The 286,753-nt window shown below is 37.5% G+C and overlaps 16 protein-coding genes and 2 long non-coding RNA genes across 25 annotated transcripts; 12 read left to right on the top strand and 6 right to left on the bottom strand.

Annotated features, from left to right (window-relative positions):
- Positions 1-26,130: 26,130 nt before the first annotated feature.
- On the bottom strand, positions 26,131-49,109 carry hic2 (hypermethylated in cancer 2). Its single transcript, XM_028033889.1, has 2 exons — positions 48,871-49,109; positions 26,131-34,474 (listed from the first exon to the last, which is right to left on the bottom strand). Exon 2 carries the CDS (start codon positions 34,424-34,426, stop codon positions 32,666-32,668), a length of 1,761 nt encoding a protein of 586 aa, XP_027889690.1. The 5' UTR covers positions 34,427-34,474; positions 48,871-49,109; the 3' UTR covers positions 26,131-32,665.
- Positions 49,110-54,240: 5,131 nt separating this feature from the next.
- LOC114154442 (G-protein coupled receptor 15-like) lies at positions 54,241-55,107 on the top strand. Its single transcript, XM_028033540.1, has one exon. The coding sequence runs from the start codon at positions 54,241-54,243 to the stop codon at positions 55,105-55,107; it is 867 nt and encodes a 288-aa protein (XP_027889341.1).
- Positions 55,108-59,189: 4,082 nt separating this feature from the next.
- On the top strand, positions 59,190-60,496 carry LOC114154895 (uncharacterized). The gene is made up of 2 exons (XR_003597643.1): positions 59,190-59,874; positions 60,278-60,496. It is a non-coding gene; the product is annotated as an uncharacterized LOC114154895 (long non-coding RNA).
- Positions 60,497-62,868: 2,372 nt separating this feature from the next.
- LOC114154441 (trace amine-associated receptor 3-like) lies at positions 62,869-63,759 on the top strand. The gene has a single exon (XM_028033539.1). The coding sequence runs from the start codon at positions 62,869-62,871 to the stop codon at positions 63,757-63,759; it is 891 nt and encodes a 296-aa protein (XP_027889340.1).
- A 4,998-nt stretch (positions 63,760-68,757) lies between these two features.
- il12b2 (interleukin 12B 2) lies at positions 68,758-75,654 on the bottom strand. The gene is made up of 8 exons (XM_028032825.1): positions 75,524-75,654; positions 75,140-75,230; positions 74,782-75,024; positions 74,529-74,631; positions 73,256-73,446; positions 72,884-73,032; positions 72,670-72,780; positions 68,758-69,609 (listed from the first exon to the last, which is right to left on the bottom strand). Exons 1-8 carry the CDS (start codon positions 75,524-75,526, stop codon positions 69,481-69,483), a joined length of 1,020 nt encoding a protein of 339 aa, XP_027888626.1. The 5' UTR covers positions 75,527-75,654; the 3' UTR covers positions 68,758-69,480.
- Positions 75,655-81,251: 5,597 nt separating this feature from the next.
- LOC114155055 (transcription factor BTF3-like) lies at positions 81,252-85,464 on the bottom strand. Its single transcript, XM_028034719.1, has 6 exons — positions 85,316-85,464; positions 83,772-83,840; positions 83,583-83,696; positions 82,103-82,304; positions 81,956-82,012; positions 81,252-81,577 (listed from the first exon to the last, which is right to left on the bottom strand). The coding sequence occupies exons 2-6, from the start codon at positions 83,838-83,840 to the stop codon at positions 81,531-81,533; spliced, it is 489 nt and encodes a 162-aa protein (XP_027890520.1). The 5' UTR covers positions 85,316-85,464; the 3' UTR covers positions 81,252-81,530.
- An 81-nt stretch (positions 85,465-85,545) lies between these two features.
- Positions 85,546-93,562, top strand: utp15 (UTP15 small subunit processome component). The gene is made up of 12 exons (XM_028033605.1): positions 85,546-85,718; positions 86,972-87,084; positions 87,213-87,305; positions 87,660-87,844; positions 88,727-88,905; positions 89,135-89,260; positions 90,856-90,991; positions 91,210-91,294; positions 91,441-91,596; positions 91,700-91,801; positions 91,987-92,120; positions 92,254-93,562. Exons 2-12 carry the CDS (start codon positions 86,995-86,997, stop codon positions 92,552-92,554), a joined length of 1,587 nt encoding a protein of 528 aa, XP_027889406.1. The 5' UTR covers positions 85,546-85,718; positions 86,972-86,994; the 3' UTR covers positions 92,555-93,562.
- Positions 93,563-94,973: 1,411 nt separating this feature from the next.
- LOC114154487 (rho guanine nucleotide exchange factor 28-like) lies at positions 94,974-145,297 on the top strand. 4 transcript variants are annotated; one of them, XM_028033604.1, is made up of 40 exons: positions 94,974-95,098; positions 95,821-95,864; positions 100,249-100,390; positions 100,939-101,048; positions 101,910-102,096; positions 103,951-104,134; positions 104,940-105,141; positions 106,079-106,154; positions 108,088-108,131; positions 109,258-109,351; positions 121,302-121,423; positions 121,532-121,902; positions 123,752-123,926; positions 124,329-124,446; positions 124,664-124,744; positions 125,741-125,783; positions 127,956-128,045; positions 128,640-128,763; positions 129,572-129,716; positions 129,954-130,009; positions 132,211-132,268; positions 134,177-134,321; positions 134,456-134,586; positions 134,664-134,804; positions 136,076-136,326; positions 136,407-136,532; positions 136,611-136,728; positions 137,904-138,158; positions 138,247-138,323; positions 138,417-138,595; positions 138,709-138,806; positions 138,908-139,105; positions 140,226-140,357; positions 140,456-140,589; positions 140,679-140,726; positions 141,290-141,394; positions 141,507-141,665; positions 142,106-142,357; positions 143,392-143,740; positions 143,832-145,297. In XM_028033604.1, exons 2-40 carry the CDS (start codon positions 95,832-95,834, stop codon positions 144,020-144,022), a joined length of 5,544 nt encoding a protein of 1,847 aa, XP_027889405.1. In that variant the 5' UTR covers positions 94,974-95,098; positions 95,821-95,831; the 3' UTR covers positions 144,023-145,297. The 4 variants fall into 4 exon arrangements, with proteins under 4 accessions (XP_027889405.1, XP_027889403.1, XP_027889402.1 ...); XM_028033602.1 differs by lacking the exons at positions 94,974-95,098; positions 95,821-95,864; positions 100,249-100,390; ... (3 more) ...; positions 104,940-105,141; positions 127,956-128,045 and having other exon boundaries at positions 106,022-106,154; XM_028033601.1 differs by lacking the exons at positions 94,974-95,098; positions 95,821-95,864; positions 100,249-100,390; ... (3 more) ...; positions 104,940-105,141; positions 124,664-124,744 and having other exon boundaries at positions 106,023-106,154.
- Positions 145,298-146,186: 889 nt separating this feature from the next.
- osmr (oncostatin M receptor) lies at positions 146,187-154,924 on the top strand. 2 transcript variants are annotated; one of them, XM_028033806.1, is made up of 17 exons: positions 146,187-146,372; positions 146,463-146,608; positions 147,886-148,039; positions 148,381-148,563; positions 148,842-148,971; positions 149,374-149,522; positions 149,824-149,957; positions 150,039-150,180; positions 150,425-150,504; positions 150,606-150,819; positions 151,080-151,259; positions 151,340-151,441; positions 152,334-152,501; positions 152,622-152,774; positions 152,881-152,962; positions 153,048-153,132; positions 154,121-154,924. In XM_028033806.1, exons 1-17 carry the CDS (start codon positions 146,279-146,281, stop codon positions 154,484-154,486), a joined length of 2,562 nt encoding a protein of 853 aa, XP_027889607.1. In that variant the 5' UTR covers positions 146,187-146,278; the 3' UTR covers positions 154,487-154,924. The 2 variants fall into 2 exon arrangements, with proteins under 2 accessions (XP_027889607.1, XP_027889606.1); XM_028033805.1 differs by having other exon boundaries at positions 148,291-148,563.
- Positions 154,925-160,673: 5,749 nt separating this feature from the next.
- On the bottom strand, positions 160,674-165,692 carry ykt6 (YKT6 v-SNARE homolog (S. cerevisiae)). Its single transcript, XM_028033807.1, has 8 exons — positions 165,463-165,692; positions 165,044-165,186; positions 164,291-164,373; positions 163,719-163,819; positions 163,538-163,642; positions 163,246-163,311; positions 162,345-162,446; positions 160,674-162,259 (listed from the first exon to the last, which is right to left on the bottom strand). Exons 2-8 carry the CDS (start codon positions 165,145-165,147, stop codon positions 162,224-162,226), a joined length of 597 nt encoding a protein of 198 aa, XP_027889608.1. The 5' UTR covers positions 165,148-165,186; positions 165,463-165,692; the 3' UTR covers positions 160,674-162,223.
- Positions 165,693-172,837: 7,145 nt separating this feature from the next.
- Positions 172,838-176,894, top strand: gck (glucokinase (hexokinase 4)). Its single transcript, XM_028032788.1, has 10 exons — positions 172,838-173,030; positions 173,240-173,402; positions 173,522-173,676; positions 173,838-173,957; positions 174,051-174,146; positions 174,239-174,338; positions 174,670-174,853; positions 175,412-175,567; positions 176,072-176,305; positions 176,411-176,894. The coding sequence occupies exons 1-10, from the start codon at positions 172,950-172,952 to the stop codon at positions 176,547-176,549; spliced, it is 1,428 nt and encodes a 475-aa protein (XP_027888589.1). The 5' UTR covers positions 172,838-172,949; the 3' UTR covers positions 176,550-176,894.
- A 778-nt stretch (positions 176,895-177,672) lies between these two features.
- Positions 177,673-180,266, top strand: myl7 (myosin, light chain 7, regulatory). Its single transcript, XM_028032930.1, has 7 exons — positions 177,673-177,766; positions 177,884-177,985; positions 178,856-178,931; positions 179,074-179,178; positions 179,271-179,349; positions 179,748-179,796; positions 179,886-180,266. The coding sequence occupies exons 1-7, from the start codon at positions 177,764-177,766 to the stop codon at positions 179,988-179,990; spliced, it is 519 nt and encodes a 172-aa protein (XP_027888731.1). The 5' UTR covers positions 177,673-177,763; the 3' UTR covers positions 179,991-180,266.
- Positions 180,267-184,415: 4,149 nt separating this feature from the next.
- On the bottom strand, positions 184,416-192,385 carry agpat9l (1-acylglycerol-3-phosphate O-acyltransferase 9, like). Of its 4 annotated transcripts, none has more exons than XM_028033461.1 (14): positions 192,232-192,385; positions 191,649-191,848; positions 191,496-191,562; positions 190,265-190,413; positions 190,004-190,149; positions 187,786-187,860; positions 187,601-187,690; positions 187,208-187,301; positions 186,996-187,111; positions 186,351-186,406; positions 186,043-186,128; positions 185,423-185,551; positions 185,244-185,323; positions 184,416-185,067 (listed from the first exon to the last, which is right to left on the bottom strand). In XM_028033461.1, exons 2-14 carry the CDS (start codon positions 191,790-191,792, stop codon positions 184,959-184,961), a joined length of 1,341 nt encoding a protein of 446 aa, XP_027889262.1. In that variant the 5' UTR covers positions 191,793-191,848; positions 192,232-192,385; the 3' UTR covers positions 184,416-184,958. The 4 variants fall into 4 exon arrangements, with proteins under 4 accessions (XP_027889262.1, XP_027889264.1, XP_027889263.1 ...); XM_028033463.1 differs by having other exon boundaries at positions 192,228-192,258; XM_028033462.1 differs by lacking the exon at positions 192,232-192,385 and adding an exon at positions 192,109-192,227.
- A 3,130-nt stretch (positions 192,386-195,515) lies between these two features.
- On the top strand, positions 195,516-219,809 carry LOC114154401 (A disintegrin and metalloproteinase with thrombospondin motifs 12-like). The gene is made up of 24 exons (XM_028033460.1): positions 195,516-195,922; positions 196,003-196,367; positions 202,964-203,141; positions 203,292-203,500; positions 203,602-203,685; positions 204,196-204,320; positions 204,428-204,577; positions 205,411-205,554; positions 206,027-206,171; positions 206,256-206,348; positions 206,471-206,616; positions 206,698-206,867; positions 207,712-207,845; positions 207,996-208,116; positions 209,902-210,146; positions 211,503-211,644; positions 211,721-211,847; positions 212,492-212,702; positions 212,833-213,951; positions 214,714-214,866; positions 215,051-215,227; positions 215,754-215,900; positions 215,973-216,126; positions 216,734-219,809. Exons 1-24 carry the CDS (start codon positions 195,811-195,813, stop codon positions 216,859-216,861), a joined length of 4,779 nt encoding a protein of 1,592 aa, XP_027889261.1. The 5' UTR covers positions 195,516-195,810; the 3' UTR covers positions 216,862-219,809.
- Positions 219,810-227,808: 7,999 nt separating this feature from the next.
- On the top strand, positions 227,809-238,025 carry fgf10b (fibroblast growth factor 10b). Its single transcript, XM_028032986.1, has 3 exons — positions 227,809-228,869; positions 236,122-236,225; positions 237,234-238,025. The coding sequence occupies exons 1-3, from the start codon at positions 228,410-228,412 to the stop codon at positions 237,423-237,425; spliced, it is 756 nt and encodes a 251-aa protein (XP_027888787.1). The 5' UTR covers positions 227,809-228,409; the 3' UTR covers positions 237,426-238,025.
- A 5,264-nt stretch (positions 238,026-243,289) lies between these two features.
- Positions 243,290-250,600, top strand: paip1 (poly(A) binding protein interacting protein 1). Its single transcript, XM_028034580.1, has 11 exons — positions 243,290-243,687; positions 244,754-244,905; positions 245,146-245,355; positions 245,487-245,599; positions 245,819-245,930; positions 246,027-246,152; positions 246,261-246,367; positions 246,662-246,779; positions 247,530-247,584; positions 248,817-248,895; positions 249,539-250,600. Exons 1-11 carry the CDS (start codon positions 243,489-243,491, stop codon positions 249,624-249,626), a joined length of 1,359 nt encoding a protein of 452 aa, XP_027890381.1. The 5' UTR covers positions 243,290-243,488; the 3' UTR covers positions 249,627-250,600.
- Positions 250,601-258,709: 8,109 nt separating this feature from the next.
- On the top strand, positions 258,710-279,780 carry itga2.2 (integrin, alpha 2 (CD49B, alpha 2 subunit of VLA-2 receptor), tandem duplicate 2). The gene is made up of 30 exons (XM_028034108.1): positions 258,710-258,838; positions 260,751-260,874; positions 263,516-263,616; positions 263,802-263,893; positions 265,136-265,250; positions 266,389-266,516; positions 266,590-266,738; positions 267,406-267,556; positions 268,399-268,564; positions 268,715-268,791; positions 269,081-269,219; positions 270,313-270,458; positions 270,573-270,716; positions 270,822-271,025; positions 272,154-272,284; positions 272,360-272,523; positions 273,563-273,714; positions 273,814-273,924; positions 274,030-274,115; positions 275,065-275,203; positions 275,408-275,491; positions 275,582-275,658; positions 275,761-275,844; positions 275,928-276,030; positions 276,112-276,222; positions 276,344-276,451; positions 276,895-277,008; positions 277,102-277,191; positions 277,402-277,518; positions 278,789-279,780. The coding sequence occupies exons 1-30, from the start codon at positions 258,784-258,786 to the stop codon at positions 278,876-278,878; spliced, it is 3,552 nt and encodes a 1,183-aa protein (XP_027889909.1). The 5' UTR covers positions 258,710-258,783; the 3' UTR covers positions 278,879-279,780.
- LOC114154748 (uncharacterized) lies at positions 265,732-284,041 on the bottom strand. Its single transcript, XR_003597613.1, has 3 exons — positions 280,349-284,041; positions 271,912-271,915; positions 265,732-265,743 (listed from the first exon to the last, which is right to left on the bottom strand). It is a non-coding gene; the product is annotated as an uncharacterized LOC114154748 (long non-coding RNA).
- Positions 284,042-286,753: the final 2,712 nt, after the last annotated feature.

Raw genomic sequence — 286,753 nt, 5'->3', positions numbered from 1 at the left:
TAGTTGAGGTCATTTCTTTCTTTCTTTTTTAAAAATGTGCCTTGAGACAAAATTCGTTGGTAATTAGCACTTCATTTTGTGAACTTGGTGAGAGTAAACAATTGCACTGGTTGAACCTTAAAGTGACAAATGCATGAACTATTTTTCATTCCTGGGTAGAATACTTCTACATGCAATAACAACAACTCAAAACTGAAATGACAACTCTGGTAGCTCTCTTTTTGTCTCCAAATGGGGCAAACAAAAATTCAAAATGTGGTGTTATCCAGAATACTTTATCTGCGTCATTCATACCTTTTTTGGATTCAACCAAGCCACGATGTCTTCATCTAAGCTTTACTAAACTACTTTAAAGGCATAGTAACTTTACTCTATGTCAACTTCAGAAGTAAGAAAAATACAATGAAACAATTCTAGCTCTAATTATTTGAGTGTGTAGAAAATAGAAATAATTTTGGTCATCCTAACTTGTCTAAACAGGAAAAGTTTAGAATGATTTAATGTCAAACTGTGATAAAAAATGTTAGTAATTGTACATAAACAGAACATACAGTTAATCAATTAATCAGATTTGTTGTTTTTTGAGTATTAAGACAGTGACAGATGTGCACAGTCATGTAGTCATGTATTGTGTAAGGGAGAAATTTAACACGTGAACGGTGTTGTAAACAGCAGAAAGTGTGAATGTTAATTTTGAAGGCAAACGCGGCTTATTGCAGAATATATTCACATGTCAATCAAAGCTGCTTTCATGCGGTTGATATTTATGGCTGCAGGTGAACTGACATCTGAAATGGAGATGGTATATTATGAAATAACAGTTTCTCTGCACCTTTACAGGAATTGCCGCATTCATGAGATTCTTGAGGTGGTTGAATATCTGCTTAACATTCAAGTTTATGTAGGTCTACAACCTCGGCTGTATGTTATGAGATACTATGACTCACTCAAAACCACAAAACTGGAGGAACATGAATGCATGACTCGTTTAATTTATTTTAACACATTCTCCCATTATGGTTTGTGCATTCATAAAAAAGCCCTTCACTGCTTCTGTGTTTTTCCAGTAGAGAAAAATGTTGCACACACCTGACAGCAAGACAACCTGTACCACAGGTTTGAATGTACATCTTCACTCATTTCACCTTGACAGATTTGCCTGGCACGAAGGAATGCAGCTGGTTTTCCCTTTTCTCTGTTGTCTCTTTAATTTGGTATTCTGTTTTTCTCCCCATCTAATAGCTACCCTCTGTGTTCCTCCCCCAGTGCCCGGGGACCATTCCTTTTATATTTGCATGTCAGGAGAGGGTGTGTGGGCAGCCCAGCTCTCTGTGTTTGAATCTCAAACAGCCCTCAGATACACTTGTCATCGATGGATGGCGGCTCTTTCTTTTCAATGAAAAACAGAAAAGATAAAAAACCTTCAGCTGTAGCACAGACTGCTACAAGAGCCGCACAAACACAATTACCATTAGTCAGTGTGAGAAAGTTAATATTCACGGTCGTGCTGACGGACTTTCTGTGTGTTGTCATTAAGTGTTGCAGGACTGGAGGTTCATCCTGTCACTGTGCTTGTGAAATAGTGTTTCCAGGTAAATGTGAGTCTGACAGCAAGTGTGTGAGGAAATGTGTGCATATAAACACACACAGAAAGAGTGAGGACCAGAAAAAGCTTCGCTGTCTGACTTTTCATCGCTTCAACTCCTCATTTTTACTTCCACTGTAATCTCTGCCATCAAACACAATCTAGAGCTTAAAAACAAACATACAATCCAAATTTCAATGAAGTTAAGACATTGTGCAAAACATTAATAAAAACAGAATCCTATGACTAGCAAATCTTCTTCAGCCAATATTCAGTTGGATTCACTGTAAACACAAGACATGTAATTTTCGAATGGATAAACTTAATGTTTTTTTGTTGTTGCAAATATTCACTTATTTCCTTTTCTTGTTCAACATCATTTAGATCATTTCTAACAAGATAAAAAGACATGTTGCTTTCAGGTTAAGATCCCAATATGCTCTCTTTTGAATAATTCAAAGATTATCTCCTTAGTGTTTATTTATGACATAAACGTGACATAAACACAACTATGACGGCTAGGTGGAGATATAAAGACACAATACAGATAGTCTATAAAGACACCATTAAGAATGAGTTTATTAAATGTAGATTTCAAAACACACACCCTTTTCTTTCTTGTCTGTTTTTCTAGAAACCGCAGCACTGACCTCGGAGCTGCTTTAGTAATTCTCCAAGCAGATTAGGATGCCTTCTGCATGCTTTCGGGGGATTGGGCACACAAGCTCTACACTATACAACAATACAGCAAGACAGATTACCTCTCCTCACTGGCACATAGCTGACCACAGACTTACTGATGAATCCTTTTTGGCACCACTCTTCTGTATACACAAGCATGCAGGCGGTGAGAAGGCAGGGAAACAGGAAAATAATGCTCACACACAGGCACATGTGTATGTCTGCATACACATGTGCCTGAACCACTTTCAAGAGACAATGTATCTTCCACAAGAATGACTGGAATGGCTCTTACATGAAAGGAGTATTTGTTTTGTTCATCTGCAAGTTTATAGTTTTAATACATACTGCTATGGAAGAAAAATAAGAATAAATGATTTTACTTTTTACAGGCTTTTGTTTGAGTAAAATGAACATTGTTCTTTTATTCTATGAACTTCTGACATGTTTCTGAAATTCCAAGCAAAAATGTAGTATTTATTTGCAGAAAATGAGAAATGGTCAAAATAACGAAAAAGACGCAGTGCTTTCAGACCTTAAATAATGCAAAGAAAACAAGTTCATATTCAATTAGAAACAACAATACTAATGTTTTAACTCAGCAAGAGTTCAGAAATCAATGATGGAATAACCAGGAGGTTTTCAATGAGGTTCAGTGTAGTGGGGTCTATTTCTTCCAGAGCAGTGTGTATATTTATATAAATGCTTTGCATGAAATGTGACACTTGAAAAAGTTACATTTTGCATTTCGCAATTTACTCAAACCTATTACAGTTCATTTATTTTTGTAAATAAAAATAAAATGGAATTCCCACTTCCGGTAAAATCTCAGAAAATAAAGATAATAATTAGGGTGGGTGGCTTCATTTAGTCGTTAAAAGGTAAACTCTTTCAGATCATTACTCTATTGTGCTCTGCTTTGCTGGAGGAAAAGAAACACTAAGGATGCTTGTCTATCCCCACTCTTTTATTCCCAAGTCTGTTGTTTTCTGCTGCAGCTGCAGTGAAGTCGTTTAGAAAAAAAAAATCTAACAGGGACAAAATGGTAAATTACAACAATTTATGTCACACAACTACCCATTGGAAGCAAAGTGTTCACATACGCCACACAGAAAGACTGCTGGAGCCATTTTGGTCGAATCTGCATCCACACAGAGCAGGTATGACCCACTCTAAGGTCTCAGAGTCCCCGAGGGCCACAGAGAAGGTCTTGGGGGCCTCAGTGCTTCAGAATAGCTAGGTGATCTATATTCATTGGCCAGCTTTGGAGACGCCTGCTGTCATGACCTCCCCCACACCTCCTAACAGTAGCCTGTGCCAGAAACCTGTGTGTATATGTGTGTATGTGCCCCTCATGGCACTAATGCAGTGTGACAGAGATGAATGGACCTGGACCAGCAACGAGGGGTCCAGAGAGTGGAGGGAGTTATCTGCATAAGGAATGGAGAGCGTGTAGGTGAGGACAGAGAAAAGGCGGAGAAAGTAGAAACTCCTGCGGAGAGAGGGGAGAAGTAGAAACCAGGAGGAAAACGAGGAAGGAGTGAGAGGAGGGAAGGCAGGTGTTGGACAGGACGCAGAGCAAGGAGAGGAGGGGGGAAGCAAGGAATCCTCACTGGTGCTGCTTCTTTACGGGAGGTGATGATGAGAAAAGGTGGAGGGTGGTAAGCAAAACGCAGGACAACTGGAAGATGGTTTTAAATAAAGCTTAAATGACAGCATTTCTCATGTTTCAAATAAATAAGTGAATAGAAAACTGGTTTAGTGGCTAGTTACACACCCACAGCTTTGATTCCAATGCTCAAGAGATGTTTGTTTCATAATTCAGGAGATACTGCGTACACTACACAAGCTGATGGACTGATGGAGCAGCATGTTTTTAAAGGTGAAGGCAGAGTCAGAGGTGTTGAGGAGAGTCCGTCACCATGGCTTATGTTCCTGGATGATATTTGCACCAAGAGAAGTTTTTAGATGTTGTTTGGCTGTCATGGTTGACACACCGTTTCAATATCACAAGGAGGACCTGGATAATTCCTGTAGTGGTGTTCTCGGTTTAGTATTATATTTGGGAATACCTTTACACAGCACTGAAATGACCAGAAGATTTTAAGATCTACCTCATCATTATACTTTAGTGTACAGTTTTGTTGCATAGATGGCAAGATAATCTACAGTAAGAAACAAGTTTATATACTTCAAATCACCACTGGTCCAGTGCTGCTTGGAAACTCTGTTGGCTTATGGGTAGTATTTGGTATTTTGAAATATTGAATTAAACAGAGTAAAGACAACAATGTTGTTTTTTGTTGTGTGGATCCAATTTATTTCCAGAAAAAAAATTACAATATATATTTTTGACTTCAATACTTCACATATTTGTGTAAAGATACCAACTTGAATTTTTATTGTTGACTTAACAAATTCAGTTATATTAAATTTACTTTATGGCAGGTTCATTTTTCTCAGTGCAGTTTTGTTTTAGTGGAAGTGGTTGTGTCTGCATCCACTGGCTACTCTGGGCAAACCCCTCCTTCTGCTGTCCTCCAACCAATAAAAATGCAGGAAAGAAATGCAATTTTGCAGTAGCTTTTTTGTAACACCTATTTTCAGCAGCAATTAAGGGATCCCAAGATAATTTTGACCTTAGGTGGATTACAGAAAATTCACAATAAATTTAAAGTTGTGTGCCAAATTCTTGCTTTTGAAATAATAGAAGTTTCATGTTGTCATTTTTCTCCTAAACAAAGAACGGTTCAAACAAATAAAATCAAAAGTATTAAACAAAATACATTCATACCAAAGAGTTGCCACAGAAATGTTTGACCCGATCTCCGTGTACATAATACACAAGCTGCATGGACGTCCTTGGGAGGTGGAAACCACTGCTGAGGTGTTGCGGGTTAAAATTGTAAATGTGCAGCTTGAAAATTCAAGGAAGGAATCATTATGTAGTTTAACATCATGATCGCAGTGTTGCCTCTGATATGATTACCCCGTTGAACGCAGAAAACATTACCACTGCAGCGATACACACTTTCTGTAAAAATCAGGTTCTGCATCAGTGAGTAATCTGTATAACGGCCACATTAATGAATATTTTACAGCTGACCCACACACAAGTGGCTCCTTGCTCCCTCTCTGTGCAGGGCATCTGCAGAGTTGGAAGCACTGATGTGTTTGTGTACTATATGCACCATGCTGTTTCCCATTATGAACCTGGGGCTCCCTCTGCTCCCTCTTCCACTCGCCACGACGAACAGCTCTCTACTGTAACACTAATGAACATGCCAAAGAGAGAGCATGAAGAGGAAAATAGGAGAAAAACACAGATGGGTGAATAGGAACATGGAGAATATTAATATAAAAATAACAGAAAAAGAAGATATGCATTCTTTAACAGCAGTACAAACAATTGTTTTCTTTGTTTTTTTAAATATATATATATAAAATTCAGGAGCTCATTTAATGTAAATAAGCCCTTTCTGTCCTGACAATTAATAACTACATCATATTAGTTGCAACAATTTTTCTGGATTAAAAAAAAAAACATTTGACGTTTTAAACCATTACATCTTTATCAACAAATTATGAGACCTTAATATTTTCAAGCTAAATTCAGTGGATTAAGTAATACCTTGTAAATCTCTGCTCACAATACATTATCATAAAGTCACATAAAATAAAAATATTATGCATCTGTGCCCCCAAGTTTCTAGGCCACTTCTTTTTTAGTTTATATTAAATTAAGTTGGAAAATTAATATATCTATCTTGTTTTCTGTTAAGCTGGTTCGTACTTTGCATCGGTTTCAGCACAACTGTGTTGGCATTTGGAGTTTGTTGAGCTATGCCTTCAAAATTAAGGTCTTATGTTAAGTGTAAAAAAAGGAAGAAATTAAGTCAGTTTGCGTTTCCACAAATGAGACATGAAATCTAGGTCTCATTAAAAGTTTGATAAGTATGTTACAATTTTATTACAAGTTGCAAAAGCAAATTTGCATACTTTTAAACTAGTTAGAGACGGTTTTCTATTTAATGCTGCAAACATGTTTATGCATTCAGAGCTTTTTTCCATTTAAATTAATGTTTTCTGGTCACAGCTGCAGGCTGATGTGTGACATAGACATAGCATATTTTCAGAATATCTATGCTATTTATTAAGATGGTGATAAAAGTTGTGAAAAAATTATTTCAAAATTCACTGCTGTTTATTTTATCATTGCAAAACATCAGAGCACTACAATTACTGCTCCACAAATAAAAATCACATATCATTGCTTTATGGGTGTTAACTAATATCATCAGTCAGAGTTTATCTCTTATAACATAAATCCTGATTTCTCTTGTTAAATTGGTTTTCCTCAAAATAATAAACAATATATTCATAAAACGGTATAATTGGGTGAAAAGGACAACATCCCTGCCATGTTCTGTAAAAGGAGAAGTTTGCAATAAGAGTTTTAGGTTTTATTGGAATCAAAAGTTAATTGCGAGAAAGACTTTATGAATTTAGAGGCTTAATTTGTTGTAGGGTATCACATTTGTTTGTGTTTAACACAAATTAGTTATTAAAGTAAAGCAATCTTCTGCACAAACTGCTTACCATGAATCATAATAATCTCCTCATCACTGCCGGTTTACTTTTTATTAGCATTATAAAGCTACAGAAGTTGTTTTCCACATTTCTAACCTTTTGCTACGCAGACATCACAGAGCAGCAGGCAGCCTTGACTGAAACCGTGATGGCAGGAATATTAAATCTGATAATAGTGCAGATGTTGCACTCCCTTTTATCTCGTACTAAATGGAACTGATGCAAGGTAAGATTATAATGATGGCTCCAGTGAATGCTTATGATGATTTACACAGGAAAATGAAAGCATGCCCAATGTCACCATGGAGCACTTTGAGAATTAGTGTGAACAATGATCAAGAATAATTCCATCAGCTCGTTAATAAATCATTTACTGCAACTTCCCCTGTATCTGGGCTGGATTACCAGGAGAATTTCATAAAATGAGGAAGGGGGTTGATGGAGGTTGCTGTGGCAACACTAATGACACCCACCCCCACTGTCTTTGTGTGCCGTTCCTTTCCTCGAGATACTATGTAATTGCTTGTGCAGAGGTTGGTAGTGCAAACCCTTACGGATCATCAAATAAATAAATAAATAAATAAAATAAATCAAGCTGGCAAGTGTGAGAAGCTGGCAAGCTAGAAGAGAAGAGTGAGATACAAGCAGAAACTTGCAGAATGAATAGAGAAATGTGAGAAATAGAGATACACCCATACAGTGCATGCAAGCAAGTAAGCAAATCACCTGAAGTTATGCTGTTGGGTTGGCGTAACATTTGGAGAAGTCCCAGCACTAGATGTGCATCAAAAATGGTAAGAGAAATGGTGCAGCTGCAGGCGTTTGAACACCAGCATTGCAGCGACATCTGTGAGGGATCATTATTTAAAGTAGGAAGCTGTAATCAGAACTCCACTATTTCAGCAGATCATGTTTGTAGATCAGATGGAAAATGTGAAGACAAAGATAAAGGCAACTTGTCTTTCTGTGACTGAGTTGGTATTTTATATTAAAGCAGAGATGTGATGCGTAAACCTCTCATTATAGCAATAAAGGCACCTTTGAGGGTTCAAAGGTGAAAAAAACATCACAGAATTTGGCTATTGAAAGATGTGAAAGCATTATTCATCCTACATGATGTTTTCATCATGTGGGCGAGAGTATTTGTATTTGTCATACAACAGAACATTACAGAGCTTGATGCAGGGCCTCTACAGAAAAGGAAAAGAGAGCTGCTGGCTAAGAATGCTGAGATTTTGGTCCTTTTGCCCTTCTATAAATAAAACTCGCAGCAGAATAACCAGAGATATAAATGATTCACTACGCCAACATTGACGACTCAGATGTTGTGGCCTTGTCTGACACAAATCTTGGATAAAGTTAAAGATGTGGGGACTTACAGTGCCTTAGAGTACAACACTGAACATAATAAACACCTAGCAACACACCATGCAAGTTAGGGATAAAGTTATAGAGAAGTTTAAAGTACAGTTAGGCTGTAAAACATTGTTCTGAGTTTAAATCTAACTATTGGCTTCTCCTTGCAGGATCACAAGGATGCTGTCGCTTATCTCCATTGTTTATTGGGGGAGACAGGAATTTTGAATTACCAACCTAAGTTATGCTTTTGGACTGTGAGATTAAGCCATAGTACCTGGTGAGAGCCCACTCATGTAAAGGGGGAATGTGGAAATACCAGGCAGAAAAACTGCAGCTTAGGATTTAAACCTGGGACTGGGACAAGGCAAGAGTGCCAGCAACTGCACAACCAAAACCTTGCTGAAAGTTACTCTTTAAGATCTGGAGCATTGCTTAGAAGCATTAAAATGATCCTGGTGCCATTTCACAGTCAAACACTAGAAGTATAGTCACTCACATCACTTTTAAATGATAACTTTAATCTGTTTGTATCAGAAGATATTAAAGAGTAAAATCTCAAAAGATAAAGAGGAATGTCTGTAAGTAAAACACAATTATACAAAAAGTACAAGAGTAATTTAGATCTAAAATATTATACTTTAGGAAATACCTTAGGTTTCTAAAGCGGTTGGAGATGTCATGTGGAAAGCAGAAAACAGATTTGAACCTGTATTTAAAATTTTGGAAAACTAATTTCTAATGTTGAAAACAAATGTGCTTTATTCCTTCTAGTTCATTAGAACCAATGAAAGAACATTTATAAAGCAATAATACGTGTTTGGGTGTGTTAGTAAAGGGCACCCTTTAGGTGATGCCTACAGCTCTTATCCCTCTGACTTGGAAGAGATGACAGGAGAGGCCAGGCTGCCGACATGGGGAGAGGCTTAGGCCCATAGGCTGATTACTGATTACTCCAGCACTGCTGAGTATGCTAAAGCATGTTGGCTCAAGGTGGGCTGGGTCACTATGATTAAGAAAAGCGAAGGTGGGTGTGGTGGGTTGGTGAGTAAAAGAGGGGACAGAGCCATTAAGAGCCCAACTAGAGAACATAGGTGCTTATGGAGCAAGTGGTGGCATTACAGAAATCTTTCATCTTTTCTCTTTCCTTAACCTAAATGGGGAGAGGCTATGACATCATCTGTATGATACACAGCTGTAATGTTTGGAGAAAAGTGGAGATACACATTGAAAGTGGTAAAAAATCATTCATCACAGGCTTCTTTAAAACACCTGAATAACAGGGGCCAGATAGGAGGCCTGGAGCAAATCCTGTCAGTGAGAGTAGAGTCGTGGAGTCTAGTCTTCGGGTGAACAGGTTCAACACACTCAAAAAGACGCACAAACACACAGAAAGAGGGCTTGAGCATGAGAAACAGCCCGAAAGAATGTGGATCTTACCTTTAATCTGATATGCATGTTTGCAACCAGAACAAACCCAACATAAGGAATCATAACTCCCCCTTTGGGCAAGAGCAAATTTATATTCATTGTGTTGGCGTGTGGCTCATTTGTCTGCTTGAGGTAGCCCAGGATTTTATTACCTGTCAAGCCACTGTCATACTATAGCAGTCCACTTGTGAAACAATAATGAAGCTGTTATTGCCTCAACATTCAGAGACAAGAGGCCATTTAACCAGCTCTGGAAAAAATGCAACTTTGTTTTTTCAGTGTTTGCACAGATGATTTAAATTAAAGGCTTGCAATATAATACTGTATTACAGCAACATTAAGCAGTAAAGCCTCAAATAATAAATTTTACTGTAGCACTGAAAGTAATTGTTTTAAAATATGTGGAATAGCAAAAAAGGCAAAATGTGAAAAAACTAAGAAATTGAGTGAGGCTGCATACAGACTAAAGAAATCATAACTGAGGAGCCAGTGGTGGGAAAACAAGAAGAAAAAGAAAAAAAGACATGCCTGCAACACAAGAGCCACTAGTTTTACTGGTTATGGGCATGCAGAGACCCGCAGTCCAAATCATAGAACTAAAAAGTCACCTGTAAATTGCTTTGTACTGCAGTAATGAGATTATTACTTTGAACTGTAGGAAAAGTGTTTAAGAAAATTTTTAAAAGATTTGGATTTGTCTTTTTACCCCTCCAGGGGGTCTTTTTGTGGGCTCTAGTGTCCCTTATATGAAAGTAGGCTGACAGGAAAGGGGGAAAGAAAGGGGGGACGACATGCGGCAAATATCATCGAGAACCAGCGTCGATGACTCAAAGCCTCCAAACATGGGTCGGGCTATCCCCTACGCCACCACGGCATGCCCGGATTTGTCTTTTTTAGCTGCAAAATTATATACAAAAAACAAAAGTTAGCACAACATCAAAATGTCTCTAGAAACAGCTGCATGGTTTGAAGTAACACAGGATGATTTGACACACTTGTTTTTGTTTTATTGTTAAAATAAAACAAATGGAAACTTAATATTTACACACAATGTCTGACACTAAATTAGATTAATTTTTTCTTTTTGTTCTGTCAGTTTGAATTAGAAAAATTATTTGCATTTGCTAAATGCCTGAATGATAATAGAGAGCAATTTTTGAACATTTTAGTTACTTTCTTCAAAGTCAACTGTTTTGTGACACTAAGATTACTATGCATTTAATCAGGTTTTGAAAAAACAACATGATGATGAATTTCATAGTTGAAAGAGAGCAAAATTTACTCTGATGTATGTTTGCATAGAATAAAGACTGGAATGTTGCAGACAAAAAAATAGGCAACGAAAAAAAAGTAATTGATAGTGAAAAAAATGAAATGTTGAGGTGACCACCAAACTCTCTCCCTTTCTGGATCAGTAATATCAGGACTGAATCAGCAGGATGCATTGGTGAATAATAGAAAACCTTTGATAGAAATGGAAGGGCGGAAGGTACGCAGCAAAAGATAAAACGTTGGAAATCAAACCCCAGATGGCCGATCCACCACCACAAAATGCTTCACTTAAAGGCAAAGATATCTTCATCAGAAAATGCTTAAGGTCTTTATCCTACTAAAAACACTTTGAGTTACCTTAAACTTGAAACTTTGATTGCAACCATGTCAATATTCTCATCATAAAGTTAATAATAATTAAATGCATTTCAAAAACACAAGTGTGACCAAGTATTTTTGTCTGGTTTATAATGTTTGGAATTAGACAAAATTAACTTACAAGTAACTTTTCAGCAAGACATGGGAGTTTGTCTTAACTGTATAATTCTTCTATATAAATAAAAATGTACTGGCTTCACTGACAGATTTCTGATTTACAGTTTTCCTGTCTTATAAGTTAAAAAAAAATCTGCCAGTGGTATGCAAGTATATTTTTTTATTAATATTAAGAGATTATTGACTTAAAACAAACTCCCATATCTTTCTGGAAAGATAATTGTAAGTTAGTTTTGCCTTATTTCAAGTGCACTAAGATATTTGCACTAGAAACTAAACAAAATATATTTGGAACGATTTTGCAAATTGCTACTCAGTCATCATTACTAAATAAAGCTACAACAAACCAAAATCGATTCATGAGTGACCTGAAAAGAAGATCCATCCATCTATGCATGGTCACAGGGAGGCTGGTGCCTGTTTGTTTCCAGCAGTCATTGGGCAAGATGACCCTCAACCTGGACAGGATGAGGATAACATAACTGCGCACATACAATTTTTCTTCCCCTTACAAATTCTGATTTTTTCATTGATTATTGTGGTATGTGCATGTGACAAAATGTGAAAAATTTCATGAGGGATGAATACTTTTGCAAATCACTGCGTGTAGAGCAATTGTCATGATTATTTAAAGTAAAAAAACAAACTGGGGTCATGAAATGCCTTTAAAAACACTGGATGAGCAGCAGAAGGTCTTATGACAAACAGCTTCACTGTCACAGTTAATCAGCAATCATTAACACTGTAGCAATGGGAAGTTGCATTCCTTTACAGAGTCACATGAGGGAGAAGAAGAAATGCTTTAATCAATTGCACAGACTTCCTCTCATGATTGTCTGTATTGTCCACAGATTGTTTGTGCTTATGAGTAGAAAACTGACGTCACTGCTAGAGAAGATATTACGACCACAGAGAAGCCCCAAACATCATCTTCATGTCTGTGTAAAACCTCAAATCCTCTTGCAGGCTGCAAGCCAGAGCATATTTACCCTCTTACCTGTCTGCCTCACACATAAACACTCCAGCACACTAACATCGCTGCCAGGCAGGGTGGAATTACCAGAGATCTGCTTCGACTTGCCCCACGACATTCCCCAGAAACCATGGTGAGAGAGTTGTAGGTGTGTGGTGTGTTTACTCGTCTGTGTGGGTCTGCAGTGCCCATCAGCCTCACTCACCATCTGACTGGGAGTGCTGGCCCACGCTGCAGCCACTCTACATCTTTCAGGAACTGAATGGGGTCAAGCCTGCATGGCAACAATCTCTCCTTCCTTTGTGGCTCCCCTGGAACCTTAAAAGAAACCAGGAGGGCATAAAACTCATTCACCGACTCACCCGCACACATTCCTCCCGCCTCCTTCCTCCTCGTGCGCACATGGACGTGCAGGGCTGCAGAGTGTGGTGCTCTCCTGGGAATGAAAGGATAAGTGCAATGCAACCTCAAACTGACCCTCGACTGAAGGTGTGTGCACACTCACACGATGCAGAAACCCACACTGAAGGTCTCTCAAGCACCATGTTTCATCGTCCACCACCAACCGTCTTTAACCCTTTCCGGTGACTGGCTGGTGTAGTTTGATACCCAGGTTGTGGAACAGTTGAAGGTGGATTCCTGAGCAGGATTGGCCCTACACAGGCAGGGACAGCTAGGGGTCAGCTTACATGCTTCTTTTTCTCCTCAATTATTCATACTCCATAACATCCTTTCCTGCTCTGAAGCCAATCACCTCCAGCAGAGGATGGGAAGAGAGTGCTTGGGGGAGGGCTTGAAGAAACTTAGGAGTAAAGACAGAGTTGATGAATCCCTGAGCCTTGAAAGAACCTGCCACTCACTCATCCACTCCATTATCTCCTGGATGGCCTCAGACGTGAAAGTATCTGATTCCATAAATGCAGATTGAACACACATGCTCTCATTAGACACAGTAGTCTCCGTTCGTCCTCTCTCACACACTAATGCACTCATATCAGGCACGCTCGGAGAATCCGTGACTGAACAATACAGACGCAATTGCTGTGTAAGCATTAGCATAGTAATGGTGTCGTGAATACAGGGTCAGGCTCAGCTCTTAGGTTATTAGACCCTTTCCAGGTGCCCTCTTACTAAAACAGCCTTATTCAGCTGAGACTGTGGGCTCACTTAAAGTGTCAGTGCAACATTTTGGAACGTCTCCAGAGTTGATGAAGAGGGATGAAGCTGAGTAAGTACAGGGCATGTGTTAGAGTGCAACTGTTTTTAAGCATCATGGGATTTGTATTCTTCTCTAAACAAAGATGGTAAAAGAACAGAATACTTTTTTGGGTCAAAATACCAGATAGTTGTGATCCAAAACAGGAAGAGTATCAAATAACTCAATACTAGGAAAATGTTTGGGTTGCTTTTTGTCTTGTTTAGTATTTCCAATATTTTTTTTATTTAAATTACAAAAAATTGTAATAAAGAATTTGTAAGAGATTTGATTGAATTCGTTAGAAAATATTTTAACAGATCACCTGTTCTAAGTCAAACAATCTAATCTCACAGAAACACAGACCAGCAAATCAAGTTTGTAATTTCAAACAACACTGCAAGAGATTGCAAAGCATAAGAAAAACAGATCAACTTGAATTTTCTTTCTTTTTTTTTTTAGAAAAAGAGTTTGATGTGCCCCTGTTTTAGTTATGGTGTAAAATGTGTGTTTTTTATGATCAGTGTTTTGTGGTGCTTTGGGTTTCATTTGTATTTCTGTTTTGATCCTTTCTTTGTTATCCGTTTAATTAGATCTTAGTGTTTTTGGTTATTAGGTTATTTTTATTATTTGGGCATTTGAATTTAGGTTCTTCAGATTACAATTTTCCTTTCTTTTTCCTTTATTTTTTTTTCTGTTTATTGTTTATGTTAGCTTCAGGAATCCTATTTTGCACCATTAAGTCTTCATTAAGAGACCTCTGACACCTGTAACACACTTTCATCCACCAAAGTGCTGCACACTGGATGTGTTCTTAAACCTGAGAAATGGTTTCGTGTGAAGATCCATCTGGATCAGCAGAGTCTGAAATACTCACACTAGCCTTTCTGCCACCAACATCCAGATCGAATTCAAACTCACTTAAATCTAAATTTTTCCCATTTTTTTCCCACTACATAGAGATAATGTCAAAATGCTTTGAATTGCTGCCAAGTGACAAACGGATCTGCAATTTATGTTAATAAGGAGTTGAACAGGTGTAGGCAACACTTAAAGGCTCCTGCAACTCTAAACTCCTTATTTGCACATCTCATCTCTGGCATTTTTAAAAAATTAGTCGCGCACAACCTGCAGCACAGTAAAACCTCTTGTGATTGTGTAACAGTGCTTGGAATGAAATTCAATATTATCCGCTTTTATTGCTATTTTAGTTAGCATGTTCACAGAGTAGATCAGTTTGAAGCTAATGCTGCAGAACCATGTTACGAATAAAAGAGTCTGAGTGAATGATGATCAGAAATCTGGAGTAACAGATTAACTGAACAACAATTGTTTTAATATGCTTCCCACAACTTGCCTCTGTTTCTTTTCTTCTCTGCACACAATGATTCCTCCGTCTCCCTTCAGCATCAGACCACACCGGCAAGGACTGGGCAATTTCTATGCTGCAGACGTGTTTGGCCTTCACACACACAACTGCAGCAGAAATAAAAAAAACTTCAGCCTTAAAACAGAAAAGGACGCATCATTTCTTAGACAAATGCCAGTTTTCCACATTGTTAATTCAAATAAAAGGACAAAAATCATTCCAATGGAAGGTTAAATAGAAATTTCTCACACAGCAAGTTTTTAAAATGTTAAACATGTCACTAGGTACACTTGTGAGATGGTAGTTTGTGTAATGTTAGATTTTATTCTTTGCGAAACAAACAAATAAAAAAGCATTCCTTTATTCTTTTCTTCCCCCGAGTAAGGCTGCCACAAACTCCTTTCCCACAATGCAATGTGGTTGCTTCAGGGTTAAGACATCATCCTGTGCCACCAGGGAGTTTTCTGCAGAGACACAACCTTTACCTTCACATTAGTCTATTTGTTATCACTGTCTCTGCTCTTTATCTGTCCTTCACCCAAGAAGGAGCAGAAAAGAAAGATTTACATGAGGCAAGTAAAGACAGCATGAAAAAGGGATAATAGACAATAAAATATGAAAAAGGACAAAAATGAGAAAGAGAAAAACAAAGAAACAAAAGAAATAGAAATCTGCTGTAATCTACATAAAGTGGAAAGGTGTAAAAATAAATGTTAATATAAACCAGAATGGAGAAAAGAGGGTTAAGGACTCAGACACAGCTAATAAGCAAATGGAAGACAGATTCTAAAAGATGACAGCATGAAGGGAACTGTAAAGAAATGAAAAAATAACTTTGCTATTTCAAACAGTTGTTTATAAAATATTCAAATTGTGCATGGTTTTTGCACTGCCATCAAAAAAGCTGTGTCACCTGTTTATTCAGCCTGGAGTTTTGAATGACCATCAACTATTTTGATGACCTTGAAAAACACAAACACACCGCTGACTTCACTGCTGCTCTGCTTCAGCTAAGCTCTCCACAAACACCCTGCTGTGCTGCGTCACAGTCACATGACCAAACAAATATCACATGACCAGCCCCCTGCTCTGAAACAAACACAAGATGGAAATAAATACCAGCTGTTAATATCAGCACAGTTTTATTTACTAGGACCAATGACAAATAAAAATGACTAATGTTGGCCAATACGGATGTTAATGCTGATATATTGTGCATCCAGATGAAAACGCTTCAAAACAGAAGAGTTAGCTCAAAATTTCTGTACTGTGATGTACGTATGTTTTTAATGTGGGTTGATTTTTTTTCTTTCAGAATGACCATTTAAATCAAGGTGTGACTGTAGCTGCTTATGAACTAAAACTAAATATTAACAGGTTAATATTTGAGATTAGTCCATTAAAATAAAAACATTTTTTTCAAATCCGGTTCAAATCATCATACAAACTTTATCTACAGTGTAATTTTATTATGTTAGCTACTCTTGTTTTAATTACGACTGATTGACTATTTCTTCTTTATTGGTTAAGATTCCAAGTGGAGAATAGTTTATTTTATATGTAAAATATAAAGAAACAGTCAATTAGATCACCTCGATGTCTGTAATAGGTTTCTGCAATTCGACTCAGGTAGTGACTTCTAAAATATACAAAACTTAACTTAAGGAAACAAAGAGGTATCATCAAATGAACAAAGTTTTTGATTTCCTATTTTAATTTAACAGTATGTTTGATATTATCTTGAGCCCAAGTCCCAGCTTTCAATGAAAGCACCCTGCAGGCTAATGAGGAGCAGAAACAAAGAGGAGGAATTTCTTTGAAACTGAGACACTTTCAGATACTGCTTGATCTTCCAGCAGAGCAAGATCTTCTAAGGCTCCATTGTTATTTCTTTTAAAATAATGAACCCTGACACAGAAGGGGTTTTTCTTTTACATCCTTTACTTTCTCATATTTTATCTGGTCAAAACAGGAGCATTTTAACCAAAATGAAAGGAACTACTGCGCCTCTGCGCACATCTGTGTTCCTTTCTTTTATGAAACAGAAACATGCTGAAGAAATGACTTCTTGTTAAACTGATGTTTTGTGTTTGACTTTACATAGGCAGCAGCTACTAAAATAAAAGCTGGACTTTTGACACAAGAGATATGTGGTATTATGAGTGTGTTTAGACAGTAGGATTAAAACTCTGTATTAAATTAAATTATGCAGCACACAGACACAAAAGGCTGAGAAATATGACAAAAAGGGAGATTAGAAAGCGAAAGAGTTATGACACTGATTACTTTTTAAGACGAATAACTTCCTTCTCTATAACCTTCAAATGTTCCAAATGTGCTTATCGCATGGTGCAAATGATGAGGAAGAGGCTATCAATCGATCAATCAATCAAATTTTATTTGTATAGCACATTTCAGCAGCAAGGCATTTCAAAGTGCTTTACATCATATCAAACACAGAAACAAAATGCAACATAGAATCAACAATCAAAACACGACATTAAGTCAAGTTCCATCAATAAATTTGTAATTGATTATGTTTCAAATACAATTCCAAACAGGTGGGTTTTTAGTCGAGTTTGCACCCATAAAAGGTTTACCTGTTACACTCCTACTGTGTTATATGGAACAAAATACTTATTGCTATTTTTATTCCCACTCACGCTCACAATCACACAGTTTAAAACGATGTAGACAGCATTTTAATGGGCTTCTGGCTACATATTATATCACGGTTCAATATCCATACACCTATTTTGTTTTATTTTATTTCACTTTACATGGTTGTTTTTAAGTTTCAAAATTATGTTCCAAAACAGAAAGAGGATAGAAAAGAATTGAAACCTGATTTCTGCCATGATGAGCTTAACAAATGACAAGTAATTTATTCTGACAAATAAATTTGAAGACCCAAAACAAATAAGATATTTATATGTGTATCTGTGCTTGTATTTTAGCTTATTGAATTTAAATTTCACATTTAGAAAAGAAGGCTATTCATGTGTCAGCTAGACAGAGAGAAAGTAGGAAGCCTTTGTATTGTGTAACCCGCCTCTTTAAATGACTCAAACAGACAAATAACTGTTTCATTATCACTTTATTTAGGTACAACTTCCTAATACTGGATTAGAATCACTTTAGCCTTCTTCAGCACTTTAATTTATTGCATTTATGAAGGTTTAAAAATGTGCTGGAAAAAGGCTGCAGCAGTTTCTCTGAACTCTGTGTGTCTTTCTTTTAATTTTTAAGAGGATATTTAACAGATTCACCAGCTGCAGTTTCTGGCACCAAGGTCACAACTTCAATGCAGCTTAAAAAACCCCGACAGTTACAATCTTGCTAAAGTGCATGCAGACAAATCCGCTGATCAAATGTCAGAGGTTACTGTAGGTCACTTTCCAAAGTTATTTTACTTACACAACATACATTTCACTATTGGTGTCAAATAAAAGTAAAGCTTTGGCCCAATGGTTTGCCAAAATAATGTGAATGATTAGGGAATTCCCTCCAGGTGAAGTCATGCCAGGTAAAGAAGTTGCCCTCAAACAGAGAGGTTAGTGATCCTCAGAATGAAAACAGGACAAAAACATAAGCCTTACTGTCAAACAAAGTGTGAAAGTGATGCCTTCCAGCACCCTTACATCCATGTTGCCATGCTAACATCACATAGTTACATAGTGACATACTTACTGCAGAGTTGTCAGCTCAATATGATAAAATTCTCCAAGGTGCTTTGTTAGACTGAGACCTTATGACTGTGATCATAAAGATAGAGACATGATCAGCACAAATACTCTGATTGCAGCATGTATAAAGCTCAGTAGGAACTAAAGGTGTTGCTCTGTGAATTTATTTCTTCTCTTGGATCCTTGCTATAGTGCATATAGCATCATGAAGTCTTCCAAACGAAACAAAGATCTGTTTGACTCTACCAAAAAATAGAAACGACTGAATGTTGGGTCATTTAGCACGTTAATGCTCAACAAAGACATGGTTCCCCTTTCTTCCATGGCAATATTAATTACTTTTACTTTGTCATTGTTTTTTTATTATTATTATTTATTTTGTAAGGAGATGGATGGCTGCACTCAGTGATTTGAAAACGACAAGTGAGAAAGAGCAGCAGATATATTTTCAGTCCATCTCTGCTTTACCTCTCAATTTTTCACTGTTTCAGAAATAAATAATAAGGCAGATCATTAAAAAGACGGTCAAGTCTGGAAAACGCTCCTCCAGAGCAATATTACAAAAAAATCATACTCGATTCAACTAATATAGCATTGATGGATGTACCAAATAAAGGCTTTGAATACAGAAAAAGATATTTAAATGTTCAAAAAAAGATCTAAACTTTGCAGCTGCCATTCGAGGCAACATAATGCACCAACAGCAACAACACCATTAAGATGAGACACCTTCTAATTCTTATTTAGGCCTGAAAATGGGATAATGATGATAATGAGAGTGATTACCCAAATGGACGCCTTGAAGCACAATAATCTAAACTGTTCTACACAAAAAAAACAAAAAAAAAGCGAAAGGCGTCTTGTGCATTTTTAGTGTGTGCCTCTCTGTCACAGCTTACAGTAGTGCTCTGCAAATGAACTGGCATTAGCATGGTCTGAAAAGGAGCAGAGCCCGGGCTGAAGGGAGCAGGTGAAAATCTCACTTTGAATCATTTCCCCTCCCTGTCCCGGCCATTGTTCCTGCACTCACACATGGCAGGGGCAGAAAGAAAGGATCCTATTATTCCGGGCCAAGCCTGTTCTCCCCGTTTATCGTTTTAAAGAGGGGGAAGAGCAGGGCCAATATTCTGATGGAAAGCAGGGCCTCAGTGGCAGCCTCGCGGTTTGTGTGCCAGCTGAAAGGACTCGGCGGGCTGCGGCTGCAACGGTGCCCACCACCTGCCGAGCTCTTTCTCCTTCATCCTTCCCTCGCTCCCCGTCTCTGCCTTTCACGTCAAAGCGCTTGGTGACTCAGCAGTACAGGTTCAATAAAAAAGGAGAGGGACAAAAAGATCTAGAAGATTAATTTCATGAGAGGGTAAAAAGAAAAGAACAGAGCAAAACAAAGTAAATAGCATCCAATCTAGAGAGTAGGTTGAGACATAAAGCAGATGTGAATATTGTAAAGTAATATAAAAAACTAGAACACCACACTAAATACTTTGTTTATAATTAATGTGTCTACATATTTCTATTCTTCATCTTTCGAATATAAAATGATTTAATTTCAGTTAAACAACTAATATTAAACTAGTTTTACTCATTTACCAAAAAAATTTAATCAACAATGTTCTTCTACATGAGAAAAAAGTTAGCAAACTCTTCACCCAAGGTGCTATTTTTCTTATTTTATCATATATTTTTTTCTTGGGCATCCTCTGATACATGGTAGGTCCCTGACTCATTCCTGACGTACTGCACTTGATTTATGCCAAACAAGTCCAATGTTCTGGGTCACAAACAATTCAGTTTTATGCTGTCCAAACAGCGTTTTTCCTGAAGTCATGGTCTTTACTTAAAATCTCTATTGCCTGACCTACATTACTTTTCCCTAAGTGAGCAAAGGTTTCCTCCTCATGCAATCCCAATGCAATTTAAACTTGTGTACTCCCTGGAAGTACAGTGTGTGTGAAAGCCTTTATTTCTGTTAATTCTAATGATTTTCTGATTACAGCTAATGAAAACATACCATTTAAAATCAGAGCAATATAAAATTTAACACAGAAATGCAACCTTAATGAAAAGTAGATTTTAAACCTGCTTAAAGGTTGTCAATTTTTAAAATGTGCTATTAATCTGACAGATGAGCCTCATCAGAATGCATATTCTGATTTAGTGAATGGAAGTCTTTCTTTGGAAGTTTTCTTTCTTTCTCTCTGGTGAGGGGTGTATTTATGTATCTTGTCTTCCTGTATCAGCTGCTCTTGATACAGAATGTTGTATCAATTGAACACGGTTTATCTGTGTCTTTTTTGCAACTCTATAGTTCTATTTAACCTTACCTCATACTGTTTATTGAACCATGCAATGTTTTTGCCTTCTGTTTTTGCAAGCCAGCCTTGGACATCCTCCCCGCGCTCCACAAGCAGCCCTACAGAATTGAAGATCAGGTATTGATGGTCAGAGTGAGCTTAGTCCTCATCAATACTGATGGGTTATTGATGAAGGACTGAGTGAATCCTTGTCCTGCACCACCATGAGACCAGCGCTGTCAGAGAAACATCTGTGTATGCGTGTGCGTGACGATATAATGAGATAGAGCCAGAACATGGTGTTGTCATATACACGTGTGGATTCTCACGTGCTAAAAGAAATCAATAAAATCCCACACAAATGGAGAAATATACATTGCCTGCAGCGCTGCACTTTTGTGCCAAGACACTTGTCTTCCCAGTGGGACAGGGTTTGATGCCCTCATCCCTGAGGAGAAAGGAGAGAGGGAGGAGGGCAGCACTGGTTGAATGGAAAGAAGGAACGGCCCCACAGGCAGAGGGAGGAACATGAAAAAACTTTGAAAAGGAGAAGCAGCGTTGGAAGCTGGGAGATGAATAAGACTGTGCTGTGTTTCGAAGGGGTAGACAGGCACTGAATCAACATTTCCCCAGATCTCCTTCCCTGCTCAGCCTGTAACGGGTGCACACACAACCCGAGGCTCCATGGCATCAGTTCGACACATTGTTAATAATTGATGCCCATCAAAACATTGAAGATAAATGCACACATGAGCAGAATGCATAAATCCCTCTCCTGGACATTTCCTTATATCCTGGAGCAGATTTCTGTCTTTCTAGTTTGTCTGTATATACAGTCACTCAACACAGCAACTTTAGGCCCATAGAACTCAGTTCTGCTTTAAAACCAACCAATAATTATTTTTCTTGGTGCAAGAGGCTTTGGCTAAAGGGAGATCCTCCATTAATACTGATGGTGATGGTGGTAAATTTAGATATTACCACCTAGTCTTTGAGATTAAGTTATGTCTATTATATCTCAGAAACCAGTGGTTACAAACACACTCATCATGGATATGGATCCTATGTTACTTTATTGGTTTTTAATGATTTATTTAAAATATTTTTCTAGGGTGAATTATTTATAGAACATATTTACAAAAACCTTTTTTTTTGCATTACAAATGGACAATAATTTTTCTCTAATCCACAGTCAAATATACACATGGTACTGATCCAATGTCATTTAACCAGTTGCAACCTGGTCTCATGTTTTTTAGTCATCAATAAAATTCTGGCATAATTCTGGCCATATACTGTATATCTGAGAAAAATGGTAAATTTCCCAACAAACACTATTTAACAAAATCTATAAATGATCAGTGGAGTGATTCAGTGTCATCTTGTAAGTATGACAGTAGATTTGTTTTATCCATTCTTAAATCAGTTTTTAATTTGATGGTGGGGTTTTCCATGAATATGACTATACTGCTAGTTTTAAAAACTCATTGTTGTATTTTCAGATCCCAACCAGCCTGCAAGTTAGCTCCCCTTGTTAAGAGAGACCATTTTTTATGTTCTTTTCTAAATATATAATTGTTTTATGTTTTGTCTTTGATTAGATGAACTTTATATGACCATCCTGAAACACTCAGTTGTTTCCACATTTCTGTAGAAGAATTTGGATGTACCAGTTTGTTGAGCACAAAACTTTCCCACAGCATAATACTACCTCCAACATTATTGTACTTAATAATCATAAAAGCCTCACTGTGGCTTCTGCAAACATCTGGTCATTGTGACCACAAATCATTCATAACTTTCTTTTGTCTCATCTGACCATAAAAATATCCCAAAATATATTTGCCTTGTTTATGTGTGTAAAAGTAAACCTTTAAAATGATTAATTTGTTCCTTTGTTGATCAGTAAGTGGAGCCTGTGTGCATAACTTTTGCTCTGTAGGAATAAAAGAAAATGCACCACAAATTCAATCTTTTCAAATTACCTTTATTCAGAAAAATCAGTGAAACAACAGCTCCAATAAATCAGTAAAAGCTCAAACTATTAAAATTAAGGTAAATGTGTAAACTTAGCACATTATTTTGCAACTTCATAAGAGATAAAAAGAAAAACGGGAAGCACAGTTCACATGAGAAAGCTAAAAATGATCATCTGTGCTAGTTTGTAGCTTTTCAGCAGCTTGGATTTTATCTAATTTAAAAATGAAGACACTTTTTACTGAGAAAGCTAACTAAGCATTTGTCAACACAATGCTTAGTCCACTAAAATCCTCCCAATAAAGTAACCAAAGCAGAAAAACAACTGGTATGTCTTTTTTCTTTGTTTCTAGATAATGCTCTTCTCCACACCTCTGATAATATAACTGACAAAACGGTATGAATTAATTAAATGCCCATGCATTGAAAAGCTTTGTGCAGCTGATCCACAATGTCACATCAATAGAAGTGTGTCCAAGCAGCAGATGCTGTTACGAATTTGGCCTTGGGCTGAAAACATAATAGAAGAAACATCTGACCATGTTCTGCACAAATAAACAGAACATACTAGCTATATTTATAAACTCAGATATATATTTATTTGACAAATGACAACTGTTTGGCAGTTGTCGAATACTTAAGACGGAAAATCTAGATAAGCTACACCATATGATTATCAGTGTCAAACTCTTCTTCATACTGAGGGTAAGGCAAAGGTAGTGACCAAGACAAGACTTGAGCACATCTGCTTAATATCAGCTCAGGGACAAGAAGGTCATCTGGCACTGCAGATAAAAGTGGGTGTGGGCTCCATGTGGTTGGACACCCCCTTGTAACAGGCTCTGTCCATCTCCCTCGCCCACGATGGGCAGGCCAGGCATCTCTCATCCACATTCCTCAGATTATGGAGGGCCATCTCAGACGAGAACAGGCAAGCCTGAACCCACCTGGGCAGACCCTGGTAAATTCCACTCATGTTCTCAGACCCACAAACCCACCCAGGAAAAAGTTGGGAAAGGCTAGGGAATTTTTGTGCAGTTCTGATTTTCTTTCTTTTTTTTTTTTGTCATTGAAACCAGAAAAACACAGAGTGTGATGAGTCAGAACAGGCTGCAAACCAGCACCTCCAGATCTTTGTGTGGGTAACGTCCACTCAGTTCACACAGCCCACCCCCGTCCTCCCTCCCATGCTCACCCCATTGTGTATGGTTGGCGCTGATATTAGCAGAGAGAGGTCCTCGGGTTGGGGGGAGGGAAGGGTATAGGGCTATCGACACCAGGGCCATTGTTTCTGAGCAACTTCTATTCAGGGTCATTTAGCATCTGACACCTATAGGGGCACAGTTTGTCCCAAATGGCACAGAGGAGAAATAAATGTGCCAGTTCCCTACACTTTGACCTGTGCCAGAATGACGAGAAGCAGAAGAGTAAGAACTGAGCGTACTGAATTAAAAGTGGGAACTAATCAGCCGAAAGTGTTTCACTCAGATGCAAGGCTGACAGCACGGTTGAACGAGCTCATCTGCATAGCTCAGAAGGGAGTTAGCAAACGACTCCACATGTTATCTCTCTGTGTGTGTGGGCGTGTGTGTGTTTAATGTAAGTGATTGGCAGGTAAAAAAGCCGACAGCTATGGGCATTCCTGCCAGAGCATCAAAGTAAAACGAGAGACACTGGGGGAAGGGACCCTTAAAGAGGCTTGGAATAGACCCAGTTTTTACCACGGCTCAGTTTGAATCTAACACAGAAGATGAATTAGATTCAACAGTCTAAGAGTGGTAGACTAATGACTTAAGTTCTATAAATCTCATTATTACCTAAAATAGTGTGAAATAGTTTTCACACAACTGAAACAGTGCCACATTTTATTATGTTTAAACTACAAACTTAATTTTTAGATACTCTACCCTACTCTTATACTTTTCTGTTTTTTTTTTCTGTACATATCTGTAATTGTCTAATCATAATGATGTGCAACCTTTTGGTTGTCCATATCATAAAATCCAAATAAAAATCCAAGAACTTTGCCAAGAAAATCAAAGAGTATGAATACTTTTGCAACATAATATATGTTACCTGAATGCTGTTGAAATTAATATCAGTGATTCTTACTTTTCCATGACCTCTCTTTGACAAATAGCCAACTTGCCAAACCTCATTTGAAGGCAGTTCCTACTCTTCATGCTTCAGTGCTCTCTATGCATGCTTCCCTATTGCTATCTTGTGTGAAATGCTGCCAACAAGTTTTCATTTACCAGGAATGAATTACACAAACTGTAATTAAACACGCACCTGTCTGTAAAAAGCATTACCCAACTTTGGTGCAATCAGGTAGAACTTCCTGAAAACAGCCAGCTGTGACTGAAACAGTTAAATCAACTCAACAGAAGAACATAGATAATGTATCAAACTGTCATTTCTACAAAACAAGGACACTTTCTAGTTGAGCTTTCATAGTTACATCTAAGCCTATGTATTTTTATGGGATTAAATGTTACAGACCAACCCAAAAGAATGTGAGATTATAAAGTTGATGGAAAATGAAAAAGGCTTCGATACTTTTCTCAGATAATCTGAGTCAATCCTTTACATAATCACCTTTTGTAGGATTTAAAGCCGTAATCTTCTGGTGTTGCCTTTACCTGCACATTTAGAAACTGATTGCCCACTCTTCTTTACAAAGTAAATCAATTTCAAACTACCGTAACTGACTGGAGAGCATCTAAAAAAAAACACCAGTTTTTAAATTTTGCCAGTTACTGGCTTTTAAGTGGATTTACTAGTATTTTAGCTCCATCCAGTTTTCCTGTTTCTCAAGAAATAGCATGATGCTGCCACCACGTTTAATAGCGAGGACAGAGGATTCAGTGGGATGTACAGTGTTCATGTTGCATGCATGACAGATGCATTTCGGTGTCAACTGACCACACCATCTTGTTTCACCTGTTTTCTGTTTTAAGATTTAAGCCCAGATTAAACTTTATTCTTGTCCATTCTGTTGTGTTGCTTGGCCTTCACGATTCTGTTTAGTGTCGTCTAAAAAAACTGACGAACAGTTGTACCTTTACCTAGACTAAACGCCCAGTTTCGCTTTGTTTAGTACATAGGGTCAGCTCTAAATATAATTGTTAACCTTAACTTTATTTAGACATTCATCCTCACAAATACATTCTACTTTGTGTAGATCCATTAGGTAAACTCTCTATAAAGAACACAAAGACAAGCCATATTTTTGGTTTTCAATCAAGCTTTTAATGAAAAGATCATAAAATAACAGTTTATTCTTCCTCACTGCTGTACATTAAGACTGCAAGGTTGTGAGTGCTGAGGTCAGCTGTATTACACTTTTATGACACTTTGAGTTTGCGAGCCCGATCGCTACACACAGCGGTGGCTCTGACCTGAATACGAGCTCTCTGAGGAGTGGAGATAAAGAGAGGGAAAAAGAAAGAGAGATTGAGAGAGCCCAGCCTGGGTGCTGCCAAAAGCCACAACAAGGGTCAGGAAACCTCCCTTTAAATACTGGTGGTGTGTGCGCATGGTTTTAGAGGCCACGTTTGCAGACAAGTGGCATCTGTGTTTGCGTTGAAGGTGGTCTGCACTAACACATGGCAAAAAAGAAAAAGAAAAAAAAAGCGCACCTGGGCATGTGCACCTTTTGCATGAGATGCGTGTTTGCCAAAGGGGAAGGGATTCTTGCCCTTTTAATTATTCAACAGCAAAGACCCTACAGGTCCATTCCAGAGCCTCTCAGCCCCTTAGATCCTGATACATTATTGAGAGGCTGTTCTTGAAGAAAACCAGCAAGGAAGCTCGATATACCCAGCTCCAGCAGTTCAACTCCTCAAGTACTAACTTTACATTTAGCAGCTAATCATGTCCGTCTGTGAATGTAGTGCACAGCAAGGTGACAGTGTGCTGTAATAAACTCGTAGAAATATGTAAAGAAAATGTTTTGTATGAAAATACGGTTCTATAAACTCTTTTTGGTTACAGATGGACGGCAAGAAAAACAAAACAGTATCAATGTAATGGCAAGACAGCATTTGTCTGTAAACACTGGAAGTTTTTGAGGTATTTTGGTGTCACTGGAGGTACAGTAAACACTGAAAAATGCAGCAGAGCAGAGTATAGAGGCCTCTGTGCAGTAAAGATTACAGAGAACCAAAAGGGCTCGAAGCAGGCGTCAGGTGTGTCCGAGATAAAGCAAGGGGCAATAAAGCTTAAAACAGGGTCTAATAGCACTGAAGGCCGTTTAATAAACTAGCTTTGGTTCAGCCTGCCAAGGTAAGGATCACTTACAAAATAACTAGACAGAACAGCCCCTTCGTGATATCACCAATAAAAGAAAAAGGTGGATCGCAAAAGTAGCTGAAGAGCAACAAAAGGAACACTGAGAACTGCACACTCTCTCAGAGGGGTTTCCTGCTTCATGTGTCATTTTAAAGCTTTTCTAACACTGCATAATGATATGGGTTTTAGTTAGTATTAGCAAACAATAACAATGATGAGGTAAGAAGAGAAAGAAGAAACCGTCAGGTAAATTGGAGCTGCTATGAGAACCTCTGAGTCCTCTCAGAAGCTTTAGAAAACATACAAAGTGCACTTAGTAAAGCTATCTCATCCAACATTTCTAAAACAAAACATATATGCTGAAGTGGAGAAGAGACACTGAAAACAAAAAAAGATGGAAGTTTAAGACAAGAGACTTAATGTTCAAGAGGAAAAATGTGAATTATGTGCATGTTTCTGCTTTATATAGTTTTATTTTCTTCAGCATCAGCAGCATGGCAACACCCAGGGAGAGCACGTTTTAAAACATACAGTAGCCTCCGCTCTGCACAGGTAGCAACAGCATCCTGCTCAGGTCCACAGACAAACACACAGGAGGAGGTCATAGTTCACATCCCCTCTGTGTCCAGTTAGTGAGAACTCAAGACAATGTGGGCAAAAATCCCACTCAATTAAACAAACAAAAAAAAAAAACTCTACAGACTGTCAGGTGTAAATGCCATAGACCATTTTCTTTAAAGTTGGAAAAAACATACATCAGCTCTCCCACACACAAAAAAAATCTTCACAGATTGTGGTTAATGGCTATGTTTGAGTCTCGTTTAAGATTCAGCTTGAAAGTCATCAAAACAAAAACAATAAAAAAAAGAAAGGGGGTCCTGCCTCCACCTCAGTCTCACACACAGAGAAAATTCTTTAGAGAGATGAGGGCAGGCCCTGGAAATAAATACATTCATCAACAACAATAGACATTTGATTAAAAAAAAAAACAGAAGAAAAAAAACAGAGAGAACACTGTCAATAAGTGTTTGCGCCAATGTTGTCCGAGGCTCGGCCAGCCAGAGGTTTGTGCTGCTTTTGTCCACAGAATACAGGAAAATTTAAAAGTGTGAAACAAAAACAATTAAGATTCACAGTTAAGACTACCGGATGAGCCCGTTTACATGCAAAGAACAAAAAGAAAGAAGTTTCAAAAAAAATTTTTTTATTCTGCTACATTCTCCGAATGGGTTGTAAAAACAGCGGCCGGTAAGAGGTGTACCATGTTAGATGACCATTTAGAAAGGCTTAAGCAGAGGAGTAACGCCTCGAGCGTGTTTGGGTAAACACAGAGACAACATTAAGCTAACAGACCCTGACCAACAATGCCTTTTTGATTAATATGTCAAGGATGCACTGCCCACTCCCCCCACCACTCCCTGAAGTCCCATCTGAAGACGGGCCAGAGGGCAGGAGAATGGGGTGCAGGGTCACCCCAGAGCCAGCTGGCAGGGAGGAGACACCACACACCCTCCCCCTAATTGAATATGCAGCAGTTCACCCCATGTTTAATGCTAAGCTTCTGTTTTGGCAGCAACATCTGTGGAAAAGTGTCTTAATTTCACACGCACACACAAGAAAAAGTAAAATAAAAATCTTTGACTGGCCGAGCCTCGAGTGAGGTCTGTAAAACTGTAAAAGTTCATGTAAACAATGAGATAAATACATATGTTTATTTTTTTTCCTTTTTCTTTTTTTAGAGCCACACATGGTTCCATAATCATTCAAATGTGCTTTGGTTTAAAAAATAGTTTGTGAATTTGGGTATGAGCTATTTTTTATTATTATTTCTTTCTTCTAAGTTTTTTTGTACAACTTTGCACCCATTTCTGCACGTACTGTGTAACTAACTAAAAATGTAGACTGTTTTGAGCTGCCTCGCCTTTTGTCAAGGCTTTTTGTGTTAGTTGAAAAAGATTCCCCCCTATTCATCTTAATATGAAACTAGTGTTTTTTTGTTGCTTCTCCAAAGTCTAAAATACAGAGAAACTGATACGCTTTATCTAACAAATGTAGCTGAGAGCCTGTGTTCACACACGCAGAACAATCCCTGAAGTACTTGAAGAGTAGTAGTACTAGTAGTAATAGTAGTAGTATGGTCACAGTTTGGAGTTTTTTTTTTTCTTCGTTTTGAAAAACAAGCAAGCATTCAAATGCAGCTGCAAAAAAAAATAAAATCTTTGCAGAGATGGCTAAAGATAATGTACAAACACCTTTTGCATTACAGACATCGTGCTGCAGTGCACCTAGTGCTGACAAGTACAATAACGTTTGAAGGCAATGCATTGAGGACTCCCTCTTTAGCCAAGAGAGGTCACAGGTGATAAATAACATGTTTGTTGTTTGAAAGGGAGAGGGGAGTGTGAAAAATTCCCATGTACCATGCAGAACAACAAGAAAGTCAATGTTAAATTAGGCAACAACTCTGGGAGTCCAGGATGCAGGTACCTACAAACGGAGCTTCAGCTGCAACGCCGTAAAAACATTTCACAGACCTTAACAAGAGGATGAAGGAAGTATTACCAAAAAATATAAACTCAAGAGGGTAGTTAAAATTCAACATTACAGAGGAATGCCTATACCAAAAACTTGTAGTGAAGGTTAATGATCCACAGTGAGAGTTTTCAGAGTAGATACACTGGGCAGAGAAACGGACAAACAAGAAACAAGCCATTCCCTACGAGTACTAAATAATTCGCCCCTTCGCCATTTTGTACATTTGAAGTTTTGATCTTTATTGATTTGTTGGTTGTGACCCAAATAGGGACAAGAAACGTAGGCATTACATTGAAATGTCAGTAGATTTATAACCATTTGTCCATGAAAAATACACAACTTGAAGTAAAAATTAAAAAAAATATTGAAGTTCAAAACTTGATTCCCAATGTGCAATTAATTTCCCTTCTGAAACAATCTACAACTTTGTAGGCACATAATCAAAGCTGCCCCACAACAAATATTTTAGGTACAATCAGAAGTTTCCTGGGAAAATCGTGACGTTTGATTGCAGCAAGAACTAACTTGCTACTGTCCTCCTTTCTGCAGTCATCAGCGCTTACACAGCTGTCTCATTTTCTGCATACTCCTCTCCTTTTCAGAGCTTGTAAGAGTTAACGCCTGTAGCTTGTTGTCCAGGCATTGTTGGATTGATACTAGTGTTTTTGTTACCCTGCTCTAGCAATTAATTGCACACAGTCTTTTTACAGTATGATAAGGATTACCATCAGGATGATGTATCAAGTTTACACAGCCTCACATGTTCTAGTCCAGTTGGGTTTTTGAAATCACAGTGTGAACTATGAGCTTCAGGTACACAGGAAGAGATGAAATTGAGGTACAAATTAGCGAAGGGGCGAAGTGACCCAGAGCCAGTCTCTGGTTGCTGTTGTTGAGGTACATCTAAAAATATAACGAAAGATGTACATCACCAACAGTTCAAAATAATTTAAGTCATCTTTAGTGATATAACTATAAAGCTGTCCAGTGCATCTCTGCTTCTCCTTTTTTTTTTTAAATGACAAGTTTTCACAAATTCGGCTCAGAAAAATCGAAAAGACTTGAGTAACTTAAACTTCACATTAAAATTCTGATTATAGATCCTATAATTTTTTTCTTCTTTTTCTTTTTTTTTTTGGTCTGAACAGAACACAAACTGTCATCAAGTCCTGTTTTTAAAAGTCAGAGAATATAAAGTGATAAGGACTCTGGATACAAACAAAATAACAGAAATGGGATAAACATGCTCAGTGAACTTGTCTTAGACTTTACCAGTCCCTCCAGAACCCCATCAGGTGGTAAAGTGTTTACATCCCCACCAGCCCACCAATCAGCACAAGCTTTTCCTTGCAAAACCACAAGAACCATCACCAGCCTCAGAGTTATTGGCCAAAACAATCACAAGAAGAATGGATTTCTTTGTCTGGACTTTAGAAGATAATTATTTTGTTTTATACAGCAATAAAAGAAATCAAAAGAGAAATAATTTAGTATGCTATATATCTTAAGTACATCTTTTTTTTAAACTTTGGTTATGAACTTGTCTAGCAATGTTTGTTAGTTAGTTCAGTTCTCCTCGACATTCATAAGATCTTTGGAACACTATACATCTAAAACTAACCAACGAACCACTATTTGCTCCAGGCTGGACGCTACAGTACACTTTGAATTGGGGGCCACGGTGACCTGGGTCCCAAAAACATGAAAATAATAATAATAAAAAAGAAAAGTTATATCTTGACAAGTACAAATATCAGCTAGAGACAATCAGAATGTGTAAAATCTATGAGCGTCAAAAACCTGTGTTGAGAGATGGGCAGGTTAAAGCATTGGGTGAGAAGTTACATAATCTACACACTTTATACAATTAATTACATAAGCAACTTTTAACTAAATCGACAGAGTTCAAAAGAGTAATCAGAGGTAGCGAGGTCACAAGCCTATATATAAATAGACTTCTTTTTTTTCCAAGGGGAGGAAAGCTATACAGAAAAATATAACGTACCCACTGAACATAGCATTAGGTTTAAAACACCCCTTTAAACCTCCCTCCCTGCCCAACAACCCCGACCCCCCACCCGCACTTGACCAGAAAAATCCCAAGACCTTCCAGTTTAAAACATTCACTGAAACATGACAAGCTCTTAAAGTATGAGTACTACCACAAGGGGTTTTCTCTTTCCAGCTTCTTTCCTTGGAGCTCTAGCAGGCAAATCTAAAAAACCAAAATTGAATAAAAACTCTCGTCTACATCAATGCAAACAGCCACAGAGAGGACACAGAGTATTTGTTATCTTCTACAAACAAACATGTCCTCCTGAGGAAAGCTTTTCTTTCTCTCTTTCTAGACTTTCAGGTAAAGCACAGAGATGGTCCCATACCCAGTTACCCCTCCTCTTTCATACATATAGCATCACCAACATCATAAAGGATATAAAGCTGTCAGGGTAAAAATTTTCTTTTTGCTGAATTATTGCCAGTTTTGTTTGCACCGACTTCTTTTTGGTCAAAAGTTGTTTTAGGAACAGTGGGGAAAAACTCTTAAGATTTAATGCTTAAACCACGAAGAGAGGAAGGCGGCTGAGGGTACGAGGTGCCCACATTCACATTTAACCAACTGTGCCTCTCCACCATGGCTTTGTGACTTTGGAGAGAGACACAAGAAAATAGTCCCTCGAAAAACTCCTGAGAGGCGAGCACTTGTCATTCACTATAACCGATGACCCTATCCTTGCATCAATGGGATCCCACCGTCACCAAGAGAGCGCACTGTGGCGAGCAGCTACACCGTTCACTCAGCCAGGGTGTCGTAAACTGGAATCAGATTCAAGAACTGTGTGTATGTTGTGTGTGCATTTCTTTGCTTCCGAGATGGAAAAAAGGTGGAGAAATGTTCCTTTTTCTCTCTTCCTGTAGTTCTTTGGCTTGATGCGTTTCTAAGAGGGTGAGGTGTGCATTCTCAGGTGACTGATGAGGTTGCGCTGCTGGGTAAACTTCCCACCGCATAGCTGGCATTCGTACGGCTTCTCCCCGGAGTGAACTCGCATGTGCTCCGTTAGGCGGTACTGCCGTGTGAACCGCATGCCGCACTCTTCACATGCAAATGGCTTCAGGCCCAGGTGGCTGCGCATGTGGCGCGTCATGGTTCCCCTCTGGGTGAACATTTTGCCACAGATGTTGCAGGGGAAGGGCCGGGTCAGCCAGTGGCTCTTTTCGTGCTGCCTCAGAGTTGCGGGGTCTTTGTAGCTCTTGCTGCACACGGTACACTTGAAGGGACGCGTTTCAGAGCCAAAACTGGAGGGACCTACAGGGGCAGAGAGATCCTCCGCCTCCTCCTCATCCTCTTCTTTCACAAAGGTCCCTCCCTCTTCCTTGATGTAGAGCTCATCTTCAGTGTGGGTCTCCACATGAGCGTTGAGCTGCTCAGAACTGGGGAAGCCCTTACCACAGGGAATGCACACATAGAGGTTATCCCCAAACGCTGGCTCAAAACCTTCCTGCCGGTACACATAGTTGGCGCTATGGTGACCGCCTCCTGCTCCTCCTCCACCTCCTGCACTCTCTCCATCACTCTGACCACTTTCTTCACTGTGGTCCTGGCCATTTTCTCCCCCTTCTTCCTCATCTTTACAGTGGAAGGACTGGTCAGATGCAAAGCTGTTACCACTGCCTCCACCAGCACCAGAGGAGCGGCCATCTTTAGGACCTACAATCACTCCGTTGACCAAAGGCCTGTCATGATCTTCAGACTTCAACCCTAATGCCTCTTTTTTGGGCCATTCGTTCTTACGAGCAGCATGTCGAGTCTTTTTCTGGGGTGGTGGGCCCTCGGGCTGGCTTTGGGAGTCCTCTGGCGTCTTAGAAGAATTTAGCTCCATGTTCTCTGAGATGCATGTGTCTACACCTGGCAGGGTGGTTGAGGAGTCATCCAGCGAGGCACTGTTGGTTGTGGATACTGAGGCAGATTGGGGGGATTCTTGGGAGTTGCTGTGTGGGCTGAGGGCGTCCGTTGCTGTACCAGCAGAGTGAGGACTCTTCTTGGACAGATCTAACCCAAGATCTGGCTCTCCAGCACTTGCCCCACTGCTGAGATTACCGTTACTGCTGCCATTTCCCCCATTCCCAGTTTTCCCAGCGCTCCCAACAAACATTTCATCATCTGACAGTTTGTCCCGAAGGCCTTCATCTGGCTGTGGTTGGTCGGCATCCGAAGGGGTCGGAGGATAGTGGTTGTTGGGACCAGCAGGGGTAGAAGAGGAGAGACGCTGGTTGTTGAGGCGCAAGCGGCTGAGTGGACCTGGGGTGGAGGGTTTTCCTGGTAGGGACTTCCCACTACTGCGCTTGAGCTTCTTTCTACACAGAGCAGCGAGGTCATGTAGCTGGAGGTAGCTGGCTGCGGTCAAGAGGGCACTGAAGTTCTGCTCGCTGCTCTGGTCTGACGACGACAGGAGCTTTCCAGTATAGATAAAGTCCAGGACTTGTCTGAACACAGAGGGGTTCACCATCTCCGTGTCGAGGTTAATAAGGTTATCGTGGAGGACCAGAGATTTGAAGTAAATGCTGCTGGCTGCCAGGATGTTCTTGTGGGCGCGAAAGAGAGCGTTCTCCACCACAATGATGACATCACAGAGGAAGCCCTTGGCTCTCTGCTGGTTGAGTTGCAGCAGCAGTTGTTTGGCATGATTTGGCAGTTCCATTTCCTCCTTCCTTCTCTCTCTGTCTTCCTACACGTGCACCACCTAAAGCTGAAACAGAGAGAAAAGATGGTTAGCTCTGGCACATTTAAAGACATGCAGCAGTAAATGACAGTTAAGTCGTCCGTCTTCTATTCCCACTTCAGTATTGCAGTAACAGGAACAACAGTTCATTTGAGTGAACTCAATCTCTGGGATCAGTACATTAAAATGATCCATTCACTGGATCAAACAGTTCATTTGTACTAAACAGCGCCTCCTTTGAGTTGGAACGTGATCTGTTCATGCTGCACCAAAACTGCACGGTGGGTCACTTGCTGCTTCTCCAAGCTAACGGCTAATGTTGCATCAATCCACATGAAAATAAAACATGGCCCTGTCCTCATGATCTTAATGGACATAAAAATTATAAAATTTACAGTATTTCTAATTTTTTGTTTCCCATGTATTAAGTATTTTCCAATTTTTTTTATTTCATGTTTTCATTTCAGTGCAAAAATATTTAACAACCAGACATTAAGTCAGATGTACTTTACTTGTTTATTTCACAAGCTGGAAATGCATGTGGGTAAAGTCTTAACCCAAAATAAGCACATTGCATAAAGAAAATCATGTTATTGTTCTACATCAGGTTTACATAACGTGTTAAAGTTCGTACAGTGCACGACTCACTCATGTACTGGATAGTGCCGCAATGTGAACAATTACCAGCACAGTAATTGTGCTGCAGTGGTGCATCCGTCACTTGGTAAATCTTCATTATATATTTTATGAGCCACAGAAAACAGAAGTTCCACCCAACCGGCACGCAGGCATCGAGCTCACCTGAACTGAGAAATGAATGAATCAGTTAAAGCTTCAGTTTGTTCCCTCAAATGATTCATTAATTTGAACAGATCATGAACAACAACACTGACTTGTAGCAGAGCTCAGAAAGATGGGTACAACCTGGAGTGGTCAGCAGTCAGTCACAAGGCCAAGACAAAGAACAACTCATACCCAAGAGCAATTCATAGTTGGCAGTTGTTGTAAAATAGACAGAAACCCATCTGGGATTCATACTGTAAAGCAATTGTGCCAACCGCTGCACCACAGCTAAATAATAAAACTGCTGCCTAGAAAGCATTCTACACTCAAGTTTGCATCTTAAAGGCGAGCTCTATTATCGATATGACTTGCATTGTAATCAAGGTACATTTCTTCATGACCTTGCATCTGTAAAACAATAATTTTAGCTAGCAATTCTAGCTAAATTCTCAATACAAGTAATTGCTAACAGAAGTGATGCACTGCGAAATCAATTTTTAGCTTGATGGACACTGCTTGGTTACTGGCATGTGGAAATCTTAAAAAAATAATTTAATAAAATAAATTGAAAAAAATCAGATGACTGAATGCACCAGGCTAAAACACAGCAAGGATGCACTGACGACATTTGGTGGAGATGCTCCAAGTTGTTCATTTCTCACTTAATTTATTTAAAACTAAATAATAGGAAGCCAGTTAAAAAGGAAGCTGATTTCTTTATTGACATGTCTGTTTTATTAAGGCCAAGGAAAGTGAGAGACAATCACTCAACAGATAACAAGAAGGTTAAACATAGTGAAACAAAGCTCCTGTTTTACCTTTAGATTTCAACTTCTCTCATACAACATGCTACACTTGGAAATATTGGTAGCCTTTAAGAAATTTCAGAGTGAAGTAGCTAAATTTTCTGAAACAGACAGGCAGACAGGCTTTTAATAATTCAAGTTTTGCTAAAGTAAAGTTGCTGAAGCAATACAAAAGTGTGAATTCTGTAATTGGTATGTTTAAAAAAAAACCAAAAAACAATAGTAACAAGTTTTACAGTTACAGCTTCTGTTGTAAATAAATAATGACCATACTATAGGAAACGTAGAAAATAAAAAGTTTTCCAAGCCGTCTTATGTATATTATCTTCCAGAAATAGGAAGCAGCAGATCAAAGCTTTACAAAAGCTGCAGATTGGAAATCGACTACGGCCTTCTGATCGGCACATTTGCAGTAGCACCAGATGCCAGAAAACATGGCAGTAGAGAAATTGGAAACAAGTAGTCCACCTCCTCTTCTATTTTAAACAAATTGCTACCCTACAAGGATCAAGTTCTGATTGTGCACACTGCTGCTGTTTTCGCACAAAGGCCAAAAGGGGTGGGGGGAGAAGAAAAGGGTAAGGTAATCGTTTCCCAAAGGTTCCTCCTCTCACCTTGTTTTCCCAATTTTACCAGAGAAACTCTAGTTTCTGTGGGGTGTCCTCCATGGAAACATGCATCACTCTAGTCTCCATTAGGTCATGGTAATGTCAGCCCTGCCCCATTGTCTGAGGGTGGGGGTCGGTAGCACAGCAGGGCCAGGGGGAAGGATTAGGTGACACCTGAGCAGGTAAAACTACACAGGAGCATGGGCAAAAGGGGAGGGGGAGGGTGTGGCTCAAAGACAAGGACACCACTACTTGATCCTCCAAAGAGGCCCTCATTTATGGAATTAGGACAAGTGAATCTCATTCACCGATTACCTACAATGTATAACAGTGAACTTTTTCTGACAAAACCATGATTTTCACCAATTTTATGAAGTAGATGCAAAACAATTTCTATATTAGTGGCAGTGGATCTAGCCCCTGGTAGCAAGTCGGCACACGATTAACAGGTTCTGTAGGATTTGGGCATTCTGGTAAAATGAGCTCCCACTATTCAGAACATGGAGAATTAAAAGAGATTAAACAAAAATGCAGATAAATGCTTTACTCAAGCCATAAATGCGTGTGAAAATGAACCATTTTAACCTTGTGCCAACCAAGAAATTTTTTCTCATAATGCACAACAGGGAAGGAGAGGATTCTTCTTAAAATAGGCAAGCCTAAAAGTAAAAAGCATACATTTATATTACCAGGACACATCAAAAAGTAAACGGTAGAAAAAACAAACAGCCTATAGACAGCAGTTTTGTCTCAGATCTTTTTAAAATTTATTTGGTTAAGGTAAACATGGTTCACCATTAGTCCCGTGACATCGGAATATCAGTTACAGTGATGCAGAGCGAAAGACCATTCCTAAAATGTATAAACAAGAAACGTTTTTGAACTATTAACAGCAGGGATAAGGGCTAAAGGTTGGGTTAAACCTCAGGCTTACACAATTGGTTTTAGCATGTAGCTTTAAGAATATTTGATTGTTAAACTAGTTAGAACCATTAAGATGGTTCTAAAGCTCATCTTTGGCATTTCTAGGCAACAGGAGCTTTAAGTTGCATAACTTCTGGAACACATACCAGCTTTTCTGTTATTAGCATGAAAACAAATGATAGAGTATTTTTTTAAGGAACACTACAGAGAATCTGAATAATCTGATTCTCTGTAGCTCATTGTTGTTGCTCATTAGGCAAAGTATAAACTACCTGGACAAATACAGATCTGCAGCACTGGCATAAATTTTTTTCTTCAAATTCTGGAAAAAGCTTAACAGATCAAATTAATTACAGTGATGCTAAGACTTATCGGGCTTATTTTCAATCATTTTGTGCCTTTGTAGTTCATGTCATTTTATATCTGATTTCTTCATTTCCCGTAGAACCTTTCACACCCAACATGCATTAATTTGAACGCTGCAGGAAGCCACCTCATTAAAAGCAGATGATTTTAAGTTAACAGTTTATAGCTTACTACTAGCTTACATTAAATAAATGTCGTTATGTGACTCTGATTAGTGACCTCCTGCTGCTACACTAAAGAGTTTTTTTTTGCTTTCATTATTTTTCATTCAGAAGGAAGTCTGCAAAGATGCAATTAGTCTTGCTTGAAATGTTCTGTAAAATGGCTTTAAAATTGTTTATGATCTCTGTGAATCAACCTTAAGCAGATTTAAGAGTTACTGACGGGAACTACTGGTTTTGGTAGGAAAAAGGTGTGATTGGGATTTAGGTTGGTGTACTTGTCAAAGCAATGCCAATTTGAACTCATGATGTAGATTTAACCAGCAGAACAATGTTTTTTTTTTGGTTTTGTTTTAACAAAGACAATATTCCTCAGTCTGTCAGTGGTCATAATAGTATGGCTAAACTGTGCATATCATGTCTTTTGTCATTAAAATGGCAAGAGGAGAAAAACATTGATTTCTGCAGTTCCCAGGGGGATTCCTTGTGCAGTATTACTTCAGGAAGCACATATATCATCCCCCCACAAAAAACACCACTTCAATTCAGACATATTTTCAATCAGAAATAAAAAAATTTCAGACTCGAATATAACATTCTGACCATGACGCAAAAGTAAAATATACCAGATGGCAAAAAAACAGAAAAAAACCCAAAAACAATTGTTGACAACGTAGGAAGAATGCAACCCTTTCAGGCAGTATTGAACAAGGTTTAAGTGCAACAAGGTTAGAATTGTAAACTGTGGTCCGTCACAGTCTGACTGGCTGATACAATCAGCTGAAGTAATCATTACTCTCAGGTCCACGCCTGGGCTTGCCTCATCTGCTGTGACACTGCTCCTCATGGTCTTCCTCCCTTCCCCCGTCTGCTCTCAGCAACACATCTTTTCCTCTTTTATCTTCCCACCCTCACCACCATGTCTCTGGGAATGAAACCACATCTCAGGAACAGTTTGCTGTCCCTAATGTCAGACATGTTGGAATACACAATCCAAATCTGTTAATCACAGAACCTGCTTCAGGGGGTCTATGGCTCTCAACCCTGCAGGCAGCAATGGAGGAAAGTGCTGCAGGAGAAAAGAGGGCCTCTGCTACGATACCAGCCAGGAAGCCATATATCATTCAAGTCTCTTTTAACAAACACACACCTCTGCATGCTTTACGGGGGGATCCGAGAGGCTTTTCCTGCAGGCCGACATTAAAAGGGGGCTGGGACCAGAGCAGAGAAACCAGCACAGGAGCAGAAAAAAAGAAGCCCTCCCCCACCTCCATCTTCTTCTCATCCCTTGCTCTCCCTCCTTCCCCCATCTCCCACTCAGCTACACTCTCCCCCTGGCCCCTTCAGTGCTGCGCCATGCCGGCTGGATTCCAGGGGGCTGCTAATGGATTACTGCTGATCTATATGCAGTTAGGGTGGGATACATGTAGTTTCATCTCCATGTTCTAATGATGCTGGCCAGGAAAACAGACATATTACAGCAGACCTGCACCATCATACCACCTCCATCTGTGGAAGATTGAATTTTCTTGCAAGAGCCACAATCTAAGCAGCTGGAATGACTCTTCAGCTTTGTAGTCCCACCAAATAATGGTGGATTATTCTTGCATTCAAAAGTGGAAATAAGTGAGTTTCATTTGGGAGAATATAAATACAACAGCCGCTTATATCAAAATTCAGATTTGATAAGTTGTCAGTCCAAAGACAGAACTGAAATGTTATTCCGTATATCTGCTGCACATACAACACATACTGAAAGTTACAACACAGTTTTCTTTCCACTTCTAATAAACTGTGTCATATAAAACCATTTTAAACTTGCTTTAGCACCTTATTCCGGCTGTTAGCATTATTATTCCAGGTAAAATGGCTAAAACTTTGAGTGTACTGCGTAGAAAATCTTTATCCTTCACGTAACCCGTAGATTTCTAAAATGGCTGCCATTTTTCAGATCCAGTGTAATCCATGACAAGCAGAGGCTGAGCTCTCAAAGGAAACACAGGGCAACATTGATGTATTCCCTTCAGCCTTTCTGTTATCGGTTTAATGTTTTGCTTCCTCTCACTCTCCCACAACCTGACTGAATCTTTTACATGTCATAGAAGTTACAGCTTGCTCTTTTAATTGATTCTTACATCTCTCCGCTTCATCTGGCTTCTTTCTTAAACACATTAGTGACACTGAACACGTTTAAGTTTGAGTCTTCCTCCCTGGCTAACACCTTGTACACCGAAGAGCACTGTCAGTGAGATTTAATAGCAGGATGATGCATTCTATAATCAGAAAGACTCATCTGGCAGGTAATCAGGCAGGCTGGATCAAGGTGAAAATCATTTGATTTCAGTTACCAGCCAATCTCTGGTGACCAAAATCACCAGAGATATCTTTCTTTCTTGCAATAGAAAGAAAAATCGTTGTCACCTTAAGTGTTTACCCGAAATGCAACAATGAACAAATGCCACTAGTTTCATGACTTGAAATTAAAGCACAATCACCTGGGATGAAACGACAGCTGATTGTGCTCTAATGTCAATGAAAAAACGCTAATATAGATGAATTATTAGAAAGATAATCCTGCAAGACGTAGCCTGCAAAAGCACTTCCTGTGTTTTTAATCCTTCTGCAATGGCTGGCATGTCAGCTGACAGATGGCATGATCACTGATCAGGAGAAGAAATAAGACCTGCTCTGGCACCACATAAGATCCAAAGTAAGCCTTGGACTTGGACTGCAACTTGCCAGGGGGCATTTTGCTCTTGTAGAGGTACATGATCAGCTTACCTTCCCTGCAGAGTTAACCTTTTAAAACACTAAGACCTAATGATAGAGGAGGCGACGTCATGTTGAAAGATTCAACCTTGACCTCTATCAGAAGTCTGCTGACGAGGAGATGAGCTGACACGGATGTTTACCACAAAATAGACAGAGGTGATCTGGTTAGCATACCCATGTGTTGATTCATGACTTAACCAGAGAGCCTTAAAGTGCCCCAAGCAGTGTATAAATATCAGCCACCTCTGAATTAAACTGGTTACTCCAGAGATGTGGATGATCAGGTTTGACCTCATTTACAGCTTGTCTTTATGCTCCCTTTTCTCCTACAAGGACTTTCTGGATTAAAAATCAAGTAAGCAAACCTAACAGAGTGAGTGTTCATGTAACAAAGGTGAATGAGGGAGCAGTGGGCTGCAGCAGTAATCTCCTGAACAGGGGGGGTAGAGAGCAAAGAGTTAAGGCAGAGGTGAGGCAAAGTCCTCTGGCGCAATAACAAAACACACCCTAGTATTGTGAAAGGTCATCAACTCGCAACAGACAGAGAGCAAGATTGAGGATTTTAAAAACACTCAACCTGGATGACGATCGTTCACTCTGATTACATGAAACAGCAGCCCAATAACGAGCTGCCATTGACGCTCAGAATCTACACAAAAAAGGATTAGTGGCAGAGACATGTAGACTGGTGAGCCAATCATGTACAGAAGCAAAAAGATGTCGGTCTATGTGTGTGTGCCCTGAAACACGGAGCACTTAAACACACGCACGCTGACAACGCACAGAAAGAGGAGTATGCTGGTGGGCAGAGAGAGTGGGGGAGGGGGGAGGGGGGATGGTGCAAAGCCAGTTTGAAATACAAACACCAGGCAACCACCTCAGAGCCATTTCAACATGGCTGACCTTGCTGCATGGGCACAGGCCAAACCGTTGAGGACTCATGGAAGCTGCAAAAGCCAGACTTTCACTTCTTTCACAGGTGAAACAATGGGGAGATTAAATGCAACAGATGGGCTTTTTAGTGTAAATGTGAACCATTTGCACGTATGCAGTATGTGCTGCAAATGGCTAAAGGCAGGAGCAGCCGTAGAGGTCCATCTTTGGACCTTTACATCGTAGCTTACACTAATAAATAAGTAAATAAGGTGGTATCAGGAACGGGGAAATACATGCATGGTAAAAACCTGCGGTTACACAGGGAAAAAGCCTGTTTCTGCTCCTTGAATTATTAAACTCTGGGATAAATGAAAAGCAGTAGATGTGAACGTATCGAACAAGCCGAGCAGAGAGAGAGCCAACAGGTTCTGAATGCATGTTTTACAAATTGGTTACTGTTGTTACAAAGATGTAAAGGAATACTGCAGTTTTTTGTTTTTTTTCCTTTATGCTGCTTTCACACACACAATAGTTCACCTGTCTGAGCTGCGTCACATGTATGGCATCATTCAGAATTTCTGTGATGCAAATAAAAAGCAATAAAATAAAAAAAACTTCTTTGTATACCATTTAGGGATTCAGGTTACTGTATTGTAAAAGTTGTTGTTATGGAAGATGACAAAACACATAGTAATAAAAAGCAACTTAAACCTCTGAGAAATTATTGGGTGATTTTAAGCAGCCCCGTTTCAAAACTCCAATCGGTCAGTGAACCACCAAATGCCACCAGATCAGTCCATCAACAAGACTGTTCAAGTTGGACCTGGCTACCAACTAAAGAATCAGTCAGCCGTTAGATGAAGCTCAGAGACATAAGAAGCCATTTCAAAGACAACAGCATGTCAGCATCCCCGTTTTATTCAGACTGTAGAACAGAGAGAGCAAAACTTTTAACAAATAACAGGAAGTCTAAGCAGAATACAGTAAAATAGTTTTCTTGGATTCTTTTGAGCATTGGACCTCCATCTGCAGAAGATTCTGGATGTGAAAATCTCGGCAGTGTTTTGGAAATTTCAAATATAAAGTAAACGTCTACATTCTCCAGGAAATATGTCAAGATCTGTATTAGAACCAAATCATGTATGAAATAGGACAGGACAATAAATCACTAACAATATCTATCATATATTGATCAACATCAATAGAAAATACATCTGATAGAATAATTCTTGAAAATATTATTGGACCTTTTGGCCAATAATATTTTCAAAATAAAGAATATTCACTGAACTCTGATCCAGAACCGCACAGCATTCTGGGGGATGTAGGCAGAGGAAAAGCTTTAGCTGCTCAACCTCACATGGCCAGCTAAGTAAGGTTGGTGGCATCAACTCATTGACTCTTTGGTTACCGAGCAACAACCTGTTGAGTAACTTGTGCAGCAGCAGTCTCAAGTTTTGCCACTAAGCCTCATAACGGCTTGGGGTGAAAACAGGCTGAAAACAGGAAACCAGTTTGCCACCAGTCTGGCACTATTTCAAATATTTAAAAACAAATCAATTAGAGAATTATTGATATCAACTGATGAAACATTTATACCATGGTAAGTTTTTCAGCCATGTCATCCAGCCGTATACCATCTAAAATTTGTATCGACAGGTCAAAGTTGTAGAAAACCACAGATCAGAAACCAGCGACAAACTCAATTTTGATGCCAGTTTATCTAATTTTTTAAATCCTGTCATATTAGAAGAAATTATCCAAAGCCAATTTAAAAAAATATTGTCATACGTTTTAACTCCTGGTGTTTTAGATCACTGTAAATTAAAACTTTGCCCTCATGTCAAATTATGCAATGCCTTTGATACTGCTTGTTTACTGGAACTCCTCACATCAATCCAATTCCATGAACAGGATGCAGCTGTTAAACATTCTACAACAGCAAAACATTGCAGAGTTGCAAGATCACCAATAGAGCCAAACATTTACATGACAACACTGCTGCAAGGCTAGAGAGGGGGGAAGTACATAAGCTAAATTTGCTATTGCTCAGTTTGTAAAAACAACGTCAGAACTCTTGCAGTCAGGCAGATCGGCTTCACTGCAGACAAACAGGTCCTGCTCAGGGTGCAGTGCAGTGGAGAAGGAGGGGCAGAGGTTTCTGTGAACCCCAAATGTACAAGTGCTGTGAGGTTTCTAATATAGAAGTCGAACAAAACAAATTTTTCTTTCAGGAATTACCTTGCAGCAGGAGATCAAGGTCTCAGAGCACTGCAGAAGTGCTGCTCTGTGTACGGTACCAACCTGTATAACACCAGCTTCTAAAGCTAGACTAAAACAAAACAAACATGCTAAATTAAATTTACAGAGTGTAACGGATGCACAAGAGTTATTATGAACCATTTCACTCGTGCCACTATGTAGTAAAACATGAAGAACTAATTTCTCAGCTATAAAACTAGCATGTTTAGCAAGTTTGTAATTTCTTAAAGCAACAGTTTCCAAATAATACATAATTGACAGATCTATTAATTTAAGCATTGCACTAGGGAACATTAAAAAAAGAATCCTAATTGCAGATAAAGAAGAAATAAATGGACTACAATATTCAATTAATGAAAATACTCTATAATTTCATATAGTTTTAATGTTCATTAGAATTTGATGCTGTACCAATATTAATTTATGGCAACAAATCCTGCAGTTATTCAAGCAAAAGACGTGCAACCGAAAATAAATGGAACCAACATATTTCAGAGTTATTAATGTATGGAATCCAAGCCTCAACAAGTTAATGCAGAAATTATGTTCAAAAACAAGGTGCATCAAAGAAAATTTGTATGATGAAAAGAAGATAAAACAAGAAAGATAAAACAGATCATGGCTCCTCACTTCCTACAGTGTTGAAGGAGGCATTTCAAGTCTGAGAAAGACATAATAATAGATATCAAGTAAATGATTTTTCATATGCTTTCCTATACGAAGTAGAGATAAGCACATAAATGGTCTGTTGACAGAACTTGAAAATCCAATCATTTTAAAATCAGTGATAGCAGCGCATCTAAAGACAACCCTACTCTTTGGCATAGATGCAGTGACTGAGTAAAGAGCACCATCACTGAGGTGGTTGAAAATGGAGTCAGCAGCATATCAGAAGCTATTCAAAAGACAAACTTTTTTTTTTTTAAACGTCTGCATTTTATTCATACCATAGGAGCGATAGAGAGAGTTAGAAAGCAAGACCTTCAGCAGATAAGCAGGATGAATAAAGAAAATTATTCTGTTTTTCATCTGAGCTTCCTCCCACTAAAAGAACATCCTGGATTTTGAAAATATTGAAAAGGAGTCTTTTTTAGAAATCTCGGCGATAAAGTAACGATCTAACTTCTCTAAGGAATACAAGCAGAGGTTTAGTCATGTTAGCTCTGCTAACTGCTACTAGAAGGTGATAAAGACAATAATATATTTCAGCTATAATTTTGTTTTGTTTTTAGAATAACAGTAAAACCTTGTTTTATGGTGACTGCTCTCACACAGTGGTGTGACGTTGCCTCTGCTCCCATTATAAATAATGGATGATTATTCGAAATGCATTTTGAATGATGTTCCCATCTCCTCCTATGTTATAAAGAAATCCATACATGATTTTATTCTTGGAAAACAGTGAGAGAAGTTAAAAGTTGGTCTGAGAGAGTGCTTAGATCTCCAAGGCGCTAGCTTGATTTAAAACAAACACTGAATTAATTTTTTTTTTTTCAACAATCCCTTTGAGAAAAACAACCTCCAGTTTGTGATTTGGTTTATGCACGACTCTCTGTTCTGCGTCATCAGTGGTGCTTTTGTATTTTGTGGCTCACCCAAAGTGACCCTGGAGAAATTAAATAAAGACTGAAACGATACTACTTACACCTTCATTGAACTGTGTGGCCGCCTGCTGTAACACACATAATACATAACTGTGTGCTCTCACACAGCAGTGAGGTGATCAACTACCTCACTGAGAACTGAAGATATGATTAATGTGATGAAGGGCTCTCTGTCTTGACACAATAAACTTGATGAGATAAGACCTCCCCACTTCACCCTGGCTTGTAAAAAGAAGCAACAACCCCACACGACCCGATGCCTTCTGGTTGGACTAAGCAGCAGCAGGCGGGTGGAGAGAACGTTTCACAAAATACCGCCCTCCCCCTTCTCCCACCAACTTTTAAACGGCACATAACCTTCTGGCTATCAGCAATACATTCCACATTCTTCTTCTTCAAGAAGAACAACAACCCTGCCCCAAGGTGTTTTATCCACTGAACAAACCAAACTGTCTATGAACAGGCTGCACAGAGCAGAGCAGCTACAATCTATAAGTCCTCGTCCAACATGTCAGCAGAACATATAGCCTAAGTAGCCTTCTTACTGCCCACACATGCCACAGTAAGCCATGATTGCATTGCACACAGGATGCTGAGTGCATGTTGAGGAGGGGAAGGGACAAGAAGGGTGAGGCAACCCTTCTGATCATGAGAATCATGAGGCACACAAACACAGGCCTCACATTACCCTGCAGGCCAGAATTTGTTGCCCATACAGTAATCAATGAAACTTGTTATACTGATCAGTTGACTTGGTCATTTTAATGGTCTGAATTAATTGATTTGACCCTCATTGTAAGGGCTCACAATTATCTGACTGCAACTGCAAAGGGTGGTAAAACAGCTGCGCAATGAAATTACAGTGAAGATAACTGCTCAGTGCTTATTGCCTTTACAATATGTGCATCATTTTATCCATGTATGCCCCAAAGAGTCTTCTGGAGGCATCTTTCACCGATGTCAAAATGTGTTAATAACCTTTGATGTTTAAAAACATAAACAAGACTGACAGGAAAAACAACTGAACATTTGAACTTCAGCTCTGGCTGGGTGTGACCGGCCAAAATAACATCTAGGGATCTTCATATTATAGGTTCAAGCACCAGGGGAAAACAAGAGGGATAAAAGGTTGTTGAAAATAGGCCTGGGCTGGTTTCTGGTGTCAAGGAATACAAAGATTACCAAAGGTTATGGTTTCAAAACTGATACATTTTTAAACACACCAATCTTAAAGGTTTGACATTCTTTTAATGAACTGTATAAAAGACAGTCGGAATGACTAGAACGGTTCCAAAGCTGGTCCAAATTTTCATTAAAACATCAATACCATCTTTTTATTGATAGGCCACAGAAAGTGCTGGAGTGATTTGAGTTTTTTCCCCCAGATGTTTGGAGCTGCCCCTCCCCCACATGTTGCTGCACACTGCCCATCAGCTGACCGAAAAGGTCAGCATTATTTCCTGCATTATCAATAAAAACACATTTCTAAGAATATTACCAGTCGCAGAAAACGGTGAGCAATCATATTGTGGGAAACGAGCAAAGCACAGCCACCAATCTCTCTTAATGAAGTAAAGGAAACAAAACAACATCTGGCAAGCCTTGAGTATCATGTCTCTTAAGAGATTCAACTGAAGCAGACATATGAATAATTAACTGGCTAAAATCAAATAGTTACACTCCCAGTGCTTCACTGTAAACAAAACAACAAAAAAACATCACGTAAAATCTACTAATAAACATTGACTGTGTTTATTCCATAATTTGATTTAAGTCTATGTGAAAAAAATCTAATTACATACATGGTAATGATATTAGAACTGCAATGCTCAAAACTATTACCTGACTCTTATCTTTACGTTACTCAAAAAACTAAAACTTTACACACGCAAGAGGGCTAAACAGATAACAATGAGTAACAGTAATGCAAACAAGACTATGTAATATTATTTCAACTGTCATTTTACAGACAAACCTGTCTTCAGACATGTGAAAACTTCTACACTCTACCTTATATTTACACTACAGCTTACCACATTAAATCATATGCAAGCGTGCCACTCAACAGCAGAAAGTGAAGCAAGATGGAAAATTTTAAAACACCAAGACAGAAAAACAGCAGCCACTCGAGGCAAACACGCATTACTGACATTCCTGTGCCTTATTATCGCCATGCCCCTTGGTACTTAAACAACACTGATCACCTTGGGAGCAAAGCTGCCTTCACTTCACACCTGAGCACATGCATTGTTGGAATGCGCATGGCCCAGTCTGCAAGTTAAAAATAAGAGCGCATCCAATGTACCACATAATGATCAGATTTGGGCCAAATAAATTTGTTTACACGCGGAAACCCAAGTCATGCGCCACTGTTTCCATAAAACACTGCAGTTTGTGGGTCAGTGTAACGCTACACCCACAGCATGCCCCGTGAAAAAAAACCAAGCTATACAATGCAATCTAGAAATCACATCGCTCTAACGAGAAGGCTACTGAAAATATCATTTCACGTGCTACAGATTATATATTGTGTTGATCGTATACGCACGTCCTGCATCCTGTTAAATCATTTTAATTGGCCCTACCTAAGATGAAAGGGGCTTAACCTACATATAAACAATGCAGTTTACACCAACATATATGATTAATCCGTGATTGTGCCAAAAGCAGTGCGTAAAATTCAAAGGGAGGGACTTTTAAATTCCATTTGGGAAATGGTCCTGTGGGCTTTTAAATGACTGGAATCGACCAAAACAAGTAATTTCATTGATCACATTTTCATTCAGAAAAATTCTCAGAGTGTTTTAGACCATTAACCTGAGAGAGGAAAAAGACCCTTGGAGAAAACATCTCAGTGTTTCTAGGGGAGATAATTTCTTTCGTCGCTGATGCGCTCTGCCAACCAGCCCCGGTAATTATCTGGTATACACAGCCGTCCTGTGGGGCATCTCTCGTGGGAGTCTTGCGACGAGAAAATAAACGCCACGATATTTGCAAACAATGCGCTCTGCGATTAAGCACCAAAACTCAAGAAAAGCGTTTTGCAAACCCGTTTTGTGTGTTTACAGCTTTGCTAAGCAGCCTGGTAGAGCATGTAACAGCCACCAGCAGCAGAGCCCCCTTTTTTTGTTGGCACGCCGTAGAGAAGAGGGGAAAAATACCCTTACGATTCCTGCAGCCGAACCAAACATAAAGACACCAAAGCAGCTCCGTTTGTCCACTCCCAAGTCACCGTAAAGAGAAATAACGTGTTGAAAATACCTTTTTACATCGGTAGGACCGTTCTCAGGCGTTCTTTACCATCCTCCTGCTCATCTCACAGCCTTCGGGACGCCATGTTGCAAGCTTATGACGTTAGGCTTCCTCACCCCTGACCCATATTTGAATAGAAACCAGCCCAGAGCGCAGCAGAAAACACACACACCCCACTGTGGGAGGGTTTGACCACTTTCTCAGACCCAGACCCCTGGCAACTTTACCTGCAACATGGCAGGACAAGAGGAAGAAAAAAAAGAGAGAGAAAGGGTTTTTTTTCTGGGCGGGCTTTTTATTCCAAGGACACAACTTATATTCTGTTGCAGAATAACACAAACATATATCCCAGACATGATAATTTGGTGTTGAAATGTAGTGGTTCCGTAACAGAGGCACAGGAAAATAACATAGAAGATTGTCTGTTAGAGCAATTAGACAGTTTCGATCCCAGTTTAACAACAAATGTTGCAAAATCATTTGTGGTTTTGCAAAACCACAAACTCCAGAAAAATGTCGTGTTGTTAGAGTTTAATTACACAAATCTCATTAGTGGACGTTTGAATATCATAAAGTCCCCCTTTCAACACACACACTGAAGCAGCTAGCCTAATTACAGCTGTTTTATTAGTGGTGACCTGTTATTGCATCAATCTACCGAGCTCTGTTACAGAACAAATGTTTATCTGTCCTTTACCCCCTTTTAAATAATTATAAAAGAAATGAAATACGAATATTGGGATTCAAAGACTGGGCACCAGATGTGCGGAAGTGTGACGATGTTCAGGCTCCTCCTCCCACAACAGCGACCCTCCTCCAGCCAATAGAAACCTGGATGAAGCCTTAATGAGTTTCAGTCCAAACCAGTCTTTTAAGGTCTGTATTAGTGATTCAAATTTCGTAAACAAACCGCACTTCATTACTTTCTCAATTGTTCAAAAGAAGAAATGGTGACTTTATTTTATAAAATATATGCAATATATTAAATCTGCTTTTGTCATTGTTTTGAATATTATGGCTGCGTGCCAAAGCTCTCTCCTGACCCCGTGTGGTCAGGCTTCAAATTACGTCTCTCCATAATGCATCTTTCTGCAGTGTCAATACACTGTTGAAAAAGCAGAACAATTTACAAAATTGCACCACATTGTTTCATTTGTACACATGATATTTCAAGATAAAATATGTTATCTTCTCTAAGAATATATTCTTATTTAAAAGCCTTAATTACTTAATTGCGTTTGGAAATATTATGCAATATAATTTTTAATCCACTGGCCAAGAAGCACAGATCTTACTTACAAATAACTAATGCAGAACCAGACCATAAAAACAACAACTGCACAGTTACACAAGATTTCATTAATGGGACCTAAATGACATGGAAACCTTTTACAGATGCTACAGATTGGATTTCCTCAGGTTAGAAACAAAGGAGAAAAACTTTGCATGATATTATTAAATAATGAAAGAGAAACTAAATTGCTGTTTGGTGATAGCAATCTTTTTGATGCAACACTTAAAAGAATTTGCAGGAAAAATAGCATGAAGGATTATAAATTAGGGAACCATATAAAAAAAAGTCTGGATGAAGATTTTTAATGTGTTTTATGTATATATATATATAGAGAGAGAGAAAAAGTAAAGTTACTTTTACTGAATACAACTCTATACTTTAAGTGACTTTTAAAACAAAAAAGTAAAACAATGTTTTTAAAAAAGTAAATTACACAAATCTGCATTTAAATTCAACATAATCTCTGTTGTGATAAGAAGAGTAATAAAATGTAAAAATATATTAAGTGTCTTTACATTTCATTGAAGACACAATGTGACATGAACAAATTCACCACAAACACCAACAGAGAAAGAGAAAGTCTTACAGATTATGTCCAAAGAATGCTTTCTTAAATCAAGATCAAAATAAAATAAAGAATAAATGCAAAAGTAGTTTTATGTTGTGACTGGATAGATGGACTTTAAATATAGCTACAGTTTAATTTATTTAGCAATTTAGGTCCCACGGCTGCTTAAGTATACATTATTTTATTTGGACAACCAGGCCATTTTCAAATCAGATGCTTTAAAAGCTTTAAAAGGCACAGCCAACATCATTGTCTTAAGAAGAAAATCACATATTCTTGAAATTATTAGACTTCTGTATAAACTACACAACTTCATATAAAGTGCAATGTGATCACTGCTCAGTAATAATCTCTATTGGACATTGAGTAAACCAACCCATCAAGACCAATTGAAATATTGAACAACTTCCAACAAAAAGCACAAAAGAAAAATTAAAACATGATAGTTAACAAAGAATGCTGACCTAAAAATCCATCCAACCTCTCAACTAAGTCGGGTCTGGATGCTTAGAGGGGCCAAGATGTCGGTGAAGTAGCCTTTACAGAGAGAGCAAAAGAGTTTGGGTCAGCAGGCCAAGACACAGCTGTCATAGTAAGAGCACAGAATGAGAGAAAGAAAAGACCTGAACTGTGACATTAAGAAGGTTTTCAGTACGACTCTGATTGGAGGAGGTTATTTTCCACTTTTTACTCACCTATTCTCAATCGTACAAATTGTTCTTCTGTGGTATTGTATTCATTTATAATTTAGATGTATATCCTGGAAGTATTTCAGATGTACACAAAACAGTAAATTTGATAGGTGCAGTTTAAACGTGTGATAAAATTTTTCTCTAAAGAGCCTAAAATGTATAGAAACACAATCAGCACCTCACCTGTTTTTACAACAGGGTCTCCACACTGTGGAGAAGAGCGCCACTCTCAGCGCTTTGCACCCTCTCAAGTACAGAACAGGGGTCAGAGCAGCGTTCACCCTGGGCAAAATGCGAAGAGGATCGGTGCCCTCATTCCTAAAGGTGTAGCAGGTGGTGCCAATGAAATTACAGGCGATAATATGACAGAACAAGGGGATCCAGGCCGCCAGGAAAAACACAGCCACCACAAGAATGAGATACACCGAGGAGCGCTTGTTGTCTCTCTCCTCAGAGGGCGGCTCCTTGCCCAGCTGGAAGGTGGCGATGATAAACAGCCGGATGTTCAGACCTATCATTATAACCACAACAAAAATGTTCCCGATAAATGTACCGATGCTGGTGATCTTAGTAGCTGTCCCTATTGGGACCAAGTTCTGCACAGCCACGATGAAGAACGCATAGAACCAGTACGCGAAGATAACTAACAGGGTTCTGTTTCTGGTCATGCGCTGGGAATATTTAAAAGGAGATATAACGGCATGGTACCGGTCCGCCTGCGCGGCCAGGATGGCCATGAAGGAGAGGCCAAGAAACGTGGGCACGATGTAAAACGTGCGCGTTGGGGACAGGAAATGATCCTTCACATCGAGCACGCCGGCGTAATAATAAGAGACACCGGTGCAGATGTCGCTGAGGCAGGTGCTCAGCATGTACATGAAGCGGTTCTCGCTGCGCAGCGACCTGCTCAGAAGAATGGAGAGGAACACAGACACGTTCAGGTAGATGATCGCCGCAGCAAGGGCAATGCTGAAAAGAAACAACAGCACGTTGCCAAAGCTCGTCAGAGGCAACACAGGAGACAAAACATGGCTGAAGTTAGCCATAGATGCAGAGAAACCACCTCAGAGCCTCAAGGCGAAAGAAAGTGTTATAGGGAGCTGTAAGGAAACAGCAGAGGGGCTGCCCTCTAATCTGATTTATGTAGAAGAAGGAAGGTATTACCCTGAGCGAGCTTAATTCCCTTGAAGAATAGACAGGGAGCAGCGACTAATTAGTGGAAGAGGTTTATATTCTTTTATTCAAACAAATATATGAATCTTTTATGATCATTCTTGTACCCAAGATACAGTGCTTTGAACTTCAGCAAATACAGTTTCTCAGCACAATGCAGATGTTCTGTAAATGAACAAACAGCATCATGAAGTCCAATGAAGACAGCAGACAAGTCAAGAAGAAAGTTGTGAAGAAATGTAAAGCAGGGTAGGATTATAAACCCATATATCTGAAGCTTTGGACGTCTTACAGAGATCAGCCCAGTCCATCACTGGGAAATGGAAAATACTACTATTTTTCTAAATCATGTCTGCACACCTAAACTGACATGAGTGAGTGGATAACCGGCTCATGGTGATTCTGGAGGAGATGCAGAGATCCGCTGCTCAGATCCGCTGAGATTATTGTCAAGAAGACAAAAAAATTAAACACTCCATAAATTTGGACTTTATAGAAGAAAGCAATTTTTACAAATAAACTATAAAAGTATTGAGTTTGCCACAAGACCATAAAAAGGACACAGTAAAGCTGATCTGCAGATGTAACCAAAATGAACATTTTTTACCTTCCTGTGGCACCCAGGTTTCCTGACACCAAGGTTATAATGAAATGCTACAGGTCAACATGTGTCCATGTGTGAGGATGGCTCATTCAAAGTTCAGATCTAACTCTAATTGAGAACAGACAGGAGGACAATAATTGCTTTGTTTTCTTTGATTTTTGTTTTAAATATGCCAGAATGTTGTTGTGAGTTGATTGTTAATGTTCTTGCAAAAACTGACATTACTCTTGGACAATGTTTCCAGTCCCATTCACTTCATCACTACAGAGCTGGAGAGCTCCTGCAGTGATCAGCTGCTGCGTCCTAAACACACAAAACACACAACATTACTGTTGATTATTCCTTCTATCAACTACATTATCAGACTGTGCAACCATCACTGCTTACAGTCTGCTGCACTGAAATATAACCTTGAATATAAATGCATTGGTTTTTTCTACTTGGATACTGTTCATGATTTATATCTAACTTTTATAACTACTTTGCACAATCCACTCCATTACATAATTGAAATGCTTGTGAAAATCCTTCTGGTGAAATTTTGTAGTGTTAAACCCACTGAAAGAAAGAAACATGTCTTGTGCGCCCTCTTGAGGCCTCAAAGCAAATTTATCTCAGTACTCAACTGAGTGGTTTTGTGTCCTTCACAATGATGAACCAATAGGTATTGAATTCCTGTTCAATCTTAAGATATTTGCACAACACATGCTAAAATGTGTGTTTGTTAGGTCATTAAACATGATGGTTTGAAAAATGCATATAATTTGCAATAGAAAGCAAAACGCAGTGTCAGTCTATCTATCTATCTATCTATCTATCTATCTATCTATCTATCTATCTATCTATCTATCTATCTATCTATCTATCTATCTATCTATCTATCTATCTATCTATCTATCTATCTATCTATCTATCTATCTATCTATCTATCTATCTATCTATCTATCTATCATGAACCCCCTCCTCTCTGGAGGTTTGTCTCATTCCTAACCAACACTGTCCAGCCTATAAAAAGCGGTGAAAGCTGCTTCTTTCCTGGAGCTTCAGGATGCTCCTCAACAGCACGCTCCCTCTGTCGGTGGACTTTGTCCGCCCACAGGACTTCCTCATTTTCATCTTCCACATCCTGTTCGCCACCGCCGCCGTGCTGGTGGCCGGCTCGGTAGTCATCGCAATCTTATCCAACCGGTTCCTGCGAGGCCAGAACCGATTCATCTTCATGCTGAACACCAGCATCAGTGACACTCTGACCGGCTTCTCGGTCTACTACCTCGGCCTCTTCGACGTCCAAGAGGGCTACCCCTCCAGGAACGGAACCTTCTACATTTTGCCGTCATTCCTCGGTGTTAATGTCCTTACCTTCCTTTTCGCTCAGTTTGACCGCTACTTTGCTGTGTGCCACCCTTTCTTTTACAACCGCTACATAACAAGGCCTGCTGTCATTTCAGTTTGTGGGTTCTGCTGGATCTACACCTACTCGATCCTGACGGCGCAGAACTTAGTTCCCATCTCAAAGGCGGCCCAGATGAACGCGTTCGGTGTGATGACCCTGCAGGTCATAGTTCTCATTAAGGTGGTCATGACGGTCAAGCTGTACATCATAGCCAGGAGCCAGCTGGTGAGAGAGGCGCCCAGCGCGGACAGGAACAGCAAGAAGGAGTCTCTGCGCATCATTGTGTTTGTGGTCATATGTTTCCTGGCTCTGTGGAGCCCGTCCTTTGTTAACATCATTGTCCGGCAGCTGACTGGGAAGGGGCTCAGGTTCAGGAATGAAGCCACCAACCTGTTTGCCACCATGGCGCGGATGAACGCGCTGGTCACTCCGGCCGTGTATCTGTGGGGGAGCCCGGCGCTGCGGGGCGTCGTGTGGAGAACCGTGTGGCAGAAGGTCTGCCCCTGGAGGAAGGGGAGGTAATGATCGCTTACATCAAAATTCGTTTTTAACTTGTATGCGAGAAGTAAATCTAACACAGTGGATGCTGTCCTACAGAGTGGCCTTTAATATGACCGGAGTGACCTCTAATGAAGCACCTTCATCATCAAAGTTATAATAAAGAAGATATACTAGCCTGCAAGTATTTAATCACCTACAAACTAACACGACTTCCCTAAAAATGCAATTTTTTTATGCCTCTCGATGGACCGTATGAAACGAAAAGCACAAGGCAACGCTCAACATGTTTGCTAGTAAATAATCCGGATTTTAAAATGCGATTGTGTTGTTTCAAAGTGCAAAATCAGCCAAAAATCGGTCTGCAGATCTGCTTTGACATGTTTACTCATTTATCAATTTAATATCCAGTTGGATGTAAGTTGAGTATATTTAGCAAAAATTTCAAGAAACGCTTTTGAAATATTTAATTTTGACAAGTAATTCCGTAATAGCTGACCCATTCGTTTTGTTGAACTAATTTATTTTTTTATTAAATTGGTTACGTTAAGAACTAACTAATTTCACATTGTCAATTTCCAATGTGAACGAGCATGTTTAAATCTGGCAAAAACTTCAAACTATACCCATGCATTTTGATTATTGTAAGTAGATTTAACGGACATGGCGACAGACAGTTAAAAGCAGACATCTATCGAAATAAGAAATTACAATTTGTACAAAGTGAAACATTGGTTCAAATTTACGCGCGTTGTCGTAAAACGCGCAGGTTCGATCAAAAATGTTCAGTTTTGATCCAGCTGAACTATGAAAATGTGCAGAAAATGACTGAAAAAACATAAAACCTTACGCACCAGATAATTTGTCAGTTGTGTATGGTTCGTATTAAACGATCATAAGAAAAGAACAAAATGAAGACATATTGGTATCTGATATCTCAATGAAATACTTCACATGCTGCACTGAGAAAATAAAACAACTAACAGAAAGACACGCGGAGAAAATGCGCTTATAAGAGGACATGAACTGCATTCGAAAACTCCGTTTTGTCTTCGAAGTTTGTTTAATAAGCTTTTACTAATCCAAAATGGTTGGGTGTCGGATAGTGAGCTGTACAAAAAATAGCTGATTCAGTCCCGTCTGAAGGTTCAGCACCTCGGATAGCTCCTTGACTCGTTCCACCTGCTTGAAGACCTTGAATAACTTTAAGTTAGCTTAGCATGCGCTGAAAAAAAATACATTTATCTTTTGAGTTTGGTTGTTAAAGCCAGAACATCGGCACCCTTTCGGTATTAGATTCTTGTTGTTGTCACGTATCAACTGCTAAAATACTTTACATTAGTTTAAATCAGCATAACACAGGTTAGTTGTTTTTTGTTTTTCCCACTCTTCTTGGGGATGATGTGTCAGGGTGATGTGCAGCATTAGTTTTTTTTTTTTTTTTAAACATTTTACATGTTCACCAACAAGTTTAGTGTTGTACTCCTCCCCCCATGTGTTTTCTGTGTCGCCAACAAAGCTTATGGAGAACAGCAGACAAAGCGTCTTGTGGCTTTCTTTGGATTTCTTCTTTCCAGGTGTGTGTTCCTAACGTGTTTTGTTTTGTGAATGGTCAAACATTTACATGCCTTAGCTCTGATTCATGTCTCACAAAAAACCCCTCATTTTCAATATTTACTCTTTGTTTTTTTATTATTTATTTTCTTCAGTAAAACTCGTAACCTGGATGATTTCTACCTTCAAATGAATCACCAACAGCTTTCTGTTTCTGAGACTGACCCAACTACTGCAAGTCCTTCCCACTCCCGCTCTATTTTTCCCATTTTGTTTCATATTGTGTTTGTAGCTGGATGTTGTCAAGCTCAACATGTTCATTATGTGGCGGTGAAGCATACATTTTTTAAGTTTAATTTGGAAAAATGTTCCACTTGTGGTGGTCCACCACGTTGATCTGTCCATGACACAACATTTCTCCAGCCTTCTTATATAAGATGTGGTTAGTGTTCATGATTCAACAATGGCTACTCTTCCTGGACCTCAGGAAGAGTGGCTATTGCCATGGCAATGATGAATGGCAATTCAAATAAATATACAAACTAACAAACAATAAGAATGAGATTGGTAAAAATGCTCTTAATTCAAATGTTCCAGTATTTTGTCATTTAATAGAAAAAGAAAGGAAAATTTTACATTTGCCAAAATGTTTTTGATGATCTTAAGCCTGTTTGTTAAATATTCTGTGGATTGATGGAATAAAAGTGGAACTTCTTGTTAAGTCTAAATTCATTTGCAAACAGGATTTCACAAAGGTAAGGATTTCCACTGGTAATAAAATATAATTACCAGTGGTGGTGGTGTGCAATCTGTTTTAATTGTTGGAACCATAATTTTGGAGTGATGATATACCAACAAAGTCCAGCTTTAAATGGCTCAACAGAGTGATATCAAGGTGTTGAAGCGCCATAGTCAAAGGCTGGCCTTAAATATAACTGAGATGCTGTGACTTGATAGCAAATTGGTCGTTCTTGTTTGATCAATTATGTCAAATTAAAGCAGTTTTGCAATGAAAACTGGGCCAAAATTTGTCCCCTAAGACTGATCTAAAAACGGTATCTTGTATGTACTTACGTTGTTGTATGAAAACCATTACATGTGATTAAAACAAGAAAAAACAGCAGAGTTTCTTCACGTTACTCTGAACGTCATACATTGAAAACTACTGTATATCTACTATTTTCAATCTTTACCTGCATTGGTTGTGTTTTATTTAGGCAGCATAGTCTAGTCCTACAACAACCATTCAATCCACCATAAGAATAAGGCTTTAAAACAGCTGAGACTCTCAGTTTGTGCAGCTGATTGACTTTGAGCTGCTCCCTCCCACGATGAACCGGGACATCAACTCGACTTCTCTCTCTCTCTCTGTATATATATATATATATATATATATAATGTTTCTGATTAATTGTGTGATTACTTTCTGTAACGTTGGCAACAAGCAAAGCATGAAAATGAATAAATAGCCTATGAATTACAACCAGATTGTGGAAAAAGATTTGAAGTGTCCATTCTCAAAGCGGATATGAAATGTCCTACAGGTGGAAATGGCAGAAAACAAAGAAATGTCCACATTGCATCAAAAACTTTCCAAACCCATTTATATCTCATTAAGGAACTCCAAATGGTGGATCACAACTCATAAAACTCAAACAACACGTGAGTATGCTTAAGATTATCGTCTGTGGTCTTGACTTATTATACTCTTTTATACTGTGTTTATTGTTATAACCAATAGACGTTCAAATAAGGATTTTCTTCCATGTAGTTAAATAATCTAAATATTCAATATTCTTGATCAACAAAGACTAATGCTGAGCTTTGTGTATGTGTTTTTAAGACAGTGTTTGGTGGCTGACTGACAAACAGTGAAGCTAAAGAAAACATGACAAAAGTTTAAAAAGGACTGATTCTCTTTGCAATAAAAAAAGAACCACAGCACTGCCCACAGCACAGAACAAAAGTACTGCAAGGTAAAACTACTAAACAACAAAAACGTTTATTTTTTATTTTCCAAAAAGTTCTTCAAGTAGATGTAACTCAGTAAATGTAACTAGTTACTACCCACCTCTGACTTTGGGTCACTTCCCTTTATGAAGTCAAACATTTTTTCTGTTTTCAGGGATTAACAACAAACAAGGAAGTGAAAACAGCAAGTCTTACTCAATCAAATTCACTGTCTTGTTAGAATATGACTTGTTTATAGAAATTTATAGGATTAGTTCTAGTTCTGTACACTTCACATTGTTACTTTTACCTCTTGGCACTTTATTTTTTCTCCTCATATTAATTCCACTTTGTCATGGGAAACCACCAAATCCACAGCTTCAGCACCTCGGACAGCAGCCTCACCATGAATTTAGCATTATTCTTTTCACCCAAATGTAAGAAAGCTGAATTAGAATTACATCATCAATCTAATGCATGAGTTACGGGATCCAGGTTATGGGAGGAGCAAAGACTATCATTAGCAACGTATCCAATCCATTAACAACACCATACACAGCATCCAGTCCATCAGAAAGGGGCAAGTCATTAAAACTCCCAAAGCTTCGTAGTTTTAATAAATGTTATGTTTTGGTGGCAGATCGTACTGGGTTGCTTCCACTACATTTCCATCCATAATGATCCTGCCCGGCAATTTAACTTTGGTTCCTCTGTGTGTTGACTTCACCTCTCCAGGAGATTATTTTCTCTTCATTTTCCACATCATATCGGGGATCAGCACTGTGCTCGTAGCGGGCTCTGTGTTCTGCGGCATCATTTCCACCCGGGCTCTTTTAGTGCAGCACCGCTTTATATTTATGTTGAACACCAGCATTTCTGACACACTGACTGGCTGTGGCATTTTCTATCAGTTTCTTTTCGATGTAACTGAGGATTATCCTTCCAAAAACGGGACTTTTTATATTTTGCCCTCTCTATTAGGGGTTAATATTATGACATTTTTATTCGCACAGTTTGATCGATATTTTGCTGTTTGCCATCCGTTCTTTTATGCTCGTTTTATCTCCACAAAAGTTGTTGTCTGTGTGGCTATTTATAGTTGGGTGCATGTTTACGGCCTTTTGGTCATCCAGCGCATGGTCCCATTGTCGAAAGCTTTGGACATTGCAGTTTATAGCAGAATGAGTATCTTTGTAATTATCATCACCAAAGTGTCTATGACTATTAAGCTTCTTTTCGTGGTCAGATTCCAGCTTCTCCGAGAGCCTCCAGGCCCGGAGAGAGAAAGTAAGAAAGAGTCTCTGTTGATCATAATAGTGGTGGTTGTGTTTTTCCTGCTCTTCTGGGGGCCAAGCATGTCCTATACGATTCTGTCATCACTGACAGGAAAATATGTTACTTTTTAAAACGATGCAAACAATCCAATGAAAATCCTGTCCAGGAGCAACGCGCTTTGCACTCCGTGTCTGTACCTGTGGGCCAGCCCCGCGCTCCGAGCGGCCGCGTGGAAAAGTGTGTGGAGTAAAATCTGCAAAACACGTAAATGGTTGGTTGGTCATTAGGTTTTAAAAGTTAACACTTTGGACTTGCATCCAGGAAACAGAGAAGACACAACACATCAAAACCTTTATCGGTGTAAATCGGAAGAAAAACATTTGATTCCAGTTATGTTTACACTTTTCTTTTTTAGGTCTATTAAGGTTTCGAAAGTTAAGGTTTGAGCTTTCGGACTTCCACGCTGGTTTGTAGTTTCATATTTTAAATTTCTGTCTGTTAAAATATATATTTGTATAGTTACTATTTTATTTCAATACATGTTCGGGTTTGTTTTACTTTAAAAACGTGTTTAGTACAAATAGCCTGTAAACAAAAGTGATGATACATGTTAATAAAATGATGGCAAAAATGATAATTGTCTAAAAATAATACTTGCTCTAGTGCAAAGATGAACCACAAACAGGTAAAAGGAAAGGAAAGACAGACATCAATACTTGAACTGTAGTAAATCTATACTTTCAGATTTACCCGAAAAAACAAAGTTAAATAAAAGCTCTAGAATGAATTTGCTGTGAAAGAAAGGGAAAGTTTTTTGCAGTATTTTTTATTGTTCCCTTCGTTTTCTTACCTTTAATTAAATTGTGCAACATTTGAAGGAAACTGGTTGAAGAAAGTTGCTTATTCCAAACCTGTGGTCTCTGCCGTTTCCAAGCATTTTAATGTGATGAACTCTTGTTTAGTGTTGTATGTCTTGAACTGATTGAATCTGAAGAAACAAGATATATGAAATTAACATGTTTTTAATTAATTTGACAAGAACTTTGTTAATCTGTGGGAGATCCATACACAACCACAACTACCCGTTTCCTCTTCTTCACCAGTTTGGTCACAAGTCGCTATATTCTCCTCTAAATCTGCAGCCATCATTTGTTCCAAATCAGGTCAGTCATTCACAAGCAGCACACACAAGCTGATTCCTCAAGTTTTCAGGTTTGAGGTTAAGACCACCGAGAGGCCGTTCCATCTCTTTTCAAATTCTGGACGTAGTTTCTTATAGATCTTGATCTGCAGTGGCATCTTGAATAGAGTTTGGCCATATGGGGTTACCACTCATCAGAATCTCTTCTCAGTATCTCTGAATAGAAACTGCCTCTAATGATGACAAGCCCTGTTTCTTCCAGAATAATATATGTTGTCCCCGGCGTCTCCCTTACTCCAGCAAAAGTTATTTAGCACTGAGGTCTTTGCAAGTTTTCAATGAAACTACCCTTGTACTCTGTGGCTCTACTCATAAGTGCAATGTTTTTTTCCCTACAAATGTTGCCTTTTTCAACATTAGTACATGTTTTATTTGCTACGACATTAAAAAATATTAATCCCTCTCCTTCAGGGACGACATTACATGTAAATCAGGCTGCTTTATGTTAGATGAGTTCAATGTAGGCATTTAAAAATAAAATAATTAACTAATCTAAAAACATTGTTTTTTTTATCTTAAATTTGAGTAAAGTCATGTTTTAGTATAATTCTCTCCAGGAACATCCTAAACAGTAAATATTTCTGTATTTTCTACTATTCTAACACTCACACATTTCCATTGTTTGAAACACTAATAATTCTTGGCTTTAATAGACAAAGTCCCCTTTGTATTTCTATTAAAATACAGTATATATATAAATAATTATTCAGTTAAGAAAAAAAAAGATTGTCTCCCAAACCAGTAGTGGGAAAAAACCCAAATCATATTGTCTTTGGTAATCTTACCGCCCTCTGGTGGAAGCTTTTTACTTCCACCTGCGTATTTCTCACTTCATCAACAAAACCTTTAAGATGCATTCTAAGCACAAATAAAGACCTAAAATACACAACAATTCCACAAAATAATAATAGTAATGATAATGTGTTGTTCCTTCTCTATTTTAAATGTCCCTATTTTATCCCACTCTACAGAACTTTCCTGTATGTCAAAATATTTTTATTTTGGGGGTTTCAGCTGTTGGTTAATGATTAAATCGTCAAGCCATTAGGAAAAACGGGTGTGTTTTTGTTATCAAATATAATTTAAGGCATTTCTATTGTTTTTTTATTTGTTTGTTTTTGTCTAAATAAAATTATCAGCCAAATTTCAACTAGGTTCAGACGAGCTATTTCTTGTGTTGCATTACCAGTGTTTAATTTAAATTCAAACACTTGAATTCAAGTGACATAAGCAAAATGACCAATGACATTAATCATTTTGCTTAAGGTAAAGATTCACAAAGAACCAACACTCAAACACTATGGTGGCCCATAGGGGTTAACAAAATGTAAAAGCCACAACAAAAGTCACAACACAACCAAAGTTACAACAGAGACTCAAAAGTCACAACAAAAGAACAAAAGCCACAACACAAAACCAAATGCACCACAGAACAACAAGGGTTACAACACTACAAAAGTCAAAACACAGCATCAATAAAAACAACACCACACCAAAATCCACGACAAAACTAAAGGCACACAAAACAGTAAAAGTCACAACACAACAACAAAATCCACGTTTCTACTTTTAACTTGTAAAAGTTGTTTCATTTTTCATCATGTGTAACTTTGTGTTGATCTGTTACACAACATTTCAGCAAAATGAAACAAAAATTGTGGATGTGACAAAAAACAACCACAGGGTATGAATACTTTATCAAGGCACTGTACATCAAGAAAGAATTGACTTAAACTCCGAGGAGTTCATCTCCAGTGACTTCACAGAACATAAATACCGACGTCTGTGGCTGAGCTTCATTAACGATGCTCCTGTCCAACATGACAGACTCTGCAGCAGCAGGAGTTCCTCTCTCTGTGGACTTCAGCAGTCCTGAGGACTACTTCATCTTCATCTTCCAGATTTTGTTCGCCACCACCACCGTCCTGATTGCAGGGACGGTGGTGATTGGGATCTCGGCCACCAGAGCACTCCGCCTTCAGAACCGCTTCATTTTCATGCTGAACACCAGCATCTGTGACACTCTGGTGGGCTTCTCTGTGTATTATCTGGGCCTGTTTGATGTTCAGGAGGGCTATCCATTCAGAAACGGGACATATAATGTGTTGCCATCACTTTTAGGGGTCAACATTCTGACCTTTCTGTTTGCTCAGTTTGACAGGTATTTTGCTGTATGCTATCCATTTGTCTACAGCCGCTTCATAACAAGGCAGGTTGTGATAGGAATAAATGTCTACTGCTGGATTTACAACGCCACTCACCTGCTGGCCAGGAACCTGCTGCCAGTCTCCAAAGCTATACAGCTGTATGTGTTCAGTATAGTCTTCTTTCAGCTGATAGTGCTCACCAAAGTGGCCATGACAATCAAACTTTATGTTGTAGCAAAGTATCAGCTGGAGAGGGAACCCCCAGGTCCAGAGAGAGAGAGCAAGAGGGAGTCGCTGAAGATTATTATTTTTGTTGTGATAAGCTTCCTGGTATTGTGGTGCCCCTCTTTTGTGAATATTGCCATAAAGTTCTTTACAGGAGGGGGGCTGACGTTCAGAAACGAAGCCACGAACCTTTTTGCGATCCTGGCTCGTTTTAATGCTGTGTGCACTCCGTCCGTTTACATGTGGGGGAGCCCGGCTCTGCGGGAGGCCACAGTGAGGACGGTGTGGGGACGGCTGTGTCCCAGGTGCAGCAGGAGAAAGTAAGTGCATCTTGGGAAAAAAAGTGCAGTCACTATTCAGTTCAATTGAATGTTATTCATTTTTGTAAGGCATCAGGAAAGATAAAAGTCTCCCTATAAGTTGCTTTCTAAACAGGTGTGATTCATATGGACAATTGATGAGAAATTATCCAATGACTATCAAGTAAAGGCAGTTTAAACTCAAAAGCTCTTTTTTATGTCCAGATGTGGCTCTTGTCTGAAGGCAGATCCCAATAAGGCGCCAAGATGAACAGAAATACATTCCTCCATTTTTGTTATTTTGTGGAGATACTTTAAACAGTACTGCGTTAATGTATATAAGATGCATTTGTTTTCTATTTTTCGGTTTAATTCATAATCTTTGTCAATTCAGTACAGTAATACTGATTCAATTGAACAAAACTGGTCTTAAAAAGTATAGTATCACTGCCTGCATATTCTCCCTTGTGGTGCTTTAATTAGAAAAAGAGTATATTTTTAAAAGTAATTGAAACTATTGAATCTCTTTCAAAAGGCTCTGATTTGACTGCTTTTGTAAAATTGTAAATCTCTCTCAAATTTCCAAATGTAGTTTTTTGGTTCAAATTTCTGGGGTGCTAAATTTTCTTATTTTCTAGCCCTATAATCTTCAAGAAACCTGTTCCTCTGCTGCATGCCAAGTTTTAGGTAATATGGCTTTAATAATGATGTTGCTAGAAAAAAAAAATCTTGTATGTAATTCTAAATTAGCACTTTATTTATGGATGCACCTCGATGAGTCACAATAATCCTGAAACAGTGATGACTTACCCTGTCACATTCTAAGCCTCGACCCCTTCTGTGTGATAAAGGTTGATCCCAAATTCAGAGAAACATGTTTACATCTCCCCAAAGTTCCTGTTAAGATGTATTCTCTTATGTCTTCTTGGAAGTATGATGCTCCTCTGCCTCCATGTTCCTCATTTTTCAATTAAAAAAATGATAAATCATCAAATTCCAAGTTATTTTTCTCAGTCTTAGTTAAATATTAGTTTCCTAAATTAGACCCCAATATTATTTTTTACCACGTTGAGAATTTGTCTGAACTTTGAACAACGTTCTAAAATTCACACATTCCTTGCTTTCATTTTTTTTTATCTATTTTGTTTTCTTGTACTTCTTAATTATCTGGGTTTTTGTTTGTTTGTTTGTTTTACTCACGCAATCTAATAAAATACAGTTTCATCTTTTCAGAGACTAAAATGTTTCCAATGAGACGTGCAGGATTAAATCCCTCCAACTGGATTTCATGACGGAAGAAACTCAGTTCAGCTCTTATTGCAGCAACAGGAAAAAATGTTTCCTTTCCTTCCTCATCAGTTTCAGCCACATCCCCGTGCCTCAGTGTAAAACTAAAGAAAACCTACTAATAACCACGGGACACTGAGCAATGACAATCATCACTAACTGGTGCGTGCGCATAGCTGCGCTTCCTTGGTGCATATAGTGCGCAAATAACCCCGTAATTTAAGGGAGGTTTTCATGCTGTCAAATTTTTCCGAAACCTGACAACCTACAGAAACAAACAGTTTTATGTTTTGTTTTCTAAAGTAAAAATATGCAACTCAAATTATATCTCAGTGGTTTAGGCTAGTAATAAATTTGCTTTCCAAATGCGTGCAATCAAGATCCAGTGTTGTTAAAAAAAACAAAAAACATCCATGTGAGTGCAGCTAACGAAATAAAGAACAAATCCTAACTGTCTGTGGCGTGTTGCTCGAATGAATAATTTTTTTTGCAAAGACGAAGTAGCTGGTTTCACTTCCGGTTTTGGGTTTTAACAAATACTTAAAAGTATGACAAAGGGATTATTTTTTAATTGTTATGTCTGTAGGAGAGGGGAAAAAACAAGGGAAAACATTTCAAATGTGTGAATAAGTCTCTCTACTCGTGCTGTTTCAATTCTGCTACAGAATAGAAATAACACAGAATGAAAAAAACAGGAAGAGAAATATACAATAGAATCTCATCTGTATCACACAAACGCTGCACATAGTATAGACAGCACACAGGACACACTACAGGTGAATAAGATGAACAGCATATAACTTCAGATCAGTGATGTCATATAATAAGAAATAAAAGTAAACAAAAACAAAACTGAATACTTTCATTAAAAAGACAAAGAACAAAAAATATGGTTTCAACCCATGAACAAATGACATTCAATAAAATAGTTGAATTATATGTTTGTCTTCATCATTTCTTATGAAATGAAATTGAATATTGTGATCTTATTGTAAAGATCAAACAATGTGTTGAAGAATTGTGGAGTAGAACAAAAATTATACACAGTTTAAATTTTTATTTATCAAATAAAAGACTGAAAAGGCTGGTGTGCATATTGTAAAGCTACTATCCTCATCACCAGCTCTGCACATCTAGAAATTGGGATCCGTAGTCAAAATCACTCAGTCTCAGAGAGATTTGATAAAGATCACATTAGTTACATTCATGTTTCTGTCCACTTTGATCAGCAATCCCTTCTCCTGCTAAAGTTTCAAGGTAAAGGGGTTTAGAGCAGCGTTTCCCAATTCCAGTCCTCAGGCCCCCCTGCTCTGCATGTTTTAGATGTGCCTCTATTCCAGAGCAGCTGATTCAAATGATTGCATGACCATCAAGTGCTGCAGAAACCTGTTAATCACCCATATATTCAATCCAGGTGTGTAGCAGAAGGGAAACACCTAAAACATGCAGGGCAGGGGGGCCTGAGGACCGGAATTGGGAAACGCTGGTTTAGAGTAAATGTGGCTATTGCCACACTTTGAAAAATAAATGAATAAATAAATGAAGTAATTATTTTTCTTTTCCACTTCAATATTATATGCCACTAAGTGTAAGTGGCATATAATTTCATAATTATAATTTCAATCACATAAAAAGGCAATAAAATACCTTTATTGTTTGGTTACATGACTAAAAGTTAGAAAGTTTTGAAAGTTTTGCAAAAGTGTGAGGAGAGAATTGACTTAAACTCCGAGGAGTTAATCTCCAGTGACTTCAAAGAACATAAATACCGACGTCTGTGGCTGAGCTTCATTAACGATGCTCCTGTCCAACATGACAGACTCTGCAGCAGCAGGAGTTCCTCTCTCTGTGGACTTCAGCAGTCCTGAGGACTACTTCATCTTCATCTTTCAGATTTTGTTCGCCACCACCACCGTCCTGATTGCAGGGACGGTGGTGATTGGGATCTCGGCCACCAGAGCGCTCCGCCTTCAGAACCGCTTCATTTTCATGCTGAACACCAGCATCTGTGACACTCTGGTGGGCTTCTCTGTGTATTATCTGGGCCTGTTTGATGTTCATGACGGGTATCCATTCAGAAATGGGACATACAGTGTGTTACGAGATCTGCTAGGGGTCAACATTCTGACCTTTCTGTTTGCTCAGTTTGACAGGTATTTTGCTGTATGCTATCCATTTGTCTACAGCCGCTTCATAACAAGGCAGGTTGTGATAGGAATAAATGTCTACTGCTGGATTTACAACGCCACTCACCTGCTGGCCAGGAACCTGCTGCCAGTCTCCAAAGCTATACAGCTGTATGTGTTCAGTATAGTCTTCTTTCAGCTGATAGTGCTCACCAAAGTGGCCATGACAATCAAACTTTATGTTGTAGCAAAGTATCAGCTGGAGAGGGAGCCCCCAGGTCCAGAGAGAGAGAGCAAGAGGGAGTCGCTGAAGATCATTATTTTTGTTGTGATAAGCTTCCTGGTATTGTGGTGCCCCTCTTTTGTGAATATTGCCATAAAGTTCTTTACAGGAGGGGGGCTGACGTTCAGAAACGAAGCCACGAACCTTTTTGCGATCCTGGCTCGTTTAAATGCTGTTTCCACTCCATCCGTTTACATGTGGGGGAGCCCGGCTCTGCGGGAGGCCACGGTGAGGACGGTGTGGGGACGGCTGTGTCCCAGGTGCAGCAGGAGGTAAGTGCGTCACAGAAGAAGAAGGGAAAAAAAAGATAAATTACAGAAAATGTGACTTAGAGATCTTTTACAATCATGTCAAGTATAAAATCGATGTGATTTAAATTAAATCTAAAATTGATCCCTTTTTCCAGAGTTGGCTCATGTCCGAAAACAGATCCCAGAAAGGGGCTGAGATAATCAGATCAAACTCTGCAGCAAAATTTTAGATGAGCAATTTAGCATCACTACCTAAAAGTATATGACTAAATGCGATTATTCCTGTTTTGTTATTTTTATATTCCAGCGAATCATATTGTAGAATTACTTCACGCAGATTATGTTTTCAGGCCTTTACTTCTATTAATTATGATGGATTTTTTTTATCTTAAGTTGATAAAAATCATGACATATGAGACATATTACATCAGACAAATAAAAAACACTACTAACACTGAAATGCTGACTTAATTAAATGTATGTTTATCTCCTGCTTGACTGTTATTGTCAATACTCTGACAAACGAGCCTCATGACTTACTGAAAATATATAATAAAGAAAAAGTAGGGTTATATGATTACTAATATTTTTACATGTATTTAGGATTTTTTTCAACTGATTTCTGTCAAAGGATATTTTAAAGAAAATGTTATTCCATTTGTTATGGAGTATGATAAGTAACTTCTTTTAACAAGAAAAAACACATGGGTAATTGAATTCATATTTATTGCCATCAAACTATCAAAACCATTCAAATAAATTGACTGTGGCAATTGTATGAACATTATGTACAAAGTTGACTGAAAAAAAAAAGATTTATTTTTCATAAATCATTAAAATAATGGAGGAAAGGAAATCTGAAAGGGGAGAATTTCAATAAAAATGAATAAATATTACACAGGGAATCGTTTAAAATAAAAGAAAACCTTTGAAAAGCTGCAAGAAATAAGAAAGCATGTGTCCTGGAAAATCTCTCTTTACAGTGTTTAGACGTATTAAAGTTATAGAAGGTCATTCTCTCAAGCTGTTTGTCTGTTTCATACAATATTTTCATATGCAGTTTAAGTACATACAGCTTGATGTTTTGAAGCTTTTATTTCTGCTGATTATGAACAATTTAAATTTACAGCTATAATGAAACACAACAGTTAACATCAGAATATCCAAACATTAACAGCAGAATATCAAACATGTTTAAAAGGAAAACCTAATGTAGGTTTTATACATGTTTCAAAGTTGTAATTTTCTGGCCAATAATCCACGTTGGAGCAAATATTTTCTAATTTATTGGATGACTCAACAGACACATTCAATACATTAGAGGATTTAATGCAATGATTTTATAGCGATGTTGTCATGTGCCACAGCTGCAGGGAGAGACAAGGTGAGGAAAAACCCACAACTGCAATCCTGTGGGTGGAATTTGTTTGTTTGTACAATACTAGAGTTTCCCAGCTTCAGGCAAACCACAAACTGTCAAAAAAATCCCCATTGTGTGCATACTGGCCACTGACCTGGCAGTGACTTCACACATACTGCTAATGTTTTATTCCTTTCCTTGTTTTTCTGCTTCAACCTCCTAAATGTCTGGCAGCCACTCTCCATGCATTTTTGTATTCTGAAACCAGATAACTCCAACACAGCTCAATGACTTAATTAGTTCTTCACTCATGTAAATGCATCAAATGAAAAACTGTTTTTGTTTTTTTTTTTAATTAAAAACTTAAATTGATCTTTGTTGTGTGCCAACACTTTCCCTCTCATTTCAAATGTGTACATTTCTGTCAAAAACACCTTAATTATAGAAGATGTTGACTTTGCTTAGCATGTTTAGTTCTTCTTTTCTCCATTTTCCTCTTGCAGCGTTCCAAACACTGGGGTGACAGCTCAGATGTCTGTTTCTTTTTACATTGGCATGAATTCCTCCCCTGCAATAAAGGAAAGACATATTAGATATTGACATGATAGTGTGAAAACTGGAAATGCGTTGGTCCAAATTCATAGAAACTCTAAACTGGAAGACCATGTGATGACAAAGATTGTGAATGACTCATAAAACAAATGTTAAGCATCATTGGACAACATTTGGAGCCAAGCTGGATCATTTTCACAAGGTGGGGGATTTCTTATTGCACATTCTTTGTGCTTATTTTCTTAGAATTTTAGCATGATCTATTAACCAAAAATAATCAGATGAATTTCTTTTGTGATGAGTGTAATGCTGAAAAAAAAGATCACCACAATATCATGTGAGAGTAAAAAAATCCTAGATGTTTACTGCCTATCTCTCTGTGGCAGTTTTAATTACACTGAAAAGGTCACAAGAATAAATTTAACTGATTAAAATAAGGCAAAAATATTAGACATTTACCAATAGTTTGCCTTATTTTTTAAAAGGAAAAGGACATGTTTTTTTATCTCTTCCCAAAGTCACTTTATGACTTCATTCCACTAAAATTATAAAGTGACTTTAATGGAATAAAGTGGCATTGTCATACATGTAAATACCTCTTTATATTTTAGCATTTCCACAGGTCTTTTAAAAGTATTCTTTCCTCTTTAATGTTTTTGGATTTGTTACATTGCAAGAATAAATGTAGTTTATATGTCAGACCAACACAAAAGAGTGAACAATTGTGAAGCGAAGGAAAGGCAATATGTGGATTACAAAACATTTCTCTTTATAAATAAAGCTGATGGGCGAAGGCATTGGAGATTTGTTACAGAACATTAGTGGAAAACAACATTATGAAGATTACGGAACATAAAGGAGAGGATAAATCGAAGAAACACTTAAGAAACTGAAACTCCAGAGGAGCAGCAGAGGTCAATGGCTGAGAAAGGAAAATGTAACTGGGGAAGTCTCTAAGTCAGATTTTCATGGAGGAATTGTATTGTTACAGAAAACTCCAAGAAGTCTTATTTCTATTAACTGGTGTGGAAAAAGATACTCTGATCTGGGTGGACAGAAATTAATCTCTCTGGCCTGTTAGAAAAATGTTGTTTGCTACAAAAACACATTAAACTGAACTCAACATCCCTGCCATGAAAGCACTGCAGTGGGATCATTATGATATGTAGATGCATTTTATTGATGGAATCATGGAAAAATGAATCTATTTCTTTGGTTCACTGTAAATGTTGATACTTGTAAAGGGTGCTACTATCTTGCCAGGTTCCCCTTGAAAAATTATTGTAGATCTCAACTTTTATCAGGTTAAATAACAGTCTTTGTTATTATTATTATTATTATTATTATTATTATTATTATTAGTATTAGTATTGCCATTATTACTACCAGTAGTATTAGTAAGTTCCAGGGCAGTGTTGAAAATCTGTGAGTCTGTAAAAGATTTGAGACTGCGTTGGAGGTTTACCTTCCAGTCCTAAAGAATGACTGGAGCTTTAATGGAATAGTTTTAATAAAATCATTATAATATGCTAGAATGGCCTAATCAAATTCCATACCTAAATAAAACTTAAAAAGTGTGTTAAGATATGAAATGTGAAGTTTGCAGAAATTCTCCATTCATTCTGGCTCAGCTTGAACTTATTTGTAGCAAAGAATAAGCAAAAAATTTCAGTCTCTAGATTGACAAAGCTAGAAGAGACATACATGAAGACTCAAAGCAGTAACTGTAACAAAAATATTGACTCGGGAGAGCTGAATACAGATGCATGCCACACTTTTCAGATTTTGATTTGTAAAAGATTTTGTGTTGGTTTATCTCATAACATCAAGGTTGTCATGTGACAATATATGGAGACGTTAAAGAGGTATGAAAAGGTTCACAAGGAACTGTACTAATGATTAGTGACTAAATTGGTAGTGTCTATTTTTTGTGGGTTTTATAAAGTGTGCTTCCTTTTTATATATTGGCAAAAAGTATTAGATTAATTAGCACTTTCAAACTAGTTTCTCGTCCGTACAGCAAAGGCGTGATGATTCTAAACCCTTATAAAGACATTTGAATTGACAGCGTTCACCCAGGATCACTTTAAAAGGGAATTTATCTGTGTTGTTGAGCTCCTACATGCATTACACAGGCAACACATAAATGAAGAAGGAACATGTAAAGGAAGGAAGCCGAAAGCTCCTTTAATACTCGCTTGTTCTGATCTACATAAAACCACAGAAGTCCACAGAAACACCAACATACGAACAAAAATAAACATACATTGTGATGTCAGACATTGAAGCATACTCCTTAGCTTAGAGTTCCCCCTTCGATCACAGTTAACCCCCGCAATGACGTATCAGACTTGACATTAGAAATAAGTGTTCTGTAAACTTTTAAATGAATAAATACTCATAAATAAATATTTTTATAACACAAATAAATATAAAAAATAAGATTAAATATATAAAAAATATATAAACATTTTGTCTATAGCATATAAAAAACTGCATGTTTTGAGCAGAAGTGTGGACCAGGATTGTAACAGAGTTTGATTTTGGGCCCCTCTTTGGGTCAAGGAAAAAATACACAACTAATACATTTAATTTGGTGAAATAAAGTGGAGGGGGCCAAGCTTAACTGGCTGAAACCAAAAGCAATCACAGATAATAGGTTATTATTGGCTAAGATGTATTTGTGAACAAACCAAAATCAAACATAAGGATAGCATTTAACTCATAGTGTCAAGGTTGTAACAACAATAAATATTGTTTTTTGTATTTTTACTAAATAAATCTGCAAGTCCCTTAAGATATTAAATTCCAATTTTAAATTATTTTGTCTGTTATTTTATGCTGAAACTGTCAAATCAAACTTAATAGCACTCTCTTTTTCAGTATAAACGTTTTACGGTCTGTGTTAAAATTCAATCATCGATGGGCCCACGATGGTTTGTGGGTAGGCAGAAGGTTACATCATCAAAGCCCCTCCTAATAAGTACGAGAAGACACTGCAGACATGCGGAACATGTGAGAGCATACAAAGAGTTGAAGCTGAAAGAAGTGTGATCAAAAAACTTCAGTGGGTTACATTTTTCCACGGAGTCCACTGACTCCAAGGTGAGGACACCAGCGGATCTCTGGAGCGGGCCCTGAACATGCTGATCTTCTTCGGTATCAGAGAAGACAAAGAGCTTATGGTCTGAAGTCAAACAGAAACCGCAGTCAGTCAACAAAATACGACAGAAAGAACATGAAACAACCCTGAAACCCAAGGCTGTGGTTCAGCGTCTGGTCATTTTTACCTTTCCATTGTCTCTGAGCACGTATTCAATCTCGTGCTCCAGACTGAAGAAGCTGTGAGGAGTCGACCAGCTGGACGGCGGCTCGATGCTGACATTCAGCTTCGACTGCAGCACCTCAAAGCTGACAATCCGGGGACTGTCAGGTACAACTGCAGAGGTGCAAAACAAAAGCATAAAAATGGGGAAAAACATTTGCAATATTTCTGAGTGAAATATAGGATAAGTTTTAATCCAGTATTTAATACTTGATTTCTTGTCCTTTGTCAAATGAAATTAACTTTTTTTCTAATAGTTTTTTTAAAGATTGTTGTGAAATTGCTGGTAATCTTCCACGGAGTTGTTTCAGTTTTTCCTTATTTTCATCCAACTTACCAATGTCTCTAAGATAAAACAGTTTGGTTCTCCTGAGGAGGACGAAGTCGTTGATGGCCTCAGCGGTGACCTCCAGCATGGTGCTTTCCTCACCAAATGGTGAGAGGGTGTGGGTCAGCTCAAACTGGAATCCCTCGCTGTTGGGCTGGCCACTGCTGCTCACCCAGTGACATGTTGGCAGACCTTTAGTGCTGTAGAGGCAAACAACCCCACAGACGTCACATGTCAATACCACATTATTAAATCAATAAATGATGTTCTACAGCTAAAGCGCCCTTCAAAGTTGCAGGACAAAGATGTGCATAAAAGTCTGAAAATAAATTATGGAGGCTTGGCATCCACAAAATGCTTCTGTTCTCTGACAGTCAGTTTTAAAGATTTTTCATGTCCCTTCTTCAGTGTCAATGGTCAAAGGAAAGACATGGTTATTTGTCCAAACTAGTTAGTCACAGTTTAAACCATTCTTAATGTTTTAATTCTAATCTTAGTGGAGATATGGGCAAGGTCAGGTCTGTCACTATTGTCCTCAAGATATTTATAAAGCTCTATCTACATTTGTCTGTCTTAAGTGGCATGTTTCTCTTGTGTTTCCCATTTCAAAATTGGCTAAGCAAAAAATCCTTTGTACCATGTTTTATTTATGTCATGGATTACTAATTAAATGCTCTTCGACATTCCAATCAACCTCAAAAGTAAAATATAAATTATACATTTTGGTTATTTTAAGCTTTTTAATAACTGTAGATGGTACCGATGTAAAAGTTTAGGGTAAGTAGTTATTTTTTCATATCTCAATCTCCATTAATTCATCCCCTTTTTCTGACTTATGAAGATCAATATGCATATGCTTTACTTAAATGGTATGTCCTCTTGTTTTTAATATTAAGAGCAGCTAAAAGAAATGAGCCTGTGTGCCATTCGATGTTTTTTATGACCAGGGCATCATGAAGTCATAGATTACTTCAGTGGTTTAACTCAGGCTCCTACACATCCTGACAGCTCAGAAAAGCCATTTTATTCATTTTTACCTGTTTTATAGAATTTTCTATTGTGTCAGTAATTGTGGCACCTCCCACACTATGTGGTAAGATTGAGGGTTATATATATATATATATTTTTTTTTAGTGTAAGATTATGTCATAACAACAAAAAGAAAAAAAATTAATCAATTTATGTCTTTTTACACATCTTTACCAGAAATGACAGAATTGACAGTAACAGCTGCCTCTTTTCAGGCACTAGACGAGGTCTCCTTAATTGAATTAATCTTTACCAGTCAGGGCCGACTCCAAGGCGCACAGCTTCATGTCTGTCTTCAGTCCATCTGCAGCTGAAGTTACAATCATAGGACTTTGCACGGCATGTGAACAAAGAATCTGCAATAATAAATAGAGTGAATAGAGCAAGAGTGAATGGAAGTGCAACTAAAAATAGAACACCAGATTGTCACATGCATCAGCTTTCTGTGACTAACTCAGCCAGTTTCAGTTGAACGGACTGCAGATGGATAAAGAGATGAGACTCACCTATATCCTCTCCTTCCTCAGTCTTCTGCAGCAGATAGGTCGACGATAATTTTGTTTCACCTCTCCAGCAGCTGTATTCCCCCAGCAGGGGTCCTTCCACATCCCTCACAATTAGAATATGGCCATGCTTGCTCATGTAGTCTTCAAAACCGGATTCGTCGTTGTTCAACTTCCATGTCACAGGTCCAGTGGTGGTTGTAAGGCAGGTAAGGCTGACAGAATCACCTGGTTTTGCCACCACAACTACACAGATTCAGAGAGACGAACAAAGAGATGCGCTAAATTTAGACAAACTGAATCACTTTCGCGTGAGGCACAAATGAAAATTGAAAAATGTGTGTGTGCTGAAAGAACCTACAGTTTTCTGGAAAGTGGTCGAGTTTAGCCTCTTGATAAGCTGCTGTTGTGCTGATGAGCAGAAAGGCAGTGATCCACGACAATAAGGTCATCTAGATTGTTTGACAGTGAGAGAGTCAGAGGGGAAGTTTGAAAGAAAAATGTTATTTCATCTTCCTCTTAGCTAGTTATAGATTTTATAACTGCGGTCATAAATTAAACATTTCCAATCTTTGTGTCTTTGTTAAACAAAGATTTAGGTAGGTCATTGACTTGTAATTACAAATGTTTTTTTTAATAATGATGCCAACAAAAGTTAAATAGTTATTTTGATAGTTGAAGCATTCTAAAGTTAAAATTAGCTCAGAAAAGTAATTATTTTTCTTTTATTCTAGTTATTTCTTACCATTAGATGAATTTACTTTGAAGTCAGGCGGAAAGGACAAGTGAACCTGGTGATGTATGCTCTAACTACTCACAGTGTATGATTTTTATAGTGTGGCATCATCAGCTCACTCCACACCTCTTTTTAACACTTTTTTTTTGAGGTGCCACAGAAACTGACCCGCAGTGAGCTAATAAAAGCCTACAGACAGTTCATTTCCTCCGTTCTGTTTTGCATTTCAGATGTGCAGAAAGATATTATCTGAGTTTCGACTAAGGCACAAAAAAAAGAAAAAAAACACATGCAGATAAGCAACGTGGGTGTCTAAATGAGGCGGGGGTTTTGCCACTGACTATTAAGGTAAAAAACTGAACTTTTCAGATGGACTCTAATTTGAATATTAAGCCCACACTCAGAAAAATACCTAATTCTACATCAAGAAGAAAACGTTAATTTCTTTATTATGGCAACTTATGTAATTTCCTCTTTGTTAGTCATAGATTTTGTAGCTAAGGTCATAAATTAAACATTTCTAATCTTTGTGTCTTTGTTAAAGTAAATAATCCCTTTCATAGCATCTTCAAAGAACACATATTTAGCATTACAGTGTAGTAAGAAAGAATACACTTCCTCACAATTTAGTTTATTTTCACAGATAAAGCCACTGTTTTGTTTTTTGCCTTGTAAAATGAATGAATCACTGAAATAAAATATGTCTGACAGAATGAAGCAGGATAAAAGATCTCAGACAACACATCGTGCCCAAAGCAGATTCAAGAACATGAGAAACAAAGTCAATGAGATACTATGTCATTGTTGAAAGACTTACAAAGCTATTTTAAGACTTTGAGGCTCCAGCAAAGAGCAGTGAGAGCCATTAACCACAAACTGTTGAAAAATGGAAACGTGGGGAAACGTCCATAGGAATGGCTAAACAAATTACTCCAACCGGAATCTTTTGGAAGGTGTGGATCCTATTACACTTGGCATAGCGCTAGCTATTTACATTTTTTAAATTATTTTTTAAAGAACATCTGTTGACAGTCAATCACGACATCTGCTTCAGAGTTGGGACAACTTGCTGTAAATGAAATAATCATAAATTCTACTAAATAAATCCTATGGGAGAATGTTCAGTCATGGGCAGTTCTAGACGGGGGCCAGCTGGGGCCAGTGCCCTTGTAAAACTGGTCCTGGTTCCTGTTATGGCCCCCTGTACTGAAGAGACAGTAGGAAATAATTATTTTAGATTCACTTGTATTGAGGTAGGATCACAGCTTCCTGGAACCTGCAGCCCTGAAGCAACATCTTTGGCTCTCTTAATAAATTAAACAATGAAATATTGCCCTATTTTTTTGTTTCATACTTTTGAACAAAAACCTCTCCTGCTCCCTACCTCTCCCCCACTTAACCTGCATGGCTAACAAATAGGGTTATCTTTTCAAAGTACAGATTTAAATCAAGCTCAAAATGCTGTGGTATGACCATTCGTGGTTGAAAACTCACCAACATGGTTGAATTAAAACAATCCAACAAGGAAGAACGGGCCAAAATTCTTCAGCAAATATATACAGTATTTGTTGTCAGATATTTCAATTGCTTAATGTTTCCACTGAGACAGGAACAGTCAATTTGGGTTTAGGAGATAATTATGATTTTACATGGGGTAAGGACGGTCTGGACATTATTTTCCAAAATAAATACTTATTTAGAAACTTCATTTTACATTTACATGGGTTATCTTTGACCAATGTCAAAATTAGTTTCATCTAAATCATGTAAGTATAAGAAAAAGGGCAAAAAGAGAATACATTTGTAAGATGGCATTTTTTTAAATGATAGAGCAATAAAGTTCTTTATTATAAAGAAAAACTTTATGAGATAAATTAGCCAAAAAATATACAATACCTATATCTAAATCAATCTTATTTTCAGCTACCTTTTGAAAAAAATAACAGAAATCATCTCCTCCAACGGCGTTCCCCCAACATTCAATGTAAACACCATCCAAAAAACTTTGGGCTGGAAAAAAAAGGGACTGGCAACAGGACTTCCCCATCACAGACGGGGCAACCCTCCTCTGCATGGCAAAAATATCAGCGCTAACAAAGTGGAAACAGAAACAGAGCCCTGTGTGTTTATCCTCACTCATTTCATACTGTTTCTGTCATGTGTGTGACGTAGTTCCAGGAGTATTTGCTCCAACTACATTAAGTGTTAGAATCGTTTTCGTTCCCCTCCTTCCTCTTTTTTGAGTAAATTTGCTGTCTTCACCAAAACATGCATGATGCACATATGTTGCTTAACCAGAGTGTTTGAAGTCTCTTCAGTAAGTAACTCAAAAATAGCAGAGGGTAATGTTTCACTTCCCTAAAAGCCTGAAAGGCTTTTGGCACCCTGTGCCGGGGAAATGCAAACATAAGAGTGCAAAAAAAGAGTAATTCATTTTGAATATTAGTGAACAAAATAAGGTAGAAAACAAAATTTAAAAAGTGTGCTCTAGAAATGATGTAATATATAACCTTTACCAAAACATTCATATTACTTACTGAAGAAATGGACATTCCCTGCTTATATACATACATGTAAAAACAGTTTCAACAGTTCTAATTACTTCACTGGAAATGATTTTAGGCATGACTTTCATTTGCTTTCAGTTTTGATAAGTTCTGGGTTTTACTCACCCTAATCAGCCAATGGAATCACAGAACACAAGAGTGCTACTGAATATAAGCACCGGAACCAAATATTAGAGTAAAAAAAAAACCAAAACGACTGAAACATACGTATAGTTTGTTCTAGCTATTACCATCACATTTGGTAGAGACACAGCTAACACAAGTAACAGAGATGACTGTGTCTGTGATATCACTACCACAGAAAGTCTAAATACAACTTTCCTTACCACCATTTTACCAGCAAACGTACCTCCCAGTGTTGTTCAGAAAAGTCATATGTTGTTACCAGCGTCTGATCTTGTTACAATAAAGTAAAAGCCCAAACTTTGTATTCTAAAGCAGACTGTCCACACTTATAAACTGCATGGACAGAACAATAAAGCTGTAAGGATTCTGAGAAACCACTTTATGAATCGCTGTGTGTATGAATGGCTGAGTGAGGAGTCATCGCTAACAGATTCTCAAAAACTCAACTTTTCTCTTGTACCTATAAAAGTATTTACACTAATCAAACGTTTTTGACATTTTGTCTACTATTGTATTGTTCTGGCATTTTATGTGATAGACCAGCGGAATATCATATAACTTGAAATTGACAATTATACAACATTTTGCCAGCTTTGCAAACTTTAAGTCTTGCCTTTTCCTGGGATATAACTGAGCCATAAATATTATTTAATCTAAAGTAGTAATTTGTAACTGAGCTGTATGTTTAAGTTTGTCTATCTGGAATATGCTCTGTAGGCTCAAATGCAGTTTATTCCAGGACTGCCTTTGATTTAGCTCAATCCATTGGTCTTGTACTTCCCTAATATTAAATCCATTTCCAATGAGCCTGGTCTACCACTAAGTTTCAAATTTCTGGAAATATACAGTACATTTCAGAAAATCTGAGATGGAGTGTAAACACCAAACACCTCATCAGAAAGGCCCAAATGCAATAAACAAAAAGATTTTAAAAAATACCCTTCTATTGTGCTACAGAGATCATACTGAGTAATTAGTGGAGAATTATGAAGCCTGCACAATAAATTGTTATTCAGAAATGCCAACGAAGTATCTGTCCGTCCATTCATCTCAAATCTTTGCATATTGCATGTGGCTCTCTGTAAATTGGCAAATAAAAACCAAAGAGCAGATTTAGTAACTTGAGGATTTCTACACTGGAGCTAAACACAATATGCTACTTGTGTTTTTTGCTGAATGTTTGAATGACTGATGCCATTTTATATCCACAAAGAATTTGCTCAACTTTCAGTTTCCTTATCATGACTGACGGTCGATTAATGTTTCAGATTTTGTTTGACAAAGCTTTTCTTCAAAAGAACAGGTGCAACATTCATCAAGAACTTTGAGGCGAAGGGTTCAGCTGCTGTCAAGAAGGTTCAACACTGTCCAAGAGTGTTCAAAACGCCCAGGACTGATCCTCCAGTTCAGTTCTGGTCTGAAAATAAAATAAAACTTTGGCTTAATTAGTAAGAAGACTGAAGATGATCATGAGTTTCTGGGAGGTTGTTTACCTCTGTACTTGGTTTGAACCGTCCAAGGCCATGCAGATGCTGAGCTGTGAGAAAAGCTGATGGGAAATCCAGAGCTTACATAACTGGTGAATATTAAAGCGATGTACTTATCTTTTTCCTTCAATTCCCTGGACTAGCCCGGGGAGTCATTGCTCCTTTTCTTTGCTTAATTTCTTAATAAAATGATCTAAATGCACTTTGATTTGTTGTTGACTCAGTATTTCACTTTAAAATAGGTTTTATTAATCTCCATAACAAACAAACCATGAGTCCCTGTAACCTTTTGGAATAATTATCAATCACTGTTGTTACGTTGAGAAGACATATGCAACCAAAACCCACTGTTGTTTCAAAAAGAAAATTAAAGCCTAAGAGAATGTTTTCATTTAAGAGAATGAACGCAATACATTTGTTTTCACAAAATGGAAAGTGGGATTTTAAATTATTCCCCGTCCAATCTGTCCTTTTCTGACACATCCTTAGCTCCAAGTGTCTCCAAGAAATTGTTGAGCATTTGAGACCATGTGGGGAACAGAGGAGCCTGGTATATGCCAGAAACAGGAAATACCATGCCTGTCTCAACAAATCTGAGTTTTGTCTGACCAGAAACAATAAAGAATATTTCTTTTTCTTTTTTTTTTTTTTTTACAAAAGGAAATAACCTTGTGTTTTGTTAAATCTCATGATTTACAGTTTAGGGGCATCCCAGTCAATCTCTTCCCTTATTATCCAAAATGAGACCTTCTGTTTTAAATGTATGTAACATATATTTACAGGTATATATTTTTCTAGTTTTGTTGCTGTTCTTTGTAGCCATTTTTGTAGTTTCAAGTGACAGAATCAGTATGTATAACACTAATGATCCAGGCACTTGAAATGATTGATTTTTAATTACATTTCTGTAATTTCCCTCCTCTGTAGCTACATTCTAAAATCTCACATCTATGCAGACATACAGTATATAGAAAGTGTTTGATCTGAATTTGGCAACTAATAATAAAAACATGAATACTTTATTAGCCGTTTAATGGACATCATTACTTGGAAAAAGTTCATGGTTAACATATTGATGGACAAGTTCCAATATTAAATTCACAGTCTGATTAAAGACTGTTTCAATGTATTCTATATACCAGCTTTCCATCTTTAGAAAGTTGTTTTCATAGTTCAAAGGTCACATACATGATTTATCAAAGCTGCTTTTCAAATTTGTGTAAGAATTTCTAAGCTATACTGCACTTGGTTTAATTATCAATTATTAATCAAAAAAAACTTTTGAAAACATCAGTGTCAATGTTTTTAGTTAGGATTTGTAGTAAAATATGTATGACAATTTGGTTTTTCTTCTATATTTTATGTGGTGTTACAACAGTGGTGTTTGTTTTTCATTGTGTTTGGGAACATAATTGCCTTGCAATTCATCTTTGTGCTCCTTGATAGAAGAGAGATTTCTTAATACTTCTGCTACTGTTTTAAGAACTTAACATTTGAGTATGATGAACAGCTGCAATGATTTTAATTTGTGAAAAAACAAAACAAAGCTGCATAAATAAAAAGTTAAAATGTTATCTTTATTACACAATTAATTCCACCAATACATTTTTGATGCATGGGTACTGCAATGTGAAGAAGGCAGCATGAGAAAGAGAAGCTTGTGCAGGTTCTAATAAATTTTGTTTGCTTTAACTGTATAATAACATTTTCTGCAAAAAGTCAATTTTCTTGTTCCAACCCAATTGTTAAATTTAAAAGCTGGTTATGTTTGTAACCAGAAATACATGACTTAAATACAGTGCTGACTCGAGAAACACTCAGATGTCGTCATGTTGGTTAATTTGCTTCGTTCTTTGAAGCTTCATCAAAGTTTTCCACAAGATCTGAAAATGCAAAAAGAAAAAGGAAGTAAGAATAAACAGCAAATGAAAACAAAGTGTTACTGGGTATTATATTTAAAACTATACAAACAGACTAGAAAGAAATAAGAATGAATTAGTACAATTACAGTATAGGAATAAGTGAATTCAGAATTCTTTCATAGTTTATGTTAGAGATAAAGGTTTGTCTTGGCCTTCTGCAAACATCAATTCAGGCAAACAATGGTAAAAGTATTTAAAGCATAGATTTGAACTAGTCCTCAGTAGGCTCACTCATTTTATTGTTAAAAATCTAGCTATTTTTAAGGGCTTTTAATGTGCAACAATTCAGCAAGATACACCATATTCATAAATAAATGAGATGCAAATTTTCTTGCTTACCAGGAACTTCGTCATCTTCCTCTTCGGCAGCAACTATGGGAGCTTTGTTGTCTCCAGCTATGATGAAAATTAGGGAGTTTCATTATTAGACGCCATACAACACTAGTGACAGAGAAAACCAGGGCAGGGATATTTTGTGGTGTGTACCTGGTTTGGGCAGAGTTTCTGCTAATCTCCTGAGGCTGGTAAGACTATCAGCTCCCATCTGATTGAGGATTCCCGGAAGCATCTCTGTTAGCTGTTTATTCTCAGCATGCCCTGTGATAGTAAACGTGTTGGCAGCCAAGGAGGCCTGAACCTTTGGGTTATTGAAGTGGATCACCGTCCCCTGGTTTGTGAACATATTCACCTAGAGTGAAAACAAAAAGGATTAAAGATATATGAACAGAAATATGGCAGCTTTGCTGTTAAAAGAACAACAGCTTTCCATCCCGAGTCTTTTCAAACACCTCAAACTGTAATTACCCTTCTTAATGGTTTATTTCTACTCATTTGAAAAGTCAACAGTTTGGTCTAAAAAAGTAAACTGGTAAGTAACCAGTATATTACTGGACCCAAAGGGGTCATCAGAACAGAGCACAATTTTCATTAGATAACTTTAATCTGCCATAATTTTCCAATGTATTGCAAAACTATTTATGCCCTTTGAACATTTACATTTTCTCATGTTACCAAAACAAATTTCAATGTCTTTTATTTCCGATAGATCAATATAAAGTAATGAATGATTGCAAAGTGGAAGGAACTGATCAAAGTTAAAAAAATAAATAAACACAAATGAGTATCTGAAAAGTCTGGAAAACATGTATTAATCTCCCTGTCTCAGCATTTTGTAGATGCATCTTTTGGTGAAATTATTGCTGCAAGGCTGACATTTTTGCCCATTCGTCTTTGCCAAATAGCCCAAGTTAGGGTTGATTAAATAGAGATTGTCTGCCAACATGAATAGATTTACATTTGGCCTTTGACAGAGCCATTCTAACGCGTTAATATGCTGTGTTCTAAATCTAAAACATTACCTTGTTAATGTTTTAGCAGGGGTAGCTTATGAACCTTTGATAAAATACATTGAGAAGGGAATATGGACGATTCTGACTTGATTAAACAGCAAAACTAGATGAAAAAATGCAGAGCCGAGAAGCGCATAAGTGCGGCACACATTAACGTCACATGCAAAGCATCCTGTCCCCTCAACACAAAATGGAAAATGACTTGCACAAGGGCCACATCATATACAGCCTGTATAAAAACAAGTAAAATATTCTGAAACATGACAATGAAACATATTTAGTTTCCAACTGTTGGCAGAAGTTGAAACAGTCGATCATACGCTCCATGTCAGTAATACATTCACTGAGAGATGTGAAAACACCTCAATAACTAAATGGCTAATCACAAAGTTCATTGCAACTTTTACAGTAAAGGATATATGACCACTGAACGTCGTCAAAAATCAGGGTTTTCACACTCTGGAAAACTCTTTGGGTAAAGCGTCCCATCTCCAGGGATTTCAGTTCAGTTTTAGTTGCAATTTAAATGGAAGATATCAAGTCAATTTTTACTTGTAAATAAAGTCAGTTGTGTGTTACGTTTCCAATGTGGAAAGGCCCATAAACATTTACCGTACCTCTTCAATACCAGAGATGTTGTTAACTCCTAGTTTCTTCAGTGAAAACTGCAGCTTCTTATCATCTGCTGTAGCTGTCCGATGCACCACCTTCTTCTTTCTTCGGGCTGACCCCTACAAAACAGTGAAATTAGCTTTGGCAAATGATTCAGAGTCTAACTATTACTTGGCAGCATGTAGGCAACTTACCTTACCACCTATGCGGACCTGCTCCTGCAGTTTGGCAAGCTTCTCTTGGTTCATTATCGACTCCTTCATCTTAAATATAAGAGAACAGGCACAGATTTCAACAACAATTCTACTGGTTATTAGCAGAACTCTAATGAAATGCCAAATAAAAAGCTGGAGTAATAGAAGTTACTTACAGCTTCCTAACACCAGTTATACGAGACAGAAAGTAACACAACTCTACTACACTTTTCCTTTGCTGTAGTAGAGACACGGTGGCTGTTTGGAAATATTTCCTAATATTCACAAAACATGAACAGCAATTACATGGAAGCTGATAAACTTAAATGACTTGTATTTTTATTTCATTTTATTTATTTTATATTTAGGTCACATCTAACAATGTAATTTCACATCTGTGTTGTAAATTTTATACCACAAATTATTATATTTATATTTGCTTATATTTAATGGAGAATAATAATTTTTTCCTTGGGGAACAATAAAGTTTATTCTGATTCTGAAATGACATGGCTACTAAGCAGTCCATTGCAAGTTTTACCTGAGCTTTGGATAATTACTTAGACAATACCAGCTTGTTATACATGGACTACTCTAAAAAAGTGTAGATAATGGGAAAAATTTCAAATATTTTGCATAATAAGCAGGAGAAAATGTTCACAAAACTTTCTAGGTTTTTATTTTATTCATGCTTACGTCTGTGCATCAAGAGCTAAGCAAATTATTAATTAATCTGTAAATACTATGACACAGTTGTACCATAGGAATCTCATTCCAATCCAAGCTTAGCTGAAATTAAAACATTTTTTCTGCACAATTTGAATATTAGCTAATTTCTAGGAATTACTTCTGATTCTATTCTGAAAGTATAATTTTAAATGACATATTGTATGGAGGGGAAAATGGTATAACACTTCCAACTTTCAATATCAACAGAAATTGCCCCTAACGTGGTACTACATGCGTGACCTAGCAGTTCGCAGGAAGTGGTAGACATGTAATCAAACTGGAAGTATTAGAAATAAATCCCCCTCAAATCTCCCTTCAGTTTTTGCCCTTTCACACAGAAAACCAACAAGAATGCACAGCTGTCATAAGGCCCCGAAAATAGCGTCACACTTCAGAGCCTGTCTGCAAGTAACGCATGAAGCAGAGTGAGGAGGTTGGCAACTATCGCTTTAGCAAGGGAGACGCTAACCACAAACCTATTGGGTTACAACGTTTTTCAAATAAGGCCAATGAAACAATGTTTGACACGGGGTGATGCCGTATTACCCGTCCTTCTAATTTCAGTTTATTTTATTAACATACCTAGTCATAAATTTTGTGTACAGTCTAAATTACATCAACGGAACAGGTTAGTTAGCAAAGCCCTAGCTTGAGCTAGCTAGGGCCTCCTCAAACAGACATTAATACAGAAGAAAGGAGTGTGTTTTTCCCGCATTAGGTTTCTCAAGCTGAGGCAGAATTATTTTTAGATGCTACACTTACATTAAAATTATATGTCATAATTTAAAAAAACTGAAAAACAGCGATGAACATACCTGGAAGTGTGTAAACACGCGGCTCACGCAATAAGCGATGGAGGCAGAAAGGAGGGAGTCCAGGAAGTGACGTAAATTAAAGCGTAAAACAAATATGAAAAAATATTAAGTAGAGAGAAAAACTAATCTTATATTTAACCGAAAAAATATTCAAGCATCTTGTAGACAATTTAATTAAAAAAACAGTAGAAACAAAAACTTACTTGCACTAGTCTATCGGTTTCATTGCGGAAGTAGTTACATTCAAACATGGCGTCCTCCTGTTCGCCGAGAGGCAACGTGATCCTTCGATAAAATGAGAAAGTTTTCCTTCACTTTAGATAACAAAAGACTGTATACTTTTAAATCAACCCTGTTGTAGGTGAAACGTATCTACACGCTAGGACCATTTTTCTAATCAAAGGTGAGAAAATTCTGGAGCCATTTCTGTGTAAAATATTGGTCGTATAAACAACAGACAGTGTGCCGGGTTTGAGACATGCATAATCACGTGCATTATTACAGTTTAAAGAACACAAAGTACTGTTTTTTATTTGTTTATGAACGATATAAATATTTAACTGACTGTTGCCCGAGCCTCATCGCTGATATCATGTTGTAGTTTGTTAGATGAGACAATATAGATAACACAACATGGGTGATACTTCAATGTCTAAGCTAAAAACTATTAGACGGCGAATCTTTTAGATTTAAGGGTGTAGTATATTTGTTGAACAACAAAAACTTAAGCGCTGTATGTTTTGTCCAAATCCAATGACTAACGAATCTTTCACTTATACAAGGAAATCCATGAAAAATACTACAATGCGTTGTCTCTCAAATCAAGTAATTAACTGCAAATTTAAAGTCGATGTAGGCAATGCCACTTGTGTAATGTCCATAAATATAAATGTCGTATCATATTTTAAGGTAGAAGTTAGTAAACTAACGGAAAAGACACCTAATTTATTTTTATGACAGCTATTAAAGAAGTCAAATGCTGTTTTTATTATTTCTCTCAGATAGCATGTTTTTGTTTAATTTAATTTCTGTTCTTAATTATAGCCCAAACTGCCATATACTTACACTCATTAGCCAATTTGTACATCTTTTTAAAAACCAGATTGGATCCCATTTGTCTTCAGAACTGCTTCAAATTGTTCCATGGCACAGGTTAAACAAAGCACCAAAATGTGGTTCATATTAACATTAACGTTTGGATATGTCGCCTGCACATCCATGATGCAAACCTCTTGTTTTATTGTGCTCACCTTTAACTTCAGCAAGTCATGTCGAAGTGCCCAAATGCATTGGGTTTCAATGGCTGATTTACTGTTTGTCTTAATAGACAATTGAAAATGTGTAAACTACTCAGTAAGTGTGTAGTTTACTTCTAGTATTATTTGTTTTCTCTTGCAATATGTACATATAATTTCAAAATTATAATCGCATTAATAGAATTTTTTGCTTAATTTCTCCCTATAATATGTGGAGTAGTAGGAACAACCCTGGACCTTTTACTCAGCTGTTGAAACGTGGTGCAATATGTAATTTTTGTGCAATCTGTAATTTTTGTTTTCATTTCAGAAGTAAAAGAAAAAGTATAATTTCTTAACTGTAAACTCTTTAAATGCTAAGATTCCTCTTGAACTGCTGTTTCCTACTGTGTGTATGCAGACGCTTCAACAAGCGCCATATAGATGGCTTCATTTAAACCCACAAAAATCCCAGTGTATCCAAAGCTCGGAGAAAAAGTCACACAGGACACTCTTTACTGGAAAAACTACAAGGTGAGTCACACCTGCTATGGGCTCCATTTCATGTTTTTGTGGGTGAAAAAAATTTATTGAACAATTTGTGATCTCAAGCTTTGAAGGAATCCTTTGCCTGATATGTTTCCCCTTCCTCCCACTTGTAGGCTCCTGTCCAGATAAAAGAATTTGGAGCAGTCTCAAACATCGACTTCTCTCCTGTGGCTCCTCATAATTTTGCTGTGACTGCCTTCACAAGAGTAAGTAGGCTCTGTTTGCATAAATTCTAGGTACTGGTAGTTCACCTTATGACATTGTTGATTTTCATATTGTATTTTGTTTTTTACCCAGAGAATATGGATCTTATTTACACAGACAATAACAAAAGGGAAGGAAACACAAAGTTCCCATTCCGTATTCTTTACTTTGTACAGTTACTATATTATAATTAAAGTGTCTACTGGTACAGGCTCTCAAATTTATGAAACTAAACAGCAACCCTAAAGCAAGCTGATAAACAGTTCTGTTTTGAAATAATTTATTTGTCTATGAGGAAAGGATGCACCTCTGTTTTCCCAGTTTCTTCATGTTCTAACTCTCACTTTTTTTCTCAGGTCCACCTCTATGGGCCCTTCTCTCAAGAGCCTGTCAAAACATTTACCCGATTCAAGGACACTGCGTATTGTGGAAGATTCAGGTCAGATGGCCAGCTGCTTGTGGCGGGATGCGAAGACTCGGTTGTCAGACTTTTTGATGTCAGCGGCAAGGTGGCACTAAGGATGTTCAAAGGGCACACAAAGTGAGTGTCATATTTTTAAGTTTCTGTGATTAGGTTATAGACATTTTAGTAAATTCTTGCAAAGGAAGTTTGCAAGAAAATCTTTCATTAAGGTGAAATTGTGTGGTGTCTCTTTAAGACTCTTTCTTTATTGTTCAGTTGCTCCAATCTATCTAAAATAAACTAGACTTAGGCTGGTTACTTCTAAACCTGTTGTTATGCATTGGCAGTCCGCCAGCCCAAAGAAAGCTTGAATACTTTTTCCTTTTTCATAGGAAACAGAAGGTTTTTGAAAATATTTCCTGCTGTGAAAAAGACATTTATAGGCAACACAAGGGGAGAATTAATCATCTTTTTTAAGATACTTTAGCACAGTTTTGAAACTGCAAGCTATGTTAATATATCAAAAATAACTGTAAATAATATTATAATGATTGTTGTAATTAATTTGTTATTCTTTTGCTGCAGGATTATGTTTGTTTTTTGTGATGTTAAAGAAACAGCTATATCATGCTGAACATTCTTGTTATAAATCTTTGATTTAAAAAAACATAATGGAGACAAATTGTGATATTTCTTAGCCAAGGCTACTATACTGTGAGAATTTCACATCTTTATCCCTAATAGGAACTTTGTATTATCTATTTATCAACATCAACTGACCTTTGTCAGCGATCCATGTTTTCAAATGGGAGAGTGTTGGGTGAATGAAAATGTGGTGGAAGTCATTGGCTGATGACAACAAAGTTGAATGATGATTTCTTGAGTGATCCATCGACTGAAATTCATGCTGATCCCAAGAATTCTGACAACGATTGAGCTGCTTTTTCATATTTCTTAAAATCTTGCATACTGAAAACAATTTGAATTTAAATTAATTAGATTTTTTTTTTTTTTACTCAGAGCCGTACATGTCACTGACTTCACCTCAGACCGTTATCAGATCCTCACGGGATCTGACGACTACACCTGCCGACTGTGGGACATCCCAAACGCAGCCGAGCTCAGCACCTACCAGGAACACACAGACTACATTCGCTGTGGTGTTACCAGCAAACTCAACAGAGATCTCTTCATTACTGGTGAGTTAAAAGGTCATTCTGCAGAGGAGTGGGAAAATGTCAAAGGGTCAAGAGGAAGTTAACCTTTTGTCTGATAAACAGCAATTTGCGATGCCTTCTAGGTAGTTTCTAACTTGACTTAAAAAACATAAATAAAATAATAAAAATAGAGTCCATATGTCTCCTGTTACAGCTGACTGGCACCATCATAAATCAGATTTGTTTCTTTTTTTTGTTTTTGTTGTTCCAGGATCATATGACCACACTCTGAAAGTGTTTGATGCCAGAGCGGAGAAGAGTGCGATTACCATGGATCATGGACAGCCGGTGGAGAGTCTCCTCCTCTACCCCTCTGAGGGACTCCTCGTCTCAGCAGGTTGTCAGCCGAATCATTTAGCATATTTATACAAAACACATTGAAGGTTCAGATTAATTTCAGAACCGAGCAGACAGCAAAGGTCCAATGAAGAAACTCAGTTCTACACTGCTCTGATTCATAGGGTCTAACTAAAATTTTGGTTTAGTTTTTTCCCTGGTCTTTCACTGTGCCTGATTTTGGTGGTGTTTGTGATAGCACAAGACAAGGCAGCTTTGCAGATAAAAGATAGTCACTATGTTAATTTCTTTTCCATTAGAGATCTACCGTGGCCCTGAGGTGCAAACCACTTCAGCAAATTGAAAGCACAATGACAAATTACAAAAGCACTACAACATTAACAAAACGGAAGAGGTAGACCCAAGAAATTGCTGATTGGACTACAGCTCGTTTTAATTTTGAACCGGAAGTTACTGTGGTGTGCTTCGTTTTAATGAGAAGCAAGGCAAGCGGGAATACGGTCACGTCGCCATGTATTGCCCAAACTGTGGAAAAGAGCTGGTTGAGCCGCCACCAAACTTTTGTAGCAGTTGTGGCAAGAGGCTTTGGATCACAGAGAACATTCATGTTTTTAAAAAACACGTTAAAGCCAGAATAACTTCCGGTTCAAAAGTAAAACAAAACAAACAGAGGTAACAGAAAGTAAATAAAATAGAAATTAGACAGAAAACAACTAAAACGGGGCACCTACAGGGCTTAATGTATCCTGTGCTACTAACATTGTTATAAGACTTAGATAAAGGGTGTATACCATTACAACTCGGAAGTAAGGGGAGCCCCACTCATGGGGAGGGGGTCCAGAAATGGTGACCAGATTCTTGAAAATGTGATTTCAGAGCCTTTGAGAGTATGTCTAATTTTTTTCAGTTTCATGAACGAAATCTTTTATCCAATGAGAATGTGTGGGTGGGAGAGGATTCTTCCAATGCATCAGTATAATACGTCGAGCAAGTAGCGTGAGGAAGGCCACAAGGTCAGCATGATGGGGTGATAGTAACTGGTTTTTGGTGAGGACCCCAAATAAAGCAGTAAGTGGAGAAGGCTGTACTGTGGTCGAGGTGATTACAGAAAGTGAGTCAAAAATAGATTTCCAAAATTGAAATAGGGAGAAACAGGTCCAAAACATATAGGAGTGGCTGGGCCCAACCCACACTTCACACAGCTTGAATCCACGTCCGGAAAGATTCGAGCCAGTTTGCTTTTGGACCAGTGTACTCTCTGGACGACTCTACACTGAACAATTCTGTGTCGGGAACAAATTGATGAGGTGTGAATGCGTTCTAGAATAGTTTGCCACATTTCATTACCAATCTCTGTGTTAAGATCATCAGAGTTATATAGTTTTGATGAAAAGCTTTATGAGGTTTGTATGTCACACAAACATGTTAAATTTGTTGAGATTTATGTGAACCATCCCAGTTAATTTTTACCAGTAAGCAAAATAAGAATATTTTAGTTCAGTTTTATTTTGGCTTGCTTTGATCTCAAAGGAAGCTCTATATTTATGTAGTATACGTGCGTGGGTTATTTTGAAGTTTATTTGGAAATATTTGAAATACATGCTTAAGTCACAAATTTTGGTTGTCTTTCCTTAGGTGGGCGCTACGTCAAAGTGTGGGATCTCCTAAAAGGAGGTCAACCTCTGGTGTCGCTGAAAAACCATCATAAAACCGTCACCTGTTTGGCTCTCGGCAACAACGGAGAGAGACTGCTGTCGGCATCTCTGGACAGGTATAAGAACGTCAGATATAGTGAATTCCTGACATGAAATAAATGTTTAAAAATTTAAATCTGACACTTTTCTGTTTGTCAAAGGTTGCAAATATGTACTGTAGTCACTGTTTTGAGAATTGTGCATTCAAGTGGAAGTGCTCTTGTTGTTGCCACCTCCTGTAAATAAAAGGTGAATGATTGAAAATGTTTTAAGGCGTGCACTATTTGTCTTTCAGGCATGTGAAAGTCTACAACACAACCACGTACAAAGTGGTCCACAACTTTGACTATGCTGCTGCAATCCTCAGTTTGGCTTTGGCTGTAAGAATAAAAGTTCCAGCAATATTCTGTGAAAACATTTCTTTAGATAATTGACACGTTGACAGCACAGATAAGACGGGAATTAAACAAGGGCATTGTTTTGCACTCATCTTGAGCCAAAGTTGAAAACTTTTCTTTCTTCTCAGCCGGATGACGAGTCCATTGTTGTGGGAATGACCAACAGTATTTTAAGCATCAAACACAGAAAACACACTGAAGAGTCAAAGGAAATAATGAGCCAACAGAGACGCCGCCCTTCATATCGTGTCTTTGTGAAAGGAAAAAATTATGTCCCAAAACCAGTAGGTTTCTATGTTGCAGTCATCTTCAGCCCATCTTTTTCTGTAAGAATTATAACTGAGCTTTTGTTAATATTTCTAATTTCCTTGCTTTATACATTTACAGGACGACTATCTTGTCAGTAAGCCAGTCAAAGAACATTTGGCCAAATATGACAGGGAGCTCAAGAAATTTAATGTATCCAAAGCTTTGGATGCAGCCTTGGAGGTAAGAGTATTCTAAATATTCACAAGCATTTAAGTAATAAAGGTTTGTTTTTATTTTATCATGTTTACTTTCCCCCAATTACTCATTTATTTTCCACATTTGATAATTGAGGGCCCAAATTAACAAATAATGACTCAGTAAGCTGTTTTAAGCGAAGTTGTTTCTTCACTCTTCTTTTCTGATAGGTGTGGTTAAGAAGGAAAAAGCCAGAGATAACTGTGGGTGTAATCAAGGAGCTGGACCGAAGAGGAACTCTAAAGAATGCGCTAGCAGGAAGAGATGAAAAGCAACTCTCTCAGTTACTCCACTTTGTCATTGGGTATGAAGCAGAACACATATTATTTTTGGGGTTCAAATCAATAAAGTTGTGAAATAAAATCAGGGTGTTATAATGTACAGATTTATCAATTTAAAGTTTAAACCTTGATCATTTGTTTCTGTTTCTTCTTCAGAAACATTGTCGACACCAGGTTTGCCCCCGTCCTTTTGACGGCAGCTGAAATGATCCTTGATATCTATAAATCGGTGATTGGCCAGTCGGCACTGATCGACCAGCAGCTGCTGCGCCTACAGAACATCCTGGAGTCAGAGATCAACTTGGAGCGGGAGCTACTGGAGGTCCTGGGAATGTTGGACACCATGTTTGCCACCTCCATCACTCGTAAGGAGGTGCCGTACTCCGACGTGGGAAGATCTAATGGGCTGGCTCAGGGAGAGGCGAGCAGTTCGAGACCCGAGCTTCAGGTCACCTGAGATCAAATGAGAGGAAGAATTGATTTTAGACTGGATTAGGATGATTTTTATAAAATCTCGATTGAAGGCATCAGAATCGTTTTCTGCGTTTAAACAACACCAAACAAATATTTTTTAATTTTATCTGTGTTAAGTCCTACATTTTGTCTACTGGTGGAAGTGAGGTCTGCTGTGGGAATTCATTAGCTATAATTTGTTATATTGCAGTATTTTATCATTAAACAAAGATTTAACATTTGAATTAACATTTCTCTCAAACCTCGAATGAAATTGGAATATTAAGGTCTGTATGCTGGATATAGCACAAAGTTCACAGAGATTTCCCTACTTTTTATGCTCGACACCAAGGTAGGCTACAGAAAACGTTACTTAATCTAGCTGTATAATTTCAACTAAAAGTAGTAGTTGTTATCCAGCTTTTGGACAAAAGCCTAATATGCACAAAATAACCTAAAAATTGAATATCTAGAGCAGTTGTTGCAGGGTGATCAGTCGGTTTGATTGGTTCTAATTCTTAATCAGTTACTTATTCTCTTGTAAAAACAGTTTTTGACCTTTAAAGATGTCACACAGCAACAGGGTCCGTTTTTAATAAAACACTTTTTCCAGACTAACTGGATTTTGTTTTATAGATTTCATATGTTGAAATCTACTAGTGATATCTTCCAGAATAAGGCGTAGGATCAAAAAACAGGATATTTTTCTTCGAAGAAATTAGTTTTTTGCCCTTTGTTTAGACGCTACTGGTATATCAACCAATCGCAGCAGAGCAGGCCTCCCTCCCTCCATCTTATCCAGTTTCACTCTAACCCATGTTTGTACATGGGAACCAAATGAAAACATTTTCTATGTGGAGACCTTCTGAATGTGTGGATCTAAAAAAGTCATATTTGATGTAATTTGAATAATTGCAATAAGCATCAATTGTAAACGTCAGTATGTGTTTGAAGTACTTTCATAATGTCCGACACTCTTATAAGCAGAGAAAAATAAATGTTTTTTTCTTAAGTGTTACTGGCTTTATTTGAGTTGAAAAGAAAATTTGAGACTAGTCTGCTTTTTATGGTACAGTTCAAAAATATTCAGACTCCTTGAACTTTCTACACTTTGTGAAGGTGCCTAAGATAAGGTAGACTAATTGTGAAATGGGAGGAAAATTAGTGTCATATATACCAGATATATAATGCGTATAAAACCAGAAGTCATTGCCACTATTCCGCTCGATTAAAATCTCAATTCACACAAAATCTGGGCTTTCTCTTGTTCTTTCTGATTCCTACGGTTTAATTTCTACCGGTCCAATCAGCGAACAGAAGGAAAAAATGTGAATGATGACTTCTGCGATGTTTTTGAATTGTGGTCTGCCTGTAGTTTTACCAATGGCAGCGGTGGAAGTGAACAAAAAATCCGTTCAGTCCGTGTTGGACACTCTTCCAAAAAATTTAATTAGCATTAACAACCTCCTCCTTCGGCTTGGGACTTCTCTCTTTGCAGTGGTGGATAGTTGTTTACAGCGCAGGCAATTTCTGGTAAGCTTCATAGTGTTGAACTGGCATTACATATAGCAACTGGGTAAAATTTAAAACCTCAACAACAGAGACCATGGCTCCAGGAAGCAATGGTTTCTCCGTAGCAGCGAGTTTTTACCTCTGTAGGAAGCAAAGCATAGTACAAAGGGACAGTGTCATGCTAGTTATTATGGTGAGAACGTAGTTCACCACTAGCATGGTGAAACTAGCATGACTTGTGGCGCTAGACGTCATGCAGGGAAAGCGTCAAACATGTGGAAGAAGGTGCTCTGATCAGATGAGATTAAATTTGTGTGCAAAACACTGTGTGGCAGACAAGTAACGCTAGATCACATTGAAAACCGTCCACCAGGTGGCGGCAGCATCATGCTCGGTAGATGGGGCGCTTTGTTATTGGCAGAGAAGTTGATGAAAGTTGACTGGAAGATGAAGATAATTACAGGTCAAATTTGGAAGAAAACATAAAAGAGGCTACAAAACGACTTAAGAAGATGGTTTAAATATTGACTCATGGTCTCTAAACAGAAATGTATAAAAATTGATTTATGTTTTATTCCATTCTACAGTTGTGATTTTTAGGTTTCTGTCTCATAAAATCTCAGCGAAATACAATAAAGTCTGATTGACAAAATAAAATCAAGTACCCTATACTTATACCCACTTGAACTTTTCAAGTGGGTATAAGATGCAAGGAACACCTTATAGTAGAAGGTGCAAAGTACTGTAACTTCCACTGAGAACAGATAAATATGAATTTGTCAGTCATATTATCTTCCACTTGAGGTCGCTATAGCTTTAAGGCAGTGGGGTAACTTTATCATGTTAGGAGGGATTTTGGCTGAAGACAGAGAAGCATCAGTGCTGTACCAGAGAGGAGGCTGAAACAGTGCAGACAGCAGCTGCCCCGATCTTATCGCTTTGTTAAACAAAGAAATGATAAATCTGAATTGAGAGCTTGTCCTAAAGGAATTATAACTTACTCCCAGGACATATTTGCTGGAGTGTAAAGTCCAAGGTAAGTGTTTTTGTGGTAGTCTTTTAAAAAAAAATTATTATTACAGAAGTGTGGTTGGTATCTACATCAATAAGCTAAATGAACATAAAATTATTCATGCAAGTCTTTAAGAGAAAAATCACATCCATTTAATTTAATGTTTTAATGTTAAAGTATATAAAATCTTTTTTTTTTTCAATTATGGAGGACTTTTGGTGTCATCAACAGCTATTTTCACACTTTTCCTCCTCAGAGATCTTGCAGCCTGTTTCTAAGTGTGTGATTGCAGAAGACTAAAAGCGGACAGGAAGCTGTGTCATTATGAACAATGACTGTGGCAGTTTGTTAAGATCTCGCTGCTGGATCTCATTTAGGAAGTGGCCGCTGACACAGAGCAGATCTGAACCCTGCAGCATTGAAATGTAATCGATTTCCTGCTCGTGCACAAAGCCTGGCACGCGCATTATTGAACTGACGTGTGTATCAGATTCATGGACATTCTGGTCTTCTCTCTTTACACACACTATGGCAGGAAGGTCGATCATTAAAATCATTATTCACCTTCTTGTGATCAAAAGCCGATGCTGTCTCTTCAGATGACCTCTCTGACTGCTTAAAGGTTTGATAATCCTCAAGATCAGATGAGAAACCAAAATAAGCAAGGAAATAATTAGGAGTCACATGCTACTCTGTGCGTTTCCCCCATTTTTTCATTTTGTGTGAATATTTTTTTCACCTTGCAGCTGCTGTATACATGGAGCTGAGCAGGAGGAAGGTGCCTCTCTATGTGAGTATATGTGCTGTCGAGTTCAATATAAGCTTCTTCAGTTGATCTCAAGATTAAGTTGGTCTCCCTGTGCAAAAACTCTGCAGAATGAGTTCTACAGAACTCATTCTGCAGATGGTACTGAGATGGTACTGAGAAATGAGTGCCCTCATTAATTTGAAAATCTAAGCTACTTTTTTTCTGTCTTGCAAATGTATTCATATTTTGCAAGAAAAACAAAAGAAATGTGCGGTGTCTATCTCTGTTTACCTCCATCTTATCAAAGAACCATTCCAAAGTCTTCAAGTCTTTTGGGATAGTCTCTTCCTTGTTTCTATAATTTAAATGTTTTATCTAAGCCAGATTAGTTGGAGGGCAGATGTGTACATCAATTTTCAAGGTTTGCCTTAGATTCTCATTTGAATTTGGGACTGGACTTTGATTGTTCAGCTGCATATTTGCACATTATAAGCACCTGCCTCAAGTCTTTTGCAGCTTCTGTCAAGTTATTTCCCAGATTTTCCTGTATTTTGTTCCATCCACCTTCTTATCAGCCAGTGACATCTCCATGTCAGTGTGATCAGATTGATTTGTAATTTTAGTTTTCCACCACATGTTTTGCATGAAGGATAAAATGTTTATTAGATGTCTCATCTGACCAGATGATCTTTTTCTAAATGTTACCTGTGGCCCCTAGATGGCTTGTAACTAATTCAAACTGGGATTCTAGTGTTTGTGGTTTTCATTTTCCCACTCTTTCATGGACACCAGATGTGTGGGGTGCACAGATATTAGTTTTCCTGTTGACAGATTTGCTCACCTAAGATATAAATATCCAAAGATCCTCCAGAATTTCCTTGGGCTTCTTCTCTGAATAATGCTCTTCTTGCCTCAGTTTAGGTGGACAGTCGAGTCTTGATAGGTTTGCAGCTGTGCAATAATCATTCCATGAGAATGGATTTAGCAGTCTTCCATAAGGCATTCAAGGGATGGAATATTGGTTTTGATCCCTGTTCATAATGATGGTGTTTATTCACTCAATGTTCCCTTTAAACCTCAGAGGCCTTAACAAAGCAGTTGTATTTGTACTGAGATTGAATTATGCACAGATGGGACATGTTTAGTAATGTCTAATAAGTGAAGGCCATTGTTTGTACTGGACTTTATTTATGTTTATCAATGTAAATGGAGCTGAATACCAATACAGGACACTCTTTTCAGCCTTTCATATGTTTTACAATTATCCCCTACTTTGTGTAAGTTTATCAAAAACACACAAAAAACATTTATTTTATAGTTTTAACCCGTTGTTAAAGCTCGATGGGTTTGAATACTTTTACAAGGGAATGTATATCAAATCAAGTTGTAACATTTCTTTGTGCTCTCTCTCCATTAGTAACAATATGCAATTACATTGCTCCATGTAGTTACACAATGTTTTTTTTTAAAAATCCCAGTAAGACCTCAGTGACGCTGGCATGAGAGTGACTGATGCATACTCATTGATGTTCTTAAATCGCTCTTTGATTTAAGAACATCTGTGGTCGGCCATTGGATTATTTCAACACTAAATCAAAACTTCAAAACACAAAATGTAAAACAGTCTAATCCATCAGTTTAATGTTTGCATACTGACAAATGTTTATATTGCTGGTAAATCAGTAACCCTATAATTAGGGTAAAAATAAAAGAATAATGCTTGTGTTTGCTCTACAATTAGTTTGTGGAGTTTCAAGTGGTGAACATGTAAATGGTTCTGTCATGTGTGATATAAGTCAAACAGTGTAGTCAAATACATTTCAGTGCTTTCAGGTTGGGGATCTTGACAATGTAAGCAAACACTAAGCGCTGAAGGTTCCTTGAACATCAAACAGGAAATCCATTCTTCACACTGTTTTCAGTTTAAATAAAGCTGACTTGTTTTCAACATAATGTTTTTGTTTAGTTTGATTAAATGTTACCTAGAGAATATTAAACATTAATGGAGGGGAAGATTGACCATTTTGGGAAGTCAGAGACCTCTGATCTGTAGACATTTATTTCAACACTTTGTTCTCAGTGAACAAAAACTGTGAATTTGAACAGCTTTTTTGGATTTATCTTGCAGAAGGCAGGAACTTTTCACCAACTTTAGAAATGTTGAATGTTCATTCAAAAAGTGCTTTGAGAGCAACATTTTGCAAAAATGTTTGCTCCTTCATTTTCACATCAGCTGTAGAGAATTAGCTGTTTTTTTGCATTCTCGCTTGCCTAAAACAGGTAGCTTTATATTAGTTTAATTGTTCTTTTTACAATGCTTCCAATCCATACATGCATAACATTTGACCTTTTAAACTCTTAGCACCATCTGGAAAAAAGAGGCAGTTCAAATCCAGGTCTAAAGGACTCAGCTTTCAGTGTCATTACACTTTTGCCAGTCGTGTCATTTGCATAAGGCTGCACTGACATCATTGCACGTAGACTGTAGTTTTTAGTACAGTCTGACTTATCTGATTTGTCAGATCAGATAAGTTTTTCTTTTACTTATGTCTTTTCTCCGCGTGAGACGCTGGTCAAGTTGTCTTTTTTGTTTGGAAAAGATCCCTATTATGTGAAATCTGAAAACATTTAAGTGGTTGATTTTAATTTATTACATAATGGCAAATTTTATTATTATTTTATTTATTATTCATTTTATTTTTATTTTAAACGTATAAAAGTGATATCCTTTTACACTGGATATCACTTAGTCCCACGGCTTTCCTTCTTCGAACTTCAAATTGTATGAAATGTTTTGCACATTTTATTTGTTCTCCATAACATGACTGCATATACTTACACAGTGCGGTTGCAGTTTCTAATATATTAAGGATGTTTATGTAGAATATATTGTAAACAATTTAAATATTTGCAAACCACCAAACACAGTTGCTTGTAGATGGGATTAGATTTTTATTGAGCTTGGCTTTGTTTTTCAAATTTTATTGTGATTTCTTCAACCGTCCTTCCACAATCTTTTGCAATCAGGACAAGGAGGTAGAGAGAAACAGAGATATAATTACCTAGTCTCTGAGATTGAAAAGCATCTCAGTTAATTCCATTACAAAATTAGGTCATCTGTTGAGCAAGGCTAATAGAATCTCAATGAGAAAATGAGCATAAAAATCACCTCATATCAATGATCATTTATATTCAACGTATTGGCCGAGTCCTTTTCCTTCAGCTTGTTTCTTTGGCTCCAGCCTGAGTCAGTTGTTTGATACGTTTCCAAGAATAACCCACACAGCTCGTCTTGTGGCCTCAATACTCTGCTCTATTTAGGACACTTGAGGTGGACAAATTGATTTCTGTTTCTTTATGACTTTTAGAATGTGGCAAATCTGTGAAATGGCTAATGGCCCAGAAATCCTTTGAATGACTAAAGCTAAAAGCAAAAGTACACTCATTTAATTATGATCATCTGTTTAATTGCTTGTTGAAACAAATTCAGAGTCAACCAGTGACATGACAGCAACTTAATGTATTTGGACAGTCGTGAAGACAACTTGCAGAAGCTCAAATTGAGCATCAGGATGGGAAAGAAAGATTAAAATGACTGAACACGGTATGGTTGTTGGTCTGGGATTTTCAGAACCATCTCCTAGGTTAATGAACAGAAAATGAGAAAAATATCCAATGCTTGGCAGTTGTGTGAAGAAAATACCTTATTGATGACAGATGAGAATGGGAAAATATTTTTCCTTAGGATGTACGTATGTCAAGTTCATCTTTAGCATTCACATGGTATGGCCAGGCCTTATTAAAAGGCCACCTGAAGTTGCTGACGATGTTCATTCATTTGTGACCATAGTGTATACATCTTCTGATAACTAATTCATCATATGACAAGCCTAGAATAATCACAAACTATTTTCATGAACATGAAAATTAATTTATTATATTTCAGTGGCCACTTCATTCCCAAGAAAGTGTCTGGGGACAGATTATTTGCATTTAACGTGCAATAAACAGGACTCTCTTCATTGTGATTGATGCATCATACATGGACTTCGACATTTATAGCAGGCAGAAACTTTATTAGGTGCCTGAAATTACATTGCGATGTACTACTATGAAAAAATGAAAAGTTGTGTACTTTTTTGTGCTGCTTCACATGAGAAGTCAGAATTATTCTTGCCTGTTGGGATCAGGGCAGGTCTTTACATCAGACACATGATGCATTCCTTTTTTTATTGAGGGGGGATTCTTTATTGTACCCTCAAGGAGCGCTATTGGGGGATTTGGTGTACTTTATAAATCTGTAGAATCCTACAGAAGTCAAAGCTTAAAATGAGCCTGCATACTCTGCGAGAAGATCAGTTTTTGTCTGTTTATCATCTTTCTTCTTTATTTTTCTCTCAACTATTCTCACCTTTCTTTATCTCAGGGTGAAGCTAAGGTATTTGCATTGCTGGAGGGGTTAGAAACGGTGCCAGAGCATGCTGAAGTCTATGTTGTTCTGGAGGGATCCACGCTGGTCCATGTAACCCGGGCTCAAAACGATGTCATGCTCTACTTTATTGTGCCAGGTATGCATTCTGTTTTTGCATGTCTTTTTTAACATAAAGGTTTATTTCCATTTGTTTTCTTGAAACAAAAGTAGTGGGAACAGTTGATTTATCTTATATGCCCTGTGGAAAACATCGGTACATTTCTAGAGCACCTCTGCAAAAGTAACTCTTTTAACTCTTTTTTGAAAAAAAAAAAAATCACTTATAACAAAATACAGAATTTTTTACAGGTTTACAGACATTTGACATGAATTTATAACAATTCATGTCAATTTTGGTCAATTAATTTGACCATAATGCCATTCAGTTGTTTCTCTTTTTTCTTACCTAATAATCTCCTGACCATCTTTGGCTGAAAATTCATCAATCCTGACAGTGTCTACTTAGCATAGCATGAGATTAAGAAGTGTTTTTTATCAGATTTATTTATACCAACTATTGATTTAATGGAATTTGTTTGTATTTTAATTGAAGCCAGTGCCTCATGTCACATAGGAAAATAAAATACATTTATTTTGATCAGACTTAAATAAGTCAGTCTAAAGTTAGTCTTATTGCTTCTTTAGGACACAATCTGCCAGAGGAGGTGTCTGTGCAAGCCTATCTATGCTCTGAATCCACGCAGCTCACCTGGTTGGGCGGGGCTTCATTAGAGTACGTACAGGATGATGCTCAGGTAAGTGGATTTTATTTATGTCACCTGAAGTGCTGCATTATTCTTTTAAAATGTTCTTTTAAAAGAATAATGCATGTTCTTATGAGCCTCACATTCTTTTTCCACAGATAAGGTTTAGCTTTGCAAAAATATTGTTTCTTAAAAGTTGCAGTATGTAGCTTTTATATAAAAAAACGTTTTTTACGTATTTGTTAAAACTGTCACTACATTGTGACAGTATGGTATGAGACAGATCATCTGTGAAAAAAATCTATCTTCTTTGCCTTCTCCCAATGCTCCCAGTGCTATGTACAAGAAACAACCAATCAAAGCCAGGAGGAGGCTGTTAATCATACTTATGTATGCTCTGCTTACCCTCTCCCCCTTGGTTTCTGCCATGGTACAGCTTCTTCCCGACAGTAGAGCTTATCATGACGGCAAATCAACAGTTTTCCTGACCAAATTTATGAACTTTAAACAGCAAAAGACCTTTAAAATCCTGTAACAATATTCAATCATGTGTACCTGATCTGATACACCTCTGTGTAATTGTATACATTTTATGTCAGAATAAATGATGGAATGTCCTTATTTATTCCTCATTAGACATTTTCCATAAAATTTTACTTTAATGTTAAAGGTCTTTACTTCAGTTATTGTATTTGAAATATTGTCTTAGAAAAGCACAAAGGCTTTTTAAGGCTTTCTACTTTTTCTCACATGGCTGAGATCAGGATTATCCAAAAACATTTGAGTGCAGATTGGCAAGTATCACGCTAGTAGTTTTTTTTAAAAGCATCGAAACAAGATAAAAAAGGATTGCTTGAGTTTTCTCCTTTCATGTACTGATTTTATCCTCCTTGACGATTGATTTATTCTCAGGACTTGGCAGAGCATATCATAATTCACGGACATTGTCTGAATGTCACGGATCACAAGGAGCTGAGCAGCCTCTTCAGCCTCCGCCAGGAGAGCTCTCGGTGGGCTATGGATCGCAAAGTGGCCCTCGCCATGGCCAACCTGGACATTCCTCCAAATTGGAATGTACTGGGCAGCCACCATGGAAATGGTAAAAGCAGGACTGCACACCATATTATAGTGTGTATGCAAATCTTGGCATTGTTGAAATAATGGAAGGCTGTCTTTTTTTATGGATTATCTAAAGCAGAATTAATCAGAAATATTAAAATTCAAGTGAATAACTTTTTTGGAACGTTAAATTTGATTTGAATTCATCATGATTTGCTTAAAATGTTCTGCAGAGAGAAATCAAATCCAGCACCTTGCAGTAAGAGTGAACTCTTCAACCCTTCTGTCCTCCAATTTACTCCCTGCTGCTATTATTTCTATTTTCTGAGCTCAAAAGGGTTGAAATCGGAAGTGAACATAGTCACATGTGTGCTTTGGTCATCAAAGCCAATTAAGCAGTGTGTTATGGTGTTAATAGAACCTTTCCATTGGGAAGTAACCACATGCACAGCTCAGTAATCTGAAGGTCAGTGAGTGTGTGCATGCAAGGTTCCTGTACGTTGGTGCCAACTGTTGCTTACCAGCTGCCACCGACTGTTTGTGTGATCCGAGAGCTTGTCTAAGGCCACCTACATAATTTTACTGGTTAATGTTGTTATGGCAGCCTGTTTCATTGCATTGTCTCCCTCTGAATGTCCGCAGTGAGGTGGACAGCAGTACTCATGATGTCACTGTATTGTCTACATTTTATAAATTACTGGGATTAACTCTTTTTTTTCCAAGTTTATTTTTACATCGCTTTTCAGCAACGAGGCAGTTGACAGTGCTTTACACAATAAAACATAATACAGTAAACAATTCTGATGTAATTAGTTGTTTTAGTTGGTCTGTTTGTTTAATTAGTAGCATAAAAAAGTTAGTCAGTTATTTTCATGACCTGATGTTGCTTTTGAAAGATTTCAGAAGCAGATTGTAGTGTTGAATTAGGTCAAATTGAGATAGTTTTAGTTTGTGTGAAAAAATTTGTCTTTTATGTGGGTCAGTTTTCTCATTCTTATCTAAATTAAATAGCTGTTTTGTTTATTTGGTATAACATTTAGAACAAAGACATCCACACAAATTTTTATGTTGATGTTTATTAGGTAGAATGTATGTATTAGTTATAAATGAATCAGGATTTATGAATAAATTATTATTAATTTATATATTTTTAAAATATTTATTATTATATTGTTATTAAATTATATATTTGTTTTCAAATATCCAGTTTAAGATTCAAAATTCACAACTTGCTTTTGATGCAGGTTCTGCATGCATTGACTACATGTCTTTACCTGGGACTGTCCTTGGGTGGGAAGACTTGGGACTTACTAGTGACTTGCAAAACAATGATTTGGTCCCATCTCTTGTATCGTCTGACCTTTTTATAAATGTAATCATTTAACTGCATACCCATCACTAGTCAGCATGTGTAACAAATCAAAGCATTCCCTGTGAGACTTAACTTTTTAAAAAGTTCCTCTTCTGATTTCTTGCTCCCATAATGACAATATCCGTCTATGACCGGTGTCTGAATAGTTGGGCTTTTAAGCAATGCTACAAATGGAAAGAATTTTCAGGAATTAAATATTTTGGGATAATTTAGAGCACCAAAGAACCTAAATGAAACTGCACATGCTCAGTATTAGCAGTTTGTTTTCAGCTAATTAGATTTCGGAAATGACGCTCATCTGCTAAGAGATAATCTGTCCTCACTTAGTGTTCAGTTTTTATAGCCCTAAATTGGATTATACTGATTATAACCTAGAATGGATGCATTCACATTCTGTAATAGCCAATCATTTTTCTCTTCTCATTCTTTTCTTATTTCTTTTCTTTCTTGCTTGTGCCTTTTTTCTGCATATCGTAATGGCAGACATTTTTTTAATGTTGTATCCGTTTCTCTTTTCTCCAGAACGCATTCCCAGAGAGTGTCCCCTCCACCTGGCTGTGCGGTGGGGTCTTTATTGGCTTGCAGAGCTGCTGCTTTGCCAGCCGGGGGGTTTGATGGCTGTCAGTCTCCCTAACGAAGAGGGAGTCACACCGCTGCAGCTGGCACAGACCACAGGCAACACTGAGCTCCTGGAGCTGCTCACAAAGTAAGACATTCGATTCTACAAGGAGTTCTTCGAAACGATATGACAAAAAACAAATTGTTTTGCTAAAGAGAATATGTTCAACATAGAGCTTTCAGTTGGAATGCAGAGCTTCAGTTGGTCATTTGTAACATCCCACCTTTCTATAAGATTTAGTTTATGGGGATTTTTTGACCATCCGTCTACCTTCCACAAGACAGGGATCTTTTATTTGGATTTTTTCTGACAATCTCAGAATCTTTAGATGAACAAAATAATGTGTGCAGCCCTATTTATAGTATTACAGGATATGTAATACTGGTATGTTTATGAATAAAAGCTGAATTGTTTCTTCCAGCTTTGCAGATTTCTGGGATTGGATCTGAAAAATCACCGAAGATTCTTACCGAAAATCCCATGTATTTTACCTGTAAAAATGACGTTAAAACCATGTATTTTGTGAAAAATAAACATGTAGCTCACATGACATTTGACATGTGACTGAAGCGAGTAACATAAATAAGCACATGAATAAGTGTGGATTTGGGACATCTCGTTTTTTAATAAGGCCATTTGATTCACATGTTTTATGTTTTTATTCATCAAACTCTGTAAGGCAACAACAGGGATCAGTAGTTTGACAGGCTCATTTCCAAAAAACCTAATTGGGAAACTGAGCTGATACCTAAGGTTGAATTGGATCATCCCCTAATTTATGTGTTTAACTATTATCTATATTTTTTTTCTATATTATGTCAATAAATTTTTAACAGTTTAATTTCTCTTGATTTACTTTTTTGAAAAATTGTATCATCTTGACCCGTTGCAGCCCACCCAACCCCCTCGCCACTCCTCCAGCAGGTCTGACGCAAGTGTGGGCAGATCGGTCCCGATTGCTGCGGTTTTGCCATGACACCGGGAACCTGACTCTGTCCGTTCGACAAAACCTGAGATGGAGTTCAGTGGAGAGTCGGTACGCTGATATCCTCCTGCTCAGAAACAGGCTCAGAGATGAGAACTTCCTCAGGGAGGTAAGGAATAGTAAGGTCCAAAAAGCCCTGCACTTTTGCCCCTGAGAGGATGCTTATTCACATTTTTTTGAATTATAGATAAATTAAAATGTATTTAAAAAGCTTAATAAGCAAATTCTTGTTAATCATACCAGGAAAATACTAAATTATATTTTAACTTGTTTATTTGTGTTACCAAACAGCTAAGTAAGTCTAGATCTGAAAATAACAAAAAAAACAAAAAAACGTTAGTGCTTGTAGACATTTACAAGCTGTTGCAGGTCTGATACTTGCAAGAGTTTGCTTCATTAACAAAAAGATTTAAGAACATTTTGGGTGGATTTCAATGAACAAAGATGAAGGTGGTTGATGCACACTTTCTTTTTTTTCAATATTTCTTTGAACTTTTCTTGTCAGTATTTTTTTGTGCTTGATGGTAAAAAAACCCCAACAAACTCTTACATGCAAGAGTAATATTTTATTTCTTTATATTTGTCCAATCCAAAATATTCATATCAAAAATTCAATATTGTAATATTATTTAATTAAATTTTAAATAAAGATGGCACCAGGAACTATTAATTGCTGCAACACAAAAAATGATCTGTGTGCAACATTTGAACTGCAGTTAGATAATTTTAATGTGCAATACCAATTACCGTTTATTTATTTATACACAGAAGCTTAATGTTTTTTAAATGCATCTTATCTGTTTTTAATGTGTCCATTTTATCTTTTATTTATTTATTTATTTATTTATTATCTTTTCATAAACCTCTACTATTCTTGAGTTGGAGAAACGCACAAGACTATCAGTGCACCTAACTAAAATGTATCAGTTCAAATAGTGATCTAATCCATTCGATTCGATTCTATTCTAATGAAAAACACAAGCACATATTTTATTTGTTTAGTTTACTGCATATTTTTTCCTCCATCATTACTTTCCATTCTGCAGATCAAAGCGCTCAGAAGGGAGCGGGTAGAAACCATAACAGAGAAGGAAGAACTTGTGGATGATCCTGCAGACACTGGTATAAACTCTAATTGTTTCTATGAAAAAATACTGAAAGGGTCTTATATCATTACTGGCTTCCAAACTCTGACATTCTTGCAATATTTAAAGTGGTTTTAACCAGTATTATTTTTGGGCTTTCTCAAACACTGAGCTTTGTTGACTCTTCCTCTCATTTTTAGTCAAATACCAAAACTTTTTATACACATTGGTGAATTTGATCTTTAGGTACTTTGTTACCAGCAACCAACATTTTCCCCCTACTTTCTTAGTTGTGAAAAGAGTACCATAAAAACTGGGTGTCTGAAATGAAAATATCAAGAAATTAGTGATGCATATGTCATTGGAGAATGGCGAGAGGAGTTAGGGCTCAATGTTTTCACCTGATTGTTAACAGGAACAGACTACCATCTAGTGGGGAGATGAAGTACTGCAAAAGTCTCTCAAAAGGGAAAAATGTGACTTGATTTTGGTAGTTTATATAAAATTAAAAATTTCTCTATAAATAGATAATTTATTTATTCAAATATTTTTTTTAATCTTTGTTTCACATCATCATTTGAAAAAGCTACGGCCACATTTTTATATTTTGAAAAATATTTTAAAACTATTTTTTTCTGCCTCTGATAGCCTTTCTCCCTCTAACCTTTTTACTGGTTAGCTAAAACCAGTAAAAAAGTTTTACTGGTTTTAGCTAACCAGTAAAACCAGTAAAACCTTTTTACTGGTTTTATTTTTAAGGTTGAAAAACAGAACTGTGACCAATAATCAAAGCAAATGGTCCAACCGTGTATAACAAAACTAAATCCAGAAAAAAAACATTTGATGTTTTTTTCCAAAAACATCAAATGTTTTTGATGTTACAATATAACATCAAAATATAAACATCAGTCTTGTCACTGTTTAGTTATTTTATACCTTTTATGTATTACTCTGTCTCAAGTTAGGGGCAAGTTTAGATATTTATGTAGCTCAACAACTGTCTCTATTACTTAAATTACATGTCCTCTTGTCTTTCCCATTTTCAAGAGTGGCTAAGAGTCATTGGTGTCAGTATGATATCATAAGTAATATCAAGGAAAGCAAGAACAGGTCATCATGGATTACTGTTTTTAAAGTTTCTCAACACTCTTATTGGCATAGCATAGTATTGCTTTCGGAAATGATACATTATTTGCTTTAAATTAATTGTGAATTTGTGCCAGTGAGTTTGGCGTGTCAATGTTTTAATATGGATGTAAACATACTGCACTGAATGAGATCCAATCTGGCCTGCAGGAGGCGCTGGAGGAAAAGTCTCATAATTCGTTTCAGTACATATTTTTATGGGAGAAGTTTCATACAGTGACTAACAAACAGACCAAAAGCCACAGTAATGACAGGATGACTAATAGAAGAGAAATGCAGACATTATTTCTGGTGTATTCCCTTAGTCTCTTTCATCCTTTTATTGTGCATTTGTTCTTGTGTTATCTAAACAATAGATATCACTGATGTATATCACTACTGTGCCATAGGGCCTCTACTTCCTTATGTCACAAATTGGAAGAGGAAAAACATTCAGGTTTTTGAAAAGCTTTTAGAATTTTTTACATTCTTAAGCTGTTACTTTCTCCCTTTCCCAGGCGTCTTCAAGCTATTTTGTTTTCTCTCTTGACCTTTCTCTACTTTACATTTTTACTTTGGCTCCACGTCATAAATCAAACCAGCCAAATGCTGTCTGTTGATGCTTTGTGTCTGGTAAGCGATTATATACTGCTGTCTTTGGTCTGAGATGCACATGGTAGTAAAAAGGGGAAAAGAAGAAGGTTGCACAGTAGAAATTCCCTGAGGTGACGCAAAGAAAACAAATGTCAGATTTTACATGCTATCATTAAAAAACTGACTAACATGTGTGCTTGCTGGAATTTCTTTTTGAAGTTTAACGGCCTTTGTATGGCTTCATCTTTCAGCTCTGTATGCTGACATGAACGAAGAAAATTCTGCTGATGAAAATGTGAGTATATGATGCAGACCAGATGGCATTAAGAAAAGACTCACGGTGACAGAGCCATGAGAAAGTCTTTGCCCCCATTGCTGAATTTGTCTGTCAAGCTTAAATGTTTCAGATTATCAAACAAAATACTAAAATAATCTGAGTTTGTAAAGAAAACCGTGGACTCAGCTACATTTGACATGCCACAACATCCCAATCTCGAGAACCTGAAGGTCACAGTTTGACTAGGCCATTCCAAAACTTTGAGCTGGATTTGTTTGAGCCATTTAGAGGGGAACCTGCTGGTGTTGCTCTGATTCGTTGTTCATACTATAATCCAGATGCAAATGAGATGCAGAGCAGAATTTATTGTTCCATTCATTATGACAAATTGTTCAGATCCCACAGCAGCACAGCAAACCCAGACCATCACACTGTCACCATTATGTCTAATGGTAGGATGTTCTTTTTCTTTTTAGTTTTGTGTCAGATCTCATGTAAAGACCTTCTAAATAGTTTTATCTTTGTCTCAGGAGTCCACAAAATATTTTCAGAACACTTCATAAATTCGATTTAGGCAAGTGTGAGACCATTCCTTTCTTTTTTACATATGCCTAAGTTCCTTTGGATAGTTATGAGGTTACCTTGGTCTGATAATAAAAATTGTTTAATAAACTAAAACATCTAAGTGTGACAAAGAAAGAAAAAAAAATCAAATAAATTTGTGAGAAGATGAATATTTTTTCCTAGCATTGTGTATCTTTCTCATTCTTTTAAATCCTCCTCTGAATGGAGGTTTGATAAACATCTGTACCAGCTTTGCGGCAAAGTGGCTGTGCCGCTATGCTCTTTATTGGGTCTCTTATTGTTGAGGTGTTGGAGTTGGCACCTTGCACACAGTAAAGAAAAGCTGGCTTTGTTAAGCAGGTTGGATGTGTGTTTAAGGTTTTGACAGGTGTGACACATGACTCTGGTCATCCAATGGAACCTGTTTTATGTGATACAGATGGTTAACTAATTGATTTCTCTCACACGGCAAGGCGATGACCAAACACTTGTGTTTTTGTGCTTAGTTCTGCTTGTGCTTTCTGGTATGCTTGAGGCAAAAGGTTTCCCTGAGTAAACGTGCTTGTTGTTCCACCAAAAGGTTCTCAACTTCTTCGCTGAGGACTGCGAGGAGCCGTTGATTTTTGCCCTGAATGAGGAGGACGAAGAGGACGATCCTTCACACTCTGACTCTGGTAAATACCTTAAGGTTTCCTTTAGCACAAGTGTTGTCTTTTCTTTATGATTTGGCTTTAATTCTTGAGCTACTTGTGCTTCTGCAAGAGATCAGGCTTTGTGCTGATTTAAACAAATCATTGCTGGTTTATTCGTAGGATGTTATTAACATGTCTTTTAATCATTAAAGGAGGAAACATTTACTTCTTTTTTTTTTTTTAACCAAAACTTGGAGCTTAGCATTAATCGTCAACCATGACTAACTACATTCCCAGCTGACATTGGGATCACATTTCAGGCCAGCTAATAGGTTTTTCCTTCTGACCTTTAGAGATTTTGGAATCTTGCTACTCTATGTTTATAGTTATGGTGCTACCAAGAAGAAGTCGTTAAATTTGATGCGATGGGCAAAGAAGATGTTGAGCCACCTGATTTCTGATAAGCAGGAAAAAACTAGACACAGCATTTTAAAACTGTGGTGCAAATAACTTAATGGTTGTCTGAGGAAGTTTTGATATCAAGTATTGACAAACTAAATTGGACAAATTAATTGTGTAATAGACGTAAAGCAGCAACATTACCAAATATTTGCATTCAGACTCTAAATCAATGTTCCAACTTTAGAGATTGGTGCCATATTGAAGACTTTCATTTGAAGAACAAGTTTTATTTATTTTTTATCCTTCAAAACAAGTTTAAAATAGCATAAAGTCCTCTAAGAAATATTAAGAGATTTAAAATGCTAATGAGCTAATACCGTGCATGGCAGGGTATGAATTAAACAGTCTGCATGTTTTTACTGTCAGCAGAAAAAGTTGTGGTTTTGTTCTGTTTTTCTCATTAAACAGCTCTACCCTTTCACCATTTAATGTTATGGTTAATAGGGATTAAACTAAATATAAAAAGCTGGAAATCTGATGTAATTTATGTCAGTTGAATAATGTTTTCTACTGAATAATGTTTTTTACTGCTTCCTGTTTATATTTGTTTTGGTTCTAATTCTTGTTTGAGCCAGTTGTCCCATAAAATATTACAGATTATGGGATCCTGATCCAATTGGAGTAAATTTAGGAAATGTCCTGCTGGTATGCGTTATTTATTGGATTGATGTAATCATTTTCTCACAGTAGTAAATGAGAAGAATATAAAAAAAACTACTTAAAATTGTTGCTTATCAGAGGAAGGTATCAAACGTCCCATTGAATAGTGCTTCAATGGGAAACAACCAAATCTACGAAGGCACGAAATGGCAAACTGATAAGGTCCAAGTCCTGTTATACCACTGTTTAATAAGTCCATCAGTGTGGTGGTAATTTCAATAAATTAATTTTTTACTGTGTTGGTACTAAAAAGTTTGAGTATCTCTGGACTAGAATAGCATGCTAGAAGCTTGAGTGTGGTTTTTCTCTAAGCAGCTTTTGGATAATAAAACTAAGGTCTTTAAACTGGGAACATCCTGTGGGTTAATAATTGTCTTGATTGCTGCAGAGAAGACTGATGCCTTAGTGTAAGAATGTTGTGGTTACAAGTTAATAATACTTGGAACTGGACTACAACACTCTCTAGGTGGTGCAGTTTTTCCTGTTCCTGGTCCTGCGAGTTCATGTGTTTTTATTGGTTAAATTAGCATATTTTTTGTAAATATAAGTATTTTTGTGAATACTGACCTCATTCAGCTCCCTAAAAATGTAACTGGAATAAAATGCGGTGTCTCCTTTAATATCATCCACTTCTTTGAGCTTTGAAGACATTAAGTTTTTCATTAGACATTCTGGAGCTGCCGGGCATCATGAGTGGCTGACCTTACATATTTAGCAAACTATTGAGCCTTACATTGCGAGTGCATCTGCTTGTTGACACATGCAGTATGGTGTTTGACTGGCACGTATGCGTCATCAGGTAGACAGATAGAATCTGTGCAGCCGGGGTCTCAGCATGGGATGTGGTATTTGGAAGGTACTTGTCATGTTCCCCATGTCTTCCTGATGTCATCCTTCTTCTCACCCACTCAGCTTACTGTAACTTCATTAACAAGGCCATACTGTTTACAAGTGTTCAAGTATATATTAAAAATACATATGAATTCATTAAAGTTTATAGACGGAAGACACAATGGGTTTTTGACCATTCCAATCAATTTAAAAAACAAATTAGCAAATGAACTTGTGTATATTTATGATTAAAATATTTTAGAAGTTAGCAACCCCCTGAGTAATAAAAAAAATTAGGAGCTTTGTCATTGATCACAATTGATCATATCTTTAGCACTGTATCGCATGTATGTACAGCAGTATTTAATAGTAGCAGGTTTTTCTCTTTCTAACACTATTGGTGTGATATCTTATCCAGTAAATAGACATATACTGTAGGTAGTGTTAATAAGCCACCTCAGATTTTAGATGGTTTTGCTCTGAACCTGAACCAAGGCTGTTGTGTCTAACGTTAGCTGTAGTGTTTTCGCTTTTAGCTGAATGTTTTTGGATTGAGGTTAATGCATAATATATTTACGTAAAACATGATGCTGGTGCTTCAAAAATATTGGGGCGACTATATCTCAGTCGGAAGAGTAGTAATATTGCAGTGGTAGGTTTGATTGCAGCTTCCTGCTGCCCCATGTAAATGTACGCTTGGGCAAGGCATTTAACTGCAAGTTGCCTGCATTGGGGAAAATAAGTATTTGACACATGATCAATTTTTCACATATTCCCACTTACAAAGAATGGAGAGGTCATAATTTTCCTTGTAGGTACAGTACATCTTAATTTGAGACACAATCTAAAAAACAAATTCAGAACATTTGTTTTTTGATTTCTTGCTGCCACAGACCTGTTAGTCTATATTTTAGTTAAGAAGCCCTCCCTTCATCCATTCATGTTTATAATATTTTCCTCTTGCAACCCCCTGAGTACTTATGTTGCCCATATCAAAAACATCCACTGTATACGTCTGAGTTTAATGTGAGTTTAAAGAGAGGCTCTTCACAGCTAAATGAAGAGAGAAGCTTTGAATATGGAAATGATTTTGTGTGAGAAAAAACAAAAAACACAGAAGGGAAGAATGATTTTAAAAGGGGGCAAAGGAGAGTTTTTTTGGTGTTTTTTTTTTTTTAACAGAGGTGTTTGTGGCTGAATGGGGGTTGCCAAGGATTTTTCTGAATGCAGTTTTCCAGCCTCTCATTGAAATCCCCATAGGCGAGGAGAGTGAAGGAGTTTTAAAGCTGCAGGGAAAAGACACAGAGCAACAGTAAAGGGATTTCTGATAGGGATAGTTTGGTGAAGTGACAAGAAACGATAAGTGCAATGCTGGGAGCCCCAACAAGATCAGCCCCCATCCTCCATCTCCTCGACCCCAGCCGAGGGATCTAATTGGAGACTGGAAAAAAGGATTAAACCTCACACAGACCCCACAAAGGCCAGCATTAATGTGCACCAGTACAGTGCCAACATCCTCCAGCAGCCTTCTCCATACACACGCACACACACAACTTTTTTCTGCAGCCACAGTGTGGCTCTTTCTCTCTTCTCAGCAGATACTCTCCCTACTCAACCCTTCCTGTCCTTTTTTTATCACATTCTTAAATTTATGTGCATTCATAAACATGCGTTTGGCCTCTTTCTGCAGAACCATTGTCCAATTTCTCTCTTAAACCCTTTTTAACCAGCACATTTGGAGGATTTTTACTTGCCTCTGGGTTGCTGCGCTGTTCGTGCCCCTGTAGGTCGTCAGCAAGAGGAAAAAGTAGGAGAGCAGCAACGTGGAAGAAGAAAACAGCTCACTGCTCTCACTGCTGTCTCCATGGTGAGGCTGCTGACCTGGCAGTCCCCCTCCCCACCCCCATCTCAACTTTGACATGCTAAAATATAAAGAACGAGAAGGTTTACTGCTAGAGGGGAACTCTCTTCGGATGTGGCATGTTTGGACTCAGCTGCAGAGCGGCTTGTCTTTGAGACGATCACGAACTCAGTGGGTTGATGATTTCTCCCATGTCTGGAGCTGCCTGTCGCATTTTTTTCTGCAGATTGAAGTCACTCCTATGTTCAACTTTCTCTCTCTCATTTTCTCTCTCTGCTTCACTCCTTCCTTCAGTCACTCTTCAGTAAGTCAAGACCCTCCTCCCCCTTCTGCTGTCAGTATGTGCTGATATCTTCCCCACTCACTCAGTCACTCACTCACTACTGAGCACAATCCATGAGTGACTGGGTTAAAGAACATGGATGCAGAGTTGAGACAAACTGAAAGGCAGCAGCAAGTTATTAGAGAATAAAAACGAGGCTACAGATGAAAAAGTTGTGTCCTAGCTTTGTTGGACGGGTTGAGGCAGGGGGGAGGCGAGGATTTTAGGGGGAGGGGTGGTTAGAGGAGACAGAGGGGAACATGCTGGCTCACTCTTGAAGTGTCAGACTCTACAGCGGGGCTCTGGAAAAACAAGAGTGAGAGCCGCAGCTTGTCTGGAGCCTGTTCAGCCATGTGGGGAATGGATGTAAAATGAGGCACCACTCGTTTATGTTTGGGACTCTCTGAGCTGTTTGGATGAAGGTTTTTTCTTTCACATCAAAAGTCATGGATTCTGACTCAGACTCTCCTTTCAACTACTCCTGGCCTTCATTTCCCAAGATGAGGATATGCCGGAAAAAAGGTAACAGGATGTCAGTTTATTTAAAAACTATTACATTTAAACGTACAGATAAAAACGTCTTGAATATTTTTTATGACATTTTCAAATACCTACAGTGGAATAGGCATAGGACATTCTCACAGCATGACACACTCGACCAAAAATACAACAGCTTCACAATATTTAGAAACTGACAAATATGGAAAACAAAAATATACGGCATGATGTAACTGGTTTAATTATAACAGAAAAGTGACAACAATATCTACTACTGCAGAAAGAATATGCTAATCATTATTGGTATAATAATCATACCTATACTATTTATTTATCGTTCATTTGATATAAACCAAAGAAAAAATCCAGGAAGAACCCTTGCTATCCTCAGTGAAAGACAAATACAAACCTTAACAAGTTATTATTGGCTGGTTATGCACTCTTATCTGTTGATGAACTGAAAAGGAGCTCATACCTTTACAGCCTTAAACCTTTGTTACTTTAATAAATGCGATGATTAATGCTCCTTCAGTTTACAAGCCATGACTGCTCATGTTTTGTTTAGTCCAAGAGATATGATTTAAAGTATTTGAAGAGTGTGTTAGTAACACAAACATATCTGTCAATGAGGACATTATGTGAAGTGGCATGAAAGGATAAACTTAGACCAAGGGGAACTGAAAGAAGTCCAGAATCAGTTGCGATGAAGTAAAGTGATGCTGTTTTAGTACTATGAAGTGAACAATCACTTATCACAATCACAATCACAGATAGACTAGTAAAAGTAGTTAATCTGGGCTGGAATCTTGACGTAATCTTTTTAAATTAATATTTTACCCTTTTCTGTTTGGCTCTTTGTAGAGTAAAAAGTTGACATTAGTCTGTCAATCAGTCAAAGCATTTGCCTGAGTAGGCAGCTTGCAGCTGGTTGTTCAACAGAGATGCTGACCAGGGCTTGCAAAGTGTAGTTTTAAAACAACAATACAGAGTATATTTAGTTTTTACACCATGAAAATGATTTTAAAACTCCAAATTTTGCTTTCTTTTAATAGAGGGAACAGTGTGGAGACTTCTATCCATTTTATTGGCAGTTTGCAGCAGAAACAGTAAGGAAGAGAATCAGCCAGAAGAAACTTGAGTCTTATTAAAATGACTTTAAATCGTAGGAACAATATTTCTGCAAATCATAGTGGTATTGAAAAAATAATGTTTAGGAAACTCTATACCTTGATAGAGATTACTAGCCTATTTCTACACCAAAGTTTTCTATTTGTTGTCAGCTGGACAACAAATAGAGGTGGCCTGGTTTAAAAAGCGTTTTAGTCTTAGGTTATTTTCTTCCTGTACGCTAAAGATGACAGCTGTGTGCCCTCTTGGTAGATATATGTTTCACCATTCACTGTGGAACAATAAAGTTAAAATTAGAACTGTTCCCATTACGCATTGTCGCACTCAGGCATTCTACACTGCAGTGGCGGCTCAGTCAGACTTAGATTGCCGCATCTTTTCCAGTGATGTAACCTGATCTCTGACAGCACGTTGGGGAATGTCAGATGTCCGCTCGAAGGCTGATGAAGCGCTCTGTGGCGTTCATCATCCTCAGGCTGCACTGTTTTGTGGAAGAAGCCTAAAAGTGGTGCTTTTATAGCACAGTGCCAAAGAAAAGCTTGATCCTGTGTGTCATCCTGCATTTTACTTTTATGGCAATCCAGTTTCCTTCAAGCGTCTATTGAAAGTAACAGTTTACATTCAGTCATTTGCTACCAAAATTCACGTGTGTGCTTTAACTTAACATTTCCTTCAGGGAGAATCATGGGAAACCTAACATAGGATCTTAAAATAGTCCAAATATACACTATTGTGGTTTTAAAGCTTATGACTTGTATACAAGTGCCTGTGTTTGTTGGAAGGAAAGAGAGACGCATGGGAAGATCCTGTTACTGCCACGGCTGTGTCATGGCTTACCTCCAGTGCTCTTTTCTTCAACTTTCTCCATAAACCCTCTGGAAGATTATCTGTGCCACGGTGATGCTTACTGACATTTGCAAATATTTCACTCTCTCTCTGCACAAACATTTAAATCTCACAAGAGGATGCAACATTTACAGACATTTTTATTTTTCAACACATGAAAAGTGAATTGTGATTTCAGGTGTGCACAGCTGCACGGCTGTTTCTTTACTGTGAGTAGTGATCGCTGCTCAGTCTGGCTCTCTGACTTGATCTCTTCATGCATTCAAATATAAACACGATGAGTATGTGATGCTTGGACCAGGAAGTTCAACCACAGGTGTCATAACTCAGAGCCATTTTTGTGGATATTGGTGAGCAACATTTTAATGGTTTAAATGTCCTTAAAAACAAAGATGAAAAATGATACTTCAACATTTGTTATGAATCCTTTCGACTTTGATTATTATTTTATTCTCAGCTGTCTTCAGAGTGACTGCTGGTTTAGATAGGTGTTTAAAAAGAAACTTACATCATAAGTAATGTTTCAACATGAGCAAATTATTCTTTAGTTCTCAAAAAGAATTGCTCCAAATGTTTATACTGATAATTTTATTTATCTGGAATTTTTGGTTTCAGCATAAACACTTTAGCTGGACAGAAACCTTAAGAAAGTGTTTTGTATCAAAGCACACTCCATCTCTTTCTCCCTGGGGTGTGCAGGAGTTGAAGGGTCACTCTCTGCATGTTTAACTGCCCTGGTCTGGAAACCTGGCTGTGACTGCTGTCTTTGTCTGTGCAGACCTACATGCTCTCTTTTTCATGGCGCTGCTACTGTATAGAGTTAGTTCTCACATAGCAATTTATTCTGACTATTGCATCCCTCCAGCTACATTAAACACGCTGCATTTATTAGGATGTTTGGTAAACATTGAATAATCACCTACCAATTTACAGGTTTTGTAAAGCTTTGACATGCTGATATAGATTTTTTTGAGGAACTACAATTATTACTGTGCAATATATTTATTTGTATAATTTCTGTTGTTAGTAGTTTGAATTATTTATTATTGAAGTAGAATACTGTATGTTTGTGAGAGAACAGTTACTGTAAAAAAGGGTTTTACTTTTTCAAAACAAAAGCTATGCATTTATTTGTATAACTGGTTTTATTATTGGTTATTTCAAGGTAGATATGAACAAATTAGCTGTGATTAAGTAAAGCACAGTCAGCTAGGAACAACCATGCGCACATACACATTATGTAAGGACAATTTAGAGAAACCAAATAACCTAACAGTCTTGTTTTTGAGTTGTGGGAGGAAACTGGAGTACCCAGAGAGAACCTCCTCTATGGAGAATATGCCAACTTGTTGCACCCAGAACCATCTTGCTGCGAGCAACTACTTCACCAGGCAGCAGCCATTTTAACCATGAACACACAAAACATATTCACGAATAGATAATTCACTCAATTTTTAACACCGTTTTTGTGAGAAACAGTCCACGAGAAATTAGCAATAGTTTGGTAACTTAATTTTTCCTATATTGTGAATGCAGGAGGCCATATTGGAAAGTGAACTCAGAGCTGCGTGGCAAGCTCCTAGTTTCTCAGTCCTTTGGAAAACTGACTTCATGAGGGCTATCAGATAGTTTTTTGACTTTTAAATGAAATTTTTAAATCCTGTGACAACCCCACCCTTCAGCCAGCATCATGATTCTGCAGTGTCAATTGATAAGAATGCTTTCCCCTATTTTTTGTGTTATTTTTGTGGCATAAAAACAAGCTAAAAAAGACCAAGTCCTGTTGTAAATTTGTTGATGCATCTGTTTTTTTTAAACAATAGGTTTTATAAGGCTACACTATTGATAAAACAAATCACCTGTGCATCAGTTATTGGCACCCCTAAAAAGTGTTTATAAAGGAGTATTAAGTAAAATTTAATTTTTTGAGGTTTATATCATATGTTGCTCCCTCATCAAAAACAAGATTGGAATGTTGCTTTGATTCTTTCATGCATCATTGAATCTCTAGTGACAGGAAAATATATAATACTGCTCTTTTAAGACAACCAAACTGTAAGACTGCTTTGTCTCAAAGTTTTTAGAATTAAACTGAATTAAACTGAAGTATATTTAATAATAGTTATGCACATTTAACATTGGTGCCAATCGTCGTGGAGAGTTGTACCTTCTATGAGAACAACAACAAAACAAATATAGAGGGATATTGTGCACTACTTTTAAAACTCTTTTGTAGTTTTAGAACTGTTAAACCTGTGAGCAGGTTTATCTTACCTATAAAGTTAGATAGTCCTCTGTCTTGTTAAGAATAGAAAGCCTTTGCTTCATGTGTTATTTCACCGGTTAACTGATGCTAAACACAGATCTCGCTTCCTGACAGTAATGTTCACTGAGTCACTGTTTATAGGTCAGAGGTGTGTGAGTAATTGAGTCCATGGCAGCCAGCTGTGGCTTTGGATCGGGCCCAGAACCTGAAATATTTAGCCCGTCTGTCAAGTTCATGAAATGGGCTTATATGAAACGGTATCTACTTTCAGACAGCAGTCTGACCCCCATCCAGGCTATAACCACCCCCTGTGAATTAGATGGCTGGACTCGTTCTAATCCGATGATATGCAGTAGTGTGCCTGATGTGATTTTGTGAAGATATTTCAGATGTGGTTTCACATTTCAAACAGAGTAGAAGCTTGTTGGACCCTGAGGATTTAAGAAAGTAGCTGCAATGGTTTGTTGTCTGTTTGAAGGGTATGTCAGGAGTTTGGAGAATGAGGAACAATGTCGGGTTATCTCTGTATACACTGGGTTGGTTCAACTAGAGTTAATTCATTTAGATTTAATGTGTATGTGACGGGAATCATCTGGCGTCCTCATCAGTGTCCGTTTGACTCCCTGTTGCCTCTCAGATTTATGGGACTTGCCGCCCACAGGAAGCACAGCCAATTGTGGGTCTGATTTATTCTCTGTTTCAGATGCTGAACCTCTCTTCTTCTGCTCACTTTAATAGTTACGATGGATTTGTTTTAAAGAACACTGCAGAGTTTTGGTTTTAAACAATGCTGGAAGAGAAGTGGTAGGAGCAGCTCTGCCAAAAATATGTTTTCACCCCCCACCCCTGGTATAATTGGAGGCGAGTTTTAAAGGTCGTAAAATGAGTGTTATAAAAATAATTAACATTTACCTAAGCTCGTGAGCTTCCCTTCTCTGTCTATTGTGGAAACTTTCAAACAAGCTGCTAATTTGATCTTTTTTTTTTTTACATACTTACAGTATATTTAATATAATACAAAATACCTTGTAGTCTCTACTATTAAAAATATACCATCAAACCAAAACAAATAAAAAAATGCAGCAGATTTTCACTTTGTCTTCCTTGTTATGTTTTTCGAATTGTTTTGGGAATCAAACAAACAGTTATGGTTCCTCACAGAGTTGTACAATAATGACAATAATGAATAATGACAATAATAATAATGTCTGGAACTTCAGTCTTACTAACAATCTTTATATCCAGGTATACAGACACCAACTGGAGCTTTTATCTTCACATTTCTTCTGGTGAAAAGGGGATCACCCAGAGACTTTCTCAGACTGTGTGGGCTATTAATGTCTTTTAAATTTGTTGTAGTTTCTTTATAATGACTTTAGACATGTTTCTCACACTGGACTCTGTTGCAAATTACTTAAATCGATCACACCCTCGACATCTTGATATGTTGCTGTTGAACTGCTGTCACTACACTTGTGGTTTTTCAAAGAAATGCACTTCATTCAGAAAATAAATACTCTGACTCACTACATTGCACTTGATTCTCTATTTATTATTTTAAAACAAACTTTGAAACATGTTTACAGTTCTGACTTGACAACAAGATTTTAAATGCTTGTTTAATTTAGCAAATCCTCTGAGTCACAGTAAAGACAAAAAAAACCTCCAAATGCACCATTTCAAAAATAATGGGACAAATTGAAGATGGGTTCTGGAAATAAAGGCTCTTTTTTATATCTGCTAAAAATATTAGCTGATGTTAACCCATTTCTCAGTACTTTTCTAGTCTAGTCAATAAAATCCCATTAAAATCCACTGAAGTGTGACGTTGTTATGTGAGAAAATGTTTGAAATGGCAAGGGATATGAAAAAGTTTGAAAAGCACTGCAATTTATTAAATTGACACAACTGTACCATATGGTGAGATTAGGTTTGGAGCTTGAGATCCATAGGTTAAAAAATATAAAGCCTGAAAACAGCAAAAATAATCTAATCTTTCTGGAAAGGTAAGAGAGAATCAGTTGTGCAACATGTATTACAGAGGGGAATCTGTACATTGCAAATAGAGCTTAAAAATAGTCTGTAATTCTGCATATAACTGTACACAGTTGAGCTGTTTACATATGGTTATTAAGAGCTGAAATCAGGAGAAAGTGACATGTAGAAAAGTAAGTTCAGCATGATTCGAAAATAGAACAAATATAGAAGTTGGAGATGAGATAAATCATTGGTTGCCCAAGGAGTGCAGTGATGATATTTAACAAAATTAGACTGTAAACAATGTTTGTTGTAAGAAACAGTGGAAATTTCCTGAACTTGACTGAAGTTTAAATCAAATTAAAATCAATCATTACAAACATGCTGTAGCTTTGAGTTTCAAAACACTTTTTTCCTCTCTTCTTCTTCTTTTTTTAACTTTAACCCTGAAAACTAAGAAGTCTTTGAAGGCTTTTGATCATTCACATGATATTCATCAGCAGCTTGTGTCTGACTGGTTGTGTTTTAAAATGGACATTCTCAGATTTCTGAGTTTACTTAGCATTTACAGACCTTTAGTTGTGATTGTTCATATAACTTTGAACAATAGTTAACTATTAATATTTCCTGAGAGGCTCATGGGGCTGCAGCCTCTTTACTCAAATGCATATGCTACATTGTAGCCTGATATTTTTTTTTTTTAAAAAGCTGTGTTGCGGAGAAGGTGTGCTTTGTGTAGAGCAACATGCCCAAGGGAGAGGTGTGTGTGTTTTTCCCCTGCTGATCAGCACAGCCAGGCTGCAGCTCACAGTGCCTCCTCTGTGTTGGAATGGTTCCTCTCAATGCCACTGTGTACTCGCCAGGAGCTATTTCCACTCAGCCGCTGTATCAAAAAGCAGGGCGGGGAACAAACATATCTACAGATTTCCATCCACAGCAACTTCATGTATGTGCAAAAATACACTGACACACTCACCCCCACTCAAGGAGAGAGAGAGAGAGAGAGAGAGAGAGAGTCTTGATACTGAACAATGACATGCATCTGCTCAGGATGTCTATGTCACTTCCCGTGTTTGTGAGCAGTCATTTGGTGTTGCTCTGGAAACCAAATGTAATATTGAAAAATCCCCTCTCCGTGCAGAGAAAAGCCAGTCTATAAGGGAGAGCCAGGCCTCGTGCCCGACTCGGGCAGCGGCTGCCAGACTTTCAGCAATGATACACGGCAAAGACCAAGTGTACGCCAACGCCATGCTGGTGGACCAGGTGAGCCACAGTCACTTTGTAATCTGTGAGTGAAAGTTCTTTTAATGTAAAACAGAAATCTGATACAGAAAAGTTTCTTCTTGTCGCTTTTTCCCTTTTCTGCTTCAGGTAGACAGAGCTGACATTAAGTATCGGTCTCCAGGGGATGAGGAGGAGGTCAGCCCTTCATCCTGCTGGGATTCCTTCTCTCCCACTCTCGTTGAATCGGGGAATTGCTCCCAGAATCGTTCCCAATCCTCACCCCATCGCAGGCCAAGGGGAAGTCAGGGCCCAGGCTGGGACAATGGCAGGGAGGCATACTCTTGTGTTTCTCCCCCTTATCCCTTTGCCTCCTCCCCATCTTTTCCTTCCTCTCCCTTGGCTTCCGCAATTCGTTTGTTCGAGGGAGGGCAGAGGCGACAGACGCTGACTGGTCCTTCAGACTCTCCAGCTTTGAAGCACAAAGAGTGCAGCTTGACAGATGCGAGCCGGGGCCTGAGGTATGATTCTGTTTCTGCTGTGGGTTTCATCACTGCGTGATCTTGCTGCAATAAATACTTAAGGCATCATGGTAAAACAGCTAAGTTTACGCAGCTGCTTCATTAAACTATTTTGGGCCATTTTCTGCAGCAGTTAGTGAAGATGAAGTACAAAGAAAGAGGTCCTGATATATTTGAGCTTTTGTGTGAGTTTCTGCAGTGAGATTTGACCTCAAGAAATCTCTCAGCAGTGTTTATGGTGCTCAGATTCGCACACAGTGGTAGTTAGTACTGTTTTCTAGGTCATGAGGGCAGTCTGGCTTTATTCCTCAAAAACTATGAAGCTTATCAGAAACTAGGATGTTGTCGAACAACTAACTTGATTTAAGGACCTTCTTAGATTTTTACGTTTATGAACAGGAGGTGACAATCTGATTCTTTAGCTTTTAATATGAAAAGTATTGAATTTACATTCTGCTTGAATTTTTGTTTTGTTTGAAAAATGGTACTTAAGTTTTAAACAACTTTTTGCTGTTCACACGCTGTCCAATGCATGCTTAAAAATATCAGGACAAGTGGTCAAGTTGAGCACCAAAGTGTCAGGCCTAAGAAAAAAATATCCAACAATAAAATAGCATCTGAAAATCGTGTTCAATTTCAAGAAAAAGATAAAAATCCAACAAAGGCCTTATCTATAATATGCATCACCCTTCAGTTGATCATCTAAAGTATGGAAGTTTTTTGCTAACAGAGGAAATCTTACAGATATGTAGAGCTGGTACCTATCTGAAAAAAATAAAAATAGAATTATATTATGCTACATCATGAAAAATGTATTTCATGATTCTGACAATTCATTTTCCATGTTTATACAATGAATGATCACATTGATTCATTGGAAATTTTGTATTGTATGAACATGTAACATAATAAATAGGTATAATGTAATAAAATTATATTATATGGTTTAAACGTGAAAAGTATATTGTTATACAACTCCAGTGTATTTGTGTAGCACATTTAAGCAACAACACAGCTGAAAGTGCTTTACATCATAAAGATATCATGCAATCACCAATTGTGAACATTACATTTTGTCAAATGACGTCATCAGAATCATCATAAAAATGTCATTTAGCTCCATTTTATTTTGTGTGGGTTGCCACTCTATTCTTATTCTTCTGTAGAAATCATCTTGATGATACTCGCATATCTTTTTTATCTTGCATAGTTATCTTTGCCATTTCTTAGAAATTCTGACAAGAAAATAAGACATTAAGCAATGTTGATGAAAAATTACAAAATCATAATTGAGAATTTCAGCCACAAGTTCCCAGATGGATGGAGTATTTAGGTGCTTTCACATCTGGTCATACACTGAAACTGGATTTCAGGATTTTAGACAAACAATCTATATTTAGAAGCACATCTCCAACGCACTGCCACAAACAGGCAGTACTGTTTCCCCTAAGGGTTTTACTGTGGCTAAGTTTGAGTGCATTGGCAGAAAAACTGATATTTTCTGCTAGACAAGAGTTGACTTATATATGCAGTTAACCTGATGAGAAATAATTTAATGACACTGGATTACATAAAAGTAAAAGGTTATCGTCTGAGTACACAACCTTGAGGCACTTCTTTCTTAAGTAAAATCAAGAGTTATGTTGAGTTTATAAAATAGGGAAGACACAAGACTTACTCTCATAAAACGTCAGTCAAATCCAGGACTTCAACTACATTTGTAAATTTACCTGTCTGTTTTTTGGATGATGCTGGACAAATTAGCCTTTGAAACGTATTTTAGCATTCAGGGTCGTAACCCCGCCATGTGTGTTATCTGTTTGTTTTGCATCTCTTTGTGGGTAAATAGCCCCAGTCTAGAGTGTGACAGTGAAGAAGAGGATGTTTTGGGCCACTCCTACCCTTGCTCATCTTCGAAACAGAGGTCCGTCCTGCAGTCCAGCTCTGGAGAAGAAAGAGACTCTTTTGACACTTCACCTGATTTTAATCGCTCACACTCTGAAACTGCAAAGAAGTCCAACAAGGTACATCTCAGTTCATTAGAAGCAGATGAAAATTAGAACTGAATTAGAAAAAAGCCCTCAGTGGCTAACATCTTGGATTCAGTGTTACTATATACAGTATTTTGGTAATATTCTCCATCAAATGGATTATACCCTTTTTAAGACTAAATTCAAATTAGAACCCTGTTCAGTCATTCCACAAAAAACATCCTTCAATACAAGTTTTCCAACAAACACAACCTACCTTGACAGCCATTAGTAGATAAGGTCAGATTGTCAATAGCTCAATAATGAGGAGTAAAGGTCAGAGATGGGTCTGTTTGCCTTATGTGATTGTGCTGTTCTCCAAATTTCCCTGCTCATTGACTGAACTTGTGAACTTCTCCCTTGCAACATTTTCATCACATGTGTTTTCTTATCCAGAATTCAGAAGATGCTGAGGTTCGTCTGCGCTCCTACTCCTACTCCTCCTCCTCCCCTAAGGTGAGGCCATCGCGGCCTCTGCTGAACCGGGACTCAGCTATCAATGATCTGGAAGAAGGTGCGTGAACGTTGGCATCTTTGTCCTGCGAACCCCCACCTTTGTGTTTACAAGCCAGCTGAACTGAAAAATGTGGCCAGTTCAAGTACCATAACATACAGTTGTGCCTTGGTATAGCGCTGCTGTAGCACTACTAACGATGAGGCAATTGTAGTTTGTGATTTACAATTTTAAACTAAAAGTTTTCAGCATTAAGTTCCTGCTTTATTCCATTTAGATGGCACTTTCAGCAGCGGCGGTCGTTCGCTACTTCAGGCTTTATCTCTCTCTAAATCCTTATCACGTCTCAACCAAGTTAGTAAGTATGAGTGCAGGTTGCAACTTAGACATCAACTTGGTTTGTTGGTGAAAGCATTTTACTGTTTCTTGACTCCTTTCATGTGAAGAGCTGCTCAATTACAAGGTATATTTGAGATATTTATATTTTTATGTCTTACCATAAAGGAATCAGAAAGGCAGATAAAAAAGCCTGTTTTTGTTGTCTAATAAACTTTCCAGTAGTTTCCCATTGTTGCCCTAATTGTGCAGTTCTGTATTTGTGGTGGGATTTAATTCTTGGTGGTGAGCATGAGACCACTGTCTAACTGAAAGAACATATTTTCAGATGTCCAGTAATCAAAAGCAGACCTTTTCCCAATCTTCATTATTTTTCCTCCATGAATAACAAAATAATAGTTTTCCAAAAACTAATTCAAAGAACCTATATTGACTGACAAGCAGAAGAATGGAGATTTGGAATAACACTCAGCTCCTGTTGATCATCTGATGGATGGAGGAATTGTTTCTGGTCTGAGGCTTCTGTTATGTTTCCCTTTGGTCACGTTTTGTTTTCCTCTTGGCTTCTTATTTTTCCATCTTCACTGTCATCTGGTTTTTCGCGGAAAAGGTTGTGTTTGTTCTTGCTCTATTGGGGTTTTCTGGATTCAGGCTTTTTAATGCGAGCCCTGTTTTTGCCTCTAACTAAATAATAATGAGACCTGGTGGGGGTTTCCAATTCTGTCAGCTGATCTTTCTGTGATTCTGTGGCATCTAATAAAGTGCTATGAAAAAAAAATATTTGCCCGCTTACAGATTTCTTCTGTTTTTCGTATTGGTCACACTTAACAGATATCTCTACTTACATTTTAAAAAATGGGTTTTCAAACAGTGATTTTGTTCATTAGGTGGAGGAGCATCATTTTTTTGAACAAAGCAAAAACAGAATAAATCTGATGGGGGAAAAACACTTTTTCACTGCATTGTATCTTCAAATAGATTGACTTTAATTTCTAACTTCTTTGTTTCCGTGCTACAGAACAGAGAGCCTTCAACCTGACTGAAACGACGAGAGAAAAGAGGTAAACCAGCACGTCGCTTCCTGACCATCAGGTCTGCTGAACTGCGTGTATTCTCATTCAGACCTACGTCCCTTTTTTTAGTCATCAGCAGTGAACAGCAGATAGTGATTGGCTTAGATGGAGCCCGCATGTGTACACATGTGTGGGAGGTTTTGTGTTTGTATCTCTCTGGTTTTGGACTACCCAGGGTCTTAGTGTGCAGGATATGACATGCTTCCTGTAGCCAGGCTTGGTCTGAGAGTATTCTCTGGTTGCAACCTCAAAATAACCCAGAGTAAACAGCAAAACCCTCGGCCTTCTTGGATGTCAAGAAACATCAGGAAACATCAGTACCACATCAGTGGTACTGAATTTATTGTGTGCGCACACTGTAGTGTTTATGTTGGGTGGTGATTTAAACAGCTGTTCTGAAGTAACATTTGCTTTAAATTCTTTCCATTCATGTAACATATTTCATTCATATGCCATTGTTCATCTTCATCTTACTGACGTCATTATTTGCTAAACAAAAATATACAGCTTTAACATAGGAAACATCAGGGCATTATAATAGTAGGGATATAACGATACATAAAACTCTCAAGACGAGACAATATTGAGTTGTACTGAGGACAGAATTTTAATGTTACTTTAAAATAAACTTCAAAGATCAGGCAAAGCCACCATGACCACAACTGGCTAGGGTTTGAAATTGCAGTCACTTCAATAGGAAATATTGTGATGTTTTAATGTTATAGGATCTTGCATGAAGAAAACTCGCTACACACCTACGTATCAGACAATTAGAAAATTATATTGGATACATATACACTTAAATGGATATACTAATTAATTTTTAATGTCTAGCAGAAACGATTGATCTTTAATATAAACAAGAGATACAATAGTGGTGGAATGAAAACACACCCTCTTAATTTTACAGCTGGACGTATCAGGGCGTAGTAAAAATGATTTGGTTATAAATTTATAAAAAGCTGACCTGTAAGTGTACAAAAACAAAGAACACATTCTGCAGTGTGACTGTTAATTAAACGAAGACAAAGACAAAATAGAAGAGCTTAATTTGAAAAAAAGAAAATACACATTTCCATTACCTATTAACTGATAATCATCAGTGTGACCATAATTATCTGCAAAATACCATGAATCACAAGACTGCTAGAAATATATTCTTTCAAACAGTGATGCCAAAGTAGAGATGTTCAGCCAAAGCGAACAGAATCTTGTTTGGCAAAAACCAAACACAGGATTTCATCAAAAACACCTCATACCAGGCATGGTTACATAGGGATGCTGGTCTGGGCATGTTTTTCAGTCACGCCACCATTTTATTTCATGGAGTATTCAAAGTATTCTAGAATTAGTGGTAGGATCTGTCCAGTAGGTGAAGCCTAGCCAAGAACATAAATGTTGTAACTTACATGAAATTGACTGACAGTGGGGGAGAAGTGTTGGCATGAACCGGAAAACCCCTGATTTTGGACATGTCAGAGCCTTTCCAGAACTTTAATGACTGGTTCAAAGAAGGCACATTTGCATTTATCCTGAACGGAAAAGCGTTTCAGCTACAAGATCAGGTGGAGAAGAACAAAGTTTTGAGAAGTGTTTGATGTGAAAGAAGGCAGATTTATGCTGTACAGCTAAAAGCAAAGCACAAAGATGTTCTGTAAAGAATAGTGTGCCAAAATTCCTATACAACAACTTAAAAGTATGTAGTCATATAGAAAACAACCATTTCTAATTACTGCTACTAAACGTGGTTCTACATGCTGCATAATCATGGGATGTACCTAATTTTTTAAGTACAGATACTCCATTAAAAGTTTATTCAGTTAATAATGAAAAGCTGGAATCAGTTGTGTGTTTTTGCACACTGGATTAGTCTTAAAAACTAGCAAAGATCAGATTGTTTCTATGTGGGCTGATCTGAAAAACACTTGAACTGCTGTACATTCCTTTTTATAATGACTGTATGTTCTGTCAGTGCTTTTCTGGTTGTAATTTGGTTCCACTAAAATTCTATTTAAACCCTTTAGTAACAAATGTCCGTGACATAGTTTCTTTAAACCTTAATCCCAGATACCACCAACAAGATTAATTTTCCATGTTCAGTTTTCTACCTAAGATCTAAGAAGATATGAAGCCTTTCTGAGGTGTTTTATATCCACACAGGATTCTGGGTTTCCGTAAGCGGGCCCAGTCAGCAGAGGAGGAGAGCACGACATCACTCCAACATCTCACGCTTACAGAGTTCCTCAAAGAGTATGTCTCCTTAAAAAAATGGGCTCACAGACATGCACGTGTGGTATATCTCATTCTGTCCCAGCTGTAGCACCAATCTCCAGCCCATCTTTTAAACACACAGATTTTTATTCTTTTGCATTTGTATTTGTATTTGGCTATGCAGGAATGCGCAGTAGTTTAGTCTAATATATAGGGAAAGGTAGCTTCTCATTGCATGTTTCTTTCCTATCTTTCTGTCATTGTTTCTTTTAACCTAGGAGGCCTGTGGTAACTAATATTAGTTGCTGTAAATTAGATGAGAAATTAATAACTTTAGTTTGCCAAGGTGGATCTATAAATAGCAACCACTAGAGTCCATAGTGACTTCCAAGCATGCCAAGCATGTTATTAAGAGTAATAATCTGTAGACCAGGGGTCCTGGAAGACTGTCTGGACATTCTTTCATTTCAGCATGACACTATTTTTCCTGATTAGTCAACCTTTTCCAGTCTGTTAAAGTACTAAAATAATTGCTCATTTCATAGCAAAAGAGATGCATGTTAGATTTCAGTGCAGAGGTAATTCTGAAACCATGTGAGAGTGAGTTCCCTTTGCATATATCATATCATACAGGATTGAGGATGAAGAGTGGGATAAATACATAATCCCATCTAAGGTTGAGTCGGAGAAGTACAAAGTGAGCCGGACCTTCAGCTTCCTAAAGAGCAGGATGTCCAGTACCCGAAGTAAAACCAAGGTGAGTCGGCGCTGAGGGACTTTGTTCCAAAGGGAAAATAAAATTCCTACTGGATGAGATTTTGCTGGCATGTGTTTAAAATGTGACTGAGAAACCCTGCAGTTGACCTTTCTAATTAAAAAGTCAGAGCTGAAAGGCCTCTGGAAGTAGTGCACTAAAACTTTTAACAGCCCTCAGAAAAGCCCGGTCAGAATTCCTGCACTGGGGGGCCCATTGTCTGATAGTTGTGCCTTTATTTGGAAAGGGAGAAGTTTCCTCTCTTCAGGACTTTGCAGAGGACATAGTGAAAAATATTCCCTTACATAACATGTAGAACCCCCCCCCCCCCCCCCCCCCCCCCCTTCCAGCCCCTACTTCTTTTTCTCAAAAAAAAGCCTGAAGAACTAAAAACACGTCCTGCTGTAATCCCGTGAACACATGTTTGCATGTGCTTGAAGGCATGTTTTCCTCACACAATACACTGGGACAGCAAAAAAAACAAACACACGCTCTCGGACTTCCTTGCAAAGTCTGGGAAGAAAATAAATATGGCCCCATCACACACATACAGAGAGAAATCCCTCTAATGCCCCCCGAGGATAAAGCACTCTAACATCAGCTGTCCCCGTAGACCTTAGCAAAGTAAACAGAAAAACCCACTCATGTGCCTCTTTATCTCAGCTAGCCTCACTCCAGCAGGTGTCTTGCACCAAACTGAGGGCTGCTATGTGCTACATCTTTGGTGGTTTACATAAAAATGTGGCTTTAAGTACAGTACATGTCAGCCAAAGGAGTAAAATCCCAGTATTTATGACCTCTTTTGTTTCAGGTAAAAGGGAAAGAGACGAAGGAGGGAAAAGAGAAGCTGGGAGCGTCTAATGGGCACCAGTTCGTTCCCGTGTCTCCGTCTGCTCCTACTCTCTGTGTGGCCTGTGATAAGCCTGTTTCTGGGAAAGAGTCGTTGCAGTGCGCCAGTGAGTGTTTAATGTCAGAACTGGTGTTGGATAATGTCCTGTAGTGGTTGGAGTGTTTGAAGACTGTTTAAATTACTTTGCACGTGCTGCCATGATGTTTTCCATGGTGACTCTAAGTATGTTTCATGACAGAAGAATACCAACATCACTGGAAACAGAATCCATACATGTGATACTTCATTTTGTTGTCAGTCAATTTATGAAATTAACCGGGATTTCCTCTGCCTTAATTTGTAGACTGCTCTCTGAATGTCCATAAAACCTGTCGGGAATCTGTTGCAGCCTGTGGAAAGGTAATCGCTCATTATTCATTTTGATGTCAAGTTTAACAACTAATGATTTTTATTTTATTTTAATGTATCAGAATTGATTACCCAGTACTAGTAAAAAATATCTTTTTTTAAAATCATATCCTAAAATATGATAAACTCGCAAAATTCTTTGAGTATAAAGACCTCGACCAGCAGCCTGTACTTTGATGCATGTTAGACCATGTTTAGTGTCATGTGCTTTGATGCATTGAAGGAGATTAGATAATAATTCCTTATGCTTATTCTCACCTTAAAATGGTTACTTCTATGAAACAATCTGCAGAATAGTTTCTCTTATGTATTGAATTCCTTAGAATGAAAAAAAACCAAAACAAACAAAGAGGATCTATAAATTAGACCTCAAAGCAAAACCAAAATTGAGACTGAACAAACTGTATAATGCCTTGTTATAATCAAATTAATAACAAAAACTAAAAAGTAAAGACTCACATAAGCTTGGAAGTTATGAGTAGACTGCATTTTGAAAAATTTCTACATAAATCTAAACTATGTGAGTTTAGATTTAGATCAATTGGAACTGAGTTTTACTGAGATCCTTTAGAAGTGAAACAAACCCACAGATACAGATCACAGATGAATTAATTTGTTTCATATGAGATCAATCTGGAGTTTCTGCTGTCAAAATGATCACTCTTTCTTTCATCTGACCAAAGCACAAGGTTCAGTAGAGTTCCAGTACGGATTAGCAAACTTTTTATTTTTTTGATGGTAGGAAAGAAAATCTTGTTTCTTGACATTAATCGTAAACAGCTGGTAGGGCCTAAATAGTGTGTAATGATCTTGTCTTTCTTATTCTGAAGTGTCACTATGAAAAATTAACCTCTGCATTGTGACATGTTTTGACGCCAGAGAAAGAGAAAGTCAAATTCAACCCTTCTAGATTCTCTGATTAATTTTTAAAAGTTCATTTTCAAATTAATGATATAACCAATCGCGTATATTCAAGCAATGCAAAGTGTACTGAATCAAAAGCAGTAATTACAGTAGAAGAAGCTTATTTGGACTCAAAATAGTTACTTTTTACATGACGAGGCAGGAAAATCAACTTTTTTGGGGTACCAGACCTTTTTGGCGTTTAGATTCTTTTTCATTCTTTATAAGTTTTCCATCAGATAAACGGTGAACAACTGGTCACTGTTCTTTATCAACAATAATTCTGGCTTTCTACATTTTGCTATAATGAAGGGAACAGGCTGGAAGTGTGTAGCTAAACAAAAGTGGAAAGATGAGACCAAGTGGAGAAAAAAAAAACATCTTATCCCTGGTGTAATATGGTTTAGGCCTATTTTGCTGGTCCATCATATTTACCATCAGTGATTGAAGAGTGAGAAATAACAGCCAGTTTAAAAGAAAACTTTCAACACTTTTATCTGTGAATTGAAAATGTGATGTCACAATAGTGATTGTAAGCACATGCGTTGTTCCACCACATCGTAATTACAGAAGAATTAAGTTCTTGTTTTGGAATAAAATGTTTCCCCTCAGTCCAATGGGAATGTTGTCAAAGGACTCCTTGTTTGCTTTTTTTCCTAAACATGGCTGCTCATTATCAAAAGCAAACATTTATATAGTTTCACCACTCAGATTGTGTTTTTAAATTAAATTATTCATAAAATTAGCATGAATCACACATTTTTCTTCTTCTGAATAGATACAGTATTTCCCTTTGAGATACTATCCTAACACTTGAATTGTACTGTAAAGCTAGATTGTGTTTGCCTTTTGTGTGTGAAGAGTTAAACTTGGAAAATAAAACTTGTATGTTATATCAGGCTTTAAAAAGATAAAACAACAGATTTTTTCAAAATTAATACAATATGTTTTTCAGTACCTTTTAAAGAGGTTTGTCCTTTTCGACACACAAAAAGCATTAGTTGTTAGATTATGTGTTTTTCACTTATACAACGTATACACAATAGGTTTCTCACAACAGAGTTGGGAACTTATCACATTAAACACTATTGAGCCTCGGCAAACACAAATGACCTTTTAACCCCATGAATTGCACAAACATAGACGTGACACTCTTAAAAAAATAGATGTGTTGTGTTTTTCTTACAGTCACCTTGTTCTTATGTAAATATTCACTGTGTGTGCATTTTATGAACAAAATCACTTCTTTTACGGCTGCTCGTGTTAATATAATTATCTTTGTTCCCCAGAAACTGCAGGAGAGGAATCTAGTACTAATGAAAAGCAAGACTATGTCTCTCCCACAGAGTGAGTATCCCCGCCCCCACCCAAGTAACTCAGGATCAAAAGTCCTTCTTTAGTTTGTATTTATTTAGTTTTCACCTGTCCTCCCTCATCTCACAGTTCAGTAAACCTCTGCCCTTCATCCCCCAGTCTGTCCAGTTAAACTTCAATCCACCTCAGTTGGGGGTGAAGCCTGGATTGTCTTTATGTGTGTTTTTGCGCTCACCTTTTTTTTTTTGCACTATTGGGAAATTAAGGTTGCTCATGATCTGAAGTAATTAATACAAAATTATCAGTTAAGAAAATGAAATCCAATAAATTTTTAATGTCATCTACTGCAGTTCTTCAAAAATTAAAAGCTTTTGAAAGGATATATAGAATTATTTCACAAGTCTTTGAAACTAGGCTGGTATGATAACCCTGAGAAGTACAGCAAAGATTTAAAATAAACATATCTAACATCATCTTGCTTCTTTCAGTTAGAACAGAAAATCCACAGTTGTTACTATGATAGTACTGCAATCAGTAACAGTTTTTGCTATTTTCTTTGTGGCGCATAAATTCAAGTTAAAACATTAAAGCACAACTACTAACGTTAGTTGACATTTTCAGGCACTTACTGTGCAACATATTTTGTTTATGTCCACCTTTTAGATTATTTTTCAGAAGTATAACAACCTAAAACCAGAGAAAAGTCAAAAGTTGAAAAGTACTGTACATATTTTTAAATCAAGAAGACAAATTATCATCAGAGTGAGTTGAACTGCTTTGTTTTAACATGAGAATGAAAGTGGGAAAGAGCTAACTTCCTGTCGGCAGCTCTGGAGGAGAATAGTAAAAACCAGATGCTTCTACTGGAATGATCCCACAAAATATTAGACTATTTACAGGTCACTGTCAGAAATCTTTGAGTAATCAGAGGAACTATCAAGACAACTATGATTTGATCATCCTAAAACAGCACACGAGGGTTTGTGTGATTTAACTCTACAGTGTGTCTGCTTCTGCTCAGATAATGTTTTTAGAAGTCCAGTCTCTTTTGCTCTTGGAGTTGCAGTAGAAGGGAATTCCAGAGGGCAAAGTGGCTGGAAGCTCTGGCCCTCATGATAGCCACACAGTGACAAGAAACATGATATCTAGATCAAGTGATTACACAGTGTTGCTTGGAGCAACAGATGAGTGAAGGCTATTAATGCTTAGCAGAAAGAAATATGTTGAAGATATTATCTTCATAATGTGTGCCTGAAAGAACCCGAGTTCAGTCGAGAATAGTTAGTTCTTTAACCTGAGGGGACGAAGAACTGGTGTGTTGTCAATTTTAACTAGATAACTCCTATGTTTCATTACTCTGCATTTTGTGCCAACAAGGACCTCTGTTACTTTTAAGTTTAAAAAAAACTGTAGAAATTGCAAAGGGAGTTGGGAGGTTAAAAATACACTGTATTTACAGAAGGTGTGAACAAGGGTAAAAAGGTAAAACACAAAGAAGTTGGACCCAAAGACAAGATGTGACTAAAAAGGAGCTGGACTTAAATTTTGATTAAATTGAGTTAAACAAAAGACACATGTTCAGTTTTGTTTTGATGCCAACGGTGGTGGCTAATCTGATGAGAAGGATATTATGTGAATAGATCAGCAACAATGAGAATGACCAGCCAACTTTGTCTTTCTTGTAAGAACCTAAATGTAGGAGGGGACTTACTTTTAGCTAGCTGGCTGGCAGTTCTTAGCAACATCTTGTGGCAGAGGCAATGGAGCAGAAAAAACTCTAGTCATTATTTGGCATGTCATTTAAAATACTTTAAACCACAGAAACTGTATTACTAAAACATCAACAGTTTAAAACCACTTTTAATCTGAAATCCAGATACAAATAACTTGCTAACTCCAACTCCACACTGAGTCTGGTTCATGTTCCTGTTTATCTTCCAGGTTTTGCTAAGGAAAGTTCTCCAGCTTCTCTTTTCTCTTCCTCTGCCTGCTCTTCCCCATCATCTTCAGCTCCAACAATGACCAAAGAGAAAAGGGAGACAGTCGCTTCTTTCTCCAAAAGCCAATCAATCTCTATAGACAGCAGGTAGGGCAGCAGTAAATTATATCCTGAAGTACTCATTTACCTATGCAATCACGCAATTATTTTAATATTACTACTATTATTACTATTGTCAATTATATTATTATTATTATTATTATTATTATTATTATTATTAGAGGCTGGAGTGAAACAGCAGGGGTGGACAGTGAATGCAACATGACAGCTTGCACTAACAGCTCTCCTCCTGAAGAAGGAATACCTGTCACAACAACTCCCCATTTCACCGACCTACCTATCAGCACAAAGGGTGAGTGACAGAGAGCAGCAGGATTTTGGGCAAACATCAATTAAAAGTGACTCTTTGTCTTAATGCTGTATATACAGATACTGTTGATGCTCCTCTGCTGAGTGACCTGTCAGCTGACTTGCTGGGGCTCGAGGCAGAGTCGTGGAGTCTCGCCGTCTCTCCAGTCTTTTGTAGCCAACACGACAGACGCACCATCAAACGACAAGATGTTATTTATGGTGAGGTCTTTCTGTCTTTGGTTGTTTCTTGCAGGACATAGTTGTGCAGCTGTACTGCACAAACAAGGAGGCTTTCAAAGTATACAAAAAGAAACATTTAAAATGACTCCTGGTTTCTTTGCAACGCTCTGTTTTGTAAACCGCATTCTTGGCTAAGTACTTCTGTGTTTCACTGTTTTTCTTTCCTGGTTGGAGCCATTTGTGGACCTATTGCTGCCTTTAGTGTTGTGTACTCTCTTTGATTTCTTTTCTCTCATATCAAGTAATCATGGCTCAGTATTTCTGTTTGGAGCTGTGTCTCTTTCCTGGACAGATTAATTGGCAAATCTATGACTGCTAGGAACTCAATATGTTCTGTTTTTCTGTGACCTAGAAAATACTTTAAGCTTCTGTGTTTTGCTCTGCCACTTGCAGAGCCGTTGATGGAGCTATTACTGTCCTCAGCTTGGAGCCTTTCTTTTTCTTTCTCATATGTTTTATTATGTCTCCTGGATATAGTCAATGATTGCTGCGATATTAATGACTCAATGCAATGGACTGCGCTTCTTCACACTTTTTACCAACTGTCATTACCCTAAATAATACTATTCTATTTGAGTTTATGTAACTGGATGACTTTGACTGAATTATATTATGAATTGAGCTGATTATAATTGAATAATTTGGACCGAATTGGATTTTAATTATGAATGTGACCTGTTTGACCTATAATGTGGCTTAAGATGACATTTATTGTAAATTAGTGCCTTATAAATGTCTTAAATATTAAATTGAAGGAAACAGAATACAATTCCATTAAGTTGGCTATGAGCCTTTAGTCTGTGATTTGATTTTAATTGCCATTTTGTGTCAGGATATTATCATATGTGTATTATTTGTCACATATCTATTGAAATCTAGAAATGTGGGCATCCAAAAGACCAAGCATTCCCACAGAAATGCTACAAAAACAAAAGCACATGATAAAGTTTCCCAGTTTCACACAGCTATTTTTGAATAGTTGTGACCAAACTGTTATGTAATTATGTTCCATTGGAAAGAGCCTAAAACCAGCCCCCCAGTTGCTGAACACCATCTTATCGTAGATATCCAAAGAAAGGCTTTTCTGTTGAACCTGTCCTGACAGTTTTATTCATTCTGTTTCAAAATGTTGCATTAACTTATGTATTAACTGTTGGCTAAAACTATGAGGAAACTTCCCAAATAAATGAGTCATCTGTGTGTGTAAACCATTAGACGTTTGACTCTCGGTGTTCTCTTGCTCTGTGCAGAGCTGATGCAGACAGAGCTGCACCATATTCAAACTCTGACAGTCATGTCGGAGGTGTTCAGGAGAGGTATGCTGGAGGAGCTGCAGCTCGACTCGGACTGCGTGGCCCGGATCTTCCCCTGCTTGGATCCTCTCCTGCTTTTCCACAGAAACCTCTTCAGAGCGCTGCAGGAATGCCGCCAGGCTGCAACACAAACGGACAACTCCCGAAATTACCTCATCCATCGAATTGGAGACGTACTGCTTCAGCAGGTTGGTGGTGGCAGGTTGGCAGTCAGTGATAATCAGAGATCGATGTTAGTGGTCATCTTCATCATCGTCATCTCCTTCAGTTCTCTGATGAAAATGCTGAGATGATGAAGCAGGTGTACGGAGAGTTTTGCAGTCACCACATGGAGGCTGTCAATGTCTTCAAAGAGCTCCAGCAGCAGAACAAAAAGTTTCAAAACTTTGTCAGAGTAAGTTTCCCTCCCACCTTCAAAACACCTTTGCTTAGCTGAAGATGTTTTACACTCACATTCCTTCTCACCTGACAGCAACAGAGTAATAACTCTCTGGTCAGACGAAGAGAAGTGCCAGAATTCATTCTGTTGGTCACGCAGCGCGTCACAAAGTATCCAGTTCTGCTAGAGAAGATACTGCAGTACACTCAGGGTAATGTATCTTAAAAGATTTAAAATTCATCCATGTTAAATCTTTTTTTTTTTTATACAGTACCTTGTAAAATGATTCATACTTTTGTCCTATTAAAATCAAAAACTTGTATGTATTTGTTAGGATTTTATATGATTGCCAAACACAAAATAGTGCATACAAGAAAACCTTTTTTTTCTGAAGATTGTAACTTCAATATGTATTTTGCCTTCTTGACTAAAAACATTGTAAAACTACCTACCACTGCAATTACACAAGTCTTTTATGGTATGTCTATTGTTCTAACTTTGCAGAAAACACTATGCTAACACTAAATGGACAGTATTTGTCCACATTAGATTTTAGTCTTCCCATGCTGTCATAAAGTCCAGACTTGCGAAGTCCGTAACTAATTAGCTATGTCCAGTCAGCAGATTCTCCCTCTCTGTAGCTTTAGATCTCTGTAACTCCTCCAGATTTACCAATGCCCTTTGTGCTGCCAGCATTAGGTGTGGAACCATATCTTGCAGTACCATACTATTTCCATATTTAAAATACAGTAAGATATTTAAACCTTGTGATATTTCTAGCCTAGCTCTACGTGATCCTGCTCTACAACATTACATTTGCGTGTTTGCTGTGTTCCTCGGTTTTTCTGATGCTATTTCTTCACTAATGCTCTCTAACAAACCTCTGAGGCCTTAACAGAACAGCTGGATTCATGTAGAAACTAAATTTAATTAGATTAGGTTAAATTTAGGAACTTCAGAATATAGAAAGGATAATTTAGCTGTACACCACACTTTTCAGACTCATTAGTAAAAAAAAAAAAAAAAGTAAAAATACTTTAAAATATTTTTTTACATTTATGCCCTACTTTGTTCACTTCTGGCAAAAAGATATTTTAAAGTTTCAGGTTGTAGTGTAGAAAAATTTGAATAGCTCAAGAAGTATAAATACATTTGTAAGGCACTATGTTAATTGGCAGCAACACAGCAAAAATACATTCATTATACTACATATTTATGGTCACTTCAAGAAATTGCTGTTTTATGAACTTTTCCATGCAAGATAAGATCACAGAAGGCATTCTTGTTTTAGTAATTCGATCAGGGCTTATTTCACCGCATCACAGCAAAGCTGCATTGCATTATGAAGTTATTTATTAATTTTGCTGCCACTGCTTCCACCCCCAGATGGAAGCCAGGAACACTCCAACTTGTCAGATGCCCTGGCTCAGATCCGTGACATCATCACAGCCGTGGATGTGATGGTCGGTAAGTATGAGCGATCTCAGGAGCTGCAGGAAGTACTCGCCAGGCTGGAAACCAAGAGCTTCGCCAAGCTCAAGAACGGCAAGGTGTTTCGCAAGCAGGACATGCACACCAAGCACAGAGCTCTGCAGCACAAAGGGCTGCTCTACTGGAAGACTGCCACGGGGCGTCTAAAAGGTGTGCAGATCATCATCTCTTCTGCTAAATTAGATTTTTTAAAATACTTTCTGAATCGCTCATATAAACATATCTCTTTGGTTCCCAGACACTTTAGCTCTTTTGCTCACGGATGTCCTGGTTTTTCTGCAAGAGAAAGACCAGCGCTTCATATTTGCATCTGTGGTAAGGGCATCAACCCAAACAATGCTTTGAAATTGGATACACCTATACTCAAGTTTTCCATCTGTAACCTTGCCTTTCTGGGCTCTCCCTCAGGACCAGAAGCCTCCAGTTATTCCTCTGCAGAAGCTCATTGTTAGAGAGGTAGCCAATGAGGAGCGAGGAATGTTCCTTATCTCTGCATCCTCCGTGGGGCCAGAGATGTATGAAGTTCACACCACCACAAAAGAAGAGAGGAATGCCTGGATGAGACACATTAGACAAGCTGTGGAGAGGTGTGGGGGTGTGCACGTCAGCAGGGTGTTTGTCTGAGTTAAAGTCAGCGTGTGTGTCAAGTTAATGGGTGATAAAGCTTGGGTTACTCACAACTTGCTAATCCACACGGCAGTTGTCCAGAGGAAGAAGAGGAGGAGGAGCGAACTGCAGAGACAGAGGAAGCCAGACAAGCTGCAGAAGTCAGAGTTCAAAAGATTAGCAAGTTCCAGGGTAAAAAAAAAAGTTAAAAATACACCTATACGTTTTAAATCTTTCTTTAAAAAAAAAAAAAAAATCATAAACAGCTAATCTTGTTCTCTGTGTTTGTGCAGAAACGTTGCTTGGTCAGGACCAGCAAATCTGCCACAACTTGGAGGAAAAGTTGCAGCTGTACGCTGATATTACAGAATTAACTCTCCGGTCACCAGAGTCTGTCCCACATCGCCATCTGCTGGTGGGACCTGCACAGTACTTCGACATTGAGGCGCCGCGTCAAGCATCATCGCTGCTCACAGCTGCACTGAGAGAAGGTTAGGGTCAGGATCTGTTGTATGGCTGTAATCAAGAGATTTCACGACGGGTGTAAAATATGTTGCAGTGAAGAATAAAACTAAACAGAATTTGATCAAGATTTAAGCATTTATTACAAAGAGACCTTCTTTAACATGGCTGCACAACATATTTTTAAAGTTACAGATTTCTGAATGTGTCAACATTTCCATGACGCAATGTTTTTAAGGTTTTTTTTCTTATAAATAACGGCTTTACGATCATAATTTATAGTTGTGCAGTGATGGAAACAAGAGATTTTTTTCTCTATTTTAACTTTTGTGTGCGGTCTGTAATATAGTTGCCTGCTTTGCACACAAAAACATGTTCTTTTTAAAAACTAGCTGCTCTGTTTGTGGTTGAACTGCTTGCTGTGGGTTGCAGTGGACAAAATCACATACAGTAGACCAATAAGTAGCAGAAGTTGAGTTTAAGCTGAGTCACAAACTCAAACACTATGATCTGAATTGAAAACACTTTGATCCCAGTTTGAAACTGGGCATCAAAATGAGAAATTCCTCCCAGAAAGTTTTTCTAAAACCATCATTCCAAATGCTATGGCTTCTACCATAAGATCATATCATTTTTCCTTTATCAGTTTTTAAAAAAAGATTAACTATTTTCATCATGTCAGTTCAATCTTCCAAAATAACCCTGACTTTGTTGTCATAATTTCTGTGTATTAGTGACATATCATTTAAATGTCATCCTGGCAAATGAATATTTTAAATCACTGTTTTGTGTCTTTTCCTGTTTTTCTCACAATTTGACTTATAGGTTATGAAAGGAAAACAGTAAAGAACAGGCAACAGCTGTTTAAAATATTTCTTGATTTTTTTTTAAATCAATTATTTTCTAATTAACTTATTTATTTTAAAAAAAGAAAAAAAAATCCATAAATCTGAGCTCAAACACACCTATGGTAGATACTACACTTTGTAGCTCAGGAGAGACACACACATAAAAAAAAACGATCTCTCGCTTTAATTGTTAGGAAGAGCACAAGTTCTGTTTATGTGGGTGATTAAAATGTCCATGAGAAGTGCATATTTTTCTGCATTGCAGAACAATCATCAATATTTACTAAAGTTTGTTTTCCAGCTGAAAACCTGATCAACATTCTCCAGACCCGTGATGGCGTCCCGGTCCACAGCCAGAACTCTCCTCTCCAAGCCCCAGAGTGCTGCAGCTACAACAGCCACGGCAGCAGCATTCAGGAGTCTCCCTCTGAACGTGAGTCACAGGATAACCCTACAGTTCAGCATTTAATATACTTTAAAAATAAATTCCAGAAATCTTAATGGACAGTTCTGATTTCTATATGCATGCAGCGGATTATCTGAGCACGCTCAGTATCAGCTCCAACTCTCTGGGGTCTGACAGCGAGTTAGCGGGCATGGAGAGCGCGTCGTGGAGCTCAGCAGTCGAGCTAAGGAAAGGAGACTCAAAAGGAACACTTTTAAAGGTTTGAGCTCCTTACTTTTCCCCATCAGTAGTTTTCACAGATTAACAAGTAGAAGTTGTTATTATTATATATCAATGCACTGTATTTAGGTGGCAGAGAGCGTCCAGAGCCTGACTCAGCTTCTCTACAGTCTGCAGGTAGGGAGAACAATGCAAATATATTTCTGCATTTAAAAAAAAAATAAAATCATTATGATCAACTGATTAAACTGATGTTTTGATTTGTATTTTTTGCTTATTTTTTGTATGTATTTTTTCTGTTTTTGAAATATGTCTGTAAAAGCTGAATAGCTAATTTTCTTTTCATCTGAATAGAGGGCAGATATAAGTTTATGCTTCTTTCTGCTCTTTTTCATTCACGATTACTTTCAGTTGTTACATGAACTATTTATATTTATTATTGAGTGAATGAAATAAATAAAAATGACATGAAATGAACCTTGAGAAAATTATGGTAATATACAGGACAAGGGAATGAATGCATTATTAATCTTTACTATATGCTAGCCTAATTCCTTAAAACATATCTTTTAGAAATATTTTTTTATGTTCATTATAGTAGTTAGGTTAGGAAATGGTGGCAGTATATATATTTTTTTATATATTTTTTCACTAGTTTGTATTCCGATGAGGAAAAACTCTGATGACCTTCAGAACATGGTGGTTATGTTACAGTTTGAAACAGAGTCTCATGTTTTCAGGCAGCTGTGACCCTCCAGGACAGCTTCTATGAAGTCCAGAAACTTCTTCTTCAAGAGGGAGAAAGACCTCAGCTTCGCAGCATCACCTCTCTCCAAACCAACTTGGTTTGTTCATATAAATATTTATCTGTAATTTATCTGCCAGCCAGTCAATGAGCTTGTGGCACGTGAGGTTCAAAACAGCACTAAGATGCTGATTTGCTTTTTATCCCTCCAGGAACAGGAGAAGCAGAGGAGCACTGACAAGATGAAAGAGGAAAAGAAGAGTTTGGAGAGGAAGAAAGAAGATGTGGATGAGGTGCAGAAGCTCCAAGTTAAACTGAAACAAGAGCAGCATCGCTGGGAAAAAGAATGTGTGGCCAGAGAGAAACAGCAGGTAAGACTCATTTCTGTCTACTTTTTCATTCACAGCAGTTAAAATAGAACCTAAATACTCTTATCATTCCTGTAGTAAAATTTTTGTGTTCTCATCTTCAATCTGTAATGTGAAAGTATTCCTCCCCCTTTGAATTTTTTAACATTATAACCACTACATGTTCTTGGGGGAAGGGAAAGGAAAAGGATATATAGTTTTCAAAACAAATCTTCTAAATGTAAGTCTTAATATTGTGCAAAGCATTCAGTTCCCTAAAAATAAAAAGAAGACTTTTTGAAAACCTTGTATCATTTTCCATCCTAAAGGCACAGACCAATTTGTGTTGGTCTCATCGAACATACATGAATTTTTATGGTTGCAATATGATAAAATCTACTAAAGTTAAAAAGATAGAATGTACTGAAGCATAGATAAACACATATTTGCCTGTTTGCTTACAGACTGACCAGGAGAACGTGTTGGAGCAGCGAGAGCAGCAGTGTCTGTCTGAGTCCGAGCGGCTCCGCTGCGAGCGAGAGGAGCTCGACGCCCAGCTGCAGGAGTATCAGCAAAACCTGGACAGGCTGAGGGAGGGCCAGAGGAGTGTAGAGAGGGAGAAGGAGAGGATCGAAGCCCAGCAGAGGCTGCTGCAGAGCTGGAGACACAGCCGCCAGAGCAGCCTGCCCGTCACAATACCACTAGATGGATACAAGGCAAGCAGATCAGAGAGAGGAGGAGGAAATACATCGAGGCAGAAAATGTCGAAGTACAAAAAATGGCTGTTCGCACTATAAACATTTTTTCATGTGGTTTTCTTGAGTGAAAACGAGATCTAAGGCAATGGGAAATGATTTTATTTATTTTTACATCCGATTTAATGTTCCTTTTTTTTGTCTTTTATTCAGGTTAATTTCTCACTATTTTCATGTTTTGAACCAGATACTCCTTGTTTGCCCCTTCAGAGATTTAGGTTGTTACATGTACATATATACCATCTCATTATATTTAAGTGCTATCTGTAATCTACATAATTAATGCATAATTGTTTATGGATTATTGTTCACTGTTACTGCAATGAACTCTTTAATTGTGTAGTTTTATTACAATTTTACTACATTACATGTATTAAAACAAGTCACAATCACTTAGGGTATGAAGAAACTTCATTACAGTCTTGTTGAGCAGCTCTATGTATGAAACTATTTTTAAATATTGTGATGAAGATATCTATTCAAGGTATCCCACATTTTCCTAATTCATAACAACTCCACCACTTTTTAAGATATTTAGATACTCTGAATATCCATCAGTCTGTACAGTGTTAATAGTTTGCAGAACTCGCATATGTTCCATTTAAAGTTTAATATCCTACTAAATTATGTTTCCAAGCAGCCCTTTGCAGTCTTGCTGTTGCACACATTGAAAATCAGAACTCCATTTATTGTGCAAGTCCAGATTATATCTTTTGAAAATAACTTTTGGAAATGTTAAGATGATGAAAGCATTTCTCCAGAATCAAATAGTTTGCTATAACAATAGAAAAACAAACATTTCTATTTCATGATTACCATATAATATTTTTTGCATCTCAAGAAAGCTAAAGTAAAATTTTAATCAGGGAAAGCTGCTGACATCTGCTGTAGAAGTGAGCAGAAAAATTAACGGTAACGGAATAAAAAATGTATAAAAGTTAAACAGGGTGGTTTGCTTGACCTCTACTCTTTTTTTTTTTGTGTTATCGCTCCAGGTTCCCACACACAGCCGCACAGGCAGCTTTGATGGGAACTACTCACTGTTCAAAAACGAGTCGGGTTTCTTCAGCTCCCTGCAACAGAACCACCTCCACCAGCCACCCATCTACAACCACCAGCACACCCTCTCCACGCAGAAGAAGAATAATCCGGACGGGCCGCCGCTCAGCTCAGCCGACCGCAGCGTTAGCGCCAGCCTCTACAACAGCCTCAACACGCTGCTGAGCCAAACGCACGGCAAGCAGCCTCTGTACGGCAACAACCACAGCTGCTCCCGACCGTCCGCTGATTGCCTCCATACCTTCAGCAGCAGAGTGCCTTCACAGCAGCAGAGATGCGGCAACAGTAGGACATATTTCTGCTTTTAAAACATGAACTTGATTTATCTCCTCTACTTGCAGATCCCAGAATTGTTGACTCGTTTTTCTCCTTGCAGCAGATTTCACCCAGCTGGAGGAAACACAAACTTCAGGTTCCTGGAGGTCAGGGATCACAGGTCACGGACCCATTAAGGAGCACAACTCCTCCTCTCCCTCTCTTACCCCGCTGCTCCCACCCCAGGCTTATCTCTCCCTCGAAGGACAGAACGGAGAGGAGGAAGTCGAGGAAAATATTGTTTACCTCTGAGAATCCAGGAAGAAGCAAAGCAAGCTGCCAGATCAGTATCTGGAAGAAAAGGATAATTTATCTGTGTCTTCATTGTGATGTATCTATTTAAAATGGACTCATGTTCATTTAAAAATCAGAATATTTAGGCATTCTGACTGTTATGTGCCTTTATGTAATTCGGTGTGCCTCCTTGGTGATCAAACCATTGTGCCTTTTTCATTTTGAAAAAAAAAAAATTTCAGTTTATTTTTTTTTCTTACATTCTATCTTATTATTTCTTGCACTAATTTGAAGACAGAGGTACATTTAACTCAAACAGTTTAAACAGAAGAATTGATACATTTCTCCAAAAGCACTTAAAGTAAACAATTGTTATAAAGTCAATGAAGCTCTGCCCCAGACTGTGTAATTTTCTGTTTGGCAGTTCTGCAGTGCCATCTTTGTTTAAGTTGTACATTTACAACATAAGTTGTTGTAAGCATCTGCAAAGGATACAAATATGCTGACATTTTTTTATGTATATATATACATATATATTTAATGTTTATTCTTATGAATAGGCTACCTATGCTCACTGTGTTGAAAAAGGATCGTATATTCCTAATTTTTTAATCTCTCTGAAGTGCCAAAAATATTGCTGATGCTGTAATTGATGTAAAGATAATTGTTTTCTTATAATTTATTTGACATAGATCGCTTCACGCACTCCCAATATTAATAATGTTTTGTTTTTCAATGTCTCATTGTGCATTCTCTGGAGTTAGAAGTTTACACACCCTCATCCGCGGCATGAATGCCATTTTGATATCAACTGTTCATTTTGCAGCTCCGATTTAATTTTCCTTTTTTTTGTCTTTTATTCAGGTTAATTCCTCACTATTTTCATATTTTGAAAATAGTGAGGAATTACTATTCCTCACAAGCTGTATTATGTCGAACATAATACATCTTCAGTGATTTTTAAAAAACAATCACTAGCTGAACAATTTTGAGTTTTTACACACAAGGGATCAAATATGTTCTTATTATCAATTTGATTTGTCTCACAGTTCATATTTGCAAATGACATTTCACCTGAGCTGCACTTAACGTCAGGCACACCTACAATGTGGGAATGTATGTGTGTTTGTGAGAATGATTGGGTAAATGAGGCTGTAGTGTATAGTAATAGTTGGTATGAATAGAAAATTGCTGCATAAATTCAGTTCAATTTGATCAAGTTCTAGTTGTAAGTGGAAAATTTAGTGAGATTTGTCACTACTTTGACAAATACAAGTTCATGTATTTCTCTCAGTTTGTCTCAAAGGGAAATGTTTACACGTAGATGTTATCAAAACTATGTCTGTGACTGGTTTACTGAGATACACAACTTTTTTTTGCACAACTTTAACTGCATTTTATGTGCAGAGGGGATCCTCCCATTGTTTTTCTGACAGAATTCGAAAAAAACACAGCATCCAGGTACAAACAAAAATCACCAAGAGAACCTAAATATTTTTTTCTGGCTGGATATTTAATCACACCTCTTTAGTGAAATTAGTTCAGGTTAAGTGGTGAACTCTTAAGTATGGTCTATACAGTACAGACCAAAAGTTTGGACACACTTTCTCATTGAATTCAATGAGAAGGTGTGTCCAAACGTTTGGTCTGTACTGTAAGTTGGGAAGCTTAGTTAATATGCTCCATTTCGAAACTAATTATAAACATATAAACACAATAACTGTTCTGCTGACACAGCCAGCTGTGTCCAGATTTCTAACACATTGATGAATTGAGGTGAAGTTGAAGTATGCACAGGTAATAACTAGCACAATTAGCAGCAAAAGAGCTCAGTTCAATGTTTTCACCACCATGCCCATTACTTGTCACAGTGTTAACTTGTTCATAAACCTCACCTCCACTCCTCCAAAGAAATTTCCTGTCATTGTGTAAAACCAGCGTAGTTTTTTTCTACTCTGGCCAGAGAAATTATCTTCAGAAGGCTTTTGGTTTGCCTAATATGACATTCATGCCAACGATGTATGTATGAAAGCTTCTGACTGTATGTAATGTAACACTGTGTATATAAAACTATCTTGGTTAACATCTATTTCAGTGTCTTTCCCCTTATTTCAAGCATCCGTTTAATAGCTACGCACCTCTCATGAGTTCCTGTGCAACATTTCGCAACGCTCCACTACTCACTGCAGGCAAACTACCATTTGACTTTGACTCAAGAGACTTCCCGTTAGTGTTTGCAGTCAGCGGCCAGAGTCCCACTTTGTTGTTTTAGTCATGAGGATGGGAAACATCGAACTGTTCTGCGCTCACCTGCTTGGCTTGTATCTTATATTTTCTCATCCTCATACTGAGGGCTGTGGGGACTTTGGTAAGTTGGGTTTTCTGGATTTCCTATTATGAATTTATTTATTTTTCCTGCAGAATTTTCAAGAGTTGTGTTTTTTTTATGTTGGACCAGGTTCTCTACCACCAAAACCAAACATTCGTAATTTTAGCAACAATCAAAGCCTTGTAGTGAGCTGGCCAAGAAACAGGGGAGCATCAGAGAGCGACATGTATGAGATCCAAATCAGCCGCACAAAAAGTCACACCATTATTTATAATGTGAGTATGTGGGAAGAGGAGTATTGCCTCAAATTTGGTTACATAGTTTCATATAATACTTTACTCACTTCCTCTTAGTATACAAAGAAACCACAAATCTACTCGTGGTAAAACCCTTGTCTGTAAAACCCTCTTCTTTGAGAAAATTGTGATTGATACAGCAGCAAATTTAACTTGATCAAACATTTTTGTTTTGTGATTGAGGCTTTCGGGCTGCACAGTGGCGCAGTTGGTAGCACTGTTGCCTTGCAGCAAGAAGGTCCTGGGTCCGATTCCCGGCCGGGGTCTTTCTGCATGGAGTTTGCATGTTCTCCCTGTGCATGCGTGGGTTCTCTCCGGGTACTCCGGCTTCCTCCCACAGTCCAAAAACATGACTGTCAGGTCAATTGGTTTCTCTAAATTCTCCCTAGGTGTGAGTGTGTGTGTGAATGGTTGTTTGTCCTGTATGTCTCTGTGTTGCCCTGCGACAGACTGGCGGCCTGTCCAGGGTGTACCCCGCCTCTCGCCCGGAACGTAGCTGGAGATGGGCACCAGCAACCCTCCCGACCCCATTAGGGACAAGGGTGAACAGAAAATGGATGGATGGATGGATTGAGGCTTTCATGTTTTTTATTTCTTTGGGCAGAAACTGTCTCTCTGTTGTAAAGTAATCACTTGATTCCCGCCTGAAAGTAAAAGTTTGTTCATTTGCTAAGAGGTGAATAATCTTGATGTTAACTTTATTTAAAGCAGAGAGACAGAGTACGAACCAAAAATGCGCAAAACACGTTAAAGTAAAAAACAGAGGTAACTGAGTGAAGTAGCACTGAAGTCCTGTCATTATGTAGATGTTCCTGGTTAACTTCAGATGATCTGAACATGTAAGTAGAGTTCACCTGTATGTAATGTAAGATGAAGGAACGTGGATGGAGCTATTTAACAGACAGTCATGGAAAAAGTTCACCTTTCAGCATTACAGTATCTCTCAACATCAATGCAGTAGTTTAGATCAAGACATATTTGGCCCAGTCAAAATCCAGACATAAATCCAACTCGAAAAAAGTGTCAAAACTTTAAATTTGATGCTCACAAACCCCACTGAATTTGACTAATGAGTTGCTTTTTGTTGTCTATGACATAAAATCCAAATAGGATATATAATAGAACAAGAATATTTTTAAACTATGGTGCACTTTGCGTTATTTCTTTAAAAATTAAAACTATACTGATCAGAGTTTAGTGTTTATGTTGATTCTTCTTTTGATAAAATACAAGCTGTTAATGTTTTTTTAACCCAGAAAAATGTGAGCATACCTACCAGGGACTCAGGTTGGTCCACTTTGACATGGATCTCTAAATTGCCGCTTGAGTGTGTCGATCACTCAGTCAGGATACGAAGTTTCTGTCATCAAACCGCCCCCGGTCCTTGGAGCAACTGGGTAACCAACCATGGTGAGTCGACTGGGAGTCAGCCTAAAAGACTATCATTTAAGCAAAATTTTAAAAAAAGCCTCCATGTTTCTTTCTTTCAATCTTTAAGTTGTTCAGTTATTTTACAACCACTACAACAAATGGAAGTCATTTGATTTTTCTTCATTCTCTTCACTTATTCCTGTCATGTTTCATACCTGCAGTGGTTTGTTCACTTGTTACACTGCAAATATATGTGTAGAGCTGCATTAAACTGCTTATCTGTGTTTTAGGAGCCAGAGCAGCAGATGCATCCCTGATATTTCCTTCCAGACGGTTACTGAAAGAGGGACGCTCTGTCATGCTCTGCTGTGTTCCCCCAGTGAATGTAGACATCACGCGCATCACCCTCAGGAAGGAGTCCTACCCACTTTTGAACGTTGGAGATGGGGTTAAAGCTATTTTAATGACCAATCTGACAATCCCAAGCATCCAGATCAAAAAACTGGTTTTCAGCTGCACTGATTCAACCGGAAAGAGAAGCCTAGTTGAGAACGCCGTAGGCTGTAAGTTTATAACATGAATCTGTCTATTCATTGTCAATATCCACTTAGTCCTTGGAGGAACAAATGGGGCTGCTGGTCTATTGGTAAAAGTGACTAATCAACATTGGATTGATGTTATTTATTCCTTTCTGAATGGATTTAAACGTAAGAACTTCTTGCTCCAAGGCAACATTGGTAACCATGTTCCCACCATGCAGTGTATCATAAAGATTGACTGATATTTGGGGAAAAAAGTCGATAAATTCTAACACTTTAAGAACTGTGTTTGTTTAATGTAGTCCCTCCTCAAAAGCCCAGGAACCTGAACTGCACAACCTCAGACATGGTGAACATCACCTGCATGTGGGACCCCGGGAGGGAACAAGTCCAGTATAACTTCAGTAACCAGACACACAAACTCTACTTTGAGTAAGCATAATCAGCACAATGAATGTGGCTGTTTTTTTTTTTTTTTTTATGGTGCCCTTGAATATTCAGCTTTAACCAATAAAGGGTGAAAAAAGTATGTTTGACAAAAGTTTGGCTCATGAGACATTCAAAAAATTAGAAGTTAGTCTAAGATTTTTTTTCAGAAAATCTGTAAACTATCAGGAATGACTTAAGGCTTGATACTTGACTCATGCTCCACATTACACATTCCAATTACAGGACACACATTTTACATTTTATTGGTATTCACACTTTTAGAAATGTATAGCCAATGTAATGTAAAACATTTAGAAATTCTACAGCAATGATGCCAATGTGATTATGCAAATTGTTCATGCTTAAAGTATCTTCTCTTTATTTTTATGTGATGTCAATAACCAGGAACACAGGCCGGGCTTCGATCCACTGTCAGCCACCATCCTGTACTTTCCCAGCTGTGCCACAGCAGCAGGAATACAACATCCGTCTAGTGGTGAAGAATCAGCTGGGAGAAGAGACAGCGACCTACAGCTTCAATATCTCTGACAGAGGTTGTGTATCATTTAAACTAAACGAAACAAACAGCATCATTTTGTTATTATTCTATAATAACACATGTATGCATCCTTGTAGAGAAAAATCCAACCTTCAATCTGAGGACATTTATTCAGGCTGGAATCCAATATGTACAGGAATATGGGAAACAATTGGTTTCCCATATTCCTGTACACCAGTCCCATACTTATTGGCACTCGTGTCAATTTCTAGAAATTAATATAATCTGCATTTTTCTTTTATTTTACACTTTCTAAGTTGCTTTGAGTGATTGGTGCTTTTATAAAATATGTGCAGTGTCACCTGTGTTGGACCTGAACAGAGTGGAGTATGGGGTGACAGACGTCAGCTTGTTCTGGACAGTAGAAGGGAACCTGACCCAGAACATACTCCTTTGTCAGGTTTCTACAGAAAGTGAAACCAACAGAGAGGTAATTTCCGCCCTGTTTAGCTTCAGAATGACTGGATTTTCTAAGGCAAGTTTTTGTTGTAACTTTCATTCTTTGCAACAGCTGCCTTGCAGCAGTGAGAATGGTCTCTGCAAAATGCATCTGGATGACCTGCGTCCAAACAGGACTTACTCTGCTAAGGTGCGCTGTTCCATCAATGGGAGATTTTGGGGACCATGGACCGAGCCTGTACCATTTAAAACACGTAAGCTTTAAATCAGAGTTTCTGACTTGTCTAGTCTGGCCTAAATATAAAGAAGTTTGATTTATCTACAGGTAGGCAGTTAACCCAGGATACCGCAATTTAACTATTTACACAGTATTGTTTTAATCCTTTAAACACTTTCTGTTTTGAGAAATTAAAAGTTAAACTGAAATTTACTTTATAACAAATTTTTCTAACAAATGATACCCCACTTTTGTTGCCTTGAACAAACAACGCTCCTCAGTGGTAGCCTTGGACTTATGGAGGAGAATAAAGTACAGACCTGATTCAGACATTCGTGATGTCACTCTGCTATGGAAGCCTGTATGTTTTTTTTAAAATTATTTTAGTACAAATAAGAGCAACATCATATCAGCCAAACTTTGTCGTCTGAACAGTTTTAAACTGATCCATTCTATTTCCAGCCTGCTTTTGGTACAGCAACCTCAGTGAAGATCCAAAGTTATGAAGTCCAGAGGTCACAGGAAGGTCAAACTGTGACAGAGCCGAAGGACAGCGGCCAGAGTCAGGCAGACATCCCGATTGGTCCCAGCAGGTGTAACTTTACTGTTCGAGCTTTACTCAGCATAGGGACGTCCATCCCAGCCAGCATCATCATCCCACCAAAGGACGACTCAGGTGACGTTTGCATAATTTTTTTTGAAGGATTTTTCTCTGTGTAAATATGACTAAAATTATTTTTTAAATAAATGACCCAGCAGGCTTTTGTTCTTGTTACGTGGGGTGTACATTCAAGCTATTTTGACAAACTAAAATGTGAAATAAATAGTTAATATGCACTCCTTTGTGTTGATTTTTTTTGTCTCACAGGATGAAGCATTAAGCTGAAAAGCTGAAATGTTTAAATAATAAATGATTGTAAATTTGTGGCTGTCCAGAAATCCCTCCAGTGAAGAAGCGCCTGAGCAGAACAGATGATGGTTTCCATCTGTGGTGGAATAAGCAAACTTCGGTCACCTGCGGTCACACTGTGGAGTGGTGCATCTTGGGAAGCAAAGCACCCTGCACGCTGCAGTGGATGAAAGTGCCTCAAGGAAACAGCACTTTCTTACCTGCAGGTAAGTTTTTCTCTTCATTGGTATTTTTTTTTTCTATTAACTTGGACCCTTATTGTAATTTCTGTGGGTTTTTCTTGCAGGATATTTCAAACCAGGTCGGAGATATTCATTCGATATTTATGGATGCACAGATCATGGGGACAAACTACTGGAGACACAGACTGGATACATTGAAGAGTGCGGTAAGCCTTTTTACTGAAAAAATTTTTTCTTTAAAAATATTTTATATTTTTGTCTGTTTGATGAAAATGCATCTTATTTCAGAGGAAAGGAAAAATTGGAGTCAGGATTAGTTTATTACAAGTATTCAATGAAACATTTTTATCATTAAAATGCTGTTTAATTCTTATACAAAGGCCTGCTCCTGAATTAGACCTTCTGAGCAAAAGTCTTTCTCACATTTAAATGTTAAATGTTTAAATCAGGTACTAAACTGTCCATATTAGCATATTTTTATAAACATTACAGCCAGAACAAATTGCTTCAAATTCTTTGAGACCAGTGCTGTTTGCAACACACAAATTTAATGAAGTAGCTACAATTTGCTTAATCATTTGCAAGTCATTTTTCTAATCAAGTATTTGAATGAAGATTTAAACTTTAAGGATATTGAATGGTCTAGCAGACAGTGCATCACCTGCTGAGGTCACTTTTTGTGACAAGTATTTCAATCCAATATATATATTTTTTGCTTTCTAACTTTTAACAAATCAGGAGCAATCATTTCATCATATATCACAAACTCGACATTACTTGCTGATTTAGGAATGTAAAACATTCAGATGTTGCTTTTACACTTTTACCCTAACTGGTAACATTTGCTGAATTTAAAAGGACTGAAGGCATTGCTTGTAGTACCGCAATTGGCTCTATAAAAAGATGCAGCTGGTGCATTTAAAACACAGGACATATAAGGGGAGATGGTGAATGTTCCCCAAAAAATCTTTAAATTCATGTACAAACATTCATGTACAAAAACTATTCTCACAACTGAGCATAACCATGCTTCCTCTTTATTCTGGTGATTCTTATCAATTCTGTTCTTTTTCCATCACATCATTTCCATTTCCGCAGCCTCTGCGCAGCCCCCAAGAATAATTGAACCGGTTAAAAGGACATATGCATCTGTGACCCTGGAGTGGCACTATGACGAAGAGGATCCAGCTCAGCCGGCATTCATCACTGGTTACCTGGTAACAGTGCAGGAAGTGCAGACTGATGCTCGTTTAGGTCATGCTGCAAGTGAGTTCAGAGGAAAACTTTAGAACTACACAAGGACTGCTGTAAACAGTAAATAGTCTGCTGTGAATAGTTTGATCAGTGGGAATAATCTCAGATAAACAAAACCTTCTGTCTACCTAGTTTTATTCAACGTTTCTGTGGATGATCCCTGGAAAAAGTCAGTAACCATGGAGGGTCTGCAGCAGGACCAGGAATACGTCTGCTCTGTGAGTGCTCTGACTACAGTTGGGCCCGGAGTACCTGCCAGCATTACAGTCAGGACCAACGTTAACTGTAAGCTTCGTTCGATCCAGGACTTTCACAAAATCAATAAATTAAGCTTGAATGTCCGGTTTTCCAAGCTCACTGAATTCTGATATTTCTCTGGTTCTCTCTGCAGATTTTTCCCACTTAGCAAAGATCTTGACTCCCATCCTGCTCCTGCTGGGCTGCACCGTTCTGCTGTGGCCACAAAGGAAAATGTGAGAGATGGGAGTTTTTAGATTTACTCCAGTATGTTTATATTCAAGTTTTTCAGACCTCTGGGATTTTGTGTGTTTCCCTAAGGTTAAAAAATGGACTGAGGGAGATATTTACTTATCCTGCTGGTATGAACATCAAAACTCCTGAGTTTGAGAGCTTCTTGTATGAGGTATGGATACACTTGTCATTAATCTCAAAGGAAGTTTAGTTTTAATTTTGTTTGCTATAACTACGTTCAATCATGCAACTTTAGAGGTTTTTTAAAATAAGAACTGGATGGACAAGTTTGGATTTTTTTTACCATCTTCAGTTCAGATATCTCATAGAAAGCTGCACACCATCTGCAAACATTTCTTGGTATAATTCTGGTTGAATGTCTGACCACTGTTCTTGGTGGAATTGATAGAAGCTGGTATAAATCCAAATTTCCAGTATAGTCCACAGATTTCTGTTAACTTGAGGTAAGGAATCTTGAAATGCTTCTTGTTGTTGGTCTTTATCAATTTCAAATCCACCAACTCTGTGTTTGGGATAACTGTCCTGTCAGAATATGCAATTGGCTGAAAATTCAACCATCTTTCTGTTGATTTGAAAAGTTTAAATATATTTTGAAAATTCCATTCACCAAAATATCCCCACAGCATGCTACTACCACCACCGTACTTCACAGCTGGTACAGTGTTATGTTTAAAAACTCTTGCCTTGACCTCTGGTCACTATTATTGTGTCCAAATACCTCAATTTTGGTCAGATAAAAACAAAATACATATATATATATATATACAGTATATACATTGTCTGAACTATTAAAACTTTCCTAATGAACTAATTAACAATTTGTGAAAAAAACCTTCCTCTCAATTTCTGTGACTTCTAAGTGGAAAACCCTAAAACTATAACATTAAATGTTAGATTTTTATCTATTCCTGATAAAATCCCAGTTTCTGTCATAAATTCTTGAGAATGTATTTGCTGAGAAATGCTTGACCTTTTTAATGTTTCAGTTCTTACATCTTTGCTTTGAAAAAGTACGCCACTATGTCTTTTTTCACACCAAGTTCTGGCACCCTCTTCTGATAAAGATAATCACAAAAATGACTACAGGCTTCTCTGGAAGGCATGTGTTTTTGTTTTTATTTTCCTGCATTCTGGTTTAGAGTTGTCAGAAGTTGCAGTCTCAGAGGGAGGAAGAGTGCATCAGCTGTGACATTGAAGTCTTGACAGTCAAACCTTTGCGGCATGAAAGTCCAGTCCTGAGGGATCCTGAGAGTACGAACACAACATGCTCGCCTGCTCCTCAGTCGTCTCTTGCTCCTTCCTGTGTCCAACTCCAAACAGGCTACCGGCCTCAGTCTGCTGTCCTGCTCTGTCAGACACCCGCCCATCAGCAACTGATGTGCATTGCAAACAAGAGCTACTTGAGCCCCAGCACTGAGTTTAGTGAAATCAGATCCAGCTTTGAGACTTCTGACTGCCAGCAGGGATCATGTGCAGGACTTTATGGTTACATCTCTGATAGTTAATTAAATGCAAAACGAGCAATCTTGAGCCTTTTTGTTCTCCCACTCAAGAGTATAAATACTCTAAAAGTGGAGGCAAAATGTAAAAACATAGTGCGCTGTTGTTTCTAAACCTCATTTTGTGATTTCTACCACACTCTTAACATGCCTTATTGGTGTGTGTTTGGCATCATAATCTTTCAGATTGCATCACGGCACAGCAGTGAAAAACTGCACGAAAACAACTCACTTCACAGATCACGATAAACACAGAGGAAACTAGAAGTTTTATCTACAGGATATGAAGAGAGAGCATGTATGAGGTAGGACAGATGTAAGGTGAAGATTAGTTACAACAGTTTCAAAAACTAGAAAGTGAGATATAATGTGAAAAGTTCATCTTAAAAACAGGTAAACTTTCTGGTTTTCAGGTCACACATGGCAATAAAACATTTAAACTTTTAGTTGCAGATTTAATATGATGGTACATGAAAAGGGTGCATTGCATTGAACAGGGGGTCAGTGACTAAAGCCAGAGGGAGAAACGTCCTTTCAAAGTATGTTTGTGTTGGAATAGACCAGTCAAAGTCCAGGCCTAAATCCAATTGAGAATCTACGATGAGATTTGAAAGTTGATGTTCACAGATAGCTCAGTGTCTGATGTGTCTGAGACTGAGCGATCTGGCGAAGAAGAACAGAAAAACATTTTAGTCTGTAGCTGTTAAAGAGACAGTGAAGACCTGCAGCTTTAACTGCAGTGTGGTTTCATAAATATGTGACACTTTGTCACATATTTATGTGCCAGTATGTGCCAGTGTGACATATTTGTCACACTGGCGAGAGATACCAATTTTAAGTGATTGGTATCACTTAAAATACCAATCAAATATTGAAACGTTTGTTGTAAACTATTTGCAACTATTGTTAACTGTTTTGTGTTCCTGAAGTAAGATAAATTGTTTTTTTTGTGTTCTTTGGAGAAAATACCAACTGAAAATTGTGTTGGGGAAAAAGAAAAGTTCAATAGAGAAAGGTCACGACCTCCTGCTGAACTCAGTTCGTTGTTTGTAAATCCTGTGACAAAGGGATCATCAATTTCACTGTAAAGAAGCATACATTAATATGAAATAATAAAGCCATTGGACATTAACACCTGCTGTATAGCATCAGGCAACTCAGTAACAAGATTCTTGTCTTCTAAAATAACCTACAAGCTGCTGCTCTTGTTTTGTAAAAAAAGGGATTTTGCAGGAAAACACACAAAGCAGATTCTTCTGAGCAATCAGCTCTGAAGTAATCAGCTGTTAGTTTCATTTGTAACTAATTTCATATGAAACTAAGAGTTTCAAATGAAACTCTTAGTTTCATTTGAACCAATGTTAAATTTGTGTGCAAAAACCTTTGATCTTGTGTATTTTTATTTTCAATAAGTAATGTTTTAGACAATGTCTTGCTGCCAAAAAAATAACCAGAAGAAAGCATTCCAATTTAACTACAGTTTTCACCGTTGGTGCCCTCATGCTGTAGGCTGTTGCCCAAAGCAAAAGGCTGGTGCACAAGCCTCAAATGTTAAATCCATCAGTTAATTGTGACCTGAACAACTTTTCTATTATTTTTATACATGGGTATTTGACATGCCAGTTAAGTGTCCCTATTTGCTACTGAGAAAAGAGAGAGTAAGTTAAATGCTTTCTGCTCTGCATCTTATCCTGCCTCAGTATCTCAAATAACGTCTTGCGTTGTAGGGCAGCAATAGGAAGGGCGTCGGTTATGTTTGAGCCAACACTGTTTTCTACCATGAAATGTCTGAGCTTTATCTGTTCATCTGGCTGTTTTGCAAATGAATGTTTTGCAATCCCCAGAACAGACGCTTATCTTTTATCTTATGTATCATTTTGTGCATGGAAAGGAAAACTGTTCTGCGAGTTTCATGCCATTTATGTCATGTTAAAGGTACATATTGTGTCAATAAAAAACAGCCAAAGTAGAAATTGTTTCATGAGAGTACCAGTTTGGCATTTACAATACCCAATGTATCTCATCAGATTTTTGACCCGACCTAGTTAAAAATCAGGGTATACACACGTAGATGTGTTTTTTTCCCCCACATGATGATACACATTTCACACTCATTGATAAGTTAGGCAGGACTGCTGTGTGATTTCCTGAAGTTGCTGAACTGGTTCTGAAAGAAAAAGTGTCTGAAATTCACAGAGAAGCAGAGATGAACGAGTCAGCTCTACAAACAGCAGCTTAGATTTTCACTTTAGATTGTTGTGTTGTGCAAAGTCACACAATAACTAAAACATTAAGAGAGAAGTGAAAAAATGAATTAAATTTAAAAATTAGATAAAATAAGGTTGTCTTATTGTGCTTGGCAACTTTTTACTGCAAACATTTCTTGTGTGGATCTCACTGAAATAAAATGTAATGCCCAACAATTGCTCTAGAATTCAAAAACAGAATGCATGAGTGTATATTAGCTTTTATGGTATTTTAGAGTTTATTTTATGAAAGAAAAAAGGATCAAAATGAGCTTTTTAAACAATATAGGCTTCCTGGGTTCCAACTTTACAGTGAATTAGCAAAATTCAGAAACCAAAATCATAGTACATTTCAAAGATTAGCTAAAATTTTGCTGCAATTTAGCTGAATTCCCACATAAAAAACAAATATCTAATCTCTTTCGACGCTCTGCTCTTTGGACACTGGAGAGAAGAGCAGCTGGAGTTACATTCATGAGAAAAAGCGCAGTCTGACCTGCAAAACTGTGTTTCAATTTATCAGCCTTTGAGTGAACAAAGGTCACCAGCAGACTATGGTTCAGATGAGTCACATCCAACTGATTCATTCCTTTTTTCAGGATGTTTTTTTTTTTTAAAGATTGTCTTCAGAGAGCAACATGGGATTCCTGATGTTCATCCTGGTTTTTAAAGATGCTGGACACAACACATGTTCATCCTCTTCACACAGGAAGCTTCTGTTGTGCCCTTAATCTCCTCTTGCTTTTCTTTCTGAGAGACAAGCAGAAGTTAAGGTTCTTACAGAATATTTACACCAAAAAGCCCAAAATGCAGAAAGTGTTTTTTTTCTCTCTCTTTGTGAGTTGAGGTACAAAGTTCAGATATGTGCCTAACATGTGTTTAAGGAGGAGCCAACAAGATCAGCAACTCTGACAAACATCAAGTTGAGGCCCCTGAACACTCGTGTTGCAGCTTGTGTTGGATTTTTACCGTTGCGGTGGCGACGTCATGCATTTCCATAGAACGGTGTAGAGAGCGAGCAAAAAGACAATGAACACGGAGGCTGCGATTGCACCTAAAAACACAAATATGATGTGATTTAGGCATGACAAGCATAAGGTATCAAACAAGTTTATTTGTATAGCACATTTTATAGCAACAAGGCATTTCATAATGCAGCTTTGTAATCTTTTTAACTCGGTAAACTGGTTTCTTCATGCAGAAAATGTGTCACGACTCAATGCACTTATTTTTTTCTGACTAACAACACAATCACTTCAGCTTCCCTCTGCCAAAAAATGTAAACAGTGATATATCATTGTTTAATAATCTTTTTTTTTCCATTTTTTCACAACTCAGGCTTTACTTTTGAATTATCCACCTAAAACTACAGCAATGTTTTCATCAACACAAACACATCACATTTCTTCACAAAAAATAAACCACCTCCCAGCATTTACATTTGTAATTTATTGAATAGAAATGCTCATTTATTGCAGGATTTGTGACAGGACGCTTAAAGACTAAATGAACAGACTTTCCATTAGCTTAGGGACATTTTAGAACAAAGAAATAATAAACCAAACACAAATTTCCATTCTTTTTGTGCTAAGTTTGCTTAGTGAACAAAGTATTTATAATAAAATGATATATTTCAGAGTGTTTGTCTGATAAGCTGTTCTTTTAAACTGCTGACACAAAGGTCGACAGTGAAACAGAAAAGCTGCTCACCAGGTATGATCCCGTTGGTCCTTGTTAAAGGATCCTCTGTGTTGGACGGATGAGTGGCAGCTGCACTGGAAACTTTAGGAAACCAAAACAGAGAAACGTGAACAAAACACTGATAACAAAACAGAATTTTAAATCAGATGTACATGTTAATTGATGCGAGACTAAAGGGCAATGTCGGTAACATTTTCTAAATGTAAATGTTTTTATTACAGTATTCTGTTATTTTTGTGTTCAAGATCTGAAATTAAATTTTTTATTTTAATCTGGTTTTACAGATTTAGGCCCATTTTAGGGCAAAAATAATAAGCAAAAAAGTAAACACTTATCAGGATTCTTTTTAAGATGCACCTGTGCAGGCTAAATTAAATAAAAACGTTGTAACCAATGAAACATAGGGGACTGTCAAAGGGGACTGTCGGTCAAAAAGGGGACTGTCAGTCACACTGTTGGCTTGCGGTCCTTTATGCCTGTCAGGATGACGTAGGGCTCAACTGAATTTACCTGAAGCGACTGACTGGATCTAATGTTTGTTTGGCGCTGCTATCTGATCTAGGTGTAGCAATCTTAAAGCCCCTTTGTGTTTATTGACACCATCTGCTGTGAAAGACACCGTTGTACTCAACGTGCATGTAAATGCAGCATATAAAACACAAACAACCTGTCTCTAACCAGTCAGCAGCTTACCATTTAAATTTAAAAGCTCTTCTCTCGGATTTGGGTCAACCATCTGAAATGCAGCAAAAATATTCTGCTTTGAGTAAACAAAACAGTAGGGCAGTGATTCCAGGCAGGACAGAGGCAATCACTGGTGGCAATGTTCTGCTCAACAGCACCTGCAGTCTCAATCAGAGATTTAAACTAAAAACAGGGGGGAAAAACACAAGGAAAATCAAAACAAGGAGCAGATCCCGCAGCTCACTGCAACAGCTGAAACTTGCTGCTGGAAATCAAACAATGTGAGGGCATCAGAGCAACAACATGAGCCAAGATAAATGTTATTACTTGATCGCATGTTCTCAGGTTTGCAAAAAAATACCGTGCAGCTTAGAAGAGCTACAACTTCTAAGCGGAATTTCCAAACTCTGCATGTTTTGGCACAAAATTCTGATCAAACACGGGTAAGTCGCTTATGAACCTCTTCTAGCTGCTCACCTTTGAGATGAAAGTTTGATGGTCAATGGCCGAGCTTTTGTTTTCCACCTTTATCCACATTTCAGAGCTACAAGTTCAAACTGCTGAACTGCTCGTTGCTTTCTTCAGTTCAGCTGCGATCTTCAACGCGTGTTTGGTGATGCATTCACGGACCTCCTTCAAACTCGCATTTTACAATACTTCATAAAGACTAAATTGCGGAAACTTCAAGCTAAAACCAGTACCTGTAGTGGTTTAAAACAACACATTAGGACATGCAGTTGGATATTTTACCTATGTCCATAATTTTTATTTTAAATCTGCGCTGAGGGGAAGATGGACTTCATTCATTTGGCAGAAAGAATTCATACAAATATTCAGAATTTTAAAAAAATACTAAGACTGATAAACAATGAGGAATAATAAAGCTTTAAAAAATAATAGTTACTTCTTGGTTAAATAACAACGGAGATTTTTTTCTTTTAATACAAAACGTCTTGTTTGCTCCTCTCTTAAATATTGCTAACCAAATTTTAGAGCTTACCAAAAGTATTTATGTATAAAACCTTGGTAGAGGAGATTTTCATTATGTTTACTTGAATTTTACTACCAAATAAGAGTCAACCGTTTTCTTTATTTACATTAGTTAAATTTTAGGGGCACATTTTTATTTTTCATAAATATGGGGGAGTTGAGAAACGCACTTATTTATTTTTTTCCTTTTTTAGAGAAATGTTTTGAGAAATGCCCATTTCTCAAAAGGGTATGCTTTTTTGTTGTCTGGATGAATAGACAAAAGAAAAAATATCTAAATTGAGCTAATTGGATCCTCTAATCTCTTAAATAAAAGCTTTTAAGTTACTTGTTTAAATAAAAATTAATAGGCAACATTCCGATAAATTAAAACGTGTCTCCTCTTTTAAAGCACCTGCATTTGTAAACTGCTCGTTCTTTAATTTCTTCCTTTATAATTCATTTCTCACAGTAAATTAGTAGGTTCTACATCAAGGATCAGGACAGAATGGCTCCACAAATTTGGCCTGACTTTCTGCAATTGTGGATAAATATATTTAATGCTTTTACAAATGAGAAGAAGGGACACAACAGGCATTTTGATTTTTATCTGCGCATGAATAAATGCTCTGTAAAGAACCCAAACAAGCTCATGATGCAATAAACTAGTACCAATAAAGACAGAAAAGGACAGCTGATCATCTGATTTTAAAAGTGAAGCTCACATTTGGATCAAAACATTTAATGCAAACTGTTTAAACCACACTGTTCCAACACAGCGGCCACTGGACCGGAGCTTACAGCATAACACCAGAAAAATGTTTTCAAAAGACTAAGTCAAAGATCTGGAAAAACAAAACAAGGAACTCACTGGACAAGCCTCTCGTCAACCTTAGTCAAAAGTAAAGCTTATCAAAGTTTAATCAAGTGTCCGTTGTGAGAAACATTTTGAGCTTTTCTCTGCACTGCAAAAGAGACACACAGCAACAGTCTGCAGATATTGCACCAAAGTTTACACTGTAAAAGCAGAAAGAGCAACAGATGGCACACCAAGCTTCTCAACACACAGAAACACACAGGCACTCAGAATCTACACAGACTGCAGCTGTATGTTGGATCACAAATGTACACAATGAGAGCAGAGAAACATCTGAAACACAGATCTGAAGGCAGAGGTTCATCAGAAATCCTTTTTCTACTCAATTCAACATAAATATGAAGCAAACGATGCTCGCTGTAAGTGAAAGTCAGAAGTGGGGTGACTAAAGCCCATCCAGACAGGTGTGGGCTCCTGTGGGGGCGATCCGTGTTTCGAGAGGAACAAAAGACGAGTGCAGCTTTTTCTGAGCGGGCCAAACTCTGTTCAGGTGACGTGTATATTTTGGATATCAGAATGATTAACATGCTTAGAGATTTTTAATATATTTGACACCAAATCTTCTACTCCTCTTCAGCTTTAAGTCTCATCACACAATACAATCAGCCAAGGCAGGAATGTTGAAGACTTCATTTAACATCAGACAGACAAAGGCAATAAAGCAACTAAATGTAGCAATGCAAAAATGCTTAAAATTTTACATAAAAGTCTGCAAAGTTATGATATCGTGTCCTTCAGAGTCTAATTGAGATTATAGCACATAAAGATAGCGCCCCCTGTTGGACATATATGCTTCTAGCTACAAGGAACCCAGTTTTGACATGTTGAATATATGAGATTGTCAGTTGCTTTGATGCAAAAGCACACACGTGGTTAATACTCTGTCAATAAGTTTAAGAGATCAAGATATTAAGTTTAGATTCAACCTGAATAACATTAAATAGTTTGAAGACGTTCTAACGACACACCGGCAGTACTTAATGTCACCCTAAAATATTCTCAGCTGGTCAGAGTCGCCACACGGATGTTTCATCTTTGATAAGGTCTGGAGCATGATTCAAAACTGTTACTTCCTCCCACTAAACGCCTTCAGTCCTTCAGCCCCCATCACATAGAGGTAGCGTTTAAAAGCGGCCACCGTTTTTCCTGCTCCCCATCTGGGATTGACACAGCGTCCTGGTGGAGAGTGCGTCGCTGGTGCATGATGGGGGTTGTAGGAAAAGCAGAAAGAAAGAGAGACGCTTCCACAAGGACGAGGCGGCAGCATCACATGATTTCACAGCAGGAGTTCTGTTTCCGTGCCTGCAAAGGTAGCAAAGACCACAACGCTCACTGTAGCAGCAGCATGAATCCAGTTTAATGTTGCAGGAGAATCCGCCATATTTACAGTCTTGTAGAAGGCTTTAGACTGGTTTCCCAAATGCTCCGACTTTGACACGAGATCATCCAGTTTCTCTCCTCTTTCCAGCAGACTCTCCATGGTGTTGTGCTGCAGAGGACAAAATGTTGTCATGAAATAGTGCAGCACAAAGATTTGTATTCAAAGCTATCAAAAAGTCACGTAAAATGAGGAGATCCTATTTAAAAATATAACACCTGCAAATCCATACTGAAACACAACAGATGTAAACGAAACTTTGAAATTAGCTCCCTGCTTGTTTTGACATCTGGATTAAAATAAATCTGCTCTTTCCTTTATTAGTTGCTGTCTGGTTCAGATAGTAACTTTACTAAGTTACAGTTTCAGGGTGGATTGATGCTCTTCAGCAGACATAATTTTCATAATCCATTCAGGACCTTAAAATTTGACACAGATTCACCAGTTCCACGTTTTTTTAAGATATATATATATATATATCTTAAAAAAAGCTTGTAAGCATTTAAATACTGACAGATGATGATCAAAAGTATTTAAAAACAGTTTTTTTGTGAAAGCAAGTCAAAGCTTGTATTAATCACTATTCTAAATATTTCTTCAAGGATTTAATTTAATTTGTTCTTAATCAGTTTGAGTTGGTACAGCTGAGGATGCACTGGATGTTTCCTATCTTAATTCAGCTGAAGCATAAAGGACAGACTCATCGGTCTAATTACAGCACACAAACAGACTGTCCGGAAGGAAGTGGCAGTCTCCATTAAACTTCATTATGGGAACAACAATTCAGCTACTCAGTTTGCATTGCTGACATTGCAAGGCTTAGATAGTCAATACATATCTAATGCCTAAATACAAAAAATACATCAACACCCATTTCATATTAATTTGGAATCACTGTGAAGAGGTTTACCAAAATGATCTTTGTCTCGTCCAGCTCCGCTTGTACTTTGGTCATGGCGTCTGCTTCCCTGGGGTTCTGAGGAAGAACATTTGGAGCGAAACCAGCCGTCAGCTTTAACATGACTGTCTTAAAATGCTGCAAAATGATTCAATTTGTCTTTTAAAGGGACATTTATTTATCTGTGCAAAAAAAGTTTATCAACATTCTTATTAGCAGATGTTAAAACAAGTGACTCAAGAAGAAATCATCATTTTAAGATATTAGGATATTCAAACAAGTTTTAACATGTTTGAATAATTACCTGGTATTTCGAAAGGTGAATGTCCAGACCTTTGTAGCTTACAGTGTCAGGATTACCAGACGGCCAGTCTATACTGTCCACTTGCCTGGAAAACTCTTCTAATACCTACACACCACAAGATGTTTTAAAGAAATACAATAGAAAGCAAAATGATATCAAATTGCTTTGTTTTCATCCCCACCTTGTCGAGCAGAGTGAAGCAGACCCTCTGTGGGTATTCAGAGTCTGAGATCACCACAGCACTCAGGTTGTCGTTTCTCACATACACATGGCAAAGATACTCTGCAAATATATTTTAATAAATGCAGTTCAATTAACTCAAGAGAAATTTAATAGATAATCTTCATTCTTCTTTTGGCAACTTCAAAGACTTTTGAAACTTAAAAAGGAAAAGAGAAAAAAACAACAACAGAGTTTCCTTATAGCTGGACTCTGAAAGCCCGCCTCCTTTATGAGTCATTAACATGCAACTCAGGACAGGGAAAAAAAAGGAATGTAAACAGGAAACTGAGTAAAAGATTGCGGAAATAAATGGCGGAATATTAAACAAGGAAATGTTTGACGGTTTTCTAATAAAAATAAATGCAATGAAAATAGAAAACAAATTAAAACTCTGCTTTGTTTTCATTTGCACATTCAAAGTCTATAATATAAATCACATCAGCAAAATAAGATCACGCAATTTGGAAATGTCACAAACTGCAAACTAATATAAGGTAATATAGATGAATTTACCATCAGAATCGGTCTTACCTTGCTCTTTGACTGAGGCACGGGTTCCGACAGATGTTCGCTCCGCAATCAAGGCACTGGTGAAGGTCATGAACTCCTGAACACTAAAGGTGCAAAAGATGATTTTATTGCTCATGGAAAAACAGTAAATTATTGTAGAAAAAACCCCAACAACTTTACAAGAAATTGACAGAATAGACCGGTACAAACTCTGCAAGAACAGACCTGGAAGGACAAATAAGCATCACTGGTTTGAAAGTCCTTACAGTTGGAACCTGAATTTATTAAATGGAAGAAATTTTCTGCATGTGGGGGTGAGTCTGACATCTAAGTTATGGATACTCTGCAGTGTGAGGGACCTATAAGGAATTATTAGGACTTTTGCACTTGAGTTCTTAAAATTAAATTTCGTTGTTCTTGTGACAATGACTATAAAGATTTATCTTATCTATCTTGAAATCTCCAGATTGGAGAGAGCATTGTACAACAACAATGCGCTTCCAACTCTAATTTATCTGGAGACAAAGTAAATTTTAATAAAAGTGAGAAGTAGAAGTATGTTATTTAATGTTTTTAAAGAACCCACTCAAGTTTTTATGGATGAAATTGTTTGTTCTGAAGTAGAATTTACCTAAAATACGTAAACATACCTACGTATATTGGATTTTAAAAAATATATATTTATAAACATCTACAAAATAAATGCTATAAGAGACGTTCCATAAACGGTAATTGTTTGGGACAAGCCTGTAATGAGCGGTCAGTAAGGCTCACCTGGAGCGTTGGAAGAAGCTGAAGGAGGACAGGTCATAGGCCGCTTTGAGCAGGTTGGCTTTGGTCGCTCCTTTAAAGAGGACGCTGAGGCTGTAGAGCTTCATGACGCCGCAGGATCAGGTCTGGTAAGAGGACACGGTGGTCTACACAGGACACAAGCAGGATCACATGAGAGTATTTTATCTTTTAGCCAGCTCAGCGTCTGGAGACCAGTTAAACCACAAGCGAAAGTAGCCTCCGTGCTGACAGATGGAAGGGTGTTTACGGTCTGCTACGTTTACCGCTGTAACTGACAGAAAGTCACGTAGACTTTTGTTGACACAAATAATCATTAAGTTAACTTCATAAACATTTTTTATTGAAATACTGAAACTAATTAGCCACAGATGCTATATGTTGTGAGGCCCGAGCTAACTTACCGGGACAAAACAGTAGCAAAACCCCCTCAGTTTCCGTCAAAACAACACAACCGACTGAAGGAACATCGACTAAAACTCTCAAATATGTAGGAAAAATAAACTGTCACTAAATCACAACGCAATTTTATTTATCTCAGTAGTGAAATTAGAACTTCATTAGTCAGACACTCCTATCAGAGAGTTGACTCGGTGGAAACAAACGCGTCGCAGTTTCTTCTTCCCCTTTGAGCTTAGGAGTGGATCACAATTACAGATGAAAGCGACACCTGCTGGACAGGAGTATGCAGCGCAGAACAAAATAAAGGAAAAGGAGAAAAGAAAATAGTGAAGAAACCAAAAGAAAAGAAAGTTTAGCTTTAAATAAAATTCAAAAGTCCTGTCAAAATAAAATTTCAATTCTTCTGTGTTGTCAAAGAACTAAAGATTGGTTTGATTTTTATAAACTAATTTATTAGCCCTTTAGTGATGCATATTAAAATTCAGGTCAAATCAACCCATTCATAGATGAAAGTTCTCAATTATTTGAAGTAAAAAGAATTTCCGCATAATGCTAGGGAATTTGGAAATCAGCTCATTCATTTGAAATTATTACATTTATAATACTATTTGTATTATAACATCACTTTTGCTCTAAGCAAACTCTTAAAGGTTTACACAACATATTTTGTACATTTTTAATGATATTTTAATCTCAAATAATTTGTCAACGTTGCTTTGAAACATTTATATTATATTGAGCAGAAATAAGAATTTAAATAAGAATTAAAGATTGTTTTATTTATTATTATTTTCAGGATATATGAACATAACTTTAAGCAAAGGTATAAAAACACCTGTCCCACATGGAGATTGAATTATTTTGAGGCCATGTAAAAAGATCTGTAAGTAGCTGCAAAGTTGGTATTTTACTGTTTTTGCAGTCTATTTATTCTAATGTTTTTTTTTCCCTTTCTTTATAGTGAAAAATTACAGTAAGCAGTCATGATGGAAAATGCACTTAATCTAATGTGTTATTGTTTGCTTTGTTAAAGACTAACAACAGATGCCACCTCAAAGTTTCTCTACTACACTGCCATCTCCTGGATTCAGTTGGTCTTCACTGTATTGTTTAGTATAATTTTGAGAGACGTACATTTGGGCCTATGGCAAACTAGTCAAAATATTTGTATAAATGTTTAAAATTGGGCAAACAAATCAATAATAAATTAATCTTTAAATAAAATCCCCATGCACCAAGTCCTGAATTTTCTGTTCTGTGCCTGCAAACTCTTTCTTCTGCATCATGATCTTCAATGTAGACAGTGAGAAAACTGCTATTAGTATATGTAAGTGTTGTTGTATTGTTAAAAGATTAGATCAGATTTTTTTTTGAGGCATTTAAAGCCAAATGTAAGGAGGTACATTATGATCTTTTTTCACATAAGGTCAGAAGATGGTGGAATATTTTCACCATTTTTACTCATCATTTTACTTTCACATTGACCTTCTTGAAACGTTTTGAAATGACCTTCAGTATCATTTTCAAAAATAATAGTCAAAGTCAAAAGAAAAAAAATCTTTTGACTTTGGGTGTTTATCTATTTTGAGTCCAGGAAAATGCTTTATCATTTGTTGAGCTTCTGAACTCTCTGACCTTTGAGACATTCAGGCATTATATGTCTTTGGAACTCAAAGGATAAACCAGCATTGTGTCTGACTGTAGATACTTTACTAATAACCTTTAGCAAATACATAATTAAACCAAGAAACCCAAAGCTAACATACTTTTACAGAGATTAAATTGTGTTTGAGTTCAAAGATATTTTAGATTTAAAAAAAAATCTTTGAGATTTTCTGTCAGGTCTTTGCTGGTATACTACTTTTTTATAGATCTTACTCTTCTTTTGTTTTCAACTTATGAATTGTTCTTACTGCTAAGAAATGGTGCACATTTATAGGTACAATGACTGAGTAGAAACTAATAAACAAGTCTAAATTCGTAAGACATTCAGCATACGTTAAGAGCCTTTGAGCAAGATCACTGTAAGAGCTGAAATAAAAGGCAGCTCAAACATAAGGAAACTGAAGCTAGCTAAAAACCATTGCACAATGTTGTATTAAATGTATAAATTATTGCATTCTTTTAATTCAGTATTACTAATTTATGTAGTTAAATTAATTTATTATATTGGAGCTAAGAAATTAGTTGTTGTTTTTTTCAGTCAACCAGCTGTTTTTTAAACCAAAACATGGATCCTTCAATTGATGTTGCCTCTGGAAATCTTGCTCCATTTAACAATTTCCTCCTGGCCACTTAACTTGGGGTAAGTAAGTGTTTTTCATGTCACAAGAGTGCCTGTCAGTGATTTCCCTGGCAACGGTGGAAATCGTTAAGACTTCGGGTGCATCTGTTGGATCACCTACAGCAGAAAGGTTGTGTGTTTCCAAGAACTGGTGCTAGTTTTGATAAGAAACTAGAGCAACGCAATCAGTGAGGAGTGCAGCCACGAACGGGAGGTTTGCTTGTTATCTTGTTTTTTTGGTTCATATATTTATTTTTCATCAAGCCTGTAATATCTGTGGAATAAGGGGCCTGCTTTACATTTCTTTTTTTTTAACTGAGAGCTGTGGCACTTTCAGAATGTAAATCAAGATTGAAGAAAGAAGAATAGGACTTATTTTTTAGGCCATGTAGCCTGCTTAGATTTGTTTTTTTACTTACTTGAGCGTATTTTTATACATGTCCGACACCTTCTAGAAGGGATGCTTGAAGGAAAATCCTTTCCTTTTTGCATGTAACATCTGCAAGAATGGAGGAGAATACATGAGCTTTTTTTCATGCCTACTTTCCAAGCGATTTCTTTTGACTGACAAGTCAGAAATGTAAATGTTTAACATGTAAAGCTTCCAGGCTGGACACATAGTTCTGAAAATGCTGGGCCTACGTCTCATTCAAAATTAAGGGATCCTTTTTTTATTTTTTATTTAACATTTTATGCACGGACTCCAAGGCAAAACATCACCTGTGGCAGAAATTTGGGAAAGTTCCAACTCCAACGGCAGAACGCTGATGGTTGGCAGAAGAGTCAGGATTTAACCTTCGTTCAAAAGTGATGGATAAGGTAATAATCAAAGTTCAAAACCAAGGCAAACTTACATAATTAGAAAATGGGTCATGGGGAACATCAAGGAGCCTAATTTAATTTGTGAATGTAAATAAAAAACTTGTTCTCAATAAAAGTTGGAGAATCAATCAATCAAATCTTATTTGTATAGCACATTTCAGCAGCAAGGCATTTCAGAGTGCTTTACATCATTACAAACACAGAAACACAATGCAAGATAGAATCAACAATCAAAACACAGTGTTAAGTCAAGTTCCATCAATAAATTTGTAATTGATTACATTTCAAATACAATTCTAAACAGGTGGGTTTTGCAACATGATTCTAAAAAGAAACAATGTACAGGAACTGACTTTAAAGATAATACCTGATTTGATGCCTCATATATAATCTAAAAAAAGTGTTTGGTAATGTGAAGGGTTATGTAAGGCAGATCGTATCACAGAAGCCAAGCCTCTTGGATTTAGAGATAAGACAGACTGTGTGTGACTGTGCAAATAATTAAACAGTTCTCAAGGTAATGTTGCAATAAGTTTGGAGATTTCATCATTCAAATAAATCCAAATGACTTTAGTCCTCTGAGAGGAAGAGACCACTGTGTTTTCACAGACCACTTCACTGTCTAAGAAGCACTGGGTGCACTTTAACAAAGGGAGCTGTAAAACACAGCCTCATTAAAAGAAAACAGACATTACTAACTCTTCTCAGTCCTGGTAAAATATTCAGAAACCTTAGAGTAAAATATTTTTTATCATAGAGTAATTTTCACTGATTAAGCTTTAATTTGAGTTACTTTACTAAGCGAGTCATATACAATTTAAAAAAAATGTAAACAAATTCACCATGTCCATAATTATCAGCACCCCTAACAGTTGCTACAAAAGAAATTATAGCCAAAGCACTTTTGTATTTTATCCTTTACGCTTAAGATCTGTTGTAAACGCCACATTGCTCGTTTCCCTGAAATATAAATATTTCACAGAGGCCCATTTCTCTTAGTCAGAGGCCCATTTCTCTTAGTCACTCTTCGAAATAGGAAAGACAAGAGAATATCTTATTCAATTCAATTCAATTCAGTTAAGGTCAATGTATCTTGATCTTCAAAGGTCAGCAAATGTCTACAATAAAATGGCTTCTAACTTAAACTGCTCATATGTAGTAGGAGAAACAATTACAATGTTTTTCATATTGACAACTGTGGGCATATGGGGAGGCAAATGTGGACCCATTGTTTATTTTGTCACCACTATGCGCTGTGAGTAATGGAGCTTCAAAAAATCCAAAGGTTTCTGTTAATGAAATGCAAAAAAAAAAAGAAACATCTTGGCGTAACCAAGTCTCTATAGCATTGTTTATAGTCAAAATCTTTCCTTAACATATGTGCCAGTACATGTACATGATGTTGCTTACAATATTGTAATGCTATTCTATATGTGTGCTTAAGATCATTCAGCTTTAAGGCTCAAAAGACCAAAGGGACAAAGTCTAATGTCAGCTTTGGTCAGTTAGTGATTCTATATGGATGCATTAAAATCAGTCAGTCAATCAAATTTTATTTGCACAACACATTTTAGCAACAAGACATTTCAAAGTGCTTTATATCATAAAGGCATAAAAACACAAAGTCATGCAACATAGAATCAACAATTGAAACATTACATTTAGTGAAGTGCCATCATTAAATTCTTAAATCTGAAAATAAATACTGCAGTTCTTGGAGGAACATGGGTCACTCTGCAGTAATTCAGTCACCCACTTTTGTTTAATCTTCCTGTGCTGCAGGGGGATGGTGCCTTTCTCCAACCATCAGTGGGTGGGAGGTGGTTTAGACTCTGGACAAGTCAGCAGTCCAGCCCACAGAGACACAGGGCAATTAACCAGGCACAAAAAATTCAATTTAATTCATGTATAGTTCTTCTATTCTAAGGGGAAATTAAAACTCAAAAATAACTGTGTTGTTTTAAGTGGAGTTCTGCAAAACACATATTTCACGTGACATGACTTTGACTGCTAAGCTTCTCCCCAATCACCCAGTAAAGCATGTCTAGGAAATTATTAACTAAGATATGGCAACAGAGACTATAGCTATTGTTTTATATCATGTTCATATTGGATTTTTGTTAAACTGATGCAACACATTTGGATGTAGAACTAGGACAATTTGGAAAATGGATGGAGACTGTCCAAGAGGAATATCATATCAGGCTTTTATCTTGATACATTTTATCTCTCATTAGTGACCATAATGCTCAGATGTCATAGTTATTGGTTGCCTTGTATCAAATTATGATCTGCAAAATACTCACAAATTTAGTCTTGAGTTCATGGCTGTCATCATTGTTGCTCTGGGTCTGTAGATGACTTTGTCAAAGACAGCTGGAGATCCATCAGGCAGGTCTCTGTTCAAACAGCCGGCGTGAGTTAAATTAACTGGATAATCAGCTATCGACAAGCACTTGGCCCATGTTCAACTCTGTTCAGTAAAAGGTTGCAACACAAACTTGGAACATTTTGTTTCTGATTGTTTTACAGTCAGAGTGGGATTTTTAAAATGTCCTTATTCTTAAAAGCTTTCTGCTTTCCGCAACTTAGGTAAATCTGTCCATTCAGCAGTATAGCATTTGTTAGTCATAAATACTGTTTCTCACTTATAAAAGTCAGACACGTTTTAAACTGATGATGATGCAATTCTTGCACAAAACATCTGGATTAAATTCTAGGAAACTGGCTGAAGATAAAAGCCATCCATAGTTGAATTTTTTATCCATTTAAACAATAAAGACCTCTGTTTGTAGGTGAAAGGTCAAAACATTGTCCTCCAATGCTAATTATACCATTTTCAAGGATTTTTTAGGATTTTTCTCTGTGATAAATGGAAGATGCTACGAGGCCAAACATAATGATGTTGTTGTGATGTGTATCTCTAAAAGACAAATATTCTGTTTTATTTGTCACTAATCATTCATAAGGAGTCCAGAACATTAAACATTTAAAATAAGTTTTGGGTAATTTTAGAAGATAATTTTATAGCTAAACAATTTAGTCCTTTACTATCCTTTTTGAAAAAGCTGATAATTTGTAATTATAGATTATATCCAATTATTATAATTATTCCGATTATAATAAGCAATGCTTAACTTACATCTATGGTACATTTCAAAAGCTAGTTTCTTTACACAAACATCCAACAGTCTGGACACTGGTGCAAAAGGTTCACTTTACTTAACTTTTATGAGTCCTAACCTCAGAGTTATAAAAAGCTCTGACCTGCCTTCTGTTAAACTACCTGATTTGATAAGAGCAGGAGGCCTTCACTATTATCGCGCTACTGTTAGTTTTAGAGGTCACTCACTCCTCTCTGGGTCTAATTATAGGTCTTTTTCTAATTTTAAAAATGCTGATGTGGAACTCTGTGACCCATTGAGCAACCCTGTAGCTATCTGGGTAAAAAAAAGAAGGATTTTATAACATAGCCTCTGTTTGGATTTATTTAATTTGCGTTGTAAAATAGATTGCAGCTAAATCCCACAAAAGCAAAAGGGAAAGTGGTAACATAACTTAACTTTCTTATTTTGCCCAGGACACAAAATATGGTGCTCAATCAAATAAATCAAATGCATACATTATTGCATAATCTTTTTAAAAAAAGAAATCTACATTGCCCAGAAAAGACTCTGCAAGAATATGACTTGCAACAGTTATTATAATTTACATGGATAGTATCAGACTTCTAAATCAGCTTTTCATGTTTTCCTCATACTTAGTCAAACTTTCTAAGATGAAAAATAAAAACAAAAATTCAAAATTAGAATCTACAGTTTCTAAAATATGGTTATTATAACAGGTAAATAATAATAAAATGAGGTTACTATATAAATTAATAATGTTTCTGGACTTCGTGTATATCATGACACAACTTAAATAATTATGCAAGTTTAATATTAATAAAGCTTTTTGGGGTAACTCATATTTTATTACTATTTGTTACTATTAGCTATGTAAATAATAATATCCATTTATTGCAAAACTGCAATTACATTGTTACAATATTCGGTGAAGTTCAAATTAGCTTCTGTGCACAGACCTTGGACCCAATATTTGAAATCAGGTCATATGGAGGATTTAGGGTCTTTTTTACATATCAGTCTTATCTCTGAACCACTGTGGGTGTGTGTGTATGTGTAAACTTTCATCAGCAGATGGGATGGGGCTGAGGAAAGGGGAGGGCAGTTCAGCACATCCTGCCCACTTCACCTGGGCATAAAAACGGCCAAAAGTGACACTCACACTTCACCGCTCTCTGGATCCAACCACACACACTGGACACACACTCTCTATTCTCAGAAAATACATCCAGGCTCATTTTTAACCAAACTTTCCAAGATGCCGTGCATCAGCAGCCAACTCGACCAGATGATGAAGCTCTCCGGTAGCTACAGTGATGTGGTTGAAAAAATCTGCATGGTAAGATGTGCTTTCTATCTGAAGCGTGATTTTTTTTTTTTTTTAAGTTTAGGACTGCCTAAACATTGTGAAGGAAAATTAAAAAAAATGTTGTACTCCTCAATTTGCCCAGGACCTGGGCTTTACCTTGTCCAACACAGAAGCTTGAGAGTTGGGAAAAATGTCTTTTTGTGCTATTTCTTATCGGCTCTGTTCTTCTTCGACTGCAGGTGGAGCAGATCCTGTCTGAGTTTAGACTGAACAAAGAGGAACTGGAAGAAGTCACAAAGAGGATGCAGCATGAAATGAACAGAGGACTGCGTTTAGAGACCCACGAAGAGGCCAGCGTCAAAATGCTTCCGACCTACGTCTGCTCCACCCCCGAGGGATCAGGTAGGAATTCACTTTGTATAAAATGAAGGAAATAATCCTTTAAAACTTTAAAATTGAAGTGAACAATTGTCTATGAAGTTCAAATGAAAAAAATTAAAACATGTTCTTTGGTTTGACAGAAGTGGGAGATTTCTTGGCTCTGGACCTCGGAGGGACAAATTTCCGTGTGATGCTTGTGAAAGTGGGTGAAGACGAAGAGGGAAGTTTCAAGGTGGAGACGAAGAACCAAATGTATTCCATTCCTGAAGATGCCATGACAGGGACTGCTGAAATGGTCAGTGAAAACCGCTATTTATCTTGTTTTTACGCCACCATTCGTTTGCTTTTTTCTACTTACAGATACTCAAAACACTTCAGCTCAGCTTGGAATCTGTGGATATTCAACTAGCTTAAATGGCTGTAGCCTAATATCTTTTATTTCTCTGATTCTTTTAGCTGTTTGACTACATAGCAGAATGCATGTCTGACTTTTTGGACAAACACCACATCAAGCACAAGAAGCTTCCTCTGGGTTTCACCTTCTCCTTCCCTGTACGACATGAAGACCTTGATAAGGTACAAATATAGTTTTTCCTGTTAGTAAACAAAATTATCCTTCATTTTGTAAAGTTCATCTAACTAAGGGTACTCATTTTTTTAATCAAACAGGGAATTTTGCTTAACTGGACCAAAGGTTTCAAGGCCTCTGGGGCTGAAGGGAACAATGTTGTTGGTTTGCTCAGAGATGCAATCAAAAGACGAGGGGTGAGTACATTTATACATTTTTCTCTATGTAAACAATATTATTGTCTGCATACATGGAAAACATTCTAATATGTTTCAATCTAATCATACAGGACTTTGAGATGGATGTGGTTGCCATGGTGAATGACACAGTAGCAACCATGGTCTCCTGCTACTATGAGGACAGAAGCTGTGAAGTCGGGATGATTGTCGGTAAGAAGCCATAAACACATGCAAATGTGCATGCTCACCAGGGCTGCCAACCTTTGGAAAGAGCTTGAAGTGAGATGAGGGGAAGTATTGAGTACTAAAAAAAAGATTTATTTATTCATTAAAAAAGATAGAAAACAAGTTTTGGGGACTAATAATTGGTCATAAAAAGGCAGGCTACAATGCTTTGTTTGTTTGCTCTCCAACATAACTGTAAATGTTTTTTAAAATTAGATTTATTTGGAAAGAAGAGTGAGAGTTGGCAACACTGAGATGACACAAACTCATAAAATGACAGAAGCTAATGTTTTTTTTGTGTGTGTTAATCTTCAAGGTACTGGCTGTAATGCCTGTTATATGGAGGAGATGAGGACTGTGGAGCTGGTGGAGGGGGAGGAGGGCCGGATGTGTGTGAACACTGAGTGGGGAGCATTTGGAGACATGGGCGAGCTGGAGGACTTCAGGCTGGAGTACGACAGAGTGGTGGACGAGACCTCAATCAACCCTGGACACCAGCTGTGAGTAAAAAAAGATGCATTAAAATTAAACATTCAACACTTTCACACAGGCACACATGTTTGTATTAGGCCCTGCAACCTTCTCAAATTAGTTAGAGTATTTAATCAGAACAAGGGTCAAGACACGTGCCATCCACTCTGACCCCACCCTCCGTTCTCCAGCTCGTGGTGTTTTTATGAATTAAGCATCCATCTATGGCAGAAATCACCTGACCCTAAACTGTAGTCTCTGTAAAGTTGCCGAGCTACCAGCTGTTTTCCTCAGGATGTAGGCAAATGGACAGAGCTTTCGTACGTCAGTGGTCGGTCAGTCGGCAGGTGGAGATATCAGATTAATGACCCCTTTTGGCTGCTCGCCGTATCGCCTCCAAGCTTAATGGCTCTGTTTACCTTTTATGCTGGCTGCTGAGTCCAGCCTAAACCTTGATGTCTCCTTCCTTATCCGGTCATCCTCTCTCTCCCAACCTTCATACTGAAACATACATCTATTATCATGACACATTTCTTGTTCTTCACCACCTTTGACATGCCTCCCTCTGCCTTTTCTTGTTAATGCAGGTATGAGAAGATCATCAGTGGAAAGTACATGGGGGAGCTGGCGAGACTCGTCATGATGAAACTGGTGAATGAGAACCTGCTGTTTAATGGCGAAGCCTCAGAGCAACTCAAAACACGAGGCAGCTTCGAGACGCGCTTTGTCTCCCAGGTTGAAAGGTAAGCATCAGCAGCGAGTGATGGAAAAACGTTTTACTGATATTGCCCATAAAATGCATGCAAGCAGAGAAATAGGAAATGGCAGCTAGGCTACAGATGCTTTAAAAAAATAAACTTTAGTGCTGAGAACATTAGACTGGAAAAAAATGTTGATATGAAAAGTCAATGGTCTATGTTTTACTACAGTTGTTATGTATTGCTAAATTGAACAGAGCTTAAATGGGACATGTATGTAACAGGCCCAATTAAAAGCTGTATGCGGCCCTAAACAGAATTTGATTCAAACTTCCAAACAGAAAAAAAAACTATCATAAAGCAGAAAATATGAAAAATCTCAAGTCTCTCTTTGGGACCCCTGTTGATTTGGGGGTGCATAGGAAGCTGACTTGCAAGCATTTTACAGTCTAAATAAGATTCTAAAAAACAATACAACAAAAACAAAATAACAGGAAAATGTATTTTTGAGAACTGCTTTCTAAAACGTGACCTTCTATTATTTTTTAGTGACTCTGGGGACAGAAAGCAGATCTACAACATCCTTTCCTCTCTGGGTGTCCTTCCCTCTGAGCTGGACTGCGACATTGTGCGTCTGGTCTGTGAGAGCGTCTCCACTCGCTCTGCTCATATGTGTGGTGCAGGCCTCGCTGGGGTCATTAACCAGATGCAAGAGCGACGCGGCCAAGATACCTTGAAGATCACAGTTGGGGTTGATGGATCCGTCTACAAGCTGCACCCTTAGTAAGTGTTTAGCTGTCTCAATAGGTACAAACATGAGTCCAAGAAGCATTAGTTCATCACAGATGTAGACTGCCTAATGCTAACAGTTGTGCCTCTGTTTTACAGTTTCCGTGACCGGTTCCACCAGGTCGTCAGGGAACTCACCCCTCATTCTGAGATAACCTTCCTGCAATCAGAGGAGGGCAGCGGGCGTGGAGCTGCTCTGATCTCAGCAGTGGCTTGTAAGATGGCCTCATGGATCTGAAGAGAGGGATGCACTGAAGAACAGCAGAGAAAGCTCAGAATTAGGATGTTTGCGAAATCCTCTCCAAAGGTCTGCTGCAGAGAGTAGTGGAATAGAGCACTTGCTACTCACAGATTTAAGGACAAAGAGGCCTTTAAATATCTTGTGAATACAGCTTGTCTATAGTGTCATACCATCCTGTAGCGGTTGTATTGTTTCTGACCTTAAACAACTTGTTTACTGTTGCATTTGAAACTTTAAGCGCCACCAAAGCTAATGTAAAATACATGCACTGGTCATTTGGACCGATTTTAATGTGTATTTTAAAATGTAGCAAACTAGTTCATGTACAGCGCAAATATTTTGTAAAAGCTGTTGTCGATCAGCACTAACTAAAATTCATTGCTTTCTTGTCTAATTTTGTTTGTAAGCATTGAAATATATGTTATTGTTTATTTAAAATGTTATGTGTACATCCTATTTACTTTGTCAGCATGTACTGTGTACTTTTTTCTGATGTGTAAGATGAACTATACTTATACTTAAATGTAAATAAAACATCATAATTAAATATTAAGTTTTGTGTTTGACTGACTTATTTGTGAGATATTTTGTAATAATTAATCAGATCTCAAAACAATGATCAAACCACAACAAATGGAAAAATTGTGTCTTGATGTAGGTAGTGGTTGAACATAGTTGGAGGTGAGCAATAGTTGAAGAGAACTTTAATAATAATGAAAATAATTCAGCAGGAAAACATAAGGAGCCAGGGCACAAGAACAGCAGGAACAAACAGGGACAAAAAACCATGAAGTTAATGGAAGAAACCAGGAAGGAGTGAGTGAAAAAGAGGGCATTATACAAAATGAATTAAACCAAATGTGACATTTTAGTGTCTTTATGATTATTGACAAAATAATCTAAATCATTATTAATATCCTGGGGTCAGTTTGACATTAGTAATGTTTGTTTGATTGCCTGTCAAAGATCCGAGGTCCCTTTCTTCTGTCTGTCCACAGCTCTATATCTGTCTTCCCAAGCCCAGAGGAATCCAGCATACTTCACCTCTTATCAAGCAACCTCAGTGACACACAGAGAGCCCAGATGGCCATGTAAGGGGCTCCACGGCCCACTGCAAGCTATGATAGGAGGGTGTCTGATAAGATGGGCTGAACATAAAAACCTCTGCAGCATCACAAATTGGCAGAGAGTCTACATGCATTCATTCAGACATGGTGAGTCAATCAAGGTTTTGCATTATTTCAAATAATTTCAGCCACTAATTATTAACTAAGTTTTTGTTCTTCTGTCATAAAAGCATATGATCTGAATGTTTCTGTTTATCTTCTTAGGCAAGTAAAAAGGCCTCCAATAAAAGGCAGAGGGGGAATCAGAAGTCCTGCTCCAATGTATTTTCAATGTTCGAGCAGTCGCAGATACAAGAGTTCAAAGAGGTAAGGCAATGCTTACAGTTCCCTAAAAATATTAGTTTTTGCTTGTTTTTGTTTTTATTTAAGTACGCCAGCCATACTTTTGTGTAAAATCAGCTGAACCCACTATATGTTAAAACGTTTGAGCTGTAAGTGCCTGGATTTCTGGAAAATTGGGTAATGGACATGGACATTCAATTTAAGAGTATTACAATATTTACTGAAGTGACAAGTAGTTAATGCACACAGAAACTAATCAGAAGAAAAAAATCTTTAAAAAAAATCTGATAATTGATCCATTGGTTTCCATTTGCTTCACCTTCAATATGATTTTGGAGGCCATCTGAGTCAAACTCAAACATATAAAGTTAAATTCTTTACAAGCTAAAGCTAATTTAAATGTTTGCAACATTTACAAAAAAAAAAACAGTTTGATATAAAATTACCCAAATAAAATACAGATCAAGCAGAATTAGTAGTTGAGGATTTGAAATAGTAGAAAAGAAAAATATGTTCTTCCAAGTTTTCTGAAGCATTTAAAAAATAGATCTAAACATATCAGAAAATTTGACATATTAGACCTTTTTATTTTTAACTTGAAAGTCTGGTATTACAAAAAGAAGAAATATTTTAATATAATATTTATGAATAGAAAATTTCACAATTAATTAAGACTCATGAATTCACCCTATAGTTTGTTTTATTTTTTATGTAGCCTACAGCAGAGCTCCAAATGCAGCTAAAAATGCATTTATTCAGAAGGGGTTAAAGAAAAGAACATTTGTGTAGTTTTAATCATCTCTGCTGTAATTTGAATGAAATAGTTATTTCCTTCTAGACCTAATTGTTAGTTGAAATCATCGTTTTTTTCACATCTTAATATTTTCTCTGCAGGCTTTTGGCTGCATTGACCAGGACAGGGACGGGGTAATCAAGAAGCAGGACCTGAAGGAGACCTACGCTCAACTCGGTGTCTAATTTAATTTGTTTACCTAGGGCATGTTAGTAGATGTATGAATATTGAAGAAATAATCATGTGTAATCTCCACTAAGTTACCTGCTGTACATGCTGAGCTTATTTTCATTATACTTACTTAATGTGTGTTCACCAGGGAAACTTAACATTAAGGATGAGGAGCTGGAAGAGATGCTGAATGAAGGGAAGGGTCCTATCAACTTTACTGTGTTTCTGACCCTTTTTGGGGAGAAACTCAACGGTAAGGGACTTTTATAGTAGTGAATATAACATTTGGAATTTCCTTGAGGAACTCTCAAATGATACATGTAGATTTTCTTTGTCATCTTTCAGGGACCGATCCTGAAGACACCATACTTGCTGCTTTCAAACCTTTTGACCCCAATGGGACAGGTTTTGTTAATAAGGATGAGTAAGATTAATTTTACTGTTTGGTTCTAACATTGCTCATATTAGATTTTGAATTTATTGTTTGTCACTGTACATACGTATTATGAAATTAAAGTCAAATCCAAAACCAGTGCAAATAATGTAAGACTATATATATATATAGTCTTATATATATATTTATATATATATATATATATATATATATATATATATATATATATATATATGTATATATATATATATATATATATATATATACATATATATATTTATATATATATATATATATATGGACACACATATAACCACTATACAATTAGGGCTGTGAGAGTTCTATTTATTTCTTTATTTTTATTTGACATAATGTTTCTGACAGTCTTTATGTTTTTTCTTTTTCTTTTTATTTATTTTTTTATTTAGATTTAAACGATTACTGATGAATCAGGCTGATAAGTTCACGGCAGAAGAGGTCAGTTATTTTTTTATGGATTTTAACTTACAAAGTTATAAAATTTTGTTAACACTAAGCATAAAAGTGATCTTGTCATCGACATATAGGTGGAACAGGCATTCACTTTGGCACCAATTGACCCAATCGGAAACATCGACTACAAGCAACTCTGCTACATTATCACACATGGAGATGAAAAGGAAGAATCGTAACAGGCCATGTGTGTAGTAAAGTAACATGGCTACTGCTGAGAAATAATTGACACTGGCAATTATTGGAGATAAAGTGGATTTTTAAAAGATATTTAAAGTGGTATATCATGTCAACTGCCCTTCTGTTCTTTTGAAGAAATGCTGTACTGAAAGACACTAAAAAGAAAGACTCCCTCCACAAATTAGATAAATAAACAATTAGAAAAAGTATTATTTGGCTTGGAAATGATGTGACGATTTGATTTGCAAATAAAATTTCTCAGCGGCTGGAGGATACATTTGATAGGATCTGACATGTCTCAAAAATGCTCTTTAACTTCTTAAAGTTTGAAGCGACCTGAAAGTATAAGATAGTTTTAGAAAATCTTTAGAAAAGCAACATACAAAAAAGTCTCTTTCAAATCTTACTTAAAGTGTTCAATGCTAGCTGATAAAAAAATATTAAAAAAAAACTTCTAAAATATTTTATTGATTCCAAAGGGAAATTAAATGTTGATGTAACTCATATTAATTCCAGTTCATTTAAAGAGTTATTGTAGATAATGATGGATAGATCTCCTGTAGAAGTCTGTATTACAGCAAACAAGCAGAACCAGAAGCAAGTTATTATATGTCTTTATTGTCATCTCTTTAGGACTGAAATTATTAAAAGTGCACAATGCATTTGTTTTTTTTTCTTTTAAAAAAAAACAAATGCATTGTTTAAGTTTTACTCTCTTCTCATCCTTCATTGTATATATCAGTGGTTCCCAAAGATTTTCTGTGACCCCCTCTGGATAACAATAAATTCCCCCCAAAAAATGTTCATGTTCAACCAGACATAAACCTTCACACATATTTTGTTTTCAAACCACTGACGTTTATTTCACACTTCAAGGTTGCAACAAAACTCACTACAAACCATCTTTACAGTGAAACATTTTAGTGTATCTGTTTTGTTTTTTATTCATTCATCCATAAAGCTTCCCGCGCCGCCGCTAAGGGGAGCGCCCCACACTTTGAGAACCACTGGTCTAGATGATATGATACTGACACATGTCACAATCAAATACATTAATTTCCAGGATTCCAAGTTATTCTTGCCATCTTCCATTTTAAGTGTCAGTGGCTTTGAATTTCCCTAAGAACTGAAATAATGAGAAACCTTCCTCCTCCACGCAGATCATAAAACCCAACATTTGTCTTCTTTTTTCTTCCGTTACCAACATAGCACATAATAACAGAGGATTAAAAAATCATGAATAAACTTAGATTACATACTAATAAGTATGTAGTCTATTTTATTTTATTTTATTATTACTTTGCTGTTCCAAAAATGAATGTTTCCAGAACAGAAGCACAACGAAAAAGATAAAATGATGCAACAAAAAGCTATAAGAAGCGTTCGCTCCTTCAGGTAAAACGTTGATTGTACTGATTGACATACAAATAACTTTAGAATTTCAGTAAAGCAATACTGAAATTCTACTAATTGAAGGTCCTTCGTTAGAATTTTCTTTTTGTTTGTTTTGTTTTGTTTTGTTTTGTGGCTCTGTTACCATGGATTCAAAAACAAACAGCTCCATGAACTCCTTAGTCAAAATTTCCAACTCATAAATTAAAGCCCAACTGCCTAGGTTGGGAATATTTGCGATTTCTTCTTTTCACAACATCACCACTACAAAGAAGAAGGTATGCTTCTTTTATTGTCATCTCCTTTCCCCCCTCCATTTTGTTTCTAACCTCTGTGGTTCTGCTGGCAGAAATGCCTCTTGTGCAGACAGAAAAAACCAACCTAGATGTAAAATCGAATCCAAACAATAATAGGGACCCAGATTCACTGAAGTTTCGAAAACTAAAGCATCAGGATGAGACATGTATGATAAGGTGAGAATCAATTAACTTGCTGAAGCAGTTCATGTTTATAAATAAGAAAAAGGGCCAGATGTTTTGCATTTTCAGTGCTTTGTTTATTGCAAATCTGCAGTTCCATGCTTATTTATTTTAACTATTTATGTTCATTGCTGTTGTTTTTTTTATTATTATTTTGCTGAAATCAGTACCATTACAAGTAGTTGGCATACCCTTCAAGCTTTGTATTTTTTTTCTCTGTGGATTAAAGGAGCTAGTTTTAATCATTTAGGCATCAAACATTTATAAACATTTATTCTGGCAGCAGCTGCTCGACCACTGACATAAAACTCACACCAGATGTCGGGAAGAACCCAAATAAGGAAATAATTTAAAGCACATTAGTCTACAAAAAAAGGATTGGTTAAAAATTATAAATGACACAGTGAATAAATACTATAGATGCCTTTCTTTGTAATGATAACTTGAAGATATCTTTGGTAAAGAAATGACTAACCACCTTGCTAATATGGGATTTTGACATATTCTACCACAAAAGCCGTCTTCAAATCTTAAAAGTTCTAGGAATCATTTATTTCCACTGATTTTTAACTGGATATAAGTGAGGTGATTGACTGGGCCATTCAGGCAGTTCTAATTTTTCTTTTAAGACCAATTCTGTGCTGCTAGGAATCCTGCCAGTACCACATGCTGTACCACATGATGTCTGCAGCTGCAGTCTTTCCCTTTAGGATGATGTTTTTGAGGTGATTCATAGATGTGTTCTCCCTCCAAACATGACGTGTTCAATTACATCAAAATATTTCTGCTTTGACTTTATCTGACAATATTCTTTCAGTACTTTACTGGTTTTTCTGCAGCAAATTTTAGGCAAGTTTCAAGCTTCTTCTTCTACAGTTTTGCACAGCAAACTTGTGGATGGCACTTTTAATTATTCTTTTGTTTAATTTACTTTTGGGATTAATAAGGTGTTTTTGAGCTGAATTGACTTCTACGTCATGTGATGTGGGACACATGATTGTGTCAGGTCTGTGGTGAAATTATGTTTCCACTTGTGGATTAAGGCTCCAAAGACACTAATGGGAATACTAACAACAGTAAGAAGTAAGAAATGGTGTGAATTTATGTAAATGGCCCTATTAGAAATTATTGACATGTCCAGTGTTTATTTTACCACCTGTGTGTGTGTGTGTGTGTGTGTGTGTAATCTGATTTAAACAGGTTTGAGGAGCTTAAAGTTTGCTTAGATGTACCACCGAAGACCCGCTGTCCCGTACAGGTAGGTGATGTCATGATTTAGAGGCTTTCATATTACTCCTATAGATGTAGACATAAACAAGATCTGTACATTTGATCTTTTTAAATCTAGCAGTGCACAATTCCAGCTGACCTCGGGATTCAAGGTGAGAAAACTTTCGGCTTCACACATAAAGTATCAACTTCAATTTTCCATCAATGCGATATGGAGGTTTTAACGATTTATTAATTTATCACATTAGTAATGTCCTCCAGCAGCTCCACTGGCTAATGGAGCTCCACTGGGTACTGGGAACCAGTGGAGCTTATATTCAATTGGAAATCCTTTTATCAATATTTAAGGCCATTCATAAACTTGCTCCTCCATATCCGTCTGACCTTCTTCATGTTCACATGAAGAACACGAAGAAGTAAGATTTTTTTTGTGAATGGAGGTGGATCTTCTTCCTACATCCACCAGTCTGTCCCCTCTGCCCGTCTCACTACTATGGGTCATAGAGCATTCAGCTGCACTGACCCTCATCTCTGGGCTAAAACGGCTTTTTCTATCTGATACCTTCTCCTCTTGCTATTCAATTATTTTTATTTTGCTTTTATTTGAATTCAAGGAGTTTTTATAGTGTCCTTGAGTGTCAAGAAAGATGCCTATAAAATGTATTATCATTGAAGCCGCTCAGTCAGCCCTTCACCCTCTCCCCAATGTTTGTTGATTTTTTAATCCACTAACGAGCTGCACGAATATTTCTAAAGCACAATTCTTGGAAATATTGGTAGAGTGAATTTAAATTGGTTGGTTTCCTGGAACAGACTCAGCTCAGCCATTTTTAACAAGATTGAGTTCAATCAGATAGACAAAATTCCAACAAGATGTACCAAAATATTGTTTATGACTGATAACAACTTTGGGGATTGTGGTTGAGGGTTCATGCAGAACTTTCATAGTTCCTTTAAGCATTAATCAACCTTTATGACCTTATGCAAACGTCCAGTTAGAAAAAACAGTGGCCGTAACATCAGTTTTTCTTAAATTTGCTTTCAGTTCCTAGAGAGAAAATGGCTCAGACAAGCCCCTGCCAAAGGTGTGAGGAGGACGCCTCAACAAGAGTCACAGTAGCACAAAACACTGATCCAGCAAGTCTGCTGTGTGTTATACTGTGAAACCAACATTTTACCCTGATGTTCAGTCGACTGGACTGATATGCATGGTATCGATCACTCAGGATAAAACCTTCTCATCTGTTTTTGTCTGTGATTTGTTTTTACTCTTAAGAGTCGGGAGGAACCTTTTCCATATTAGGTAAGAAATACTCAGCAAGGTTTCAGTGTTTCTTTGGCACTTTACTGTAAATCATAACAGATTCCTGTTAATTATCAGTGTTATTTTGGCAGTTAAACTGCATAATAAATATGCAAAGGTAATTCTATTTTTTAAATCACACGATTAGTTTTTTTCCCTCCTGATTAATTATGTGAACTAATAAACAGAACTTATTTAGTCCTTTGCATAATCACACAGATAACATGCAATCTGTAAACTAAAATTCTTAAAGTAAGAAAAGAACCATTTCAAGAGTCAGTTTTCTTCAAACTCATTTCAGTCCAAAAACTGAAGTTTTTCAGCAATAACATTCAATTGCAATAACAGACAAGCAGCAAGGCAGTTCATTTTTTCTGCTTTAGCAGCTTCAATATTGCACATAATGTCACTGGCTTAGTTTCCACTTAGCTGCTCCTTATTAAGTCCATTCGGGCATTCACTGTGTCCAGATAATGTGAAAACCAAGGAGTAAATTTGTCTATTTCCATCATGTGCCTGTCAAAACAAGATGGAGATCTTGTCCCTTGTGCTGAAAGTTGATCTCAGTCACTGTTGCTGCTGCTGTCATCTCCCACTACCATACTGCTGTACTTTTTCTGCTGCTGCTCCTTAAACGTGTCCTTCACCTTCGCCCTCTTCAGACCTCCATCCCTGCAGAGCCACAGATCAATTCAACATTTTAAACCTACTGTAACTCTCACCATCTGAGATGTAAAGGTGTCAACTGTTTTACTAGACAGTTTTTAAGTCTGAGTTTTACTTGTAAGTTTAGGAATAAAGCTTCAACGTTTTGAGATAATTCACAAAGAAAAGAGGTCAACGCTTACCACTGAAGGTCTACCAGTCCTCCTTGGTGAGCTATGACAGATTTCACTCTGTTGGCAAAGTGGACAGCATCCTCTCCCTCCTAACATTCAACAATAAAGACAAACAAAGGATATTTTTCTGAGTAAAAGCTGACCCACTTTGTGGAGGTAGTGAGTTCTTCCAAGCCTGTGAAACCAACCTCTTGGTGCATGGCTGGAAGGTACCAGACGTTACAGACTAGAGCCCAGCTCGTCATCATCCGCAGCAGGTAGCTCACCATGCTGTACTTGGAACTGTTCCAGAAAGCATCTCCGAACTTTGGGTCATACTAACAATGGACAGACAAGCAGGTACAGCCAATAAAATAGATCCAAACACTCATCATAGATATGAATGTCATAACTTTGGGACTTTTGGGTAGGTTTGATAATACAAACTTTAATATTTGTTACAAGCAAGCCTTCTATATTCAAGTTCAAACTGATGTGGATTTTCTCTAACGGACACAGGATCAAAGGTATAGATACAGGTTCAACATCAACAAATTAAGCCACTGATATTTGGTTAAGTGTATCCCAGAAAGTTTCAGAGAAGCTACTCATTTTTCTGTCATTATGGTGGGACATTAAACCACTATTGGTAGAATTTATAAAGATCACAGCTTCCCAGAGCCTTAACATTGGCATGCTTTATAGATTTCTAAACCAGTTTAGATATGTTTAGGATAACAGCTCAAACAAGTCATTAGAAGGCCAAAACTGAGGTATGACTGTATGTACATTATTCACATTAAAATGAAAATATATACCAGAAAAGTACCTTGATGGCTACAGGATATATCGTTGAGCCAATTTCAAAGCTTCCCTTTTTAAACATCATGACAGACGTGTTGTTAATACAGGTACCTGCAGAGAAAAGACATACAGGAGATGAAAAAGAATATGTTTTGTGAGTTGTTTTTTTTCTCCGAATAAACATACAATATATGTTCATATTCAACAACTCAACAGTTAGCTTTGAAACTTTAACTAAAATAACAGCCCTCCATGAGTTATTTCTATGAACGTATAAACATCATACATGGAACTGGGTAACATTGTAACATCCAGAGGGCAAGTCAAACTTACCCTCTGGAAATATTAATATGGGAAGCTTTGTCTTGTCATTCACGTGGTCTGTTAACCTGGAAACAAAACAAAAGGTGAAGGAAAACCTCCCAGACCAAAATAAATGTACACACTAAGGCAGTGGTTCCCAAAGATTTTCTGGGCTTCCCTATGGATTACAATAAAGTCCACCCCAAAAAAGAAAAAGGAAAATCAACTGGGTACTCACATCGTTCAACCAGACATAACCTATACACATATTTTGTTTTCAAACTCCACTGAAGTTTATTTCACACTTCAGGTTGCAACAAAACACACTACAAACCATCTTTACAGTAAAACACTTTTGTGTACGTGTTATTATTATTATTTTTATTCTTCCATACCGCTTCCCGCTCCCCCCCCCGCAATGGCACTGCGCGCCACCTTAGGGGGCGCCCCACACTTTGGAAACCACTGCACTAAGGCATCTGAAACATGGTCCTGGGCTCTAATCTGGATGAGTCACTTTTCAAAATTAAGCTATGTGGTCGTGTCTGGAAGGTACAACACACAAAATCTTCCGACATGCTTACTGCCAGAAATACAGCAACTAGGACAACTGCATAAAGACAAGCAAGCAAAAGGTCCAATGAGAAATATTCCATGAAGTAAGTGAAAGCTTACCTTTTGGTCACTAGATGGCGGTCTTTCATCTCAGACCTCTCAAACCAGACATGAGGGCAAGACCTCACCATGGCTCTCTGAACAATCCCCATTAGACCTCCATGGACCTGCCCCACCTGAAAGCCACAAGCTCCACTGTCAAAATTCACACTTCAAAAATTACAGAAGATTGCCTGTAATAAATGTGGAGATATGTTAGATTTATCACACACCATAGCATAGCAGCCGTCATTGCAAAGTATGACGATGTCAATAGGACTGGTGTGATTGGCCACACAGATTCCTCCTTTTTTGGGTCTATTCTCTCTGCATTTAAAAAAATAAAGTCAATGTCAAATTTAAAATAAAAGGGAATTTTATTCATGAAGATACAAGCAGAGCAGCTCCAGTTCCCAAGAGGTGCTATCCTGCAACTTTTAGATAAATCACTCTTTCAACACATTTGAATCAAATGAACGGCAGGTTACCAGGTCTCTGCAGAGATCACTGACATGATTATGAGGGCATTCAAACATTTTATTCAGCTGTGTTGGAGAGGGGATGCATCTAAAGGCTGTAGGATAGTAGCTCTGGAGGATGCAATAGAGTGTTTAATGAGAAAATACTTGTTGTGGTAGCGGATAGTAGCAGAAAGACCTCGAGCACAGATCCTGTAGCACATGACATGGACCCACTCACTGAGCCAGAACTTTACCCTAGAAATTAACAGTCAGGTCAAAGTACAAAATTTATGAGCAAGAAATTTCTTTTGAGTGGAACAATTTTTAAACTTGAAAGATTTTCTGAACACCTGCAATTTGGAAGAAATCCAACTGCAGACGTTCCAATCACCAACCAGGTCAGGCCGATGCAGACCAGTGTGATCCTGAACACAGATAAGAACACTAAATGTCAGAATGAATGAGATGTGAAAGGCAAAAAGCCACAAAGGTCCAGCTTGAAGATATTTTTTTCGTACCAGAAGATTATAAACACGATCTAGTCCTTTCATATTTGACGTGGAGTCCTGATAAGAAATTAGCAAAGACTCATAGTTGATTATAATTTAATATTTATTTAGGGCTTTTACTGATTTATTTCAACCTCATTTCCAACCTGATAATTATGATACAAAATAAATCTTCATTAAAGTCTGAAAATAAAAACTGTTCTTCCATGAAAAGAATGAAATTAACATGCCACTCAAAAACTAAAAAGTACAGTACTTTTTAGTGAAAAGGTGCACACATTTTGATTTAGTTATTTGGGAAACCTACTAACGCAAGAGTTTGTTAATATAATCCAGCTTGTGTGTGATCTTTTCAATCACATCACTGCTGAAGACTTATAACTGCTTGCTTTAATTGAAAAAAATAAAATAAAATTCTGTAGAGCCGTCAGGACAGAGTGTCAGTCAGGTCCAGGTCTGGACTTTCAACCTTTGCGTTCTTTTATAGATTTGTTGTTGCTCTTAAGATAACGGTCATGGTGAATGTGGGTCAGGCGATTTAATTTTCATGATGGAGAGGAACGGTTTCATCTCTAAGATCATTACTGTTTGCTGTCCAACTTGGAATTGTGTGTTTTGGCCACCGTAGGGAAACTGCTGGTCAGCTTTTATAAAATTAATCATACCCACTAATGTTAAAAACAGAAGGCTGCCTGTTCTGCTCACAATTATTTTTCCATTTCTCAATACAGAATTTAGATTTTCATTTGTCTGTTTATAATCTTCATCTGAGGTTGTCGATTTTATGACATGAAGAGTGTTCAGACATTACATGAAAAGTGCACCTAATTGCAATATTAACAAAAATTATCTTAATCTCAGAAACGCAGTTGCCCTGTGTTTTAGCCCCGTCAGTTGGCATAATTAGAATAATACTATCATTTGGGGAAAGCAATAAGGAAAGAGCAGCTCATATCAGATATCAGTCATTTATATTGAATCAAAAAAGTGGAGTGGGTGTTATAAAAGGGAGTGGTGCCTGAAATAAATCATTCTCCTTTTGTTAATACTGTATGTAAGGAAACATGTTGGTGGCATTCCTTAGCATCAGAGGGCCTTCACAGGCAGGTATACTGCTGCTAATAAGATCACAACGAACAATTATTAAGAGCTTCAAACAGAGAAGTTCGATGACTATGATGAAAGTTTCAGGGGCTCAAGATAGTCAAGCAGGTGCAGATTTATCTTCTAAAGAGGATTTAGCCAAGAGATATGATTGGCAAAAACACAGAACCTGCTCAGGTACTGTATGGTGACAGACAGGTGTAATACTTTAGGATGCTGGTCTGATGTCAAGAAAGGCAAAAAGCATTAAGGACAGATTGACATTCTGCAGGAAGCACCAGAACTGGAGTGCAGAGGATTGGGGTAAAGTTGTTCTCTCTATGCCCGCTTCAGACTGTGTGGGGGAATCTGGAAAAAAAGTTATCCAGAGAAGCTAAGGTGAAATGCTACATTGAGCTTTGTGTTGTGCTGAGAGTAAAAGATACAGGGCCAATCATGAACGGAGTTGCCTTTCATTGAAGAAAGTGGGGTTGCTCACATTTTGTCAACAATATTGCTATGATTAAAGAACGGTATGAAAACATCTTCCAAGGTTACTTTGCACAATGCAATGTTTTTTGAGCATGATGAACCACTAAATTACTATTGATCATTTCTCAGAAATCAAAGCATTGGAATTTTGGAGCAAAGGCCAAGAAACCTTAAACCATTGAGAATGTAGTTTGAATAAACTTGATATATTTCTCAGCAAAAGCCCTTGAGACTAATGAAATGTTTGTTTTTGACTTTATATACCACTGAAACAATTCAAGTAGAAATGTTTGTAAAAGTTTCTGTTGGTCTTAACATGTCTCTCCAACATCACGTTCTCATTAAAACAAAGACTGCCAGACATTCACAATTTAGGTTTAACAGTCTCCTTAACAATCTTTAACTGTATTATTTCCTTTCTTTTCTAACAACAGACTAAAAATTTGATTTTGCTGTCAGCAGGTCATGCAAAGTAATTGTTTACCTAAGAGGGGCGAGGATGCAGTATCTTACAAAGATACCAAAGCCATAAACCAGTGTCAGCTTCAGACTGATGTACTGGAAGTCATTGTGGGTGCGAGTCAGTAGATTCCAGGACATCAGCTCCTCAGAAGTGAACCGCTGGGTTACCTTTATTGTAAACCAGAGAATATTTTTTAAAAATCAAACCAAGATCTGTATGAGTTGAAAAAAAGAGACAAATATACTTTTGGCTTAAAATCTAGTAAGCAAAAACCAAAGGCACCTCATCATCTACAATGCTCTCAATCCCTCTTCGACTGAAATAGAAACAGTCGCTAAGTGTGAAATCGCCTCCTACTGGCGGTTTGGGTCTACTGCGTCGGAGTTCCCCCAACTCTTTCTCCATAGAGCCATGTTCCCTTTGGATGAGTCCTGATGAAGAAACAGTTGATTAAAGAGTAATATTTATTCAAAATGGACAAACCAGATGTATCTGAAAGAGCAACCAAATTTTCTTCAGTTATAGTTTTTCACTTGTGTTTTTTTTCTATTTGTTTTCTATGTTGTTCAGATGCCTCTTATACATTAATTAAGGCAACCAAGTTCACTTTACTATATCTTTTTTTATTTTTTTATTTTTGCCTCATCTCATTTGCATGTTTTTATTTAATTTTACTGATCAAGGTGTTTAGCAGCATTTTGCACCAGTGCAGCAGAGCATTTGAGTCTTTGTTCATTTGAGGAAAATTCAGATCAATTCTTGCACCTTTTATGTAACGCTAATAATACTTTCTGCTGGAAAATACCTTACATTAGAATTTTCTCTTAGAGGCTTTACCCGTTATCAAATAAACTGCATCATGCAATAAGTTCTTCTTTCAATGTCTGAAGCTCACTCTAAGGCAGTAAAAATTATCTATCTTTTTCCCTGAACGATCTCGGTACAGTTAGCTTGACAGCACAGCTTCAAAGTCCAAAACCTGATCTACTAAAGTCTGTGTTGGATACTTCAAATCTTTTTAACATTTATTTTTGAAGCATTATTAATTGAACAGTTCTTATCCACAGTGAATGGTGTGCCAGAGATACATTTGGCCTCTACAGAGACCTAAAAAGCAGTTTTTGCTGACAGCTGTTTTGTATTTATATGCTGCTGCAGGAATCATAACCCATGCAGCATGAGATTCGATAAGGAGTTGAGTAATTGTGTCTTTTGAGATACTCTAGGCAGGGTTGCTAGACCAGTTTCACCTTGCTGCATAAATGTTTCTGTTCATGAGTCATTGTCTCTGTATCGCTAAAACCATAACATTTTAACTTGACAAAGTAAAGATATTATTAAACTGTAGTAGGATGCAAAAAAATAGTGCTAGCTTTTGCTAGGGAGCAAACCGCCATGTCATTGCAACATGCCTGTCCAGACTTGCAAAACAGAAATCCAGTATTGCAGCAAAGACAATTGGGTCCCTAAATCTGTATTCATGTTTTACAGTCAAGAACACAGACAGTCTCACCATTAGATGCAGAAGCTTTAGAACTTTCTTCTTCTGCATGTGCTTTCTGTATGTTCAGAGTGGCCCACTGTGGAAGAGGTCACACAAAAGACAAGTCAATTGTGTATTAGATTACCTGGATGATTTTAAGCATGCGGTTTCATGTAGCCATACCTCTAAAGTCTTCACCAGGATGTTCATGTAGGTCTCAGAGATGCCCAAAGAAAATCCAAACATGGCTGGGATCATAATGAGGCAGACAATGAGGTAGAGCCAGATCTCTGTGGCCCAAAGGACCCCTGCCCAGAAGTTCTCCATCCTTCACGTTATTCCCTAAGGTTTACCAGCCCTGTGGCTCAGACACAGTGGGTTTACTACAGGAGACAAAGAAAGAAACAACTCTTAATGTGTAGTTTAGGTTTACCCCATGTAAAAAAAAAAATAAAAATAGTACTCAACATGTATCTATTTAGTGAAATTCAAAGGCAATATAAACAGGAAATAAGCATAAAATCCACAAACTAACACAGGTGATTCAACTAAGTTCAAAGTATCAAAAGGTCATTTTACAATCACTGACACAGACCCAATCAAACCACCACAGATAAATATTACATTTAATCTTCGTGCTTACAGAAATAAATGGAGAAACCAGATATAAAGCGATATCAAAGACTAAAGCTTTCCGTCACTGCGTTAGTTTTCTGAAATCACCAGCGGCAGAAATTCTCAGATTACAACAGCTCAACTTACGCACCAAGCTTCACTCCATGTTCTGGCTGTCTGAGGACTGAACAGGACACAGAACAAAAACACGCCCATTTACTACTGGAAGAAAGTTCACGGATTCCGGGTCAAACAGCGCACTCATGTGTTCAGCTAGGAAAGCGCAGACACGTGGACCAGGACCAAAAAAATAATTTTTCATCGACCATAAATGTTCCTGCTATGAAGCTTGCAGTAAGCAGGGAACTAGAATATCCAAGTGTTTCTCAGCAAATTAGAATATCATCAAAAAGTATTTTTACGTGTATTTCAATTTATTTACACCATTATGTGAACTTAGAAACACTATTCTCACATCAGCAAACAACACTTTTTGCTTCCAGATTAGCTGATTACTTTGTAGACAATCAAAGACACGAACGTCACTTCTAGAGAATGATTCAGAAAATGAATGATTTCAGCAGCAATATTCTTGCCTGTACAGCATATTTTATGTAAAGTGATGAGACAACATTTGTTTCCTTGGAAGCAACCAAGTTGGCAAAACCACCACTTCCCATTAAATTATTTGATTATGCCTTTGATGATTAACACAGAGAAAATAGTACAATCAATCAAAAATACAGTGCTAATGTAGTTTTCATAATTAGGTTATATTTCATTATCCTGTCATGCAATCAGTTGTCTGACATCTGATCACTCAATAAACCCAAGTACAGACTCAGTCAACTACTGTAAATAATAAAAAAAATATTATCTTTGCATTAAGCCACAAGTTTAATTAATATAAATGTATCTACTTACAATAATAAAAAAAATTCTAAACTTAATCTATTTAACTTGAAATTGGTAAAAGAAAAAGCTTACTTATGCTGAAATATTTTCACATCAAAAATATGTTGAGGTCAAACATCTCCTTTCCTGTTTAAAATAAATACTTATTAAATCTTCCCATGTTAGCATACCATGCAACCACTTATTTATCTTTAAAACAAATAAGTGCTTTTCATTTATTTTATCATAGGAATGGCACTTTAATCTTGACCTGAAACTACCAGAAGGCCTTCAGGGAGCCAGACAAAAATAAAGGGGCTCAGACAGATTACTCACCACAACACTTGGGGAAGCCTTAATGAGGAATGTGTGCAACAGTCTCCCTGTGTCAATGCCTCTCTCTCCCACCTAAAACTAACAAAAGGTCTTGATAATTTTCCAGGTTCTAAGATTTCACAGTCTGATTAACATTAATGTAACTGGGGGACGTAAAGAGGTCAGTTTAGGTTGGATTTGGTCTCTGTGAGCAATAGGACGGTAATTCATACTGGGATTATTGTACATCCAGAGAACAATCTGGATATATTTGTAGAAATGTGACGTGAAAAAGCACATATTATTTAAGAATTAAAAACTTCTTTGTCTAAACATTTGAAATCTCTTCAACCAATAAAACATTTAGAACAAAACTTCAATATGGCTTTCTCAGTCAAAGTTTGCCCTTTCCTAAAATAATAAGGCATCCAGGCCTGTAATATATCACCAGACAACAACATGCTATTTGTTTTATAATGTTGTGGGTGTGTAAGCTCCAGTGAAGGAAATTGCCTGTTAGTTTAAATATAGCTGCTTTTATCCCAAGTTTCCATGCAAAGAAATCTTTACTTCTGCTACATATTGGCTGCACTGGTTCCTGTTAGAGGAACTCCCATGTATGGCCCGTTGGCATTGATATTATTGTTTTTAACAAGCAGGCTAAAGTTTATCACTCTAGAGATAAAGTCTGGTTGTGACTTTGTGTGCTTTAGGGTCAGGATGTGAGGTATTGTTCATACAGAAAAGTTACTTTCTTTCTAGTCTATGAAGCAATTTTGTAAGAAAGCATTTTCACATCTTTTTCTTCAAAATACCAGTCCAAAATGTGTTCAGATCCTTCTTTACTCACAATTGAGCCACAGCCAAATTGCAACAACGTTGAGATAAGTCTGTGGTAGGTCCATAACCACAAACTCATAAGCAAACTTCTTTTGTACTTTGGAAGAATAAATAAACAGACAGAGAGTGCTGCCTCAGGTTGCAGATTTATGAGCTGACTGTATTGTCTGCCTTTGTGTTTGTCATAGAGTGAGACCATGCAGGAGGCAGTGTGTCATGTCTGTGGCTTTTGAGCCACAAATAAATCACACAAGCTGACCTACAGCAGTATGAGTATTGAAGGGGATTACAGCCTTCAGACAGTACAACTGAACAAAGCCTTTAATTCAGTTCAATTCAGATTACGTTTATAGTGCCAATCCAAAGCACTATAAATGTGCTTTATAGTGCTTTGGATTGATGCACTATGAATCCAAATTTTTTGTCACATTTTTTTAGACAAAAAATTAAATTTGTATACAGAAACATAGAAGCGTGATTCCAATGCTGCAAACAGACTCAAATGCATTTGCATACTTTCCAGTTCAATCCTAGTCATAAAGCAGCAAGTAAGTTTGGTTAATTTAGCAAATTACTAAAAAGATTCATATCACAGAACTTTAGGCCGAATGAATTGAGCCACTTATTTTGCAGCAAGTCCTCCTCCCAAACAAGCTTGTTGCTACAGTGGACAATCGCTCACTTTTAACTCTACAATAATCCCTCATACTTAGCATGCATTTAGCAACAGTGAAGAGAACTCCTCTTCAACAAGAAATCTCCAACAGGACCTGATTCAGCACGAATATCTGCAACCACCAACTGAGGGTTTGAGATGACAGAGGACACATTTTTTTTCTTTCTTTTTTTTATCTGGAACAATCAATTTTGCTAGTTTATATCAGGAAATAAATAAATGTCTCATAGAACTATTGAGAACATGCATTCGGCAAGGCTTCTCAAGCCAATACTGAAACTTGTACTCAAGAAATGTTTGTGCTAGAATTTCAAAATGCATGTGTTTGCACAGGTTGTGCCTTATGAACCTTATGTAACAATGGAAGAAAATCCCCCCAAGCAAATATAAAAAGCCTTTAGCTTGGTGTGAAAATGTTTACAAGCTGTGATACATGTCAAATATTTCAGGATTTACTAGTGTTGACAAAGCATGATGCTCGGATTTTAGTGTATTATAAAAGAATTTTAACATATTTTTAATCTTGTATTCTCTCTCTGCATAGTTTCAAGTTAGCGCTCTTTAAGGCAATTTAAATAAAACTTAAAATCTGCATGTTGCACGTTGGCGCCTTAATGATCCAACTCATTTGCTTGAGCGTTGACACGTGTTGAAGATGCGCTGCTGCATCAACAGACATGTCCCGACAGGAGGGAAGAAGCAGACCTGGTCCATTCAAACGAGGGAACCCTCTTCCTCTGCTTCCCCCACGCCCCTGTGAGGAAAGTAGATACTCCTCCTCCTCCTCCTCCGTCCTCCACCAAGAAGGGAGCTTTCTCTCCCCTAAAACCCCGATCGGGCTGCCAGTCCTCCTCGGAGCGTGTCCCTCTCCACAACCGGAATCTGAGCCTGTTCATGTCATGACCCGGAGCAGTGCAGGATCGAAGAGGTCGACTCCTCCAACTAGCCTGGCTCTCCGATGCAGATGACTCTTCTCCTGGGTTTCCACTTTGGTTCTTATGAAATATGCTATGTTCGCTGGAGTGCTCGCTTCTCTTTCGGCTGCACTTTGTTTTCATGTTGGCAGCGGGCCACGATGAGCTATCTGCCAGACTCCTCTCCCTCTCCAACGAGCAAGGTCAGTGTGGTTGCATGGAAGCAACTTTTTGTGCAAATCTCTGCAGAGTGCATTCAACAGTTTACTTTACTATTCTATAGGTCATTTGTCCCAGTCTGGCTCGGATCCATCCATCGTCCATCCCGTGAGAATCAGCGCTGACGGTGAGTTTGTCTCCCACTCCGTGTCTCACCATTTCAAGACCGGGAGATCCAGGCGTGCACTGCGGTCCCTTTCTCCAGAGGGACAGGTCTACTACAAGCTCAACTACAATGGTCGAGCCTTAATGTTCAATTTGACCAAAAACCACCACCTGCTGTCAACCGAATACGTCCTGGAGAGGAGGAATGGCAGTGCCAGCAGGGCTGAGCCTGTCCTGTCTGAGGGGAACTCCTGCCACCTTCTTGGCACGGTGGAAGCCCCTGATGTTAAAGGAACGGCTGCCATCAGCACCTGCAAAGGACTGGTAGGAAGTCCTTTTGTTTTACTGACTATATAGGACAAAAAATAGTTTATTTTAAGCCCAGTTTCATTCATCAGAGGAAAAAATGTGGTCTAGTTAGTTTTATTCAAATAGAAAATATTTAACACAGGTACAGCTAGCTGATATCTGATTACAGAAGTGTCCGGACTGCAGTCAGAACTTGTCAATTGAAGTTTTAAAACAGTGTTGCCTGTTTTAAATGATTGATGTTGTTGGTTCAGGTTCCATTTTGTAACCATAAAAAGCTGCAGTTGCCTTTTTTCAACCAGTTGATAAGCAGTGTGCAGCCAAAGGTAGGTTATAATGAGTGCTGCACTGCTATATGTGCCCCACTGGTGCACTTTTGGCATGTAATTAAAAGGACTTTAAATTGTAGAAATAGTGTGATGTCCCAAAGCAAGATAAGTTGTTTTGAATGATTCTCAAATAGAAAAGGGTGCACTGCCCCTTTAGGTCGGGGGTCAGTCTGTGCCCCAAGCAGATGAGAAGATCAAGTATCTTGATATGCCTAAGGTGACTTGTTCACAAGTGATGATGGCATGGACTAGGAGGTGGACAAATGGATTGGGATTTTGTCTGCAGTAATGCAGGCACTACTCTGGACTGTGGTGGTAAAGAAAGAATCTAGTAAAAAAATAAAACAATTTATGGACCCATTAAAGTACCTGAAGCAGACCCAGAATGCAGCAAAGGAATGGTAATTTCTTTAGGCTTACCCAGAATCAGCCAGAATAAGGGGTGTGTTGGTTCTCCTCCTGAACTTGTTACCTCTGTGACCTGATCTTGGCTCACTGGAAGAAAATTGATGGGTTGGAGGAACATATGATGAGAAATGTTGGAGGTTTTGGACATGTCACTTTTTAAAACCCAGCATTCCTTGTTGCAAGTAACCAGCTCACACCTACTCTAAGCAGATATGTGCCCCAGGCAGCCAGCAGACTCCTCTATCTGACAGTGTTGTATTTGTTGGTTTGCTCTTCAAAGCCTTCCTGACACTATTTGCAGAAGGTCTGTTCTGCAGACTCACTGACTGCTGCTGCTTCACATCTTTTCCTTTTCACCGGCACCCTTTAGCGTTCATACACTCTTATTGCCGCTGTCTGTACTTGCAGAATGTCTTCATGAACTCCATCTGAGCATGCAGTGTCTCTTTGTTCTGTGCTTGGAATAGGGCTTCTGTAACAGCTTCTGGCATATTTTATTGCATGGAAAATAAGGTGTGACAGAAACCCAGGAAAACCTGCGTCTTTCACATGGAAAAAGAAGCAGGTTACTTACTTTGGCTGTAGTGTTTCTACTCAGATGAAAAAGCCAGCTGGACAGCAGATTACTAGGAATAATATTCCATAAAACGTTGACAGGAATCACAAGATAGATTTATGTATCAAATATACTTTGTAAAACCTTTACTCACCATGAGTGCTCATGAATACTCACTATGAAGAGCGTGAATGAAGAACATGAACATTTGGTTTGTGGGAAAAAGTGATGTTCTAACTTCTCATATTGAAGTGTGCCTTAGTGTGTGAGTGTATTGCTCTATTGTGTCACAACATGAATTCCTCTTCCAAGTACTTCTCAGTTACTTACGCTTGTGTAAATTGTGTTATGTCTCCCTGACTTGTATTTCTTAATTTGTCACACATGACTCATAATGAGACTGAAATGCTGACAAGAGCCTGGAAAATTTATATCTTTGACCCATTTTTCATCTTCCTCCAAGGAAAAGGATTCCTTACGTAATGTTAAATTTGGCCTCTCTGGTCTTGCAGTGTTTAAAGTACTCTTTGTACAAAACCGAATGTTCTTGTTGTCATCCTTAACCTGCTGCAGGTTGATGTATTGCACTGTACAGAACTGTGGGTAAAAGTTTATAGCAGCTGAAAGCACACAGAAACCATCAAACACCAAGACTCAGCCAGACAGATGTGAGAGAAAAGTCCTGCCAGCGGCAAGGAGGCCATTCAACCTCATGAGTCAGAGAAACTGGATACATGGAAATGGGGATCTTTACTTATCTGGCACTGGGTAGACATTTATGATGACAAGTAAAAGAACAATGACACATATCACAGTAATTTAGGATTTTTCTTTATTCCACTTTTTTAAAATTCAAGTTGTTCTAATAGTCGAGTTGTCAGCTTCTACAGTGAGCTCTTTAAGTTATTGTTTTTGTTTTATAGAGAATTACAATGACACTTCCTGTCTACAGTCTAGTGTGTCACTGTTAGACAAGAGGGAACAATAAAGACCAGCGATGCACCAATCAGTGAGCCAGATTTACCTTGGTCAGCTCTGACCGCTGAACTGTGGGTCAAACATAAATTAGTTTTTCTGCTCATAAAAGGTGATTAATTATCAGCTTACTTATGTTGTGCATTACAATTTCTGTTCATCATATTATTAAGGTTTTCTTATATCTAGTTGCTGTAAACCTGGAAAGACATCTATCAGGAAGATGAGAAAATAATGCTCTACTGAATTCTAGCAAACAGCTACAATGGTCACAACACATTTGCTCAACAAAGAAAAGAGAAGTTGACTGTAAAAAAATAATATAATTTCCTCTCTCTACCCCCCCAAAAATGACATTTGCAGAAACCTCATATATTGTATGTTTACCATGAAGAATGGTTGCTCTGCAGCTGCTGACTAACCAGCAAAAGAATTATATATATTTTTTACTGATTTCAACATGTGTATCTTTGTCAGTATTGGGAAAAAAAGTGCAAACGTCATGAACAAACAACCCAAACTAATTTGCTGTTTATTCTCAGGACTGTGACCTCTTTCAATCACACATGACCTAAACTGAAGTTTGAACCAGTGAGCAGACTGAAGAAAATACAGTCTGTCTTTTGGAGTAGTACCTTCTCACATTCAGTTCCTCTGGGTAATAATGAATGTTTGAAAATGCCTGCAATGTATAAAGCTGGCAACATAACTGGATCACGGTTCCTTAGTGGTGTGAAGCCACATCATAGCCCAAGCTACTATATTAACACCTCTACAGTACATCCTGTCATTTTACATACATCCTGCGTCTGGCTGGAGACTTAATTGCTCTGCAGTTCAAACGGACAAAGATTTACTGCTGCTAACTCAGCTATACTTACTCTAAAACTGTGTGTATTTGCATCATGCAGGTCCCCCTTACTCTTGCTGAACACTTGAACCACATTGTTGAACTGAGAATAAGCTAATCTGTTTTTAGCTGCTTTTGTTGGGAACTCAAAGGAGTATTTTTTCATGCCCACAGGCAATGCACAAGGCAAGTACATGCAAGCTCAGACTTATTAAACATTATTTCCCTCACCTAAATGAAAGATTCTCTGCATTTATGCAAATGAAAAATGCCAGCCAGGTTTTTGACCTCCAAAAATTATCTCCCCCCCCCCCTTAATTATACTTTGAACTTAGAGGAATGCAGAGGCAAATTTGCTGGGTGCAGCCCTTAATCTACCTTCAATAAGTGCAAGTTTGTGCTTCATCATGTTACAGTAAAGAGCACCATCAGCCCCCACCTCTCCTTGTGTCCCATTTAATCTCTACTGAAGACACAGTTTGCATTACGGCAGCCACTCTATTTCAGGTCCACTCGGCCAATTCTAGCCCACAGAAGCAGGAAACAGGGGTAAAGCAGTTCCACATGGCTGGTGTATTTAGAGCACAGATCCATGTTATGGTAACCTCCTATGGCTCTGGCATCTCACACCCAAACAGCATGCTTCCTTTCAGGTCAGAGGAAAGGGATTAATGAACAGAGGTTGGAAAGGGGAAAGTGAAATCCTGTCCAAGTTGACAGAACATTCAGGATTCTGAGTTGCAGCGAAGCATTTCTCCATGTATGGTGAAACAGAAAATAAAGACTTTGCTAACATGGCTTCAGGTTGTCTGTGCATGAAGATCAGAAAGATCACAAAGGATCTGTGTACAGTATAGTAATTTAAAGATCACCATTAACACTATAAACACCCAGTGCAGGCAGAGTGACTATGCCTGGATGTTTCATGCACATCATGCAGAAGAGCAGTCTGACTTCTTAATGTGTCTCTTTGTAGCATTCCTTACTGGTTGCTCTGCAGACCACCACCTGCCTTTGTCTGCTGGGACTCAGGGAGCAGGACCAGGAGATGATCACAGTCACTGCCAAACAAGGGTTCAGGTCTGAAATAAAGTTTTAAAAAAGTTTAAAGCAAGATTATTAGAAAATCTTCTGGACTTAACGACTCTTCCATATGTAATTAGGAAATGGAGTCCAGGGAAAACTATTAATGCAATTAATGCACAAATGTATGACTGTCCACTTCAATCAGCAGGTGTTAATTAGTGAAGTAGTCAAGAGGCTCATGACACCTTTGGAGGAGGTGTAGAGATTCAAAGTTCATCTTGTGTTGACTAGAAAACTATAAGTAATGCACACTAGAAATCTGGCCTCTACAGGAGAGTGGTGAAAAAAGTCATTGTTGAAAGAAAGTTAAAGAAATCCAACATGTTGGGTACACATGCAAACATTGAAATTGGTTGGAAATGGGCCAGAAATCACAATGTATCGCAGCTTAAACCACAACAAAAATCTGTGGTAATATGTAAAAATCAATGTTAAGATGTTCTCCTTCTACACTCTGAGCTTGATCTTTTTTCAAAAGAAGAATGTGCAGAAATTTCAGTTTCTAGATTTCTAGATGTGTAAAGCTGGTAAAGACACAACCCAAACTGTAACTGCAGCGAAATCTGGTTCTACTAATGATTGCGGTGGGGCTAAATGTAACTGCATGCCGCATTTTTTAGATTACATTTTCATAATAATTGGGAAGCCCTTTTTCCTTGTATTTCCACTTGACAATTCTTCTCTTTGTGTCCGTGTGTAAGTCTATAACATAAAATACACTGTTGTAATGCAGTTTATATTATTCACATGACTTCCAATAATATTTTGTCGGGTGTTCAGCCCATACAGCTGAGATAAGACTATCTGTTATTACTGTCACACAGAGTGTTTGGGCGAGATATAGAGGAACTGCTCAGTCAGCTGAGCATTTGCTGCACAGAGCCTGTGGGAAACTTTTCCTACTGAGTGTAGACATATCAGCCAGCATGCTTTGGAGATGAGTCCACCACAACTGTGGGATGTTTGGCTGAAGGCCCACACTCTGAGTTGCTGCTGAAGAAACCATGCTTCAGCATTAATATTATTATAGAAAAATAACCTAAACCTCCAGCATAAACAGACATTTTTCATCGGCTTTGTGTTTTTGAGTGAAAACACTACAGAGCAGTTCAGCTGCATCCAGCAGAGCATCTGTTACAGTACATGTGGAAACCTACATTTTTGGATTTAGTGTAGCAGATGGAGAAATCTTTTCATTCCAAAGGGAGTGTCGACTTCTAGTTTCTGAACTCTGTGAACACAGCAGTGGGATACAGAGTCATAGCTGTACAGACTGCTGAAGGAGCATCCTCCCATTTCTTTTGCCTCTTCTTCCAAGAAACATGTATAACTTTTAAAATGACCTAGAAAGCTGAGCAGTGCTGGAACAGCTGGTTAGACAAGGAGCAAGAAAACAAGTCCAAGAAGTTTATGACATTAAAAAATAGAATTATTTGGCTTTCATCTTTGTTGATGAAGACTTTCTTCTCTCTGTTGATTTTCTCATTAAGAATTATTAATTGTTTCTTTTTCCAGTAGGATTAAAAAAAAGTGGATGGTCTAGCACTGCAGGAGGGGACCTGTCATTGTTTTTGAGTTCTTAAACAGTTGAAACACAAATTTTACGTCAATTCCTGGTCATTTCCATCTGATCTGCTGGAGAAGTTTTAAAATTTCAGCCATTACCTGAACTTCCATGGAAATTCACATTTACGTGGATACCTTTCATGCAATGCAAAACATAAAAGAAAACTTAAACTCAAACCCCAAATGATCATAACAGTGGCTATTTCTAAGGATGTTTCAATGAGCTGCTATGTTCTTGTTGTCAACGTATGAGGATCAGAGCACACCTGCCTCATTTGCCATGTCATGTACTCTTTCCTTTTTTGAAGTGTGGCTAAAAGAAATGGGCCGCTATGTCGAATCAATTTCTTCATGTTATTGTTTGTTTGCAGGAGTAATTTGTGTCTCTGTTTAAATAGCCTCTACCTGTAAGAACATGTACAACATACTTTCGAAGGAGTTGTTGCATTGTTGCCCGAGGAGAAGAAAAAGGTTCATATTCTGATCTGCTGGCTAATGACAGATTTCAGCCAGATGGAAATAATGTGGGCTGGTTGTTTCTACAGGTTTTTAAGATGGGGATCATCTGCCCTCCTGGCTTTCAGTGAAACTTTGTAGTTGATGATGATTTGTTTGGCATCTCTACCAGAGTTCTGCATCAGTGTATGAAAATGAGACTTTGACGCAGGTTTTTCTCTAGTCCTTTTGTTAAACAGTTGAACATGCTCCAAAAAGAGCTATTTAAGCATTGCTTGCTTTGCACATTGGGATATGTGAGTCATCTCAATGAATGATCTGAGCCCAAGCTTGCCACGCTGTCGTGGTTTTTCTTCTTTTTTTTTTTTTTTTTCTCTTGCTGCAGAGAGGATTCTTTTCCCTGCCGGAGGGGCATTTCTTCATCGAACCTGCCCAGAAATTGCCCAGTGATCCTGCAGGGACTCCAGAACCACACCTTGTCTATCCAAGATCTACTGAGGAAAAGCACAGACAAAAACGCAGCCTGGAGTCCAAACACACTCCCAGCCCCTGTGGAGTTCAAGGTGTGTCCTTTCACTCAATGTGTGAATATACAACTGCAGGTGTGTGTGAAATTGTAAATGAGTTTTCTTCCTTTTTTGTGCTCACCCTGCACCTGAGTCAACCTAGGATAAGTGTGCTCTAAGCTATGTGTTTCATTATGCGTACTTTAGATGCTCCAAGTGACTCTCACCAGGTGGAAAAAGAGAGGGAGGAATGGGAAAGGGAGCAGCAGAGGGGGGAGGCTCAGTCTCAGTCCCGCTCGCAGCGCTCAGTCAGCCGAGAGCGATGGGTGGAGACCATGGTGGTGGCTGACTCCAAACTCATCGAATACCATGGCAGCGACAATGTTGAGTCCTATATTTTCACCATCATGAACATGGTAAAGAACTTTTTTTTTCTTCCGTTTAAGCTGATTACATGTTTTGCATGACTGCACAGGCTGGTATTTTTTAACGTCACGGATAATTTTTATGCTGACAGGTTGCTGGAATATTTCATGATGCCAGTATTGGAAATGCCATCCATGTCATCTTGGTGCGCCTCATTCTGCTTCAAGGAGAAGAGGTAAAAATAATCCAAAGTTTTCCAAATACTCCACTATGCTTTTGTGATTTTTTTGATAAGTGCTTACATTATTAAGCAAGAGGACTTTATGTCACGTGCTTAACTCTAGTTCACTCATCACTGAGTGTAATACTTTAAAAGAGAGAGGGCAGGTGGCCCGCTCCTTGAAGACCTGCTGAAACAACCATCCAAAAGGGAGTAATGTGCAGCAAAACAGCAGAGGGTTGGGGACAAATAATAGATATGTACAAAATCACAGACAACGTATTTATTGGGATTTATTGTTGATTGATGGATGGATGAATTTTCTTTGACATTTAATAAATAATGATTTTATTAAACTTTGCCTGTGTGAACTGAGCTGTGAGTAGTATTGTCAAAAATGTTGACAATACTAAATAAATAATGTGTAAATAATCCTTTGGCTTTTCTTGTTACTTACAAATGGAAAACGTCAAAAAGAGTTTAAAATGTGGTGATTTGTTGGTCAAACTCTCGTCTTTGCTGCAGAAAGGATTGAAGATTGCTCACCATGCAGACACTACTCTGTCCAGTTTCTGTGCGTGGCAGAAAAACCTGAATCCACAGAGTGACACTCACCCAGCTCACCACGATCTGGCTGTTCTGATCACAAGGCAAGGGTCAGAAGTCTTGCCTTTAAGTCACAGTGGCTCTGTACATGTTCCCTATGTGAAGTGAGGTGGTATGTGTAATAATTTTTCACATTTGTTTCCCTCTAAAGGAAAGATATTTGTGCAGGAATGAACCAGCCATGTGAGACTCTGGGTCTCTCTCATCTATCTGGGATGTGTCAACCCCACCGCAGCTGCAACATCAACGAGGATTCAGGACTGCCTGTCGCCTTCACTGTTGCTCATGAAATGGGCCACAGGTAGTGCAATTTTAATGCCTGTAAAGTACCAAACAGAGAATCATCACAAGAAAAAAGTACCAATATGTAGTTAACAGTATTTTTTCACTAGACATGAAGGCATGGATAAACAAGAGTGCTGTACGCTGTTTTTTTTTCTAAAGGATGATTCCCAGTTAGAAAGTCAGCTTATTGACAGATAATTGTTAGGATGTACAATAAATAAATGAGAAAAAGAGAAAAAGACTTCTCATTAATCAAATTGCTGAAAAATATAACATTTATGTAGTATAACAATAAATTTGAGAAAACAAAGATTACATGTGGACTTTCTCAAGACAATATTCCCAGGCCAGTTTTATTTTACATCCAAATGATTCTCATACTGCTGAAAATTAAGCATTACAATATCATTGGGACTATAACTAAAAATTAGGGCACCATTTATGAACAGCTCACTGAAAAACCTAAAATGTGCAGAAAATGTTGTCTCCTTTAAATTTGGACTTGAAACAGTACTTTCCCATTAAAGGAGAAAGTTAATTTCTGTCGTATCTTAGAACTCTACTTGTTTTAAAATTGCATGAATATTTCTTTCTTTGCATTTGTTCCTCTGATCCTATAAATATATTTCTTGTTTTGAATATAGTTCTCCACTCATTGTCCTTAGTTTTCCTATAAATCAGTCCAAATTAAAGCTCTGTCCATTATTAGATTTGTCTTGTCTTACATAAGCTTCCTGGTATACTCTGTAATGAGATCATTGCCACATAAATACGGTAAACAAACAAAGCCTTTGTATAAAAGCCTTTGCAGTCTTCATTTAAGTTGTGTTAATTTGTGATTCATTGCAGTTTTGGGATTCATCATGACGGCCAAGGGAATGACTGTGAGGTCGGAACAAAACACCCGTTCATAATGTCAAGACAACTGATGTATGACAGTTCGCCTCTTACTTGGTCGTCCTGCTCCAAAGAGTACATCACACGCTTCCTCGAGTAAGGCAGAATCAGAACTTCATTATTCTAAAACCACTCACTTAGAAGTGCTGACAAGAATTTATTTATTTTCTTTTCATTTTCCTTCTTGTGGGGCAAGTAAATTTTCTGAAGAAGCATTTACGTCTCTTACTGGGTCCATAGTACTCCTGGATGACCTGAATGTGTTGGTGCTGATATTGTATGCATGATGGAAGTCAAGCCATAAAAACACAACTTTATGGCATTTGAGACGAGAAAGAAGAACAAACAAAATGACGATGATTACAGGGGACACGGGAGAATAAAACTCTAGAATTCTTTAGAAGAATTGTGCTAAAGATGAAGTAGATGATTAAATCTTAGAATATGTTTTTCCAGCTTCAGCATAGTCAGATGAGAAGGTTTGTGGGCATATTTGTATGTGCAGAGATCATTTACTTCTTCTCCCAAACAAAATGACTGACCTCATATTCATTTTTATTCGCCTTAGTCGTGGCTGGGGTTTCTGTTTGGATGACCGTCCTTCCAAGAGAGACCTGACTACACCTCTGGCCCGTCTTGGCGTCCGCTACACCACCCATCATCAGTGCCAGCTCCAGTACGGTCCAAATGCTACTTTCTGTCCAGAGGTGGATGTAAGTCTTGCTCAAATTAAACTATACATTAAATTCTTCAGAAAACAGACGTTACTGATGTTGATTTTTGCCTTTTTATTTCAGAATGTTTGCCAGATTCTTTGGTGTTCAGTGAATGGTAGCTGTAGATCCAAATTGGACTCGCCTATAGATGGTACTCGCTGTGGACCAGACAAGGTAAACGGCGTTATAAGCTTAGCTATGCCAGGGTTTCATTTACAAGTGGAGGGGGTAGTTGACCTCTCAAAAACACCTCAAGTGATTTTAAATAATCTTGGTATTATTTTTTTCTTACTTAGTGGTGCATTTCTGGAGAGTGTGTAATTGTGGGTAAACTGCCAGAGACTGTGAATGGAGGCTGGGGGCCTTGGGGTAAATGGTCCTACTGCTCCAGGACTTGTGGAACTGGAGTTCAGTCTGCAGAGAGGGAATGTAACAATCCCAAGTAAGTACTTACTCTGGACCTCCTTTTTTTTCTTTAATCCTTTGTTGTGTGGTTGATTCAAAATATACTGTTGTCCAACAGACCTGAATTTGGAGGAAAGTATTGCACTGGAGAAAGGAAGCGTTACCGGACCTGCAACACCAAACCTTGTCAGAATGAGAAGCCGTCCTTCAGAGGGATGCTGTGCAGTGAGTTTGACACAGTGCCGTATCACAACCAGCTCTACCAGTGGATCCCAGTTGTTAACCCATGTAAGTGATGAAACCCTCAAACAGACTGGGTATTTTATTTTATTTTATTTTTTACATTTTCTGTTTCATAACGTAATTCAACAATAGATGCAGTTCTTATATTAATCAATAGGGGGCAACATTAACCCTTGAAAGTTTGTCATTCAAGCGGCATCTGCACTCCAATTCTGTTGGGTTTTTATGGCAGTTTGTCGATATGAAATGGTTATCATAGTCGTTGTCAATTTATACAAAACAAATTCAATTTTAGCAGTATTATCAGATGAGTTTTTCATGTCAGCTGTTTAATAAGAGATGGAAAATAAAGCTGGATTACTTTAATTTCGGGTAATTATGTTTTAGTCTCTCAACATTTCTTTGGAATTAAATCTTACTTGTTTACTATTTTGGGGGGTGAAGACCAGAAAAACCAAATTGAGTAAACCTATATTATACATAAATTTACAGTTATATCTATTAAACCATGGATGTCCAGCTTCGGTCCTTGAGGGTCAGTGTCCTGTCAGTTTTAGATGCGTCTTTTCCTGGAGAGGACTGTTAACAAATCATCATTTAATTCACCAGTGTTGAACCAAAGAGGGAACTCAAACAGGCAGGATATCGGCCCCTGAGGACTGACTTTGGACATCACCGTATTAATCTATTGGACAGTTAAATAATTTTATGTTTCACATTATGCCTTGTAGTGCAATTTTAAAGTTTATCTCTATACATACAGTAATTTGTATGGCATAAAATTATAGTGATAATAACAGTAGCAATAAATGATAATAAGTAAAAGTAATGAGGAAAAAAGTCAACAAATAAATTAACCTGATTAATTTTCTTTTATGCTCATCCTCAGTAAATCCCTGCGAACTTCACTGCCGACCAGTTAGTGACTATTTTTCGGAGAAGATGCTTGATGCGGTGACCGACGGGACCCCGTGCTTCATGAACAACAAGTCCAGAAACATCTGTGTTAACGGAGTGTGCAAGGTAGTGTGCCTGGGTAAGAGACCAGTAGGCACTGGGAGGGTTATATTGGAGCGGGATAATGACACACTGCAGAGTAACTACACACTGACAGAGGGAGAAGATCCTCTGTGGAAACTTCCACTGTGCTGTGATTTGTGTGTTTGTGTGTAGGAGGTTGGCTGTGACTTTGGTATTGACTCAAACGCAGTGGAGGATCGCTGTGGGGTCTGTCTGGGCGACGGCACAAGCTGTGAGACGGTTTATAAGACATATGATGAACAAGAAGGTTTTGGTGAGTGAAACGCCAATCGCAGTGCTTTGCAAAATTATTCATGCCCCTTGAACTTTTTTGTATTTTGTCAGGTTACAAGATTCTTTTATTAGGATTTAAGGGTTAGGGCTAGGGTAGAAAATCCAGATAAAGTAGAGCATTGTAGAGTCAAAGAAAAAGTATACAGAAATGGTAGAAAAATATAAAAAGTTGTTTTCAGATTTGTATTTACCCCCCTTTGCTTTGATACAAATAAATAAAATGAAATGCAATCAATTGTCTTCAGATATCTCCTAAATCATTTTCAGTATGGATGCAGCTGTCAGAGAATATTAGTGGACAAATACTCATAAAGACCAAAGAACACAGCAGACAAATCATGTAGAAAGTCATGGAGCATCTTAAAATAGCAGCCTGCTATTAGACAATACCTCAAGCTTATGGTGGTCAGTGGGCCAGGTGGTGCCGATTCGATGGGTGAATGACTGAGCCAAAGGGCTTTGGAGTCCTCTGACTTAAAACGCTACACAAATGTAGGCGATTTACCTACATATCAATCGCCACGGTAAAACGTTGGGGTAGCAGCATTATGCTGTGATGATTCATTTCTTCAGCTATGACAATTTCGGCAAAAGACTTGAGAGTAGGTGAATGTTCACATTTCAGCAGGACAAGCCCCACTGCTACTAATCTGACTGAGCTTGTAGAGATAGATGGCTCAGTATAGTCAGACAATGCCTTAAAATACAGCCATCTCTACAAGGTGATGATTTGTTTTTGTATGGAAAAGTTTTTTCCATATATAATTTCCCTTTTACATCATAATTATGCACTACTTTGTTTTGGCCTATCACTTAAAATCAAAATAAAACATATTCAAGTTTGCGATCGCAACATGGCAAAATGTGTTGTGTGAACATTTTGGCCAGGTGCTGTATCCAACTGAGGGAGTCTGTATGATTATAAAATTATTAACGCAAAGCAGACAGACTGCTAATGAGAAAAAGCTTTGATGGACCTACTAAGATGAGTGTGAAAAAGCACAGAATTTAAATTTATGTCTCCAGGCACATAAGTCATTTCAGGGCAGTGCATCAGCATTCTACAGTTCCTTATTGCCATGGCAGCAACCTCGTCCACACTTTGCAGCTGTTTGTCCCGTTGTGCTGAGATGTAAGTGTGCATGCATGCAAGCCCATGTTTGTCTGAAGATACACATCTTTGTCTGGTTTTATTGCACTTGGACAAGCACCCGCTAAATCAACATACCGTGAAGACAGATTCATAGTGAAAGAGGCCCTAAAACAATAAAAACTCTCCTCCTTCCCGCCTTCCTCCCTGCAATCTCTCTTTCTTTCTGTGTGTGTGTTTGCTGCACGTTGCATCCCTTCCAGATAACCGGCCCAGATGTGTGAGACTTCAAAAGGCTCACACCGAGGGCAAGCATCCCCCCCACCTCCTTTTACAAACACACACACACACGCACACCCACACCTTCCCACAAACATCATTAAACTGCACAGACCCACTCATTGCTGCTTTCGTCCTCCCCCAAACCACCCACCTCCCATCCCCACGCAATAAAAAACAGAGACAGGGCAGTGCACCCCCACCTCCAGCCCACCCCCTCTGTGCCGAATAAGCACACATTCAGTCACACATGCCAGGCATCCATGCACACCGAGCCCACCCGGGTTAAACATCAGAGAGAAGGTGTCTGAAAGTCTGGGTGTGAGCGTGGCAGCTGCCATGGTGGGCCATCCCATTACCTCAGTGCGACTCTGATTCCCCTCCCGACTCTCCCAGGGTACGTGGACATGGGGGTGATACCAGAGGGCGCCCGGGACATTCTGGTGAGGGAAGCCGAGGAGGCAGGAAACTTCCTGGCCCTCAGAAGTGTGGGGTCAGGCGAGTACTTCCTCAACGGGAACTTCATCATCCAGTGGAACGGCGAGTACGAGGCAGGTGGGACGACGTTCTACTATGAGCGCAGTGGAGACATGGAGAACCTCACTGCACCTGGACCTACCAAGCAGCCAGTCTTGCTCCAGGTAGGTTGTCCCTTTCATAGGAGTGAATGAAAACAACTGTTTTTTTCAGTTGTTCAGAAGTTTTAGTATAATCAGCGTTGTGCCACTTCATCCGTAAAAAGAGTCCTGTTTATAGAGGATAAAACTGAATTAATTTGTATTTGTAGTTCACTTTCTAATCAAACTGAATTGAGTCCCACCACAAAATAGTCCTTGGTCATTAATTTTTATTAAATAAAATGAAGGAAAACACAATCAGTGCTGTGAAAAAGCATTTATCCCCTTTACAGATTTCTTCTGTGTATTTATTTTTTGTATCGGTCTAGATCACACCAATTTTAATTTCAGATAAATATAACCACATTAAATACAAAAAAAAAAGTAATTACTGCCTAATTATCATAACTGTCTGTGACATACTCACTTACCAGGTTTGCAATACCTGGCAGTGAGTTTTTAACATGGATTTGGGTTAATTTTGGCCAATTTTTCACTAAATTAAAGAGGTTTTTGAGCATGAATGGCCTGTTCAGGGCCAAAATGAATCAATCAGACTGGGCTTTGACTAGACCACTACACAATCCTTTTTTTTTTTTTTTTTGTCGTTGAGAGATGAACTTGCTGGTTTGCTTTAGGTGATTTGTTCTGGTAAATGATCCAATTCCACAGGGTTGCAAAGTGATAGCAGAATATTCCTTTTCAGGTTTTTCTGATTGAAAGTCAGTAGGGTCCTGACGGAGCCCACACCATCATACCACCACCACCATGTTTTTCTATTAGTTTGATTATCTTTTTCTGAAATGACACATGCCACAGATGTAAAACAGATGTTTGCCTTGTCAGTTCAAAGAATATGTTCACAAAAGTCTTGTTGATCATTGTGTTTTTAGAAGCTGTGAGAGGAGTCTTCTGTGTTTTTTTTTTAACTTTTTTTTATTGATTAGTTTTATCTTCTCTCAATCAATGCCATTTTTGGTTCTTACTCATTGCATGAACAGTGACCATACCCAAAACAAACATTGTTTCAGATGTTGTTCTTGATTCCGGTGTGACCTGAATGAGTCATTGGTGACATTTTGATGTTCCATATTTGTTTTTCTCATTTGTGGATAAAAGCTCTTACTGTGATTTCCTGGAGAGCCAAAGCCATAAAAATAGCATTTGTAACACTTTCCGGATTGATACATTTCAGTGACTTTTTCTCATCTGCTCTTCAATGAGGTTGTCATATTATTCCCATTCATTTGAATATTTGAAACACAGAAGTGTGACAAGAAAGTAAAAACAGAAATCTATAAGCGTCCAAATTAAAGCTCTAATGAAAAATCAGTTGGAGAAGAATGTGAATTATTTGATTGCATTATGTTTTTTTTATAGTTGTTGTTTCAGGAGAAGAATCCAGGTATAAAGATAGAATACACCGTCAAGAAGACAAAATTTATAGAAAATGAGGTCCCTGATCCCACTTACAGCTGGAGACACGGAGCCTGGACCGACTGCAGCACCACCTGTGGCCTAGGTTTGGCTCATTTTGAAACATCTTGCTTTTGTTTTGCTAATAAAATATACTAAATTAGAAATGATTTTGTCCTTAGGAGAGCAGCACCAGCCAGTGCTGTGCTTTGAAACAGATGTGGGCGTCGTGGACGAGTCTCTGTGTGGCCCAGATAGCCGTCCAGAGGACCGACACCGCAAATGTAAAAATATGGAATGTCCTGCAAGGTGTGTAGTCTCTGACATCCTCACACTACTTTGTAGATTTTCTGCAGTTAAAATCAACCATTTTTGTTGCATAACCAAGATTTCAACTTTTACCTGTGAATAGCAACCATAACAGTTTCACAACTCAAAGGTCTATGTTGATATAAACGTTTATATTTTCTGTAGTTTAGGGTATACAATATATATACAGTACAGACCAAATGTTTGGACACAACTGTGTGTCCAAACTTTTGGTCTGTATTCAATACAGACCAAAAGTTTGGAAACACTTTCTCATTGAATTCAATGAGAAGGTGTTTTCCAAACTTTTGGTCTGTACTGTATATATATATATATATATATATATATAATGTCCAAAAAATGATAGCTACTTTGTACATTTTCTCTGTTTTTTAAGCTAATCATAACAATTATTTAGGAACATAAATAATTTTTTTATTTAAAATTTCAGATTCTTTAATGAGGCACCATGTATACAAACTAAAAGTTAAAATCTTTTCAGCATTATTGACAACATTTTGTTTGTGCAAAGAAGAACATTACAAACAATACTTGTACATGCTTATTTTCTAAAAAGATAATTTGAGCTCCATATGATTGGTAAGAATATTTTTTCTTACCTTGTTCTGTCCTCTGGCTCTTAGGTGGTGGGTTGGTGGTTGGCAGCATTGTACAGAAACCTGTGGATCAACAGGATTGAGGAAGAGAACCGTTCTTTGTGTCCGCACTGTTTCAGGGGAGGAGAGAGTACTCCACCCTGTGGAATGCAAGCATCTGCTTAAACCAAAACCTGTGGTGCCGTGCAACAGAGATGTGCCATGTGGGCAGGAATGGGCTATTGGCAACTGGGAGGAAGTAAGCCTTTTTTAAGGGTAGCTTGTCTTCTTCTGGGTAGCCGCTTGTTTCTTAACCTCAGTTTTACCAATAAAAGACTTTCACTGCAAGAATCTCCACCAGCTTGATATTGTTTTCATTGTGCTTTTAGTGCCCCGTCACATGTGGAGGAGGAGTTCGCTCACGCACCGTGTCTTGCACATTGGTGCCAAAGAAGAGCTGTGACCTCTCGACCAAACCCAGGTCCAAATCACTGTGTGCTTTGCAGAGCTGCCCAAACTCAAGTCTTCACAGACGACCTGGGCTTCCCCCTGTGTATCGCCGCATTTACCCAAATAAAACTCCCTCTACTAAACATCCTGGCTCAACATCATTCTCACCTATAAGCTCCACAGCTGTGCCTACAACAACCACCAAAGAAACTACAACTGCCACCACAAAATCCACTTTAAGCCCTCAAGTTGCATTTACTGAAATTATAGTCTCAGAGGATCATGACTTTAGTGTTCTGATGAGGAAAATGAAAAATGCAAAGAGGAAAGTTTATCCTAATAAATCAAGTTCCGCTAATAAAGAAAAGAAAACAAGTGTTGGAGAGGAGGAAAATGTAGACACAGAGGAGGGAAGTACGGAGGATGGGGTCCTGTACTCCCCAGGATATGATTACATCGTTGAGGACAAGACGAAACAAGAAGAGAAAATTATTGACCTGGACTTTTTCACCACTGTAACGTCTCTAACGACTCGTCTTCAGACAACCACACCAAAACCACAAGCACGTCCTCTTACCAAGCATATAACTAGAATGCCACCCACAACTGCTTTGCCATTCTCTCTTACCAGTACTGACACATGTTCAAGGACAACCCACCACTTACCCAACATCAACACCACCTCAAATATTAAATCATACCGCCCATGGACACAACGTGCTCCTCTAACCACTCCCATGTATAAGTTTGGCCCGGGTCTTTCAAAAACTATCTTCAAAACAATGCAAGTTCCTGTAACAACTGTAAGAAAACCATCCACCACTGCAGCTCCACCTCATGTGACATTAATGAACCTGAAGAGCTTCCCTGCAACAACCAAGAAAAACACTCAAACTGTTCATGCTAAAAAACCACTCAGGTCCAAAGGAAGCCACTTCAAGAGCCAAAACCAGCAACCAAGGAGTCAGCAGAGCAGTTCCACGAGTGACCAAAGAAAACTGATGGCCAGAGAACCACTTAGCATGGATGTATTTTGGGTTGTTGGAAACTGGAGTGAGGTGTGTAAAGATATATTTCAAACTATTTGTCTCGGTCTGCAAAACATCGTTCCAGTAAACGTTTACATTAAAGATATTTTCATGATGCTACCCTGAACATCTATCCACTGAAACTTAATTATCCTACACCCTCAAGATGTATTCTTCTCACTCTGTTTTTGCATATAACCTAAAGCAGATTTAAAATTCACACAGTTTAATTAACAGAAAGTATAAACTGTAGAGAAATTTAAACTGTGATGAAAAATAGTGACACATAAAATACTGCTAAGAAAATTAAACCAATCGACAATGCTTAGCATCTTACCTTAAAAAAACTTCACACTGAATGAAAAGTACCATTTCTGCAGCAGAAATATTTTCAGGCATACATTTCTACTTTGTTAAATGTTTTTATCCTGGTAGATCCACCAAAATTCCACCAAAAATCTACAACAGTTCTTGGAAATGTTCCTTAAGTGGAATTGGAAGAACTTTCCAGAGTAAAGACATTACAAAATAAAAAAAGATATTAAAGCAGATCAAGTAGCTTTCAGTACACTAGTTTGTGGGCCAACCCAACATATAATGGCACATTCATGTTCATGCCATTAAATAATTATAGACTAAAAAGAAGGATGTCCAAAGATCTAATATGTTCCATTAAAATGTATGATTGATGTTTTTATTTCCACAGAAACACTGACATTAAGTGTAATGCTTTAATGTTGTGCTAAGCATGAACATATTATTTTTTTAAAGATGATACTCATTTCTGTCCAGTGCTCAACAACATGTGGGATTGGAGCTCTATGGAGAACCGTGGTGTGCAATTCAGAGAATGATGAGGACTGTGCCAACATGAAGAGACCTGAGCCTGCACGAACATGTCATCTGCAACCATGCGCTACCTGGCAAACTGGCAGCTGGAGCAAGGTCAGCAACTTTAGATGTCAGGAAACTGATAGTCACACAGTTTACTTGTTAATTACAATTAATACTAGAATACATCAATTATTAATTATTCTCTGTCACTGAAGAAATACAAAAAACTGTCTTGTCTCTGTTTTAACTCGCATAGTTTTGTTCGGCGCTTGTTATGTTGGAATTCTCTCCACAGTGTCCGGAAAGCTGTGGGTCTGTGAGAAGGAGGCACCGTGACGTTCAGTGTGTTGATTCTCAGAGTAAACGTCCACTCAGACCTTTCCACTGTCAGATTGTGTCCAGCAGACCCCTAAGCGCCCTGGGTTGCCCCCAAAAGCCCTGTATGAACTGGACTGTGTCACCCTGGGGACTGGTAGGACAATCATACATTCATTTTGTATGTTATTAAACATAGCAGGGCATATTTAGGCACATTATCTATGCTGCTTATGCTTGTAGACATTGCGTTTTTATTTATTTTGGCGTTAAAGTGACTATCTGAAATATTTTTTTATCCTTGATTAACTCTGAGGTAAGAGTTTCATGAGTTTGAAATCCTATTAGCTCCCCGTGAAAACATTATCCCCACAGTGAAATACGGTGCAGCATCAAGCTGTGGAGATAATTTTCTTCAGGGGAGGGACAGAGAAGCTGGTCAAATAAACAGGACAATCAAAGAAAACCTGCTAAGAGACTGTAAAGCACTTAAAATTGTGGCAGAGTTCCACAATTTAGCACTACAGCAAACCCAAACATACACCCAGAGCTACAACACAATGGTTTAGATCAAAGAATATCCTTGTGTTACTGTCAACAATTTTGCAATGCTTTCTGTGTGAGCAAGGGGTCTGTTTGGAGAAACAATCTAAAAATAAAGCAGTAATGCTTGCTGTCCCCAGTGCTCTGGCAGCTGTGGTGAAGGCATTAGGGAGCGACTGGTGTACTGCCCCGAACCTCATCGCTGCAGCCCCACGTCCAGGCCAAACGACACTGAACTGTGCAGTCTAAAGCCTTGCATGCACTGGAAAACCGAAGACTGGGGGGAGGTCAGTCTCTGCTGACCCACAATTAAGGTTTAGATGTTTGATTTTTTTCTTACTTACTACTCTTATTTCTAGTGCTCTGTGAGCTGTGGAGAGGGTCAACAGCAGCGCGCAGTCAACTGCTTGAGCGATCAGGATTTGGCCGTTTTGCCAAACCGCTTTTGTGAGAAGATTTCTAAACCAGAAACACTCAGGAAATGCAACATGCAGGAATGCAAGAAAAACTCAGGTTTGTATGCGTGAGCGTGTTCCTGTGCTCCTCTGGTGGTGAAAGAGCTTGATTGGAAAAGCAGATTGTGTTCTCACACCCATTGTGCATGCACACATTCACACCTCAATTTCACATTGTGAAGGTAACAATTCTCCAAAGCCGGCGTTTAGTGCTGATAAAACTTTAGTGACATGCTTTATTTTATACCTTTGGTCTAACTACAGCTAATCAGTGCCAAGGAAATTAAGACACGTCTGTATCGACTGCTGTGCAAATGCAGGTGATACTATATCAAGTAGCATTGGACTTGTACTGTAGGTATTGTGCTGTACAAAAATCAGCAAATATGCAGAGCATCACGGTACACTTTCAGAGAAGACCAGGAGACACGAGGTTCTGAATGAAAAATGGTATGATCAACTTCTTTAATTCAAACTGCTTACTAATCTTTGTTTATCATTAGAGATTCACTGAGAAATCAGCTGATAACCAGACCTGGCCAATTTTAGCTTCATCAGGCCGCGACCCGTCGGCCCGATTGTGTGGTTACATTCCTTTCCTTATGTCAGGGCAAATTTGTTCATGTATTGGACGTCAGGTTTTGTTTTGGTTTCTGTCTGTTCAGTTTGCAGAAAAAACACCATGTCCTCCCGCTTCTGTGACAAGCTGAAGCTGTTGGGTCGCTGTATGCTTCGGTCGGTTCAAAGACAGTGTTGCTTCACCTGCAGGGCGCTACCAAGACTGGACTCATAATGACTGCAACACAACCTACCCTCTGTTCATGAAATACTGGTACGAAACAACCGCCATCCACAGACTGAGAAACCACGGTGCTAATGGCAACTTCAGCAAGCCAAACTGACTGTCTCAGTGGTCACTGCATTTCTTTTGTTGTTTTTTTTCTACCATGTTCAGTTCTTCTTAATTTACTGTAGTAAAACTTTTGGATCAAAACCAGATAATACAAAAAGCCAAAGTGCTTGCAAAACTTCAGAAATATATTTGAGCATGAGACCAGGGGAAAATGAGATTATGCATAGGCATGGACTGGTATAACAATCTCACAAAATAAACTACACAAGTTTATATTTACACAAAAATCAAAAGGTAGAACATAATTTAGGTTTGTTAATTTCTTCTTCTAACAATAGAAAATAAGCTGATTTTGGTTGGTTAATTAGTCAGGGCATCTGATCATGTAGCCAGCCTGCAGTCAGATTCTTAACAAAGATGCTGCTCATAGCTAGCCAACGGTAGCTTCAAAACAGCATTACTTACTAAAAGTAAAACTGTTCCTTCCTGAAAGGTGTGTAGAAAATGCCCACAGTGACAATAAAAACATACAGCCACCTGGGCCAATCCCAAGGTGTCTCCAGGCCTGCTAGGAAACATGGTACTTCTAGTGTGTCCTGGGTCTTCCTCTGGGTCTCATCCCACTGAGCTGTGCCCAGAATACCTCACCAGGGAGTCATCCAGGTGCAAGAAGTCACCTCAACTGGATCCATTTGATGTGGTAGAGCAGCAGCTCTACTCTGAATTCCTCTTAGCTGACCATACCCAGACCTTGTTTTGGCTGTTTGTATCTGGGTTCTCATTCTTTCACTACCCAGAGCTTGTGATCACAGATCAGGGTAGGAATATCCATCTACTGGTAAATTGAGGCTCAGCTCTCTTTTCACCAGGACAGACCAGTAAAGGACTTGCATCACTGCAGACGCGTCACTAATCCTGCCGTGAAAAGTTTTTCACAACAGCATAAATTTCCCAGCTGTCAAATGTATCCTTTCTTGTTTGTACAGAAAAGTGTACCAGCTTTCTTTCGGTTAGCTGAGTATTTGTGTGTAGAAACAATTGGGCTTCTTTATGCTCCATGCAGCCAGAAAAAATGTTGGCAACTCTTGCGCTTCCTCTGGCCAATAAAATGGTTCTAAGTGGCAGGAACAACATTTGAAGTATTATAAACAGTAACTTTTTATAACCTTGGAAGGCCTCAATACAGACAGCCGGCCCATGCCTCATTATGTGTTAACATGCATTTCTGGGTCAAAGGTGCTTTAACAGCTTAATAAAGGTGCTTTTAAAATTAGGCTGCTGATGATTCACAACTAATACCTAATGTTTTTTAATGAACTGGTAAAAACAGAATGTACATTAAGATTTTCTGTCATTCCAACATTGTTTGGATGGATGTCAGCATTTTTTAACACTTGGATTAGTTTTTGTTATGTTTTGTTTTTCTCAGAGCCAGCACTGACTGTGTGTTTATATAAAACTTTTTATAGGCCTTTTTTTTTTCTAATTGTCAAAGATTAATAAATCAGCTGCAGAATGCAACAATCTCCTCTCAGACTTGTTGTACCCTTTTAAAACTAAGACAGAGGTGTTGCAGGTCATCCCTCTCAGGTCCCTCTTAAGATGGCACTTGTGATTATGTGAAATTACCAAGTTGTACATCTTCAGTTCCTTTCCTTCGCTGCTCTTTGTTTCTTTCACTTCAAGTTGTGAGTGAAAGAGGCTTGGACAAACATGAGGCAAGATGAGAAAACGTCATTGTTCACACTGTGTCCCATCTCCACTCATACACTTCTTTGCCAAAATTGTTCTCTTGTCTGTCTTCACACTTATAAACTTGAGTCACATCCCACTCCAAATCCAAAAGGTTTAAAATGATGTCAGTTACAACTTTAATTCTGAAAAGGCTTTCCACAAGGTCTAGGAGTGTTCACAGAGCACATTCTTTTGGTCAGGCACTTTCGTAACTAGTCAGTACCACAGTGGTCTGCACTGTGGTACTGACTTGATCTGTTGGGTTAAGATCAGTTCCATGTGCATGTTCCTCATTTAGCTCACTTATCTGTGTCTTTACAGAGTTTGCTTTGTCATGTTGGTACAAAAAGGACCCATTTCTAGAAAGTACGGAGCATTGCCCAAAAATTCCTTTGTATGTTGAAGCATTAAGAGTTCCTTGCCTTTGGAGCTAAGAGCTCAAACCTCAATTCTGAAAAAAAAAAATCCTCTTAGTCACACTTTGCAAAATACACTCAAGCAAATACCGTTCTCTTGGCTAGACTCACCAGTTGGCTTGCTCAACAAAGAGGCATGGTTTGTCACTTCAAAGAATGATTTTTTTTTTATACTGCTTTACACCTCTGCACCTGGCACTGTACTTTGCATTTGGTGATGTAACTCTTGGCTGCAGCTGCTCGCCCATGAAAACTCATTCCATGAAGCCAATCTGAAGGCTTCATGAAGTCTGGAGGACTGCAGCTGCTGACTGCTCCAAGTTGGTAACCTCTGCAAACTCTGCAAATTATCATCCACTGACCCCACTCTGATTGTTTTTGTGTGACCTACCACTTTGTAGCTGAGTTGTTGTCATTCCCAATTTGTGAAAATACCATTAACAGTTGACTATAGTGAATTTATGGGAGGAAACACAGGTGTAATCCTCTTGAGATTCTGTGGAGGAATTCACTGAACTCCTTAGAGCGACCCATTTCACAAATGTTTGTAGTCTACATGCCAAGGTGCTGGATTTTATTCACCTGGAACATTAAACTTAATGATTTGGATGGGCAAGCAATTACTTTTGGCAATAGAGTGTATTCGTTTTGCATGTCTTCATTGATAACTGTGATGATAAGGTTTGACATAACACTTTTTGTAAATGAAATACATGAAATAAACTTTTTTTAAAATAATTTTATTAGTTGTGTTCTCCTTTTACTGATTTCATTTTTTTTTCATTTAAATATGTTTTACATAATATGCTGTTTATATTTTGACCAATGTAGCCACCGGGGTATAATCATAAAAATATCCACTTAACGAATCTGCCTCATCATTTCCATTGTAGATGTTTGCTTTGTGATTTTTATTTGCATTAATGTATTTATTTGTTTTGCATCTTTAAAGTCATTGTTGCCTCAGAGTGCCGGCATGCTGCTGATGCATGTGTAACACCTGAATCAGCAGCTCTGTTTCAGGGATCGTGTTCAGCCGGCCCAGATTTTCCTGGGCTCGTCTGTGCCAGATAACTTGACACGAAAGAATCTTGCCCTGCTCCGTGCTCCGTGCTGCTGTCATTCAAGCCAGAGACCAAGAGTTAGTCAGCACTAATGGAAGGAGAAACACGATACTGGGTCAAAGGGGAGCGTCTTGTCTTAAAAGTCAATGGTGTGTGTGTGCAGGATGTGTCTGCATGTTGTCATGATGAAGCAAATGCCACCCAGCTGCATGACCCATGCCCACATCTTTGTGTTTCATTAACCAAGTACTCTGAATGACGAATAAAAATTGCTCTTTTCACTCAAATTTACTTGACTTGAAAAGCCATATTTGAGCTGTTTTATAAACAACTGTGAGCTTGTTCTCTACAAAGCCCCGAATGGTCATAAAATTACTCTTAAAAGCTGGGGCAGCACAACTTCAGCACTCTGAAGCCAAGTTGTTGTGTTTTTTTGATTATGCCGCATAAATGTGTATTTTATTAGTTGTAGATTTTCTAAAAACATCTCCTGTATACTGCCCCTTTAAAGCTTTGAACAATGAATAGTAAAGCAGAGTGCATAATTTTCCTAGGTGTCGACTTTCCCACTTATCGATGCAATTAGCATTAATCTTAGGTTGCTGTAAAGAGTGACAAATGTTGCAATCTTGCTCTTCCTCTCTAGTATTGATTTCCAATTGTCTTTAAAACCTGACTTGTCAAGTACAACTTTGATGGATTTCATTTGTTTTGTTTTCTCAGGACTTTGACCAGTAAAAGAAAAACAATGCATGTTGACCAATACAGACTGTATTTTTACATCTAAAAGAAAAATGAAGGAATTTCTAGATACACAGAGAGCTATCTGTGTAATGGAAGAGGGCAACTATGAGTGTTCTCCACTGACAATTGAGCAGAGACTATGGCATGGTGACCTGGCATAACCTAGAGCAGCAAAGAAGCCACTTCTCTGCAAGATTAACATCAAAGACAGATGGATATTCTTTATTAAATACCAGGATTAGACTACAGAGTACTGGGCTAACATTATTTTCTCCATTGAAGCCTCCTTCCGTCTGTTTTGGCCATCTGGAAAAAGGAATGTCTGGAAAAGAAATGCTAAATGCTACCACAAGTCTTATGTCATGCCAAACTCAAAGGATCCTGGGTCCATCCTCCAACCTCCACCAGCAGCTTTGCCCAAAAATCCTTCAGTAATTTGGTGCCTTTCCAAGCATTGTGGAGCACTTCGTCTTAAGTATCAATACAGTGAAACTTTACATCCATTACCATAAAATTTACCATATCTTCACCCCAGCAAGATTTTCTGTTGTGTCCAACTACAAACAACAATACAGTAAGAATGAGTGACCAGTCAGGAGTTGGCCCTGAGGTTAATATCCAAAGTGTCAGAGCAAATTGCAGATGTCTGGAAGAAGCAGTATCAAAAATTTAAATATTTTTGCAACTAAAACTTGATGTAAAGTTTTAAAAAATAATTAGTAAATGTCTTTAGGTCACTATGTATTGATTAGTGATCAATACTAATTGATTGATCACTCCAAAATTTTAATTTCTCCAAATTAAAATTGCAAATTTTTAGAAGTATCACAAAACAATGTTTTTTTTTAAATACATACATAGACGGTTCAGTATACAATTATTAAAATTATTTATACCATTTTAGTGATAATTTTTCTTGGCAGGTTGCTTGCCATCTGCTTTTGGTTAATCCAGAGGGATTAAAAATATGACAATCAGTTTATTTTTTTTATTTTTTTTAACAATTTGTAAACCAAACAGTTTGATTACAAACAATGCAGGATTTCTATCAGTGCTCACTGAGTAAGAAACAAGTTTGGTCAGAAAATATCACCTCATATTGTGTTGAGCACCACTGTTGATCCAGTGTTTGATCTGTAAGTAAATTCCTGTGTTCCTGAAACTGAGACTCTGCAGAGAGGGATGATGTAAGGGCCTTTTCAGGATGGGGAAGATAACATGACTAAGAGTTGACTGATCACCATAAAGCAGGATGCAGCAACCTCATCTTTTAGGTTACCAGACACTAAGGATGCAACAGCCAAGAACACATTAAATATTTAGGTTCGATGACCAGGAGGAAAACAAGGCCGCCAGTGTTAACTAGATGTATGTTTGCAAGTTGCTGCGTTAGCACATGTTGTAACAATTTTTGTAGTTGTCTCTGAACATTTTAAAGATTATTAAATTTATTTGGCTTTACCTTGGAGATCCCAGTATTGACGCAGATTGGCTCAACAAACAGATCAAATGAGAGTGGAACGCCATCCGTGCACCAGTTGGCTGTACTTTGGAGCAACTAGGCTGGTCTGGTGGCTCTCATCTGGACTCCATCAGGTTTTGTGTCCTGAGGCGGGCAGACTGGCATCCCTGTACCAGGGCTGCTTCGTTATTAAAGCCTCCTCTGACCCAGTACACACAAGGGCCCCAGGGAATTCACAAAGACACACACATGGTTCCCATAGGTCAGCTTAGTTGTTTGTCGGGTTTTGCGTTTGATTCCCTCGTAGACCACATATGGATTTGAGCTTAAGTATCCCAGAGTGAGGTGCTTTCCTCTGTGCATAACATCTGCCTAATGATAGTGTACCAAAGGAGAGAGGCCAATATACTCAGAACGAGGCCAAGTAAAATCAGAGACACATGACAAAGCTAAGTAAGGTGAATCTGCACAGTTTAAATTGCTAGCATGATGTGGCACATTAGGCAGAAGGAACAGTCGACTTTTTTTTAAACAAAACTGTTTTAGTTCAAAAAATCTGATACAATTGCTATAGACTCAAAATGTTACACGTATACAGGATCTGTCTGTCCGTCTGTCCATCACTAAAACTGAACATGTGAACTAAAGTACTCATCTTCCAGGAATTAGTCAAATTATGTCATGCTAAAGCCACAACCTTCAGTGTGTTTCTCTTGTACGTTGTGTGACAGATGTTATAGTTCATAATTGTTCAGCAAAATCAAAATGATACATGGACTTTAATATGTAGCATTACCTGAACATTTTGTCACTGTTCCACTGAAATGTCCCTTTGCAAAACTCTTTTGCAGGCTTTCTTCCAGGCTTGTTTAGTGTTTACCTCCATCAGTCTACCCACCATGTTTTACTGAATTGTGTGTTCAGAGTGATATGCAGTGTTAGGTTTCCATATAATTTTGCATGTTGCCTCAAAGTCACATTTTGGTCTGATTTGACCAGAGCCCTTTCGTCCAGATGTTTGCTGATTCCCTCCATGGCTTTGGGGCAAACTGCAAATGTTACTTCTAATGACTTTTTTTTACAACAATGGATCCCTTGTTGCCACTCATTCATTAAGGCTATACTTAGAGCGTGCATGACTAAAAGCTATGGGTCTCTGCAGCTCATCTGGAGTTACAAGGGACAACTTGGCTGTTTCTCTGCCCACCTTGCACAGTCTGTTGCTTTAGGTGAATGGCTAAGGGATGGTAATATTTCTGATAGATCACACTTACAGTTTTCAGATGATGCATTAAATAGTTCTCAGAGATTTTCACCAAATTTTAATGTTTTATAACCTAACTTGGCTTTAGGTTGGCAAAGTTATAAGGTCAAAATAACTTTGACCTTATTTTGAAATGTCAAGGCTGAAGACAGATGCATTCCTCATGTTTAAGATTTTAATTTCTAAAAGCTGTCCAAAACACACTCTTTTATTGTCAAAATTACGTGGTTCTTTTGGATTAAATCAAATGTAATCTCCCAAAGTACCATTTAGCATTGCAGCTGAAACACAACAAATTATGGGGTGCTTTCAACATTGTCTGAAAGCACAGAAAATGTATTCTTGTAATATTATTAACATGTCTCAACAGTTTTTAGTGCTTAGAATATTTTAGTCTTGTTTATTTACTAACAATGCTGCCTGTATTTTTATAGTTGTCTGCACATCACTTAATTACATTATTAAAAGATTTTTTGTCAATTAAATAAAAGCAATACAAAAACAAACAAAAGATGGTACAGTAGCCACTTTTCCATTTTTAGTTCAGTAGGTGGCATTTTCACAGTAAAAATCTAATTTATCCTCATTTTTCCCTTATTTTCAGTGGTTTAAATGTTTTTGCTACCTGGACAGACTATTTGGTGTCTCAGATGCAGTCTGGTCACCAGATGATCATTTGGATAGGTAACAAATATTTGAATGCGACTTAATAAAAAAGGGATAGTGTTTCAAGAAAATTAAGAAGGAAATATAAGTAAAACCAGTTTTCCTTTATGGTTTTTATTTTTTTCAGCTGCAACTGTGGAAATTTCCAGTATTTCACAGCTATGTTTTTGTGACCATGTTTTTTGTTTTTTGGAATTGTGCGAGATTGTTGCCAAAGCAGCAGCCTCCGGGGAAGGATCAGGGATATATTTGTTTTGCTCTCTTGTTTCTTGTCCTGAACTTTGGAACGCAATTCCGAGGGATAGATGTATAAAGATACGCTAAATGCTAAAGCTGTGAGCAAGGATGGAGATGAGTTCAGAACCAGCTTCTGCAAATCTCACTTATATTGCATTTGGAAAAAGAAAAAGACAATAGGCGTGTTCAGGTTTGCAAAGAATTTGCTCCCTGGCCTCTGAACAAGTCTTGCAAATCTTGTGTGTCTGTCAGCATCATTTCAAGTCTCCAATCCTCTGAGGACCTCACTGCCTCAAAGAGAAAAGAACTTAAAAGACTTGAAGGTGTATCTGGACAGTTTTAGACTATTCTGTTTCTCAAACCAGTAAAGAATCTGTGTGCTTCTGTCCTACCAGCTAAAAGCAATTTTTTTGCGAGCACAGCAGTAAAATTAAACCTGAATTCAAAAGGTTCCCCAACTGTGTGACATATTTAATCAAAAATATTTTCACAGATAAGTAAACAAAATACAAGAGAAATCACAATTTTAGGATTTTTAAACAAAAGATCACAGAATTCTGCAGACTAATATGAATATGAATCAAAATCTTTACAGAATAATTCAAAATTGTGCAAAATTTACACCACTAATCAATACAGATGAAGCTATTTCCACCTCTGTGCTTTCTGCAGGTTATCACGGAGAGAAGGGACACTGCAAAGGAAGTGCTGATAGCATTTGTTTTGTTTGGGTCCCCAGTTAAAATCCCATTGAGATTTAGGAAGTCTTTTTCTCTGGCTGCAGATTGTTGACAAAGTACTAAAACAGGGGCTCAAGGAAAGCAATGTATTTAATGTATTTTATAATGAATGATTAATGAAAGCACATAAAACTGACAGTGTAAGATTTATTGGATGGATTCTTAGAAATGTCACTAATATCTTTTACAGTTTCCAAATATATTGTCGTTTAGGCTGCAATAAAATTGTCCATCCTGTGCCTGCCTTCCCTTGAGGACTAAATTTTTCAGCGACTCTCATTGGCTGACAGCCACTCAGACACCTGAGTCACAGAGGAAGGCAGAGGTCTGGTGATTGAAACTGGATAGCCTCATTGCATTACAGCATTTCAGGAGAGATAACACACGGTGATAAAGCCTCAAAGGGAAAAAGAGAGGCCGTTGCAAGATGGTAGAGATAATGCAGCTATCCAGACTGGAAGCAACAATGGTAACTTAATATGATTTTTATCTACAGAGATAGAAGAGGACGGACACTTGTTGAGATTATCACATCTTAATGGGTCAATTTCAATTTGTAATACTTATCCCCTTCACACTCAACCATAAAACCACAGATGTGCCAGATACAAAAAACAAAAACAATTGAAGTAGATGTTCCACATAAATCTTTCACCACAAGACAAAGAAATGTGTACAAAAGCGTAAAAGAGAACATCTATCAAAATATGAGATTTATTTTAAAATGTACTTTTTTTATTGCGGTGTGAGCTTAAAATTATGGAATCAGAATGGTTGATTCAGGCAAAAACGAAAGCACCAACTTGTCTTCCATCTCCGGTCAGTTAAGGTTTACTAACTCCATCTGTACTCAAAGTTGTGAATTTTCCTTCACTTATACAAGGGATGAACCCAAGCAGGAAAAATTCATCAATCTTTAAACCACTGAAACTGAAAAAAGGTATTTAAATTTTTATATTGTTTTTTTTTTTATATTCACATACAAAATTTAGAAGCAATGCTAAGTGAATATTTCCTAAACCAAAAAACTATTAACATTCTTGTAATTCCTTCAAGGATAATAAATTTGAAACTATAATGTCCCTTAATGCCCCCTTGTGGGTGGTGCCAGGCTCATTTCGATGTGTGGAGTTCTCTGTGAACATCCCTGCTGAATTTCATACACAACCATCCTTCAGGTTTGCAGCAGATGATTTAAGAAAAAGAAAATGTGCAGTTAATTGCAGATGTGTGGATGAAAATGCTTTGTGGATGTCAGAAGTCAAGGGGAAAAAATGTAGACTAGGTCTTGTTGTTAGAATAGCAAGATTAGCTCAGATTATCACTTGTTATAACATTTTTGAACTCACAAAACCTTGAACAATGAGGCAGATGGGCTAGAGGAGCAGAGGACCACCCTGGCTGCCACTCCTGTCAGTTAAGTACAGGAAACTGAGGCTACAATTTTCACAACCTCAACAAATTAGATTGTTAAAGATTACAAAAATGTTTCCTGGTCTGATGAGATTTGATTTCACTCAGGCTTCAAACAACATGCAAAATATGGAAATATGCAACCTGGTATTCACAGCTGTTGGTGGTGCAATGCCATACCATTGCACCCATTCTTGGGATCCTTTGGACCTCAACCAGCCAAACTATTGCTACTGAGCATGTCTATTGCTTCATGACCACAGTGTACCCTCTTTCTGATGGCTAGGTCCAGTAGGATGAAGCTCAAATTATCTCAAACCGATTCCTTAAATATGAAAGGGAGTTTCTTGTACTCCATTAGCGTCCAGAATTCTCAGTCTATAGCAGAGTCTATACCAGATCTCAGCCTCTGACACCTTTTGGATGGTGTGGGACAGAAGATGTGAAGCAGACAAATCTGCAACAACTATGCAATTCTGTTATTGAAATCTCAGATGAAAGTCTCAAACATCTTGTTGAATTTGTGGTAAAAAGAAATGAAAGATCTTAAGTATCTAACTTGATACTGAAAAGAAGAGTCAGAATATTCTGTAGACAAAAATACTTTTCTTATTGCGGGGCTGCAATGCAGCAGGATCTAGGCTTCAACATTACATGCAGAGAGATAAATATGGCCAAGGGGGCATTTTTGCTATAACACACAGTATAAAGCACTAATTAATTTAATCAATAAAGCAATCATCATCACAATCAGCATCTGTAGGAACAGAACCAGTGCTATCAGGCTGCTTCTTCCTGCCCAGGACCATCAACAAAGATAAAGCCTGTCATCACCTCTCACCTACTCTCATATGTTACTTTTGTTTGGAAGGGATTCCCACACACAAACACACACAGAGCAGTGCTTGCTCCCATATGTTAGAGGGAAGTTGAATTTCAGAAGGATGGATTGAGTAACCTTCACAGAACACACTATTATTTATTTTGGTGTCACTCTGCAGGTAATGAATTTGTGAAATCAAGGAAAGGGCAAGAACGACTGGGATCAACCCCAGGACCTCCCCAGACGTTTTTTGCATGAAGGTGGAGTCATTGGGAAGAGGAGAGGAAGTGAGATGAGAGGAAAAAAACAAAAGGAGCAGGACAACCGAAGAGAACAGATGGATTGTCTGACATGCAGCTGGATGTTTAGGTCCTGAGTCCAGTGTTTGCTGAACAAAACTCCTGAGGACAAATCAAGATTCATCTACTTAGGTATATGTGAGAGAACCCATTTTTATTTTGGGGGGACATTGTTGTAAGATTTGGCAAGCATTTTACCAGGATATTAAGGTTTTTCTCTCCAACTATGAAGTGCCTGGAAATTCAATGATCTCTCTGGATCAACTCAGGATATCAATTTAAGCAAGAACTGCTGACCACAAGGATAACCCTGGTTTGTTTCTGAAATCTATGACTGTTTTTTTTTTTTTTTTGCAATAATCAGTTTTTCATTTTCAGTTTGGAAATATCGACTTTTAACGCACAGACCTGGGTGTGTTTCTCGGGTTTTCAACATTAAAATTTAATTCAGCTGGATATCCTAAAACTTTATGCAGGTGGTGAAAAGTTTGGACACTGCAGTGCGATCACCTCAGCCAGTCTGGAGTGTGGAGGGCTCCCCTCCCTGCCCTCGTAGTTTCTCCTCACCCCCAGCAGCATGTCCCAGGCTCTAAGGCTGCCTCTAGTCCTCCTCACAGCACACTACCATGATCAGATGGGCTGCTGGAGAGAGTAAGGCTGCATTTGCCTCGTTCTGCTCCTGGGCCGGCTTGGGGGTTTACTCTGGCTCCGGGACCAGCTTCCGATCAAGGTCATCAGGACTGCTTTCCTCCCTGACTTTCTCTGTGTTGATTGCTCTCCTGGCTTTCTCCCTGTGCGTTCCTGAAGTTGCGTGCCGTCAGAACCGCAGAGACAGACTGAGGTTCTCCGACCAGGAAACATCTGGGGTTCCACTGAACATTTCAGAGAGCAAATTAATCTCTAGACCTAGAGCCACCAGGGGCCCGCCTGGCCAGGCTGGAGGACCGCAGGGGAGGCATGTGCGCAGCTACAATCACCTTCAAGGGGACATACGTAGGAGAAAGTTGTTCTCTTTCCAGAAGTTTTTCCTGAGGATCGATAGGAATGGACAAGTCAATGGAACCAAGAGCAAGGATGACCCACTCAGTAAGTAAAACCTCTTAATATGTAAAGATAAAATCAGAGCAGGGGAGCCAATTCTGAAGATGGGGACCTCATCATCTACAAACTATTAATTCAGGACTGAGTTTTAAAGAATATGAAACTACCTGGCTATGATAAATAAAACCTATTTTCCCAGACTGCTGGTTTGACAGGAGAATTTTCAATTTGAGTTGTCCTTTTGTTTTAAACCAGACATCTCACTGATATCTCTCCTGTCCAAACACTCAGCACAATGATGGTAGCTCTCAGTTGGCTTAAAAAGGAGCAAGAGCAGATAACTGGGCCATTATCAAGCGGTCTTCATAACCCAGGGTAAACAGCATTGATAAGAGCCACAGAGGAACAGGGCTGGTGCAAGGGGGGGCACACGAATGTCAGGCTCATTGATATTTTAGGCTCCTTTTCTTTTTCTCTTTCTGTTGTCTCTCACTCACATTGCTGTTCTGTGAGCACAGGTTGGAGTAAATTGCACATTCTCAGTCACATTTGGGACAATTGTTTGACTTTTTCCACTCTAAGAAACGTGTCTTTAGAAGTGATTACACGTTGTTTGTTTCACTGGATCTGTCAGTAAAGCAGCATTCTCATTTGTAACCCTGCATTCCCATCGAGCTTCGTGTGTGTGCGCCTATCAGGCACCCACATGTTCCCCATGGGTGTATGATCATAAAGTAGAAGATAGAAGATATTGATGCATGCTCTCAATTTTTTCATTTATGTCTATGGAACGTACATAGTGGTAGAAGGAATTGATGAAATGTCAATTAATGGATACAAAAGTAAGATAATGGGCAAAGAAAAAGGGCAAAACCAGTTTTTTAAACTAGTCAGCTGAACAAATCTGATGATTTTTTTGGTAGATAAGATGTCAAGAGTGCCTTTGAAAATTTGAATATGCCAATGGTGTAATCAACCAGCCAAGGCAGATCAACCAATGTCAAACAGCAATTACAGTGAAGACCAAAAATCTTTGAATTTGACATATCAATGATTCATGACAGAACTATGATGAGAGCGTAAGCACTGCAATGAAGGAATCATGTAAAGTAAATTGCCATAGAAACATCAAAAAACTTGCAGATACAAATCTTTACATATACTTCTGTCCCTCTTTCACACTATTGTTATCTTCTTTGCAATTCAGTAGCAAATTATTAGGCTGGCTTAGATTTTTTTTGAGACATAATGTTTAGGACAGCTGTCACGTGTACCACACATAGGCACCACTTTGACAGTATTTACTTCTTAAATATAGCTACTCTCAATCTCTTGTTACACTATGCAAGTGCTTTGTGGGTGGGATTGGAGATTCACTCATCTTGGGATGCCAAATGCTTGAAACTGAAAGTGAAACTGATGCGATGATATATTTTCAGAATAATTCAGGTAATATTTATCTGACTATTTACTTATAGCTCATTGACATTTCATTCCCAGATGGCCATTTGATCTTGAACACTGGAAAAAAATATGACACTGTAGCAAAAATAAACAGCCCTGTCCTGTTAAATGCAGAACTCTGTGAATTTCACACTCCTGATCCCAATACACATGACCATTTAAGCCATTAAAATGCATCATAAAATGCATAAATATTTGAAAGACAGGACTTGATGGCTCTCTAAATTGGCTTTCTTAGCCTCAGAAGAAACTAAAAATTGGCTTTCATAAAACTTTGCTTTTCTGTGAAATTTTTTAAATGAAGCTTAAAATATTTAGAATTATCTATTCAGATCCCAAAATATTTGTACAAAATGCTAAATCAAACTCTGATCTGAACCCTAAAGACCAGCGATAAATAGAATAGAAATCGCAGTTTTGAATTGGAAAACATGTTAATTATTTTACATTCAAACATAACTCAGCAATAATGAAATGTTGTTTTAATAAGGTGTGGATTCAACAGCTTGTCATCTGCGAAAAACTTTACATGACACATGCACAGGTTCAAATGTGTTCTTCATTTTCCCAGTCTTCCAGTCGCATAGTCAGTGTATATAAGAAGCTTTACTTCTCCTCTTGGAAGAGCCTGACCACACATTCAATCAAAGTGACTAAAGGGAAGTAGCATGGGGGAAGCAGAATGTCAGGGGAGATGTTTGTTTGGACAAGGTCATGACAGAAGAAACTTTATTGAAGTGATGCCTTTACTGCTACCTTTGTTAACAGTTTCTTTTAAGTCGTAAAACTGGAGTGGTCCAAGGAAGTCTGACTCAGTATTTTTTGCAAATTTACCTTATGTTTGTTTGGAGGGTGATTTGCTTCTTTGTCTTTATTTTTACTAAATCAGTTTGTTTTCCTTTTTTTTTTTTTTTGAAAAGTCATTTAGTCTTCGCAGTGATGAACACCAGGGTGGGAGGTGAAAGGGAGATCCTCTAGAGGTACAAGTTCATGAATAAGCTGACTGAACGTCATTGTAGCCACATCAAAGGTGTGCATCTTCAGTATCAATGGTGGTGCCATGAACAAGCTGTGTCCTAAGGGGGTCTAGGGACACTGTGTGTGGATTATTTAGCATGTGAACTATCAGGTTCACATGGTAAAGAATACTACACAACAGCAGCTTCAGTCTTCTTTTTCTGGCCCCTGGGGCTAGGCATGATCCCAGAAATGGCGTCTTTTGTAAAGGACCCCTCATGGTCTCTTGACGTGACGAGCAGGATTTTCCTTCCTATTCTGCTTACAAAATGATACATTTGGTTTATTTGGTCTATTTTAAATGGTGCATTGGATGTGAAGATATTTGGTTTCAAGCATTGCAGTTCACTCTGCAGAGACCCGGGTCTCTCTGTGTTACAGAGCCAGTATCCAGCCTCCCACAGATTTATGGGGATGCCAGTGTAAAACTGTCCCACATGGCTTTCCAGCCCGCCAGGGGCCTGTGCAGAGGTTACAGAGACAGTGAGAATGGGAGGCAGAGAAAGTCCTGAAGTCAGCTAAGTAGCTATCTCCATGGTCTGAGTGCTTAATTAAAATATCTATGATTCACAGCTGACTTTTTTTTATATTTATAGGCAACTAGTAAGTTTAAGTGATGAGTGAAAGATTGCCAAATAAGACCCAGTCTAACGCCTGGTGGTGAAACGGTTTAGCTCATTATCCTTGATGGTGTGAGAGGGGGAGTCTGTCAAGATTGAGTGTTAGTGTATGCATGGGATGAAGGCCATGTGTTCAGCGCACTTTGTGACATAGCTCATGAAGTGTGTTTGTGTGTGCGTGTGTGCGTGTGTGTGTCGTTTTCTAGTTAAATGTGCTGCATGCACATTGATCTTTTTTTAATCAAAGCAAATAAAGACAGTGGTCTACTGGGTGTCTGAAAAAGACATAAAACCTGTCATATGGGGTCTCAAGTATGGCCATTATCAACTGTTTGCTCGGTCTGCCCAGGTTTTGTTAAATGGATTTTCTCATCATAAACAGGTCAGGAAAAAAATAATTGTAGAAATGGACAATTTTTCTATTTTGTGGTCATATTTAGATGAGCAAAAAAAAATTATTTTGAATTTATTTTCATGTTTAAGATAAAGAAGCAAAAGATCACTTGAAAAGAAACATGAGAAATGTTTGTATCTTTCAATATTCTCCAAATATTATACTGTGACCGCAGGAAGGGCTGTTTTTCCCTGTATAACTCAAAGATGTGGTCCCACGTTTCTTTAACAGTAGAACAAATATAGATGGTCAAGAGCATGTAAAACCTGTAAGAAAATTGTGGTATGAGTGTTACAACTTAGATATAATATAAATTACCTTTCATATGCACCACTGCTAGAAGATTTACACAAATGCTCACTCTAATTTCACAGCAATGATGCTATAATACAAGAATGATATCTGGAGGTAGCAGGGGAACAGGAATAGGAGTTCATCCTGTAATTGCTGAGTTGCTGGTTTGTAGCCCGGCTTCATATGTCTTAGTCATTGTGTCCTTGGACAAGCTACTTCACTGCCCTGCCTGCTGGTGGTGGTCAGAGGGCCCAGTGTCTCAACTGCATCGCAGTCTCACTTCTGTCAGACTGCCCCAGGGCATCTTTGGCTACAGTGTAGCAACTTAGTAGTTATAATACTTGTGAATGTGTGAATGAAAGTAGTGTAAAGCACTTTGGAAGCAAAGTACAAGTACAGGACATTTTCTATTTACCCAATATCATTTTGTGCTATGCAAACGTCCACATTTGTGCTGATGTAGTTTCACTCACGTCAGCATGATGAGTACTTTGAGATGCTACAACTGATGGAAGTCTGAATTCTGTCTTTCAACTAATAATGACCATTTGGCTCCATATATATATATAATATTTAACTTTCTTCTCTGTCTGGTTAGATTAGACAACAACACACTGGTAGTTTTTTTTTATCATGGCAACCTAGTTTCTTTTTCTGACACAGTTGCAAATTGTACATTTTCCCCCTGAAAGCTGACTTTTACATACTTGGCAAGATAAGAAACAATGTGAAAGCAGCCTTTGGGTGAAAATAAAAACAACAAAATGCTACAAGCTGCTAAGTGCAACAATTTTGTTTTTGGCATACAACTGTGGAAAAAAGGCCCACCTTCAGTTCCTACTGGCTTAATCTGTTTCACAACCAGCATGTAATTAGGTGCTGTAATTCCAAACAGGAAATGCATACAATATTCAAAGGGAAAACAAAAGCCACAATATATAAATTTCCTTCTAGATAGCCTCTTAAAAATGGTAGTTATTATTTATTTTCCTCCAACATTTGTAGAAAAGCACATTCACCTGTTACATTTACTTATGTGTGCGCATGTTGAGTGTGTGTGTGTGCATGCATGAATGTGTGCACTTTAGCACGCGTGCATGTGTGTATATACAACCTGTCTCGCCCCTGCCTCCGGTGGCTGACTTTGATCAGTGATCATTACAGCCTTTCTAATCCTCACTCCACCCCCAGTCTCACTGTCATGGCTCCTCTGTCCTCCTCTGTTCTCCTTCCTTTCATCCCTCCCATGTTTACAGAGCAGCCAGAGACTGCCATAGATTGTCTTACATCCTCACTCCATACCTGACATCCGATCCCTTACAGAAAACCAGTTCCACTCAGATCTTCAATGGCCGTTGTGTCACAGTCCCCACCACCACCTTGCGGCTTCAGACCTCACAGCCCCTAGGTGCCACCGTTTGAACTAGAAACTGATACAGCCAAGACCTCACGGACAAGGAGGGAAGTTGCTGTATATTTAAGAGGGGTATTTGTTCTTTTGGAGGGGGTGGTGGTACACCTGGATTCTCCACTGTCCACTCATGTACACGGCTGGAGACCTCAGGCAGAGGAGAGTGGGAGCGACAGTGGACCAGAGCGCCACACAAACAGTCATCAGACACAGACGGGACTGCAAATCTGATCAAAGGATGTCATTGACTCTCCGGAGTTCACGCCCCCACGCCGGTCTCTGTCTGTGTGTGTGTGTGCGTGTGTGGGCGTGTGTCTGTGTGTGCCTACACATGGATGCTTATCGAGATAAAATAACGACAGCTCACAGGAAGTGGGGAAAGGAAGTCAGGGAGGGCGGCAAGAAATCAAACATGTCATGGGAACCAGCAGGACTCTCTCACAAACACACACCAAGAGCAAAACACGAGACAAGTGGGCTCTGTGGTCAGAGGACACATTAGGAAGTTATATCTCTCTGACCTCTGATACTGAGACCACACAAATAATCATGGCTGTCTGCAGGAAAAACACACGCTTGTTATCCCAGGTATAAATTAACCCCTCTGCCAGCCTATGAGAAACCCAAATTATTTGTGTAGCCTAAATACCAAACAGAGCATAAACAGCCAGAGATTCTCTGTGGAATCTACCTATTAATTTTCCAACAAAATGACCTGTGCAGCTGGAATCTGTTATGCAGGTGTAGGCTGTAAACTAACTTTATAATATCACCAAAATGATAAATGTGCTCAGGAATAATTGTAACCTTAAAAAGAACTCCCACATATTCCCACATGTAAATGTACTGCACTTTGAAGGTTGCTAGTCATTCAGAACCATGGTGCTGAAACAAGTAAATCTGCTGGTATTTGGGCTGCCCGAGGTGGTACTCCAAAATCTTAATAGCACTTATTTACTAAAAAAGATGTGAATAAATTAATGGATAAACACAGGCAGCATAAAAGACGAGTCAGAGTCAACTCCAGGTGTAAGCAAACACTGCTGCTCTGGGCCCAGACGACAACAGGGTGCTGCCAAGATTGAATTGTACAGAATATAAATCTAAAACACTCTTGTTTCTGAAATCATGTTTTTCAACAGTAAGCAGATTTTTAAATCTGCTCCCAAGTTTTCAAATAGAAAATTTCCTAGTTTTTTTAAATTATTTTTTAAAATAATTTTTCTTTTTTTTATTTCAGTACTAATTAAAACTTGTTGTTGAAATGATTGTTCACTGGACACAAGCAGAACACAGAATAATCTTATCTACACAATCTTCTTGCAACTGTCACAATCTAAATATTGTTATTACATAATTTTACTCTAACGCAGTTTACAGAAAATGTATACCTTTATGTCATGATTTTATTTTATCTATCCATTTAAAGAAATAATGGGAAGTCACTGTAGAAGTGACTAACATGAGGGTCACAAAAACCATTGTTGCTATACAATTAATGAAATTCATTGTCACCTTGCTAGTTTATGGATATCCAAAGGTTACACAATTAAATGAAAAAAAAAAATCTTTCAGTTTTGGGTTGGGGTGAGGACAAAAAATTAATCAAAATTAATTAATAAGTAATGTATAAAATAAAATTGTTTTCATTATTAAACATATTTGTCTTATTGGCAAAGATTCTACATATTTATTTCCCCACTTATTTAATTGTTTTATGGTTATTTGCTAGTAAAGTCTGAAAACCAGTTGTGTTAAAGTCTCAGAGTACAAATGAAGAAGCTTGACATTTTTTAAAGATTATCTAGATGCTGCAAAACCTCAAATCACATTCAAGTCATCCAAATGCTTGTAATTGAGACTACTTACAATGGATTTCTCTGTATTTTTTTCTTTCAAGCATTAGCAACACACTAAAGAAGTGTGTGGAAAAAAATATAAGTATATGGGATGTGCAGATCTGAATTTGACGTCGGCTTGTAAATGTTCCAGCAATCCAGAGATTCTTTATGAAGTCATGGTGCATGCAAAGGGATTGTTTGTTTATTTTGATAATCACCATATAATGATGTAATCTTTTTTTTTTGTATTTCTTAGGTATTTTGGAAATCACATCAGTGGAAGTGGGAGTGGTGGCCATTAAAGGGCTGAACAGCAACTACTATCTGGCCATCAGCAGGAAAGGAGAGCTGTACGGAGCGGTTAGTATCCAAGTCAGAGGTCAATCTGAATGCTCCACAGAGACAGATAGTGTTAGATTGTTCGGTTTTTATCGCAGGCAACCTGATCTTTACCTCCATGCCAGTTGGATCAAATCCACAATCAGGCCTGTGGACACATGCAGACCTGCAGGAGAGCTATGCAATTACACAGCTTCTCCAAAGACAAAATGCAGAATAGGGCAAAGCATGAAAATCCAGCAGAGGGGGGCGGGGTGGGGGTGTGTGGATATTTTCAAGTGAGATCCTGTGAAGGTATTGTCAACAATAGTTCTCTTACCTCTAGTAGAAAATTGCAAGATTGCTGCGAGCTTGTAGAAAATTAAATGATTCACAGCATGATGTTATCCACCATATTGACTCTTTATCTCAGCTGCTTTTAACCATTTAAAACAATTCAAACAAAAACTAAAATTCATAGAATTTAAAAAATTTTTAGCACACAAGAAACTTGAGTTTGCTCCTGGTTTCTTAGTTGATCAATGTCCATGTTACAATGGGAGATTTTGTAGATAATTCCAGTGTCACTCAGAAACAACCGAAATGGCATGCTGGTGAAAATAAAATATTCCTTTAAACCTAAATCTTACTTAGCTAGTTATACAAATTTGGTGATGTCATAATTTAGCTATTTGAGGACAATTTACTGTACTGAGGAGTTTATAATGTACTGTAGATTTTAAGTTATTGACATGTTTGACCAACATAATAACAAACTTAGTGTTTGTGAAAATGCAGATGGTTAATGTCCATAGTTTGTGCCGTTCATCACGATTAGGTGCATTTTCTGCTTGAATTGTTCTAAATTGCTAAAATAAGTTAAAATGTGTGGTTTACTGTTTAAGGAGTTTGACTTTTCTACACACTCACAATAATCTCACAGGAATGCACTTCAGAGCTTAAGGAGTGTTTTATAACAAAAATTGATCTGCGCTGGAAAATGACCCATTTTTCACCTCGTCTGACACAAACATGCTTCTGATTTTGCAGAGAGAGTTTGGTGTCGACTGCAAGCTGAAGGAGCGCATCGAGGAGAACGGCTACAACACCTATGCATCGGCTGAGTGGAAGAACAAGAAGCGGCAGATGTTCGTGGGGCTGAACGTCCACGGGAAGCCGCTGAGGGGAATGAAAACCCGGAGGAAGAAAACAGCAACCCACTTCCTTCCAATGATGGTGTGAACCAAGGAGCCCACCTGGAGTGGAAACAGATACACAGAGCACTGGACATGAGAGGTTTTAAATACCAGACAGCCATGAATTAAAGACATGCATTGAAAAATCTCTCATTTGGGAAAAGAAAAAGGCACTAACACTGTTAAACGAAGTGAACTCTGATTAGGTTGAGATTGCTTATTTCCTTTAGGTGAGAGATGTTAATCTAAGTTTTGAGTGGCACCAAAAGCAGGGGTCATCTTTATTTTTTTACTGTGCCAAACAGTTTGAAGCTGAAGTCTGTGATCAACAGAGAAGATACTATCCAAGCTAGATGTATCGAAATATGGTATTTATAATCCAACTTCTCCAGAGAGGCAGGGAAAAAGGTCTGGCAGAAAATGGCAAAGGTAAAAATCAGATTATCATGACAGCATGAAATATTAAGAATTAAAGCACATTTAAAATAATTGTTTGATACTTAACCACTGAGTTTTTGGCTGAATTTTATTGATTTATTTATTTTTGTGAGATATTTAACTGGAAGGAACACCAGCAATCCTCTGCGTTCTACTTTTTATAGGGTCTCTCTATCATGTGAAAATAAAACTACTATTCTTCTCTGCAGCAGTGTGGATGTTTGTTCCTTCTCACACAAAGGGCACAGAAAGCTGCAGAAATAAAGCAAAGTATCAGCACATGTCCTGAGAAACGCTGGCAAGCGTTCAGGTCAGGGTAGGTCTCATTCTTATCTGGCTTACTCTGAGGTAGGGAGGGACAAATAGCAGTCATTAATGCTCGGCCAGATCCTCCATGTGGGAACCATTCTGCTGATGATTAGTTCCCAAACAAACAGGGAAACAAACCACAACAAAATTGTGGAGAGGAAACTTCCCTGGTGTGACCTGTAGATATTGACATCATTTCCTAATGTCATCCCATTCCTGTAGCAACAATTCCTGATTGTGGAACAGACAGAAATCAACTACATTTTATAATAATAAAATAAAAAATAAAATCAGCTTTGTCACGCTTAGCCAGATCCTCTCTGCAAAGGAGGTGTAAGGAGGAACATCTGAGTGTGTGAGGGAAAAAAAAGAGATATGACCTGCGTCTGACCGCCCACTTCCCTCAGCAATCATTTACAAACACACTAATCAATGACAGCTGTCTTGATGGCAGATGAAAAGACTGTGCGGGGAACATTAACACCACAGGCTTCCGGGCCTCATGTTCTCTTATCCTGCCTTTTAGAGCATCTATCTCTGAACAGACAGTTAAAAAAAACAGAGGAGGAGTGGAAGAGGAAGACAGAGACATGGAAGAAGGACAGACAGACGCAACATCTTCCTTCTGAAACTCCTCGTTGGTTCCTGACTAGAACAACAACTAGAACGAAAACACCTATCTAAATTTCTTCTCTTAATTTTTGGCGAACGCAAAGATACAGTATGTGCTGGACAGTAAAGCTAAATTTCTAAGCTGCCAACTTCCTGTTAATTCCGCCACCGATATTGTTTTCAATTCCTTATTGTAAAAAACGATTTTCATATATTTTACTGGGATTTTGAAGTTATAGACTGGCAAAAAGTAGTTAATAACTTTGAAGGGAAACAATAAAGATAGAAAGTTTTTAAATTAAATAAAATCTTAAACATGTGGTGTGCAATTGTATTCACATCACATGAATACATGATATTTTTGATATCCTTAAATTAAAATCATCTTTGTTTCTGGTTTCTTCAAGGAGAACCAAAACCAAGGACACCAAACAGTAGGAAGTCATATTGACGTTTAAAGCAGAGTTTGTCTGAAATCTAGAAATGCTGAGATCAAGACACCAAGACAGGTCAGCTAAATCAAGAGAGGTCAAGCTAAATAAATTGAAAGATCCAAAAAAGAGAGTATTAATCAGAAAAGCAGCCGAGAGACTGAATGGGTTTCTCCAGAGAGTCACAGCTGCTGACTAAACAATAATTATTAAAGTATTTAACAAATCTGGTCAATATGGAATAGCGACAGAGAAAGACGTAGTTGAGAAAAAATCCTCGTAGATCCAATTTGCTGTTTAACAAAAGATACAAAAAACCTGTAGAAGAAGCTCTGGACAGATGAGACCAATCTTTTGGCCTTAAGTACTATGTGACAGAAAAGTAGGAACTGTACATCACCCTTAACACACAATTTTTATTCTAAAACATGGTAAAGGAGCCTAATGCTGTGAAGAAGTTGTTGTTTGTTTGTCTGTTTCAGAAAATACAGCAAAACTGTTAATGGAATAATGGAAGACAGAACAATCCTGGAAGAAAACCTGCTAAAGACTGCAGACATGAGCTTGGGGTGGAGGCTCACCTTCTAGCAGGACTCTAATCCTAAACATACAGTCAGATGAATAGGTCAAAGCACGATTCAGGTCTTTCAATGGTTTAATCAAAGTCAGGATGTAAAGTAAAATTGGATTTTGAAGGAAGACTTGAACATTGATGTTTACTGATACTCTCCATTAAATGTGACTGAGCATGAGGAATTTTGCTGAAAAATTAACCAAAGTCCCAGTCTGTTGATGTGCAAAGCTGGCTGACTCACCCCAAAAGACTTGCAGCTGTAAGAAGGTGTACCAGTAAAAGGTACTGGCATGCAAACGTTTTTTTTTTTTTTTTTTTCAAATTTTAATTTGCAGGCTAGTTTTGTGGGGTGGAAAAGTCTGTTTGACTTTGGAAAAATTTGAAATTTACTTTGTGAAGTAATTCATTTTGCCTGTGCATCAAAAGCTAGGAATTGCAGGTCTGTCATGAACAGAAAAAATCACAATGGTGCATTCTCTGTGTCTAATTTTAAAATAAAATGGGTGATGAATAATTGGTCATTGTACAAACTGAAGTATGCTTTTTGTGTAATTTGTAGATGACATTTCAGGCCTTAAAGAGAAGACAAAGTTTGTTCTCAGCATATTTCAGCAGCCTCTATGCATGGTGGGATGAATATGGTTACATTAACTGTTAAATATTTAATGTAACTACTGTACATCATGGCACTCATCCAACTATGAAGGGAGCAGCCAGCTGGAGTTGTATATGAAATGAAACTATGGGTGATGAATGGTCATGTGATTGTCATGCACTGATTACGGCATCAGTTCCTGCTATATGTGCAAGTTCCTGTTTAGAGGAGGATTTGTCTGTGATTTTTGGATAATTGCCCTGATGCAGAACCCAAGTGTTCTTGAACTTAACATCATAAAATGACAGCCGAACGTTTTCCTCTGGGATTTTCTGGAGAAGCGCCGAGTCCATGGGTCCGCCAGTTATGAGTCATTATGGTGCTGACCACTCTGGGCATGATGTTCTTTTTGTCAGTTTCATATCAAATGTAACATGACACACGCCAGACAAAACACACACCGGGCAAAATACACTTCACATTCTATATATTCTCTCAAAGGTCTCATGACAATGAACAGCTTGTTTTTTTTGTTTTTTCAAAATTTGATTTTACCTGAGAAATCCATGATGGATGCTTTTTCTGTCTATTCTTTTTTTCTCAATATTGAATTATGTACATTGACCACAGCTCAGGCAAATGAAGTCTGAAGATGATGTTCTCACTTTTTTCTGACCTTCAGGTGAGTCAGCAGTTCTCTATTGGAGTAATTTTGGGACTTTGACTTCCTTTTAATCGTTTCTCTATTTGCAGATAGTGTGATACTGTTTGTTGCCTTTTTGGTTTTCTTGGCTTACTTCAAGTTGTCTTTGCAGTTCTAATTTATTGTTTCTAGCAGTCTGACTCTAATCAGACGTGGGTGCGGCTAGTACGACTGGACCAATGAGGTTCATTACCTCATGATTGGACAAGAATCACTGTTGTTTTGTTACACTGGGCAAATTCGGTTTGCATAACTGTTATCTCATAATAAATTATATCATCATTTTAAAAACTGCATGTCGTATTTCTACAGGATATCCTATATTTCAGGTAAAATTTTGCTTTATGATCTCCTCCCAACCTTCCAAAATAGAAGAAATCTGTATGGGGACAAATACTATTTCACAACAACACAAATGAAATATTTTATTGTTGAAACTTCAGCAGCTGCTCTTTGTTTATTTCCAAATCAGAATTTTATTGAAAGGTTTAAAACGTGAGATTATATAATATCATATTAAATTAGCTCATTTTTTCCTGGGCCACTCTCTAGTCTGCTCAGTTTGTGCATTTATTGTTTCACGATCTTCATGTTCCTGTTTTATGCTTTTCATAAAATTTTATGCAGCTTCATTGTTGCTGGGGAATCAATACAATAAAAGCAGTTAATGATGAAGTGAGTAATCAGCCAGGGAGAACCTCATCCACACAAACGCTCACACACAAATCCCAGTCATTCGTCACCTTCGCATTCTCAAGACCTGTGAATGTTTGAACTCTCTCCAAGAATCTAGAATGGGGAGAAAACGGCAACAATACTGGACCCACTCTGATAATCTTTTATCAGAGTGGGTCTCTGAATTTGTGGCTCAGGAATTCTCTGTGGCATAATGCGATCCAGCTTTGGGAAACAAGTGGAAAATGCCTGGAGGCCAAAAACAACTAATGAATGCTTACGTGGGGATGTCTGGTGCAACACATGTTTGGAGAAGGCTGCTACTGAGAGAGCTCTGATGAGTGGTGCTTAATTCCATAATCTACTTATTCTGTGATGGAAAAAATGTGTTACTGATCTCAAACGTTTGGCAGTTTAAAAACCTGAGATGAGTTTTATTATCGTAAAAGTCTATTTTGGAAACTACTGAAGTTATAAGCCAACAACCACTAACTCCACGGAAAATGAGGACAGATTGGTCATGTCCTTGATATTTACTCAGAGAATTTTTGTTTGTTTGTTTGTTTTGTTTTGTTTTTATTTTTGCCTTCTTTTAAAAAAAAAACTGTGCATGAACATTTTAAAATGGGGTATTTTCTTATTAAGACAATGAAAAAAGTAAAAAATATCAACTGTAAACGTAAAAGGAAACTTTCTATCATTTTGAAAATTCAAAAGAAGACTGAAAATACATAGAAATAACATTTTTCAAATGAATCCCTTTTTTCACATTGATGAAAAACACAAATTGTGTCACATTTTTCTTTTATTTATTCGTTGTTAAATCTAATTTGTATTAGTCTGGAGCTAAGTAGATAAAAAACAACTACTTATTTAAAGTGGAATAAAAAAGACCACAATATTCAATTCTTGTTAAGTTCAAATAGTTAAGATGTTTAATCTGTTACAACCCTCTGTGGCCTATGTTCTTCTTTGTTCTTTTAAAAAAAGGTTTTTACTTTAGAGAAAAACCTTTTTCAAATGAAAGCTGGGGTATTGCGTTGTTAAATGTGTATTGTATTTTTTTTAATGGATAAAAGTTTCTGTGGGTCGTTGAATGGCAAGACAACTTATATAATAGGAATATTTTGGATGTCTTAGAATTTATAGCATCAATGGTATCAGTAGTAAAAATTTTGAAACATTTTGAAATGATCCAATTCTAATTTTAATCTCAGATTTTGGAGGGAAAAAAAGTCAGATTTTTTTCTCAATGCCCACAATCTCTTCATTCCTTTCTAAATAATCTTTTATTTCATTCCTACTTTGTTTAGTAGGAAGAAATAATCTTGATCATTTCAGTCTAAATAGGTCTAATATGCAGCCCAAAAAATTAAAACAGAAACTTACAGCTTTGAACATTTTCGACGTTTAACTTCATACTACAATCTCCTTTTTGTAACCTCTACAAATGTATATTTATATTAAGATGAAAGCGATTCGACTTTTCTTAAAACTAATTGCCATACTGAACTTCCACTCCACGCCACTAGAGAGAGACACTTTCCTTTTGACCGATAAATGTGTCATGGGCTGCAAGTTTGTTGTGAAAGGAAGCAGTACGAAAAGTTATGCTGCTAGCTTACAGCCGATCAGAAAAAGGCCACTATGAAAGACAGATAGAACAGGTGTTACAGTGATAACACATAAACACTGGTCGATAAAGCCGTAGGAAATAGTCTATTTTAATCCCTCTCATATGCTGTTTTGAGGCTCGGCAACAACAAGCAGTCATGAACGAGAATTTTGATCGAGCTCCTGGAGCCGGGAGAACCCGTGGAGCTCCTGCGGATCCCGCGCTGGCAGTTAACGCCAGAGATGGTGACGCTAAAGCCTCGGTGCTCAACCAGAGAGAGCCGCTGAGGCAGCCGCGGTCAGTCCCTCCTTTCCCGGAGAGCAGCATCAACGCGACCGCTGGATTACCCGGAGGAGGTGGGAGCTAACATGGCTAATGTAGCTACTTTCAGATTCGTTTCGTGCAAAATGATGTTTCGAAATACTTCATGAAGGATATATGTGTTCGCAAAAATACTCTGTCAGACATTTGAGGCAATTTGATTATTCTTAACCTAAACCCGAAGTTGTTGTTCTTGCCCCTTTTAGGTGGGAGTTGCGACATGTTCTGTTATTTCATGGTTGCTAATACACAGCTAATAAAAGCTGTTGCTCAGCTGTCGCCCCTATTTAAGTGCCAACAGTGAGGCTGCTTACAAAGCCGAAAGTTATCTGAAGAGCTACTAACTGATAATATGAAGCTAACCTAATTTTATGATGACAACACTGAGCACATGATTTTCCTTCAAAGGTGGGCTAGTTTGCTTTACTTAAAAGAAAGGTTAAAAAGTAGCAGTGCTATTGGTATATGGCATCCCAACAGACATATCTTTTCTTTGTATTTATTTAAGAAAGATCATACTTGGAAACAAAAATGTTATTTTTTAAGGAATAATTGCAGGAGACGATTATCTCTGACAGATTTGTGTATTTATTTTTTGTTAAAAATAAGTGTCCAGTTTTTTCTTTGTCTTTTCGTAGATCTTTTCAAGAAAAAATGTAGAAATCATACTAAATATTCAGGCCAATTAGGACTTAAGTATAAAGAAATTGGATGTGGTTATAAGATTTCTCTGTTCACATTTCAAGTGTATTAATAAATTGTGACCTAAAAAGAGTCTGACCCAATCACAGTATCAGATGTGATCATGCAGATGTAAGTGCCCTGTTTCAAATCAGTATGAGTACCCTCTGAACTTGTTCATATTTTAGTCGACGAATCCTGTACTTTTGCATAGTATTTGATGAATACTGGTAGAGGTAAACCTGTTCTGTAAGAACACCTTCTTTCCCCTGCAACACACAGAGACAGTGCAATTACTGCTCCTGGCCTCGCAACCAGTTCATGTTGTTACAGTACCACACTTAAGAACCCTTGCTATTTTTGTCGAGCGAGCAGCTTCCATTTTATGTTTTGCTGTTACATATTTGTTTCTCCTTTCAGATTCTCGGACACTTGGCAGCCCTCTACAGAGCGTGAGCCCCGGCTATGCCTCTGTCCCCAGAGGGAGTAACGATGTGGACTCTGTGGTCAGGACATCGACGCTTTCAGCTAGCGCTCCAGAGTTTGTTCCCTTTGGGATGGGCTCATATGAAGTAAGAGAAACTTTTACAGCAGATTTTTGATATGTTTTTTGTTTTTTTTTATAAAGATACTCGGTCTAATATTAACGGTTTGAATGTTTTTTATTGAATTTTTTTTAACAAGTTTCAATTTTTGTTAATTTGTACTTTGTGAATTTGAATTAAATATATTGTTTGGACGTGCTACCGCTTATTACTCCTGGTGTTAATGATTTTTATATCTCTTAATTAATCCATTGGTTTTTTGTTTAGGAGCTGGGGTATTATGATGACAGTGAAAGCTACAGTGAAAGCTACTACAGCGACTCCTCATTGGCTGATACAGTCACAGATTTCCTTGCTCACCTGAGCTCCTCTCCTGGCTCCTTCGAGTCCGACGTTGAAGAGATCACCAGTATGCTTAATTCCTGGGTCACCACAGAAGACCTGCTGAAGGAGCTGGTGGAGCTGATCTTTACGCAGGTTTGGCAACTTTCAGTTTTCTTCTGTTTTTTCGTAATCAAGTTACATGTTTACAGATTCGGCTTGTCTGTTAAGATATTGATACGGATGTATTTGGTGTAGCTGACCCAGTTTTTGTCTCTTTATCTCAGTCTACTGCCATCCCAAACTTTTCCTACACCGGCGCCAGGCTTTGTAATTACCTGTCCCATCACCTCGCCCTCTGCCCACAAAGTGGAAACTTTCGTCGATTGCTTTTGCAACGGTAAATATGTTTCTGTTTTTACATTGCCCAAATTGAATGTAGATGTCATCTTGAAATGAAATCAGGATATGTCGTTTTTATATGTCTAATATTACAAAAAGACAGGGGAGATGCTTTGATTAGAAATAATTTTAGTAACACACAGCAAAATATAAATGTTGTATAATATATAATTGTTTATATTATTAACACAGATATTTTTTTGTTTTTCTGTTGTAGATGTCAGACGGAGTACGAACAAAGAAATGTAGCCATACGAGGAAGTCCAGAGGCTCAGAAGAAATTTCACTCCTTTGTGTTATTTCTGGGGGAGTTGTATCTAAATTTGGAGGTAGGAACATACTTCTTTTGCTTCGCTGTATTTACATTTCTACTTTAAATGTCATCGTCATTAGAAATGTCCCTTTTAATGATGTTTCTTGTTTAGGTAAAAAGTGGAAAAGAAGCTCCGAACAGAGCAGATATTCTCCTTTTGGCTCTTAAAGACCTGCTGGAAAGTCTGCTTTCACATCCTGTCGACGCAAATCTCATCTGTGCCGTCAAGCTGCTAAAGGTTTCAGAATTATCTTTGACATGTTTTGGAGATTTTTGATTAGTAAAAGTGTTTTTAGTGTTACGTGTGGCACTTCAAAGGGAGATAAGCATGTTTTTGGCTTTTTAGTTGACTGGTTCAATCCTGGATGACGCCTGGAAAAAGAGCGGGAAACCACACATGGAAGAACTGGTCCGAAGAATCGAAACTGTTCTCCTGGACGCTACATGCAGCAGGTGTGTATATTACCTGTAACTCAAAGACTTTTATTAATTTTTGAATGTTATATAGGATAAATCTACCAATAAACCTGCAACTGATGGTTGAATACTACCTAATCCAAAATCTTTGAAAGAACAATTTGTTTGATGTATTCCTTTTTTTTTAGGTAATCTCAGTTCCATATTTGTTTTTAAGAGCACATGTCTGTAGCAAGCTGGGCATCAGTTAGCAGCCGGGAAAAACTCAGCAGTACAGAAAGACAGTGCACTGAGCGTCTTCAGTAAAACCGTTTAACTGGTTTTCCTCAGGGACGTGAGACAGATGCTCCTGAAATTAGTGGAGCTGCGATCCAGTGACTGGGGCAGAGTCTCTTCTGCTGCCGCTGCCAGTAACGCCACACCAGACAACGACCCCAACTACTTCATGGTCAGTGTCAAGACCTAACGTCAATATCAGCTTTTATCGTTTATTTGATTTGTGGACAATCTCCAGTTTTTGCAAACCCGCTAAGATGCTGATGCTGATTTTAATCAGAGTAAAAGTTGTTGTTTTTTTTCTGGTCTTCCTGCTGTGAGTGATAATTAAATATTTATACAAAGACAAGAAGCAACAATACACTGAGAGATAGAGAGTGATTGCTATAAAACAGGGTTTTGTGCATATTTCACAGAGTTTACCAAAAGGTTACCAGAATCTTCAAAATCCATCACATTCCATGACAGAGTTGAAGAACTTGACATATAACTTTGCTTTACTGCATTCAGCCTTCCTGTTATCTGCTGAAGGCTCCGTTTTCTATTTTGGCAGCTGAAATGAACATCCAACATGGCTTCTGTAAAAGGAAAAACAAAGAAATACAAAAATACAGGTTACTTTTAAATAGCCTCACACATTTTTGTTTCGTCTGACTTTCTTATTAAACAGTGACACCAACAATAGCTATCTTTGAGTCTTTTTTCTTTAGCTAAAGTGTGTTTTAACCCTAACCCTAACAGTTAAACACCAAAGAGTGTTTTTTGTCAGCAACCTGATGGGTTTAGAATGAGGTGTTCACTGACCGGAAAAAGATCAGGCTTTCCAGTTTCAGATTGGGTGATTTAGTTGAAGTTCTACATCTTCATATGCCTCTTCCTCGGTTGTTCTTTTCGATTAAGTGTTTTGTTTTATGCTCTTCAGAATGAACCTACCTTCTACACTGAGGACGGTACACCCTTTACAGCAGCAGATCCCGGTGAGTGTATGGATCAGTTCTCAAAATATGCAAAAACCGATTATAACCAAAACACCAAAAGTAATTAAATGTTTTATGGTTTGCTAATATACACATAGTAAACCTGACAAATGGTGTAAGGTTAAACGTTTAAGGTCAAGTTTAACTATGTCCAATAACTCCTGATCCTCAAAGGGCTTTACAAATATCTAAAATAAATACAATACATGGGAGGAATACAATAAACACGTTAAATGAGAAATTGGAACACAATTCAATAATACAATTAAACCAGACATTTACTTATATATTTTTTTCTTGCTTTTAATATTTAATTTCCTGAGCTTTAGTTATCTGAAGCAGAACTGGCGGGTCCGATCTAACTAAAACAATCAGCATTTGTGCTGATTGTTTTAGTGATAGAAGTAAAAATGAGAAGGAAAGGAGAAAAGGAAAGACAAATATCATAACTAGCTTTCCTAATATTTTGCAGCCTCAGACATTTACTGCAAACACTTTGCTAGGAGTGGACATATATGATTTTAAAAAGTTGCATTGCCAGACTTTTCCCCCCTCTTTCAGGTAAAGATGAAAACGCTGAATCAAGTTAAATAAGTTGCTTCAAAAGCAGTTTTATACTAATGACACTTAAAAGTTGGCCTTTTCTTTAGCTGTACCAAATGTTTAATCTTCAAACTTTGGTTGCTTGGTTGAGTTACTGACTAGGAAGCCACAGACTCAAATAGGATCATATACTGGTAAAATAATCATGGATAAATGTAAATTATATTTATTAAGGAAATAATAATATATAATATATATAATATACATATATTTCACTGAGCAGAGTGAAAAGAACTTCTTTTCACTCTGCTGTTTTGTTAGTCCTTCCTTAAATTCTGCACTTTAATCGTTTTGCGAAAAATGGATGAGAACTATGCAGAATTAAGTGTTAAAGAAGTTTAAAGTTTTGCAATAAAATTTGTTCGGCAACCCTGCTGTTGATTTTGGTACTGAACAACACTGGTCACTAACAAACCCAAATGATTAGACTTGTAAGTTCTCTTTTGAACAATAATAATAATAATTTTTTTAAGTGAATTGAGCATTTTTATTCTAGGTGTATTTAGTATTACTAATAAACAATAAATTGGATTCAGCTTGGCGCTTCTCTTCTGCTCACTTTGCTTTAGCACAGCCACACTTCTGTCTCAGTCTCTGTCTCCTAAAAGTCGCTCTGTCGGTTTTCACAGAATACGCTGAAAAATATCAAGAGCTCCTGGAGAAGGAAGACTACTTCCATGATGCTTATGGCGAAAACGGCAATGAAGAGTAAGTAACCTTTATTAATATAAATGCTACGATAGTTCAGATCCTTTTAGCTAGTTGGTTTGGTCAGACAGAAGTTCACATATGCTTGTGAGGGTTAATGCTATGCTTAGTTTGGGATTCTGATCATTTATTTGATTCTTTCTGCATTTAAATTAGACTTGCAATAAATAACTTCCCCCTCAGGTCAGCAGAGGGTCAAAATCAGATACACAGTCTTAGATAGACGTGTACAAACTTACTGTTGTTTGCATAAATGTTCTTTAGCAAATTTCAGAGAAGCCACACTTTTGTAGAAATCAAAATATCACCCTAAAGGTTTCATCCTGCTTGTTCATCTTTGGTCATGTGACTGTGAGGTAACATCATCAGACACATGAAGTCACATGACCGACTGTAAACCCGTGGGCCCCTGAGCTTGGCAAATGTTTCCAAGTGACCCACAATGCAGCAGAGTCTGTCCGGTCTCAGATCCAGTTTAGTCAGCAGCTGAGTGTCAAAGGGCTTTAGTCGCTGCCATTCTCCCTCCCAAAACTGTGTCTGTGACCCTGTTTTTCGGTTTTTGCTCAAATACTACGTACTTTTTTGTAACAAAACAGTTAAAAATACATATTTTGTCATTTTAATTGATTTATTATTTTTACAGGTACGACATCGAGGACGAGATGGATCCAGAGATCGAAGAAGCGTATGAGAATTTTTGTTTAGAGTCCGAGATGAAACGGCAGCAATGACACGACCAGGGTTGTCAATGACATTTAACAAGGATAATACTGTACTCTTCCAAATTTCATTACAAGAATGTTGAAAAGCAAAGGATACTAACATCAGGATAAGCTCACATCTTTATTTTCCCTGCGAACAAACCTCCTTTTAACAAAGAGCTGTTTATAGTTGCACTTCTGAAATTTTCTTCAGTCTGCATTCATTAGAAAGTGGGACAATCAGTGGGATAGCTGTTCAAAATGTTGACTACTACGTCTTTTGTTTTTGTTTTGCTGTTTGGAATTTCTTCCTGGAGCTGCTTTTCTTTTCAACCAAATGCCAAGAGGGAAATAGTGTGCTGTGGACTTTTTTAGAGTTAAGACTTGAATGAAAGATTTGTTTTTAAATATGTTCGTATTTTCTTAAATACTAATTATTGCCAGACATCATACGGTAATCCATTCTCCTTGTTTAAAAATGCACTATTGATGGATGAGGCGGAAGATTTATTACATATCCACATAAAGTACAAAGATGATGCAGCCTTTATCTCCACTATTGCAATGTGGTGCATTGTAAAGTTGCCAATATTAAATATCTTCACATGTTTATCTGGCTGAAGTTCTCTTGAATCACACCCAGATCTTTATAAACAGTTCGTTTGCAGCTTCTACAAATATGTAACGGTTGTTTCACATAGAACCTCATTTTAAATTTTATTTTCTTTTAAATACTTTTCAAAGTTAAACCTTAGGAAAACCTGTAGAAAATGATCCAAAGTTTTCAGAATGCTGTTCATTTTAAATAGTTGGTTTCCTGAATATTCGGTCAAATATGTACAGATCCTGCACGTTTTGGCGATGTGGCCCAAATTCTTGGTCAGCTCAAGACTGAAAGACTGTTTACCAGCAATCCACACATAACATGTAAACGAATGTTATTTTATAGTTTGTACATATTATTTATAGTAATGTTTGCTTGCAATAAATTCTTTATAATGTGGGCTGTTGTATTTTTCTTAATTGCTTTATTTTTAGTAATTTGAAAGGTAGATCAAAATGTCTTGAACTATAAAGTTCAGATTTATATGACGACTACCTTGGCCAAGGTCTCTTCCTGGTAAAATACAGCTTTAAAAGAAAGTGTGCCAGATTTGTCTAAGCACACGACTTCCAGTATAGAAACATACAGCAGTAGGATGTGCAATATTTATTCATTCATGGCTGAATCTTAAAACATTTTTGGTTTGAGACAGTATAAGAAATTCTTAAACATTTTTGGAAATGTGCATGTTTACATTTCAAGCTTTCAACGGAACCTATTTCTTTGTTCTAGTCAAACACTGCCACCTGCTGGTAACAAAAAATAATGACGTCCTCCCCAAGCGATTATTTATAATGTTTGATGAGGTCAAACATTATAAACATTATGTCTGTCCATGCATGGGTTCTCTCTGGGTACTCTTGCTTTCAAAAACATGTCTGTTCTCTGCATATTATGCAGGGTGTAAGAGATCATTGAGTTTATTTTAATTGTTTTTTCCTGGCAGGAACGTAAGTTTTAAGCACAGTTTGTACATTTATAACAGGGTAGTGGTTGGGGCCATTCCAAAAATGTTAACATTTTCCTTTTTTCAATCAGTCCCAGTTAACACAAGGCATTCTGGAGCTCTGCAGGGTTTAAGGAAAGCTGCGCAGTTGGGCATGTTGGAACACCTGTAGTCTTTCTCAGAAGTGATTAAATCTTTCAAATCATGGTCTGTTTTTCTCCTCCAGAGGAAACAACTCCAGCTTTTTGATCATCTTTGCCTTTGTCAAAGGTAAGGAATTTTTGTGTTCCTTCAGACACAAAAATGAAAAACAATGTCCTGTTGGAAGACCAAGTTCTGTCCAAGTGTCAACCAAATCCAGGAACCACCACCACAAAGCAATTACCTATTTGCTTTGTCAAATCCAGGTGCCAATTTAGCTTTTGGACAGGCAGTGTGCTTGAAGCTGTATATTTAATTTTCACTTTATATGGATTAAAGAAAATCCACAATAATTCCAAACTTGTCCACCAATGCTGGTGACACAATCAGTCCACTCTGAAAAATAACAAATAAAACCCTAAAAGTCCAGAATCAATGTCTTGCACCAGCACCAAATTGACATATAAACAAATGAAAATACAAATATTAAAAACTCTCATTTATGCTTAAAATAGAGAGAGCCCAATGTATTTTTGGTGCTTAGAAGTTCAAAGCGCAGCATAGCTCTCTTACAAGAGAATATTTGTGGCTTGTTGTTGAGCTAAGAGGAATGTTATTCTAATCTTCCTCTCAGTAAAGCCGACCGCTAAAAATCTTCAAGGCCTCTTTATGCCAACATGACAACTTTCCAAACATAAACCAATGCAGAGACAAAGGAATCCATTCTCTTTTAATAAAGAAAAGACATTGCAAAACAGCTCATAAGCCAACATGGTTCCATATAGAAGCAGACATGCACTTCACACTTATAATGTGTCGTTGGTGCTCTTCCACATAAGCAAGCAAAAACAAAACAGAACGGTTTCCACCGCTATTGACCTCAGCTTGGCGGTGAGGTCCAGTTCTGCAAATGCGGGGGAATCTTTTTTGTTGCTTTCAAAACCAATTTCTAAGCAATACTAATGGTGAAATGTTCACATGTGGTATAAAGTTTAAACAATATCTTTTTTCTTTTGCATTTTAAATCTATCTTGTTGATACTGATATACTGTAAGGTAAAATAAGATGGATTAAAGTTAAATGTGCACATCTGTCAGTTGTTACAGTTTTTCTGGAACCCTCACCCCCATGTCTGTCTTCAATTTTTAAGCCAACATTCAGTTGTAGTTTGTCTAAACCACAGAGCAAATAGGGCTCACTGTTATGCTGCAGTGTTTTATACAGATGTTCTTATTCTAAAGAGAGAAACAGAACCAAAGGGGAGTTACATGTGAGGTCATACAAACTGCCTGCTGTGGAGGAAACTCTCCTCACACTCCTGATATCACAATCTGCAAAGCACAGTTGTAAATGGATAACTGGTCAAAATGAAAGCATCAGCTCAGCATTTGCAACATTTGTTCCTTCAGCTTTTTTAGAAAATAAATACACTGTGCATTTAAGTCAAAACCACAAACTGAAACTGAATGTAAACTCTGCTCATTGCTACGCAGTCTGTGCAGCTGGTGAATTGTGAAACGTCAACGCTGCTGCATGTGATGCTGAGGCTAACGAAAAAAAAGAAGAGATACCAACAGGATGAACAACAGGCGTAGATACTCAATGCTCAGCACATCAGAGTAAAAGAGGGATTAGCTGTGTGTATGTGCGTGGGTGTGTGTGTGTGTGTGTGTGTGTGTGTGTGTGTGTTGTGTTCCTGTACATTTCCATTCATTTCTCCACAGTGTGCAGCAAAACAGGAATGCCTTCCTGAGAGAACATTCCTTCAAAACATTTCCAAATCAGCTAATTTTCATGCAGTTTTGTTTCAATAGTGTGAGTTTAAAATATCTGAGCTCTTTTTCACACATATACTGTAAGTGTTGCAATGCATAAAAAATAGAGGTGACTGTTGATTAAAAATGTAACACCTTAAACTCCACCTCTGCATTTGTCTGCGTTGCGATATTTCTGTAGCTTTGCTCTGAACCTTTAGATTTTGGTCAGCTAAATCTAAAGGTTTAACTGACCATTAGGTTAAAAAAGTTCTAACAGAAGTAGAAATTGAGACAGCAGATAGTGATGTTTTTTTTAAAAATAAGATGGTTCTGTTTTTTTATTATTTTTAAAAGTTTCATATTAAGACTGGAAATGTCTGAAACTTGCCAACCGTCCAGCCAACCGTCAAGCCTTCTATTTGTCGTATCCGCTTAGTCTGTGCAGGGTTGAAGAAGGAGCACATCCTTCTACATGTTGGACATTTTGCACATTTACACATCTAACTCTAATGCCTTGTACTGAGCTTTCATCTGATACAACTATACAAAGAATTATTGTGGAGTGAAATTAAAATAACACGCAATTTTCACAAGAAACCTGCTCTACCCCACACCAAAATAAACCCAGTCCAACCAACTGTCTTTGGTACTCTTTCCATTAGTAAATAAATTCCTCCTGCATGGTTTTTAATCTAAGCATAAATGCAGCTGTTCTGTGAAGGCATCAGGTGTTTTTTAGAGAACATTAGAGATAAACAGCATCATGAAGATGAAATTATGAACAGTTCAAAGCAATGTAAAAAAAAAAAAAAAAGCTCTGGATATTTCATGGAGCACTGTCGAAATATTTATCTGAAAAAGTGTCACAAATGCAAACTCACCAGGAAAAGGCCATCCACTGAAAGTGACAAGCCAGGAGAATATAGGATTAATCAGCGAGATGTTCATGGAAATTCTGGAGATCCTGTAGATATTCACAGCTCAGTCAGAGGAATCTGTTTAATGATCCGAGTGTGTTAAAAAAAAAATAAAAAAGCCCATGTCATGTTTAAAGTTTGACACAGGCCGCGTAAAAAGTGGGAGAAGTTGTTTTGGTTAGATGAGACCAAAATGAAACATTTTGGGACACAAAAACAATGGTAGAAAGCTAGAACTTCCCTGCTTAAACATTCTTCTTGTTGACACATGGTCCATTGTTCTGTGGGATGCTTTTCTTCAACAGCAACAGGAAAGCTGATCAGAGCTGAAAGGTCTATTACTGCAGCTATGTACAGAAAAATCCTGAAAGAAAACCATTAGAGGTGGGAAAAGACCCGAGTCTGGGGCAAAGGCTGCCCACCAACGAGACAAAGAGTCATTGAAAATGGTTGTTTGCACAATTCATCCAAATTGACTTCTGTAAATTGACTTTTAAAGGTGAATAGGAAAACCAATCAGTCTGTAGATGCCCATAAACAAATACCCAAAAGACAAGGCACAAGTTGGCTCCTCCATGTATTTCCTTGTGGGGATTAAATATAAGTAAAGGTTTTCAAACATTTTGAAAACCAAATATATCCCAATAAAAAAAACGATGTTTGAGGTTATAATGTAACAAAAAAAAAGGCATTAACTTTTGTCAGGAACAGCAGATTCAAAAAATGAACCATGTCAGACAATATGCTGTCAGCAGCTAATAACACAGGTGAATAGGGTTCCATTTGAATTACAGAAGGAAGTGGGTTTTTTAAGGTCTCCAAACATCCTGACCAACATGAAGTTATTTTGGTTCCTCCTCAGAGGGGATTTTTGATGACATTCCAAGTGGCAAGCAAGAACAAAGTTTCCAGCCTAATCTCTTTCAGCATTCTTTCTACGATTCTTCCTCAGATTGTTCTACAGTATATGATTCAAGGAAACAGCCCTAAACAATGGTGCTGCTTTACGAAATAGTATTTCATATAGTAAGTACTATAGTAAGTACTGTGGATCTTTCTGAAAGAAGAGAGATTTGCCTCGCAGTTGAATTTGTGTGTTTTAGAGAAAGGTGAGTCAGTTTGTCTACATAAGATTCAGAAAATCACCTCAGCCTTTTCCAGGAACTGCTTTGCTAAACTTCCACACAAACACCAGGACTTACTCCTTTTGGAAAGCTCAAGGTCTTCTGTTCAGTCAATGACTAACATGTGAGTCACAACTGAAAAGAAAAAAAACAGAGTAGAGGGGAGGAGGGGTCTTCAGAATTAAGTAATAGTTGGACTTGGACCAATGATATTTTATGTGATTTTATTAGCAAGTAATCACAACTAATTGCTAGTTATTCTTCATATTACACAGTGAAGCAAACCTAGACCCATAACAATGAATTTCTAACCAGTTCTGGCTTCTCCTCCACTTTTGCTGACAGACGCTTGGCAGCTTCTCTAATCATTTTCAGTCTCATTTTTTCATCAAGTTTGGAAAAATATCCAATCTTGCTTTTCTAATGTCCCTGTTGTCCCATATTTTCTCTTATTGTTGTCTTTATGGTGCCACAAAGCTAAGCCCAAAAATAGTTCATACTCCTGACAGAGTTAAGTATAAAGTAATTTTTAAATTGTACCAAGAAGACAGGATGTAAAATTGATCATATCATAATATTACATAATTTTGTTTTCTTTTGTTTCAGTTCCTATCAGAAACAAAACTGGTTGGATAAAAACGATCTAAAATAAATAATCATTTGTGTCATGTCCAATCCTTATTGACAACTTTGTAAGGTTACATTGCTTTAAACTTTTGTAATACCTGTACGTAAAAACTTTAAACTAAATGTGCTTTAAATGTGTAAAGCTGAATTTAATTTCTAGTTTGCATTTATTTAAACAGGATTTTGTAGATTTTTATGTATACATTAATATAGTTAATTGTACATTACATAATTTTTGGCTCAGTTAAATGTCCAGTTTTAATAGGAATTCATAGTACATGTCACAGACTTATGCAGTTATTTATCTAAAATGTATTTTTTATATTATAAAACCAGTTAAAAATCTATGTAAAAGATATCTTCTGTTTTGCTCTTCTTAGGCAACACTGCCCTTAAATGATGGCATTTGTTTACATGCTTCTTTCATCTTCTCATCCCTGGATCTGTTGATATAGAGAACTCCTTAATTCTGTGTCTAATCCTCCCTTGGATTTTATTTCTGCTAAAAAGGGAATTTTCCTTCTCTATCTTTGTCTGCTACCCTTCTGTGTGTTTTTGAAGTGGGGGGTTCAGATTGCTCAGCTTTCTAACTGAACAGAGATTTTATCATGATTCATATCCTCAGTCTAAATCATGACTAAAAGTGAATTGCAGCAGAAACAACTTCAGTTCACAATGTATTCAAACTTCAGTGCTGTTGCAATGTGCTGGTAATATACAGCAGGAAGAAATAAGTATTTGAACCCCTACAGATTTTGTATTTTTTCTCTCTTGCTAACGGTTTCATTTTTGATTATAGACAGAACATCAACAATTATTAAGAAAAATGCATTAAATATTAAGTTAAAATTAGATCTTTATGTCATTAATTGAAATAAAAAAGAATTTTTTAAAAAATGTCTTCAAAATTATCAGAGGATGGGATAAACGTTTACCCCCAAAGTTGAACAGTTGGTACCACTGTTGCCTTGCAGTAAGAAGTTCATTGGTTCAAATCCCAGCATTGGACTTGAACATGTGGAGTTTACAAACTCTGACTTTCTTCCACAGTCCAAAAACATGACTGTTGGGTTAATTGCTCTCTCTAAATTGTCCTGAGGTGCGAGTGTGAATGGTTGTCTATGTTGTGCTGTGATGGACCTGTGACCTGTCCAGGGTGAACCCTTCCTTTCGTCCAATGACCACTGGAGATAGGCACCAGTCCCCCCACAACCCTGCAAGGATAAGCAGATACAGATAATAGATGGATAGATTAAAATTAGTCTGTTATTAATTCGGCAAAGCAGCCGGCAGGTGAATAAATTAGTGAATGTTCTCAAATCCTCTTACATTTCCAAAGAAAGTCTTTAAAATGTGTGGTGTGAAAAGCCTCTAGAAGATTAAATCCACTAAAATATCTGCAGTCTGTGATTTGATGTGGCCTGCTTGAAAGGGCGGGGTTGGAAAATGATGTTGTAATCTTCTTAGTTATTCAGCAGTCAAATTCACTGACCTCAAAGACAATGCCAAGTAAAAAGCTCCAAGACTGTTAAACTACAGTAGAAGTCAATTGGCGGCAGTCAGAGTCTGGGAGAGTGGAACAAATGTTATTAAATTTGACAGACAATTAAAGTAGCAATAAGACAGACCTTTAGATGTCGTGCTATGAGTTCATCTGCTATTTGAGTGATGAAATGCAAGGACTCAGTTTCCCTGCAATTTCAAAGTAAAAAGGCGCAAACTCATTGTTTCAAGACTGGCTTAAATTCTCCTGGTTTATTACTGTTATCTCATAAAATGCAGCACCTTTCAAAAGGATTCGTGGCCCTTGAAAGACAACTCACCTCACAGTATTACACAACCATGTAGCATCTGTTTCTGTTTTTTTCTAAACACTTCCCACCATAATTCTTCATTTGACCTATGTTGCCATCAAATTCCACAAGCGTAGATTACAATGAACTCTTTCTGTGTATGAAGCCACAGTGATGTCATGGAGGCTATTTTTGAGACTTCCTAAGAAGCCCACAGAAAAACACTAAAACCACTTTCAGAATCTGTGTTAAATCCTCCAGTATTGTTTTACTGGTAATTATGTGTGACGTCTGCAAAGAATTTATTACAAATGATGTTAAAACTGTTGCCAAAGAGTTATCTATAAATCTAATCTCATCTATCTAATCTAAGTTGCTAACACACAAGCCACTGGTATGTTATACAACATGCTGTGCTGACTGTGTCTGTTGAGCAACAAGTCCAGTTAGAGTTCTTTCCAAATTATTATTTTGAACTGGCACCACTAATTGAGAGTTAAATTTCACAGCCCCAGCTTTAGTTTAATGAAAGGTCTTACGTCAGTTGTTTTTCCAGCGAGAGGGAATAACTGTTGGTCTTTCTCACAGCATGTCACTCTACGTCATTGCATATGTTACTTAAATGGCTGTTTAACGTCCTATTATAGAGCTACTGCTATCTCACACCTGAAGCTGAACCAGAACTGATATCTGCAACATGACCATGACCCCCCCAAAATACCAATATAATCACAAAGAACTGACTGACACAGTAATAAATGGAAAGTTGTGGTGAAAATCAAAACCCAGATTTTTATCTCACTGAGAGCTGTGACACGTAACAGATTCTGTACAAGAAACCCCTTTAAGCATACTTCAAAATTACAAGTGAGGCAGATAAAAAATAATAATAATTTTTATAAAAATATCAGGAAGCAGGGCATCAATCAAGTAATTCTTGATCAAGTTCCCATGCTGACAAAAACTGGTAAAAGGCTGTAAGATACAAGAAGTGTTAAGATCAGTTTACCTTAATTTCTAATTTACAACACACACTTAAATAATGAATAAAACAATGTTAAACATTATTGTTTAATTCACCTGTAACTTCCCACTCTGCTCCTTAATGCTGGATGAGTAACCTTCTCCTCAGAACTAACTATTGCGAAGTTTGTGTCTGCAGGTCAGAAAAAAGGCTCGAGTCCTTATAAGGGAAACATATCCGGCTCGTCACCGCTGTGGAGCCGAGCCTTTGAGCCGCTCCGAGGCATTGTTTGATCACCATACCCACACGAAGCAATGATAAGAATGGATCACGTCTGGAGGAAAATCTTCTTTGCTATAATAGTTATCTGTAAGTATAAATTATGGGTTTTTTTTCTTCGACATTAAACTTTTTACTTTTTAAGCATCGCATTGTCGAGGTCCCATAATTTGCATGGGATTACAAGAAGTAAGTTAGTTTTTTTTTTTTTTTATCGTTTTCTAAGGATTTGAGTTTTAATTATTATAAAATTGATGGCAGTCTTTTTTTTTTTTTTGTCTAAGAGACGTTCGCATCGGATGAACGTCAGTGTAAAATTCATTAACACATTATGAATGTCTTATTTCAGCTTCTAATGTGTTGGTCAACTTGTGATCCGCGTGGCGAAAAGTTCCACTATTTCTGTTTTTCGCAAGTACTACTGCTTCATAAATCGTAGACATGCCGCCAGGTACTGTCCTCCGCTATGAGCACTTTGTTTCTAATTCTCAAATAAAATAAAAAGGCTCATTAATAAGTATTGGAGTCTGCGTAATGAATGTGGCTGGTGTGCGCTGCAGGTAAAAACAGGCGTGGCAGGACAGGGCTGCTGCTTGTGAAGGTTTTCTCGAGTTCAATATCCACATTCCTGGTCCTGGTGATTGCAGAGGGAAGCGCAGCTCTGCCTGTTTAGGCTTGTGACACTGATAAAACAGGAGAACTCAACCTGCTTCCACCTGAGGGTGTTAGGAGCCTTTGTTGATTATTATTCTGAGAAGCATTTCATTAAAATAATAACCTCCATGTGCTGCTGTTTTTCCTATGTTCTTGCTCCCTTGAGTCAGACTTTGCAGGTGTTGGTTATTTCTTTGTTACTGTGCAAGATTGACCCACTCTGGTGGTTTTACATGGCAACTCTTATGAGAGCAAAATTCAGGAAGCAATCTCTAACAATATATAGTCATAATCATGGGTTGGCATGATTATGACAAGATCTATATATATATATATATATATATATGTATATATATATATATATATGGCAGAATTATTTAAAACCTGTTATCTGTGTATTTATTTGCATTTTTTTGATAGGCCAATACAAATTCCTGAATAGTTGCAAAGACAAAAAAAGTCTTTTTTAAAATAATATTTATTTATTTATTGCATTCGGCTTGTCCAGCTCAGCTTTTGCTTTGGCACAAATCTTTTTAGGATATTTCTCTCATCTTTGCATGTTGAGACTGTCATTTTGCCCATTCTGCTTTCCAGAGCCGCCCATTCTCAGTCAGATGGCTGGACAGGGCTACTCTAACACATATAAATGCTTTGACCCAAACCTGCTATTGTAGCTGTCTGTGTGTTTTGGTACACACCCTGCTGCGAGGTGAACGTCTCAATCACAAGTCTTTTGCAGGTTTTAATTGCTTTTCTTCTAGGATTGTACTATATTTAGCTTCATCCAACTTCGCCCCAGTTTTGATAAAGCTTTGAAGAAAAACCCAGCATCATGCTGCACATCAACTATGTGCAGCATGATGCTGAGTTGATATTCATTGTTCATTTTCCACCATGTACACAGCCCAAAAAATGTAAACTTTGGTCTCACCTAACCGGAGCTCCTTATTCTACGTGATTGCTGTTTTCCCTGCATGGCTTGTAGCGAATTTTAAATGAAACTTTTAGCTTTTCTTCAACATCAACCTTATTCTTGCTATTTTTCCATGTAGGGTAGATTTGTGAAGGACAAAACCAATAGATGTCATGTTGACAGATTTTACTTCTTGAGCTGTGAATATCTGCACTGCATCTTATTCGCAGATAGTAAAGATGTTAAGTGCAAATGCCTCCCATTTGTTACACAAATTCCCTCACCTGTGTAATAAAATGCACTAATGTTTGTGGTTGTAGTGTGACAAAATGTGCAAAAAAATTTAAGGGCTACTGGTAATTTTGCAAGGCATTGTAAGAACTGTAAGAGTATCAGAAGTCTTAATGGAACCTTCTCTGTTTCTTCTACCAGCTGACAAGATAAGCCAATTGCAGACCTTCAATGTTGGCACCGCAGATGCTAGGATTTTCCTCGGCCCAGCTTCTGATGAATTTGGTTACACTGTCCAACAAGCACCAAACTATCAGGACAAATGGTAGGAATGTGATAATTTACTCATAAACTCTGATTTTTAAGTGATCATGTCCAAAAGGGTTTAAGAGCTTTCTCGTATAATTTCATTAATGTGATCAAGTCAGTAAAACAGAGGAAAAATATGATGACACTTATAAATACGCAGAACGATCAGTATTGATGAACTGAAACATCTTCACCCCTGCTTCATGTCAGGGATAGTTTCTCTCAGTTAGGAAATGAAAGCCTGTTGCTGCCTGCAGAATGATGCACACATGGTTTTTGGTTGTCTTTCAAAATTGCAAACAAGTCTTGACACTTTTGATCATCATCAGTTTTATTCACTTCAGCCACTTTTATTTTTTTTGTGATACCAAAGTTTGACCTCATTAATCATTTTTTCACTTGATCTTACAAGTTTTTATTTATTTTACAACGCCCTACACAATTATTGCCTTGCTTTTGAAAAATGATTATGAAAAGAATTATGAAATGTCTTCAAATAAGTACATTCCTTAATGCATTTATCACTGTGACGAATGCAGTTCTCCATCAGTGAGCTGAAAGATGTTTTCTTTTCCTCCTTAATCATTCTTACTCTGAACTACCACGGTATAACAAAACAATAGAAATGGTTTGAATAGAACTGGTGAAACTGAGTCAGGTTGTAGGCTGCCTTGATTACACACACCTTCTCAACGCAGTCAACAAAGATTTTCATGGGATTTCTGTGGTATGTATTTTGCCACTTTGAATATACACTGTCCATTTCAAATACCAGTTTTATGCACTTTATTTTGAGATTCTATAATATTATTACTTTCCTCATGATGGCATGTCTTTTGTAAAGATCACCAGATAAACACTCAGAGATCATGACTGAGTTCTTCCACCATTAGACCACAGAGTGTGTGTTAGGTTTGAAAATTTATTTCTTTAGCCTTGTGCGCAACCCTATTTTCACAAGGTCTTGTTCTTTTGCTCTGTGGTTGATTGACACTTTCCACACAAAAACACATGAACAAGACAGTACTTTTCTCGTGAACAGCTGAAACACTGACTTCTTTTAAATCTCAACTGAAAACCCACCTGTTTAGAATTGTATTTGAAATGTAATCAATTGATGTAACTTGACTTAATGATTGATTCTATATTGCATTGTGATTCTGTGTTTGTAATGATGTAAAGCACTTTGAAATGTCTTGCTGCTGAAATGTGCTATACAAATAAAATTTGATTGATTGATTGATAGAATAGCTGGACATTTCCATGATATGTACACTGGCATATCATATATTTAACAGACAAATGTAGTACCGTGAGTCATCTGGGTATTGTACGAATGTGTACAGTTCCATGATTATTTTCCTGATATTGTCACTAAATGCTAAATGTTGTTAATTCTCCCACGGCACACAAAAGCCATATATATATATATATATATATATATATATATATATATATATATATATATATATATATATATATATATATATATATACCGCCCCCACACACACACACACATATGAATTGCTCTCTTCTTGCAATTCATGTTGTAATATACAACATTTGACTAACATTTAGTTAAACAGTAATAAAGCTTCTTCTTCTAGGCCAGATTGACACTCCCGGTCTGTACAGTCAGTCACGCTCATAGAGTAATTTAATGTCTGGAGGACTTCCTTATTGTGTAACTCAAGGAAAACCAGTGCCTCTGATCATAGTTTCTGACTGTAAGTCTGACACACCAGTATACGTAATATTTCCTGTCATCAAGTCTTTAAAGAGTCACTTTTTACAGTATTTGATATTTATTTGGTTTCAGATATGGTGAAGTTACGTTATCATAAGACAGAAGTTTATATTTGCAACTTAAAGTTCAAGCCTCTGTTTTGGATTCAAACTTGCACCAACTTATTTCTTTATCTCAGAGAATTAAAAGGAAGGAAATGACAAATTTACTGTCAGCAGCAAAGTTCTGTTGACAGTAAATCAGCAGAACTTCTTAGTAAAAAGACGTCTTAATAAAAAGAACTTACTGAGACGTTAAATCTCTCTGCCAAATGTTTCTTCATTCTTATTTTGTTCTGCTCTGGATGCATGGTGTGGATTGCACGGAAGCATCCAAGCACTGCCATGACCTCCTGCAGATGCATGCAGTTTGTACCTCTCTCTGAGTCATGTTGCAGTGCTCCAAGTTCAAAGTGATAGAAGAACTAGAGAAAAATATTTCCTAATTGAGAACTCCAGGTCCTGACAGGATCGAGGCACTCCCTAAACCTTTAAGAGCATCCAACTATCCTGGAGGAATCTTGTTCAGAATTCAGTTTCTAAATCAACAAGTGACGTGGTTTTTAAAGGACAGTAGCACATGCAAAATGTGTACTGGCAATTTTTAAGGTGAGCATCTGGCTTGCATGTAGTTTCAAAATTAAACACATACATAAATTTTGGTTTAACCATACTTAGCATGTGCTTTTATCTTAAAATTGCATGATGGTTGGACCCCTTCTGATCGCAAATTGACACATTCTTTTGCTTGCCTTGTAAGCTTGTATTTTTATTTTGTTTTTATTAAAACATTCCCATTTTCAAGTAAGAATGAATTCATAATAGTTCATTATTATTGGAGGTTTAGTGATTAATAATCCTGTTTTCTTCAGGCTCCTAGTTGGTGCTCCTTGGAGTGACAACAGGAAGGGAGATATTTACAAGTGTCCAGTCCAGGGATCCAGTAACAGATGTGAAAAGCTCAACCTTCAAGGTAAACTTCAGGGTTTTGTTTAACTTTCACCTTCTCCACTGTACTCAAAAAATGCCTAATGAAATCTACAAAGCTTTCTCTTTGAATTTTTCTTCTTAAGAAATGTAAGAATCATATTAACAAAGCAATTCATGCAACATATTCCTAATTTGCCTTTTTTATGTTTTTTTTTCCCCCCCTCACAGATTCTGTTAGAATTTCCGATGTTATAAATGTCAACGCCAACATGTCTCTGGGTTTGACTCTTGCTCCCAACCATACAGGCCATGATTTTTTGGTAAGTTTTTCTGTTGTTGTTGCACATCTATTGTGCATTGCACAGTGCACTGTTCAGCTCATCCTTTTAAAAATTGGGAAAAGCATGTCACAACTTTGAAGATGCCAAAAAAGAAAGGCAGTTTCTATTCTATTCTATTCTATTCTATTCTATTCTATTCTATTCTATTCTATCAATATGATCAGTGTTTATGGGAAAATTGAGACATTTAAATATAGGCTAATCCTCTTTTGCAGCCTGGAAGAAATAGGCTGCAAAATATTTGAGATTGCAATTTCAACAGGACAATGATCCTAAACAAAAGTCCAGAGCGAAAATGTTATGCTCTAAATCAAAACAAATTCATGTATTAGGATGGACTTTTCAAAGTCATTTTCAGAATCTGTGAAAACACTTGAAAACTGATGAGTTTACATATTCTCTGTCTAATCTGCCTAAACTTGAGCTATTTTGCATATACAGTACCACAAATAGTTGCAGCGAACAATGGTCAAACAACATATTGACTCGGGGGAGCTGAATACAAATGAATGGCACATTTTGTTGTTTTGTTTGTACTGTAGAAATTGAACTCAAAACTGTCATTTTTAAAAAAAAATGTTTGCTGTTGTAAATATTCAAAATGGAAAGAAATTCATGACAAACTATCTTTTAAATGACGCTACCAAACCAACATACCAACCAACAGGAAAAAGAAACGGATGTATATATATATGTATAAATATTGGACACCCACAACCAGGGTACAGGAAGTGGTATCTAGCTTAAATAGCAGTATCAGTCTTCATACTGCAGTATTTCTTCCCACCAGTCATGGCTTGGTGCTGGTACAATATAGTGTACAAACATTACAAGTCAACACAGAATGACAGCAGTTATAACAATGAACATTCCTATAATTTGATTCAAATAAACACCTCTTCCCATTGTCTTACATCATAAATTCAAAGCCTTTTAGTGGTTCACCACATCATTTCAGGACTTAAATAGACAAATATTTCCAAGCTGTTGCTATAATTTACTTTTATTGTAGGCTTTTGTGATTGTATAGTGTTTTGTTTTTGTGTTTTTCTGTGTTTTTGTGAAGCAATACAACTGTAAAAAATGTGCTATATAAATAAACTTTTATTTAATTACATAACTTTAGTCACTGCATCCTTCTGGAACCTTTTGGCTGCTGTGAAAGCCAAGTAAATGTATTAATCAGGTCTCTTATTTTTTCTTCTGTCATCCCTGCTGCAGATGTGTGGTCCTCTTTGGGGACAGCAGTGTGGCGATCAGAACTTTTATCCAGGAATTTGCTCGAAACTCAACCCCCTCTTTCAGCCTCAACCTGCCTTTTCTCCTGCCATTCAGAGTAAGTAGTATTTTTCCCTGTATTCACTTTATTACAAATCTGTCTCTTGTTTCTCACAACTCTCAGTCACATCAGATACTGAACCCAACAGTTTATTTTATGAATGCATTAGAGGAAACGTTTAAAGAAAAGACTTTGCATGAATTTTAAGCTTTGATATTATAAGCTATTTTCTCATGCTTCAGTCCTGAACTTAGAGTTTAGCTTAAGTAAGCTTAGCTCTGAAAAGAGGCGAGTTCCTTTTCAGAGCAAAAGTCATTCAAGTCCTCATCATTGATAACCTCTATCATCTGTCCTTCCTTGGTGATGTAAGATAGTTAAAGTCAAATGTCTTTGTACTTCAGTTTTGGTTTCAACCACTTCTAAAAGCAGCCCAAGCACTTAAAAAAATCTTCCATTCACTTTAAAAAACTGTAAAAAAAAAAAAAAAAAGTTAATATTTTTTGGTAAAAAGTTAATATTTTTGGTGTCTGGAAATTTGCTGTAAAAAAATCTCCTGATTGTTAAGCAACATTTCACGGGCACTGTGTTGTTACCTAGCAACCCTAGCCAAGTCCAACTCTTTTACCTAGCAACCCAAGCAGAACTTTAGCACATTTTGGTAGCTGATTTTACCACTATGTACAATGGCTGCTGGCGAAGAATTGTTGTGTTGTTGAATTACTAGACAGAAACCACTTGCTGCAATCTTTTTGGTTGTGCAGGAGGTTGTGCTTTTCAAAGATGTAAGGTTCTATAGTTGCACATCTGTTTGCAGCCGTTTTCACGTATCAGTGTAAACGTTGGGTTGGGGGTCATGGCCAGCTGCCGTTTATTTGGATTTAAAGTGACATGAAGCTCAAAAGCAGCTAATCCTGAAAGGAGCTTAAAATGGACAGAACTGACCAGACTGAAATGTCATTATCGATGATTATGTGTAAAAATAGAATGAACATGTGTTGTATAGTTCATAGATCTATCTTAACCAGTTCAAGGAAACTTGATAGGTAATTTTTATAGGCAAAATACTATCAAACAAATATTGCTTTTGTCAGTGGAAAAAACCTAAACCAGTGGCTCAGTAAAAGTTAGACAGTTTTTTTAGAGTGTTGTTTCTTTTTGTAATGATGCATTAACCAGCCTTCCCTCTAATCTACAGCATGTTCAGGATTGATGGACATTGTGATTGTTTTGGACGGCTCAAACAGCATTTATCCATGGCAACCAATGACGGAGTTCCTGCGCAAATTGATACCTTCTTTAGATATCGGGCCTCAAAGTACACAGGTGACTCTTGAGCAATTGAGTTACAATAATGCTTGAATGCTCTTTTTAATGTATTTTTTTTATCTCACAATAGATGAGCGTCATTCAGTATAGTGATGGCCAAAAGGTTGAATTCAAACTGAATCGTTACACAGACAAGAACCAGATGCTTAATGCAGCATCCAAAATCACACAGATGTATGGTACTTCTACCAATACCTTCGCCGCAATCACATTTGCCAGGTTGGTTTGATAGTAAACACAGTTTTTCTTTTAAAATACATGCAGAGTCTGATTTTTTTTTACTTCTTAACTTAGTGGCTTGGTCATTTCTTCCTTTCTTCTTTTCTTAAGGTTTATTTTTGGTAAAACTTTATTTGATAGGTTGTGCATAAGACTGACATGTCACTGTCATAAACATGACATAACATCTGTCATGAACATGTAGGAGTCTTTATGAATGTCTATGACTGTTGTCATAAAGTATCATTTGGAAAATTATGACAGTTTTAATGCAAAGTTGCTTTAAAAGTTGCATTAAAAGTCCACTTACAGTAAAAACTTTGCATTAAAAGTGTCATTATTTACCAAATAATTAAAGTTGGCAATTTTAATGGACTTTTAATGCAACTTTTAAAGCAACTTTGCATTGAAAGTGTCTTTATTTACCTCATGACACCTCATGACAACAGTCGTAAACATTCATAAAGACTCCTTCATGTTCATAATAGGTGTTATGTCATGTCAGTCTTATACACGCCCCGTCACATAAAGAGTTACTGTTATTTTTCATTATGTTGTTTTTTAATTGTAAAATGTCTTGTCATCACATAGTGAATTGGAGTTGTACAAATGATTGAATTGAATTATCTTACTGTAAAAACGTCTTTTGTTTGTAACCTTACCTCAGTAAGGAAGCTTTTTCTGCAAGCAACGGTGGCCGACCTGAAGCTGCTAAAGTCATGGTGGTTGTTACTGATGGGGAGTCGCACGATAGCTACAAAAGAGACAGCGTCATCGCTGAGTGTGACAAGCAAGGCATCATTCGATTTGGTATTGCGGTATGTGATTAATTATTATGTACTCTAAATATTGAGTAGGTTAAAATCTCAAACAGACAAACATCAGATGACGCTTTGAAACAAGACAAATAAGAAGCCTGGAATGCGTTCAGTGGCTTCAAAATTCTTGACTTCCCTGGTAGGCGTGTCACAATAACAAATTTTACTGGATGATAAATTTTTCCAGAAATTATTGCAATAAATTATAATATTGCTGTTTTGAGACCATTTCAAGTAATACAATGGTAATGGAATAATGCATTCTCAAAAATGAATAAACTTTACATTCTAATGAACATTTAACACGAGCTGGAAAACATTTCAAATATTCCAAATGAATAAATAAAACAGCAAATAAAATTAATTACTTAGTCTCCGTAATCAAAATTGTTTGTCAAAAAAAGGGCTAATTTATACAAAAAAACACCAGACTGAAGATTTTTGTCATCTAATTTTTAGTAGAAATAGAAAAACAATAAATCATTCAAATAGAAATTTTAGGGGTTTTTTTACCTTATCATGTGATTAATTGATTTATTGCTTATTGTGACAGGCCTACTCCCTGGTAAATTTGTGTAAAAAGCCGTTAAAAATGTATTGTTTGCAGAATAATGTCACGCCGAAGAAAATTTGACTACACTTGTTCAGTTTGTAAAAATACCAGAATTGATATGTTTTTTTGTTTGTTTTTTATTTACAAAATAATAGGCATTACAAATCCTAAAAAAATAATCTCCCTGTTGAAAGGTGAACCTTGGACCTTTGCATTGATTATTGTTGTTTCGCTCTGATTAATTTTGTATCAATATGTATAAGTTGGGCATTTCCTTTTTGCTCCTCAGGTGTTGGGTTACTACATCAGAAACAACATAGATACAAAAAATCTCATCCAGGAAATCAAATCCATTGCCAGTGAACCCACAGAGAAGTACTTCTTCAATGTGTCAGAAGAAGCAGTCCTTTCCACCATCGCTGCGACTTTAGGAAAACGCATCTTCAGCATAGAGGGTGCATATTATTTCTATTTTGTTTTTCTGTTGATGTACATGTTCTGTAGGGGACAATCGCAGAGATGAGAAGTGGAAAGTGCACATTTCATTGCTACTGTTGAGCAGCCATCCTGTTTTTAACTTCTCTATTGTGCTCTGTTTGCCTAAGGTACTGGAAAAGAGGCAGATAGCTTCCAGATGGAGATGTCCCAGGTCGGATTCAGTGCATACTACTCCAAGCAGCAGGTATAGAAATAATACAATTGTAGAAAAAATATACATTAAGTAATTCTTGGTGGATGTATCTACATTTGGTCCTTTCTACTTGTTAAAAGGAGAATTAATGTGGCCACAGAGTCTCAGTATCTTTGTTAGAGAACCCCCACAGCTTTAAAAACAATTTTCCTTCAGTGTTACTTTTTTTTTCATTCCAGTTAAATTAGTCACATTTTATTTGGAAACTCTGTGTTGGTAAATTAATGAGCCACAATGTGTTGATGTTTATGACATTTTACTGGTTCCATTGTGCTTTTAGGATATGATGATGCTGGGAGCAGTGGGAGCATACGCCTGGAGTGGGACTGTTGTCCATCAGAAAGGATCTGTAGCAACTATTTTCCCTTTCTCCGCCTTTGAGGGAACGCTTCAAGAGAGAAATCACAGCTCACTGCTGGGTATGCTTTTGAGGTTTTTATTACCACATTCTCCAAATTGTGAATATTTGCTGTATCATATTATGGTGTTACTCCACTTCAGTCTTCATATTTAACAGATGTTGTGTTGGATGACTGAATGGAAAATGAATCTAAATTTTTCTAGTACCCACATAAATGTTGTTCAAGATTAGGAGATAAGTTTCATTTGAATGTGAGATTTCAACAAATGTTCACTGGAGTATTGTGAATCATGTTATTTCTCTGTAATATAAATAATCATCTACAACATGAAATAAGCAATATTTGTCAGAAAAGTCAGGCTTTTAGATTTTTTTTCATAGAACATTTTTAATACAAATAGAGAAAAAAAAAACAACTTGGAGAAGATAGAACAAGAACTAGTGTTGCATATTCGCCCTGAAAAGGTAACTTGCTTCCTCAATCTAAAAATGACAACCAGTCTTGCTAAATACTCACTTCAAAGGAAGTGCTTTTGTAGAAGTAGCATCAACAATGTTTGTCAGACATTTTAAGTTTAATTTAAAAACTGCTTTCTGCAGGAAATATGTTTTATATAAAAACTAAAATAAACACAGTCTTTCTGAACATGAAACAAATACTTGTTTAAAAAAAAACACTTACTGGTTTTGCACAGAAGTCCAGGTTTGATGTTTGGGTGGTGGAGTACCACCTGCATTGGTGATCCTTCGCTCTACCTAGTGGTACTTTCTCTTTCTGTGCCACTCTGCGACTGACATTGTTTCTTTAAATTTAACTTATTGTTTTTTAAAGCTAAACAAAACTTTGTCACCTGCATAGAGTGCACAGCAAACCTTCACATTGTCATATATAGCTGGCATAAATTCAAAATATTGATGGTATCGTAAAACAAGCATCTCTTTCCTCCCTCCATTGCTGTTTACATTTGGGTTGCTGGCAGATTGGTATGTTTTACATGTGAGTTGCCCTCATGCTGAAAACATGACTTGTGCATGTGCAACACAAAGTAAAACAAGAAAAAAAAAACATACAAAGGAAAGGAAAATTTAAAAATAGTAACACACAATCAGTCACTTGGATAAATATGTCTTTTTCTTGTTCTCCTGGGCAGGTTATGCTCTCACCACGCTGACTGATGGGTCCACAGAATATTTTGTAGCTGGAGCTCCTCGCTCCAACCATTCCGGACAAGTCATCATTTACACTGTGAACCCCCAGAAACAACCTGTTGTTGTGGATACAGAAAGAGGGAAACAGGTATGGAGATTAGATGATGTATTCACCTAGTTAATTCTGTGGAAAATGTGCACTTTCATCTGCAACCGGATCAGATTTACAATGTGATGGATAAGCAGCCGGAACTTGTTGCAGATTGGGTCATACTTTGGGAGCGTCCTGTGCTCACTGGATGTAGACGATGATAAAGTGACAGATTTGCTTCTGGTTGGAGCTCCCATGTACATGAATGAGGTGAAGAAAGAACAAGGCAGAGTCTACTTATTCTCCGTCACCAAGGTAACAATGATTAAAAAAAAACCTCTTTAATTTTTAGCATTTTTAACTCCAGAGTCTTATCCTCTGTTCATAAGCCTCACAGTTTGTTTGTCTCTTCTTCTGAAGGGAATACTGAATGAGCAGGGATTCCTCAACGGTCCTTCTGGAAATGAAAATGCTCGTTTTGGAATGGCTATCTCTGTCATTCCTGACCTCGACCTCAACGGATTCAGTGATGTTGTGGTTGGAGCCCCCATGGAGGACAAGGGAAAGGGTGTGATTTACATCTACAATGGCTACAATAAGGGTCTAAAAAAAGACTTCTCACAGGTACAACATACAACTTTTGTGTTTTTGTGTTTTTATTCATATATCTTTGGATCTGAAATTATTTATGTGTTAAACTAGTAAGCTTTGTTAACTATTGTAATGTGCATGAAAAACTGCTCTCTTAATATGTCCAAAATCCATCTGAATGATGCTTTTATTTACTTCACATTTAGTGACTTCTATCAAAGAAAGGTGATTTTTGTATACACAGGATAATAATGTATTCCACTAAAGATTTGTTTTAGAAAAATCAATGAGAAATGATAAATAATGCAACCAAACAGCAACTCAACAAACAGACTAAGACTGATTTACCAGTAATTTCAATAAAATAAAGGAAGACACAAAGATAAACATGAACATACTAACACTAATTAAACCTTTCTCTACTACTCAGAGAGGTACATTTCAGGAATGTGAAGCAAAATGTTTTTCCAAAAAGTAATTAAAGGTTAATACATATCAAGAGTCTACCTATTTTTCAAAAGCTTATAGAAAAGGGGAAGAGGCTTAATTTTGGGTTGTAATCAGTGAATCATGGTTTTTATAAAGCATTTCTCACATAGTTAGAAATGCACAAAAAGTACTTGGTATTGGTTAGTATCTAATCCCTAACAGTAATCTGAGAGCGAAGGACTGCAAGAAAAAAAGAAGAATCAAATTCACATTCTGAGCCAGTTTTTTATTCAACAGTTTCAAACACCTGAAGCTCCAGGAATAGAGTCTGGAAGACTGCCTTCATGTGTCAGACCAGGTTGTTTAGTTTCCACAACCAACCTGTGTTTCTGCTCCGATTGGTCCATCAACTCCAGCTCTTTCATGGTTGGATGGACAGTCAGATTACTCTGAAACTCTCTAGCCACTGTTCCTCCCATTGGATTGAGACGCAACTCTTTAGGCCAGAATTAAGTCAGTGTGGATTCATTTAGATTTTTATGACTGAAAAAATGAACTGTCAAAAATTAATGTGGCATGATAAAGTGCACCTGGCCATTTCCAAGAGAACTTTGACTTTCAGTACCACACAGTAACTCAGTATTATCGTGTGTCTATTTGGAAATAATTTCAAGCCTATTTTGACCAGAGATATGACTATTGTTGGACTTAACTGTATTTACTGTTTCACAGAAAATCCCAGGCTCCAAGCTAAATCCTCAACTTCAATTTTTTGGAAGATCTTTAGACAGCAATAAAGACCTGAATGGTGATACCATTCCTGACATCTCCATTGGTGCTTATGGATCCGTTGTCCAGCTGTGGTGAGCTCCAGAAAAAAATTGTGTGGGAACACTGTGAATGTGGGAACATGCAACTGATATTACTTTTGATTTCAGGTCCAGAGGAGTGGCAGTTGTTACAGCTAAAGCCTCCTTCAAACCTGATAAAATCAGCATTTTAAACAAAGACTGTGACATTAGTGGACGCAAGCTCTCTTGCTTCAATGTGAACATCTGTTTTAGTGCTTCATTCAGACCCACAAATCCTGTGGGACCCATAGGTAAGCTAGATTCCTCAGAGTAACTTTAAAGAATAGATTTGATTTCTTTATGTGAAACACATAAAGAAGAATGAAATTGCTGTATCTTCACCAGACCTACACTACGTTTTTGCACAGTCAGTTTTATTTATGAGCTTATCTTTAGCTTTTTTGTTTCATTAAAATGTGTCTATTTCTGTTACTAAAACTATATGGGTACCCAAAGTATGTCTCAATAGATTCAAAGTAAGCTGAAAAGAAATGGATCCCACATACAGGAACCAGATTTGGAAATCTAATGTAGTTAGGATAGAAATGTTTAGATTAAAAAAGCAATAAACTGTTGGTATAAAGAACTTAATTCAGACATTTCTAAAATTGTAAGAGCAAAGTGTTTCCAAAATGCTATAAAAACACCTTAAAGTTGTTGAAAGTTTTCCCTGACAGCTCCTAGTTCCAAACATCATCGCACTGGGAATAAAACTTCAAGGATTTCTAACTAAGAAGGACATGCTTAAAATTAAAGACACATGTCGTGTCATGTATAGACAAAAAAGCATTCCTTTTATTTTTCGGCCTCCAAACTAGCAGCAGCAGCAATTAGCAAACACTTAGTGAACTATGAGTGTGCTTAGCTCGTCATACCAGCTACTTCTCAGTCCATTGCTCCTAAGAATAGTTGAAAATGGCATAATGAAGAAGTGAGGATGTGCTGAAGGTGGAGTTTCAGAACGAGTAAGAACTTTTTAAAGAGATTGTCTGGGTTTTCCAAACTAGTCATAGTTTCAAAGCATTTTTTATTTTTGATTGAAATCAAATCAAAAATGTATTTGATTTGACGAATGGATGGGTGTATGTATGGGTCAAACTCTAAAGTGTGTAAATAATAAAGAAATAATTTATTCCAGCTTCATTTTTTTCTTTTCAAAAGTAGCTGTTTATAGTCTAAGTAATTCTCAGAAACATCTGTTCCAAAATGTCTACGTATTGGAGGGGTTCAATATTTGAATCTCAAATATTGTTTTCCACTTTTTTGTTGATTTTGTTTCTTTAATTTCAGATTTATCCTACACATTGACTCTGGACGCTGACCTGAAGGGTTCCCGGGTAACTTCAAGAGGACTGTTTGTAGTAAACAATGAACGATACCTGAAGGAGAAGATAAAAATATCCTCCACATCCCTATGTGTAGATCACAGGGTTTATGTTCAGGTAAGTGTTCACTGAAATCTTTTTGAGAATAAGTTGCCTCTCTTGGTCTATTTCTGGAGATGTACACTTGTGTTGCTCTTTTTTTAATACATCAAACAGGAAACACCAGACTTAGTAAATTCCCTCAGTCTGAAAGTAGAAGTTGAGCAAGAAAATCCAGACGTCAACCCTGTCCTTGACAGCTTTTCTCCAAAAGCCTTTGAATTCTTTGTAAGTAAGAAGATTTAAAACTTGTTTAAGTGATAATAAATTACTTTGCTAATTAAAACTGTAGCACCGCATCCAGCTGAATTTATTGGTCCTTCACTGTTTCAGATCCCTTTTACTAAAGACTGTGGGTCAGATGAATTGTGCGTTAACGATCTGGAGCTGAATGTGAAGGTGGACAGGCAGGGGTCCAGGTAAGAATGACAGCTTACTTCAGTCCTGTATAGTACAGCACACTTGATTTAACAGTCCCCAGTTAAATTTTTACTGCTCTCTTTGGCTAGAGGTGTGCAGAGATCCTCCATCTCTCAGACCTATTTAGATTCTACTAACAAAGTGAGTTATATCTCCAACTGATTAGCATCCAAATAAGACCCGATGAGGATCTAAGTAATAATTAAAAGATTTTTTTTTTTTGTGAAGATTAATGTGTAATTGTTCCCTGCTACATCATGATTGTCCTGCAGCAGATACAATCAGTCAAAGTGCTGACTATAATCATGAGTCATGGGTTCAAACACTGTGTTGACATATTCCTTTGGTACAAATTGAAGCATCTCTTTTAATAACAGCCTTAAATCCCTGTAATTTTTTTTTACCAGAACAACAATTGTAAACCAGTTATTATCTGACAAGAAGTCTTGTCATATAATACAGACGGACAGCGGCCTCCATGCTTACTGGCAGCCCTGGTAAAGATGTGGAAAAGGGTTTAAAATATGTTTCTGTAGCATAAAACACATAACACACACTGCAGGTAAACTGAAGTGTTTCAGCAGGACAATGTTTCAAACTGCCTGGTCAAAGCAGCACAGAAAAAGGTCAGCAGATGGAAAATCAAGCTACCTGAGTCTGTAGACCTAAAGTCTGTTAAGTATTTGGAGGGTGAGCTCCTAGTATTTAGTGCCAATTTTGACTAAGGCATTTTAATTTAATTATTTCAAATAAAAGCAACAGTTTCAGAAAGAGCTTACCACAGCTTTTAAGAGCTTTTTTGGCTTCTCTGTTTGTTCTGAATGTGTGGAGTATGCTCAGTTCCTATAACTTATATTCAATTATCGTCACAAAATAAAAGAAAAAACTGTGCTTTTCCATTTTTTTGCATTCAGATTCAATAAAGTTTTCTGTGCGCTCCTTTTACAGCTCAAGTCCAGTTCTGTTCAGCGCCAACAAGCGGGAACTGAAATTCAAAGTTGTTGTGAAGAATAAAAATGAGAATTCATACAACACACAGGTCTCTGCCACGTTCTCCAACAACCTCTTCTACTCCTCTGCCACTGCTGTGAGTATTTTATGTTTCTGTGTATTTGAGTTTATTCATAAATGATTGGCTATTTTATGTCATGTTTGTATTGTTATGAGCAAATCAAATAAAATCTGCTTTGCATTCACTGAAATACTACTGAGTTTACAAGTTTTCAAAGTCAATGGTAATAAAACACGTAGCTACAAATGTTATTGTCTGGTGTGTACTTTGTATTTGCAGACAGATGAAGTCAAATGCACATCAACACTAAAAAATACAGTCACCTGTCAGGTGGGATATGCAGTATTAAAGAAAGACCAAGAGGTAAGTATAAATACTGTTTTCTGAGCTGGATTTGGTTTCATTATTAATTTCTCAAACAGCTATGATTCACACCCTGTTATTTCATTACAGGTTAACTTTGAGATCACATTTGATTACAGTTTTGATTCTCAGGAAAACCAAGCCGTTGTGAAATTTGAGGCCAGAAGGTACAAAGACGTGGAGATCCTTTTAATTCCACATTGACTTTCTTTAAATGAACATTCATGAGATAATAATGAGACGAGTGATTGATATGATATGATTTGCAGTGATGGAAAAGAGGAAAATCCTGCCGACAATACTGTGCAAATATCCATTCCTGTGCAATTTGACACAGGAGTTGTGTTGTCCACGTGAGTCTGTATTTTTTTTCTCAGTTTATCAGTCATATAGAATTAAATGAAATATGTTAAATACTTTTCCTGTCATTTCACAGGGAGTCAAATATCAACTTTTATGTGGCAGACTCAACCAATCAAGTGGTAACCACGGTGAAAACTCTGAATGACATAGGACCGGAGTTTACCTTTACAGTGAAGGTGCATTTAGCAAATCCACCTTATGCAGTATTATTGTCTCATTTTATTACTTTTAATTACTAAAGCAAAATGTGTTCAAAGGTCTCAACAGGTATATTCCCTCTCAGCCTCCTTTTTCTCACAATAAGTCTGCCAGTGAAAACAAAAGGTGAAAATCCACTCCTGTATTTAACCAGCGTGGAGCCACAAGCTGTGAGTGCTCCTATTCTGCAATAATGAAAATACCACCACATGCATATTTTTTTGCCAATATAATTTACAGTAAATGGGGTGTGATAATTGCATTATTGGTGGTCATGTTCTCCATATACAGGGAGAATCTATCAGCTGTTTCACCAGCCTAAAGAATCCTCCACATATTGGTGAACAAATTCAGACGGTTTCATTCAGAGAGGAGAATCTCAAAGGTACAAAGACACTGGTAAGTTGGCGACTCTCTTTGTTCAAAATTTATCTTGTTTTAATGATGTGGTTATGATATTTCCAGTTGCATGTTCACATTAAAGTATCAAATCCTAAATCTGTCTTTTTTATGTTTACCTTATTGAGCACATGGTAGCAAACCCAATGCTTGCAGCTTTAAATGCGACTGTATGAGGTCTGTCAGCTTATTGAAGCTACATATTACTCCACTGTAAAAACTATTTCCAGGACACACATTTTGTACCATTCATGACCTATTTCGAATTATATGATTTTTAGAACAAAATAATAATACAAAAACAATGGCGTAGTTTAGTCCAGTCTTATTATTTAACCACTAGGACTGAAATTACAAAATAAATATGTTTAATTTTATCTGTTTTTTTCTCCTTTTTGTTGTTGCTGTAATCGTTTTATTGTTGTTTGTTTTTAACCTGATAGGACTGTACAAGTGCAAAATGTGAGAAGATAGAATGCATCCTTAAAGACACTGAAATAAAGAGTGACTATTTGATAAAGGTTAAAACAAGAATCTGGAATGGCACATTTATTACGGTAAATTTCTACCTTATATGTCTTCAGATTTTTTTATGTTACTCATAATTGAAATCATACTAATATCTTAAATCCACAATTTTCCTGTCCTAGGCTTCATATCAGAGCATAAATCTGATTTCCAGCCTGGATGTGAAGACCTCCAAACCAGATCTTCTCATTGTCCAATACAAGCATCTGGATGTAAGTTCACATTAAGATGTTTCTGTTTGTATCTAACACCTCATGTGAATCTACGTAATTTGAAATTTTACTCATGCAGAATGGGTTTATTTAGGCATTTTCTATTTGTGGCAACTGTACATAAAAGAAAACATAAGTTAAAAGTTCATTTGTCCACACTCTTTTGAGACAGATCTTACAGTGACTTTGCCAAAACCTCTTTGTGTCCAGGTGGTTTTGCCTGTCAGCAAACCTGGAGAGAAAGCTGATGTTCCAGTTGGTGTGATAGTTGGTAGCGCCATAGGTGGCCTGGTGCTGCTGGCTCTGGTTGTTGGTCTGCTGTATAAGGTAAAGAATTCATTACAAATTATGGAAAATACTGAAGATGATCACTGGGAACGTGTTTTTGATGGTTGATGGCAGAAGCAACTAAATAGGAAATAGGAGTAAATTAGAGTAAACTACATGTACTGTTTCTTCTTTAAAAAAATAAAGCTTATTTCTATTCATTGAATGATGCATATGTGTGCATAGTAATTTAAAATAACTATTTGAAAACTGGCATTCTACTGAAGCATCTCCCTATGTTGCACTATACTGAGCAAAATCCTGAAAAAGTTTTGTCGTTTTCTTTATATTTAACTATAAAGGACCTTCACCAATCTATTAAAGCATTCTCAAGCAGGGGTGGAAATTAGCACCCCCCACTGGCCAAATGCAGGTAAAAGTATGAAGTGGCTTGTAAATTGGAGCAACCACTGTCTTCCGCCACTGTGGCAGGTTGACCGTCCAGGGGAGGACTGACCTTCTGGGATACAGACTGATGTACATAATGTCCATATCTGGCAGCCCTACGCTGTCATAATTTAACAAAAAAATATATTAAATTAAATTTTTATTGACCGCGACAGCCCATTGGTTGATTTTATTGACGGACATTGAGCTTATCCAATGAAATGAAATCCCTCAGTCCTCCTTGGCCCGCCCCTCCCCTCTATGTTTATAAATAAAGCCATTTCAACTAACCGGAGTCCGAGAAAATGAGCGGATACAAGACGGGGCGGGTCAGAAAAACTACGACAAAAGCATTAAAATTGGCATAAGCCCATTCAGAAAAATGTGTCTAATTAACCGATATGTTAATTACTACACTAACTTTGAGGACAAGGAGAGGGAATTAGCGATTCAGGGGCCTTATTATCGTCGGAGGATGATGAGAGAGACATAACCAGGGACAGATTGAGGAAGAGTTCAGATTAGCTGCTGCTGCCCGATAAGAAGGAGTGAAAATATTCATAAAGAAAAAGTTTTATGCAGGCAGGAAGGCAGCTGTGTGTGAGGAGGAAGCTAACACTAAGTTCCAGATAGTTAGAAAAACTCTGGAGTAACACAAGAATGATGATGGCCCGTGGAATCAATAATGAACACGTTCTGAGATATTTTAGTAATAATTGTTAATTTCAATAGAAAACGTAATAAGTAAGGGGAAACAAATAAAAAAGTTAGAAAACAGCTAATTAGGGGTCTTTTAAAACCTTTGCACAGCACTGGATGCTGGAATTGCATTTTCCTTCAATTAACATTAGCACAAAATAACCTCCATGTTTTTACTCTCTAGTTTGGATTTTTCAAAAGAAAGTACCAGCAACTTCAGAAGGAGGATGATGAGGACAGACAGGTCCATGCACATGATGATGAAGTTTTGTGAGGAGGAACCCCTTCAGCCATCTCTCTGTCTGTAAAGCTCCAGTGTTGGTATTGGCACATCTGTAGCGGAAAACTGATCAGAACTTATTCACTGGAAACTGGGCACTTTAAGGAAACAGTTGCTTGTAAGTTTGTGGATGAATGAGATTAAGTTCTTTAGCTCTTTTACAGGGGATTATTGTTGTGTGTTGCTTTGTGAATTGTAGAGATTTGTGACAAATGAGCACTGTTTGTTTATCTTCAGAAATAATATTTTTTTTTAGGTTATGGATGGACTTTGCAATTAGATGCAGAATTGTCATCTGTAATTTTACACTGTAATTGGATCCTGGATGATTTTTGGGGAGGGAATTGTTTGTTTTGTTTACCTATTTTGCTTTAAGCAGTTTGTGCCACAAACTGACTTGGGGATTAAATTTTACATCTGACTCTCAGGGCTACTTTTATATTAAAAGTACTAATATTAATGGTCTAAAAACAAGATAGAAAAAAGAATAAAATCCTGTAGATGGTAATTTACAACACCCTCTTTATTCATTGGAACTCCTCGATATAGATGTTGAAAAAGGGCTTCAAATAAGTTCATCTAGTTGCAGTTGAATCATCAGCTGGACAAAACTGCTGCCATTTCCTCAGATTGGAGATTCATCCTCCTGACAGTTTGGTGGTTAGTTTATCACACTTCCTGTTGTTTTTATCTGCTTAATCAGTGCCCTGATAATGTGGTTAAGTTTAGGTAAATAGCCATTTTCTTTCTGCTATTTTCTGACTTCCGAGGATCAGCTTGAATGGCATGTCCTCTCATATTTTCCGTTTGGAAGAGTAAGAGAATAAAGCTGTGCCACATCATATTTGTACCCCAGGGAATCAGGTAATCATTGAGAACTAATAAAGGCAAAAAAAAATATTTCCTGCCATAGATTCAATTTGGTCTCAAATGAACAGTTGGTTTTTCAAACCATTTCAGCGTGAGATTCAGCTGCTGCAATAAAACATGGATTTATTTTAGGAACTGAAATATGGAGCGTATTGTACGTTATTGCTGTGTTTAATTTAGTTCTTTTTTTCTGTATGTATTATAAGAACTAAAGTTATGATTTTACAGAGTTTTTTTATTATGTGGAGTTGGAACTTGATACACTGCTGTTGATTATATTTGTGGTACTTGATTTTTATCATTAGAGGCATCATTTATTAGTCATTTGTTGATGAAATCTCACCATAGTTTTCAGTTAAATTATTAAATTTACAGATTATCTAGATCAGGGGTCTCAAACTCCAGTCCTCGAGGGCCGCAATCCTGCAACTTTTAGATGTGCCTCTGCTGCACCACACCTGAATAGAATAATTAGGTCTTTAGCAAGGCTCTGGAGAACTGATCTACACAAGAAGGAGATAATTAAGCCATTTCATTCCAGTGTTTTGTACCTGTGGCACATCTAAAAACTGCAGGTCTGCGGTTCTCGAGGACTGCTAATATTGAGTTCTTTCATTGCCAACAATGTGGTTATTCAAATTTAACACATCCAAATGTTACAATACATTGGTCTATATCAACTTCATCCCGTGTTAAACTCTTCTACATACAACTCTTCTACAACTATTCTGCATATTTTTTTACTTCAGATCTCAAAGCTTGTGCTTTAATTTATCTGTGATGATGCATCATGTCATTGTTCTTATTAGAGATCTATGTGCCAATGTGTATTAATGTGCATTATGTTTTATAGTGTTTGGGCATGAACTGTTTCTAAAGAAATTTAGTGGAGTAGAAATAAAAATTTAACATTTTTGACAGAAATCTGCAACCTGAAACAGTTATATAATACTGAATACAGTGTTCCATGATATAAATTTTAATGTTTGTTCTGATTAGGTTTGTTTGTAAGATTAAACAAACCTAAAATATATTTTAAATATCTTATTTTAAATTTTAAAATAAGATATATTCAACATGCTTCTCATTAAGTACACATTTTTGTAATAGAGATTTAAACTGCAAACAGAAAATCATTATAAAGGTTTGAAACATCGGTCTGTGTGTAATTAACTAATGTAATGCATTAAAATAAATATATTTTTTGATAATGTTCTAATCTTATGAACATGGCTTATTTGACAAATTTGATATTTTGTTATATTAATTTGAAAACATGTATTGGCACATCTTTGACACAAGGTGGCAGCAAAAAGCTAATTATAGGTTCTCCCATAGTATTAAACGTCTGATCCCTCTGATTTGGTGCTGTTTTTATATAAAATATCTTCATTTGTCTTAAGTGTCTCCCCTGCTGTTTCTGACTGGATCATCTTCAGCAGTCCTTTGTCTTCTAGAAACACTGTACTGACATCTATATTTAATACAACCACTTTCCTCACATTTTGATTGCCATGTTTTCCCACTGTAAGGCTATTTCTCCCTTGACAGTCCTGGAATGTGCTTCTAACTGTTTTCCTTCTCACAGAGTAAACACCAGCAACCAGCAGCTATTCATTTCTGTAGACCTGGCCAAGTAGAATATGCCATTCGTCTCTTATAAGTTGCATATTTCTCCAGGATCTTGGGCTCCTAGTCTCTCCTTGTCAGAGGGGGGTATACGAGGTTTGATAAACGGCCGAGCTGCACTGTTTCACAATTACTCATGTGGCGCAGTGTTGTGAAACAGCTGTTAGATTCTATGTATAGGTGTACAGGGAGCGATGTGGAAATACTTGGTGAAATGAGATACAGCAAAAGATTTTGAACACGTTTGTGAGTTCATCCTTCGGGGACTTTCTTTAGATGACTGGCAGCTACAGGGCCAAACAATTGGCTCCCCCACCACAGTGGGATGATTACTGCTGAATTGTTGCAATGTGAATGTAAATCAGAGATGATATCACTGCATATTTTTTTAACTGTGTCCTGAATTTGTTTTTAACTAAATTTTATCCATGTCTTTTTCTTACTTATTCTAAGGCTTGTAAGATGAAGATTGTGTTCAGTAAATAGGGAGATAACTCACAATTAACAGAGAAATGGGAGGGTGTTTGCTTCTGTAACTTCACAGTTTTATCTTATTTCAGATGATGGTGGTTACTCTCTGTTACAAACGAAGGAGACTGGGTATCAAAGTGACAGTTGAGTGAAGCAGAGGATGGATGTACAAGTCAACATCTGCAGTAATGTTGGCAAAACTTGCAGGTCAAGGTTAGGAAAGATCTGAGCTAAATTGAAAAGCTTCTGATTTTCTAGTCCATCACCTACAGTCAAGAGGCATGGATCATGACTGAAGAAATGAGATCCTACAATTGAGCGGCTGAAATGAACTCTCTCCATGAAGTAGCCAGGGTTACAAAATGTGTCGTCTAGAGGAGCTTCAGAGTAGAACTAACTTCTACTCCTTGATGGAGAAGGGAGTCAGTTAAGATGGTTTGAGCTTCTGAACACGATGTCTCCTTTCGGAGAGAACATGTAGTCCTTTTTTTTAAATCTGGGAATACCTGACATGGATATTCCCATGTATGGTATGGGAAGCTCAAGCTCATTCTAGGGGCCCCCAGAATGAGCTTGAGTGTCACTTGGTTTCCATAAGGAACTTCTTATCCATGTGGACTGATGATTGAAAAGCATAGCATGACGTTTTGAATTTCATCTGTTTTCTTAACATTTAGTTTATAAACCTTCCTATCAACTTTTCAAATTTGCCTAAGTTAACATTTTCCATGGTTTTTAAGGTCTTTTCCACTCATTTTCCCCTCTAAGGTGGTTGAACCTAACCATGACAGCTTACCTTGCAGTTTGTTTATGAATTGAGGAAAGTGGACAAGACAGACTACCACAGCAGAACAGTAAATGAAAGACATGTCTGACATACACAGGGAGGGAAAAAATCCACTCAAGACCTAATACAGAATCAGAACAATGCAGAACCACTCAATGGATCACCTACCAATTTTCAGTGGATCCTCAGTCTTTAGTTTTAATAGTTATTCAGCACCTAATAGCTGTGTGGGAATCCCCAATTTGGTTCTAATGTACCGTCTGAAGCCTGTATCTTGCAGATTCTTTATATATTTCTAAGAATAAATTGGAATAATTTTGCAATTTATTGTGATAAATGCAATTAGGCATTTTTCAATCACCATTCCACAGTTTTTATGTAGTGTACCTTCTATCTGAGGAGTGGCAGCCCTGATACTCCATTTGCTTATATGGTGTTCATCATCTCAGCACTACAACTAGCACTAAAACCGCAACAACTAGAAAGTGTTTAAAGCGGAGGTCAGACAGTCAGGGGTCTCTGACAGTCTGGGGTCCAACAAAAAAAAACTAAAACCATAAACATATTTCAGCAATTTAATATGCTGTTGCCTTATATAGACCTTACATTATGCAGGTTTGGGAATTGTCACCTGATGTGGACCTAAATAAACATTGCAGCATTAATCAAGTTGCAAATTTATGATGGACTCCTCCACCTGCAGCAGAGTAAAAATGTGTTCAGATTACAGAAAGTATTTCAAACGCTAAACCATTCCAAAGTCTCTTGTCTCATCAGTCATTTGTGCCACAAACACAGGCACACAAAATATACTCCAAGGATTTGAGCTGATCTAGAGCTTTTCTGATGATAATGGCATTTCAAATGGCTTTTGAGCAAATCTGTCTGTCACAAATGGTCACACATCCACATGCTGACATGCGGTACTGGGTCCAGATGACTGCTCTTGCACAATCAGGTTGTTGGGGCACTGAAGAAAAGAACTTTTTAAACATAGTTTGAATTCAATGTAATGCAAAGCAAATGTCATTTCAAAAGAGAAACAGGTCTAATTCATATCCAGTCATATAAAATTATATCCAGTCGTATTTTAGTTCAGATCAGTCCAATTTATTTTAACTCAATACAGTACAATCCAGTCATGAAGTCTCAGGCAAGAGGTCACAGAGGACAAACTGCCTCCTCTTTTGTTTGCACATTGTTTGTTTGCTGTGTTGGAGAAAGAATTGACAGGAGTTGGAGTCAACTCAGTAACGACCAATCATGACTCACTCTTACTTGTTCGTACACATTCTGCAGTGATGTGAAAAATTATCCCCCTTAATGACTTTTTTTTTTTTTTGAGGCGGCGGGATTCACTGAAATCTTTAGAACATGTATATTTTACTGTCAGCTAAAGTTCTCCTGAGTAAATACAAAATGTAGTTTTTATGTGATTTTAAATTTTAATAAATGGAGAAAAAAACATTAAAAAATTATTTTCTCTTCAAGAAATTATTAATTGTATTTAATTACATATTTTGTCCTTTAAGGTATAAATAAGTTTTATGTAATGTTGAAATCTGATTGATAATCAGAAACATTCATCTCTAATAAGGTAGCAAAAACAAAACAAATTTCTGAGGGAGCAAGAGGTTTTCTCACAGCCATGTATATGCAAACGAAAGTTTTTATTTAAAAATTTCTGATTAGATGTTTTTGACATTGATTGCTGATAAAATATTTCAATGTATAATTAAAGAAGTGTGGTACACAAAAGCAAGTCTGCATTGGTTGCCATGATTGACTTAATTTTCATGAATATATTTTATATTAAAGTTGAAATGTTCAGTCTTAGGACTAATTTGGTAAAATTAATATTTATCCAACAATACTGTGGTCACTCTGAAAACAAGATTCACTTCTTCTTCAAGCCAGATGAGTCTGATCAGGAGTCTAGTCTGAAAACTTGTGGTAAATATGTAAAATCTTGGATTAAAATTCTTTGTTTCTCTTTACTTTTTGAAACTGAAATTATTCTCCAGGCCCCCAAAATATTCTGAGTCAATCACCAAGCTTTGTTCACCTTATTCATTCAGTACTCCAGGTAAATTATGTGCAAAACGTCTAGACCTGCATTCTTACGCAGGGCAAATATGGATAAAAATATGTGGTAATATGAACTGTTATACCTAAAACGATATAAAGTAATTTGAGCTTCCCTTTTTACTTTGAGAGACTGTGATAATGTCCTGGGGAAATGGTCTGAGATTTTCTGTCCCAGCATATTAACTCAGTTCAATTCAGTTTATTCATATAGTGCCAATTTTCAACAAATACCACCTCAAGATGTTTAAATTTAAAAAAAAAAAAGTTCAATCCAGTCATACAGACAGCCTGCATTTAAAATGAAACCTAGTTATCAAAGAATGAAGTTCAGTTTATGATTCAAATTGGTGAAGAAAGGTTTCTATCATTGCAAACCCAGTGGACTCCATTGAGTCATTTACTTGCAGCATTGTCTCCTGTAGCTGTCGCATGTAGCGACAGTGAACAATTGTTTGCATTAAGTTGATGACTTTGCACCAGTTTCTCATGTTGAGTATGCATCTGGCTACAGTTAAAAAAGAAAACTTGGGAAAGAACTTCCATCAGAAGTCTAAAAGAATCCTTATGAACTCATGATTTCTTCAGTCCAAAATCAAGCTGGAGAGCTCTAAGCAAAATGTCATTTCTTTCAGCAGAAGACATTTCTTCTCCTGTGATTGGTTTAGTCAAACCAAAATTTGGGATAAATGAATTTCCTGTAGTGAAAAGATCAAACACACATTGTTTTTGTGGTCATTTCCACTCTAAATTCTTAGTCTACGCTTCTTATGATTCTTTGTTGGAAACCATGAAAACTGAATCCCAATACACCTTATGTAAATATTCAGCAGACACCCACTGAGGCTTACAGGTTAAGATTACAAGTTAACAAAAATCAGTCAAAGGAACCTCAAGGTTCAGCAGTGGCATTAGATGCTGTGGTAAAGCTATCAAAAGTGTGTAGGCTGTCTGCTTTATTGTTGGTGGTTTTGCTTTATGGTTTACTGTCGGTCTAACTTTTGGAAAGACAGCAGTTTCATTGTAGTAAAGTGGTTTCTTTTTATGCCTTATGATATGAAACAATCCATGTTTTCAAAGTAACTGGTTATATTTGATCCTCAGTTCTGTTTTTGTCTAGTTTTATCATCACAAACTTAATCCCATGTCCCTCTGATGCACCAGTATTTGTCCCATCTCCTTCTACAAATTGATGAATCTCTATAAAACTACTTTCCTTCACCTGCTCAGTATCTCAGACACTAGGTGCATCTTCATCTAAATCTAACATGAAGACTTGTTTGTTGAAATTTAGATATTAGGTGTCCAAAGAGTTCAAGTTGATTCAGAATAGTGTGGTGACACTATTGAAAAGGGGTCATATGTCTCTTTTATCACCATCATTACACTGGCTCCCTTTAAATTCAAAGCCCTAAATATGTTGTCACTATCTAACCTGCAGGATATATTTGTTGCTAATCACCAAACATCATATTCTGCTCCCAAGGTGGAGGTCTGTTTGACATTCTCCTTATTACATTTCAGGCAACTTTTACTTTCTGGCTCCCTCTGGAGTGGAATCAGCTTCCTCTTTTGATGTGGGACGCTTACACAAGTCAATACTCTCCCAATAGAAAGAGCTTTTATTCATTCACTGAATGGTTTCCTGTACACTTTTAAAACCCTCTGATTTTATTGGCTTTTTACCACTTTGCTATGTTTTCTTTAATTTCATGGTTTCTATTTTCTCCTAATTGCAAAATGATCTTTTCATGATAACTGACTCATATCTTTGTCTAGCTGTCCTTGAGTTGTACTTTTGTTTGAAATTTGCGATGTTGCTTAAATGTAATTGATCCTAACTTAATTTATTTAAGCTGATTAAATCGAACAACTGAACGAAATGAATTCGCTGGATTCTCTGCACATTTATTAAAAAATGAGCAAATAAAAGCAGTTGAAAAGGTGAGCAGGTGAAACAAACTAATACTTGAAGAATTAAACAAGTTGACGCATGCTTCATAATCTGTACGCATCACTTCTGCATG

This window comes from Xiphophorus couchianus, chromosome 12 (genome assembly GCF_001444195.1).
Source record: "Xiphophorus couchianus chromosome 12, X_couchianus-1.0, whole genome shotgun sequence".
Lineage (NCBI taxonomy): Eukaryota > Metazoa > Chordata > Actinopteri > Cyprinodontiformes > Poeciliidae > Xiphophorus > Xiphophorus couchianus.
Note: the sequence above shows the minus strand (reverse complement) of the source record. Positions and strands in the feature narration are given on the sequence as shown.

Bases quoted from the DNA above. Each gene is read 5' to 3' on its own strand.
- utp15 (XM_028033605.1), top strand. From the start codon at position 86,995: ATGGCTTCATTTAAACCCACAAAAATCCCAGTGTATCCAAAGCTCGGA. The intron at 88,906-89,134 runs GTGAGTTAAAAG...TTGTTGTTCCAG, and splicing joins CAGAGATCTCTTCATTACTG to GATCATATGACCACACTCTG. The intron at 92,121-92,253 runs GTATGAAGCAGA...TTTCTTCTTCAG, and splicing joins TTACTCCACTTTGTCATTGG to AAACATTGTCGACACCAGGT.
- agpat9l (XM_028033461.1), bottom strand. From the start codon at position 191,792: ATGGAGAACTTCTGGGCAGGGGTCCTTTGGGCCACAGAGATCTGGCTC. The intron at 190,150-190,264 runs GTGCCTTTGGTT...TTTACAATAAAG, and splicing joins AGAGCATTGTAGATGATGAG to GTAACCCAGCGGTTCACTTC. The intron at 186,407-186,995 runs GTAAGCTTTCAC...TTTTGTTTCCAG, and splicing joins CGCCATCTAGTGACCAAAAG to GTTAACAGACCACGTGAATG.
- LOC114154441 (XM_028033539.1), top strand. From the start codon at position 62,869: ATGCTCCTGTCCAACATGACAGACTCTGCAGCAGCAGGAGTTCCTCTC.
- LOC114155055 (XM_028034719.1), bottom strand. From the start codon at position 83,840: ATGAAGGAGTCGATAATGAACCAAGAGAAGCTTGCCAAACTGCAGGAG. The intron at 82,305-83,582 runs GTACGGTAAATG...TTTTCACTCTAG, and splicing joins ACATCTCTGGTATTGAAGAG to GTGAATATGTTCACAAACCA. The intron at 81,578-81,955 runs GTAAGCAAGAAA...TTGCATTTTCAG, and splicing joins GGAAGATGACGAAGTTCCTG to ATCTTGTGGAAAACTTTGAT.
- il12b2 (XM_028032825.1), bottom strand. The intron at 74,632-74,781 runs GTGAGTCTCATC...TTATTATTGCAG, and splicing joins TGAGGAAGGAGAGGATATAG to ATTCTTTGTTCACATGCCGT. The intron at 73,033-73,255 runs GTAAGTTGGATG...GCACCTCTGCAG, and splicing joins GTTTTATCTTAGAGACATTG to TTGTACCTGACAGTCCCCGG.
- itga2.2 (XM_028034108.1), top strand. From the start codon at position 258,784: ATGATAAGAATGGATCACGTCTGGAGGAAAATCTTCTTTGCTATAATA. The intron at 267,557-268,398 runs GTATGTGATTAA...TTTGCTCCTCAG, and splicing joins TCATTCGATTTGGTATTGCG to GTGTTGGGTTACTACATCAG. The intron at 272,285-272,359 runs GTGAGCTCCAGA...TTTTGATTTCAG, and splicing joins GGATCCGTTGTCCAGCTGTG to GTCCAGAGGAGTGGCAGTTG.
- hic2 (XM_028033889.1), bottom strand. From the start codon at position 34,426: ATGGAACTGCCAAATCATGCCAAACAACTGCTGCTGCAACTCAACCAG.
- fgf10b (XM_028032986.1), top strand. From the start codon at position 228,410: ATGATCAGATGGGCTGCTGGAGAGAGTAAGGCTGCATTTGCCTCGTTC. The intron at 228,870-236,121 runs GTAAGTAAAACC...TGTATTTCTTAG, and splicing joins GAGCAAGGATGACCCACTCA to GTATTTTGGAAATCACATCA. The intron at 236,226-237,233 runs GTTAGTATCCAA...CTGATTTTGCAG, and splicing joins AAGGAGAGCTGTACGGAGCG to AGAGAGTTTGGTGTCGACTG.
- gck (XM_028032788.1), top strand. From the start codon at position 172,950: ATGCCGTGCATCAGCAGCCAACTCGACCAGATGATGAAGCTCTCCGGT. The intron at 173,677-173,837 runs GTCAGTGAAAAC...TGATTCTTTTAG, and splicing joins TGACAGGGACTGCTGAAATG to CTGTTTGACTACATAGCAGA. The intron at 174,854-175,411 runs GTGAGTAAAAAA...TTGTTAATGCAG, and splicing joins ATCAACCCTGGACACCAGCT to GTATGAGAAGATCATCAGTG.
- osmr (XM_028033805.1), top strand. From the start codon at position 146,279: ATGAGGATGGGAAACATCGAACTGTTCTGCGCTCACCTGCTTGGCTTG. The intron at 150,505-150,605 runs GTATGTTTTTTT...TTCTATTTCCAG, and splicing joins TCACTCTGCTATGGAAGCCT to CCTGCTTTTGGTACAGCAAC. The intron at 151,442-152,333 runs GTAAGCCTTTTT...CCATTTCCGCAG, and splicing joins TGGATACATTGAAGAGTGCG to CCTCTGCGCAGCCCCCAAGA.
- myl7 (XM_028032930.1), top strand. The intron at 177,986-178,855 runs GTAAGGCAATGC...TTTTCTCTGCAG, and splicing joins AGATACAAGAGTTCAAAGAG to GCTTTTGGCTGCATTGACCA. The intron at 179,797-179,885 runs GTCAGTTATTTT...ATCGACATATAG, and splicing joins ATAAGTTCACGGCAGAAGAG to GTGGAACAGGCATTCACTTT.
- LOC114154442 (XM_028033540.1), top strand. From the start codon at position 54,241: ATGCTCCTCAACAGCACGCTCCCTCTGTCGGTGGACTTTGTCCGCCCA.
- LOC114154401 (XM_028033460.1), top strand. From the start codon at position 195,811: ATGCTATGTTCGCTGGAGTGCTCGCTTCTCTTTCGGCTGCACTTTGTT. The intron at 203,142-203,291 runs GTGTGTCCTTTC...TGCGTACTTTAG, and splicing joins CAGCCCCTGTGGAGTTCAAG to ATGCTCCAAGTGACTCTCAC. The intron at 204,321-204,427 runs GCAAGGGTCAGA...TTCCCTCTAAAG, and splicing joins CTGGCTGTTCTGATCACAAG to GAAAGATATTTGTGCAGGAA.
- ykt6 (XM_028033807.1), bottom strand. From the start codon at position 165,147: ATGAAGCTCTACAGCCTCAGCGTCCTCTTTAAAGGAGCGACCAAAGCC. The intron at 163,820-164,290 runs GTAAGACCGATT...ATATATTTGCAG, and splicing joins TGCCTCAGTCAAAGAGCAAG to AGTATCTTTGCCATGTGTAT. The intron at 163,643-163,718 runs GTGGGGATGAAA...TGTGGTGTGTAG, and splicing joins GCTTCACTCTGCTCGACAAG to GTATTAGAAGAGTTTTCCAG.
- LOC114154487 (XM_028033604.1), top strand. From the start codon at position 95,832: ATGGAGCTGAGCAGGAGGAAGGTGCCTCTCTAT. The intron at 105,142-106,078 runs GTAAGGAATAGT...TCCATTCTGCAG, and splicing joins ATGAGAACTTCCTCAGGGAG to ATCAAAGCGCTCAGAAGGGA. The intron at 138,596-138,708 runs GTGTGGGGGTGT...TCCACACGGCAG, and splicing joins ATTAGACAAGCTGTGGAGAG to TTGTCCAGAGGAAGAAGAGG.
- paip1 (XM_028034580.1), top strand. From the start codon at position 243,489: ATGAACGAGAATTTTGATCGAGCTCCTGGAGCCGGGAGAACCCGTGGA. The intron at 245,356-245,486 runs GTTTGGCAACTT...TCTTTATCTCAG, and splicing joins TGGAGCTGATCTTTACGCAG to TCTACTGCCATCCCAAACTT. The intron at 245,600-245,818 runs GTAAATATGTTT...TTTCTGTTGTAG, and splicing joins CGTCGATTGCTTTTGCAACG to ATGTCAGACGGAGTACGAAC.